The sequence below is a fragment of the Pavona decussata genome, unplaced genomic scaffold (genome assembly GCF_977016875.1).
Source record: "Pavona decussata unplaced genomic scaffold, jaPavDecu1.1 SCAFFOLD_26, whole genome shotgun sequence".
NCBI lineage: Eukaryota > Metazoa > Cnidaria > Anthozoa > Scleractinia > Agariciidae > Pavona > Pavona decussata.
In genome coordinates this window covers 3,397,501-3,665,000 of record NW_028145449.1, presented here as the reverse complement: position 1 = coordinate 3,665,000, position 267,500 = coordinate 3,397,501, and the positions used below count along the sequence as shown (strand labels likewise).

Sequence of the window (267,500 nt, the reverse complement as noted above, 5' to 3'; positions counted from 1 at the left end):
TAACTGTGATACATGCTCGTCTTTTAAAGTTAGTTCAACTGAAAATTTTCTAAATTAGACGAGATGCTAGTAATAGTGGCATGAAGAAAGGGTTGTACTATAGTCTTTTCCGGGTAATTTATTAAATAAATACTTTATAGAAGTGTTGAGTCAATGACTGTTTAATAATTCGATAAACAATTCAGACTTACCACTAAATGATCTCCTATGATGTAGTTCTAAGTTGCAAGGGCAGTGGTCCAAGCTACTATACTCAACAACAACAACAACAACAACAACAACAAACAGGACCCTGACAAGAACCCTGATAAACTGTCACACCTAGGATATGAGATTGAAGTTGTGGAGATAGAACGTCCGCAAAGTAGTCAGATTTTTTTTATCCAATAGCTGCACATTTTACTTTAACGAGTTTTTCCATAGCCGCAATTAGTAACTCTGTCTTCCTTGGGGAGGGGGGAGGGGGGTTGCTCTTCGAGGTTTCAAACAATTAAACCAATAGAAGGGTTCCATTAATGTCTCACATGCCTTTGACATGAATCTTTGAAAAAAGAAAAGAAAAGAATAAAACGATAATAGAATAAGACGAAGCTAAAAAGAAGAATCGGGGGAAGGGTAACATTGGCAAGAAAGATCCTAACCATACTGTGAGCTAGATTCCCCTTGGTGTATGTAACCTTCGTTTATCTCTATGTTAATTAAATCTATTCTTATTTTATAAAAAAAAAACTTAATCACAGGAATTCAATGTTTCTCTTAGTGATATAGATAATTTAAACAGTTCAAACGCGGCAAAGAAATATCATATTTTCAAATTTATACGTATAAGATAGGATTTATAACCAATCGGGCATGTTGGTCTCAATCTTCTTTTCTCTATTTTAATGGAAGGTTGACGTAGATAGCTTAGGATTCCACAAGCATTGACTTCCTTTAATTCTAATTGTGTTAATATGAAGAATAACCACAATCCCGGCTATACACCTTGTAACAGTTTGAACGGATCTCACCCTCTTCCCTTTTTCAAAGTTGTTTCATCCGCAAAACAAGTTATAATCGAGCAATGATTAGAATAAAACAACTTTGAAAAGGCGAATAGGGTGAGATCAGAAGTGTACATAGATTTTTTTCCGTCAGATAATTCAAAAGTATATGAATTTTCTTTTTTGAAAGAAATATGAAAAGAGACTTTAAGGCTTCTTTTAAAAAGCACGATTTGAATGTGCGGAAAAATACTCCAAATAGCTTTTTCGCGAACAACAAGATCAAGAATGTCAAGTTTAATTTATTCATTGTAACATGGGTATGGAATTCCGCTCCAAATATGCCTTTTCTATCGACCAGCGATTGGCTCCAGCTTCTAATCCATATTCATGACCAAAAGTGCAGAATTCTCGTCAAACCGAGCAACTACTTGGCGAGTAAAGACGCGTGAAGGTGACCTCCGTCGTTGAAGCTTTGCTGATACGCAAGGATCATCAAAGACTTTAAAGAAAGGAACAGTCGCTTCACTAAGACGCTAATGGTAAGTGTCTAGTTTCGTTAAATGTTTTTTTGTACCTAAAATTCCTAAGGCAACCGTTAGCGCGTCCTAGAGTTTGGTTTTATTGACGTTGTGGTTCACTGTACTCTTCGAGGTTTTATATTAGAATAATTCAACAGTACCGAGTAATAAGAGCTATAAACAGACATATTGCAGTTGCAGAAGAGTTAACGATAAATAAACTGAATTTAAGATCTTTTCGGTTGCAAGAACCTTTTTTCCAAATTGTCCGAAGCGGCCACGTGTTGAGAACTTTGTCAACTATTTTGCATTTTGTATTATTGATCAGTCTTTTGCCTCGAAAAACTCACTCAGACAATTTGTACTCTTGAATATTAGGTACAATTTCACTGACCAAATTTGTCGGCTTTCTTTACCAACTTTCGCTGTGGGGTGCTGTTTATTAAGCTGTACAAGGTGGTTTCAACGTTTGAGTCTTAGAATGAAATCCTAAAGTGTGACCATCCAAACGAAAGATACTGAGCAGTACTTTCATGTGGTGCTGTTCTAACTTTTGAGTTCTCACTTTCTCCTGAAGTGAAAATGTCAAAATGTTTACCAAAGCATATGTGTTAGTTTTGTTTTGACATATTTTGTTGAACAGGAACTCATGTGTTTTGCTTGTTATATTTTTAGGAAGGACATTTTCACGAGAATGAAGACAGAACAGGAGGAGCAAAAGGATCAGAAAAGACGAAAAGCATTAAAGTAAAGCAAACGGAAAAAGATAAGGTTTCATTTTTGTACTAAAATTATACCTTTCAAAGATAGTGGTGGTGTATGACAAAACTATTCAATCTTCAATTCACTTACATTAAATTGGTGATCCTTTCATCAAAATATCGTTGTTTAAATTTTGCAACTATTTAACCAATTGTGAGAGGGCAGGTCCTGGGGGATTAAGGTGATATTTTCAGTCAGAAATGCTGACGCTCGAATATACGGTCGCTAAATTTTGAGAACACTGTCGATGGAGCAGAATTTCTTTCAATCTTTCTGAATATACCAACCACTATCTTTTTAAGGTATTATTCTGCAGATCGATTTAGAAATTTTTAGCGTTAAGTCTGAGCGATCGGTACATATATGCATAATTTATTTTAAGGCCACATTTTTCAGTGTAAAATTTTAATTTGTTTTCTGTATAGGTTTTACAACAAATTAAATAAGACTTTCCAACAAATTTAACTTGAAACTTAAGTTAACTTTTTTTTAAAGTAAAATTGGGATATATTGAAAAAATCAAGATCGACGATCGCTCAATGTTGCGCCTTCTAGAAATCGGTTAAGTTAGTTTCAGTTATATGCTGTTGCCAAGGTGGAACTGCAAGTTGTGTAATGGAAAATGAAAAAACAAAATAGCGCTTGCAAAAAGGACAGTTCGAATTGAAAAACATCCAAAATAAATGTTTGTTTCCGTTGGTCAATATAAAATTACCTGATTGTTTACAGAAGCCCTTAAAAACTTTAGATTATTTGGTCTGTGAAGTGGAAACGTTGTTGATGGGATTAACCTTTTAACTGAATTAAAAAGGAAATGAAAGCTAAAAAAAAAAAAATTCTTGAGTTTTGGCTCTCTCCGTCTTGGTTACATCGAAATGAAATGACCTGATTATCTAAAAAAAAATCTTCCAACTTTAATATCATTTGGTCTGTGAATGGAAACCTTGTCGATGTCCTTAAGAAACTGGACAATTCAATTTCAAAATAAATTCTTCAATGTTGATCTCTCTTCGTTTTGGTTAATTCAATGTGAAATTGCCTGATTATCTACAAAAATCTTCCAAATTCTACATCATTTGGTCTTTTAAATAGAAATTTAAGGTTTGTTGATTGCCATAATCTTTTGACTGAATTACGAGGAAACTGAAAGCACCAAATTTCAAGATAAATTCCTCAGATTAGGATCGCATTTTGGTTAATTCGATATCAACTGATTGCCTGATTGTATACAAAAATCTTCAAAATTCTATATCATTTGGTCTTTAAAATAGAAACTTAAAGTTTGTTGATTGCCTTGATCTTTTGACTGAATTTCGAAGAAGCTGGAAGCTTCATATTTCAAAATATATTCTTCAGTTTTGGATCTCATTTTGGTTAATTCGATATCAACTGATTGCCTGATTGTCTACAAAAATCATCAAAATTCTTTATCATCTGGTCTGTGAAATAGGAACTTAAAGTGTGTTTATTGCGTTGATCATTTGACTGAATTACGAAAAACCTGGAAGCTTCAAATTGCAAAATAAATAATTCATTGTTGGCCAATTCGTTGCGGGAATAAAAATAAAGATTACGCATCTATACTTAGCAGTTCCACCTTCGTTTACTGTTACCAAGGGAACACAAGGCTTTGAAGAGGATCCCCAAGGAAACGTGTATTATTGATTGAATTGGAGAAATTTTGCGTAAAAAATTGGACTTATTTAAAAAAAGAGTTCCTAGGTCGAAAATTTGATCAATAACCGAAGACGAAAAATTAGGGAGGATCCTTCTATTATTCCTTATGTTCCCTTTACACGCTGTAGTATGTATGATAAAACAAGCGTCTGGTTGAAATAATGCTGACTAAAAGTCTCGGGAACATCTCTTGCACCAAATTAGAATTATGGACCACAAGAGATTGAGGAAATTTTGCACCATTTTATTTCTGGCAGAGATTTAAAAAAAATGCAGTGTTGTTGTATTCCACGTTTTCCAAAACAAATTCCACGTAAATTGCTTATCGATTCGGAAACAGCTTTTTGTTAAAGATTAAAATCATTACAGGAAGGCATACCAAAAGTGTGCTTCAAGGAGTAGGTCATTCATTTACCACCAAAAACGAACAGAACAAAAGTTTCAGAGGACAGACAACTTTCTTTTAAAAATTTCGAAGCCAAGAAAGAAAGACTTTCGTTGCCAATTTGATAAAAAAAAATGTGACTTAAACAATAAAGGTAACACAAAAAGGGAGAACTTGAACAAATTTATCGCGCTTACAACAAAGACATAAAATTTAAATTCATTTTGAAATATTTCACAGAGAATTTTACAATTGTATTGTATTTGAATTCAAATTTTGCGGTGACAAAAATGAATGGATTATACGTTCAACGGAGTTGTTTACAAAATTATACACGAGAGTTTTGTCTGCTGTTCACAACTTTTATGTCACGTGCAAAAATATTAAGAAAATCTTAAATCAAATTGAAATTTTGGAAAAAATGTACCCAGTTTTCATTTCAGTTGTATCGATTATTTTGAACTCTCTATACCAAAACAAGGACACTGATTTTTGTTCTTTTGCTATGAAAACAACCAGAACAACTAATTATTCTCCAGAAATCGTATTCGGTAATTATTTTGGAATTTTCACGAGAATACGACAAGTTATCTTTTGCATCCGATAGGCGAAATAAATTTCCAGTGTTCGGCTTCAAATGTTTCGTAAACAAGGGCACATTCAAGTTTAATCGTTAGAAACTTTTGAAAATAAGTTAAGTTTTGGGAACATGAAGTTGGTGAACTTTCAAATTAATGTTTTTGCCGAATCAGAAATCTTGAGGCTTAATAAATCTAAAATTATGAATAATTGAAGAGTTCTTTCTGAAAATCAAAAGTTTACTTTGGAACTTTAGAGCTGATTGAAACTTGCTCGAACAATCTGTGCTGTCCTTTGTGGTCCTGTTGACTGTAAAAATGGAACAAATCATTGACAAAAAATACACTATTTTGAAATTTCAGGGGATATTTCTTACTCATACTGATGGGAAAATTTAGCATTTGGGCTCATTATTTCAACCAGACGTTGTTGTTGTTGTTGTTGTTTTTTTTTTTTTTTTCAATATTTAACTCTTATGTTTAAGATCTTGTTCAACTGAATCAGTGTTACATGGGACAAGAAAAACGAGTGAAAGCACGTGTACGTAACTCGAACTAGAATGTAAACGAATAAAATCATAAGAGTCGACATGGAGGAATTGAATCGTGTTGAATTGATATTTGCTAAAATATTATCTAGAACCGGAAGGTAAACGAACCAGCTGATATCAAAGATGTAAAGAAATTCAACTTATCTCTCTCATGATCAATAACTGCAGCAAATAAAAACAAAAAAAACTGTCTTTTTAATCATCACTGGAAAATTATGTGGAGAATTGTCAAGATGTTTGCAAAACTATTTGGAACTGGAACGCAAATGAACTAAATACCAATAAAGAGAAATTATCTTCAATTTTTTGATAATCGCTGAAAAGTACAAGTATCAACTATAAACAAAGACTTGGACTGAAATTGTCTTGATATTTTCCAAAATATTATCGCGAACTTAAGAGCAAACAGAACAAATATCATTAGAGATATTGTATTGTTATTCTCCAAAATGTTTACTCAAAAGAATTGGAAATTGATCAGAGAAATTAGTTTTGAATTTGAAAGCACTGATTAGGCACGACAACTTGAGAAATTCATTCAAGAAGCGCCAAACAAAATTAGCTTGATGTTTCGAACGAAATAAAGTACGAAAAGAATATAAACGAACAACAAAACGTCACTTACAAAATGAAATTGTGGCTGGAAACAGATTATCGACAAAGTCTTTTAAAATATTTCAAAACATCATGAACTTCCAACTTCAGTATTTTGACCAAAATGATGCTTTCACTCGTTAAATTCGTCCTGTCCTCTGTAACACTGTAGGTTGTTAGCCTGTGCTGACTTCACTTGCTAGTTGAACAAGTTCTTTTAAAGCGACATGGCAAGCTAAATGGTTTGCAGCTGTTATAAATTTAGTCTTGGTTGAGGAAACAAAAACATTGCGTTATTCTATTGGCTTTGTTATCAAAATTTTCGTCATGATCAATTTTTTTTTCTGCCGCCAAACTATTTAACAGCTTGCCATGTCACTTTTTAGTGTACACCACTTCGCAAATGAGACTTTACTTCAGACAATAATTTTGTTGAAAATTTTCTAAAATTAAGGACTAAAAATTGGCAACAAAGAAAACGTTAAGCTTGATAACTTTCACGAAAATTTTCTTTGCGAAGTGGTGTACGATTTTTTGGCGGGTTTAAATTTGTTGGGGGTACTCTTTGAATGCTTTTTTGATCCAACAATTTTCAAAGGGTGCCCCGTTAAAGTTTTTGCCAAAATTGTTACCAGGGGAAACGCGGTGCAAATTATGTCAAATTTTTCCGCCAAAAGACTTAGTATATATAGGAAGAAAAATTTTAGTCACACCTTTAATTAGTTAAAACATTTTTACTTAATTAATTAACTAATTGAAAAGCAGAAATAAGATATTTTGATAGAAAGAAAATAAAAAACACAATACAACTGAAACAATTGTTTTGATAATTACTTGACAACTAAAATAGAAATTAATTATTACCTTGAATTATTTAAAAAAAAAAACGGCGCATGCGTATTTTGAGCGCCCGTATTTTTTTAAAGTTTTTTGGCGAGAAAATATAAAATTTTCAAACACAAGTTGGAATGATTAAAAACTAAAAAAAAAAAAACGGCGCATGCGTATTTTGAGCTTCCGTATTTTTTTAAGTCTTTTGGCGGGAAAATTTGAGTCGTTTGAACGGCGGTTGGCATAAAACAAAATCAAGACACATAATCAAGGCTAGTACAAAATTTATATAGATTTGGCAAAAAAAACAAGTTGCGACAATATTTGTTAGATAACCTTTGAATAAAATGATTATACCTGGAATGTTACCGGAGGTTCTCTGATGAAAAAACTCTTAGTTTTCTGAACGATACGATAATAAGCTAAATATACTCGGAGTTTTTGTTTTGGCTTGTCCTGGAACTTTGCTTTCAACAATTTGTCACATTACGACAAGGATTACGACTTTTGCTCACAGAATGAAAAACTTTTGAAACCCGCCAAAAAAAAATTGGATAGTAGCAGCAGCCATGCTGAATGTTTAAAATTGTTTACGCGTTCGGAACTTTGTCGTCTTAAGAGCAGCATGCTCCCGTGATACAGTTGTAAGCAAATGATTACCGTGTAAATTGTCGCTAGCTTATTGATACAGTGCAAAACAGATATAACTGCCCAACAATAAGAAAAAACTAAATTTTAAATTAAACTCGACGAAAACTTTTCAAACCGCAAGTTTAAAGTAGAAATCACAAATTATTACCGAATAATTTCATGAAACGTTTTCAAGGAAAGCCAGGCAGGGCTCATTTATCAATCGGAAGGCAATAGCAAACGCTTGAAATTTGTAGTTTACCTTTGTTATTGTTTAAACCAAGAAAGGTTAAAGAATTGACAATTTCGAAAAATTTGAATTTGTAAGAAGCTGGGAGAGATAGAAAGCAGAAAGTGTAATTATCACAGCATGCATTGTATTTGAAGTGCAATGTTTACGCTAACGCTATCAAACACTCGAAAGTCTATAAATTCCAGGAAATTCGTTGAATCATTTGTTTGAGGTAACCGGCATTTGCTAAAATTAACTTAAAACTGCTTAAATTTCAAAGTGAAAAACTTCTTGTTTTAAGCAGGTAAAATTTTGAAGTAAAGCGGTTAGAAATCAAATATGTAAATCTACTGATGTTGAAAGTGAGGAAAGCTTGATTCCCTTTGGATCGCGCCTTCTTGTTTAAAAACAGTCAAGACAAAACTGAACACAAACAGATGGCCTTAGGAGGTTAATTTTACCCACTGATTAGCTGTGAATCTAAACCCCCAATGCGTGGTGTATAATTATCAATGTGATCTGTGTGATACAATGTATGTCGGCAACTGGCTAGCCGGCATTTACACAATCGTATTGACGAGCACCGCTTTTCAGCAATTGGCAAGCATTTGGTGAACGATCACGGCATTAAAACCATCGTCGACCTTAGCAGCAACTTCCCCGTCCACAAGAAATGCAACGGAAAGTAAGACTGTTTAATTTATGAGATGTTGTTTATAAGGAAGAAGAAGCCTTTGTATAGCCTGAACAAGCAATGGGTCTCCATCCGCGCAAAACTCTTTGGTTCAGTAGACATAGAGTGCACGCACACTTACTATGCTAAAAAGTTTTTATCACCTCGCACTGTATATATTAAGTCAGCTTGAATTTTAATTTGTCACTTGAAAATGATGTCATGGCGACATCGAAATGCTGTGTTGTCTCGCTAATTTTTATCCTTAAACGATTGGCTGTGTTACTGAAAAAAGACAGATTGCTAAAAGGTTGGTAAGATTAAAAACATGTATAGCGAGCCTTAAAACTTATTCAGAAATTGTTGTCCTGAATGAATAGAGCAGTGGTTTACATTTTCACTGAGAAAATCAAATTTTGTTATATATTCACTGCGGACTAATTAATAAAAAGGAAAATCGAAAACCCTGAAGTAATACTTCAAATTTTCGTTCAGAAAACACGTCTTAAGTGATCCTAAAACAGGGACTGAAAAGTATGCAAAATCTAACTGAAGGCAAAGAAAACTGAAATTCATTGATAAGCAGAATATAACCAAGTGTGAAGAGATAAATGGCCTTCCACTTTTACTGACATAACAGTCTTCAATTTTTGAATTCTCAAGTAGTGAAAACTAACATCCAATCTATATAAACAGATGTAAACTTAAATGAACTCGTGAATAAACACTTAGCAATCATTCAGGTCTGAACTTCAAAGTTTTCCTGAAAACCTGAATGAACGAGCAGAATTTAAACAAAAAAAATGGCCTGACTTTTTCGATGGGGAATCATGCCTAGAAAACTAGCGAAGAAAAAATTTATATTAATAAAAACTGAAAACGACTACCTCAAGCTTGCATCTCTGGCTACAGATTTTACAGAACCTCTCTCGACCATAAGATTCTTCGTACTCAAAACAGACCAATCGTCCTTAAATTTTCACTGGAAAGATTATTTGAACCTGAACTAAATACCTTGCTGATGAAAACTCACAGGCAGCGCTGAAAAGTGTGAAAACTGCATTATAGCGTGTCATTATGTCACATTTAAATGGCATCGAATTTAATACAAGCTTTGCGCGGGAAGAACTGGCTAAATTCGCAGTCACATAACTCAACGCAGAGCCACACAAACAACAACAACTACTTTTTACAGTGAGAAGAAATAAAGCAGGCCTAAAAGTCAAACAGAGAGCACATTCGATTCTTATGTGTAACTTGAATTGCACTTGACGTAACTGAAAATTGCCGAATGGTAAACGTTTAAACTGCTAAAACACTCGTGAATGTCCTGCTAATGATTTTCCTAAGTCAAATTGTTTAACCCTGTTCAGCCTGTTTCTAGCTTTCTTTCTTTCTTCGTTTCTTTCTTTCTTTCTTTCTTTCTTTCTTTCTTTCTTTTGAGTTCCTGAACCTGAGGGCCGCAGGGTAGGTGGGATGGGAGGCACTTTCTATCGGCCCCCTTCGTTACTTCAAGAGCATTAACGCTATGACAATGAAACTTGGGGGGAAATAGAATTTCCAAAACTTCTTCCTTAATTGCTCGAAAAATGGGAAAATAAGGACATATGACCATGGTAATTTCGTCATTGATTCTTCACAGCCGCTATCCATTCTTGGATCCGCCATCTTGGATTTCTCGATTTCTCGGTTTCACGGCCAAAACCTTAGAAAGCCGTTCAGGTTGGCTCAAAACTAGTAAAAACGATAAAAAAAAATTATAAAATTGTTTGAAACTGTGAAAGTGACGACAATACACTTTCTTCACAAAAGGTAAAAAAATCCAAAGTTCGAAGAACAATGCTGTCAAAATTCTGTCGCCATGGAAGCATCAAGTGACGTGAACAGTGTCAAAGCCAGTTGTTCTCGGGTGAGTTTGAGGAAACGTCTCCAAGTTTGGCGGTCTTTGTTTAATATTGAGAAACTAATGAACGCTTAGAGTCTTTGCGAGCACTTTGTCCCCCCCGCCCAAACAAGGCTGAATAGTATTAATACTGCATGCATGGAAACTGACCAGCCAAAGTCACTTTGAAACCATCTGATGTCTCATTCCTAATCTTCTAACAGACGTCTAACAGCATCGATGAGATTAAAATACATTGCAAGAGGAATCGCGTATGGCCTATGAAATAGGAATTCTAGCTAACATATCAAACGCTGTCTATTTTTAAACATCAATTGAATAGCTTTCTTATCAGGCGTTTAAACTGACCTGGAAAGTCAAAAAGACAAAAGACAAAAACTGATAAATTGATAAACATGCAAACGTAACCAAAACAGGAGTGCAGAGTATCTTGATTCATAACATGACCTTACAAAAGTAAAAAGACGAAAAAAATCCATCGATTTATGAAAGCTAGACTAAGGCCAACATAACACACTGATCACAACAGCTCGTTACATGCACTAAGCGTGATCTCTCTACGAGGAGCAGTAGGAAAATTGAACATTTATACTGAAACCCGACTCATCCTTAACCAAAACACGAGCGGAAAGTTGAGTGAAAATTGCCAAACACCCCTCAAGTTATCGTTGAGAAATCAGTCAAGGGTGTTTCTCGATCAATTGCTTTGTAAAAAAAACCGGAACTTTACAACGGCCATCAAACTTGTCAATGGCCTCGAGCAACCAGTAAATTTACTGAGAAATCATGGCTTTTTAACCTAACTTTCTATAGCCAACTGACAAGGAAAGGACCAGAAAATCCCTAAAGATCCTGTCTCAAACTCAGTAAACGTCTGAAAATGTAAAAGCCAAAGTTTAACAGAAAAAATCAAAATGAAACAGGGCTGATCAGAAGATTTCTTGACACTAGGTTTCAATCGAGATCGTGTGATCGAGCCTCGAATTTCCACTGACGATGACATTTGGTCTAACGCTTTAAGAAAAATGTAAATTAAGGTTTAAATACCACTGCAAAAACCGTAAAAGATCAACCTTGCTCAACGTTGGATCACCAAGATCCTGATCAATCAAAATCGATGAAAATAGAAATACACCACTTGTCCCTACATTGAACACGGCCGAAATCCGATATACTTTTTATTCTACTGGTGAGACCTACAAAATCAAATCTCATATAACATGTGATACTTTCGGTGTTATCTACATGGTTCAATGTCAGCTATGCAATCTACAATATACCAAACGTCACCTTAAAGACCGTTTTAATGATCATAGACCTCCTATACTCAACCGTACTAGTAGTTATATCCATACCGCGGTTTCAAAACACTTTCTTGGCAACAACCATTCAGACACTCATATGTTACTTATTCCTGTTGAAAAACTTAGTAATGAACGCGATTCTTCCAGGAAAGCGCGCGAAGCGCACATCACTCATAAAGCCAAAACCCTTGAGCCTCTAGGCATCAACAAACGTGACGGACTATAATCTGTTACTATATATGGTATACAATTTTTGCTTTTCTGTTTCCGTATCTAGCCACACCATACCACGTCATATCATAGGTACTTCCGCTTATTATTTTACAATATATATACTCTGAGAATTCGTGAGTTGCCCTAATAAACCTGATGAAGACTGGTGTTGGCCAGTCGAAATATCGTATACTCAAGCCTTTTCACGTTGTTAGACCAGTCCTTGCAGTAGTCCTTTTGGCTTTCATTTCTGCTTTACGAACGTAAATACAATTCCAAATTTAATCAAATAGTGACATATCATCATCATCATCATCATCATTCTTTGGCCGCAATCGAGATAGAATTCACAACAACGCGCCCGGAATCTCCGTTGTTCATTTGACAAATAGCTAATAATTTACTGAAATATCGATCGTATCTCAACACCTTTAGTGAAAACTAAAATTTCAGTAGAAAACAACAAATTGAGAATCACTTAGACTTGATCCTAAACGTCAAAATGTTATTAATGGTTAACCAAATTTTAAATGGGAACAAAACCGCGAAAAGCGGCCTTCAAATCGTTTTAGCGAGAAATTGTAGGTGATGTTCGACTCCACAGTCTAACAGCACGAAAATGGACTAAGAAAAACAACTTTTCAAAGAAATCACTTCAAGCGCCAGGGCTTGTTGTCGAACCAGAAACAGCTTTCAGTAAAAAAGCCTGTTTTGCCTTAAAACCATCATTGAAAAATGACAAAAGAACAAGATTTAAACTTTGAACAGGACCGAGAGTAGACCGAATAGATCATTTTTTTTTGAACTTCGTTTGTCACACAGCGTCTTAAACATTCACCAAAAAACATTAAACCGAGCAACAATAAAAGGAATTCCCTGAAAACGGACAAATGGCTTTTTGTGTTTGGTAAGAAAACACACGTTGTCCTTAGAATCCTCACTGAAAACTATGAAATTGTGAGACCTAATGAAACTTTAACAGACAGTAAGACATTTTAAGTCTAATTTTCTTGGAGTCAAGCTTCATCCTAACAAACCACCTAAAAAACATTCAGTAAAACTAGTCTAGCTGAAATCACAAACATGTCCTATACACCATATATTTTTGCTGACATGTTGTTTTCCATCATCAGTTGAAGACCTGACAAATTACTTGAAACGGTATATGCCGTTTATAAATTTTAAATACCATTTTCACATAGAACGCATTTCTCAAATCGGTAAATACAAACTGGCGCATCACTAAATCTGCACTAAGAAATTAATTTTTAGCCTTAAAAATACTGAAAATAAGACAGCATTTCTCTATCTCAGAACATTTACTCAAAACGGACTAAATGTGATTTGAATATTATAAACATAAAATCGTCAAGCATCAAGGAATAGCAAAGACAAGTCGTTTTTAACTTTAAGGTTGGGCTGAATTGACCGTATTCGGATAAATGGCGATAAACGGAACAGCCTCTAAATTTTTCGTTTTGGGTAAATTTGGACATTTCTCAACATCAAGATCTCCAATTAAAGCTGACAAACAGACAACATCTAACCGAATTTTAAGACAATCATCATGATCCATGATTTTTGCTTTGTAATATTTAGAGCTATTGTGAAGCTGTCATGAGAAAAAGTTTTGAAAAATGACAGTCTCTGTTAGAATGATAATTGCACCAAGGACACTGAGAAATAGTGTCCCTTCCTTAAAACCCTTAATGAAATAGACAATCGGCCTAGTAACGTCTATACAAAATCACTTCTTGTTCCTCAAACTTGTTATTGTTTATCATGGAAAATATCACTGTAGAAAATGGTAAGCCAATCTTTAGACAAAAAGCAAATAAACCGCTTATAGTTTTATCATGAAGTCCTAAAGTGTAACCATCTGATTGAACAATGGTGCTGTTTATTATACCATTTAGTTCTAACTTTTTGGATACGCAGGAAGTTTCAGCTTTCATTATCTCTCCCCCAAAAAAATATATTATGGGTTCTTTATATCTGTGATTGCACACTATCTTGAAAAGAAAGACTTTGTAGTACTTGTTCGGCTGCTAAAAGCGAAACGAAACTGAAGCATAAACTACCGCATTTACTCACTCGTGTACCGGCCTAAACTGCATGTGCACCCAACTATGAACTATGATAAAAAAGAACGGGAGCTCTCCTATTCTTTTTGTAAACTTTCGCCCATGAAAATCTCTTCCTCCCAACTCGCTGCCCCTGGGTCTCCGGAAACGGCCTGTATTCGCGTATAAGCTGCATTCTTAGCTTTAAACCTTGTACTGTATGTACAAGTAGTTTTTGTTCAAATTCGCACGGCGTAACCGTGTGTAGATTCGATAATATTTGCGCTTCTAAAAGTAAAGTTATTTTCTCTACCTCTAGTTGCATTGGTCGCTCAGTTACAGAGGTGATCATCTTTGTTGCTTGCTTGAATCTGACATCTGAAATTTCCTTGGATCCTTTAAAAAAGAAAACAAAAGTATATCGATCACTAAATGTAATAAGACAATGAAAACATTGTAATAAAAGGTTCAAACTGTTTTGAGATGTGTTGGGTTTACAATTTACGAGTGTCTCGATTTTATACGCCCTGTCTACGTTGTATGTGAGATCTATAATTTGGTTATTTCGTGTTGATAGTTTTAAAAAGAACTGGTTATTGTATCAAAATGAACAGGGCAATGGCAAAGCCTTCCTGCTCCTTCTTGCCTTTTTTTGTCTAAGGTCGCGTTCGATTGACCACATTCCGGATTAAACGTAATAACCTCTTTGTTTCTAACGTTGAGTAAATTTTGGGAGGTGGCATCTGCTTGTGCACGATATTCAAGACCCATTTTGTTTCCTGGTAATTCCGAACCTCTTATGAACGATTTTTAGCGATCATTGTACGTATTCGTATCGTGGAATGAACCCTCAGTTCCGGAATAAGAATAAGCGGAATATCTGTTAGATTTCCCTTTTTCAAAAACATTTGGGAAGACAGTTTTGAAAATTTTCGCTGATAATTGATAATTTAGACACCATTTTTTATCTCAGTAACTCCAAAAACCTCTTGTGAGGGACTTCTAAAAATCATTGAATGTATTCCTATTCCGGAACAGGGCCAATCGAACCCACGATAAATGATTTTGCTTAAACACCCCAATAATAACTCACCAAAGAGTAGTTATACATTCATCTATTATAAATAACCAACTCACCTCTTTAGACAGTAATTTCTAGGTTTAAGCGTCTTTCGTGATTTCTCATCCCTCGTCTGAAATTTACCTGGAGAGAAAGAGTTAAATAGAGGATCAGCGACTGGAAGTAAAGTTAAGGGACGGTTTTGGAACACATGGTTCTCATTACTCTTTCTCAGAGGTAAAGTTAAAGTCGTAAGCAGTCGGGCCAAAATTAAAACCTAAAACTGGTTTCCAGATGAGATTGAAGTCCATAGCAGAGTTATCCCATACATTTTGTTTGATTTCAGTTAACAGTTTGCTGAACTGGTACCCATTTATATGCCTGGGTACAAACATTCTGGAGAAAAGTTTCTTGTGCAAGGAACGAACACGAAAATGTAAATAACAGGGGCAGGGTTCGTAAAGCCATCTAAGCGAAACTTGTATTGTCCAAGTATTGCTTAAAAAAAGCCGTTGGTTCATCAGCAATACTCAAGGTTCATCTTAAGGTGGCTGGCACCAGTTTGCATTACTTTCAACAGCACTGACACTTTTACGGATCGATACTTCCACTCTTTATCCGTTGATGTAACAATAATGACACCAAAATAAGCATTAATACCGGTGAACAAGTTATGGTTATCTTCTCTACATAACGGGTTACCATAACAACAGTATGATCTATTAAAAACCCCTAATTTTACCTTTAAATTTTCAAAACATTTAAGGTGGCTCTGAACCCCTGTGGTAGAATTTTTTTAAAACTTTGCAAATAATTGTATCTAAGCCATGATGCTGATTACAGTTCCGTAATAAAACAAATTGGGGGCCACTGAGCTCGTTCTTGAGTTACGACCACTTAAAGGTAAAATTAGGGGTGTTTTTAACAGGTCATCCTGTTGCTATGGTAGCCTTTAAAGTCAAGAAAATGACCATAACTTGTTCACAAAATGTTAAAGCATGCTTTTGATACAATTATTGCTGTTTCAAGTGATAAAGAATGCTTCTATTAATTTGTCAAAGTATAAGTACTGCAAAGTGAAGGAAACCAGTGCCAGCCGCCTTAACTTAGGAAAAGTTAAGGTCAAAAGCCTCCCCACACTTTAACTACAAGGTCGGGTATAAGAAAGAGGGTGTACCGAAATATTGCAAAAATTACAGAAAGATTTAAGTCTCGACGTTTCGGAGTCATCTTGACTCCATTATCAAGAGAAAAAATCATGGAGTCAAGATGACTCCGAAACGTCGAGCCTTAAGTCTCTCTGTAATTTTTGCATGTCTTTGCTTCAGCAAATACCGAAATATTATCCTTTAATTTATACTCCTCGAACGTGCTCTATGAAATCTCACCTCTTTAACTTCAATGGTCAGGCTTGGTCATTCCTCGACAGAGAGTTGCCTTTTAGACGCATTGGAGATAAACAACAGTTACGTTAGGATATGCTGGGTAACTGCCTTTTAAATTTAGGTAAAGATTTGAGTGAAACATCAAAGAAGATAGGGAAACTTCAATCTGATCAGTAACTACCCCTTCAGCAATGGCCAAAGCAACAACAACAACAACAACAACAACATAATAATAATAATAATAATAATAATAATAATAATAATAATAATAATAATGATAATGATGATGATGATGATGACGATGATGTTGATGATGATGTTGATGATGTTGATGATGATGATGATGATGATGATGATGATGATGATGATGATGATGATGATGATGATGATCATAAACTCAACGGTTAAATTTAACCTCCAGGCTCTAACGTTTGATAACACAATATAAAAAAAATAAATGAATAAGAATTTCAGTGGAATCCACGGAGTGGCTCTAGGTCTCTCCACTGTTTCCAGGTCGAATTGGAATTTGGAAATGTTGGTTTATTCTCATTTATTCTTAATTATTACCCTAGTTAGTTATGGTTATTGTTTATGTATCCACATGTGTCTGTCTATTGGGCTAAATAAATTGTATTGTATTGTATGATGATGACTCTTAAGCGGGGTCGCCATTCCATTTAAGTACTCTTCAGTGGGTCTAACAACAGATCTGCAGACAACTTATAACAGAAAATACAACGATGCCTCCACCACTGTGCAAATGTTAAAAAAGCTCACCTTCAGATACAAATTAGTTCGGTTTCATAGTCGTTGCGTTTAAGTCCTGTTAAGTCTTCAATCCATTGCATTCATTGTGTCCAACCTACAGTAAAACCGAAGATACCTTTTGTTAGTTAAATAATTCGATGCACTACCGGAAGTTCTAGAATTTGTCATCGAGATAAGCGGTACTCAACGCCGCAATAAAATATAGCCCACCACAAACGTCTCATTCGCGGCAAGAAATCAGTGAACAACACTACTGTAGTAAAGACAAACTAGAGTTTCGTAATGTGGTTCTGGCTGTTTAAATTGTGGATCCTTTAAAACCGAATGAGCATACGGTATAGCTCTTTCTTGTGGTACTCTTTAACACGCTACAAAATGTGGTTTTGTCGCCGAGTTTTAAATGATATTTTCATTCACTTTACTGATGAGTAAATATGAATGGCTGTTAATTATCAGAGCTGAATCTAATAGAACATCAACTTGCATCACAGTTAAGTACTATAAATTCTAAGCTAGGAAAATAGAATAACGGAAATTACCTAGAGACTCGCTGGCGTACGACGAGGTTGTTTTCGAAATTAAATTTCAAAGTTGACCATGATTCTTCAGCGACCACGACCCAGCCTCCACGTGCTCAGATTTTTTAGAGTTTCTTCCATGTAGGACGAAGATTTTGTCCTTATGTACTTTTCTCGGGGTTTTCTGCCACCAGACGGGACATCATCAGGGATTTAGCGAGGTAAAAACTCTGAAAAAAAAAAGGCAGGAAAACTCCCTTCACGGAGCAATAAATTATTTCGTTCTTCGCATTAACGGTCACCGGTTGAGTCGAAGGTGAGAGATACAATTTGACATATAATTTGCAATTCAGATCAAAATCCAATAATTTTCGCCTTAGTTTTTTTTTTTTTTTTTTTTTTTTTTTTACCAAATGTCAAAAAGCTTTTAATTAAAAGGGATTTGCTGAAGCAAAGACATGCAAAAATTACAGAGAGATTTAAGGCTCGACGTTTCGGAGTCATCTTGACTCCATTATCAAGAGAAAAAAATCAGTTTGTGAACGCGGATATTTAAATAGGCTAGAGCTGAAAATTAACATATTAATAGATGGTTAAACAAATACTTTAGCGCGAATTGAATCAGTTTGCACGTTCAGTTCTGGTTTCAGTTTGCGTATGAATAGCATCTCATGAATGAGGCAATCAAATTTGCTGGTGCATTTCGCAAGTACGTGAAACCATTCTAAAAAACGCTTGGTATTTGGTCATTATGTTGAAGATGGTAGTGTTTGTAAATGGAAGACGACTTTCTTTTGTGTCCGTCTACGCGCTCATGCAGGTGTCCACGCGTATACCCCACATATCCTGCATCGCACAGGTTACATTTAAATTTGTATACTACACGTTGTTGGTTGACAATGAAGGACTTGGCTTCTTGCACCTGAAGATCTTCATTGAGTTTTCGACTCACAAACACAGGTTGGATGGCAGTTCCTACTTTTAAACTTAGTTTACCTAGTTGCTGTTTCACAATGTTCGCTGAACTCTGATCTTTAAACGGTAGGATGACCCTAACGGTGTTCGCTTTCTCTTGTGAAAATAGATAGGGCTGTGGATCAGATACCTTAGTGTCGATAACCTTTTTGATGGCCGTGTCAATTAAGTGTTGTGGGTATTTGAGCTTACTAAACACTTCTCTCAGCTGGTCGCATTCTTCGTGGAAATTTGACCAATCAAAAAATAATCGGTAGGCCCGGTCTAGCATGGTGTTAATTTAGGCTCCGTTTGTAACGATCATCTACGTGGCTTTGGTAGTGAAGTAGGAGGCCTGTATTGGTGGGCTTGATGTAAACCTTGGTTTCGATCTTGGGAGCTCGATTAAGTAATTCCACGCCAAGAAAGGGAAGCGACCCGTCATGTTCAGTCTCTATAGTGAATTTCACGGAAGAATGGCAATGGTTGAGCGTGCGTAAGAAGTGGTCAGCGGTTACTCTATCGGGCATTATAGTAAGAGTGTCATCCACATACCTCCGGTAGAACGGGGGTAGCAGGCCATCCTGTTACAGAGTTTCCTCGATGGAGCACATGAAAACATTTGCAAGCAATGGGCCAAGAGGCTGAACATGCAAACTGATTCAATTCGCGCTAAAGTATTTGTTTAATCATCTATTAATATGTTAATTTTTAGCTCTAGCCTATTTAAATATCCGCGTTCACAAACTGATTTTTTTCTCTTGATAATGGAGTCAAGATGACTCCGAAACGTCGAGCCTTAAATCTCTCTGTAATTTTTAAATGTCAAAAAGGTGCGGAAAGGTACAAATGGAAAATTTTGTGTACCTCACGATAAATTAGTCTGTCTCAACTCAGGCAGCTGAATGTTAATCCCTGGAAAATAAATTAAATAAGCAATACAACATTTAAAATGTCAAATAAATAGTCTCCTTGCTGAGATAAGGAAGCATTGTTGCGAACATGCAATTCACAAAATTATTCCTGTTTGAAACACAGCAGTGTGGATTATCAACGCATTTGCGCACAAATGCCGAGAAATAGTTTCCGAAGCATTAAAGTTCGCGAGGGCTTAAATTTCGCAGCAATGTTCTCAAAGCAGTGACAGTAAGAATTTCTCAGTCAACGATATTAGAGAATATAGAAGTACGATTTAATCAGTGCCTCTAGTCAACTGAAGGGAGACGCCTAAAGGCCTGATCAAAAGTACGCGTCTTGCAAGGAGGGCAATCCATTTTGACAGCTGATGCACCCCCCTCCCCCCGCCTAGGAGGGAGGTTACTTGACCCATGTTTGGGGTCAAGAGGTGCCACTGGAGGTTTGAAACGCTGACACTGTTTAGGACAAAAGTAACCTTAAAAACCTACGTTGTGTAGGAAAAACGTCCTCCATTTAAGACCCTTTTCAGATACTGAAAACAGTAGCGCTAATATCTTGTTCTGGATATGATGTAATTTTGACTGATAACCTGCTAAATAGATAGAGATGAACGTCTCCGATTTCGGATTGCTAAATACTCGACAACAGTCTTGCAGCCACACCCTATCTAGGACGGATCCAGACCCTGATTAGGACTGACTCAATTGAAATTATATACCCTGTTCGGGGCAGAGGGGCCAAAACCAATACCATATCCAGCGGTACATCTCCGTATAGGCCATATGGAGGAGTATTCCCCACGGGAGCTGATGGAGACCTGGGACTAATCTGGGGCGAGGCACAAGATGTTGTTCAGGAAAGGGGAAAAGGCTCGAATCCCTACATGGGACGAAAAGGATTAAGCCACACTTTGCAGTAAAAATTGGTTGCCCACAAAGAGTGGGAGCCTGTCTCCATTCTTGATAATACTCTGCCTTTTTTCCTCAGAATCGTTGTGCGCCATTTTTAGGAAAACAACAACGTGGAATCGGGGTGAAGTTTAAAAGTTGGATGCTTGCTATTTTTTTTCCACATTTCCACGTTAACGATCATTTGTTAACCGGCGATCATTTGTTGTATTTAAAACTTAAACGCTGCGAAAAGAAAGTCTGAAACAATGAATTTAACCCTCATCCTACCAAGTGGGGTCCAATGCGACCCCCAGTGATTATAAACATTCACCAAATCTCGTATGCCTGGACAATTTTTGTCAGATTTCATGAATTTGTCTCTTTGTGTCAGTTGCTTCAAATGCAAATGTTACTTTTAAAATCCAAAGGACTGTGTAAAATTGGTGCTTATTTTCTTATTGGGGTCCAAATTGACCCCGGCGAAGCAAGAGGAAAGTTCAAGGGTACTAAGTGAAGTACTGGACAATTCAATGTAACATACATAAGGTGCTAACAAGGAAGAAGTCTATTCGATGTAGGATTGCTTTGTTCACATCAGACTCGTTTTGTTTCCCTTAAGTAATGGCGGCAAAAGGTAGAATTGTGTATTACAATACAGAGGAAACTCTCCGTGCAGTTCAAGAAGGGCAGTCAGATGAATCTGAATTAGAAGTTTCGGACAGTTCCGATACAGAAAGTGACCATTTGTCAGAGCCTTCAGACCACAGTGATACTGAGTCAGCTCCTACATTACCACACGACAGGAATGAAACAGACCAGGTTGTCACTCCTTCTGAACCTCCAAATGAGCTTAGAAGAGGTCGTGGTAGAGGTCGTGGTAGAGGTCGAAATCGTGGCCAAGCTAGAGGACGAGGACAGCCAGTTAGGGTTGCTGGGGGAGAGGAAGATATCGCTCAGGATGTACTTATTGCCAACAATGGAACCGTTTGGCAGACTACTCCACAAAATGGAGGTCGACGTCGCATGCAAGACATAATAAGGACACCTCCAGGAATAACAGATGCTGCTAAATGCAACTCAGTCGAGGAAGCCTTTGGATTTTTTATCACCCCAACTATGGTTGATCTCATTGCTCTAGAAACTAATCGTGAGGCTAGACGCAGGGTCAGGCAATGGAATGAAGATAACCCTGAGAATCAAAGAAATTGGCAAGAAGTTGACTCGACTGAGATTAAGGCCTTCGTTGGGCTTTGTGTTTATGCCGGGTTGCACAAATCAAATCACGAATCTGTGTCCTCGTTATGGTCAGAGAATGAAGGGAGACCAATGTTCACTGCAACCATGTCTAGGAATAGATTTACAAGTATTCTCAAGTTCTTAAGGTTTGATAATCGTGCAACTCGGCAAGAAAGACAAGCTGATGACAAACTCGCACCATGTAGGGACTTTTGGAATCTATTTCAAGCACAACTTCCAAAGTTCTACATTCCTGGTCCAGATCTTTGTGTAAATGAACAACTTGTGGCCTTTAGAGGCAGATGTGGTTTTCGCCAGTATATTCCATCAAAGCCAGCTAAATATGGAATTAAAATTTGGTGGTGCTGTGATTCACAGACCTGTTACCCGTTGAAAGGTGATGTTTATCTGGGAAGGCAACCTGGCCAGCAGAGAGAAGTTGGGCAGGGAGCTCGTGTTGTCAAACAGCTTGTAGAACCATGGCGTAGAAGTGGAAGGAATGTCACAGCGGACAATTTTTTCACCTCTATCCCTCTTGCAGAAGACCTTCTGAAGGATGGCTTGACCTTTGTGGGCACAATCCGTTCCAACAAGCCACACATCCCAGATTCAATGAAAGCTAACAGTACCTGACATGTTCAGAGTTCCCTGTTTGGTTTCAGTGACCAGCTCACGTTGGTTTCATATGTACCAAAGGAGAAGCAGGCTGTGTTGGTGTTGTCGACAATGCATCATGATGACCTAGTAGATGGTGACACCCAGAAACCAGAAATTATCCTACACTACAACTCAGCCAAAAGTGGAGTTGATAATCTGGATCACCTGGCAACGATGTACACAAGTAGAAGGAAAGTCAACCGTTGGCCTGTAGCACTATTCGGAAATGTCGTTGACGTTGGGGCTGTAGCAGCATTTATTGTCTGGCTACGCAACTTTCCTCAATGGAAAATTTCCGAAGGTAAACGCAGGAGACGCCTCTTCCTTTCAGAGCTAGCAAATCAGCTTGTCATGCCACATATGAGACGCAGAGCACTTACACCCACATTGCAGGCACTGATCAGGAATGCCATGAAAATGGTTGGAGTTGATCTTCCCCTACCTATCCAGCAAACTCAAGGTCACACGAGTGCGGCAAAGAGAAAGAGATGTCACCTCTGCCCTCGTGGATTCGATAAGAAGGTTCGGTTGACATGCGATAGGTGCAAGCACCCAGTATGTTCAGCTCACAGTGTTCAACAAGTGCTTTGTGATGAATGCTTCTAGATCTAAGACGTTCCATGATGTTACAGGCACTGTTTGGTTACATCCCATGAGAATGAAAACGGAATATCCATTCAGAATATTAAACAATTTTAATTCTTTTATATTTTTTCCAACAGGAATTCGCTGTTTCTGCTGTAAAAGTTTATGATGTTGTTGTTGGAACTTCTATGTAGCCCTCTGATATGCATTGTATACTACTACAGTTGGTTTTTAAATAGTCAATAACCGTAATAAAGGATGGGGTCTGACTAGACCCCAGCTGGTACGATTTGCATAAATCTGTTAAGTTTTCTAAGCATGTTTTGCCTAATTGGCACGTAAAACGCTCCCTTTAATTTCAGGGAACAATTTTAACGTTTGCATTCGTAAATGGAAGTATAATTAACATTAGTTTTCTAAAAACCATTGAATATCGTTACTGAGCATGATTGAAAGAAAAAAAAGGACTGTATGTTGTGTGAAGAAAAGGAAAAAAGATGGGCTATTAGTACGTCGATGTGCCAGGTTGTTTGTTAACTGAAAAATAAAACATGTTTGAGCAAAGATAAATGCCATAACAACGATATTAAGTTTGTATTCTGGCATATTTTGTAATGGGGTCAAACTGGACCCCAGTTGGTATGATTCATATGTAAAATATGTTGCTAGTATGAGGGTTAAGTTTGTTGTTTATTTGCTGCTTTAAAGGGGCAAACTTGTCTTATCAAATACAGCTTTAGACACCGTTTTTTGCCACCGAAAAATGAAGGTCACTGACTTTTTTCGTCCAATTTTACTCTTTTAGATGTCATTAACCTGTGTAAAGGTGTTTTTAGGCAAAGATCAAACTAGCAAAAGTGTGTAACGTTTTGAAAACAGATTGCAAAAATGAAGGCAGACAACAGCATAGGCATGCTCGTAAACTGTCTTTCGTACGTTCACAATGGACATTGACCAACTGGTATTGGAGAAGAAAGACAAGACAGACGACAAATAACATTGGTATATGAAAAGACAGACAGTCAGACAGACAGAGTAAAGACCACTTTGCTAGCTTAGGTGCGCAAACAAATTGCGAGCTTTGCAACGCGTTGCCGCAATAAAATCTTGTGTGAAACGTTATCCGAGTGTCAGTGTTGCGTTAAAAATGTCCCATGTAACATTACTATGAGTTTGTCGTGTGAAGGCGCATCAAATTAAAGGAGCCATGACATGAAAGACCCTAGTTTTCAAACTCGTCCAAAATCATTTTGATTTACGTGTTGGGAAACAACTCAAATATTTTGACAAAATGTTGTTCACAAACAAACACTACTCTTTGCGGCAATACCTGGCATACCTGAGGTCTTTTCTCTTTCCGTTTTAACTTGAGGGAAATCAAAGTGACGTTCAATTTTAAGTTTTTAGCTAACTTATCTCTTTCCGTAAAAACACGTCCGAAGCAAATGGTTTTCGTTTTGCAACTGAATAATTCTTACTGTGACGTAACAAAGGAGGAAAATGGGCGCGCAAAATTTAGCCAATCGGATTTCGTCTTTAGCTCACGTGAAGAAAGTGAGCGTTGCGGCTTGAAATGAGCGCACGCGTTGTTCTTTCGAAATAATACACTCCCACTTTTTCAAAGCGATTATCAGAATTCAAGTTATTGGAAAATCTCAAGCCGACACTACCCTTTTACATGGTGAGAGAGCCCTGGAGACGAGGGGTGCTTACCATTTACATAAAAAACCAGGAAATTCCAGTTGGAAAATCAAATGGTGCGCATCATTCCATTTGGAGTACTTCTAAAATTATGGGCTTCTGGTCAAAGTGATGAATTTTTATCACTCCTTTTGGGATTTCCAGATGGTGTTTATACATTTTTCATGTTATCCATCTTCTGTTAAGACAAGAAAATTTCTATCCGGGTGGTTTGCGTAAATGGTAAGCACCCGAGGTCCCTTAGTTATTAAAATTCAACAGGTGGATTATTAAATAAACTGAAGAAGCTGTTGCGTTCCGACCTGTTTAAAGAAAATGCGATGCGAAATCAATTAATATTTTTCAATCAACATAACAAGAGAATGCAGTGGAGATACGAAATCAATCGCCTGTGGATTACACCTCAAACAAATCCAAGCGATACGGAGAACAGAGTGACTGGCATGATACATTGAGATGCAACGCTAACCACGGTACAGAGGCCTCAACTTCAACTTTCACAGCGTCACTCGCCACATAACTTCAGGATGGACCTTTTTATGAAAGCTTAACATAAAATCCGAGTCTTTTCTCTGATTCCAGAGATGGAACAGCACTGCGGAAGTCAGGCTCAGTTTACTCGATAAATTTTATTCTAGTGCAATGTCAACTGTAAATTCAGCATTCTCAAAAAATACGAAAAAATCGCATTAAATCAGCACGGTAATCGTACCGAAATAGCCACTTTACTTTAAATGGTGAATGGCCCAAGAGACGAAAGGAGTTCAGATTTTATTTTTATTTGTAGCTTCATTCGTTTTCAAGAAAACTGACTTTTACATTGGACTTCAGGTAAGACTAAAAAAGTTCAGTTTCTCAAAAACTCAGTTGACATAGTTTTTAATTTAATTAACGGGTAATAAGATTAAATTTAGAAATACAATTAACTATAAAAATGAGCGAAAAAACAGAACGACGTTTCGATGTCATCCTGGCACCATTATCAAGTAGTTTTAACTTAATTTATTCTATTTCGCACCTTTACTTTATGTATAAATTATCTTTTCTGTTGCATTCTTTACTTGATAATGGTGCCAGGATGACAACGAAACGTCGTTCCGTTTTTTCGCTCATTTTTATAGTTAAAGGGTAATACTCTCTAAAACTTGCTGTACAGTTCTTGTGTTATTTTGTCTAAGAGTTTAGGGGTGTATCAAGAGCGTAACATCTATTTGATAATTTTCTTCATTCTTAGTCGCCCGCCCAATTTTTGTAGCAACTAAGTCTGGAAGAAAAATTTAGTGTGAATCAGCTTTGCATAGGTGAGGTTAGCAAAGTATGAACTAAAGATCTCGATAGTTTGAGTAAAGAAAAAAACTTAAAGCGAAGAATAGAAGGGTGTACTTCACGTTTGTAACACAAACAAGGCCCCACTGGCCTTGGATTTGGTCGAAAAAAAATAATAAGATTGACTCTCGCAAAGATCCGCCAGTGCTATTGCACGTTCTAGTGACACTAGATACATTCCCCAAATGACTTCATTTTCACTGGCACGTTGGATTAACTATATTTCGCTCGGCCCAAAGGTGTATGGGACGGCATATTCAACCTAATACGAGTTACAGAAATTTAAAAATGCTTTAAAAGGACTCTTAACACATTGAACATCCAAACTGTTCACTTCCTCGCTAATTTCCCGAATTTTCTTTAACGCGGATATTGTGGTACAGGGAAACTACATATGGGCAAGGTGAAATGGAGACGTAATGGAAACGGTCGGGCCGTTGACGTTTACAAGTTCTTCATTTGTATGATACGATAACATTGATAAGAACCCCTTGTTTGTTTGAGAATTTCACATGATTTCATTTAACCGGTTGCCTAGAACTTATTCATGTATTGACAAATATCAATTTCGATATATATGCAATTTCTTGATAATTTTTAAAAGGACTCTTAACACATTTAGCATCCAAACTGTTCACTTCCTCGTTAATTACAGCTTAAAAATAATGGCCGAATTTTCTTTAAAGCGGATATTGTGGTACAGGGAAACTACATATGGGCAGGTGAAATGGAGACGTAATGGAAACGGTCGGTTTCGGGTTCTTTTTTCAATTGTATCATACAATAAAATTGGTAAGAACTCATTGTGCGGCTCTTTCGTTCTTTGAAAATCCCCATGACTTCATTTTACCGGTGATCTAGAACTAATCCATGTATGAGCAAAATGTTTCGATATATATGCAATTTCTTGATCAAAAAAGCGCACAACCCCATGACACTTGCGCAAATACGCGTAACCCCTTTGTTTCGGCAAATCTTCATTATTTGAAAGTAAACTTCGACGTGCGTCCGTTATCGAAATTGAACAGGTGGATTATTTAATAAAAGAAACTGTTTCGTTCCGACGTGTTTACAGAATGCGCGAGGTAAAATCAATTAATATCGGCGAGACATCATTTCTTTGGAGGAAACGTAAAATTAATATGCAGCACTGAAAGCATTATGGATTTGACCAAAAGTGCGCAACGTTTTAAAACGCAATTTTCCCACAAACTTATCTTTTAAAAAAATTAACGATAAAAACCGACGTTTCGGTGTCTTCATGATGCCATTGCCATGGAGAAATAAAAAATTATTATTTTTATTATTTATTTCTCCTTGACAATGGCGTCATGAAGACACCGAAACGTCGGTTTTTATCGCTAATTTGTGCATGTCTCTGATTAACCAAATCTTTATTGATAAGAAACTAATCTTTTATAGTTTATTAACAATAGTTAAACAAAGTTATTAAGCTAGATGCAAATGATGGGTAAAACACACAGGCAAAGCCACATCTTCCTCTATTATGCATAGTGTCTTCGCCAGGCGGTTCAAGTTCTAACATGGCCATTCCTTAAGTGACGGCAACATTCCCCGCAGTTTTAGACGCCATCGGTAAAATCATCGCGGGGAAAGACTTTAATGTGGTGCGGTGTATTTTCCGCTCAAGCCTCGCAGTGTCAGATTTGCTGTTTTTAATCCTGGTCAACTCTTTCCGCATCGCAAGTAAAGAACAAGAACGATGGCTATACGGCGATACAAAGTGTTATTTGAATGCATTCTTTGCCAGGTATTTCTACATTAACACATTTAGTCTTTCATCTGATGCTAGTGTCGTATGACTGATACGACTCCATCGTTAAATAACGAATTTAAGGTCTATGGGGCGCCGTTTGTAAATTTATTGTTTAGACCAAATTCATGCTGTTTTTCCATTATTTACAAATAAATAATGACGCTTACCAGGCACATAAATTCCTTATTTATAAATTTACAAACGGCGCCCCATGAACGACTTTTTTAACAACATGTTATTTTATTGCTGCGAAATCCGATTAAACTGGATTCCAATCTTTATGTTTGTATTTTGAAAAAAGCAAAATGGAGCGAATGTTAACGTATCTACCTAGACCCAGTTGTTCAAATCCCGATCAAACTAATCCTGAGTTAACGTGAATTTTGATTCGAGTTTATTTACTAACTCATACGAATTCTTCCAAAAAACTTTAGTGACGCTGCTTTCATGTAATTTTAACAGAGATATCTCCTGTAAATGTTGGTTTTGCACTTTAATGTTTTTTGAAGATATCTTCTGTTACATTTTGTTTTTGGTTTGTAGGAGAGTTACGCTTTTAAAAACTACTGTTTTGTCAAATTTTACGATATTCTAACGAGCAGTTCCGTAGGAAACAGTTCATTTCCATTAAAACAACCAGTCACAATTTTATGCTCAAATGCGCATGCGTGGCTTTTAATTAAGTTTTCTCACCAAAGATGAAAAGCGTACAAAACGGCTTAGCTCATTGTGAACTCACTTTCTTTGTTCGGCGATAAATGAAGAAGAATTTACAAACGAGAAACTGTGTTATTTTAAGAGAAAAATTTACCTTTGTGATCCATTTAATATAAAATCGAGGGATCGCCATCACTAACAGAATCTTTGAAGCGCGCGCAAACTGTGTTCGGCCACCTTAAACTTTTCTTTACCATGAGCTTAAACTTAGCCTTTAGAAATAGTCTTAGCTAGCGGGATGAAAACAATTTACTCAGCTTAATTTGTGAAATACTCAAATACAGTAAGCCGAAAAAAAAAAAGGGCTATTGTTTTAAAGTGTCAAGAAATGTCTGGATTGGATCCAGAATTTGAGATTAGAATGACAGAGATTAAGGTCGTGGAAATGAACGCTACAATTAATTAACAGCGCGAAAATGAAAGCTCTCAATCATTAACGCGACTTAAATTAACTCGAGTTAATTTAATGGAGAATTAATGTACTAAAATAATGTAATCAAATGTGGCTCCGTGTCTTTAAAACACTTGTAACACTCAAATTCCAAGAAAGAAATTAATTATTTTTCGCCCGAACAATTTACCACAGTTACTTCTTCACTTCGTGCGAGCCATTTATACAGAGGTCTAAACCTTTCGAGATTGGTTTAGTTTGCTCCAATTAACATATATTCTTTAGTACATGTATATTAAGGTGGACTAAGTATTAAACTTTTGGAAACTCTATCCAGACTACACTATCCAGTTTTCTAAGGTTCGAGCTGGACGCACGGACGGACGGACGGACGAGCAGGTGATTGGATGGATTAACTAATGAATATTCGCAGCCTTTGGACTTTCAGCAACGAACCTTCCTTAACCTTTTAGCCACTTTCAATGTGATTATCTGTTCCATTTGAGCACCCTAGACAAAAAAAAAATTAATATTGTTAAATTGAGCAGAAACTAAACTTTGCGCATTACCAATGGACAGTATTTTCAAACGATGTTTTAAGTGACCAAGTGGAAAACGAATCTTCGGCCATTTATTCGAAATCGGGAAGATTTCACGAAAACTTCAAACAAATGAATAACCAGTAATGAATCATTGTCTGAGAACAAGGTGTTCCAAAAGTTTTTGTCATCCTTAACTACTTATCCTGTTTAGCTGTTGATTGAGGGTTTGTTTTATTTCTTCCAGCCTCAAGTTTACAACAAAATATTGGGCTTGATCTACTTCATCTCCGACACCAAATAGAGCAAGGGAAGTATAATTTCAGCATGGCTTTTCCTCAACTCATTGCAACAGTTCTCGCACTTTTTGATGCGATTGGTCTTCCAGGTAATTTGGTGGTAATAATGACGGTCATCTTGCAAAAAAACTTTCATGTGATGCGGTATATTCTCCTGGCCAGCCTTGCAGTGTCAGACTTGCTTTTTTTGATTCTCGTTAACTCTTTCCGCATTGCAAGCATAGCACAAGAAAGATGGCTGTACGGCGACACAATGTGCTATTTGAATCCATTCTTTGCAAGGTACTTCTACATGAACACAGTACTTCATCTGATGGCAGTGTCTTTTGACCGATACAAGTCCATCGTTAAATCGCCTTTGACGTATAATGGCACGCTTACCAAATGCAGAGTGGCTGTCCTTGTACCAATCTGGCTAATCCCGATTGGATTTGCCATTGCTCCATTCCTGAACTTGGGGGAGTACTTTTACTACAATTCAGAGGTGTTTTTCTGCCAAGAAGGATTGACGTCACAGAGTGGTCCAAGTGGATGGAGAATAGCATTCTCCCTTGTATTCTTGGTTGTCCCTCTTCTGGTGATAGCACTCCTGAACTGGTCGGTCTACAAAACGGCAAAACTTCAAGCAAACGCCGTAGCCATCCAAATTGGAAGCTTTGATGGTTCTGAAAGCCAACAGCAAGGTAATGCAAGACGAAGAAATACCGAAAGGAAAGCAGCTTTGGATGTTAGTATTATCATCGCCGCTTTTTTGTTGTGCTTTCTACCTAAGTGGATCGTGGGCCTTTATACACGGTTCGTCAAAAGCACTGATGTTCCATCCGAGGCAGTACTGGTCACGTCTTCTATCTTTATGTTCAGTTCAGTATTTAACCCGATCATCTATTCCATCCGCAAAAGAGACTTCCGAAGGGCGGTTAAGAATTTGTTGGTTCGTGGGTGGATTATACCTCAAACAAATCCAAGCGATATGGAGAACAAAGTGGCTGCCAAGCACGATACAGAAGCATCCACTTGAAATCTCAAAGCATCACTCGCCACCTTACTCCAAGACTGTAGCATCGGACAATTTTGTTCATTCTTCTTCGCCAGACTAATTTTTTGTAGGAACTAAGTTTGTAACAAAAATTGGTTTGAATCATACAGCTTTGCATAGATGAAGTGAGCAAATTATGAACCAACCATCTCGATAGTCTGAGTAAGTAAGTGAGTAATAAACAGGGTGGCCCATTCAGCTCAAAGGCTGATATCCGTAGGGCATTGCATCTCAAAAATTACTGTACATAAAAAATGAAAATTACATCATTTAAGTAGCCTAAAATAAATTTCAAGGAAACATCAAAAGTCATGATAAGAAAAAATGTCTTGCTCTGCGGCAGAAAGTCTGTATGCTTTCGGCGTTTGCGTTCATTAAAACGCATCGCGCCACTAAAGAGAAATGTTTTTCTCCCATAATTAAGTGCCTACTATTTACATCTCAAAGGCATAGAGAGCGCGATTGTAATTTAAGTCTGAATCTTCACGGAAGGAGTATATCTTGTGAAACTACTTTCAAATACTTGGGCGTAGTGTTTGACATCTTCATGACTTCGAAGGCTCACGCAGACTATGTGTGCAAAAAAAATGGGGACAAGAGTTAATATCCTGGGCAGTGTTAGAAGTTTGGTAACAAAAGAGGAAGCAATGCTTGTTTACTGAATATAGAAAAATTCGAGAAATACTTAAAGCGCGAAACGAAAGGGAGAATTCTTCTCTTACAAAACCTGAGTAAATGGAATGACCTCAGATTATCATCTTCCTCATTTTGAAATTGCTGCAAACTGATGTGAACTTGTAATATGAATAAAATTCGGACAAAAAATTATCTGTTGAGTTTTCCTTCTTGTTTTCCTTTCTACTCAGCGGCGTATGAGATCTTCAACCTGACACGAGTCAGAAAATATGAAATTTTTAAAAGGACTATGCCATCTTTTTCTCATAACATATTAAAAAAATCTAAACTGTACACTTCTTTGTTAATTACAGCCGAAAAATAACGGCCAAATTTTGTTTAAAGCGGGTTTTTTTGTAGAGGGAAACTATATCTGGTCAAGGTGAAAATTAAGACCAACTTGGAAAGGTTGGATGGCCGGCCTTTTTTAAGGTTTTCATTTGCATCATACGATAAAATTGATAGGAACTCCTTGTTTCTTTTAAAAATTCACATGGTCTCATTTAACCGCTGATCTTGAACTAATTCATGTATGAGCAAAATATTTCGATATGTGTACATTTTTTTTATCAACAAACCGGACAACCCCTTGACACTGGCTGAAATCCGCTAAACCCTTTTCCCTCGAAATCCTCACTATTTGAAGGCAAACGTCAGCGTAAGTTTCTCTAATCGAAATCGAACAGGTGGATTATTAAACAACTGAGAACGACCAAACAACAGAATCGGTGATACGAAATGAATTAATATTGTTATAATCAAAAAATATTACCTTAACAATGTGATTGCAATAATTACGTTTTGTTTATTATGCTTTTGCTTCCCCGCCAAAATGCTCCACTTCAAGGCTTCATTTTTCCTCTAAAATGTTCATTATAGCCACGATTTAATTTTTGAAACGTTTGTTTAATTTCAGTTTTCCAAATATTTTAAGGTGATTAAAAATTGAAATTTAAGGTTTGATTAAGCAATTGATTGACACCGAAACAGTCTGTTGACGACTGGAAGAGCTCTTGCGTGGTGGCTGATAGTCTGGTAGTGTGTACAATATTTTTATCCATCTCTTATTTCCTTCCTAAAAACAGCTATTTTCTAAAAAAATTCAACAAATTGCCTCCTTAAGCAATTTGAGGAGTAAAAGACACTTCAGCACCCATTCACGTTCGGTTCAAATGTCGAACTATTGAAGCCAGTCCTTTACCTATTTTTGTCGACTCAAATAATTAAAGAAACGACAGCTGATTTTGACGTCGATTGCTACTGATGAATCCTACGAGCTAAACCTACTGGAAAGCACACGTATTTAATGGGAATTATTTAGTACTAAGAAAGCGTGACTTATACAACATAAAACGATGAACGAAATAAATGGACGATGGACGACAAAAATTAAACAATCAATTTGCCAACTCGGTGCTTGCCCCTTAACTAACGTTATTGACAATAGTCCAATGTGTATTCAAACTCAATTACTGCGGCACATATAGCTTATATATAGCAATTCTCTGAAATCAAGATTTCTGCTTTCGAAACGATTTGAAACGAACATTTCATGTGTAAAGGTTTTCAAAGTAAACTCGAAGAAATTCAGGCTAAAGACAAATCGAATGATATTGAAAAAAACGAAATTATATCTGTGGAAAGCCTTCCTTTGTCCTCTGCTGAAGGATTGGGAAACATTGCAGTAGGCAGTTGGCGTGCGTTTGTCACATGGAGTCTACAAAAAACTTTGAACGTGGCGGTTCTATAGAACGCCCCAAAACGTGTTTAGTGTCAAAACAATAACAAATACGTGTTTTTGGTCAATACACTGCACATATGACTATAGTCCCAAAAATCTATTGTAAAGTGTTAAAAATTACTAAAAACGACTTCAGCGAAAATACGCAATCTTAAAGTAAAGAGCAGGCTTTCATTTCAACCTTTTTTTTAATTAAGTATCTGATATACATTATAAAACAAAATTAACATGACTACAGGAAAGTGTTAAACAATGCCCGTTAATTGAATTTTAATATCCAAAAAAAGTCCATTAACCTAGTTGTTTTTGACCCGGAAGGGAAGAAAACTGACAGAATAATAGTTAGCATTTTGTTCGTCCATTGTAAAACTCGTGAACACCTAGCAATTGTTCCTTGCAAAGGTAATCATTAGGACGAAAATACCAAAATAATCATTTTCACGTTACTCTTAATAAACTGACGAACTTTGGAACAAAAATTCAAGAACTGTAGAGCCAACAGCCTAGTATAATTACAATTCAAGTTGTATGGTTGATGACGACAACCACTTTTGAGACAACTCATGTTGTGTTGTATACATATAGGGCCTACGCATTACGTGTGAGGCCCTATATGTATACAACACAACATGAGTTGTCATGAATGTAAAGCAAGTTACCAATAACAATCAAATCTGCACTCCTTTCGATTCTTGGGCCACTCGCTTCCCAAAGTGACTCTCTTGTTTGTGTGGTTATTGGTCTGATTTAATGTCATTTTTCCCATTTTTTTCAGGGGTTTGCTTTACATTTAATATTCGACGGGACTAAATTGGGTCCAGTTCCATCACCGGAATCGAAGGAAAACTCCAATTCCATCCCATGCCATCATGAAAACGTCTTTCCTCAAGTTGGATCGTGAGGGTCACTGCGGATGATGAAGTCAAAGCCTCCAAATTGTTGGAGCTGCATCTTAATCTAATTACATCAGTCATTCTGCTGTGGATGTCAGTTGCTTGATTCGTTTGAGGTGCAATCCGGTTACCTAGAAACGTTTTCTTTACCGCGGTTCGGAAGTCTCTTTTGCGGATGGAATAGATGATCGGGTTACATACTGAACTGAAAGTAAAAATGCAAGCCGTAACCAATACTGCCTCGGATGGAACATTAGTGCTTTCGGCGAACTGTAGACAAAGGCCCACGATCCAGGAAGGGAGAAAGCACAACAGAAAAGCGGTGATGATAATGCTGACATCCAAAGCTGCCTTCCTTTCAGTAATTATTCGTCTTGAATTCTCTTGGTGTTGGCTTTCAGAACCATCAAAGCTTCCGATTTGGATGGCCACGGCGTTTGCTTGACGTTTGGCCGTCTTGTAGACCGACCAGTTCAGCAGAGCGATCACCAGAAGTGGCACAACCAAGAATACGAGGGAGAATGCTATTCTCCATCCACTTGTTTCACTCTGCACCGTCACTCCTTGTTGACAGAAAAACACCTCTGGATTGTAAACATATTCTTCCCATTTAATGAATGGAGCAATAGAAAATCCAATCGGGATTAGCCAGATTAGTACTAGGACAGCCACTCTGCATTTGGTAATCGTGCTATTATACGTCAAAGGCGATTTAACGATGGAGTCGTATCGGTCATAAGACACTGCCATCAGATGAAGGACTGTGTTAATGTAGGAGTACCTGACAAAGAGTGGATTCAGATGACACATTGTTTCGCCGTACAGCCATCTTTCTTGTGCTATGCTTGTGATGCGGAAGGAGTTCACGAGGATTAAAAACAGCAAATCTGACACTGCGAGGCTGGCGAGGAGAACATATCGCATCACATGAAAGTTGTTTCGCATGGCGATCGTCATTATTACCAGCAAATTACCAGGAAGGCCGATGGCGTCAAAAAGCGCGAGGAACGCTGCGATGATTTGGGGAAAAGCCATACTGAAATGACGCTTCACTTCAATATTGAAAATATTTTGTGTACTTTTCATTGCCAGAGATGATGGATCCCACGTGACGTTTGTTGTAACCTTGAAAAGAGGTTGGTGGAAATGACGAACTTGGAATCAAGAACTTAACAAGATCATTATAGTTAGGAAGTTTGGGACCTTTGTGCCCAAACAATACTTAATTGCTGCTTATACAATCATTCGAATTTTTTCCAATCTAAGCTTGATTAGCGAGGGTAAGGTCCTTTCAGAATATTTTTCCGTCGTAATGCATAGGTGGTATTTCTACTTGATTCAAGCACGATCCATTTAGCGGGTGATGATGATTTTCAGGGTGCTTAAATCAGATAGATAATTGAACCATTTTGCATTTGCACGATTTAATGGATCAGCATAGAATTTTGAAATATTGATATTTTTCTGTTATGACAAAACGTATTAAGGCCGCGGTGGATACGTTGACCATGAATATATTCATTAGGCAAAATATTGGCAGGGGTACCACTTTTAAACTCCTAAAATCACGAGCAGTTCAAAGCCGATTTCGCCAAAACTTAGCAGACGTATTGGAGAATGATCAAAGTGCACTATGATCGTTTTATAATGTGTAGATGGCGTCTTAGGGCAATACAGAAAGTAACTTAAATTAAATTTGTTAAAAACGTGATTTTGTGTCCAGGTTTTCTCCTCCACGAAGACGCAGAGAAATTTGATTTTACCACTGAGTGATCTATTACAACATCTATTGTGTCATATCATAGCCGGATTTTTTAACTTCAAGCTTCTTAAGAAATATTTGCCCTTAAAGGCGCAAAATCTATCATGCTAAAATTCAAAGGCTTCAATCTTACCTTCTAAGGCTTATTTTAAAATTCGGCCCATGATATGACAATCTACAATATGCCTAGTTTATCATCTTGCCGTGTCAACTCGTGAAATTGTCTGTCCGCGCTATATTCTTGGACACAAAAGTGCTTGTTTTTACGCTTCCGAAGGCTTTCCGAGCAAACACGAGGGAGCTGATTAATTCAAACCTGGATTATGGTAATTTTGGTAAAATCGTACTGCACGGGCCATAGATAAGTGCACGCAGAAATCAACAATACTTTGAAATTCACTGCATATATATTAAAACGCACGGCCTTGCGGCGTTTTGCAAGTAGTAGCTGGCGACATGCAGTAAGGATTTTTTGATCAGCTCAATTTTATTACTACCAGTGGTAGAAACTTGCTGCGCTCAAACGGCCTATTTTAGTAATGCACAAAAAGTTCGTGCTACGCGAAATAAATCACGTGCGATTATTGAGGCAGAACAGAATATTTTTAGAGACATTTTCATGAATATTTCGCTTTTTGTCGGTTTTAGTCGTTTGACTTCGTGCATATTATTTAAATAAATACATTCTGATAAGAATCCTGTCCACCGCGGCCTTAAGAGCGGCAGTCAGAAAATATCAAGCATTTGGTGGCAGAACTCGTGAAATCAATTTCGCTCATTTTTCTGGCTACAAAATGCCCTTAAGTGGAGAACAAATTAGACGCCTTTAGTTTTCTTTAGGAGCGCTTAACGTTATAGAAAACTGAGATAAACAAATTTAACCCGCGAGGATCCCGAAAGTACCCGCACGGCAGTGTGAAATTAATATTCTGAACTGACTCTTCCGTCTGGAAAGAAAGGAGATCCATGGTATTGTTATACTCGGTATTGACAGAGGAAGCACCGCACGTTTATAGCAGAGTTTGAACGGGACTTAACCATTATTAATTAAAGCAAACAGAGCTTAGGAAAATGTCCCTTTTCTAAACAGGAAAAATCCCGCAAAAACGGATAAATTTTAAAGATGGTTTTCGATATGTGGTATAAGGCCGATTTTTCTTAAACTTTGCCTTTTAAGTAATGTAACGTTGTTCTTGATAATCTATTAAAATCACCCTGGGTTTTGAATTAAACACTTCACACGACCGTTTTGAAGTCACCGTAATTCGTTTAAAATTCCGACAACGGCTAAATAAACAACCGTTGTTGCGTTACCGTGGCAATGAACAGACTAATTTTACATATATCAAAAAAGCGTAATGAAAACGCATTTCTTTTAATCTTTACATCTTTATTAATTACAATAAGGAAAAGTCCGGTTTGGAACCGATTTTTCTCTTTTGCGCTGTGAGATTTTTGCTTATAAAACCATATCTAGTAAGGACCAGTAAGCGTCTCGATGTCCATTTCTAGAGTTCGCTCAGGTGTCAGATTGCCAATGAAACTGCATCAAAAGGAATATGTGTGGGGTTGAAGTTCTCCCCTATGGCTATGGTAAAATGCTCGCCGAAATAAAAATTGGAGACCGGTCAAACTTTCCTATTCTGTTTTTCATTCGCTAAATAGTTAGGGTTGCGTTTTACAAATTCCGAAATCAACAATAATCAATGAATGTTAAATATCACGCATTGGTGTTTACTAAAGTAAATTGAATTAGTAAAGTAAAAGTAAGATAAATCCAATTACGAAAACTTGAAAATTTGTCACTTTAAATTTGGTTTGATATTCTTGTGTTGTCATGGAAGCATGAAGGTGTTCTTTTAGCTCCTTGGTCGTAGGTCCTTGCTCTTACGACCCCAGAGACAGGAGCAGATCAACTGAAGTAAACTAGTTCAAAAGGAACATCGCCGGTCACAAGTCTTCCTTGTCAATAGCCGATGTAGAAACCGAAATTGAACTTATTCTGACAAGAATGTGTATCTCCTTCACCACGAATGTTTATCTCCTTCACTTTTCGGAATTGACGATTTGTCTTCGACACCGTTCGTCTCTGGGCATTGGCTGGCGTCGAGGTCAGTTCAAATAAGTGTCAAATTTCTCCGCCGGTATCGAGCCATGACAGCCAGGCACAAAAATTTGCAAAACTAGAACGAGGACTTGGAAAAAATTCGTGGCATTTGCTATGGAAGAAACTAGGACTATTTATTCCAGTTGGTTCAGGTATGCATTTACATCATTTCCATTATCTGTTATGTATAGTAAACTGAAAAAACATTCGGTCTTTTCCAGCACAAAATATTAGTATTCAGATGTATTTTCAGTTCATCAGATGCGGAGAAAGCCGTTAATTAGATTACACGTGAAGTTTTCAGTGCTATTTATTTATTATTTTTATTTTTCTGTGCTTGGAACCCTAGTTCTAGTGCTACTGACTGTGGTGGACAACTTTTTGTTCACTACCTCGTAAAAAGGTCCTTTTCTTGAGCAAAGTAAGACATCATAGTTAGAGCTTTTCAGGCTTGTGTAACGTCCACGTTAAGACTTATTTTCCTTATTAAAGGAAAGTATTGAAAACTTTTCAATTGACGGAAAAGAAGCCTGATCCCAGCTCTAAAAACTGAGTGTGAGGTTTGTGTCTTCGCCACGCCCTAAAGAGGCCTAATGCTAGGAGTTTTAGGTCTGCATGCACCGTCCTTTAATCTTTAGAACAAGGGAAGCAGCTTAGGATGGTCTAAGTGAAATGAAGAGGCTGAAATTAAAAAGAAATAAGGTTATGTATCTAATTAAGCCACCCCCACCCCCCTTCCCCCTCTATCTTAGGAAGAAGTAAATTTTCGCTCTACACTTCAATCAGTGAGTGTAGGTTTTTAAGTCTGTTCCTCCGGTGTATCTTTCGCATTGACGGTTTTTGTTGCTGGTCGCCACGAAAAAGAAACTTCAAAAAAAGAACTACGGGTATTAGTCATTTGCACAAAAGTTGTCGCAAAGAGTTCGTTATTCTAGATAAGCAGCTGGTAAACGCTTCCGTAACAAGGGGAGGGGCAGGGGAACTCGAGCCCTGACCCCCCCCCCCCGAATTGCAGGGGAGCTCGAGCCCTGACCCCCCCCCCCCCCGAATTTTAAGAAGTATAAAAAAAAAACATTGTGTCAAAAAATAAATAATTAAAAAACAGTAATAATGTACAACAATCAATCTTAAATTCTGACGCTGCTAGTGCCTTCTCACAACCTTTAATAAATTGTTTATTACCTGACAGTTTCCTCCGCTAACATTTGGCTTTTATACAACAGCAGCAAAGGCAGTCCTTCCTTATGAATCGGAAATAAGAACCAAAATCCTCATGACCGATTTGTGTTTGTTAGTAGGGAGTTAAAGATAAGATGAGGGTGATGGTAGCGAATTCGAAAACATCATAAAGAGAATTCGCGTTCTTTTAAACTTCATCGCGATAATTCCAGCTCCCACCTTTTTTTTTTTTTTAATTTTGGGCGAATCTTCCTGCGGACGGATTCTTACTGCCTGATTCCAAGTTCACTGGAAAAATAGAAAGGGAAATTTGTCGTCGTCTTTTTACGTCCTCCTTCAAACGTGAACAAGTTAGGCAATTTCACGTAGTAGTCCGTACAGTGACGGCAAAGGATCGAAAAGAAATATACCACAAAGTGTGATGCAAGTGCAAAGTTATTGTTTTGCTTACTATATCTTATTAAAAGTGGTGATTTTCCGGTTTTAAATTCAATCAATTTTCAGGTCACAAGGCTTCGATCGATTTTCCTGATTTTCTCAAAACACAAATGTTTCTGGCCAATTTAAGCCACACCATGATTCTTACTTTAGTAAAACCTTATTATGGACAAAAGATGAAAGAAATCGACTCTGCTAAGTTTCGCCAGAAAATTCAGATTTTGCTTGATTTTTCCTGACCGCCGCTCTTAATCTCGTATCTCACCGATTCAGTTATTAGGTTGGAATAAAAAGTATACATTAGTTCATTTCCTATCACACGTTCTGTAAAAGTGGCCCAAATGCAACAGTTCTTATAAAAAAAAAATTGCAATAAACTGACAAGCATTGGCCAAAGATCATTCTAAATCGAATAACATTTACCAACGATGACTTACCGATCATGGTTTCAGCCAAAAACCTCTTGAAAGAAGATCGAGCTTATTTCGTAACTGAATCTGACATTGCGTGATATTCTGCACAAAAAGTATTCTACTTCTCTATCTATATCAGACATTGCCGCGAAATTCAAATTTAAATTAACTTTTTGAAGGAAAATTTGCTGAGTTGGCTAGTTACCTTAGGTTATTTAAGCTGAATTTTGGACCTTCAACGTCGGGTAGTGTCAAGGCTTTTATCCAGTTCTTTGATTAAAAAAAAAAAAAAAAAACTCGTATGAAATTGCCTCTTGATAGATCATCTGTGTGATTTAATCTATGAAATTTTCAATGAACAAATAAGTATTTTAAATTCAGGATAAAAAGATCGTACGACGTTTTTATTAGGCTCGATTTCCAGCCGCTGTTCGGGAAACGCCCGGAGGAACAAAGACCGGACTCGAGAAAGCGGCGGAAATCGAGCTTAGTTTTTCATTGTCTATTTTACTGTTATTCTTGTGCGATGAATATTTAATAATAGTTGTGTCCATAGCACTAGCGGCACAAAATTCAGTTGTACCCTTACCTAAAAAACAAGGGTGTAACAGTTGATCTTGACGTCGATTGCTATGAATTCTTCGAGCTTGTTGGATTTAGTGCGAATAATTTGTTGCTAATAAAGAGTGAAATGGAACAGAAAGCGATTAACAAAAGATAAAAATAAAGCAGTAAATTTCCAAACTCGGTTTTTGCCCCTTGGCGTGAGTTTAAACTTAATTCATGTGGTCGATAACTGTATACTATGTACTCGAATTCATTTATTGGGCGTATGGACTACATATAGCGGTTTACTGCAATTGAGATTATCCGCTTTGAAGACGATTTGAAACGAGCTTTTGATGTTAATAATTATTCAAAGGAAAATAAATTATTGTTAGAGGAGAATGATATTAAAAAAATGTCAGTGGAAGATTTTCTCTCGTCCTGTGGCAAAGGAATAGGATGCATTGCAGTTCGAAGTTGGCGCGCGTTTGTCACAAAAATGAATCAACAAAGAACTTTGGACATGCGGGTATTATGGAACACCTGGAAATTAAAGGAGCACTGTCACTGCAATTTTGCTGTATTTTTGTCAAAACAGCCCAAATATTTGACTAAGAACCTTTTTTTTCCAACATGAAATTGTTGTAAGAGCACTGGGGAGAAACTACTAAGAGATTCCTCCGAGAAAGATCAAACTATAATCTGTTTTTAGCGACTTCTGTACAATACACAAGAAGAACTTGAAAAAGTTGGCCAATTTTTTTCAAGTTGCAATCCATTTCCATCCTAGCCATCCGCAGCCAAATATAATTAAAACTAGTTTCTGAGCACTAGTAGGGTTATTGCTAACAAAAGTGATTCATTATTTTCACTATTCCATCAATTCAAATATGTTTTTTGGCTATCCAAAGTGGCACAAAAAGTAGGTGACACTGCCCCTTTAAACGTGTGTTTGTTGATTTCGATACACAACACGAAGTATTAACATAGTGACCATAGTCCATAAAGCTGTTGACAAGTGCCAAAAAATAACAAGTAACGACTTGAAAATATCAACCATAAATTAAAGAGCAGGCTTTCAGTTTAGAATTTAATTCACAGAAACAAAACTTGAAATGCATTTCAAAGCAAAATAAACAGATCTACAGGAAAGTACTAAACAATGACTGTCATTTGAATTTTAATATCTGCAACATATTACATGAATCGAGTTTCATTGGTCAGGAGGGAAGAAATGTATTAGAACAGAACAATTGTTTAAATTATGCTCGTCCATTTTAAATCTCGTGAACACGAAATTTAATCTGTAGGACGACTGAAAATAGGAAAACTAATCATTTAAACGTCACTCTAGATAAACCGGTTAGTTTTAAGAACTGTGAGACATTTTTATTGGGCTGATCATGATTTAATGTCATTTTTGCTTTACAATTGATATTCGACGAGAGTAAACTACATTGTATAAATTTGGCGCCGACTAAAGTTCTGTTCCATCTCTGGAATCGGAGAAAGACTGGGATTCCATCGCATACCTTCATGAAAACGTCCATCTTGGAGTTGGTTGAATAGTTTTATTTTAGGTGTTGAAGTGGAGGCTTCTATATCATGGATGACGCTACTCATTGGAGTCATTCTGGAGTCATTCTGACTCCCGTGAGGTGCAATCCGCTTGCATGGGAACATTTCCTTAACCGCCCTTCGGAAGTCTCTTTTGCGGATGGAATAGATGATCGGGTTACATACTGAACTGAACATAAAGACACAATAAGTGACCAGTTCTGCCTCGGGTAGAACATAAGTGCTTTTGACGAACCGTACATAAAGGCCCACGATAAAGGTAGGGAGAAAGCACAACACAAACGCGGCGATAATTATGCTGACATCCAAAGCTGCTTTTCTTTCGGTAATTCTTCGTCTTGAATTCTCTTGTTGTTGGCTTTCAGAACCATCAAAGCTTCCAATCTGAATGACTGTGACGTTTGCTTGACGTTTGGCCGTCTTGTACACCGACCAGTTCAGGAATGCGATCACTACTAGGGGGAAAACAAAGAATGTGAGGGGTATTGCTATTTTCAGTCCACTTGTGCCACCCTGCCCATCTTGGCAGAAAAACACCTCTGGATTATAAAAGTACTCTCCCCATTTACGGAATGAAACAATGGCAAATCCAATCGGCATTAGCCAGATGAGTACTAGTACAGCAACTCTGCACTTAGTAAACGTGCCATTATAAGTCAAAGGCGATTTAACGATGGAGTCGTATCGGTCATAAGATACTGCCATCAGATGAAGGACTGTGTTAAGGTAGAAGTACTTTTTAAGGAATGCATTCGAATAGCACATTGTATCGCCGTACAGCCATCTTTCTTGTGCTATGCTTGTGATGCGAAATGAGTTTACGAGGATTAGAAACAGCAAGTCTGACACTGCGAGACTGGCGAGGAGAATATACCGCATCACATGAAAGTTTTTTCGCAAGAGGATCATTATTATTACCAGCAAATTACCACAAAGACCAATGGCTTCAAAAATTGTAAGGAACGCTGCGATGATTTGGGGAAAAGCCATGCTGAAATGACGCCTCCCTTCAAAATTGAAACGTTTGCAATGTTAACTTCCAGAGGTTATGAACCTTACGACTTTGTTCCAACCTTATAAAAAGTTTAGGAGGAAATGACGACCGTGCATTCAACAACCCAACAAGATAACGATAGTTAAGAATCGCAAGAACTTTGCGAACACTTTTTTGCCAAACAGTCATTAATTACTGCTTAGTAATTCGTTTCAAGTTTTTGACAATATATTTCTGCGTTAAAGCAATGGCCTAAGGTTAGGTACTGCAGATAAGAACGAAAAACAATCGTTTTGCATTCATTTCGTGCACGATTCCCATTTAGTGGTCGATGTTTTTTTTGATGGTGTGCCGAAATCAGATAGATTATCGAACTGAAAGAAGCGGCAGAGCATCTCTTGAAGTTTTCTGTGGATCACTGAATAGAGCTTCCAACCCAAACGGAATGCCTGTATAATTCAAAGGTGTAATGGGTGGGCCAAGTTTTGACGGCCTCGAAGACTCTACGGAAAAGACAATTTCAGCTAACACAGTATATGCAATGCAGTTAAAGCATGAGCTGTTACCCTGACGCGGTCAAAAAACGAAAATATATTGACTTATAATAGATTAGGAGTTAGTCTAACTTTGGATTACTGTTCGTTTGAACACATATTTTTCATTTGACGATTTTACCTTGGTTTTAAATGTTTTTCTTGAACATTGTTTCTTTGGGATTATTTGTTAATGGACGTACGCCAGATTGGTTTGGTGAGATTTTGCAATTATAATAATATTAATTGATTTCCTATCGCTTCATTAGTTGATTTCCTATCAGGTCCGAACGCAATGCCACACACTTTTTATCACAATTACACACATTGTCAAAGATAATCCAAATCGATTGAAAATTACCGACGGTCATGATTTCAAGCAAAACACTTTGAAAAAAAAAAGGCACTAATTTGGTAACTAATTGTAAAATTATCAGTGTAATCTTCTGTACTAAATTTAGTCTACTTGAGGCGGCCCCGGTTGTTGAAAGAACGGATAACGCTATCCAGTAAATAAATCACTATCCAGGGGATGAAATGTACTCCAACCAACAGTTTATCCTTTGGATAAAGCTATCCGCTCTTCGAACAATTGGAGCCCGAACTATATCCATTGCTGTTAAATAAAAATTTGAGACGAGACAAGATTTGATGCTCTGACTAGTTACCGTAGCTTATTTAAGCCAATGTTTTGAGCCTAAACGTCGAGTAGTGTCATAGATTTTATCCCGTTGTTTGATAAGAATTATTAATGAATCTATATTGAACTTCATTGCCTCATACGTTAATTGCTTCTTGATAAATCACCTGTGAGATATAATCAATGAACAAGCCACGATGTTTACAAGCCGCGCTTTTATATAGCCAGCTGGTCTGTCTCCCGCTAGCTGGGGTTTTTAACCTTGTTATTTTCAATTTAAATTATTTCTTTGTGAAGTTGAATGCTCGGCCCTACCAGAACTTGTGCCATAAACACTGCCGAGGATAACAAAAGGTTATTTTTTTTATGCTTTTGACGAACCATAGACAAAGGCCCACGATCCATATGTCGGTCTTTTCTGTCCAATAATAAACATTTCAAAATTAAACACTCAAGTTTGCTTCGATATTTCTTAAGGATTTTAAGATTCTCATGAAGGTTCACCTGTGTAAAATTACCTTCGTCCTTGGAATTCTCAATTAAGGAAAGTCTTTATTCCTCTACACGTTGGTGGAGGTGGCGGCACGTGTAACCAAATGATATAATTTCCATCACACATCCTTTATCAAAATCGATTCTTATAACACATATGTTCGATGTGTTATCATCAACTTTATCTAAAGGCAAAATTGAATTATTTGAAAATTTCGACCCGACTTTTTCAAGTTGGATTCCATTTCCATCTTGGTCAGGACATTTATGAAAAGCTTCCGTGCAATGCGATGGCTGTTTTAAAGAAAATTTTTAAGCAATACATTAATTTTGGTTACTATTGACGAAAACGGACCTAGTTTGGATTGCAAAGAATTGATAGTCTCTTTATTATTATTATTTTTTTAATATTGGGAACTAGTCATAACAGGTTTGTTCGAAGAGGACCTACGTTGTCTTGGGTAGGGGGGGTTATCGAAGACACCATGCACCTATCTCGTGAGCATTACGTAAAAAAAAAATTATTGCCTTTTAAGTTTGAATTAACACAGAAATATTCAGCTACCAAGAAAAGAAAAATGATGTTTGAAACTCATTGTCATTCTTTACTGCTGGATAGAGGGGTGGCTGTGTAATAACGACATCATCTTTTGATGTTGAGGAAGGGGGGATGTAGGCAGAAGCCACCATCTATTTTGTGGTTTGGTGGATCCTGTTCAAGTAAAGTAGATTTGATCACTATCCTAATTAATACGTGGTTGCAAAATCGAACTTTGGATCTGCAAACCGATTTCTGTTTGATGTATACCAAATAGAGTTCGACAACTGATTCTGACGCCGATGTTAATCCGAGTTTCCTGTCAAAACAATTTATTTTTGGGGATATCTAGGGTCAATAAAACAACGTGCAGTTAAACAGAAAACATTTAACGGGAAACAATTGAAAGGTAAGTTCGGTTTTCTGAACTGTATTTAATATGTTGTTCCGGTGGGTCCCAAATGCATACAGTTTACAGCGATCTCAAACTGCGGAAGATGTCATTTCTTTGACTCAGTTTTGGAAGAGCAGAGTTCTTCCTTCTGTTAATACTGTATTACTTTCCTTGAGTTCTAGCCTTTCTTCGCTTTGCACCTTTTCGTTAATCCTTCGAGTGCCCCCGAAAAGAAAAAAGAAAAAAAAGAAAAGAAAAGAAAAGACGGATGCCGTCCATAAACCACAAGTAATGCTTTGTGTATTTTTGACAGTACTGTTTTTGTTTTTTGTTTTTTCATTATAAGACGATCCCCTGTTTGTTTCATGCAACAAAATCTTGCTTCTGACGATTTGGAAAGTAAAATTATATGACACGGACTCACAGATAAATTATTCTGCATTCTCAACTAATGCCTACAAACCTCGATTGCATATTTTTGCGTTCTCTTGAACTATTCGGGAATGAATGAATGAATGGTTCCACGTGTGCGAAAATCAAGGGAATAAGTTCGATTTAAAATAGCAATTGAAAATTCGGGAAGTTTTGGTTATGATCAACAAACCAAAATATTCGAATTCATTATTAGACGTAATAAGCTGATTTAAATAAACTCAGTTTCTCCTTTCGGTCAATAAAGTAAGAGAAAATACCAAAATAATCGTTTTCTATTATGTTTGAACTTTGTAAGACTACTATGACCTGAAATTTAGTCAAGCTAGCAAAAAGAAAGAAAACAATCAACTAGACGCCACTGTCTTTATGCAGTGCTAAACTCTTAAAGAAAACAGTGCACGAACTGTAAGGCAAGCTCTAACGAGGACACCGCGTCAATTTCGGAAAGGTGATCATCGGTAATTGCTGAGCGTCAGTTAATTGAAGCCCGAGGCCCAATGTAAAGGAAAAGCTTCAGTGTTGGTCAGTTTAATTGTTAAAGAACTGATTTTAGGATATTTTTTTTTAACAGATTTTGTTTGCATTCGATATTCGAGGAGACATGCACTGAAAGGCAGTCGAAACGTCAAATTTTTACATACTTTTTACATATTTTACACTTTCTTGGTCATCAACCCTCTTTCTCACACTGAAAGGCATCGTATAAATTGGTCATGAGTTCAGTTGCTGTTTGTAATGTTGAACCGGTACTCCAGGTCTTCTCGTGCCTTCAGGCAAACGTTCATCCTGGAGTTGGTTGGCAAGTACTGCAACTGATGTTGAGGTAGGGGCTACTGTGTCATGGTTGACAATACTCATTCGAGCCATTCTGTTGTGGATGTCAGTCGTTTGATTCCCGTGGGGTAGAATCCGCTTGCGTAGGACCATTTCCTTTACCGCCCTTCTGAAGTCTCTTTTGCGGATGGAATAGATGATCGGGTTACACACTGAACTGAACATAAAGATACAATATGTGACCAGTACTGCCTTGGATGGAACATTTTTGCTTTTAAAGAACCGTAGATAAAGGCCCATTATCCAGGTAGGGAGAAAGCACAACAGAAACGCAGCGATGATAATACTGACATCCAAAGCTGCTTTTCTTTCGGTACTTCTTCGTCTTGAATTCTCTTGCTGTTGGCTTTCAGAACCATCAAAGCTTCCGATTTGGATGGCTACGGTGTTAGCTTGACGTTTGGCCGTTTTGTAGACCGACCAGTTCAGGAGTGCGATCACCACAAGGGGAACAACAAAGAATGTGATGGTTATTGCTCTTCTCAGTCCACTTGGACCACTCTGTGACGTGATTCCTTCTTGGCAGAAAGAAAACACCTCTGGATCATAAGCGTACTCTGTCCCATAAAAGAATATACCAAATAAAAATCCAATTGGAATCAGCCAGATGAGTACTAGGACAGCAACTTTGGATTTAGTAAACCTGCCATTATAAGTCAAAGGTGATTTAACGATGGAGTCGTATCGGTCATAAGATACTGCCATCAGATGAAGGACTGTGTTAATGTAGAAGTACCTTAAAAAGAATGGATTCAGACGACACATTGTTTTGCCGTACAGCCATCTTTCTTGTGCTATGCTTGCGATGCGGAAGGAGTTCACGATGATTAAAAACAGCACGTCTGACACTGAGAGGCTGGCGAGGAGAATATACCGCATCACATGAAAGTTTTTTCGCACGACGATAGTCATTATTACCAGCAAATTACCAGAAAGACCGATGGCTTCAAAAATTGTGAGGAACGCTGCGATGATTTGGGGAAAAGCCATACTGAAATGACGCTTTACTTTAAAATTGAAAGCTTTGCAATGTTTAGTGTCAGAGGTAATGAAGCCTACTACTTTGTTCCCACTTCATAATAAGGTCAGGAGGAAATGACGACCGTGCGATCAACAACCAATCAATCCATTCATTAATGAATCCTGTTGAAGTCTGAGGTGTTACCCTGACACCGTTAAAAGACAAACAAAACATTTACGGTATTGACTAATAATAGATTAGACGTTAGCCTAACATTGGATTACTGTTTGTTTGAACATATATTTTTCACTTGACGATTTTACCTTGGCTTCCCGTTGTTCAAAAAGCGGATAACATCCAGTAAATTAATCACTATTCAGGGGGTGAAATGTACTCCATACAACTCAGCTTATCTGCTGTTCGAACTATATCCATTGCTGTTAAATTGAAAATAGAGACGAGACAGAGGTTTGATGCACTGACTATGGTTACGGTAGCCAATGTTTTGAGGCTAAACTGACTAAACGTTGAGAAGTGTCATAGATTTTATCCCGTTTTTTGATAAGAATTATTAATGAATCTATATTGAACTTCATTGTCTCATACGTTGATTGCTTCTTGATAGTTCACCTGCGAGATATAATCAATGAACAGTGAACTTCATTGTCTCATACGTTAATTGCTTCTTGATAAATCACCTGTGAGATATAATCAATGAACAAGCCACGATGATTACAAGCCGCGCTTTTATATAGCCAGCTGATTTGTCTCCCACTAGTTGGGGTTTTTAACCTTGTTATTTTCAATTTAAATTATTTCTTTTGTGAAGTTTAAGGTTATCCTATACCTTCACAGGGGTCTCGCGTCCAAGCGATGTAGCGCGTCCAGTTTAAACTGTAGATACCTAAACCCCTATATCAAATTAAAGCTTATAGAGCTGGCTATCAAACTATACCAAGAATTTTGAAATGAAATAAATTGCCGAATTTTTCAAAGCCTCTAAATGCGAGCGTCCGAATCACCTTTTTCAAGCTACAAGTCAAAGCGAATTTTGTTTTTCGCTAATTTAATTTGCTCCTCAGTTTCCGGACCCAAAGCGCTAAAAAACCGTGTCTACGTTTTGCCATATTCAATCGCAATGAAAAGTTATAGGACATTTTCGAAATAGGATGAAAAAAATGTCGATTGATCGTACAAAAATCGCCCTCGGAAAAAAAATATTTCGAAAGAAAAAATTCGCAGACACGTTTTTGTTGTTTGTACGTTAAACTAGCTACTCTCCAAATAAACAAATTCCCTTTGAGTTTTAGCTCTTTGAAGTGGCTCCTTTAAGTGAAAAAATTGATTCGAGAAAACAGCGCTAAAAATTCAGCAATTCATTTTATTTCAAAATTCTTGGTTTAGTTTGATAGCCAGCTCTATAAGCTTTAATTTGATATCAGGGTGTAGGTATCTACAGTTTAAACCGGACGCGCTACATCGCTTGGACGCGAGACACCACTGAAGACACCTCTGAAGGTACCGGGTAACCTTAATGCTCGGCCCCACTGGAACTTGTGCTATAAACACTGCCGAGGACAAAAAAGGTTTTTTTTTTTTTTTATGGAACATCAGTGCTTTTGATGAACCATATAAAAGGCCCACGGTCCACATGTCGGTCTTTTCTTTCCAATAATGAGTATTTCAAAAATTAAACACTCAAGCTTCATTCGATATTTCTTAAGGATTTTAAGATTCTCATGAAGGTTCACCTGTGTTTTTAAAATTACGTTCGACCTTGGAATTTCCAATAAAGGAATGTCTGTATTTCTCTACACGTTGGTGGAGGTGGCGGCACGTGTAACCAATACGATTTGAATCACACATCCTTTATCAAAATGTGTTATCATCAACTTGATCTAAAGGCACAAATGAAGATCTTGAAAAGGTCGGACCGCCTTTTTCAAGTTGGTTTCCATTTCCATCTTGGCCAGCATCGTTAGGCCGGACACGTTTATGAAAAGCTTCCGTGCAATGCAATGGCTGTTTTAAAGAAAGTTTTTAAAGGTACCTTAATTTTGGTTAACATTGACGAAAGAGGGTTTAGTTTGGATTACAGAAAAGATGACACAGTCGCTTAATTTTGTTTTATAATAAATGTGTGGTTGCAAAGTCGAAATTGGCCAGCATCGTTGAGTCGGACACGTTTATGAAAAGCTTCCGTGCAATGCGATGGCTGTTTTAAAGGAAATTTTTTTAAAAGCAGTACATTAGTTTTGGTTAACCTTTTCTTTTTCGATTACACAAAAGATGGCACGGCTGCAAAATCGAACTTTTTATCTGCAAGCCGATTTCTGTTTGATGTCTACCCAAATAAAGTTCGGCAACTGATTTTGACGCCGAGGTTAATCCGAAAACAATTTAATTTTGGGGATCTCTAGGGTAAATAAAACAACGTGCAGTGGAACAGAAAACATTTAACGGAAAAAATTAAAAGGTAAGTTCAGTCTCCGAACTGTATTCATTATGTTATTCCGGTGGGTCCTAAATACATACAGTTTACAGCGATCTCAAACTGCAGAAGAAATAATTTCTTTGACTCACTTTTGGAAGAGTAGAGTTCTTCCTTCTTTGATCCTATTGTATTATTTTTCTATGCGTCCTAGCCTTTCTTTATTTTCCACCCTTTTCGTTAATCCTTCGAGAGCCGCCGTTTAAAATGGCTCTTCAGTGGGAAGAGAAAAAAAAGGAAAAAAGACGGATGTCGTCCATAAAAAACAGATAATGCTTTGTGTATTTTTGACAGTACTGTTCTTTATTATTATTATTATTATTATTATTATTATTATTATTATTATTATTATTATCATCGGAAAGTGCGCAAGCCAGAATTTAAGTAGTGACTTTTTGTCAGTCTGAATTATTTTTAGACAGCCTTTATTTGTTTATTTTTTACTAACTTTTCGACGCTTTTTAAACTATTGAAAGTGAGAAATGAAGTAGGAAATAAAGCAGAAGAGGAGAGAAGAAGAATAACGAGTTGTAATTTTATAAGGTTTGTATTTTTAGGCTGGATAATGCAATGTAAACTGAGAATGTCTTTTTTTTTATTTAAAAATTATTATTATTATTATTATTATTATTATTATTATTATTATTATTATTATTATTATTATTATTATTATAGGACGATAGCAGTGCACGATTCTGTGCACTGCGATAGCCATTTTAAAGAAAATTTTTAAGGAGTACATTAATTTTGGTTACCATTGAAGAAAAAGGGTCTAGTTTGGATTATAAAAAATAGACATAGTCCCTTCAGTTTTTTTTTTATAATAAACACGTGGTTTCAAAATCGAACTTTTGATCTGGAAACCGATTTCTGCTTTTTGTCTAGCCAAATAAAGTTCGACCACTGATTCTGACGCCGAGATTAACCCGAGTTGCCCAAATGAAGAGCTTAAAAACGCCGTCCCGACTTTTTCAAGTTGGTTTCCATATCCATCTTGGCCAGCATCGTTAAACCGGACACGTTTATGAAAAGCTTCCTTACAATGTGATGGCTGTTTTAAAGATTATTTTTTAAGCAGTACATTATTCTTGCTAACATTGACGAAAGAGGGTTTAGTTTGGATTACAGAAAAGATGAAACAGCCCCTTAATTTTGTTTCATAATAAATGCGTGGTTGCAAAATCGAAATTGGCCAGCATCGTTGAGCCGGACACGTTTATAAAAAGCTTCCGTGCAATGCGATGGCTGTTTTAAAGAAATTTTTTTTAAAAGCAGTACATTAGTTTTGGTTAACATTTTCTTTTTTGATTATACAAAAGATGACACGGCTGCAAAATCGATTTTTTTATCTGCAAGCCGATTTCTGTTTGATGTCTACCCAAATAAAGTTCGACAACTGATTCTGACGCCGAGGTTAATCCGAGTTGCTTGTGAAAACAATTTAAGGTGGCCGAGCACAGTTTGCGCGCGCTTTACAGATTCTGTTAAGCTCGCGCTAGGGTTGTGGTACGCAAATACAGCGGTCAATGAAGTGATCCCTCAATTTCACATGAAATGGATAATAAAGTTAAGTTTTGATCCTAAATAACTAAGTTTCTCGTTTCTGGACTCTTTTTCTTTTCTTTCCGAGCAAAAAAGTCATTCACCAAGACCTTTTGCATACTTTTCATCTTTGCCATGAAACACAATTAAAGCCACGCATGCGCATTTGAGCAAAAAATTGCGACTGGTTGTTTTCATGGAAATGAACTGTTTTCTAAGGGACCACTCATTAGAGTTTCGTGAAATTTGGCATGAAAATAGCTCCCTAAAAGCGTAACTCGCCTACAAAGAGAAACCTAAATCTAACAGAGGGTATCTTCACAAAACATTAAAATGCAAAATCAATATTTACAGGAGATCTCTCTGTTAAAATTACATGAAAATAGTGCAGGTGTGTCAGTGTTTTGTGCGTTTTTCTGGATACAAAAAATGGAAAAAATCTAATGAGTACATTTTCTAAAAATAGAGAAAACCTACCATTTATGGACGTTTAATAGCTCGCTGCGTTTCCATGGAAACGGTACTTAGCTCAACAAAACGTACGAAAATACATTCTTTCTTAGTTAGTGTTACACCATACTAATTTTGGGCGTCCAGAAATACATAGTTTCCAAATAACGTCTTCTAACACCTGTACACTAAAAAACTGTATTCGGCCACCTTAATTTTAGGGATCTCTAGGGTAAATAAAACAATATGCAGTGGAACAGGAAACATTTAACAGAAAAAATTGAAAGGTAAGTTCAGTCTCCGAACTGTATTCATTATGTTATTCAGGTGGGTCCTAAATACATACAGTTTACAGCGATTTCAAACTGCGGAAGATGTCATTTCTTTGACTCACTTTTGGAAGAGTAGAGTTCTTCCTTCTTTGTTACTATTGTATTATTTTCCTTTGTGTCCTAGCCTTTCTTCGTTTTCCACCTTTTTCGTTAATCCTTCGAGAGCCGCCGTTTAAAATGGCTCTTCCTTGGGAAGAGAAAAGAAAGGAAACAAGACGGATGTCATCCATAAAGTACAGATAATGTTTTGTGTATTTTTGACAGTACTGTTTTTGCTGTTGTTTATTATTATTATTATTATTATTATTATTATTATTATTATTATTATTATTATTATTATTATTATTATTATTATTATTATTATTATTATTATAGGACGATAGCAGTGCACTATTCAGTGCACTGCGATAGCTGTTTTAAAGAAAATTTTTAAGGGGGCAATTCACCTAAACGCCATTTTTCTGGCACTTGACATGGCTTTAATGGCAATTTCTCATTCACGTTTCAAGCAATCCAAAATCCCTATCATTATCCCGTGAATCTGTGTTGTGGGGTATTTTGTAAATTTTTGGGTGATTTTTGGATATATTTGGGAGGAGTAGTTTTTTTTAGAAGGATTGGTTAAATTAAGAGAAATAAGAAATATTGAAGATTTAGTGAAGTTTTAAAATTAAAATTTGTATTTAATAATTAATAGACGGATACCAAGTTAGTCCACTAACAACCCGGGGTGCTCTTGCGTGGGTATCAACTGTCTGTTGGTGTTCCAAAAATCATTTTCTTTCTTCTATCCCTTCTTAAAACCTCTTTAAATTTCATTCAAATTTAGGTAAATTGCCCCCTTAAGGAGTACTTTAATTTTGGTTACCATTGAAGGAAAAGTATCTAGTTTGGATTAAAAAAAAGATGACACAGTCCTTTCATTTTTTTTTTATAATAAGATTTCTGATTTCTGAAACCGATTTCTGTTTTTTCGTCTACCCAAGTAAAGTACAACAATTGATTCTGACGCCGAGGTTAATCCGAGTTACCTGTGAAAAGAATTTAATTTTGGTGATATCTAGGGTAAATCAAACAACGTGCAGTGGAACAGAAAACATTTAACATAAAAAATTGAAAGGTAAGTTCGGTCTCCGAACTGTATTCATTATGGTGTTCCGGTGGGTCCTAAATACATACAGTTTACAGCGATCTCAAACTGCAGAAGATGTCATTTCTTTGACTCGCGTAAGAGTAGAGTTCTTCCTTCTTTGTTACTACTGTATTATTTTTCTTTGAATCGTAGCCTTTCTTCGTTTTCCACCTTTTTCGTTAATCCTTCGAGAGCTGCCGTTTAAAATGGTTCTTCCGCGGGTAAAAACAAAAGAAAAAAAAAAAAGGAAAAAAAAAGGATGCTGTCCATAATCTACAAGTAATGCTTTGTGTATTTTTGACAGTACTGTATTTCTTTATTCTTCCTATAGGACGATAGACTATTCTTTTCAAAAACATCTTGCTTCTGACGAATTTGACAGTAAAATTATGACACGGACTCACAGAAAAATTATTCTGCATTCTGAAAAGTCTTAAGTAATGCCTACAAACCTCGATTGCATCTTTTTGCGTTCTCTTGAACTGTTCGGCAATGAAACAATGGTTCCATGCACGTGCGCGAAAATCAAGGGAATAAGTTCCATTTCAAATAGAAATTGTTCATCCAAATTTGGAAAGTTTTAGTTATGATCAACAAACCAAAATATTCGAGTTCATTATTAGACGTAATTAGCTGATTTAAATAAACGCAGTTTCTCCTTTCGGTAAATAAAGTAAGAAAAACTACCAGAATAATCGTTTTCTATTTTGTTTGAACTTTGTAAAACTAGTCCGACTACAAATTTAGTCAAGCTAGCAAAAATGAAGAAAACAATCCAACCAGACATCACTGTGTTTATACAGTGCTAAACTCTTAGAGAAAACAGTGCACGAGCTATAAGGCAAGCTCTAACGAGGACACCTCGTCAATTTCGGAAAAGTGATCATCGATAATTGCTGTCAGTTAATTGTAGCCTGAGGCCTCATGCAAAGGAAAAGCTTCAGTGTTGGGCAGTTCAATTCTTAGAAAACTGTTTTTAGGATATTTTTTAACAGGTTTTGTTTACCTTCGATATTCCACGAGATACTGAAAGGCGCTCGAAACGTCAAATTTTTCATACTTTTTACATATTTTACACTTTTCACGTCATTAGCACTATTTCTCACACTAAAAGGCATCGTATACATTGGTCATGAGTTCAGTGCTGTTCTTAGTGTTGAATCGGTACTCCAGGTCTTCTCATGCCTTCAGGCAAACGTTCATCCTGGAGGTGGTTGGCAAGTACCGCAACTGATGTTGAAGTAGGGGCTACTGTATCATGGATGGCGCTGCGTGTTAACGTATTCATACCAGTCACGCTGTTGTCGATGTCGCTTGGATTCGTTTGAGGTGCAATCCGCGTACGTAGGAACGTTTTTTTAACGGCGGTTCGAAAGTCTCTTTTGCGGATGGAATAGATGATCGGGATACATAATGAACTGAATATAAGGATGGAAGACGTGACCGGTACTGCCTCGGATGGGACATTACTGCTTTTGACGATCTGTAGAGAAAGGCCCATGACCCAGGTAGGGAGAAAGCACAACAGAAACGCGGCAAAGATAATGCTGACATCCAAAGTTGCTTTTCTTCAGGCTGTACTTCTTCGTCTTGAATCCTCTTGTTGTTGGCTTTAAGAACCATCAAGGCTTCCAATTTGGATGGCTACAGCGTTTGGTTGAGTTGGTTGAAGAGTTTTGCTTCGAGAGTGTGGAAATGGAGGCTTCTATATCATGGTTGACGCTACTCATTCGAGCCATTCTGTCGTGGGGCGGAATCCGCTTGCGTAGGAACATTTCCTTAACCGCCCTTCGGAAGTCTCTTTTGCGGATGGAATAGATGATCGGGTTACATACTGAACTGAAAGTAAAGATACAATACGTGACCAGTACTGCCTCGAATGGAACATTAGTGCTTTTGAAGAACCGTACATAAAAGCCCATGATCCAGGTAGGGAGAAAGCACAACAAAAACGCGGCGATGATAATGCTGACGTCCAAAGCTGCTTTTCTTTCGGTAATTCTTCGTCTTAAATTCTCTTGCTGTTGGCTTTCAGAACCATCAAAGCTTCCGATTTGGATGGCTACGGCGTTAGCTTGAAGTTTGGCCGTCTTGTAGACCGACCAGTTCAGGAGTGCGATCACCACAAGGGGGACAACAAACAATGTGAGAGGTATTGCTATTTTCAGTCCACTTGGAGCACTCTGTGACGTGATCCCTTCTTGGCAGAAAAACAGCTCTTGATTGTAAACGCACTCTGCCCCTTTAAGGAATGGAGTAATAGAAAATCCAATCGGAATTAGCCAGATTAGTACTAGGACAGCCACTCTGCATTTGGTGACCGTGCCATTATACGTTAAAGGCGATTTAACAATGGATTCGTATCGGTCATAAGACACTGCCATCAGATGAAGGACTGTGTTAATGTAGAAGTACCTGACAAAGAGTGGACTCAGATGACACATTGTTTCGCCGTACATCCATCTTTCTTGAGCTATGCTTGCGATGCGGAAGGAGTTGACGAGGATTAAAAACAGCACGTCTGACACTGCGAGGCTGGCAAGGAGAATATACCGCATCACATGAAAGTTTTTTCGCACGGCGATCGTCATTATTACCAGTAAATTACCAGGAAAACCGATGGCGTCAAAAAGGGCGAGGAACGCTGCGATGATTTGGGGAAAAGCCATACTGGAATGACGCTTCACTTCAAAATTGAAAACATTTCGTGCACTTTGAATTGCCAGAGATGATGAATAATCCCACAAGACGTTTTTGTTGTAAGCTTGAAAAGAGGTTGGCGGAAATGACAAACTTGGAATCAAGAACTTAAAAAGATCATTATAATTAAGAGCGAAAATAACTTTGGTACCTTTGTGCCCAAAACAATACCTAATTGCTGCTTATACAATCATACAAAACAATACCTAATTGCTGCTTATACAATCATTTGAATTTTTCCTATCTAGACTTGATTGCCGAGGATAAGAGGTCGTTTCATAATATTTTTCAGTCGTAATGCGCAGGTGGTATTTCTGCTTGATTCAAGCACGATGCATTTAGCAGGTGATGATGTTTTTCAGGGTACCTAAAGTGCCTATCACCCCTACCCAATTCCTTTCATTCTCAAAAGTAGACGTAGAAAGTAAGCCAAAACATGCTAAACAATGAGATTTGAAATTATTCTCAATTTTTGAAACGAGGTCGAAATCACAATTTCCGAAGTTCTAACCGCACCATTAGAGGACTGGCACTGGTGAGTTGTGACGTCGACCCGGTATCTTGATAACAAGCACACAACAAAACAGTAGTGAGTCGGAGTGAATTCTACGCGAGCTGTTTGGGGTTTCTGGCCGATTTTTTTAGAACACTGATACCGAATCCGAGCAAAGCTACAACTCAGATGATTCAGAATGTAACTACAACCCTGGCTACGTGATTGACGCGACGATCAAGCGCGTAAAATAGGAATGAAAGGCCTACACAACTCCTACTCGCATGTTTAGCGCTTATATCTCAGTCTTTGGATCAATTTAGCTTCTTGTATGTTTACAGCGGCTTGGCATTACGATTTGAAGGATTTGTATGATAATCATAGAACAAAACCATGTGCTTAACTATACCATGTTTTGTATTTTGATCTCAAAGGACATTTTGGGGTTAGAGTTCTGCGTTTAGCGCCTGTTTATTTCACCTCTTGTTGTATCTGTTTACCCGCTGTCGTTCTTATGCCATTTTATTTTACTAGTATTTAGATCTAGTTTGGCTCGTTTCAGTTCGCGGTCCGGTGACAGTACAGCTTCTAGTTAGGATTGAACCGTGCGATAATCTTTAACCTCCGAAAGCGACCGCTATTATTGTTGTTATCTTTGTTAGGATTCAACTGTGTAATTACACCAGTTTATCTTACAGTTTTTGTGTTGCGGGGCCCGGCCATTTGTTTTTGTGGCAAGATGTTGTGTCTCTGATCGTTGCTATTTGGTTTTTGATCCTTTCTCTAGCACTGTAGATTTCTTCGAGAGCTATGCAATGCGTGAAATTGAGGGCTTAAGTTTGTTTAGTTACGGTTTCGTTTTTGTATGACCCTTTGCATCGCCTCGCTTCGCTCCACTCTGAGGTTTGTGTTGGGGCAGCTTGCTATTTTCTAAAATTTTCTAAATAATTGAAATCTTTCTGTTTTAAAGAATATTTTACTGGGGCCCGAGGGAAGTGTAAATGAGCAAGACTTTTCCTATGAACAAGAGGCTTGCCTTTTGTCAACGAAACCACCACATCAAATTTTACTTCGCGGCAACATGCGGACCGCTGAGGAGAAATTTTTCGTGGCGTAAATGTAAGCTTGTTCAGTTGATATTTTTTATACCATTTTTAAATTGTTTTTTAGCTGAAATTGGTCTGGTAGTAAGAGAAGTAAAACCGCACAATGTTTGGAAAGCCATTGCGTGTGTTATTTTTCAAAATATCTCGATTTCCAGGTAAGAAAAGCCGACCTTTTGAACAGTATTTTGAGCAGTATGTCAATCGACCGAGATGTTCGATTGACTCTTTACCTCGTTCTTCACAGACAAATTCAAGACTGAAGCTTTTTTAAAAGGAATGATCTGTTCTTCGTGTAAAGGCTACTCCCAAATTTATACACGTTGAATTGAGAAAGAAAAAGAACTAGCTTTATCATGTCACTGTGGCCCTTCATCCGCTCGGCAACAGACAGCAGTCTCAGAAGTAAGAGACTCCATTCGCCTCTTCGCATTCTTGTGAGGCTAGACCAATTATAAATTAAAAAAAATAAGTTAACTATTTCAGTAGGTTTGTTTTGGCTGCACCTATAAGCTTAAATACAAAACAAAATGGAAACATTTCTTACCGCTCGTTCGCAGCGATGTTTGGCAATGGTTTAAATCAGTACACCTGGACTTGTGGTCACCGCTTTAGCATAGGCAGCTGGCGTCACATTAAAACCGATATCATCTCGTTTTAGTCTTGAGAAGATTGGCTTGTTACTCACTTCATCAATAAATCAGAATCGACGCATGAAGTCGTCGTTCGTGAAGTGCTTGAAGCATATTGACGATTTTCCGGGTTAGCCCGCTTTTGTTTCATGAAATCGATCTATTTCTTTCTGCATTTCCTTGCTTCATCATTATCGAACAGTATAGTGTGCAGAACTATACCCTTCTACATAACTGAGAAGGCAGCATATTCACCTACCACATACCTTCCTGGCACATTCCAAGTTCAGTACAGAGAATGTAGTGACAAATGAGCAAATGCTCTGTGGCTGAGATACCGGGTCGACGTTACAAGCTTGTTAGAAGCCAGTCTCTCAACTGCTCCTTTTTGTATTCAATATGGCGGAAAACGGCCTATTTTTGGCGATTTTGTCGTCTGATAAAAACAAAACGAAACATTGAATACGATTTATTTCTTCGCAAAGCGTCTTAGACATGCATAAATTTTCGAAATTCATTAAAACTGTGTAAGGGTAATAGGCACTTTAAATCAGATGGATAACCGAACCATTTTGCATTTGCATGATTTAATGGATTAGCATAGAATTTTGGAATGGTGATATGTTTCTGTCGTTACAAAATGTATTGATTTTCTATCTCACTGATCCAGTTGTTAGGTCGGAATAAAAAAAAAAATTAGTTCATTTCGTATCACACGTTGTGTAAAGAGATCCAAAAGCAACAGTTCTTATCAAAAATTGCAGTTTACTGACAATCATACTTTCAAGTATATTCCAAAGATCATTCTAAATCGAATAACATTTACCAACGATCACTTACAATTATAGTCTTAGTCAAAATCCTGTTGAGAGAAGATCGAGCTTATTTCGTAACTGATCTGACACTGTGTGATATTCTACACTAAAAGTAGTCTACTTCTCTATCTATGTCAAACATTTCCGCGAAATTCAAATTCAAATTAAAAACAAGAGAGTTTTTGCCTTGGCTAGTTACCTTCAAGCCTATTTAAGCCGAAAATTTTGGAGCTTAAACTTCGGGTGGTGAATAAATAAGTGTTTTACATGAAGGATAAAAAAGTTACACGACGTTTCTCGTGGTCTTTTTCACTGTTATTCTCGCGCGATGAATATTCATGTGCACCACACTTGTGTCCACTCACGGGTTTATCATTCACGCCTTACACTAAAACGTCTTATGATATCATCAAGCAGAAGTAAGAAAAGTCTTCAACTTCTGAGCGTCACTAATTCCCGCCAGACTAATGAGATGAATGCCCACGATCCGGGAATAAGTGAGAGGGAATACCAACATCCAAATCTGCTTTTCCTTTTGATACTACCTCGACTTCAAAAACTCATTAATAATTCATAAGCCCATTGACCTATCAAATGGTCGATAATACATCACTTACAGTGATTTTATATGGATAAACCTAACCTTATTAGTATGCGGTGTTTTATCAGCTGATAAAACATTCCTCATTAGTATGCGATGTTTTTCTAATATGCTAATTTCCAATGTTCACAAAAGCATAATTGTTATGAACTTTATTGACGCACGCTTTTCCAGGAATGTTTTTTGAAGCCGTTCACAAAACTCGCAGCACGTGTTTTATCCGGTCTAAAACCACTCGGCTGCGCCTCGTGGTTTTAAATCCGATAAACCACTCCTACTCGTTTTTTAAACATTACTTAAATTCTCTTCGGACCAAGATGTCTACAAGTTAGATGGTGCCAGCGTTTGCTTAATGCTTTTCAGTCTCATCAGTCTTGCAGAGAAATTAGTTTAGGAGGCGATACCCTCTGCGAAATGGAAGAGAATACAATTAGAGAATTGTCGTCTTCTATGCACTTGAACTACTCTGCGCCGTCCATCCTTGTTGGCAGTGGAAGAACATCTCTTAGTTGTCAACGTGCTCTCCCCATTTAAAGAATCGACTGAAAGAAGTGCAATCTCGACCACCCAGATGAGAGTTGTGAAGGTCACTCTTCGTTTGGTAATCGTGCCATTGTACGTTAAAGGCGATTAAACGTTCGAGTCGTATGAATCATAAGAAACTGACATCAGATCGGGTACTGTCTTAATGTAGAATCACCTTGCAAGTATTGAATTCAAATCATACTAGGCAATCTTCTTTCCAAGACGATCAGTGCTACTACTGATAGAAATGGTTTGAATTGGAACCATTTGAGCATTTGCATCTAACTTGAACTTGATAGTCAAGATTAGTCAGTAGGCTTTGTGCAGCACATTCAGGTTTGACTTTAGGAGGAATGTTGCTTCAATAAAGCAATCAACCTGCTTTTGTTGAAACTCGGTAACAAGGATTTATCAACTTCATTTTTTATTTTACACCTGTTTCACTTCGATAGGCGGGAATCGAACCATCAGCGGTGACCTTAGTGCTAGCAGCTCAACATTCATTTGTACCCTTCTTATTCGCATTTGCAGCAATTACCAACATCATTAACCACGACTTGGTACCGTCTGGCCTCGAAGTTCATTCCATGGGTAGAACAGCGGATGATTAAATCCGGAGTTCGTGAGTTTCTATTCCCACCAGGGTAAAAGATTTGCCACGTGTGGTATCCCATATTTTCTTACTAGGGCCAACTCTCAGTAGTATTTTCATGGGTTCGTTTGGCACTTTAACATACACTACAAAGTTAAATCTCTGATCAATCATTTGTGTCCATAGTACTAGCGGCGCAACACTCATTTGTACCCTTATACCTAAATAGCTAAAGGTGCGACAGCTGATCTTGACGTCGATCGTTATGAATTCTTTGTGCTTGTTGGATTTAGTGCGAATTATTTGTTGCTAGTAATAAAGAGTGAAATGGAACAGGAAGCGATTAACGAAAGACAAAATAAAACAGTAAATTTCCAAACTCGGTTTTTGTTCCTTGGCATGAGTTTAGACTAAATTCATGTAGTCGATAACTGTGTACTGTGTACTCAAATTCATTTATTGGGCGTATAGGTTACATATAGGGTTTAACTCAAATCGAGATTAGCCGCTTTGAAAACGATTTGAAACGAACTTTCGATGTTAATAATTATTCAAAGGAAAATAAATTATTGCTAGAGGGGAATGATATTAAAAAATGTCAGTGAAAGGCTTTCTCTCGTCCTCAGACAAATAATAGAATGCAGGAAGTTGGCGCGGGTTTGTCACAGAAATGAATCAACAAAGAACTTTGGACATGGTGGTATTATCAAAGAACGCCTGGAAATTTAACGTGTGTTTTGTTGATTTCGATACACAATAAAAAGTATTAGCATGGTGACCAAAGTCCATAAAGCTGTTGTCAAGTGCCATAATATAACAAGAAACGACTTGAAAATATCAACAATAAATTAAAGAGCAGGCTTTCAGTTTAGAATTTAATTCACAGAAACAAGATCTGGAATGCATTTCAAAGCAAAATAAACAGATCTACAGGACAGTACTAAACAATGACTGTCATTTGAATGTTACTATCTGCAACATATTACATGAACCGAGTTTCATTGGTCAGGAGGGAAGAAATGTATTAGAACAGAACAATTGTTTACAATTTGCTCGTCCATTATAAATCTCGTGCACACGAAATTTTACTTTGCAAATTTAATCAGTACTAGTAGGACGGCTGAGAATAGGAAAATTAATCATTTAAACGTTAATCTAGATAAACCGGTTAGTTTTAGGAACGGTGAGACGTTTTTATTCGGCTAACTTAATGTAGTTTTTTGCTTTACGATAGATATTAGCGGGCGCTAAATTCAGTCCTGTGCTATCTCTGGAATCGGAGAAAGACTCGGATTCCATCGCATGCCTTCATGAAAACGTTCATCCTGGAGTTGGTGGAGGAGTTTTGCTTCGGGTGTTGAAGTGGAGGCTTCTATATCGTGCTTGACACTACTTGTTCGAATCACTCTGTCGTGGATGTCAGTCGTTTGATTCCCGTGGGGTAGAATCCGCTTGCGTACGAACATTTCTTTAACCGCTCTTCGGAAGTCTCTTTTGCGGATGGAATAGATGATCGGGTTACAAACTGAACTGAACATAAGTATAGAAGATGCGACCAGTACTGCCTCGGATGGAACATTAGTACTTTTTAAGAACCGTACATAAAGGCCCAACATCCAGGTAGGGAGAAAACACACCAGAAACGCGGCAATGATAATGCTGACATCCAAAGCTGCTTTTCTTTCGGTTATTCTTCGTCCTGAATTATCTTGCTGTTGGCTTTCAGAACCATCAAAGCTTCCAATTTGGATGGCTACGGCGTTTGCTTGAAGCTTGGCCGTCTTGTAGACCGACCAGTTCAGGAGTGCGATCACCAGAAAGGGGGCAACCAAGAATACGAGGGAGAATGCTATTCTCCATCCACTTGGACCACTCTGTGAAGTCAATCCTTCTTGGCAGAAAAACACCTCTGAATTGTAGTAAAAGTACTCCCCGAAGTTTAGGAATGGAGCAATGGCAAATCCAATCGGGATTAACCAGATTAGTACAAGGACAGCCACTCTGCATTTGGTAATCGTGCTATTATACGTCAAAGGCGATTTAACGATGGAGTCGTATCGGTCAAAAGACACTGCCATCAGATGAAGTACTGTGTTCGTGTAGAAGTACCTTGCAAAGAATGCATTCAAATAGCACATTGTATTGCCGTACAGCCATCTTTCTTGTGCTATGTGTTAGGTATAGGAACTATAAGTACGCGCCTCTAAAGGGACTGGACACGAGATGTGTCGTCAAGACGACAAGTGACGTAAGGAAAAGCCATGTGCGTGCTCGAGAAGCGAAAAGACTCGCGTTGTGAAAATGAGTTGTGAAACCGTATTTTAATATCGTAAATACTCTTGGAAAACACCAAACAGTGTGGATTTTCTTGTGTAACATTCTGGGGGCCTGTCCGGGAGATTTTTCTCGAAGAAACTTGATGGAAATGTACCTGTTTTGACGATCGATTGCTCACTGTGTGCGAGGACTCGCGTTTGTCGCCGCCATTACGCATTCACTTTGGATTTCAATGGACAACGATTTATTAACAGGATTTAACTGGTTGTAGTTGAAGCGGACATTTGGTGTGGATAGTTTGGCAAAAGATAGTGGAGCCTGAATTTGAGGCCAGGGAAGGTAGGAACATTGTTTTATTGGACTTTGTGCATGTGGAAATCTGTTCGTGTTGTTTACAAGTAAAATCGAAATGGCGGAGGAACAACTGATTCTTCTGGATCGCAAAATTTTGTCGCTGGACCTGAGTGCGTTATGTGAATTTGCTCTTCATGCAAAAGTTGAAAAGTCGGCAGTAGAAGGCAAGGGGAAATTAAGTGTTATTCGGTCTATCAGACGAAATATTGAGGATTCATTCGAGAAGTTGTCTGGCGATGATCAAATTGAATTTGTTGAGGGGTTAATTGCACAGTTGGGTCCACCGCCACTCGAGGGGATAGAAGATCAATACGGCCAAGAAGAATTGGAAGGCAAGGGCGACCTGAAGAAGCTCAAAAAAGAATTGGGTGATTTAGAGTCTAAGCAGCAATTAGTCGAAGAACAATTAGCCAAAATGCAGAAAGAAAAGTTTCCTGACTCAGTGAAAGACGAAGACACGATCAAGTTTCCTGCCAAGGGGGTTGAGCAAAGCATATTCCGCAGGGATTTCAAAATACAAGGAGTGGTGGGTGACCCTGGTCAGAAAGATAAACTGGGTTATCAAGCTCTAATATCCCAAATAGAATCAGGGCTTGCCAAGGGATACTCAGACAAAGAAGTAGTTAGTGCCGTTGTTCGTGCTGTGCAGCCAGGCCTGCAACTAAGAAGCTACCTAGAGAACATGACTGACCTAACCCTACCCAGGCTGCGTAAAATTCTTCGCTTCCATTTTCATGAGAAAAATGCCACAGAACTTTACCAGCTTCTAACAAACATTGCCCAGCAACCGAATGAAGACCCTCAGTCATTTCTGATGAGAGCACTCACTATTAGGCAAAAGGTAATTAGTGCTTCAAAAGAGTCCGATAGTGGGGTTAAGTACGATGCCTCCTCGGTGCAAAGTTTGTTCCTGCATGCCTTGGAAACCGGTCTTGCTGACGAAACCATTCGTGCAAAGATAAGACCACTCACTCAGAACCCAAAAGTCGCAGATGAAGACCTCATTGGAGCAATGAGCCTAGCTATATCTGCAGAAGCCGAGCGAAGTAATAAGTTCAGTTTTACCAGCAAGGGAAAGTCTGCAAAGGTTCTCACCGTTGAAGGTGCAGTGGAAGCAAACACGAAGAAGGAGTCGCAGAAGGACTCACAGGTCCTAGCAACACTAAAAGCTGTACAAGCGGAGCTGGCCACAGTGAAATCAGAAGTTAAAACTCTTCGTGACGTAGCAAATAACCAGAAGGCAGACACCATGGCACCTAGTCCTACTGGGAGGGGAGCGAGGACTGGAGCAAGACCACCTGGTTGCCAAGAGTGTAGAATGAATAGGGAAGGTGACCGATGTCCACATTGCTATCTCTGTGGAGGCTTGAACCATATTGCCCGCTACTGTCAAACCAGGCTCAGAAGCTATCCGGGAAACGCATCCAGGCTACCCCCGCGGGACAGGGAGTAGCCTTGCCAGAGAAAGAGAAGTCCCACCAGTGTAGTGGTTGCCTGGAGTTTGATTGCCGTAAACAGTTGCTACAGTGTTCAGCCTGCCAGTCTGTTCGATATTGTTCTGAGCATTGTCAAAAGGTTCATTGGCCAAAACATAAAGTGTTATGCAAAGCAATCAAAGAGCTCTCTGAGAGAGAATCGTCTAAAGAAAAGGGGTTAGGAGATGCACAAGATAGAGGTGTGTACAGTAGTCATATCACTCCCAGGCAACAGGAGCGCATAGTTAGGCTGGTGGGAAGGAAGTGTCTAGTGGATTGTTACCTGGAGGATAAGCCTACAGAAGTTTTATGGGACACAGGAGCCCAAGTATCAATTGTTTCAGAAGATTTCCTGCAGAGCCAACTACCAACAGTTCAAACAAGGGATATTGAACAATTACTTGGGACAGATGGGTCCATAAGTTTGCAAGCAGCAAATGGAACAGATATCCCTTACTGTGGGTGGGTAGAGATTGGTGTGAGGTTGACAGATGGAAACGAGACAGAGATAAGGGTTCCATTTTTGGTAACAAAGGAGAACATTGAGCAGCCCATCATTGGTTTTAATGTTATAGAGTTGATGGTCAGAAACACTGAAGATAATGAAGATGATGTGTTGCTGGAACGGATGTCGAGAAGCTTCAAAGTGAGTAAAAGTGGTGACCTGCAAGCATTGATAAGCCTAATTCGGACTACTAACTCTGGTGAACTCTGTCTAGTTAAATCCACAAAGAAGCCACACACTGTCCCTGCAGGAGAGACTGTTCACTTACCTTGTCGTGCTAATACTGGACCAATCCACCGTAAGACTCCTGTCATTTTTGAGCCAGACGAGTTGGCTACCTGGCCTTCGGGATTGGCAGTACATGAATCCCTTACCACCGTAAAGGAGGGCGATGCAACCATCTTCTCAGTCCCAGTGACCAACAACACAAACCATGACATCACTTTACCTGGGAGAGTTGTCCTGGGACGCCTTCATCTTGTCCGGTCAGTGACTCCTGTCGAAGTCAGGTTTAAGGATCCTGAGACACCAACCCCATGTGCTGAATCGCCTTGTAAACAACATACACCTGCTGAGCAAATTGAGAGAAACTTGTCTTGGTTACCTGAAGTTGATTTGAGTGGATTATCAGCAGAACAAAAGGAGCAGGCGAAACAGTTGTTGGTCGAAGAAGCAGATGTATTTGCGACAAGTGATGATGACGTCGGCTGCATTTCCGAGTTAGAGATGGATATCAGGTTGACTAGTGACCAACCAGTACAGAAGAACTACATTTCCATACCCCGTCCACTCTATCCCGAAGTTAAAGGTTACATTGAGGACTTGCTTAACCGTGGTTTCATTCGGAAGTCCAGATCTCCATTCTCAAGTAGTGTTGTCTGTGTTCGTAAAAAAGATGGTGGGATGAGGTTGTGTATTGATTACAGAGAATTGAATAAGAAAACAGTGCCAGATCGGCATCCCATCCCTCGGATCCAGGAAGCCTTAGATAGTCTCGGGGGCAAATCATGGTTCAGTGTTTTGGATCAGGGAAAAGCGTACCATCAGGGATTCATTGGAGAGAAAAGTCAACCATTGACTGCGTTTGTTACGCCTTGGGGATTATACGAATGGGTGCGTATACCATTCGGACTCATGAATGCTCCAGCAAATTTTCAAAGATTTATGGAGAACTGTCTTGGGCAGCTGCGTGATGAGATATGCATCCCTTACTTGGACGATGTAATTGTATTCTCGGGAACATTTTCTGAACATATTGAGCATCTGCGTAAAGTTCTTCGTCGGTTGAAGAGTTATGGTGTGAAGCTTAAGCCCAGAAAGTGTAACTTGTTCAAGCGGGAAGTGTCCTTCCTTGGAAGAGTGATTTCTCAAGACGGGTATCGGATAGATCCGAAAGCTACAAATGCAGTGACTGCGATGAAGGATTTAAAGCCGCAAACAGTTGGAGAAGTTAGAAGAATTATGGGCTTACTTGGAGTTTACCGCCGTCACATCAAAAACTTTGCACAAACAGCAAAACCCATTTATGATCTCCTCAATCATGACCTACCAAAGAAAAAGAATACTAACCCAATCAGACAGAACCCAAGGCTGCGCAGTGGACAGTTACCATCTTCATCACCAGTAGAGTGGGGACCCAGTCAACAGTCAGCATTGGATGTCCTGATAGACAAAATAACTTCACCCCCTTTGCTGGCATATCCAGATTATGATTCACCTTTTATTGTACACACCGATGCGTCACAGGATGGCTTGGGGGCTGTCTTGTACCAAAAGCAGAATGGTACTACCCGAGTAATTGCATATGCATCCAGGACTCTGACCCCATGTGAACAAAATTACCACATGCATTCTGGCAAGCTGGAATTTTTAGCATTGAAATGGTCAGTGACAGAACAGTTCAGGGACTATCTCTACTACGCTCCTGAATTTGTAGTATACACGGACAACAACCCCTTAACTTATGTGTTAACATCTGCCAAGCTAAACGCCACAGGATTGAGATGGGTCGGAGAGCTTGCTGACTTTAACTTCGAAATACGGTACCGACCAGGCAAGTTGAATGTTGATGCAGATAGTCTTTCCCGATTACCCAGTGACTTCAAGACCTACATGGACAGTTGTACTGAAAAGGTAACCCCTGAAAGCTTGCACGCCTCAATATCCGCAGCCCAAGTGTTATCAAGTGGTGACAATGTCTGGATCGCAGCACTGACTGATAAAGAAGAGGAGCTCCATGTTGACGCTCTGTCCCAAGCATCTGGTAACCAAGTAAGGGTGGTGGATTTAGCGAAAGCACAGAATGAAGACCCTTACATTGGGCGTGTCCTTAAATTGATCAAAGCAAAACACAAACCGACAGTTGCAGAGAAGCACTCAGAATCACCTTTGGTTCGTAAGTTACTGAATGAGTGGCATAAACTTCATGTGAACAGAAAGAGTGGAGTACTTTATCGTAACCAGCAGGTTGTTCTTCCACAGAAATTTCGTCGCACCGTTTATCGCGAACTCCATGAAGAGATGGGCCACCTTGGTGTTGAGAGGGTACTAGCTCTAGCCCGTGAGAGATTTTATTGGCCACACATGAGGAGAGACATTGAAAACTTTATCCATCACACGTGCCGCTGCCTGAAACAAAGACGCCCAAATCTACCAACGAGAGAACCATTACAACCAATTCTAACAACCGCTCCTCTTCAGATGGTTTCTATCGACTTTGTACATCTCGAGCGAAGCTCTGGGGGCCATGAATATATCCTAGTTGTTGTTGACCATTTCACCAAATATGCACAAGCGTACCCGACGAGAAATAAAACTGCTGTTACTGCTGCAGACAAGATCTTCAATGATTTCATCCCACGCTTTGGTTTCCCAGAGAAACTCCACCACGATATGGGGGGCGAATTTGAGAACCGGTTGTTCAAAAGGCTGGAGGAACTCTCTGGAGTAATGCATTCGAGAACTACTCCGTACCATCCACAGGGGAATGGTCTGGTGGAAAGAATGAACCGTACACTTCTCAGCATGCTGCGTACCCTACCGGAAACCCACAAGTCTTGCTGGAAGGACCATATTAACAAACTCATTCACGCATATAACTGCACTGTTCACGAGTCAACCGGTTATTCTCCATTTTTCCTGTTATTTGGTCGCAGCCCTCGTCTGCCAATCGATGTAATCTTTGACCTCGAGGTGGAGACAGGAGCCAAATCACATGCTGAGTATGTTACCAAATGGAAATCTGCCATGCAAGAAGCTTACTCACTCGCATCACAATCTGCCAGGAAGAATGCCATGAGGGGGAAAAAAAATTATGACAAACGAGTGCGATCATCAGCACTGCAAGTGGGAGACCGTGTCCTTGTACGCAACCTTACTCCTCGTGGTGGGCCTGGCAAGCTCCGCGCTTTCTGGGAAGACCAAATCCATATAGTTGTTGCAAGAAAAGGGGAGGGAAGCCCGGTGTACGACGTGAGACCAGAATCAAGCCAAGGACCCACCCGCACTCTACATCGAAACCTCTTACTCCCTTGTGACTATTTACCAGGCAAACCCTGGGAGGACCTCCCTCCTGTAAAGAAGACGAAAACAGCAGCACCCTATCATTGTGATGATGTCCAACCACTGGTACAAGAAGGGAACGAAAGTGACAGTGAAGATGAATTTCCAGACGTTTCATGCTTGAATCTTTCACCAGGACACGATGGAAATGACCGAATACAGATACAGCTAGAGTCTACAAGTAAAGACGAGCCAGAACCAGATTTCACGGATGTTCATTCTGGTGAGGTGTCAAGTGAAATGGGGCCGGAAGCTAACATTGCTGGTACTCCTGGCGAAGCACAGCTAACACGAGACTCTCAAGCAGTCGATGGAGAGAGGGACGAGCGAGAGGATGTTAGCAAATCAGACCGACCTCAACGTCTTAGACAGGCACCTAAACGGTTTACTTATGACAGTCCTGGGGAACCAACTTATGTGCGACAGGTTAAGGTTGATCCATATGTAGGAATACAGCAGGGTGGGATACCAACACTGCCAACGCCCTACATACCTGAATTCCCAGTGAACCAGTACTGTACGTTGCCACCAGCCTGTAACTATATTTCTCCACCAGAACCGCCCATGTTTTGGAACATGAATATGATGATGCCTTGTATGCCCTATCCAATGGTACCACAGTTGCCACAATGGGGAGCACCTTATCAGTCATTTCAGTGCAGATGAGCAGATAAACAGTTTTTGTCTATCACATTGTTTAAAAAAAAAAAATCGAGTTTTCTTAAGTGTATTCAATTCTGACATTCATTCTGTGAATGCTGTAGGAACTGTCTGAAGATGGTCATTGTGCTACAGAATCTTGAACACTAGTTTGGACAGATGAACTGAGAGATGTTACGTGGTCTGTAAGGAGCTGGGCCTGATCAACCCACTCCAGGATTTAAGAAGCAAGGAATCCTAAACAAAAAAGGCCACTTTCGTAAAGTTTTGTTCTGTATTGCATGCCAAATGTTGTCAAATGTCACGGATGACATTTCTTTTCAAGTTAGGGGAGAGTGTTAGGTATAGGAACTATAAGTACGCGCCTCTAAAGGGACTGGACACGAGATGTGTCGTCAAGACGACAAGTGACGTAAGGAAAAGCCATGTGCGTGCTCGAGAAGCGAAAAGACTCGCGTTGTGAAAATGAGTTGTGAAACCGTATTTTAATATCGTAAATACTCTTGGAAAACACCAAACAGTGTGGATTTTCTTGTGTAACATATGCTTGCAATGCGAAATGAGTTGACCACGATTAAAAACAGGAGATCTGACACCGCGAGGCTGGCAAGGAGAATATACCGCATCACATGAAAGTTTTTTCGCACGGCGATAGTCATTATTACCAGCAAATTACCAGGAAGACCGATGGCGTCAAAAAGGGCGAGGAACGCTGCAATGATTTGGGGAAAAGCCATGCTGAAATGACGCTTCACTTCAAAATTGAAAACTTTGCAATGTTTAGTTTTAGAGGTTATGAAGCCTACGACTTTGTTCTAACCTTATAAAAAGTTTAGGAGGAAATGACGACCGTGCATTCAACAATCCAACAAGATAACAATAGTTAAGAATCACAAGAACTTTTCGAACACTTTTTGGCCAAACAATGGTTAATTACTGCTTAATAATTCGTTTCAAGTTTTTGACAATATCTTTCTGCGTTAAAGCAATGGCAGAAGGTTAGGTCCTGCAGATAAGAACAAAAAACAATCGTTTTGTATTCATTTCGTGCACGATTCCGATTTAGTGGTCGATGATTTTTTTGATGGAGTGCCGAAATCAGATAGATTATCGAACTGAAAGAAGCGGAAGAGTATCTTTTGAAGTTTTCCGTGGATCACTGAATATAGCTTCCAACCCAAACGGAATGCCTGTATAATTCAAAGGTGTAATGGGTGGGTCAAGTTTTGACGGCCTCGAAGACCCTACGGAAAAGACAATTTCAGCTAACACAGTATATGCAATCCAGTTGAAGCACGAGCTATTACCCTGACGCGGTCAAAAAACAAAAATATATCGACTTATAATAGATTAGGAGTTAGTCGAACGTTGGATCACTGTTCGTTTGAACTATGAAGGTAGATCCTGGACAAAATGTTCGACTCGTCGTTTCGTTATGGCGTTTCATCGTTTCCGCACGCCGATACTTCTAGTCGAGTCGTTGTTTTCCGAGTTCGACTCGTCAAATTGCCAGTTCGACTCGGCGTTCTGGGAAGTCGACTCATCACTTCGTGAGTTCGTCTCGTCATCTTGTCAGTTCGACTCGTCGTTTTACGAGTTCGACTCATCACTGACCACATCAGTTCGTCGTCCTTTGTCTTTTTGCCGTTTCGTCGTTTCGTTATGGCGTTTCATCGTTTCGTTATGTCGTTTCGTCGTTTCGACTCGTCCACTCAGAGAGGCTATAATTCGACGTACATTACATGATGTGTTTTCCATTTTCCCGCGGTTTTGGTCCTCTCCATGTGAGATCCGAAACATGGAGGAGTTGCGGGGAATTTTGGAAAACGCGATAAGTAAAATCGAAGATATATCGTCTCCACCAAATGAAAGAGACAACAATCAGGTCAATCAACAGTCAACAAGCTCGATTTCAAGAGCAGAAGCGAATTGGAGGTGAGCCGATGATAATAATATTCAACACTCTATAAAAGCGTTCTTCAAAGAAACGCTTGTGTGTATATTAGTTCCTAGGTGATCGGTTTTTATATGGGGTTCTGTACTCCTTTACAGATTATCCTTTGGCGTTTTAACCATAGATTGTAATAAATAAATGAATGAATGAATGAATGAATAATGTAGCTCGCCTATTTGCAAATAACCTTTATATTTGTTGTTGATGGCAAAATCATTCGAGTCGCTATTTTTGGAAGACACAGACTGAAAGAATGATGTCTAGTACCTAAGAGCCCAAAATATTTTACGCTTTTCATTCTAGACAGAGTTAGTATTCTGAAAGCTGTAATGTAATGTCAAGCTTACATTCACACAGGCTTATTGAGTTGTCCTATCTACTTTGTTCAAAGCTGAAGGGGTATTAAGGTCGCCATGACTTTGAAATAGCACTAAACAGTGGTTTGTTGTTAGTCTTGATGAATGCACTAAGCATATTTTGTGCTTGAACGAAAGTTTTGTTTTTCTGTGTAACACGTTAATTAATGACAGCCAGATTTTTGAGAAAGAGGCCCTTTCTGCAGGTCAAATATGATAGGACTGGTAAGGACAGTGAATTAAGCTTGGAAGACCCAGCTTCAAAAGCAAAGCATTTTTGCCTAGTAGGGTACTAAGCCTCCTTTGGCTGTTGTATTGTTCTTATGCATCAGTCGATGGAAACTTTGACAGTCTCTTTTTGTTCTAAAATGGTAGTAGTCTAATGTGAATTACCAGAAATTATCAATACCCTCCCTGTGTAGGATCATTGGAAATGATTTCCCAGAGTTGGGTGGTGGTGCAGGAAGTGGGACTTAACTCTTGATAATGTATGAACCCAAACTGGAATTTCCAGAGGGGAAGAGAAGCTGAAACCAAAAACCCCTTTTTGGGGTGTTTGGATATCTTCTGGAACAGGGTATTTGAGCAAAGCCACAAACTTCAATATTGTTATATTGAGGCAAAGAAAAATGGCTAAAGGTGCAAGCAATTAAAAAACTCGGCAATGAGCACCAGCTGGAATGTCTTGGTTTGACACAGCCAGGAGAGGGGTGGGCTGGGGTTTGCATTGACTGATGCATTATTGTTACTAGTGTGTTAATTCTAAGCATAGAGTATTCTGAAAGAGTGACTATATTGTTAAAATCTCAGTTACACCAGTAGTAATATCTCAAACTGTGCTTTCTTCAGGGCAGCTTTCCCACAGTACAGGTCAGCCTCTCATGGCCCACAACCCAAAAAAAGGAAAAAAGGCCCAACATTTGTTCCCATTGTGATAAAGGACACCTGGACCCACGACTTTATTCTCCTGCACTCCCCAAATACAAACAAAACACCATCACTGGCTGAGTCTCATACTTTAACTCTTGCTGGTCTGGGTAAGAAGAAAATTGTATTTCCAGACAAGCGAGGGGACTTTCTGAAATTAAGAGCTACATTGGAAAAAGAGTATCCTAAACTGACATCCCAGCGAGGAGCATTTGAGCTCCTACGTGCAGATAGAGGTGGACCATCAAGGCCCCTTGTACCAATTCCAATGGAACAACATGGTGGATACAGCATTCCATATGTAAAAGATGTGGTCTCAAGCACAGCAGCAATTTATATCAGGCCTATGCAAAGTAAACTTGATCTGGAGAGATTGGTCCAACCCTCTATGTGTGATGAGCAAGTCAAGACACAATGTGTCAACTGCGAAAGAGACATTCCCATTCAGAGTATTAAAGAACACTTTAATACATGCCCTGGGGGGAGTAGTGGAGGGAGCAGCAGTCACAGCATTCAAGGGGGCGGCAGTCTCTGGACCAGTAGCCGAGGAATGAGACGCCAAGGAATGAGCAGCCAAGGATCAAGCAGCCAAGGAGCAAGCAGCCAAGGAGCAAGCAGCCAAGGGGCAAGCAGCCAAGGAGCAAGCAGCCAAGGAGCGAGCAGCCAAGGAGCGAGCAGCCAAGGAGCAAGCAGCCAAGGAGCAAGCAGCCAAGGAGCAAGCAGCCAAGGAGCAAGCGGCCAAGGAGCGAGCAGCCAAGGAGCGAGCAGCCAGGGGGAAAGCAGCACAGGAGTGACAGGTTTCTCTTCTCAGATATGTAATACAGACGGAGAGGCAAGGTTGTGGGTAGATCAACTGTCTGAAATGTTTCCAGATTCCCCCAAAGGCAAGATCGAACTTGCTGTTCAGAGGTCAGCAACCCTTGAAGAAGCTGCAGATCATGTGTGTGAGTTCCTGGAAGAAATGGGCATGGTCACAAGTGCACCTGAAACATGCACTAATGAGACATTGTACTTTGCATCTACTGAAAGTGTGGTTGAAAGCCTTATGGCCAATGTCAAGACAGATGATTACAGCCTTACTGTCGACAGAGATGAAGTTTGGAGAGGAGCACTGATATTTTACAAGAAAGCCTTAACTAACAGTGACAAATTAAGGAACAATCTAACCATTTCCTTCAAAGGAGAGGATGGTTTAGATGCAGGTGCCATTAGAGCTGAGTTTTTTGAAATGTTGTTGAAAGAAATTCAACAACGGCTGTTTGAGGGTTCAGAGTGGTCTTTGCTTCCTGTGAAAGACAGCTCCAAAGGCCTACTGTTTCAGCTTGCTGGAATTATTGTGAGCCACTCCATTGCTCAAGGTGGTCCCAGTTTTAGTGCTTTATGTCCAGCAATCTACTTCTACTTAGCAGATGCAAACCCGCTGTATGTACTCTCTCAACTTAGAAGACAAGATATCCCGCTCAATGCAGGTACTTTATCGTACTAGTACTATGGTTTTTGTTAAATTTATGGTCACAAGAAAATTGAGATGTACATAATTCTGAATACTTCATATAGGGGGGAGGCAGGTCTATAGAGAGAGGGGGGGGGGGGGGCACTATTAAAAAATTATACTTCCAAACAAGGGGCTTGTTAGAGAGAGGGCTTAGGGATGGACCATTTACGCAATAGAGCACTTTTTCCATGTTTACATAGCCTCATCTAAACACAAGGAGGGTTGGGAGAATTTGAGACAGTTTGCATAACTTTCGAAAGTACGCACTAATCTAAAACCTCACAACCGTGTTTACATACTCTCATCTAAACACAGCTATCAACTAATGAGAGCATGTGTAGTAGCTCACTTATTCTTTGTTTTTTGGCAATTACCATAGAAAAAATTCCAGCACAACTTAACCGTAAAAAATAATTTTTTGCTCAGAAAAATTGCCCTCTCCCCCTCTCTTTCTCAAAAATAATGGTCTGTCCTTTAATAGAGCTTTGACAGTAATAGAATCAAAGGGCAAGTGAATTGTTTCTTGCGCATGTTGTTTCCTGTCCTTATCCATATGGCATAATTCTAATGTCACAATGGAACAATTCTGACAGGTTTTTTTTTTCTTTTAAATTCAAGGAACTGCTGTGCTACATGAATTGTTAGATAAGTTGCAGGAAGGAGATGTTGATGAAGTCCTTGACAGCCATCCCTCCTCAGAGTCCTTCTGGTCAGTGATAAACGCCTCCCACTGGCCAATAAGCAAGAAGATAACTAACCAGAATGTGGCACATCTAGTACAAAATCTACTGGAAAGTGAGATCATCCTGTCCCGCAAGTTTGAGATTGATTCATTTGCCAAAGGTCTTCAGATGTTTGAGTTCCTAGATGTGATCAAAAACAACAAGGAAGTCTGCTTTAAGCTGCTTTGTAATTCTATTGAGCAAACCCTCACTCCCAATGGATTTCAGAATCTCTTTGATGCCAGTGTAGAAAGGCCTTCCGACTTCGCTCAACAACGTTCCTATGACTGGTTCATCGAGTATGTAAGTAATGCTGGTGAGGAGAAACTCAAATGTCTGCTGCAGTTCATTACTGGCTTCAAATCAATTCCACCTCGTGGTCTCCCTCACAACATTGTGCTTAGATATCTTCCTGATGATGATGAGAAAGCTTCCTTGCCATCAGCAACAGCATGCCTGGCAATATTACAGCTCCCAACTATTCATTCCACTGAGAATAAGTTTAATCAAAGCTTGGATATCGCTTTACAGTTTGAAAGCCAGGGATTTGCTACTATTTAGCAACTTTGTACCCCAAAGCTAAGAAAATACCAGTGAACTGCAGTTTTCTGAAAACGTTTCATGTTGGCTGTATGGATTTGTAGTTGTTCTCTTGTTTGTTTTGTTTTGTTGCATAACATAGAACTTATCAAGGTATAATTTAAAAAAATTGCTACTCCCAGACTGAGAGGCTAAAGGCTGGTTTTCAATAGTGATGGAGCTATGGTCAAAGTTGTAATCAGAGGCTTTGTCCTCCACAGCAACATGCTTTCGTGAAAATCAAACCAATGGAATCTTAAGTCGAGCTTATGACTCCGCTTATGACTCTGACTTTCGATCGCTTTTGCGACTCAGACTACAACTCTGACTCCGCCTCTGGTCAAAACCAGCCTTAAACAATTTTGCATAGTTGTGGTTATCAATGGAGTAAAAGAAGATGATTATTAATTTCAAAGTTGATGTTTTTGACAACATTTAAGTCTTCTTAGTAATCTTAACACATTGAACATTCTGTAAGGATTTCATTATCATACAAGTAATTGGCAATTCCTTTCTTTAAGACTACTTAAAATGTTGCAGTTAAAACCATGATGTTTGATTTTGCTTGTGCAGTCATCAATATTATATACAGTGTATGTATAGATGTACCTCAAGAACAGAATCAATAAATGGGATGTTTTAGTTTTGGTTTTCAACTACATTGAAGAAAACAGTGTACACTTTTTTTCACAGTATTCCTTTGTGTTGTGGAATAACATACCGGTATGTAAAAAGGATGATCATTTGAAGGGATGTGTGGAATAAGACCCTAAGTGACTTTTGATGTAAGGTCAAATTCTCCTTTTGTTTCACAGGGGAATACAATGCAATTTGGTAGGAGAATCTAGCAATTTATCAGAAGTCACTCAGGGCTTTCTTCCAGACACCCCTTCATTTGTTCTCAGTTTCATGCAACAATAAATTTTCCAGTTTCCTGAGGCCATTTTTAATTAGCATCACAATAACCAAAAGTACGTAAACATGATATTAGTACCTTTTTGGTAAAAAACGAAAAAAAAACAAAACATTATGACATAGAACTCAAATGGTTCTAGACATTAACTAATGCCTGCAAACGCAACACAAGATTAAGATAGATATCAAATCCCAGACATTGACTCTCAGCTAGGGGGTCATTCTGTTCCAGGCATGCACGTAGATCATTTTCTGCAATACTAGGTAATTCTATATCAGGAACTTCCACGGGTGATGTGTTATCCAGGAGCACACTGTCTCCACCCCACTGACAATCAGGCAGGGGGCCACTCCAATCAATGCCATAATGGGGAACATCATCCACCTGTGGAATAAAAAGTACATGTAGATGGTCAGAAACAATTGGTCAATTAGGTGATAAGCAAATGAAAATGATATCTACCACGGAAAATTACTTTCCCTTGTGTGTGGCTTGACTGCCACACCCTAACTCGTTTTTATTATTATTTTTCAACCTCCTTTAAGCAGAAAGCGATGATTGGTCCTAAGGGTGTCTCCGTATAGCAGGTTGGACTGTATTTATGTAGTTATAGCCACAATAAACAGTTTTTTCTTGTAGTTGGATTTCTATCATAAGAAGTAATTCAAGCAAAGTTTATCCAAATGGAAAAAAATGAATTTGTTGAGAAAGGGCTTGAACACAGCATAACAAGTACTGTTGATATTGCTGAAAAGTAACGACAAATATAAATATTTCAAACTCAGTAGAAATCCCAGAACCAAAAAAAGAGCTATTTTAGAACAAACAGACCTGGACCAACTAGAATGACTTGAAATAATAATTATTAGTCCTGTGTCGACATAAATTGTAGATTATAAACAGTGCAACATAATATGTATGGGTACTTTCAACATACCAATGGTTGTGCTTGCTCTGCAGAGAGTGAAAATCCATGGAGACCCCATAACCATAACTGAATTGGAGACATGTTTTCCTCTGTGGATAGAGGGTGGTGGTTCCAACCTTCTGTAAACTCTTGAAGATGGGCATTTATTCGCGCTTCAAACACGTATCTTAAAACGAACATGTGGAGATCATTGTCAATATCCAAAAGTCCCTCAGATTCCATGTGGTCAAAGAGGTTGAAGTAAATGAATGTGCAACCTGAGAAAACATCTCTCCATAAACGCTCAATTCGCTGATTATGGCAACTTCTACCAGCTATAAAACTTCCACGATCTGGCCCTCTGTCTGGATGTGTTAGTAGGTACCAGGCGACATCCACGTTTTCCACTCCTTGGTCAGCTCGCACTCTTGAAGGCAAGCCATTTTCTTCAACAGCAGTTTTAAAAAGTTGAAGGACAGTTGCTGCTTTGTTGTTACAACTGCAGTGCAAGTACATGATGCGCCTTGAGTATCCATCTATGCCACCGTGTATTACAAACCCCCATCTAAAAACAAAACAGACAAGCTTGCTTGTTATCAGTCATCTCCACAAGCCCAAAAAGCCAAACACTTTAGGGATGTTAGACTATGAAGGTAGATCACAGTCAATTTCTAGAGAACATTTAAAGGCGTGCAAATATTTAATAAATTATCAAGTTTGCAAAAATTGTGCCAAACTGGATGTTCAGTTTAGTTTGCTCTTCACCATGATCATTCATATGTTTGCCAAACAGATAGAGATTTGTGATCACCTGTAACATACAGTAGCTACCTTATAAGTTTGTGGTTTCCATCGATATGCCACAGTGAGAGGGGGGCCTGGACAAAGTATGTTCTTCGTCTCACTGCTGTAAGCTGTAATGCCCGCATTAAAATTTCTTCAGGACACAACCGTCTCATGCTGTCTCGAATACGATCCCATTGAACATTATGACCTCTTCCACGAAGGTGTCCACGCATGTTCCTATACCCACATCTGGGAAAGGTCGTCAGAACTTCTGAGCTTTTGAACAAATTGATAAGCAAGGCGTTAGGAACTGACATCAACTAAGAGCCTCACCCCTTCCCCTTTCAAAAATTGATCATCAATCTACCATTGTGTTGACAACATAATTTGTTATAGAGCACACTGTATTACAATGAAGCTGAATCATTCCTTATTCACTTACATGGAAAATCCTCAGCAAGTGTATTGTCCTTTATTTACATACTTATCATGGAGCATCAGGCTATATTATTTTATTCAACAGCCTTGCATACACATGTACATGTATTTGCAATGATACAAATGGGATGTGTTCTAACCAGTATTAAGTGGCCAGAAATTTTTTCAAGAATGTAGCATTTTGGCAACAGCTATGAACGAGACTTAAATCTGTGAGCTACAGCTGCTGTTTTGTTATTCAGTGATATTTTTGGTCCACAACTTGTGCTAATATCGGTTTGACTCCCAAAAGCTACAGTACGGGAGAAACTAAGATTTTTTTGTTCTGAGTACTGGTACTCCAATATTTCTTCTTTAAGTTATACGCCTGTGGCATTGGCTGAAAATACATTATTAATACATGTAATTACCTGTATAAAAATATAAATCTGCAAATATTTCAACTAAAACATACATCATAAAACCTTGAATAACAAATAACACTTGATCAAGATGTCATTGTTGCTAATTTGTAGAGCTATGAGTTTTTTTGAACGTTTGATAGTTACTCTCCCATTGGCGAAATTGATAATGTTGACACTTTGTAAGCTCCTGGAAATAGCATTCAGCCTCATGTACGCACATGAATATAATGCAGGCATTGGAATCCCAAATATGATAATGAAAGAATTGATACTTACATAAGATCATCCAATTCTGCGTCGGTTAGAGAACTGTGTTTTTCAAAGCGGAGTTGATAGTCAATGATACGTCGTCGGATCGTCTTGGAAGACACGCAAAAAAGTCGAGCAATTTGTTCAGGAGTAAAATTGTTCTCAAGGTATTGTTCCAGAAGTTCTCTAGGAATGTCTATGCTGGGACGACCCCTGCATCCTGTAAACTTAAACAACCGTCTTTGTAATGAGTTGTCATCACCACCAAGAACAACAAACATTTGATGAGCTCTTTGCAACAAACATTCCAGCTGAGGGGGAATGTTAAATAACGAAGATGCACGTGCTAGAATATACAAAACTCTGTCAAGGTGTGTTATTAGATACCCAATTCCATTCTCACTTTCATGAAAACGATCATTCACTCGATTCAAGACGAATTCTATGCTGTGGCGTAGGTATCTCTTCAAAGAATCCATTTTCAGTCGGCAGAGAGCAAATTTTGGATAAATACGTCATGTATAAGTGCATGGAATCAAGTAACACTTCATGTAATGTACGTCGAATTATAGCCTCTCTGAGTGGACGAGTCGAAACGACGAAACGACATAACGAAACGATGAAACGCCATAACGAAACGACGAAACGGCAAAAAGACAAAGGACGACGAACTGATGTGGTCAGTGATGAGTCGAACTCGTAAAACGACGAGTCGAACTGACAAGATGACGAGACGAACTCACGAAGTGATGAGTCGACTTCCTAGAACGCCGAGTCGAACTGGCAATTTGACGAGTCGAACTCGGAAAACAACGACTCGACTAGAAGTATCGGCGTGCGGAAACGATGAAACGCCATAACGAAACGACGAGTCGAACATTTTGTCCAGGATCTACCTTCATATTGAACACATATTTTTCATTTGACGATTTTACCTTTGTTTTAAATATGTTTTTGTTGAACATTGTTTCTTTGGGATTATTTGTTAATGGACCTGCGTAGTAACATCAGATTGGTTTGGTAATATTTTGCAATTATAACAATATTAATTTATTTTTGCATTGCTTCATTAGTTGATTTCCTGTCAGGTCCGAACGCAATACCACACAGTTTTTATCACAATTACACACATTGTCATAGATAATCGAAATCGATTGAAATTTACCGACGGTCATGATTTCAAGCAAAACACTTTGAAAAAAAGGCACTAATTTGGTAACTCAGGATTGTAAAATTATCAGTGTGATCTTCTGTACTAAATTTAGTCTACTTGTGGCGGCCCCGGTTGTTGAAAGAACGGATAACGCTATCAGGTAAATAAATCACTATCCGGGGGATGAAACTGTACTCCAACCAACAGTTTATCCTTTGGATAAAGCTATCCGCTCTTCGAACAATTGGAGCCCGAACTATATCCATTGCTGTTAAATAAAAATTTGAGACGAGACAAGATTTGATGCACTGACCAGTTACCGTAGCTTATTTAAGCCAATGTTTTGAGCCTAAACGTCGAGTAGTGTCATAGATTTTATCCCGTTTTTTGATAAGAATTATTGCTGAGTCTATATTAAACTTGATTGCCTCCTTCGTTAATTGCTTCTTGATAGATCACCTGTGAGATATAATCAATGAACAAGCCACGATGTTTACAAGCTGCGCTTTTAAATCGCCAGCTGATCTGTCTCCCACTAGTTGGGGTTTTTAACCTTGTTATTTTCAATTTAAATTATTTCTTTTGTGAAGTTTAATGCTCGTCCCTACAGGACCCCGGCTATAAACACTGTCGAGGGTAAATAAAGGCTTTTTTTGGATGGAACATCTGCTTTTGACGAACCGTAGACAAAGGCCCACGATCCATATGTCGGCCTTTTCTTTCTAGTAATGAGCATTTCAAAAATTAAACACTCAACCTTCCTTCGATATTTCTGAAAGATTTTGAGATTCTCATGAAGGTTCACCTATGTTAAATTACGTTCGTCCATGAAATTTACAATAAAGGAATGTCTATTTTCCTTTACACGTTGGTGGAGGTGGCGTCACGTGTAACCAATATAATTTTCCATCACACATGCTGTATCAAAATCGATCCATATAACAAAAATGTCCGATGAGTTATCGTCAACTTTATCTAAAGGCACAAATGAAGATCTTGAAAACGTCGACCCGACTTTTTCAAGTTGGTTTCCATTTCCATCATGGCTAGCATCTTTAAGCCGGGTACGTTTGTGAAAAGCTTCCGTGCAATGCGATGGCTGTTTTAAAGAACGTGTTTAAGCAGCACATAAATTTTGGTTACCATTGACGAAAAAGGGTGAACTTTGGATTGCAAAAAAATTGACACAGTACCTTTAATTTTATATAAATAAATACATGGTTGCAAAATCGAAGTTTTGAGCACTAAACCGATTTCTGTTTTCCAAATAAAGTTCTACAACTGATTCTGACGCCGAGGTTAATCAGAGTTGCCTGTGGAAAGAATTTAATTTTGGGGATATCTAGGGTCAATAAAACAACGTGCAGTTTAACAGAAAACATTTAACGGAAAAAAATTGAAAAGTAAGTTCATTATGTTGTTCCGGTGGGTCCCAAATGCATACAGTTTACAGCGATTTCAAACTGCGGAAGATGTCGTTTCTTTGACTCACTTTTGGAAGTGTACAGTTCTTCCTTCTTTGTTACTACTGTATTATGTTTCTATGCGTCCTAGCCTTTCTTCATTTTCCACCTTTTTCGTTAATCCTTCGAGAGCCGCCGTTTAAAATTGCTCTTCCGTGGGAAGAGAAAAGAAAGGAAAAAAGACGGATGCCGTCCATTAACTACAGATAATGCTTTGTGTATTTTTGACAGTACTGTTTTTGTTCTTGTTGTTTTTTTATTTTAGGACGATAGTAGTGCACGATTCCGTGCACTGCGATAGCTGTTTTAAAGAAAATTTTAAAGGAGTACCTTAATTTTGGTTACCGTTGAATAAAAAAGGGTCTAGTTTGGATTATAAAAAAATTTACACAGTCCCTTCATTTCTTTTATAATAAATACGTGGTTTTAAAATCGAACTTTTGATCTTGAAACCAATTTCTGCTTTTTGTCTACCCAAATAAAGCTCGACACTGACTGATTCTGACGCCGAGGATAATCCGAGTTGCACAAATGAAGAACTTGAAAACGCCGGCCTGACTTTTTCAAGTTGGTTTCCATTTCCATCTTGGCCAGCATCGTTAAGCTGGGCACGTTTATGAAAAGCTTCCTTGCAATACGATGGTTGTTTTAAAAAACATTTTTAAGCAGTACGGAAAAGGGTCTAGTTTGGATTACAGAAAAGATGACGCGGTCCCTTAATAATTTTTTGATAATAAATACGTGGTTGCAAAATCGAATTTTTGATCTGCAAGCCGATTTCTGTTTTATGTCTACCCAAGTAAAGTTCGACAACTGATTCTGACACCGAGGTTAATTCGAGTTGCTCGTGAGAACAATTTAATTTTGTAGATATCTAGGCTAAATAAAACAATGTGCAGTTGAACAGAAAATATTTAACGGAAAAAATTGTAAGATAAGCTCGGTCTCCGAACTGTATTCATTATGCTGTTCCGGTGGGTCCCAAATGCATACAGTTTACAGCGATCTCAAACTGCGGAAGATGTCGTTTTTTTGACTCAGTTTTGGAACAGTAGAATTCTTCCCGGCTTCTTTGTTACTATTGTATTAATTTTCTTTGTGTCCTAGCCTTTCTTCGCTTTGCATCTTTTTCGTAAATCCTTCGAGAGCCGCCGTTTAAAATGGCTCCTCCGTGGGTAAAAAAAAAATAAATAAAAAAAATTTAAAAAGGATGCTGTCCATAAACTACAAGTAATGCTTTGTGTATTTTTGACAGTACTGTATTTCTTTATTGTTGTTATAAGACTATAGCCTATTCGTTTCAACAACATCTTGCTTCTGACGAATTTGACAGTAAAATTATGACACGGACTCACAGATAAATTATTCTGCATTCTGAAAAGTGTCAACTAATGTTTACAAACCTTTGCGTACTCTTGAACTGTTCGGGAATGAATGAATGGTTCCATGCACGTGTGCGAAAATCAAGGGAATAAGTTCGATTTAAAATAGAAATTGTTCATCCAAATTTGGGAAGTTTTGGTTACGATCAACAAACCAAAATATTCGAATTCATTATTAAACGTAATTAGCTGATTTAGATAAACGCAGTTTCTCCTTTCGGTAAATAAAGTAAAAAAAAAAAAAAAACTACCAGAATAATCGTTTTCTATTTTGTTTGAACTTTGTAAGACTAGTCCGACTAAAAAAAAAAATGAAGAAAACAAGCAGCCCGACGTCACTGTCTTTATGCAGTGCTAAACTCTCAGAGAAAACAGTGCACGAAGCTCGAGTACGCGAGTCCCGCTTGGGCTGGCCTCACGCAATATTTAAGTGATCAAATTGAATCCATACAAAAGAGGGCGCTAAAAATTATTTCTCCTTCTCTGTGCTATGAGGACGCGTTTAAGAAGTCAAGCTTAATTTTGCTGTGCCAGAGGAGGGAGGATGCGTGTATATTAACATTTCTCAAGCGAAGTTACTGTTCTTCTTTCGACCTGCTACGAAGCTCAGTGCCGAGAGTTGAGAACACAAGACCGTATGCCCTTAGAACAGGAGAATCTGTTTTTGTGCCTGCCTCCTCAAGAACTAACAGATTTGGAAATTTTTGCACCATCAAATACAAGAATCTCGTTTAAAATAGCGAAATGTGATATGCCTTAACATTGACAGTGATATTTATGTGTCATAATTCCGAGATATTTGTATGTAATTAATGGCCCGCTTTGTAATTCAGTTAATGCTGCAAAAAGGTTGAATAAACGATTATTATTATTATTATTATTATTATTATTATTATTATTATTATTATTATTATTATTATTATTATTATTATTATTATTATTATTATTATTATTATTATTATTGTATCGAGGACACCGCGTCAATTTCAGAAAGGTGATCATCGGTAATTGCTGTCAGTTAATTGTAGCCCGAGGCCCCATATAAAGGAAAAGCTTCACTGTCGGGCAGGTTAATTCTTAGAAAACTGTTTTTCTAAGGATATTTTTTAACAGGTTTTGTTTACATTCGATATTCGACGAGACACTGAAAGGCAGTCGAAACGTAAAATTTTTACATACTTTTTAAATATTTTTCACTTTTTAGGTCATTAACACTCTTTCTCACACTGAAGGAATCGTATAAATTAGTCATGAGTTCAGTTGCTGTTCTTAATGTTGAACCGGCACTCCAGGTCTTCTCGTGCCTTCAGGCAAACGTTTATCCTGGAGGTGGTTAACAAGTACCGCAAATGCTGTTGAAATTGGGGCTACTGTGTCATGGTTGCCGCTACTCATGCAAGTCATTCTGTTGTGGTTGTCAGTAGTTGGATTCCCGTGAGGTGCAATCCGCGTGCGTAGAAACAGTTCCTTAACCGCCCTTCGGAACTCTCTTTTGCGGATGGAATAGATGATCGGGTTACATACTGAACTGAACGTAAAGATACAATTTGTGACCAGTACTGCCTCGGATGGAACATTCGTGCTTTTGAAGAGCCCTACATAAAGGCCCACGATCCAGGTAGGGAGAAAGCACAACAGAAACGCTGCAATAATAAGACTGACATCCAAAGCTGCTTTTCTCTCGGTAATTCTTCGTCTTGAATTCTCTTGCCGTTGGCTTTCAGAACCATAGAGGCTCCCAATTTGGATGGCTACGGCGTTTGCTTGATGTTTAGCCGTTTTGTAGACCGACCAGTTCAGGTGTGCGATCACCACAAGGGGGGAAACGAAGAATATAAGGGGTATTGCTATTTTCAGCCCACTTGGAACACTCTGTGACGTGATTCCATCTTGGCAGAAAAAAAACATCTCTGGATCATAAGCGTACTCTGCTCCATAAAAGAATATACCAATTAAAAATCCAATTGGAATTAGCCAAATGAGTACCAGGACAGCAACTTTGGATTTAGTAAACGTGCCATTATAAGTCAAAGGCGATTTAACGATGGAGTCGTATCGGTCATAAGACACTGCCATCAGATGAAGGACTGTGTTAATGTAGAAGTACCTGAAAAAGAGTGGATTCAGATGACACATTGTTGCGCCGTACAACCATCTTTCTTGTGCTATGCTTGCGATGCGGAAGGAGTTCACGAGGATTAAAAACAGCAAGTCTGACACTGAGAGGCTTGCGAGGAGAATATACCGCGTCACACGAAAGCTTTTGCGCACAGCGATAGTCATTATTACCAGCAAATTACCAGAAAGACCGATGGCTTCAAAAATTGTGAGGAACGCTGCGATGATTTGGGGAAAAGCCATACTGAAATGACGCTTCACGTTTAAATTGAAAACTTTGCAATGTTAAGTTTCAGAGGTGATGAAGCCTACTACTTTGTTCCCACTTTATAATAAATTCAAGAGGAAATGACGACCGTGCTATCAACAACCAATCAATCCATTCATTAATCAACCCTGACGTCGTTAAAAAAAAACAAACAAAACATATACGGTATTGACTAATAATAGATTAGATGTTAGCCTAACTTTGGATTACTGTTTGTTTGAAAATATATTTTTCACTTGACGATTTTACCTTGGCTTCCGGTTGTTCAAAGAGCAGATAACATTATCCAGTTAATAGATAAATATCCAGGGGGTGAAATGTACTCCAACCAACACAGCTTATCTGCTGTTCAAATTATATCCATTGCTGTTAAATTAAAAATTGAGACGAGATAAAGTTTGATACACTGACTATCGTTACGGTAGCTTATTTAAGCCAATGTTTTAAGGCTAAATTGACTAAACCGCGTCGAGTACTGTCCTAGATTTTATCCCGTTGTTTGATAAGAATTATTGCTGAATCTATCTTGAACTTCATTGCCTCATACGTTAATTGCTTCTTGATAGATCACCTGTAAGATATACCGCTCAATGAATGAACCGCGATGTTTACAAGCCGCGCTTTTAAATAGCCAGATGGCTAGTTTGTGAAGTTTAATGCTCGGCCCCACTGGCACTTGTGCTATAAACACTGCCGAGGGTAAATAAAAGTTATTGTTTTTTTTTGTTTTTTTTTTTTGGATGGAACATCAGTGCTTATAACGAACCGTAGACAAAGGATTACGATCCACATGTCGGTCTTTTTTTTGTAATAATGGGCATTTCAAAAATTAAACATTCAAGCTTCCCTCGGAATTTTTTAAGGATTTTAAGATTCTCATAAAGGTTCACCTGTGTTAAATTACGTTCGTCCTTGGAACTTCCAATGAAGGAATGTCTGTGTTCCTCTAAACGTTGGTGGAGGTGGCGGCACGTGTAACCAATACGATTTGCATCACACATCCTTTATCAAAATCGATCCTTATAACAAATAAGTCCGATGTGTTATCATTAACTTGATCTAAAGGCACAAATGATGATCTTGAAAACCTAAGCCCGCCTTTTTCAAGTTGGTTTCCATTTCCATCTTGGCTAGCATCTTTAAGCCGGACACGTTTATGAAAAGCTTTCGTGCAATGCGATGGCTGTTTTAAAGAACATTTTTAAGCAGTACACTAATTTTGGTTAACATTGACGAAAAAGGGTTTAGTTTGGATTACAGAAAAGATGACGCAGTCCCTTAATTTTGTTTTATGATAAATGCGTGGTTGCAAAATCGAAATTTACAAGCATTGTTAAGCCGGACACGTTTATGGAAAGCTTCCGTGCAATGCGATGGCTGTTTTAAAGAATGTTTTTAAGCAGTACAGTAGTTTTGGTTAACATTTTCTTTTAGTATTACAGAAAAGATGACATAGTCGCTTAAATATTTTATAATAAATACGTGGCTGCATAATCGAACTTTTTATCTGTAAACTGATTTATGTTTTATGTCTACCCAAATAAAGATCGACAACTGATTCTGACGACGAGGTTAATCCGAAATGCTTGTGAAAACAATTTATTTAATTTTGGGGGGTATCTAGAGTTAATAAAACAACGTGCAGTTGAACAGAAAACATTTAACGGAAAAAATTGAAAGTTAAGTTCGGTTTCCGAACTGTATTCATTATGTTGTTCCGGTGGGTCCCAAATACATACAGTTTACAGCGATCTCAAACTGCGGAAGATGTCATTTCTTTGACTCACTTTTGGAAGAGTAGAATTCTTCCTTCTTTGATACTATTGTATTATTTTTCTTTTGTGTTCTAGTCTTTCTTTGTTCCATCTTGGCCAGCATCGTTAAGCCGGAAAAACGTGGTTGCAAAATCGAACTTTTGATCTGGAAACCGATTTCTTTTTTTTTTTTTTTTTTTTTCTACCCAAATAGAGTTCGACAACTGATCCTGACGCCGAGGTTAATCCGAGGTGCACAATTCAAGAACTTGTAAACGCCGTCCCGACTTTTTTAAGTTGGTTTCCATTTCCATCTTAGCCAGCATCATTAAGCCGGGCACGTTTATGAAAAGCTTCCGTGCAATGCGATGGCTGTTTTAAAAAATGCTTTTAAGCAGTACATTTATTTTGGTTAACATTGAAGGAAAAGGATTTAATTGAATTACAAAAAAGATGACACAGTCCCCTAATTTTTTTTATAATGAATTCGTGGTTGCAAAATCGAACTTTTGAAATGCAAACTGATTTCTGTTTTATGTCTACCCAAGTAAAGTTCGATAATTGATTCTGACGCTGAGATTAATCCGAGTTGCTGGTGAAAACAATTTAATTGGGGGAATATCTAGAGTCAATAAAACAACGTACGCGTGCAGTGGAACAGAAAACATTTAACGGAAAAAATTGAAAGGTAAGTTCGGTTTCCGAACTGTATCCATTATGTTGTTCCGGTGGGTCCCAAACGCATACAGTTTACAGCGATCTCAAACTGCGGAAGATGTCGTTTCTTTGACTCACTTTTGGAAGAGTGGAGTTCTTCCTTCTTTGTTACTACTGTATTATTTTTCTTTGTGTTCTAGCCTTTCTTCGTTTTCCACCTTTTTCGTTAATCCTTCGAGAGCCGCCGTTTAAAATGGCTCTTCCGTGGGTAAAAAAGAAAAGAAAAGAAAGGAAAAAAGACGGATGTCGTCCATTAACTACAAGTAATGCTTTGTGTATTTTTGAGAGTACTGTATTTCTTTATTTTTGTTATAGGACGATAGCCTATTTGTTTCAGCAACAACTTGTTTCTGGTGAGTTTGACAGTAAAATTATGGCACGGACACACAGATAAATTATCCTGCAAGTCTCAACTAATTTCTATAAACTTCGATTGCATCGTTTTGCGTTCTCTTGAACTATTCGGGAATTAATAAATGAATGAATGATTCAACGTGTGGGAAAATCAAGGAAATAAATTCAATTTAAAAAAGCAATTGTTCATCAAAATTCGGGAAGTTTTGGTCATGATCAGCAAACCAAAATATTTGAATTCATTATTAAACGCAATTTCTCCTTTTGCAAATAAAGTAAGAAAAGCTTCCAGAACGATCGTTTTCTATTTTGTTTGAACTTTGTAAAACGAGTTCAACTACAAATCTAGTTAAGCTAGCAAAAATGAAGAGAACAATCGACCAGACATCACCGTGTTTATACAGTGCTACACTCTTAGTGAAAACAGTGCACGAACTTCATGTAAGATAAGCTCTAACGAGGACACCTCGTCAATTTCGGAAAGGTGATCGGTAACAGTCGCATTAGTGTTGGTCAGTTTAACTCTTAGAAAACCGATTTTAAGAATATTTTTTAAAAGGTTTTGTTTACATTCGATATTGCACATTTTACACTTTTCACGTCATTGGCACTTTTTCTCACACTGAAAGGCATCGTATAAATTGGTCTTGAGTTCAGTGCTGTTCTTACTGTTGAATCGGTACTCCAGCTCTTCTCATGCCTTCAGGCAAACGTTCATCCTGGAAGTGGTTGGCAAGTACCACAACTGATGTTGAAGTAGGGGCTACTGTATCATGGCTGGCGCTGCATGTTAACGTATTTATACCAGTCGCGCTGTTGCCGATGTCGCTTGGATTCGTTTGGGGTGCAATCCGCGTGCGTAGGAACGTTTTCTTAACGGCGGTTCGGAAGTCTCTTTTGGGGATGGAATAGACGATCGGGTTACATAGTGAACTGAACGTGAAGATACAATATGTGACCAGTACTACCTCGGATGGAACATTAGTGCTATTGAAGAACCGTACATAAAGGCCCACGATCCAGGTAGGGAGAAAGCAAAACAGAAACGCGGCGATGATAATGCTGACATCAAAAGCTGCTTTTCTTTCTGTATTTCTTCGTCTTGAATTATCTTGGTGTTCGCTTTCAGGACCATCAAGGCTGCCAATTTGGATGGTCACAGCGTTTCCTTGACGTTTGGCCGTCATGTAGACCAACCAGTTCAGGAGTGCGATCACCACAAATGGCACAAGAAAGAATGCGAGGGCAATTGCTGTGGTCAATCCACTTGCACCAGACTGTGACATCCACTCTTGTTGGCAGAAAAACACCTCTGGATTGTAGACGGTCTCTCTTATTTTAAGGAATGGGCCAATCGGGATTAGCCAGATGAGAACTATGAGAACTACTCTTAATTTGGTGACCGTGCCATTATACTTCAAAGGCGATTTAACGATGGAGTCGTATCGGTCATAAGACACTGCCATCAGATGAAGGACTGTGTTAAGGAGGCTCGAGGCAGTTTTTTTGGACTTAGGGTGGAAGTTTTGAAATTACAATCTCGCATGCAAGATAAACTTCGATCTCCTTCACACTACTTCATCATTTCAACATATGATCAAAGTTAATTTTTTCATCGGTTTCCAAGCAACAGCTATTACCATAGCAACGGAAGCGCATAGCCTCTCATTTTAAACATTGTCGATTATCTCGAGATCTAGTCAGACACTTTATGACGAAACTTTAGGGATTTAAACTACTCAATTTAGACAACTTGTAGGCGAAATTAGAGAAAAATCTGTAGGAGCTTTTTGAAGTAAATAATGAATCAATTTTTACGAGGTGATTTTGTTTATTCCACCATTTTTTACCAATATCTCTGTCAAATAAAACTTGACACTTTGTCTTTTCTGTTAAAAGGTCCTTGCTCATAGCAAAACATTCTAAATGTATATTGAGCTTCATGGGTGTCTCCGATTTTAAGATATTTATGTTTGAAAACAGTGAAAATAAAGCGCAGATGAATGAAAAAGTTTCTACTTTGCATAAATCGAGATCTCTTTAAAATACCCCGGCAGATTTTTCTGTTAAATTACAAGTGGTTAGAGTAAGAATTCTTTTCGATATTCACGCAAGTTTTAGGCTCAAGAACCGAAACCGGTGTTAGATAAGAAGGTTGAATCTTGGTCAAGTTTCAGTCATTATTCGCGTTCTCCGAACAAGAATTTTAATTTGTTTGTCCCGGTCTATTCCACTGCTATTCACGTGCTGTGAATATTTATGATTGCGTGAAGTCGTGCAAAAGGTAACATTTACATAAATATATGCCCCTGCTTCTCAAGTCTTCCATTGTAAATTTTACCTTTTGCACGACTTCACGTTATGATAAATATTCAAAGCCCGTGAATAGCAGTGAAATAGACCGGGACAAACAAAATAAAATTCTTCTTCGGAGAACGCGAATAACAACTGAAACTTGACCAAGATTCAGCCTTCTTATCTAACACCAATTTCGGTTCCTGAGCCTAAAACATGCGTAGATATCGAAAAGAATTATTACTTTAACCCCTTGTAATTTCACAGAAAAATCTGTGGGGGCACTTAATTTAAAGATATCTCGATTTATGCAAAGTAGGAACTTTTTCATTCATCTGCGCTTTATTTTCACTGTTTCCAAACATAAATATCTTAAAATCGGAGACACCCATGAAGCTCAAAATACATTTAGAATGTTTTGCTATCAGGAAAGACCCTTTGACAGAAAAGACAAAGTGTCAAGTTTTATTTAGCCAGAGATATTGGTAAAAAATGCTGGAATAAACAAAATCACCTCGTAAAAATTGATTCATTATTTACTTGAAAACGCTCTTACAGATTTTTTTTAAATTCCCCCTACAAGTTGTCTAGATTGAGTAGTTTAAATCCCTAAAGTTTCGTCATAAAGTGTCTGACTAGATCTCGAGATAATCGACAATGTTTAAAACGAGAGGCTATGCGCTTCCGTTGCTATGGTAATAGCTGTTGCTTGGATACCGATGAGAAAATTAACTTTGATCATATGTTGAAATGATGATGTAGTATGAAGGAGATCGAAGTTTCTCTTGTATGCGAGGTTGTAATTTCAAAACTTCCACCCTTAGTCCAAAAAAACTGCCTCGATCCTCCTTAATGTAGAAGTACCTGGCAAACAATGGATTCAAAAAGCACATTGTATCGCCGTACAGCCATCTTTCTTGTGCTATGCTTGCGATGCGGAAGGAGTTCACGAGGATTAAAAACAACAAGTCTGACACTGAGAGGCTGGCGAGGAAAATGATTTGGGGAAAAGCCATGCTGAAATGACGCTTCCCTTCAAAATTGGAAACTTTGCAATGCTTAGTGTCAGAGGTGATGAAGCCTACAACTGCGTTGTTTCAACCTTTTAAAAACGTTTTGAGGAAATGACGTCCTCTGAATCAATAACTAAACAAGATAACTATAAGTTAGGGATCACTAAAACTTTAGGAACAGCTTGCGTCAAAGCAATGGTCAGTTACCTATTGTTTATTCGTTTGAAGTCTTGGACCAATTTTTTTCCGATTTCCAATGATTTCACATAACAAGGAAAAAAATAGTTTTATAAATCATTGTAAAACGATTTTTTTCCAGTGGTAATATGGGGTTAAGTTTTTGGTCAATTCGTTCACATTTCTATTTTGAAGGGCGATGATTTTTTTTAAGGGTGTCCCATTCGGTTGGATAGTTGTGTTGAAAGCGGCTGTAAGGGATCGTTTGAAGTTTTCCGTGGATCGCTGATGTGTAAATTTTTTTAGAGCTTTAAGCCCAAACGGAATATCTGTATAATTCAAAGTTTGAGTAGGTGGATCAAGTTTTGGACCCCCTCAAAATCACTACGGAATAGTTTATTTCAGCTACCATCAGTATGGCAAAATGTTAAAGTGTGAGATAGCTGTTTCCTTGATTTCGCCGAGAAATAAAAATGTTTGTATCTCTATCTTTTCTTTTTCAATATGGAGATTAGGAATAGGGTTACTTTGGATATCTGTTTTTATGAACGAGCCGCATGTAACTTGGTCATTTTATCTTGGATTAATGTTTTTTTTATTCAGTTTGTTTCCTTGAACATTGTTTCTTCTCGATGATTCATTAATGGCTCAGCGTAGCAATATTGGCGTGGTGATGTTATTCGATTATACTAATTTCATATTGCTGATTCAGGCAATTGTGAGGTCTGAATACAAAATATTCATTAGTTGATTTGGTATCACATTTTCTGTAAATAGGTCAAAAGACAACAGTAATTTCAAAAATTACTACAAGTTACCGAAAATCATCCTTTGAAGCATTTGCCAAAGATATTCCAAGTTCAATGAAATTTGGCGACGATTACTGGCAATCGTGATTTCAGTTTAAACGCTTTGAATAAAGTGCACTAATAACGAAATCGTGTCATGTTCTGTACTAAATGTGGCCTACTTCTCTCTATATATTTATTGATGCGAATTTAATACCCGAAATAAGACAGGTTTGTTGCATTGACTAGTTGCCATAGCTTAGTTAAGCCGAGTTTGGGAGCTTAAACGTCGGGAAGTGTTATGGTAAAAAATTATCGCTCAATCAATATTCAAATACCCTGCCTCATACGTTAATAGCTCCATGATAGATCACCTGTAAGATATAATCAATGAAATTTTCAATGAACAAATTGAAGCCACGATGACAGAGCTATTATTAAGTTTATCTAAAGACACAAATGAGGAACTTGAAAAAGCTGGCCCGACTTCCATTTCTATCTCGGACAGCATCGGTAAAACGGAAACGTTTATGAATAGATTCCGTGCACTACAATGATGTTTTGAAGAACATTTTTAACCGTTTTTTTTTTTTTTTTGGCTTCCATTGGGAAAAAAGAGTCTAGTGTGGATTTTAAAATAGATCAAGTTGACATAACCCGCTAAAAGTTTTTGTATTTTTTGTGACAAACGAGTGGCTGAAACGTAGAACTTTTCTTCTTGAAACCGATTTCTAATGGGTCCACCCAAATAAGGTTTAGTGGAACAAAAAACAATTTAAAAAATTGAAATGGAAGTCCAGTTTGCTTACTTTATTGATCTGCTAATGTTGTTCCGGTCGTTTTCAATGCACAAAAGTTTGCAGCGATCTCGAACTCAGAAATATTTTTTAGTGCAGTTATTTATTTGATTCGGGATTGAAAGAGTAAAGTTCTTCTTTATTTTGTTGCATAGAAATAGCTTTTCTTTGCTCGCTGCTCTTTCTTTGTTTTCCACGTTTTTCATTAAACCTTCGGGAGGAGCTGTTTATTCATCAAGTTTGATTTATTAAGCATTCGAGAGCAGCCGTTGATTCGCCCTGACAAAGGCCTGACCCTCGAAAGTTCAGCTCTCGAATCTCTTTACGGCGGCGAAATTATCTTATCAACTCAGTTGATAAACCAAACATTCGTTTCCACTTTCAATCGACGCAGCTGATTACGATTTCTTTAAATGAAACTAACTATTTTAAATGGCCCTTCAACGGGTGAAAAACACCGAATGCTGTCGCAGGGCTCACACGATCTTGCGGCAGAATTCACATTCTGACTACACTATCACAAGCCATTCAGTGTGAAATAGTTTATTCAGGAATGGTCAGTCAGTCATTCGACAACAACAATGTGTCCTAATATATACTTATTACAACATACCATATGCTAATAAGTCTCACTTGAAAAGCTTGAAAAAATTAAGTGTAGAACGCCAGATACGAAAAACCACTAAAAAAGCACTCTTTAGATGTGGCCAAAAAATGTGTGGAAACGTATTCCCCATCTAATGCAGCGGCACAGAACCTCGAGGAAGAGGTACAAATAAACCCATAAATTCATAGAAAACATTTAACTAAATTTGATAGCAGCGAACAGGAAGACTGAATGAGCTAGAATGATTAATATTTCCCGCTAAAACATAAAATACTCAAAACTGTCCCTTGAGAATACTACAACCTCTCAATCGTGCCATCAGTATAGTAATTTATGACTAATTCGTTCCTCAACCGTCAGAAATTATATTTTGCACATCTCATTGTTTTAATCCGCCATTAATATTTCACTCTTTGTTGTGTGAGGCATATTTTTATATGATTTTATTGGGCTAATTTTTGTACAAAAGCTACTGCTCTAGGTACAAGTAAAAGGAATTCAAAGCAATAAACTATATCACACGATATGTTTCTGCATTTTTGACAATATACTGCTTTTTAGTTTCTTAATACAGGGCAACAGCCTACTTATTTCAACGACATCTGGAGAGACGAATTTGGATAGATAGATAGATAGATAGATAGATAGATAGATAGATAGATAGATAGATAGATAGATAGATAGATAGATAGATAGATAGATAGATAGATAGATAGATAGATAGATAGATAGATAGATAGATAGATAGATAGATAGATAGATAGATAGATAGATATGATAGATAGTTTATTCACCTTAAAAACTTGCAGCCAAGAGCTGAATTGCGATAAGGATTACAAATGCAAAATTACAATCGTGCTAAATTATAACTACTTAAAGGGGCTTAACAAATAAATAAAAAGGAGATGATCTAACATAATTATTGGCGAAAAAAATTGGTGGGAGAGGGCCAGAGTCGCGTTACATTTTCAACTCTGAACCCAACCCTACATAATACAGTTTAGATTTTTTTTCAATGTGTTATGAAAAAAAGTCCTTTTAAAAATTTCATATTTTTTGACTCGTATCAGGTTGAAGATCTCGATACGCCGCCAAGTAGAAAGGAAAACGATAAAATAACAACGCAACGGATAATTTTTGCCCGAATTCTATTTTATTACAAGTTTACATCGGTTTGCAGCAATTTCAAAATGAGGAAGATAATAATCTGAGGTCATTCATTTGACTTAGGTCAGTTGTAACAGTAGAGTTCTCCCTTTTGTTTCGCCCCATAAGTATTTTTCGAATTTTTCTATATTTAGTAAGCGAGTATTGCTTCCTCTTTTGTTACAATTTTGAAGAATTCGTATGAGTTAGTAAATAAACTTTAATCAAAATTCACGTTAACTCAGGATTAGCTTAATCGGGCTTTGAACAACTGGGCCCAGGTAGATACGTAAACATTCGCTCCATTTGGCTTTTTTTCAAATACAAACATAAAGATTGGAATCCGGTTTAATAACAATAAACAATAACAACAATAAAATAAAATGTTGTTAAAGAGGGTCGTCTAATAAACAATAACAACAATAAAATAAATGTTGTTAATGAGGGTCGTCTATGGCCATGGGGCGCCGTTTGTAAATTTATAAATAATGAATTTATGTGCCTGGTGAACTTCATTACTTATTTGTAAATAATGGAAAAACTGCATGAATTTGGTCTAAATAATAAATTTACAAACGGCGGCTCATAGACGTTAAATTCGTTATTTAACGATGGAGTCGTATCAGTCATACGACAATGGCATCAGATGAAAGACTGAATGTGTTAATGTAGAAATACCTGGCAAAGAATGCATTCAAATGACACTTTGTATCACCGTACAGCCATCGTTCTTGTTCTATACCCGCGATGCGGAAAGAGTTGACCAGGATTAAAAACAGCAAATCTAAAACAGCGAGGCTTGAGCGGAAAATACACCGCACCACATAAAAGTCTTTCCTGCGATGATTTTACCGATGGCGTCTAAAACTGCGGGGAATGCTGCCGTCACTTAAGGAATGGCCATGCTAGAACTTTAACCGCTTGGCAAAGACACTATGAATAGTAGAGGAAGATGTGGCTTTTCATATGTGTTTTGGCTATCATTTGCATCTAGCTTAATGTTAATAAACAATAAAAGAGTACTTTGTGGAAAACTGCGTTTTAAAACCTTGCGTACTTTTGTTCAAATCCATAATGCTTTCAGTGCCGCATATTAATTTTACTTTTCCTCCAAAGAAATGACGTCTCACCTATATTAATTGATTTTGCTTGGCGCTTTCTGTAAACATGTCGGAACGAAACAGTTTATTTTATTAAATAATCCATATGTTCAGTTTCGATAACGGACGCACGTCGAAGTTTACTTTCAAATAATGAAGATTTGCCGAAACAAAGAGGTTACGCGGATTTGGGGTTGTGCGCTTTTTTTTTTTTTTTTTTTTTATCAAGAAATTGCATATATATCGAAACATTTTACTCATACATGAATTAGTTCTAGATCACCGGTAAAATGAAGTCATGGGGATTTTCAAAGAACGAAAGAGCCGCGCAATGAGTTCTTATCAATTTGATCGTATGATACAATTGAAGAACTTGAAAACGTCGAGTTCCCAACCGTTTCCATTAGGTCTCCATTTCACCTTGCCCATATATAGTTTCCCTGTACCACAATACCTGCTTTAAGGAAAACTCGACCATTATTTTTAAGCTGAAATTAGCGAGAAGGTGAACAGTTGGATGTTCAATGTGTTAAAAGTCTTTTTAAAACATTTTTAAATTTCTCTAACTCGTATCAGGTTGAATATACCGTCCCATACTCCTTTGGGTCGAGCGAAATCTAGTTCTGATCCAACGTGCCAGTGAAAATGAAGTCATGGGGCGAATGTATCTAGTGTCACTAGAACGTACAATAGCAGTGGCGGATCTTTGCGAAAGTCAATCTTATTTTTTAGACCAAATCCAAGGCCAGTGGGGCCTGTTTGTAACAGTGACGTTCACCCTTCTATTCTTCGCTTCAAGTTTTTTCTTTACTCAAACTACCGAGATCTATAGTTTATACTTTGCTAACCTCACCTGTGCAAAGCTGATTCATACCAAATTTTTCTTCCAGACTTAGTTGCTACAAAAATTGGTCGCGCGACAAAGAATGAAGAAAATTATCAAATAGATGTTACGCTCTTGATACACCCTAAACTCTTAAACAAAATAATACAAGAACTGTACAGCAAGTTTTAGAAAGTATTACCCTTAAATTAAATTAAAAACTATGTCAACTGAGTTCTTGAGAAACTGAACTTTTTTAGTCTTACCGGAATTCCAATGTAAAAGTCACTTTTCTTGAAAACGAATGAAGCTACAAATAAAAATAAAATCTGAACTCCTTTCGTCTCTTGGACGTTCACCATTTAAAGTAAAGTGGCTATTTCGGTATGATTACCGTGCTGACTTAATGCGATTTTTTCGTATTTTTTAAGAATGCTGGATTTACAGTTGAATAAAATGCATCGTGTAAACTGAACCTGAGTTCAGTGCTATTCCATCGCTGGAATTGGAGAAAACACTCGGATTTTATGTCAAGCTTTCATAAAAAGGTCCATCCTGGAGTTAGGTGGCGAGTGACGCTACAAAAGTTGAAGTTGAGGCTTCTGTACTGTGGTTAGCGCTGCATCTCAATGTATCACGCCAGTCACTCTGTTCTCCATATCGCTTGGATTTGTTTGAGGTGTAATCCGCCGGCGTAGCAACAAATTTTTAACTGCCCTTCGGAAGTCTCTTTTGCGGATGGAATAGATGATCGGGTTACATACAGAACTGAACGTAAAGATACAATATCTGACAAGTACTTCTTCAGATGAAACATTAGTGCTTTTGACGAACCGGAGACGAATGTTCACGACCCAGGTAGGAAGAAAGCACAACACAAACGCGGCGATGATAATGCCGACATCCAAAGCTGCTTTCCTCTCCGTAAGTCTTCGTCTTGAGTTACGTTGTTGATGGCTTTCACAGCCATCAAGGCTCCCAATTTGGATGGCTACGGCATTTGCTTGACGTTTTGCGGTCTTGTAGACCAACCAGTTCAGGAGTACGATTACCAGGACTGGCACAGCCAACAATACGAGGGAAAATGGTATTTTCAATCCACTTGAAGCACTCTGTGACATCCATCCTTGTTGTTGGCAGAAAAACACCTCTGGATTGTAAACGTACTCTCCCCATTTAAGGAATAGATCAATGGAAAATCCAATCGGGATTAGCCAGATGAGAACTATGACAGCCAGTCTGCATTTGGTGACCGTGCCATCGTAAGTCAAAGGCGATTTAACGATGGAGTCGTATCGGTCATAAGACACTGCCATCAGATGAAGGACTGTGTTAATGTAGAAGTACCTGGCAAACAATGGATTCAAAAAGCACATTGTATTGCCGTACAGCCATCTTTCTTGTGCTATGCTTGTGATGCGGAATGAGTTGACGAGGATTAAAAACAGCAAGTCTGACACTGCGAGGCTAGCGAGGAGAATATACCGCATCACATGAAAGTTTTTTCGCAAAATGATCGTCATTATTACCAGCAAATTTCCTGAAAGACCAATCGCATCGAAGAGTGCGAGAACCGTTGCAATGAATTGAGGAAAAGCCATGCTGAGATTATACTTCTCTTGCACTATTTAGCGTCAGAGGTGAGGTAGATGAAGCCCACTATTTTGTTGTAAACTTGAGGCTTGGAGGAAATGACAAATCCTCAATCAACACCTAAATAGCCGGATAACTAGTTAAGGATGACAAGAACGCCTTGTTCTTAAAGATTCGTTCATTAATGGCTATTGATTCGTTTGAAGTTTTTGTGAAATCTTCCCAATTTCGAATAAATGGCCAAAAATTAGGTTTGACAATACTGTTCAGTCTTAATGCACATGTTTAGTTTTTACTTAATTCAATGATGACTCATCTTGTTGAATGTGCTCAAATGGAGTGGATAATCAAATTAAAAGTGGCTGCAAGGTTAAAGAAGGTTAGTTCTTGAAAGTCCAAAGGCCGCTAATATTCATTAGTTAATCTATCCAACCACCTGTCCATCCGTCCGTCCATCTCGAACCTTACAAAACTCCATAATGTAGAGTTTCCCAAAATTCGATACTTGGTCCATTTAAATATACTGAAGAACATATTACTTAGTTTTCCAAAAGGTAGCCTGAGCTCAGTCACCACTAAATTAAAGGACCATCATCTGGCAGTTACCCCTCCCCTGTGTACCTCTAACATCCACCGCTGGCAGGACTGCTCCCTCGTCTGCTTCACCATCATGCACTGGATTGTGTCAGGGTGCCTGAGATTAGCCTTGCACCCAAAAAGAAACCGATATTTTGTTTGAACACTCTCCAAGAAGTCTTTTGACCAGAGAAACAGTGAAAAATTACGTAGTGACAACAAAACAAGCCATTTTCTCTCCCCCCTCACTTTAGACCCCTTCAACGCCATCGGTCACAAAGGCCACTCGATCCCTGGGTAGTGTGCTGCTGTATCAGGTGACGCAACCCCCCTCCCCCCACCCCCCACAAGTTTACACCCACCGTAAGTGTTTGAACTTCCTTTCAGTTTTCAGGTTAAAGGCAAGACGCATTCTGGCCACCTTTTGGAAAATCAGCTTAGAATATATGGTAATTGGAGCAAACCAAAGAGTTAAGATAGTCTGAAAAAGTCCAGACCCCTTTATAAATGGCTCTGCACTGAAGAAATAAACTGTGGTAAATTGTTAGGGTGAAAAACTAATTAATTTCTTTCTTGGAAATTCAGTGTTACGAGTGTGTTAAAGACACTGAGCCACACCGGGCTTGTTTGCCATATTGTAGAAAATTAATACTCCATTACACTAACGCGAATTGTAAAAATTCCAGTTAATTTTTGTGAACGTTCATTTTTGCGCTGTTAATTTTTTGAAGCGTTCATTTCCGCGACCAAATTCTTGATCCAATCCAGCCATTCTTGACACCTGAAAAACAATAGCTTTTAATTTTCGGCGTACTGTATTTGAATATTTCCCAAATTAAACCGGGTAAATCGTTTACAATGTTTATGGTTCATGTTAGCTCTCAGAGGGGAGAATTCCAACAACTGCTTCATAAGTTCAAAATATTCAAAGGAACGGCAGCAGTTCATGTAAATGAATTTCTCTCGAGAAACCGCTGCGGTCCTGATAACCTTGGAACGTCAAACGTGGGTGGGGGAAATGAGGTATTGAATTACCACAAGCCAGCACAGAAATGAATATTTTAGAAAATGCCATGTTACGCTTTACTGTCCGAGTTCTGTCGCAAACGAATGGTGATTATTTTTAAACCTTGTAGTGGAGTCCTTGTTATATTAGTCGCACCAGAACTGTTTACATCTCTCTCGTCCCCAGGCGCGAACGCATTTAGCGGAAGGAGCAAGAAAACATGGGCAAGCCCAAAACCTGAGTTTGATGTTTTAAAAAAGTCAGCTGGATATGTTCTTTTAATAGCTGAGGCACTGTATACGAACACATTATTAATAACAATGAAAGTTTAGTTTGTGGGAAAATTGTGTTTTAAAGCGTTGCATACTTTTGTTCAAATCTATAATGATTTCAGTGCAGCATATTAATTTTACGTTTTCTCCAAGGAAATGATGTCTCGCCGTTATCAAACGATTTCGCTTCGCACTTTATGTAAACATGTCGGAACGCAACAGTTTCTTTTATTAAATAATCCACCTGTTCAATTTCGATAACAGACGCACGTGGAAATTTACCTTCAAATAGTGAGGATTTGGATTTTACAAGGATTTGGGCAAGTGTCATAGGGTTGTGGGTTTTTTTTTTTTTTATCAAGAAATTGCCTATATATCGAAACATTTTGCTGATACATGAATTAGTTCTAGGTCACCGATAAAATGAAATCATGTGGATTTTCAAAGAACGAATGAGGCGCACAATGAGTTCTTATAAACTTTATCGTATGATACAAGTGAAGAACTTGAAAACGTCGACAGGCTGACCGTTTCCTTTAGGTCTTCATTTTCACCTTGCCCATGTATGGTTTTCCTGCACTACAGCACCCGCTTTAAAGAAAATTTGGCCATTATTTTTAAGCTGCAATTAGCGAGGAAGTGAACAGTTTGGAGTTTCAATGTGTTAAGAGACCTTTTTAAAAAAATGTTATTTTCTAGCTCGTGTCAAGTCGAATATACCGTGCCATACCTATTCGGGTCGAGCGAAATATAGTTGATCCAACGTGCTGGTGAAAATGAAGTCATTTGTGGAATGTATCTAGTGTCACTAGAACGTGCTGCAGTAGCACTGGCGGATCTTTGAGAGAGGCCCTCTTATTTTTTAGACCAAATTTCAGGCCAGTGGGGTCAAGCCGTCAAGCCTTTCCGGAGCAGGACGACACTTACGTGAAGGTCTGGATAAAAACTCAAGGGATAAATTTTTTTGTGCGCATTTTATTCATACATTACAAGTTCACACCAGTTTGCAGCGATTTCAAAATGAGGAACATAAAACTCTATCGTCACTGATTTGACTCAGATTCTGCAGGTTTGTAAGAGTGAAGTCCTCCTTTCTGTTCTGCGGTTTAAGTTTTTTTCTTTACTCAGGCTACCGAGATATTTTGTTCATACTTTGCTTACCTGACCTATGCAAAGCTGGCACAGCAAATTTTCCTTTCAAACTTAGTTGCGATAAAAAATTAGGCGGGCGAAGAAGGATGAAGAAAATTGTGAAATAGATGTTACGGTCTTGATACACCCGTAAAATCTTAGACAAAATAATATAAGAACTGTACAGCAAGTTTTAAAGAGTATTACCCTTTAATTAACTCAAAACCTACGTCAAGTTCTTGAGAAACTGAACTTTTTTAGTCTTGCCTGAAGCCTAATGTAAAAGTCAGTTTTCTTCAAAAAAAAGAATGAAGCTACTAATAACAATAAAATCTGAACTCTTTTCGACTCTTGGGCCATTCAGTTCTTAAAGTAAAGTCGCTTGTTACCTTGGTACGATTACTGTGCTGATTTCATGCGATTTTTTCCTATTTTCCTTTCAAACTTAGTTGCTGTAAAAAATTAGTTGGGCGAAGAAGAGTGAAGAAAATTGTGAAATAGACGTTACGGTCTTGATACACCCGTAAAATCTTAGACAAAATAATATAAGAACAGTACAGCAAGTTTTAGAGAGTATTACCCTTTAATTAACTCAAAACCACGTCAAGTTCTTGAGAAACTGAACTTTTTTAGTCTTGCCTGAAGCCTAATGTAAAAGTCAGTTTTCTTCAAAAAAAAGAATGAAGCTACTAATAACAATAAAATCTGAACTCCTTTCGACACTTGGGCCATTCAGTTCTTAAAGTAAAGTCGCTTGTTACCTTAGTACGATTACTGTGCTGATTTCATGCGATTTTTTCTTATTTTCAAAGAATACTGGACTTACGGTTGATATTGCACTAGAATAAAATGCATCGTGTAAACTGAACCTGAGTTCAGTGCTGTTCCATCTCTGGAATCGGAGAAAAGACTCCATCCTGGAGTTAGGTGGCGAGTGACGCTGAGAAAAGTTGAAGTAGAGGCTTCTGTACGTGGTAAGCGCTGCGTCTCAACGTATCGTGACAGTCACTCTGTTGTCCATATCGCTTGGATTTGTTTGAAGTGTAATCCGTCGGCGTATCAACAAATTCTTAACTGCCCTTCGGAAGTCTCTTTTGCGGATAGAATAGATGATCGGGTTACATACGGAACTGAATATGAAGACACAATATGTGACCAGTACTGCCTCGGATGGAACATTAGTGCTTTTGAAGAACCGTACATAAACGGTTACTATCCGGATAGGGAGAAAGCACAACAGAAACGCGGCGATGATAATGCTGACGTCCAAAGCTGCTCTCCTTTCCGTAATTCTTCGTCTTGAATTATCTTGCTGTTGGCTTTCAGAACCGTCAAGGCTTCCAATTTGGATGGCTATGGCGTTTGCTTGAAGTTTGGCCGTCTTGTACACCGTCCAGTTCAGTAGTACCATCACCACTAAGGGGACAACTGCAGAGAATATGAAGGGTATTGCTATTCTCCATCCACTTGGACCACTCTGTGACTTTATTTCTTGTTGGCAGGAAAAAGCGTCTGGATTGTAAACGTACTCTCCCCATTTATGGAATGGACCAATGGCAATTCCAATCGGGATTAGCCAGATGAGAACTATGACAGCCAGTCTGCATTTGGTGACTGAGCCATTATATGTCAAAGGCGATTTAACGATGGAGTCGTATCGGTCATAAGACACAGCCATCAGATGAAGTACTGTGTTAATGTGGAAGTACCTTTCAAAGTGTGGATTCAAATAGCACATTGTTTCGCCGTACAGCCATCTTTCTTGTGCTATGCTTGCGATGCGGAAAGAGTTGACGAGAATCAAAAACAACAAGTCTGACACTGCAAGGCTGGCGAGGAGAATATACCGCATCACATGAAAGTTTTTTCGAAAGATGACCGTCATTATTACCAGCAAATTACCTGGAAGACCAATCGCTTCGAAAAGTGCGAGAAGCATTGCAATGAGTTGAGGAAAAGCCATGCTAAAATTATACTTCCCTTGCACTATTTCGTGTCGGAGGTGAAGTAGATCAAGCCCAATATTTTGTTGTAAACTTGAGGCTGGAGGAAATCAAACAAACCCTCAATCAACAGCTAAACAGGATAACTAGTTAAGGATGACAAAAACGTTTGGAACACCTTGTTCTCAGACAATGATTCATTACTGGTTATTCATTCGCTTAAAGTTTTCGTGGAATCTTCCCAATTTCGAATAAATGGCCGAAGATTAGGTTTTCTAAATAATCACGTAAGAAAAATCGTTTGACAATATTGTTCAGTCAGGTTTAGTTTTAACTTAATTAAATGTTTTTTTTTGTTGTTGAGTGTTCTCAAATGGAACAGATAATCAAACTGAAAGTGGCTGCAAGGTCAAAGAAGGTTCATTCTTGAAAGTCCAAAGGTCGCTAATATTCATCTAATCTATCCAACCACCTGTCCGTCCGTCCGTCTGTCCGTCCATCTCGAATCTTAGAAAACTCGATAGTGTAGAGTTTCCCAAAGTCTGATATTTGGTCCACTTAAATATACTGAAGAATATTTGTTAATTGGAGCAAACCAAAGAGTTATGATAATCTGTAAAAGTACAGCCCTCTACATAAATGGCTCTTCTGGCGGAGGGAAGAAGCAAACTGTGGTAAATTGATAGGGTGAAAAATTGATTAATTTCCTTTTTGGAATTTTAGTACTCAGCGGTGTAACGAGTGTTTTAAAGACACTGAGCCACTTTTTGATTACCTCATTACAGGAAATTAACGCTCCATTAAAATAACGCAAATTGTAAAAATTCGCGTTAATTTAAGTCGAGATAATTTTTGAAGTTCATTTCCACGACCTTAATTTCCATCATTTTAATCCTAAATTCCGGATCCAGTCCAGACTTTCTTTACATTAAGAAAACAATAGCTTTCGGTATTTGAATATCTCACAAATTAAGCTGGGTAAATCGTTTACAATACTTATTGTTCATGGTTGCTCTCAGAGGAGAAAATCCCAACATCTGCCTCTTGGATTTCAGCCAAGATAGATTTTGAGTCTATAATCTTTCTCCATAGAAACGACACCTCCTCCGCTTTCTCTTTTATAATTTCCAGACTTTTTGAATCGCTATACTCGAGAACAATGGGCAATGGTATTTAAAAGCCTCCTTGAATTAGTGGGGATATTTTCGGCTTCATTGAAATAGTTTTCCGGTAAATTTGGCACCTTGTGTTAATCGCGTTAATTTTCCTCATTTTGAAATTTTACACCCTGCTTCGCGTTAATTTCGTTTATTTGGAAGTAATTTTTCCTTCAATTTGCGTTAATTTCAAATACCTTAATTAACACAAGCGTTATAATAAGATATTGCAGTATTTTTTTGGAATGGGAAAACCGGCATATTAAACTTTCAACCCAACAGGATAGCTCATCTGTCATCTTCAAAAGTAATAAACTAGTGCGTTTAATATCAAGGAGCGTGAAACAAACGTAACACCCTTATGATGCATATGTTCAAAATAATCAAAGGAACGGCGCCTGTTTATTTAAATGAAATTCTCTCGAGAAACCGCTGCGGTCTGTAACGTTGGAACGTCAAAGGTGGGTGGGGAAAAGGGAGTATTGCATTACCACAAGCCAGCACAGAAATGAATATTTTAGAGAATGCCGTGTTACGGTTTAGCGTTAGGAAGCCCGAGTTCTGGCGCAAGCGAATGGGGATTATTTTTAAACCTTGTAGTGGATTTCTTGTTGTGTCGACAAAGGCGACGCTCTCTAATCGAGTCGTTGTGCATGTTCCCAGGCGCGAAAAATCGAGAAAAGAGGTTGTATGTCTGTTCCAACTTGAAACATCACAATAGCATCTTGACGACCTAATACTGTCTATCATGCACAGCGCGCGCGTTGTCTGTTCAAATCGAGAAAAGAGGTTGTATGTCGGTTCCATGTTGAAACGTCACAATAGCATTTTGACGTTCCAATACTGTCCATCATGCCCAGCGCGCGCGTCTCGTAGTTTCGCTTCTAAAACTACAAGGCAAGGTAAGATCCTTGCGAAATTCTGGAAAACCTGTTGAAACTGGATTTGGTAAAACTGTCATATGACACTCAGAACAATAAGCTAATCAATATTTTGACGCTATTCACATTTAATTTACCTTTTGTTCTCTTTTGTCTTTGTCCGTCGTTGTAGTTACTCAAGATCCAAAATGCTTATTAATATTCAACCTGTTTGTTGCAGTTCATTTCCTGGAAATTCCAGAATTAATACATTGTACTTTGATCACTTCAATCCGAACAAATATTGTAATCGAAATCACCAAGGTCTGATTTGATAAGGGTTGCATTAAAAATACAAATAAAGAAGAAAAACACACCCTGCATTGTGAAAACTAAGAAGTAACTGGAACCACAGTACCCCCGCCGCACCCTTGGTAGGATGCCTTGTAAACACCTGGGACTGGTTGCATAAAACGTTTTTAAGATAAAACGGATGTTAACGATTGTTCTCAAACAATAACCTATTGTTTTTTCCACTATAATTGCAGGTTCCCGTAATCTTAACATGATTTATACAACCCAGCTAAGTGCCTCAGGGCCTAAGGCGACGCACTATAATCTTTGATTACTATTAGTTATATTACGTCTCTCTCTCTCTCGTTCCCAGGCGCAAACGCATTTAGCGGAAGGAGCAAGAAAACATGGGCAAGCCCAAAAACTTGAGTTTGATGTTTTAAAAAAGTCAGCTGGATATGTTCTTTTAATAGCTGAGTCGGCCATTGTAGATGAACAAAAACAGAATTAAATAAAGTACAACCTAGAGATAAGCTGTCTTGTCCTCTTTACTCAAACGTAGTGCGCATGGTGTTGTGGGACTGTGGTGTCTTCCCCAGCAAGCCAGCCCTACAAAGTCTTAAAATGACACGAAAGAGTTAGTTAAAGAAAAAGCATGGAGTGGAGGAGGAAATAAAATAGACCAGCAGAGGTCATGCCTTTTCGTCGTTGATGCGTCGTTTCAGTAGCATCATTTTGGAAAAAAAAAACAAAAAAAACATGAAAGGCAGATACGTAAACATTCGCTCCATTTTGCAGTTTTTGAAATACAAAACATAAAGATTGGAATCAGGTAAATATATCGGAAAAGAAAATTTTGTTAAAATAAAAGCAAGGGACATTAAATTAAAACTCGCTATTTATTCCACCATTTTGACAATGGTGAAAAATGGCGGACGAAAAACCGGAATTCTATGTGAGCTCATTTCTGTAGCGTTGGTATTCTGGCAATGCTATGTAAACTTCCTCGTTCAAATGCGAAAGGACTTTGGAGGAAGCACATTCAATCCATAATGGCGATCAATAAGAAGCACGTTCGACAAACTTCCACTCGTCTAAAGCGAGTTTGCTAACACAAAACGATGGCGCAAAAAGCGACTTCTAAATTTTACAACAGTTTGTCGAAAAGTCGTACTCAACTCTCGTCATTCAATACTGACTGCGCAAACGATTAAACTGGGTAAAAAATGTTCCCTCATCTTACGAAATTTCACGTTTCGTGAGTAGATATTGTACGTAGGCAAATTTAAATTGCCTCTCTAATTTACACAAAATCAATCAATCAATCAATCAATCGTCTTATACGCTTTCCGTGCACAGCAAAGTTGTACCGTTTAAACTGTCCTTCCCTACATGAAAACAAGGGAAGGGATAAGAGCCAAAAGAAAACTCATTTGAGGGACGTGGTCGTATTGAAAAGGTGAAAGTCGTGTGTTAGCATAGGTCAGTTGGTCGTTTCTTTATTGACAGATTTCTATGACTATTTAAATTCAGTTCTCCCTCAATACCGGTACGTACAAGATAAACCATTTAAATAGACAGATATTTTAAGGAACCTAAATAATGATTGTTTCCCCTCCCACGTTCAGGTTATCCAAAATATTTACAGTTGTAGTAAGTTTAAATCACAAAGAATGCGCTAAGATTTGAATTTCTAATGGCATTAAAATTTCAGTTTAATTCGTGTCTGAGTTCTTCACGTAGATTTAAATTAATTACATATGATTTGGTTTCCAATAGAAGTATGGAACAACCACATGTGGTTTCAAAAATTGACGTTGATCTTTTCAGAGGGTCCGAGAACTGCATGTAAAATGCACCTAAATGTCCACTTAAGGGCTGGTATCATAGTTACCAGCGGTTTGAGATACGTCATCCTACATTGCATTAAGGTTTACGTCTCAGTGTCCATTACGTCTTAAACAGAAGAATATTTGACCGAAGTGTCAACTATAAATACCAGCTATTTTTCTGTTGGTTTTACAATGTACTCAGTTGACTACCAAAGCCAGCGAATGCCATTTACCGGCACGTTCGTGATAGTTTTCAATTTTAAAATAGTTAGTTTTGTTCAAACTTCTTAGTTAATCAAAAATTAACAATTGATCTTGCTTTATGATTTACCAAGTACAAATTATAAACAGTATGTAATCTGCTCAGACCATTAGTTAACTAAGTCGGGGAGCTAAAGCAGCACGCTACCCACAGGTTACCCAAGCGGCCGGGGCTTGACCTTCTTCTTTAGCATAAAACACAGGCCTCCTAAGCTCACGGTGAGATACTACAGGGCCTTTGTATGAGAAATTCACCTCAAAATGCCAAGATATGGACGCCATCTTGGCACTTAGACATGATAGGAAACGTTGCCATAGCAATTTTGTAATTTCACATGGAAAATTATAAATTTACGCTGAAATTTCGCGCCAAAATCAAGGAGTAACTTGTCACCCATGATACTAATATGGAAACACACTTCACTTCCCTCGACTTGACAGTGTCATCTGGGTAATTTAGGTGCAATTTTCGTGCCATTTTAAGCGAGTGTATCATTCGCTGTTTGCTTCTCTGACCGTGAGCTTGGGTTTTCTGTGCATGAAACAACTACTCCACCTTGAATGGGGTCCCAGTCCGCCGTTAATAGCCTACAAGTGCCCGCACCCACCCACCCAGGGAAAAACGGGACGGAATCCAACCTCGTTCCCAGGGTTTCTCCTCTTCTCGTCCCTAGGGAAGAGGAGAGAAACTGGGAACGAGTTTGGATCGCTTGACACGCTATGCTTTGTCGGTCCGACAGTATCTCGCGAATCGTACGTATATTTGAACACGCGATTTACGGCCGCTTCAATGGCAACTAAATTTTTTTCAAGTCACGCCGGCAATCTCAAAGCAACCGCTACGCCAATCAAAATTCAAAGTCAAAACCGGGTGTCTATAAAATAAATGTTAGGTTTATCAATAAAGTTGATAACTAAAAATATTCGAGATCTGACGTTTCGAGCGTTAGCCCTTCGTCGCGTACGATTGCGCTCCGATACCGTCCGGCCGACAATCGTGGCGTGTAAACCGGCCTTACCGGGTGCGTTTGATCGGTCGTTCCCGGAATGAGATTAGGGAGCTTTTGGAAACGACGACGGCGACGGCAACGACAACGCCGCAAAACAATAGGTTTAATGAGCAAAAACAATCGTTCAGCACGTGCGTTTTACATTTGGTACATTTCTTTGCCGTCCTCTGCAAAACAACAACGTGAAATGACCACATTTAAGGTTTTGTGGAGAACGTGAACGCACGACGGTGAATTTTTCATTTTCTTTATTTTTAAAACTTGTACGTCACTCTTACCAATTTGGTTCCTGGATAGTTCGCTATTTTTTGTAAAAGTTGAGCGAGTTGAAATAATCACACAAATGAAACAGTTATATTTTCAGGTAAAGTTTTCGTTGCCGTTGCCGTCGTCGTTGCGTAAGCTCCCTAATACACACAACACGACACGTAGGTTAGTCCTTCACAGACGTTCAAAGAGGACAGTGTTTAAAAGGATTCACATCATGAACGGACGCTGTTGAAAATCAATTCACCAAGAAGAACGGATTTGTCCTTAACCAATGAATAAACCCCGTACCCAATGAACAAGGTACTCATATGCTCCCAGCCTACACTTTTCTGAGAAAACATAAACTAATTACCATGTAAAATGCACAGAATGTCCCCCCATATACCTCTGCACTCAAGCAAACTTAAGAACTAACAGCCGTGTAGTCTACAAAAATATTCCCAACATATATACCCCCCATTTTAAGCAAACCCACACAATGGCGTGCAAGCCAAAAGCAGCACTTCTGTAACTAATTTTGAAATAATCACTAAGCATATCAAATCTAACTCAAATTGAACTCCACAGAAATTTACACTCTGCACATTTTGCCTCTATTCTATTCTACCACGTTAATTCCCAAAACGAACGGAATTTTCATTGCACCTTACTCTATATTCTAACCCTTTAACGCCTAATATCAAAGACCAAATTCTCCTATCTTGTCCCCATACTTTCTTATAAAAGTACAGGGGAGAAGTTATTAAAATATCCAGAAAAAAAAATTCGCCTTGGATGATCACATCCTTGATTCTCATGACCTCAGGGGTTGATTAACATTGATATTACGAGGAGAAATTTGATGCTGATCACTGTTACTGCTTAAAGGGTTAGGAGAGAATTAGTATTCCTTGGAACTCGGCGGGAACCTTGTGTGAGACAAAAGGGACAAGAAATCATGGACAAGTTCTATTTGGACTATTTTACCCAATACAGAGATTATCAAATATGCCTTCAGTCTTAAGCCCGGACAAAAACAAACCGAGGGTGTCCCAAGTTTGACAAGACCACACACTCTTGGCTCTATCATGTTTGATCTGCTACTGCTGCTACTTCCTACAGAGTTTGAATCCACTCATAGTTTTATTAGAACGGAAATGAGCTAACTTTCACTATCGTTCAATCACCAACTCTCATTTGTTCACGTCAAATCTCGTGTACTCTCCAAGAACTTAAATTTGCTTGAATTTTGGGTACAATTGATGAGACTCTATACAGTTTATAGAACCAATTTCGCGCCCAATGTAATCAAGCCCTAGAAAAATTGACGAAAATCGTGGTCAAACGGCCCAAAAGAGCGGCTCATTTGAGTGTTGCAAAGCCAAAACCAAAGCTATCACTCTAACCAATCACAACAGACTTACAGGATAATGAACCAATCAGAACTCGAAACACATTTCGAAACACATGAGTGCCAGCGAGTCACGCACTCACGATTGGCTTTGGGTTTGCTTCTCATTGGTTTACAAAGTAGCGCGGAATTTGCTATCCAATCACAGAACGTAGAAAAGCAAAACCAAAGCAACCGCGAAATCACTTTCGACGCTCAAATGAAAATTGTCCTTGTAACACAAACAACAAGTAACAGACCTTACAATATGATGGGAAAATAAACTAAGTGAAACAGTGCAGATTCGATTGTTATCTCCAATTGAATTGAATTTGAATCAACTGGAATGCGGCCCTTACAGACATAAGCTTTTAAACTCCCACGCGCTTTTTAAGATTTTCATACGTTCTCCAAGATTTCAAATCTCACCAAATACCGCAAACTCTTGCTCTCTTAATAGGTGTAATCACAAACTCTCACGCGCTCTCAAGAGTCTGGCCTGCCGTCTATTCTCGCTTTTGTTCTACCCGGGCTGGACTGAAAACTCACACTAGCTTCTAGAATTAAAACATTAACTAATTTCCGTGAAAACAGCAATAAATTTACTGTACAGACCACACGATCACGGAAACTCGAGCAATTCTGTCGACATTTAAAATATAAATTATCATCATAAATACTCCAAATCGCGCAGTGCTCAAGATTTTAGTCAAATTTCAGCACTACGTATATTTCAATCCCTGACTGAGACCTTTCGATCTGACAACCGTCGGCAACAAAGACTTTTTGACGTAATCTACTCCCTCGTTTTTTTCCAGCAAGAAGAGTGGCGAGGAGAGCTCCGCACCAAACTTTTCAACACCGAAGAACCAGGCCACCTGATCGCCATTATAACCGCAACATACAACAACAAAAAACAAAACAAAACAAAACACTAACAAACGAAAACAAAAACAAAATCAGCACTATAGGAAGGGATTGCTCAATAGACCTTCCACTTTAAAACTGATGTCAATTTGGTGACGAAACGGTAACGATATCAAAATCTCGTCCAAGTCCCTTCTTGCCGCTGCTGTCAGATTGTGACGTCACTATATAATTTTGTTCCCAGATTCTATTATTATTGACATCGTTCATTCCTATCTGCTGACAACAAATTAATCAGTTTTCAGTTCCAACTGAAGGCGTACAAACCTATTAGAAAAATAGCCTGATATTTAGACTGTCGTTGGGCGAAATACAATGGAACTACATGGTCTTTCTGCGAGTTGTGGTGTCACCTACAAATTAGTACATCGCCATAAACGTTTCATTCCCCGCTTTTGATCCTAAAGAAGGCGTGCAATTTTGATTAAGAAAATAGTGTTCTTCTGTTACATACAAGATATCTTGAGCCCGCATCCCATCTCCATGAAAGCTTGCCGTGTGAATCTGGGCACAACAGGAAACCATGACACAGCCTAGTTTCCAGGCATTCTCATCTCACTTAAACGTTGCTTTTGCCAGGCCTCTCCCCAGTCTGGCGCGGACGAGACAACAGCGAATGGTCAGTTACTAGGATGGAGGTTTCTATCGAGTGACACCCTTCAAGCCGGAGTCAATTGTTCAATTGTAACTTCGATAATTCTAAAAGATATCTGGGCACTTTGACCAGTCTCTGTTCCAGTATGTCCCAGTAAACAGCCAGTCCATCTGACCAGTGTAAGGATTAATGTCTTCTTTAAACCATCTGTAACGAAAATAATGCAAATTCCTTTCGAATGCGCTACCACCAGAACCGGCTATTACAGCAATCAGCTCTGGTGCTAAAGAGGAAGAGAGTCAACTTTTGCTTTGGTGACTGGTCCAGACAAAAGTCTTCATGAGGACTACTCTCCTCCAAACAATTGCTCCAGACTAAGAGTGGACCGATATCAGTTTTTCAAACCGATCCGATACGAGTACGATATCTGATGTTTAAGAGAGATGGTTTTTAAGTTGTCTAAAGGCCCGGAGGTCGATCGGTCTCGCGCCGTTTTTTGGGCAAACCAACATGGCGCGGGTTTGTTTTCTAAGGATTTCTGGGTAGATTTTGGTCCCAGGCCCTCATTCGTTTGGCCACCTCGTTCAACACTATGTAACGTTGGATTTGACAATGTTGGATGATGGTGCAATCGTTTGGCCGGGCCTTAAGAAAATAATGCAGTCTTGAAGTAAAAACGCAAGAACTAGCAAATAAATTAAACTTAAAATTTTCGTCAATGCTTTAATAGAGGCTGTCGATAACTTCTTTTGTCTCGTCTTCTTCTAAAAGGTTTGAAAAGACAAAGTCGAGTCGTTCGGTTCCGTTGCTCCTCCATTTCATGTTGTCAACTTCTTTGTAATAAACCAGAGGTAAGAAAAAAAACTCGACTCTAACTCCGTTCTTTGTGAATATTGACTATAAATCTATTTTGTAGATGTCATTACAGGAATCTTTTCAAACCTTTGTCGACCTCGTTCATTCTGAAAGTATACCTTGGTTTGCTACAAAATCGCCGTCGCTTGGGCCCGGCCCAAACGTCGAACTTCACAGGAGACGAACTAATTTGTAATTTGTGTCCACCAAAAAGGGGAAAGCAAACGTCGAACATAATACGTCGAACCAAATTCAGTCACAAATGTTTTGATATCGAGGCTAAAATATACATTACCATACAATTTTTTGATTTATTCATTTCATTTATTTAATAGACCATTTCCAAGTTGCTTCAAAACTCATTATGAAAGCGAGGCTAGGTGCAACGTTTTTATTATGAAAAGCAGTTTTCATTCATATGCAAACAAAACTAATGTTCAAATGAAAAGCTTTGCCCATAGCCTCGCTGTAATAACAAGGTTTACAGCAACTCGGAATTGCCTATTTACGTTCAATTCATGAAGAGATGGACGTTTGTCCTGCAGTCGATCTTCACAAGTTCTAACCGTCTGAATCAGACGGAAAGAACGTGCTGCTCGATCCAAGTTAAGTCGGATGAACTCAGTTGAGTCAAACGTCGCACATCATGAACTTAATTCGCTCAGTTTAGTTCGTCTCGTGTAAAGTTCGACGTTAAACCCGGGCTTTAGATGTTAACAAGCCGGTTTGGCTGTTAACTACTCTCTTTTCTTGTAGCCAAATTACATTTGGTTCCTTCACACGTCATTGTGTAAAATGCAATTGTAATTACTTCCTCCTCAACATTAGTTCAACAGTGAAGGAAATCCCAATGAATCAAGCTTACGAAGAAAATAATACACACAAAGCTACATTTTATGAGACTACAACAAAAGAAGGTACAAAAATTCTTACCTAGGAATCCATCGCTCATTCTTTTGTCTTTCTCTTCTCGCTGCTCTTTGTTTTTCTTCAAGTCGAATTTTTTCCCGAGTAGCGGTATCTACCGTTAAAAGGTAAAGTACAAACGATTATTAAAAACAATCACAATCACAACAAAAGCAAACAACTCAGTGAACAAAGCAGCACCTGAATCCAAAACATGCAACTGGTAAGCACTGGAAAACACGGAGCCGCGGCGCGGGAAAAACATGCAACCGTCAACCAGTGCCAAGCGCGGGAAAACATTCAGCAAATACCAAGCGCGTGAAAACACGCAACTGCCAACCAGTGCCAAGTACGGGAAAACATGCAACTGCCAACCTGTGCCAAGCGCGGGAAAATATGCAGCTGCCAACCAGTGCCAAGCACGGGAAAACATGCAACTGCCAACCAGTACCAAGCACGGGAAAACATGCAACTGCCAACCAGTGCCAAGCGCGGAAAAATATGCAACTGCCAACCAGTGCCAAGCACGCGAAAACATGCAACTGCCAACCAGTGCCAAGCACGGGAAAACATGCAACTGCCAACCAGTGCCAAGCGCGGGAAAATATTCAGCAAATGCCAAGCGCGGGAAAACATGCAACTGCCAACCAGTGCCAAGCGCGGGAAAACATGCATTTGCCAACCAGTGCCAAGCGCGGGAAAAATAATATTCAGCAAATGCCAAGCGCGGGAAAATATGCAACTGCCAATCAGAGCCAAGCGCGGGAAAACATGCAACAGCCACTCGGTGACAAGCGCGGGAAAACATGCAAGCGCCAATCGGTGCTAAACGCGGGAAGACATTCAGTCAATACCAAGGTGGGTATACTATAGATATGCAACCAGTCAACGACCAACCAACCAATGCGAAGAGCGGGAAAACATTTAACCGATGTTGGTATCGGTCGACTGTTTTCCCGTTCTTCGCATTAGTTGCGGGACACACTGTGCAACAAACCAAAAGCTACAATTTAAAAGACTACAACAAAAGATCAACTCGTCAATTTGATATGGGAGTCCCCCTTCCCCTGGGGGCAAGTGGTCTGTGCAAACTGTAACGCAATCTCTGCCGTTAAACGTATTTTTAAAACGCGGTAAAATGCATATATCGTCCATGATTGATGTGATGATTTCTAAAATGTACAGAAAGCTCGCTCAAAAGGTATGAATTACGTAGCACTTGTAGCTAGTGTTCCATTTGTTCTAAAGTAGGATTCAATGCAAAACATTCTGGTCCGAATTCAAAACGTTGATAACGTTGTGTTTATCTGAGTTTTTATAGCATTGGAATGCCGTGACAGAAAAGCTCAAATTTCACTAAAGTACTTCTTGTAACTCGCGGCCTCAAAAATTTCCTTCTGTGTTGCCCATAGTTTTGAAAGCGGATTTTATATGAAGAAATGATGCTCTTTCACGTGGTGTAAATCTTTATACTCAACGCCATGTACCAGTTGATGATTTTAGCCTCGCAAATTTGTCAATTTGGCATCACAAGAAATCGCTTAAAAAATTGTAAATATTGAAAAATCTCCTAAATATTTAATTTTCACTTCAGATGAGTAACATAACATTCATGATGTCTATAATTATGTACTTTATCAGACTGGATGTTTTTCGTTTGGAACGAAACTAGTTTGATTTTTAAAACAAGGTCTTCGCAACATGTGGTGTCAGACACCGAAAACCCGGTTCAGGAGCTGTGAATTCAAGATCATAGCCTCACGTCAAAAATAATTATCGGATCGAAGTAAAACATGTATTTCTTGCAATAGTTTACCGTGGGCTATGTTGTGAATTTTTTTGAGAGTTTTGAATTTTTCGCTATTGCACACCTCTGGTTGATATTTACAGACATCCGCTCTTAAGCTGCCTCAAACCAAGCCAAAATTGGCTTGGTTTCACTACCAAATAGTGGGAAAAAACAGCGGTTGCTCTGAGTGTTGAAAAACGTGCTCGAGTGAATGACAGAGTTCAATAAATCGAAGACTACATGACAGCAGGAAAACTCGAATACAGCTCTGGTTTCACAATGGATAACTCAACTAAATCACTGTACCTAATTCACCATTTTCTAGAGCACGACAGTCTGGTCTGAGTCTTGAATCAGTGGGTGGTAACTGTTGGGAAAAAAAGAAGACGTTTTCTCTTGTACTCTACTTTTATTCCATACTTGTTAATAGCTCAAGAAGGGGAAATCAGCTTTAGTTTAGCTCCTTTTGAAGTGCTTAACAACTTGCATCAACGAAACTTCTGGGTAGTGCTTTCTGTAGTGATGTTTACCAACGGGTTCTAGTTTAACACTATAAATGAAATCGTTTCTCCTAAAGTGTGACCGTTCAAACGAAACCAAACGAGCAGTATTTCATTCTGGTACTGTTTCTTATGCTACACTAGGATGTAAAACTCTTCGGTGTGTGGTCGAGATCTTTTTGTCTATTCAAAGTAACACTACAATTAGGCGACGCTGCCCCTTTAATGTGGCTCATTTTTTCACACAATCGAAAAAACTTTCCTACCTTGGATTTCTGGTCTTCGTGAAGTTCGTTCAGCTGCATGGCATAGGTAGTGAAGTTGTACATCTGATTAAGACAACAACGAACAAGGTTAATAAGAATACACTCTACAGAAACGTGGGCAGAGGACAAGTATAAGTATTCACTACACTTGCTTACAGATCAAACCGAACAGCTCACTCTCCCAACCCTTAGTTTATTTATTTTATTAACTCGTGAATGCGCGCATGCATTCAAATGGGATCAAATGGTACGAGCAACTGGGTGGAGGTGGGGATGTTAGTCAGGGCAGATAAAGGGTGGGAAGGTGTGGGGTGGGGGAGAGTAATTGTTGCTCGTACCATTTGATCACTGTTTGGTCTTAAAGGATTAGGAGAGAATTATTACTCCTCGGAACTCGGGAACTTTGTGTAAGACAAAACGAAAAGAAACCACACCCCAGTCTGGCATACGAGCAACAAGCACCCTCCCCCGCCTCCACTTAAATCAAAGGACACGTTATCCCCCCTACCACACTGCCAATCTCAAAAAATGTGAAGAAAAAAGCGTTCACTGTAACACTTACACTGGTACTGAACCCTAGACTTAAATCTCATTTCCTTGGGTTCAAATGACACAGTACACCCTCCCCACCCTCATGACATTTGCACCAGTTCTTTCTGAAATCTTCAGCTTACTTTAGGAGACGCTACCACCATAACACTATTATCAACAGCACACCCCTCCCCATGAGATCAAATGACACAGGTTACCCCCCCCCCCCCCTTCCCTCACCCTGACGATATTTACATCAGCCCCCATCTTACCTGTTTACTATGCGAAGGTCTCTCTTGATACCTCCAGAGCTCCTTTGGAGCAGAAGTATCCACAGTAACACTACCATCACTACTGCCGCTGCTGAAGCTCTCAAGAGAGACAGCCGAAGCTGATGTAGAGCTCACTTCACTCGAGTCTGATTGCCTCCGTTTCGTTTCCCTTTTGGAATCTTTCCTTGTGAATTTGTCCACCGTGAAGCACTCAATGGTCCCTGTCCAGTCTCCTCTAATGATGAAACGCTTCCGTTTGCTAAATGAAAGTGCACAAGAAATCATGAGTATGCGTAACGTGTATTTTCGAAGTTGACGCGATGGTGAAAGAAAAAAAAACCCAACAATAACAACAACAACAACAAAAAGAACAAAAAAGAAGAAAATTTTGAATTTTGAATTTCTGTGCGAACGTTTTTGAAAGCGACCATCTTTAAGAAATAAAGAAGAAACCTCACGCTCATTCAAATAGTCGCGCTCTAGGAAAACTCGTCATAACCAGTTGTTCGAAGAGGACCCACCTTGTCTGGGGTCGGGGGGTTATCGAAGACACCTCCTATCTCGTGAACATTACCGACAAAATTTTATTGGCTTTAAAATTTGAGTTGACACAGAAATATTCAGCTAGTAAGAGTCAGCATTGCTAGATAAATAAGAAAAGTGAGGTTTGAATCTCAATGTCATTTTTTGACTGCTTGATAGAGGGGTGGCTATGCAATAAAGACACCATTTTTTGAGGTTGAGGAAGGAGGGTGCAGGCAGAGGCCACCATCTGTTTTGGGGTTTGGTGAGTCCTGTTCGAGTATAGTAGTTTTGACAACTTCTCTAAAATTAATGTTATCTTAGTACCAAGCGCGAATGACAACGCAATCATCTAAAATAGTTTGTGACTTCGCCCCAGACGAACTAAATATTAGACAATTTATTCAGTGCGCAGATAACCACCGTATAAATTGCCTACTATTCTGTCCGTCTGACTGAACTACAAACTGAAAATGCAGGTGCAGCGCGTCCTAACAAACACCATTGAGTAATTTTGCCCGCGATGCCGGCGCGCATTCTCTACTTTTGAATGTTTGAACTTACTCTGCAGAGAAGATGGAACCTTCCACTTTGTTTAATTCTTTTCCAAACCAGCCGCCTGGTTTAAAATGAAGAACGCCGTAATCTCCGGTGGTATGGTTAGTTATCTCCATCTGGCCGTACTACAACCAAAACAGAAGAAAAAAAGGGGTGCATTAGATAAATGAAGGCTCAAGCACTTTGTATAGGGTATTTTGTATAGGTATGATTTTGAGTGCAATTGGGAATAAATATTGTGGTCTTTGAAAACATTTACAAGTGCTTATTTACTCCAAATTGCACAAAAAAAAATCATGTGATTACTTAATTAATTATATTCATGAAAAAATTGCGAGATAGCCTATCATTTAATTATGCAGGAGCAGCGCAGGTGAATCACAAGAAGCCTTTTGTAATCTTCGGAAATCATCGAGAGTCTTCGGGTGATCTTCGCAAATCTTCGGGTGTACGGGTAATATTCGGAAATTATCGGAAGTCTTCTAATGATCTGTGGGTATCTTCGGAAGGCATCGGGTGAACTTCGGCGATCTTCGCAATACCTCGGAGACTATCAGCATGTCTTGGTGTTTCTTCGTACTAGCTTCAGAAATCGTTGTAATTTGCACTGAATTTCCTTTTTCCTGCATCGTGTTTCCTGAAAACTGTATTTCTCTTAGCCAATAAGTATCGAGAAATTTTTTCATGTACATTGTCAAGACTAGCTACAAATAAGAACCTAAACGAGGGCAAATAGACTGAGACTGTATTACGTTCTTCCAGAGCGCGCGCAACACTGTCAGAAGCCTCGATTTAAACTATTAAAAATGTCGGACAATAACGAATCAATGATAGATGTATTTTTCCGTCAGTGAAACAGGCAAACTCGGAAAAAGAAAATCCGAGTTCTCCCAACACATGACGAACCTATGACCTTCTGATTACTAGATCGGATGCTCTACCACTGAGCTACAGGAGACTCGTGGGAGCTAAGGCCATTAAGAACTCAGGATTTTCTTTTCGGACTATGCCTGTGTCACTGACTGCCAAAAACCAAACAAACAAAACAAAACAAAACAAAACAAAAAAATACATCTATGATTTATTCACCAGGCTTAAAAAATACGTGTCTTTGACATTAAAAAATCATTTAGCAGAAAGTTGTGTAACACATGCCAGTGGCAATGCTGACTCGCTATATATGGCTTTACGGCAACTACATGAATCAAACGCGGATATTACTAACTTGTTCAATCCAGAGTTGTCCCACAATAATATTATGTACACAGCTGTTCACGTTGTTCCACGTGTAAACTTCATTGTGCCTAGGGATAAAAAAAAAAGACGTTTAAGATTGTAAAGAACTCCCGTACGGTATTACTTACGGTATTAAACAAGGGCGGGGTTCTTTTTTTTTTTGGCATTTTTGGTGATTTCAGCAGCAATTCCTGTGGCGTTTTTCGGTACAAATTGAAATCGCCTACGTCAACTACTGGCACGTTTTGAAACCACTTCAACAGACGTCTAGATCAATAGTACATACATGAACTTTATTTCAACACGAATAGACCCTCCAAAATGGCAGCAAAGATTTGAATGAGTTAAAATTAAACTGAATGAAAAATTGATACCAGCTCTGGAAAGAGTACCTTTACTTTAGTAACCTTGCAAAGTTTCAGTATATTAGGTGTTATATCAGCTTAGGAAATGTAAGATGAAATTTGACAAATTTACGGACGTTTAGATGACTGGGGGTATACGTCATACCCTCAGTCATACAAACGTCTGTAAATTTTTCATTTTTTAACTTACATTTTCTCAGCTGATATTACACCTGACATGCTGAAACGTTGCAGGGTTACTAAAGTAAAAGTGCTCTTTTTAGTGCTGTTATACGTTTTTAATTTTAACTTATTTGAATTTTCGGCCGCCATTTTGGAGAAGGGTCTATTGTAGGGTAGCCAGAAAGGCTAATATCTCCATGTAACATAAAAGAAATAGAAAAGAAACTTATTTACATTACAAGTACATCTAATATAATTCTTGAAGGAAACCTGTTATTAAAAGACGTTTAAAACTAGTTAGAGTACACTCTCTTCTAATGCGATCCGGCAATGAGTTCCTAATTTCACTGCACAATAGACTACAAGCAATCCCTTTCTGGTTAGTCGAGAGGAAACGCTCACAGCGCAGCGAGACATGAGCGAGGAGAAAAAAACAAGAAGAGACCCGAAGCCCCCCTCCGCTCGTTTACTCCAGGTTTTTCGCGCTCGGCTATTTCGCGCGAGCTCTCGACTATCCAGAAAGGAACTGCTTGCAGTCTAACTGCACAATATTTGAAAGATTGCAGGCCATACGTGGTACAAGTAGTTGCTAGTTTTGGTAATGATAGAATATCAGTACATCTAAGATTACAGATAAACGGTCGTACAGTCAGTAATTCCTTCAAATACTTAGGATGATTAGCAAGGTGTAAATAGAAGTGGTCACATGATTGAGCGCCACGCAGTAACTCATGTAATAAATTCCAACTTACTTTGGAAACTTAAGAGTGACCATTCCCTTGGGTTGAACCTCAACTCCTTTGCCCCAGAATTTCAACTTTGGTTGGACAGTGACGTGAAACACGAAGCCATCGCCAGTTACCTGTAGCGCACTCACCGGGGGATGATGGCTGACCTACAACAAGAAGTTATTGAATAATTATATGAACCACTCTGTGAAGTAAATGTAAAGTTAAGTTTCTTTCTTTGTTTTTTTTTTCTTTGCCTTTTCCGTTTTTCCAGCATATTTTGTAATTTATTGTCATTTTTATTTTCCATTATGTTCTCATGCTCGTCTTGTCTCGCATCGACTAGCTTTGTGGCTATTTGCGGGACAAGCAACTTATATCTGAATTTACAAAATAAATAATTGTTGTTGTTGTTAAAAAAAAAAAATCCGAGTTGCTGTGAACCTCTTTATGAAAGCGAGGTTAAGTGTAAAGCTTTTCGCTGATACAAAAATTAGTTTCGTTAGCATATGAATGGAAACTTATTTTCATAATAAAAACTTTGCATACTAAAAACACGAATCTCGCTTTTACGGCTAACGCCAAACGGGAAACGTCAAGCCGCTGTTTGTTCTAAAATGCATAAACTTGTGTTTCTCCTAATCACTTCTCTCTTTTTCGTGTTTGCTCGATAGCTGTCGCCTATTGGGTGGAGATAAGCTTAAACCAAAAAAGCTTCATTGTTTTTCATCAAAGAGAAAATTTCAGCCTGGCGTTTGCCGTTTGCCGTAAACGCGATGCTAAATCTCTCTAATAAAGAGATTTAGCATCGCGTTTACGGCAAACGGCAAACGACAAACGTGAGATTCGCATTTATGTTTCTTTGAAACAAAGAAGTACACAGATGAGAACAGTGCAAAATAATTCTGTCCTTTGATGCAAACGCAAAACGACTCAACTTTACCGAGAAACTGAAAACAGCGGGCGGTAAACAAAGGGTAAACATGGTCACGTGGTCATTCTTGCCGTTTGACGTAATTCTAAATTTCTCTATTTATTTAGATTTAGAATTAGATTTAAGTTGTTAACCTCACTAACCTGTTCGCCTATTAACTTGAATCCCATGTCGTCCCTGTGGAAGCAAATTCAAACCAATTAATTTATTGCCCGTTCCCAAATTCCCAAATTGTGTCATATGAAGAGATGAACCCTATCGCCAGAAAGATCGCATAAAAATGAGTAGGTTCACCAAGTTTGGTTATGTTTCATCGTGAGGAAACCAGGCTGTGACCTGTCAAAGGTCGCCCAAATCCCATACAAATGTCTCTAATTCTGAGATGGCGTCCCCCAAATCCATACAAAGTCTTTAATTTTTTCCAATTTTTGAAAGTCTTCTACATACTGTAGTTGCAATCTAACGACAGAACCTCAAACTTGGTAAACGGACTAATCTTGATGTGATCTTTCTTGTGATGGACTCCAGTTTCTCATTAAATAAAAGTTTAAACTCTCGTCCAAGCATACATTTGAACTACGGAACGGACAATTAAGTGTGAAAGTGGGAGCCAGCAAAACATCATCCTTGGTACTTACCGCACCAGTTCATACGTCTCTCCCAGCAGCGGATTGAAAGGTTTGCCTACTCTGTCCAGATTGGAAGCAGTGGCTGATATGGCAAAAGCACACACGTACTAAAACAAGAACACAATAACAACAAGAATTATAGGGTTATTGATAAATGAGTGACCATCCAGTTGATAGAGCACTGCACCGATATCGCAGAGGTCAAGGCTTGGAATCCCGTTCAAATCTGGTTTTTTTTTTTTGTTTTTTTGTTTTTTTAGGCTTTCTTTTCGCAACTAGCTCCAACTGATTAAGTTGCGTAAATAACTGCGAGGGTCTTTTTTCTAATTAATCTTTCACCTGCAGTTTAAATACTCTTTAGAGAGCCAAAAATATGGAATGCTTTGCCATTATCAATTACATCTTCCCCTAGTCTATCCACCTTCAAAAGAAAGCTTCTTGATTTCCTCAGTTAATTGTACGAAACGTCCGACTCTGTTATGTCTTTATAGTCTTACCACCGTATGTTAAAAAATCTGAATACAATGTCTTTACTAGTCTTACAGTCCTAACATATCTCCGAGGAGACCTCTCAGTATAAGCCCCGGGGTTTCCTGAGGTCTCCTCGCCACCTCTTACTTCTTCTTTTTTTACTATTATTATTCACTCTAAACTTATGTAAGATCCTAGTCTATTATTCACTGTAACTTTCTACGATTGTATGTCGTCGTGAATAAATAAAAAAATAAATAAATAATAAATAAAAATAAAAAAATATATATTTATATTTCATACATTTATATTCAACAACAATAAAATTATACTAAAATAAACATTGTTACAATGACATCATAACATGAAATGAACGTTGTTATAAAATTCTTTTAACTAATTATCATTGCTATTGTTAACAAATCATCATCATCATCATCATCATCATCATCATCATCATCATCATCATCATCATCATCATCATTATTATTATTATTTTACCTGCATACGGTGTAGTGGGTCATCTAAACTCGCCGCAGTGTGGAGCAAATAAACATACTCCATGTACTCCGCAACACGCTGGAGAAATGTCAACGGCTCATTGAAGATAACTAAAAACAAACAAAGAGATAACACAACTCATAAATGGTTTTTATCATCTTTGCATACACCCCCCGTTGAAGGCAGTCTATTGCAAGAAAATGTTTGACGCGTTTTATTTTGACGATTCAGGCGATTTTTAACATGATTTTTGCTTCACGTTTTGCAGCCATTTTAATTTCAGCTTCAAGTTTATGATGTAAACGGTTAAAGGGTAGAAAAAAGCTTGATCCCATTTAAATTAACAATTTAAAAATTCCCTAGAGTTATTCGCCAAAAGGGCGATTTATACGGTACGACTTTGTCGCATGCGACAAGCTTAAATACGACAGGCCTACGACACGAATTGTTTCGTGTAAATCAAACCTACAACTCGTTTCGACTGTCGTGTACGTCACAAAAAATGTCGTAGGATTTTAAAACATGTTCTTAAATCCTACGACAATCGTAGGCATAGGCAATGTTGAATGACGAGAGTTGTGTGCGATTTTTTGCATGACGCGAGCAGCGCGCACTCTAGAAATTGCATGCGACGGTCGTAAGCATAAGTCGTACCGTCTAAATCGGCCTAAAGATAAGGCATTTGTTTGATATCCAGCCATTATTGCTGTATGAGCTGATAAAGAGTGGTAGTATTGATCCATCAAAGTATAAGTGTTGGAAAGTGCAAGGAACTCGTGCCAGCCACCTTAAGGTTCATAACTTTTCGAACCAGTGATGCCTTCAACAAAACTCCCTTCGGACAAAACGTCGATCTTCACATGAGACGAACTAAATTGCAATTTGGGTCGACCCAAATGGGTAAAGCTCGACCGTTGGGTCAAACGTCGAACCAAATTCAGTCACAAATGTTTTAATATCGAGGCTAAAATATGCATCATTATACAAAATTTTAATTTATTCATTAAGTTCAATAGGCCATTTCCGAGTTGCTGTGAACCTCATTATGAAAGCGAGGCTAAGTGCAAAACTTTTCATATGAAAATTAGTTTTGTTTGCATATGAATGAAAACTAATTTTCATAACAAAAACTTTGCAATTAGCCTCGCTTTTATAATGAGGTTCAAAGCAACTCGGAGATGGTCGAAGTCTGTCCCAAAGTCCATCTTCACACGTTCGAGCTTGTTGTAAATTTTATCCGCTCAGTTTAGTTCGCCTCACGTGAAGTTCAGCATTTGACCCCTGCCTAAATTTAAAACACATTAGGATAATTTACACGGAAAACTACCGCCAGTCGAGATAAAACGAATTTAGAAACTATTCCTTGGGCACGAGAAAGATATTATATACTGGTGCAGAACTTGTACTCACCTGGCATTGTAATTCTTGAGAGATCCTTGCGAAAAAAAAGAAAGTATTTAACATGAAGTTCTTGGAAAACAGGATACGAACATTTTCAAAAACGCCTATTCTTCTAGCACACATCCTTTAAATAGTCTTCAACCGCAGCACAAAGCGACTGAATATAATCTAAGATCAAATAATGCAATTAGGCCTAGAATTTGTACAACTCGTTTTAGAAGTGTGTTGATGAACACGTTGATCTTTAGGTATAATTTATTATAGCCAGCTATTTTATCCTATTGCATTTATCCATATGGGGTTTTTGATATCTTTTGTTAAAAATGGTTAAATAAGACCTTCAATCAGCTGCCAAATAATTCTAGAATGACGAGGTGAAAGAAATCAAATCAATTCTTGAAAGGAACGACTCGTGATCTGTTCTAGCGCATTTTGGAAACAAAAATGCGAGAACTTGAAAAACATTAGCCTAACATTTTTCAAGTTTCAATCCATACCGGCCTACTCTGTCTCTGGCCAGAGGCACTAATCGACAGTTTTTTTTTTACTGGGGTGATAATTTATAACAAACGTTGTTTCTGCTGATAGACAAACATTCTTGGGTTTTGAAATCACAGCAAATTTGCGTGATACTTCTCATTTAAATAAAGACATTTGATTGATTGATACCTTTCCTATACACTGCTTCAGCACTGTCCAAACACTAAATTCGTTTCTTGAAAGCATCGACACAGGAAGAGCCGTTCTGTGAAGACAAAAGATTGCGGATGTTTACAGGATACCTCCACTCTTAAAATAAATTAACGTTAAACTTTTGAAAACAAAATCTCACTTCCAGTTTCATTGGAAAACATGGAAATACTACCTTCGTGTCGAACAAAACAGGATTTGATTATAGCCCATTTTCGCTATTTAAGTTCCCGGACGTCGCCATTTTGGATTTCAGGACGTCATATCGTTGCCCAATTGTTTCGCACAAAAGAACTTTTGTCCATAATATTCGCTTGAGATTTAAAATACTATTTTACAAGGCTAAACCGTTAAAAATTTTAAGAAACCAAACGTTTTCGACTACTTAAGTCATCCCTATTGTCAGTAAGCAAAGAACTTTTGCTTACTGACAATAGAGTGTTTTCATTCACGTGACTACCGGCCATATTGGTGTACTGAAACAAAAGAAAGTATTTGCATAAAAATAGAGTTCAGTTCCCAGAGGTTTAGTTTGGGACACCAACATGGCCGTCATTTCTTTGTTTTGGGAAACCAACATGGCCGCCGTGACGTCATGTGAAAACACTCTATAGCGGCAACCATATGACATCATAAAATCCAAAATGGCGGCGTTCCCTTAACCTGTCTTAAACTACTTTTCACTGACTAAACCAAATAATAAAACACTTAAGGATTAAAACCAGTGAAAATGAACCACGTTTTGATGTCTTCATGATCCTTGCATCATTTTCAGCATAAAACAAGTAACAAGTTAATCACACGAAAACCGAATGCGGATTTGCTGAGAGCCTGGGCCTTGTTTTCTTGCGGAAAAAATAGGAATGTTATTCACCGGCCTAGGTCGGTCCGTATTGGGAAACACTGTGCCCAAGGTCTTGAGTACGGCCCGCAGGCCACCTACCTGTAGCGAACCTTGGCTTGCGCCTGTCTTTCAGCTTCCTGTTTCCTATTCAAAGCCGCAGTTTGTTCGATTTCACTAGAAGCCGACTTCACTTTCAGCAAACCATCGCGATCCAATAAAGTTCTGTCCGATTTCGTTACTATGTTGTTATCGGAGGTGCTCCGTGTTATGGAAAGTCTATTTGAAATTCCCAATTTCCCTCCAGAGCTCGTCCTCTTTATGCTTATACTTGGCTCTACAAGAGCTTCAAGGTGATTTCGCTCCATTCGTTCGTTTAAGGGCTCGGGCGCCGCTACGCTCGGAACATAATCGTCACCATCGTCGGAATCATCGTCGGAGAGCAAGTCGTCCGGAGGACACCCGATGTCAGACCTCGCATCGAAGAACTCTTCATTGCAGTCACTTGTCAATGTCATGCGACTTCCATGTATAATCTACAAAAAAAAAAAGGATTAAAATAAGCAGAATGTCCAAGGAATAATGGATTAAGGGGGTGTTTACATGGGAAAACTCGCACCGGTGCGAGTTTCCTACAGGTACTACATATGATTTCATATCGTCTTTACATGAAAGGATGAAAATTAATTCGGCATTTACATGAAGGGAAACTTCATGCCGGCCGACGTCTGTTTAAATAAACAAATTTATGATTGGGACGCCATCTTGGATTGAATGTCGTAAACTACGTACGATGTACGAGTGATTTCACGCCGGAACGAACAGTTGTACCGTTTTCGTACCGGAATGAAACTCTCGCACAAGCTTGACTCGCTCCGGTATGAGATTTTGTGGTGGTTTCATGTAAACGAATACAGAGCCACAAGACGGAACCGGAGTAGACTCGTACCGGAATGAAAGTCATGCCGGTATCATGTGAACACTCCTTAAGTATTGCGGTGATATTGTATGGGACGAATTTCAATGCAACCTTTTGCAAATTTTTGTCCTGTGATATTTATTTTTACTTCGGCGTCCTTGTTCATACTGTTTTACTGTTTCCATTTCGTCTTTCCTCAACACACCATTTCTTCTTGATTTTGTCACTTGTTGAATTCCTCTTTTGCAAACTATTTTTCTAATATACATTGTAAGCTTAAGGTATGCAATGAAAATAGATTAAATGACAATTGCAATTGAGTACTCAGTTTAGAAATGCATACAGCCTATCACGTCTAAATCGCCATGCAACAAAAGTAAAAGGAAAAAATGTTTGGCCTCCGACGCCGTCTTAAGCCAGCGACACACCTGGCGATTTTATAAGCTGATCGCGGCAAATTTGATCGTCAGCGAAAATCGCAAGCGATTTTCGCCATTGGTTGATGCGGACACACTTGGCTATTTTGTTCGCCGATCGCGGCGATGTGTCAGTTTTGAAAAGTCGTGCAATAAGATCGCTCAACCTGATAGGTTGGCTTTGCTGGCGATTCGCAGCAATGAACATAGAAAATCGCGAGAACGAGCACACTTGGCGAATGTCTGCGAATTTAGTCGCCGATATCTGACATGCCAGATATCGGCGATCGGCCAAAATCGCAATCACTGCACCGGGCACGGCGTATAAAATCGCCAAGTGTGTCGCTGGCTTAAGAGGAGAATTTTTTTTAACTTCCTTCAATCTCTTCACTCCCTGAAAAACATTGTATGGAGGCTACTGCTGGAATTTCAAACTTAAGGATGGCGGCCATAGCTTACAAAGCTGTGTTAAAGCTCTGTGGATTTGATTTTTAGGATTATACGAAAGTGTAAATATCTTCTAACCTCATGAGCTCCAATGGAACACTCCAAAGCGTGATGTTCTGTAGCAAGAACATGAAGGGCATCTTCAAGTACTCGTCGCTTTTCTACTTCTTCTTCAAATCTTAGATGACGCACCTGAAAAAAACAAAAAGTTTAACAAAGGTGGTAGCAGGATGTTAACCCTTCAAGCCCTAACGGTGATCAGCATCAAATTTCTCCTTGTTATATCAATACTTATTCAACCCCTGAGGTCATGAGAATTAAGGATATGATCACTCAAGGTGAATTTTCTTGATATTTTAATAACTTCTCCCCAGTACTTTTATAAGAAAAGTATGGAAACAAGATAGAAGAATTTGTTCTTTGATATTAGTTGTGGCTCACCTCTTCCTGCTGTGACATCAAATCCAAGCAATGCGTCAGTGCCATGCACATGTTGCGTGCCGTGGCCACAACTTCGTTCAGTTTTTCGCTGATCTTCAGTAAACTTCCTGTACACGGAGAAAAGAGAAAAATTAACAAATACAGTCGAACCTTTTTATTACAGACACCAAGGGGACAGGGATAAGTGTCCGCATTGTAAAGGTGTCCGTTTTAGAGAGGTAGGCTTTATATGGTGTCCGTAAGGAGAGGTTCCACTGTGCAGTGTCCCTCCACTGCGGCCATACTGGAGGAGCGAAACAATAGAATGATTTTTGCGTTCGACGTAGAAAGAACGCACTCCTAATACAGATCGGAGTCGAGATTGTATGGGACAACGTTGATTGAACGATTGGATCTTGGGACGCGTACCGTGTAGCACAAAAAAATTTTGCGGGAGTTTTATTTTGCGGATTGGCGAGTTTTTGTGGTTTGCGGGAACAAATTTTTGCGGGTCGAGATGACTGAAATTTTTGCTGGGAACTTATTTTTACGATGCTCTTTTCAAGCAGCAGAACATTTAAGTGGAAGAAACCTTAATACTTTTAACTTTTATTGCACGGTTGGTTGAGTCACAGTTCACTCTACTTACGTATTAGAGACATATCACTGTAATACCTTACTGCGTAAAGGGGCTGAACAACAACGAAACAAAACAAAAAGCCTATCTGGCCTACTATGCACAACCAAACACTATATTATTTTATAAAAAAGCAGTATGAATGTTTGAATTACCCGTAGCTGAGACCTTTCTAGGCATACAGAGGGGCTCTCGAGGGAAAGATGTAGCAAGTACTTTGAAACCTTACTGGGAGCGGCCTGCTAAAATGGAAAAACTTTGCCCTACCGTAACGCAATGAGGCAGACTCAGTCGATGATAATAACTCTCTTGTTCAGTTGAAGTTTCAAGAGTTTAAATAACTTCTGTGCAGGCCGCCACAGAAGCGCCACTAGAGCATGGTTGGTCTGTTTAAGTCCAATGTATATCGCCCCGGTGGCTCAGATCTGTTAAAAGTGGAGTTTTTAATTTGACTGAAGGGAGTTAATTTTTGCGGCGTTTTATTTTGCAGGTGTTTTTTTCTGCGGGAACTAATTTTTGCGGATCGATGTCAATCCGCAAAATCCGCAAAAATTAGAACCCGCAAAATTTTCATGCTACACGGTATTTGGCATCCCAAGCAGATTTTGCAAGGGACGGATCTTGGCAATGAATAGAACGAACGCACTCCCTAATCTTTGATTATTACTAGTCCTTTAAGCAAACATCTTTTATTGTTTGACTTCTTCAACATGGCCGCCGTGAACACAGTCTATTGAAAAGGTCGTAGTAAGAGAAACATGTATGTTTTTTTAGCAGACTACAGTCGAACCTCTTTATTACGGACACCAAGGGGACAGAAATAAGTGTCCGCATTAGAGAGGTGTCCGTTATAGAGAGGTAGGTTTTATATCGATTTCGGTCTCCCAGGGACCAAGTGAACTGTCCGTAATAGAGAGGTGTCCGTCTTAAAGAGGTGTCCGTAAGGAGAGGTTCCACTGTATAATGATTTATCCCACGTTACTTGCGATGTCAAGTAACAAGTGTGTCAGTCTTTACAGACTACAAGCACTCATCGTTCATCTTGTATGGGGTCGGGTGGGCTGGTGGAATTTGAATGAGAGAGGGGAATAAGTGGAAAAATTGACTTCACAGAAGGGAGGGGGGAGGGTTACCTAAAGGGAATCAGATTGAAACAATTTACAAGCAGTGCAGAGTAAACCTGCACCTTTCAAAAGTTCTATTTTCACTGGACCCTGATAACCTGCAGCTGCGTAGTTTCTTAGGGCTGGGAGCATTGTTCTGTTGTTTGTTCTTTTGTTCTCTCGACAAACCATGTAAGACGTTGCGAACGGTGGAGGTTGCCCCGCAATGAAAAGGGAAACTCTACCAATCTGATGTTGCTTTCTTTTCCTTTCCCGTGTCCCGAGGTAGGATCAAGTGAAATCCCAATTGGCTGGATGAATTTCCATCAACCTCCCCTCCCCTATGAAAAGCAAAAGGGTCCCTTACCTTTGGTGTTGGATTGTGACGAATATGAACCAGACGCATCAGCGATCGTATTGTTCACATTAGTCACTTGCTCATCTAAAAGCTGCTGGTGTGCACGGGCACTCTACAATACAAAACAAACACTGATCATGTTTAGCCTTTGAAGGTGGTTCTATCATACTAAGACCCGTTAAATCGCACTATTTTAGGCTATTGCATAAAGCAACTTCAGGCGATTTTGTCCACCCCTCCCCCCCCGCCCAATTTAAGCCACACTTACACTTTATTTTCGGCAATTATGTCACACGAAATGTCGCTACTTAAGGCAATTCCCTAATACGCTATGTCACGCCATTTTAATTTTCCATCTCGCTATTTTCATCGCATCGTCCAAAGTAGTGTAGCGTCGCTTTACGAACTTTAAAGCAACAACGACACAGCAACGGCAACGAGAACGCCAGAAAACAAAAGGTTTAATGAGGAAAAACAATCGCTCTGCACGAACGTTTCTAATTGTGGTACATTCACCGTCTAACCTCCCACGCAGTCGTTTTTAGGGGATTCGTATTGCCAGCTCCTCCCCACAGACGCCTACTTAACTGAGCGCCACATTCCCTTCCCATTGTTTTACTCCCGAAGCACCTAAGCCAATCACCATCTAGGCATTGTCTAACGATATCAAATCAAATTGCTGGTTTCAAAGACCGCTTCTGTTTCCCGCGAGCTTTGTACAGTCTTGAGAGATGCGGGAGCTGTGAAGTTTTAATATTTTAGTACGGTAATCCTCGTAGTCTGAAATGTCAGCCGTCTCCTTCCCCTTCCCCACATGGGGCGCGGGTTAGGGGGAGGAGACAGCTGATATTTCAGACTATAATCCTCGGAATTCTTGGTGGGGGTGTGAGGCTCGGTTCTCCAGACCATGATCCTATTTCAGGCGTCATCCGTTGCTCCGCCCAAAGAGCATCTGCGTAGGAAGCAACGCTATAGTAGAAATGAAGCCTTTTTCTCACTGACCTTGAGCGAGTCACGCATGCTTCCTAATGGCACTACATCCTGCTCTTGATCATCTATCAGTAGTGTTGGTTGGGTCGTATAAAAGGTGCTGTAAGCACAGTGTTCATGGAGAGAATTCAACCACCTCTGAAACAGATCACAAATAAATCTCTGATAAGTTTAATCGGATACAAACAGGTGAGCAAAGAGATTAGCTTTGCTGATCGGAAGCTGGCATTACAGCATTGAGGCCCTATGTTCAAGTCCACCTTCTGGCTACTACCCGGTACTACGGGGGGGGGTGGGGTACTCACACATACCTACCGTGTATAGCTTATGTAGGGTAGTACCCCCCATCCCTACCGAAATACTACATGTGCAATGTTACAAAAATTTCTCAAAATGGCAGAAATTGATTACATGAACCAAAAATTTAGGGAGTTCTTTGGGAGCACCACAGTTCAAGGACTTTCAAGGGACTGAATTTGGATTTTCAAACTCAAAGGCTTTGAAGGAGTTTCCAAACCTGTGTATAACAATCCTGGTAAAACCAGAAAAAAATCACACGTGTACACACCTGCCGCTGAACCTGTGGAGATTTCTCGTTGGGTGGAATGCTCCAGATCTGAACTGTGTTGTCTGAATACTGGATTTTAATCTTGTGCTTCTCATCTCTAGGCACCTTTAAAATCAATCACTCAACAAGTCAGTCAGTCAATCAATCAATCAATTAATCAATCAATCAATCAATCAATCAAATCAATCAGACAATCACACAGTCAGTCAGTCAATCAGTCAGTCAGTCAGTCAGTCAGTCAATCAGTCAGTCAGTCAGTCAGTCAGTCAGTCAGTCAGTCAATCAATCAGCCAGTCAGTCAGTCAGTCAGTCAATCAGTCAGTCAGTCAGTCAGTCAATCAGTCAGTCAGTCAGTCAGTCAGACAGTCAGTCAGTCAGTCAGTCAGCCAATCAATCAATCAATCAGTCAGTCAGTCAATCAATCAATCAGTCAGTTATTCAGTCAGTCAGTCAGTCAGTCATACAGACAGACAGAGTTACTCAGTCACACAGGCAGGAATACAGTACAACAAAGTTAAGAAATTAACAATACAAAAGATTTTGCTCTTACCATCTTCTCAAGTTTTGGGGGTTATTGGACATTACCAAATCTAATTGTGCAAAGTATACTGAAATGAATAGATACAATAAAACAAACTTACAGAAAGTTTACAGCGGTCAAGATATTTATAACCCTGTCTCTTGACACTGGCAGCAGCATCAGCTCTGAAAACCAAGAAAAATCAAAGTTAATTGATGATCCAGTAGCAGCAAAAACAACAGTGAATACAGAAAAGAAAAAATATAATTGCTGGATACTGACCTTTTGTGGAAATAGCTAAGAACTCCTCTCTCCAGTACTACCCAAAATTTCTTCCACCCAAAGAACCTTGAGCGCTGAAAACAAATGCAAGGCAGTAAGAATAACTGGCATATTAAAGAACTCAAGGCCATGACGCTCTGCACAAAGTACACAGTAGGCATAAATGTACATGGACATAAAGGCCAGTAACAAACACACTTTTAAGCCTAAAGGCTGGTTTTCACTTGCGATGAAGACTGGTATGTAAGTGGCGTTGTAGGAGCGTGCTTATGACCAAGCAAAAACCAAACAATGGAGTCGTAAGCTTGACAGCCGGAATCAGTCACAAGAATCAGAAGAATTCCATTTTCTTGTGATTGTGCTAATGATTCTGCCACTACAATCTAGTAAAAGACAGATAATGTTGCAGTTGCAAGCAGAAGCAGAGGAATAAAACAGTGACAATGTTTGTTCTCAGGCCTCTAAATACTGGTTCAGACAGCAAAAAACATGGCATGCACAAGCATTGTGACTGTTTTATTCTTCTACTTCTGTTTGTGACCGTGATGTTTGAATGAATGAATGACTTTATTTCTCATTTTGAAATAATACAGCAAGTATATTATGTTGTTACAATCTACACTTGGGAGGAAGACTAAGGAAACTCTCGCGAGCTTTTGATTTTCATTAGATTGTAACGTTCAATCTATGCTTCTGATTCTGACTCCAACTCCATCGCTAGTGAAAACCAGCCTTAACTGATATGGAAAACACCATGTTAAGCTTTCCCATTGGCATGCTGTTGCACAACATTACACGTACATTCAGTGCTTACACAAGTATCCATCAACAGGCTGTGTTGCTCTCACCTTAAGGAGAAGACCTTCATGCCTTGACACAACTTTGTGAAGTTTCTGTGAGAAAGAGTTGTAAGAACAATGATTATTCAACCATGCTACAGACACATGGCTTTGCTGTACATAATTTATCATCTAAAATTTGCAAAGGAAACAATAATCAAATGTTATTTTGGAAATACATAGCTTGTTGCTATAAAACTCACCTTCTACACTGTAAGTCAACAACAAACAGTGTTAAATGTAGTTAAATGCAATTTAACTAAGTTAACAACAAAGAAAAGCTGGCATTCATTGGGCGGTCAGCGGCTTTTGGTAGGTAGCGCATGCGCAGAGCACTGCTTTGAGGTGGCGTTTAAGCATGGCGGTGCATAGCGGTTTTGTGGAGTTTCTTGTTGGATTGTCTCAGTTTTCTGCCCCTCTATCCCTCTCCCCTTGTTTCCCCTTTTCCACTGCTTACGCAGTGTGACGGGTGTCCAGATGACTGGGTGTGGGGACTCATGGCTGGGTTGCGGGGATTGCCAGCCATGGGAGCGTATTAATGTCTAGGGGCTGGCTGGTCACAGCGGAGCCCCTAGGGCTAACCGGGCACCCTTCTTCCACTCAGCTTAATGTAGTTGTTAAATAAGTCATACAGGTCCATAATTTAAAATGAAACTTATTGAGGTTGGACTAGACATGAAAAGATTTGGCTTGTGGTGATGGCATAAAGACCAAGGGAAATCCTGTCCAGCTCTCTCATTCAGTCTATACAGTGTGAGCTTTTAGCGAGACAGGTGTCCAGGCACACCATGGATGCCCAGAATTTGAAAAAAACTCAGTGAAATTTCATCAATCCTTTATATTTTAAATCATATCATACATGCCTAGAGCTAGGATAACCCATTTTCAGGTTCTAGCTGAAAGTCTAATTCAGTGTAACTACAGTACTTTGTTAGACAAAGGGTTTTGAGAATCTGAGGTGCTGCGTCAATAGGGAAGTGGAAACAAATATTTGGTTTTATCAACACAGTTGATGACTTAAGGTTCATGTAATTTGGCCACCATAGAGAGATTTGGAAGGTGACATTCAGGGCCCAGTTGTTCAAAGCCTGATTAAGCTAATCCCGGATTAACATGACTTTGATTCGAGTTTAATTATTAGTCAATAATAATTCTTCCAAAAGATTTTTGGCCCCAATTTTGACTCAGACTTTTCTTTACCTTTACATGTAGCTTGAAATTAGCCTTAAACCATTAATTTTTTAACGAGCTAGACAAAAACCTTGATTAACTTTTAATCGTAGATTAGCGTTAATCGGCTTTCGAACAACGCGCGCCCTGAGTGCTAACATGTCATCACAGTGAATACTCTGTACATAAGTACATGTCCTGTACATGTATATAACCAGCCCTTGTGAAGAAACGTTAGTGACGATTTGAAATCTGAGAGGAACTTGAAAACAAACCTGCAGAGGTTGAACATCAAGCAGCTGTTTCATTTTCTTGTTACCAGCTAACTCCAGTGCCGTCTGACCTGATCACCAAAAAAAAAAAAAAAAACCACCAAAAACGATGAGGATATCATTTTTATGGCAAAACATCTCTGGGCCCAAAAACCATTTGCAGTCTAACTGTCAGATGATTCGATTCGAGAGAGTGACCTGTGACCTGTTGATTATTATGATAATGTTGAGGGGAAAATGCAGTTATTTTACTCTGGCCAGACAATGTAGAACCACATTTTTATCCAGCACATACCCACATGTTCATGTACATGTACCAAACACTACTGCAAAGGGGTAGAATCTCAACAAGGAGGTAAAGGAAATAGTTCTAAAGTAGTTGTTTAACTGACAGGGTAGTGCTGAGCAATAGCCTTCTGAATTGAGCTTACCACTGCTATTTCTGATGGTGGTGTCCGCTCCATGTTGTAGCAGAGTCACTGCAATCACTTTGTGTCCCCTAGAACAAAAGTCAACAACAACAAACAACAATCAACCAACCTACTAGTATTTCTTCTATATAATAACTTTTCAGGGGAATTTGGAGGGCAACAATCCCAGTGTTGATGAATGATAGTTATATTAGGGACCTTCTGAATGCAAGACTGCAATGCCAACAAAAACGTCACTTGAAAATATAACTTTATTTCACTTGTGCTACTAACAGTGCCTCGTGGTTGTTTAACTTGTTCTACTAATCTACACAAACAACAAACTTAAGCCAGGAACTAAATTGGTAAGAGCAGCGTTCGAGATAAGATTCAAAGAGAAAGAAAAATTCACTGTCTTGTGCTCACATTCTCCACAAAACCTCGAATTTGGTCATTTCACGTTGTTTTTTGCAGAGGACGGCTGAGAAATGTACCACAACAAAAAATGCACATGCAGAGCAATTGTCTAATTGCTCATTAAGCCTTTCGTTTTGTGGCATTGTCGGTGCCATCGCTGTCGTGTTTTCGTAAGGTCCCTATTGATTTACCTAGCACCTCACCTGTAAGCAGCACAGTGGAGTGGAGTGTTCCCCAGCATATCCTGGCAATTGATATTTGGGGGATGTACGCTGTCAATCTACAACAATCCAAGACCAAAATAACATTATTTTTCAGTGATAACTGTAGCTATAGTGGCCTACATTTTTAAGAGCAATTCTCCAGGAAAGTGAAGCAAAGTTGGAAATGAAAAATTTTAACCCCTCTTCAATTTTTGTGTGTAGGTAGGTTACCTTGGGGGATATACAAAAACAACCATATTTGGATCGGCAGATGTATCGTTGCCATGGTAACCGCACTATATGACGTCGGCCTTGGGACCATGTTTTGAGCAAAAGTTCCACTCTCAAAAAGTAAAAGTAAACGAGTCTGGTTCTCGGGTGCATGTGAACCAATTCAAATGAAATTCATACAGATGTTAGAACCACTCTCCCAGTTTATAAAATTTGCCGTTACAATAATTTGGGTTTTATAAACAAGAACAAAGTGCTCGTCCTACTATGTTCCCCGTCAGCCATTTAGACAAGCAGGAAAAACAAGCACAACGATATTCGTTATTTCTCCGAAAGTACTCTTTCCACATAAACCAAATTAGCAGCAGAGATTACATAGATATTGACGTTTCTAAATATCATAAAATCAATTTGGGGAAAACTATACTCTGGCCATGGGTGCTGAAGACACCTGGGACAAATTGCAAAACATTGCAAAATTCGTAATTTTGAGAGCTCTAGTATTTAGCTCAAACAGGCTTTAGAGAGAGAAAATCAGCTTCAAAAGTATCTTTTATCATCTTGTCTGCTACCTACATTTAGTAAATAAGGTTTTGGCCAACAAATTTGATGAAAGATAAATTGATACAAAACCTACCTTGAGGGTTTTGGGAATTTCTTCAGGATGCTTTCGTCGCGTGGTTCTTTCCACGCACGTTCCGTCTTTTTGACCAAATCTAGCGCAGACTAACAGTTACTCCCATCGAATATCCAGTTTGCTGTGTTTCAGACCAGGGATGATGATACAAGTAGCCCGCATACACTTGACAAAGAATAGTTGACAAAGTCCAAAACATGGTCGTAATGCTTGCGATTTCTGCCGTCGAGCACCTTAATTCATCAATATTATTCAGCCAGGAAGTAAAGTAAATGTGTCGAGATCGATGTACAAAGCAAATGCATGCCTTTGAACAATCCAATCTAAAATCGAGTCAGATATTGCGATAGTCGACAAGCCAAGAATGGTAAATAAACTGAACGCATAGGCCGGAAGTCCGAGAAGCACGACTGCTGACCGGATGTAACACAATGTAATGGGATGTAACACCGGATGTATGTGTAATGATATCCTCTTGTAATGGGGTTGTTTCACAATGGCAATGGTGAAGAAAGCCAAAAAAAAAAAAAAAGGAAAAAAAAAAAACCCAGAATAACCGAATGAAAACAAAAACAAAGGAAATGAAGCTGAACTGAAGCTTGGGTGAAAATTGAACGCATGATCATAACAGCCGCACCCCCCCCCCCCCCCCCAAAAAAAAGATTGCTCTTTAGACTGTGAAAATGCAATTACAAATTCAGTTATGATAAATTATTCGTGACAAGAGAATGAAAAATTCGCGCGTGAAATGTTACATTTATTTACCTGCACGGCAAAGAATAAGATCCATTTCGTCGCTGATTTCATCACGGTTTATACTAAGTCCGTAGGCTTGCACGTGCGTGGAAATATCCCTTTGACATTGACTGAGTTTTATATTGTTTCCACTGCACTCACAAACCAAAACGTCCCTTTTGGGATTTGAAAGAGACCAACTTTCCATTGTCCCGACCAGGATATTTTCCTTCGCACGACGATATGCAAATTTCCCTTACAGTGTTTTTTATCGACAGCACAAATTTACGTCCGGTCACCCCTCCCCCCACCAAAAAAAAAAACAACAGCAAAAAATAAATAGATAAATAAATAAATAAATAGGTAGATAAACAGACAAAATGCCAAAATTTGGGCATGCATTAGGTACTGAATGTGAAAATTTATCGGCTTGGAGAGGAATTATTTATTTCTGGAGGAGAGGTGGGTCAAAAATTCCAACTTCGTAACTTGTACGCTAATGCCCCAGATCAGCGACGTATCTTACATGCAGGCCATCCTTAACATCCAATAAGCAATGAATTTAAAAAAAAAAAAAAAACAAACAAACCCAGGAAACATGGGTGGCTTATGTGGTTGCATAAAACGATCAGTGAAGCGCTTTTATTTTGTCCTCTCTATTCACCACTGTAAAACAGTCGTAAAAGCGGATCAAAAGTCGTCCTTTTATCCCCTATCAATGATATATTGTACCAAAAATATCTAAAGAAGAGATAATGCCATTGCGACAATTAGCCGAAGCTATAAAAACAAACAAACAAACAAACAAAAAGCGCGTATATCGCATTTAAAACTACATCCGGTCAGCAGTTTTGCTACTCGCATTTCCGGTCTACATACGTTTGGTCGTAAACAGATCGTAAACAACGATTTCTTCGCTTCTCAACCATGCACCACGGAATGTACGGCTCGAGTTAGCCAAAGACTTTATTCAGAATCGTCGCAGGCATGCATTTGCTCAGCTGTGATCTTGATGCATCTATTTAACTTCCTGGATGGATTGTATTGATGAATTATTTCGAGACTCGACACCCGACTGTTTGACCTGTTCGACTGTTCTTTATTTGGGTTAATGCATCATCATCTTTGGTCTAAAAGTAGATGTTCGGCGAGGCTAAGCAGTTAAATTTGTCCTTTCCGCTAGAGTCTGTGTAAGATTTGGTCAAGAAAATGGAGCGAGCGAACTGAGGAGAGACCCATCCTATACGACAAAAGCATCCTGAAGAAATTCCCAAAAGTTGCAAGGTGGGCTTTGTTTTAATTTATATTTCATCAAATTCGTTGGCCAAAACCTAATCAATCAAATGTAAATAACAGATAAGATGAATGAGAAAACCTCTGAAGCTGATATTCTCTATCTAAAGCCTGTTTGAACCAAATACTGGAGACCTCAACATTTCCAATTTTGCAATTTTTTTGCAACTTGCCTCGGATGTCTTCAACACCCATGGCCAGAATATAATTTTCCCCAAATAGATTTTATAATATTTATTAACTTCAATATCTATGTAAGCCCTGCTACTAATTTGGTTTATGTAGAAAGAGTACTTTCAGAGAAATAACGAATATGGTTGTGCTTGTTTTTCCTTCTTGTCAAAATGGCTGTCAGGCAACATTGTAATACGAACATTGTCTTCTTGATTATAGAACCCAAAATACTCTAACGGCAAATTTTATAAACTGAGAGAGTGGTTCTACCATCTGTATGAATTTCATTTGAATTGGTTCACATGTACTCGAGAACCAGACTCGTTTATTTTTACTATTTAAGAGTAAATTTTTAGGTCAAAACATAGACCTCAGGCCGACGTGCTCAAGTGTGGTTTCCATGGCAACGACGCACCTGCCGATCCAAATATGGCTGTTTTTGTTCATCCCTCCAGGTAACCTACCTCCACACAAAAAATGAAGGGTAATGATAATGAAGGGGGGTTAAAATTTTTCATTTCCAACTTTGCTTCACTTTCCTGGAGAATTGCTCTTAATACTTGGTTACTGTAAACTTACCAATTTCTTTAACTCAGATGAGTCACCTTCCCGTGCAGCCGTGAGCAGACGTTCTTCCAACTTGAGCTCAAGGTTTCTTTCAGCAGCTGCAAAAGAAAATAAACACAGAAAAATTAATAATACATGAAGTGATACATGCAAGCAGGGGCAGAGTTTTACAATTGAAACACTGGGTGCATAAAGGACCTGTGCCAAGTTTTGGGCTGATTCCTATTTATTTTTAGTTTTGACCAACTTGCCACTGACAATGTGTTTGCTGTTTTCCGATTCAAGCATCATTTTGGACAGATGGTTACCACTATAATGGAAAAAACTGAAGGCCAACAGTCCACCAAAAGTGGCCTGACTGTTCACTGACAGTTGGCCGACTGCCTGAGCCAACTGTCAGCCAACAGTTGGCTGACAGTTGGCAGACAGTAGATACTGACAGTCAACTCGTTGACCTTGGCAAGGTGAGCTGTTCTTCACTTTTACCGGATTGTGAAGAATATAGGCATGCTGCCTCATTGACATCACACCAGCTGCTCAAAAATTATTCAAGTGCTCAATGGAGGCTTTCAGGCAACTTAATTACGATTAAGCTTCTTTGAAAAATAATGTTTTTTGAAATGTTGTTGCCTGTGCTATTACTGCAGCTGTTGCTGTTGTTTTGGTTGGTGTACTTGAGCTCTCATTAGCCTTTCAAGGTGCTATTTTGCCTTACCTATTTTGTAAACTAAGAATAGGCAAGGGAAGGTTCAAATAATTTTTATAAATTTTAATTATATTTAACCTTTTATTAGCTGTTTAACTTCTCTGCTGTTGGTCACTTGACTTGGTTTTCTTCCTTCTCCATTGATGATTGTCACATCAGCATTGTACTGAATTAGGAGTGTGACTGCATCCTGAAAGATAAACACACAAGCATCAATTTATGTAAATATGTGAAACATACATGTATATTTGAACTGCGGATAAAAGATCAAATAGAAGAGAGATCCTCGCAGTTACTACGCAACTTAAGCAGTTGTGAAAAGACAGCCTGAAAAGAAGATAAACAAGCATCAATAGAGATATTTAGAATTGTGTTTATGGCAAATGGCAAACGTGAGATTCAAATTTGTTTTGTTTTTTTTTTTTTGAAGAAATAAGTAATAGATGAGAATACTGCAAAATAATTCTTGCCTTTGATTTTAACCCAAAACTACTCAATTTTACCAAGAAACTGAAAACAGCGAGCAACAAAATATAGTCTGATAAAGATGGTCGCGTGGTGATTTCTGCCGTTTACCATTTGGCATAAACGTAATTCTTAATCTATCTAATATCTCCGTCTTATAAAGGTAAAGTTTTAGTTAGTAATTATCATTCTATTTTTAAAACAGTTTCAAAGGAACAACGAATTAAATGCCATTGATGTCAGGGTAGGATATGGAAAGGTACTGTTGTTGAACTACAATGTATAGTGCACGCAGGCCTGTATTAAGAAAATATTAAGGATGGTGCCTACTTTTGTAAATGCACATAATTATGTTCTGCACATCTCAAGAAACTTGGGTTTCCTATGGTTGGTGCCTACTAATACAGGGATATTTTTGCGTCGTTTAATACTATACAGAAAAAGCAGAACTTAGCAAGTGCTCTGGGTATTTGAAAAGAAAATTGGGGATAACCATGCATTTTTCAGAGACAAGAAAGCTTCAATTTGATAAAAAAAAAATGCCATATATTGCTTTGTATCTTAGCTTTTATTAGAATTATTGTTTCTTAATTATCTCTAAAAAATGCGTGGTTAGCCCCAATTTTTTTTTTTGGGATTCCAATAGCCCTTGCTAACATCTGCTTTTCCCACATAGTAATAAACTATGCAAAAATACCTCTGTATTAGTAGGCACCATTCTTAATAGTGGAGTTCCTTTTTTTGTTATTCAATACATCAACATACCGCTCTTCCTGTAAAAGCAGCACGATGCAAAGGAGTGTCTCCCATACCATTCCTAGCATTGACGTCAGCTCCATTCTGAAGAACAAATGAATTCAAATTATAACAACAATTTATATAAAAGTGTTGTCAGTAAAGTTTGTCTGAAGATTCAAACTCCACTGCCAGTATTATGCAGTAACTTAAAGAATAATAATGCAATAATTATATTATTGAAGGGGTGCTGCGTGACTTTTGATGTACAGTCCATGTACAATCAAATTCTCCTTTTGTTTCAAAAGTGAATACAACAAAATTTGGAAGGAGAATCTAGCTATTTATCAGTCAGGAGAAGGGCTTTTTTCCAGGCACCCCTTCAATTCCACACTACAGTAATTAACAGTAATAGTTTGGCATTTTGACAAGTGATGAAGAGCTTAAAGCAGACAATATTCATTTGCTCAGTAAGTACTGAACTGGATCTAGCTTGCAATGGAGGCTCTTAAGGAGGAAAATGTTTAAAAATATTCGCATGTGAAAGGATTCCTGCTCTTAAGCCTTGTGTGCAAGCTTCAAGCAATTGCAAAAAGAGTTGAGACACTCTCTGTTATCGGGTACTTTTAGACAATCACCATTGTATTATTCCCTCCCCCCACCCCCTTATCAGTGTTGAACAAAATTTGCAATGACATTTAACCTACCAAGTGTTTATTTTATTTATTTATTTATTTATTTATTTATTTATTTTCCAACACCACAATACCAAATGTAATACAATGTAATACCAAATACAATACAATGCAAACAAAAAAAATAGAAAAAAATAGATGTAACAGTGGGGAGGAGACTTAAAGGAAACTATGGAGCTTATATTAATTAGGTCTCCTCAGTTATTATTTTACAAGATGAAATTAAACAAATAAGATAAGAACACGACAACGGATACAATTACATTGCACAATTTCATACAATTACAGGGTCAAACGGAAGGATACATACGAAAAGAAAAGCTACAAGAAAAGTTAATACTTAAACACATTTGTATGAAAACTACTAATAGTTATTATAGAAAAAGTGTCAACATTGAAAGGAAGAAGGGAGTGGGGGGGGGGGGGGGGGCTTGAAGTGAATTACACTGTTCATTGGCCTTTAAGAGTGTGATATTTGCAGGAAATACACCGTAGGAAAAGTGCTGAGAATGTCTCAGTCTCTTTGCACCTGCTTGTAGATCCAGTTCTACATGTTCATGTATACTGACAATAAAAATGCAGTCTACTCCAGTTATTGGCACTAATACTGCCCCTTCTTAGTCGATTCTATACCTGTCTACATGTAGTTCCATTTGTCTCATATTGGGGCCGAAAGCATTAACCTTTAACCTCCTATTCTATAATCTGAAGCCAGTGACCCACTGAGCTACATCTAACATGGCGAAAGTTACACAAAGATATCTGACTTACCTCCAGCAATGCCTTTACAACATTTTTATGTCCAAAGTAAGAGGCCAAATGAAGAGGGGTCCATCCCTGGTTGGCCTTGGATCTTCCTACAGAGAAAAAAGAAGCCTTTACCGTGTACTTTAATCTTTTAAGCCCCATTATCATCATTGTACAGTTCAAGAAAAAATCCACTGATACCTACCCCATGAAAGGTCAATGGAAATTCCTAGAGGGAGGGGGGTCTTAGAAGCCAAAATTTTGGAAGCAAAGTTTGAAGCTAAACTGAAATTTCCTGGGGGAACAAGGGGTGTTAAACAACAACAACAAAAAATCTTCTGTGGGGGGAGTACATGTATGGATATTTTCTGGAACTTTGCATTATCCTCATTCACTCTGGCAAAGGGCTGGCGCTTGAAATATCAGCACTTTCAAGAATCTCTAAGTTTTGGTGGCCAATAATATTTATTTACGTGTACCTTAGGTTATCAACTCTGTTGCATTGATAAACTAAACATCCAAAATCCAATTATTCACCTCTTAGAGCAAGCTCTTAAATATTGTTTTAGTGTTCTGAGTTTCAGAGTTTGTACGATTGCCTAATATTGAAATGTGTGGCAAAAAAAATTTATGCATGTCCTTGCAATCATGTTGGCAGGACTGTGTTATTCCCCAGTGACAAATTGTAAAAACTACTTGAGTTCTAAAACTCCCACGAAATAGGTCACCATCCATCAATTGAGTTTGTTCCCCACAAACAAAACTAATGCCAACAAGGACTGCACATACACATTACATTGTACATGCACATACCTTTACAGTTTATATCAATGCTTCTAGACCCACTCTTAGGTGACTTAAGTTGTAACAAACTCTGAAAGACATTAAAAGAAAATGGTAAGAAAAATTAGTCTGTCATCGTGACATCCTATAGGATTCTTATTATAGCTACTGAAGCTTAGTCGAGCATTCATACATGTACCAAGGATACCTGGTCTGAAACTATCTGCCCTTAGTGAAACAGGATTGTACCAGGGAATGGTGTTCAAGCCGGTCAACTACACTCTCTGGTTCTTCTCCATGAGAGTGTCAAACTTTCTAAGGCGATGCATCTAAGATACATGTATTTAACAATCTCCCACATTGTATTAGAAACTGTGCAAATTACACGTTTAATTATATGACTCTCAAAAACATTTTTATGTAACAGAATAGACATCAACTGATTCTCTTGCAGGATACATGTACAGTCAAACCTCTTTATTACAGACACCAAGGGGACAGGAATAACTGTTCGTAATGTAGAGGTGTCCTTTTTAAAGAAGTACGCTTTATATGGATTCCAGCCTGTCAGGGACCAAGTGAACTCTCTGTAATAAAGAGATGGTCGCACTATAGAGGTGTCCATAAGGAGAGGTTCCACTATTTATTTTTACCTTGTGATTTTATATTAGGAGAGTGAAAATAAGCGATAAAAATGAACATCATTTCAGTGTCGTCATGACGCCATTATCAAGTTCAGAGTAATTTATTGAAATCAAGTCAATGTCAGAAATAGTTATGTGAAGTATACAAAAAGGAATTCACACTAACGCATGGTCAACGCGTGATATTTTTCTGTCCTTAAGAAGTGCATGAGTAAGTTCGACTGTTAGTTTACGAAATGTTGCAAATTAGAGAGTTAACATCATCTCTCAATGTCCAATCGGACTCAATTCAAGCAAAACTATTTGCATAACATTATATATTCAGATATTATGTCAATTTTGGTGAACTATTTCTGACATTGACATTATTCCAATTACTCCGAACTTGAGAATGGCGCCATGACGATGCCGAAACGTTGTTCGTTTTTATTGTTTATTTTCACTTGCCTATGACTATATCTAAACCTTTACTTATAAGGATTTTATATTAGTTTGATTTTTTTGTTTCCTTTTATCACTTTTTGATAGCTTAAGAAAACGGCAACAGTTTTGATTTTTGAAGACAATTTTTCGACAGCTCTTTTGTCACCTTCAGTTCGAAATTGTGAGATGGTCCTGGCAGAAGAACCGTTAAAACATGTCTTTAAGAATCAAAGCCATTGTTGTTTTTCTTAAACTGTTAACTTGCCTGCTACTGTCCAGACCTTGTTCTTAATAATTTCTTAATCTTTAGTTATTTATTATTATATTTAACTGAGAAGTAGAAAAATAGATAAAATAAATATCCATGGGTTCTTAAAAAAATTAAAATTAAATCAAAAGCAAAACTGAAACAATCTCATATGCTGTAACCTTGTTTTTTTAAATATTTAGATCAAACTAATCAATGCATGTGGAGAGCACAATCGTTATACAAATCTGTACAAAAGGTTTCACCAGCAAGGGTAATGCATAATGGGAATAGCTTTTTGCAAAATGTTACAAAACAGTCAGTGATCTTTTCATGTTTCTTAGAGTGAAGCTACCAAAATGTTTATAGCATCAACGCAGAATTTTGCCTTTCATTTCTCTGTATGCCTAATTCGCAGAAGTTAATCGTTAAGGTAGATCTTCATAATAAAATTAAGATTGTGCTATAAAGCTCGTGACGAGTACAGCAACGAGCTGACAAAAACTTCGTGACTAAACGACCTTTCCGAGCGATTTGTCTGACTTATAGTTAAAATGAACGCTCTCATTGAAAAAAATCATTTGTAAAAAAGGCATTCATAATTTCCGATGAGCTGTAAAACGTGATATAAGGTACGTGAAATATTTTTTTTTATACACAAAACTACGAGTTGAAGTTTAAAGGACAAGGTTGTAAGCTAAGCTTATTATAACTACATGTAGCTGGCTTTAACTCAGATCATGGTAACTGCTAAATGTTAAAATAAATGAGAATGTTCTGTTTTGTTTTGAATTCCTGAAGCCCTGCCCGTAGTGAAAACAAAAACACTCCGCTACTTATATTAAAAGAAAAATTACTCACGAGAACCGCATCAATGTCCCCTCTCCGTGAAGACTGCAAGAGTTTCTCTTCATTTTCCTCCCTCTTACTTGAGCTAGACATGGCTCTTTTCACTCACAAAATAAATCTTTCATCGTCATCTATCCATAACCACTGTTTAAGCGAACAGTTTGCGTTTAAAGACCGCAAATTTAAGCCGGTTTCACTCTCACGTCCTTTCCCTTCTACAAATTTGCTCTGTAAGCCCACGAAAAGCTCTTTCCAGGCTCTTTCCGTGCTCAAGCCAGTCCTCCGCGGACAATCTTCCACGAGACCTGATTCAATATGGCGTCCTTTCGATTGGCTGCGATTTCTAGACGAGCTATTTCCTCGCCGTTTTTGCAGCTTAGGACGATGGTGGCTGGAGAAAAAGGCAGTGGAGTTGGAAAGGTAAGCATTGGATTTAAATCTGTGTCTTTTATGCGTTTTATTTGAACATTTACAGTAATATTTTTTGTTGCATGCACACACGTTCTGTGAGGTCAACGCTTGAAGCTAATATAAGCTTAAGCTTGTTTCAATATGTTGTACTCTCTTATCAGAAGAATTATTGGTTTCAAAAGCGTTTTTAATAAACTTGACTTAAGTTTACTTCGTCGCCTGGTGACAAGATTTTTTCTTAGTATAAAATGTGTCTTGAATCACAAACAGAAAACAACCAAAACATTTTGAATTCAATAAACAATTGTACATGTAGGCTTTACCTGTACGTAAAAATATTGATTATTTGTAGGGTGAAATTGGTTTATTTAAAATGCAGTCTTATTTGCAGTAGAACTATCTATACGATCATAATGAGGTGACGTAATATACAAATATTTAGGGAGATGCGTGGTTGTGTGGGTGTTGGGCGGTTTATTATGCAAAATATTTCGCTCTTTCTCGATACTTCATCAACCATTGTTTATCATTCTATGAATATTCCATGAAACTGCTGAACACGAAACAGAAGAAAAATGTATAAAACGGACAATGTATTGCTGTATAATTTCATTTCATTGTTGAAGTATTATCGGGGGAGGATAGGTTGGTGCAAATTAGCTTCATACTTTGCTTCTAAAATTTTGACTTTTAAGATACCCCCCCCCCCCCCCTTACCAGGAATTTCTGATGACCTTCCAAGGGGTGGGTATGGGTTTTTTTCTGACTGACTTTGTGTCTGATGAAAAGACATGACGTGGCATACAACTTTTTTTTTTTTTTTCAGGGTGGTGGTGCTGGAGGAGACATCAGGTAAAATTAACCACCATTTTTTTGTGTTCACAGGTTATGACTACGTGAGAGAAGCAGAACTCAGCAAGGGCTGTTGAAGTTCAGAAAGAAAATTTGGGGTTTCTACATGTTTTTCAGAGATAATCAAGCAATACTAGTTCTAAAACGTTTTAAAATAACAACGTGTGACATTTTCTGTACAAAAAGAAGGATGATTATCTCTGAAAAAGGTTTAGGATTCCAAAGAGCCCTTGCTAAGATCTGGTTTTCCTGTGTAGTCAATAAGCTGGACAAAAATACCTTTGTATTAATCAGCCACTTTTCATAAGAAACTCATGTTTCCCTCTGTAGTGAGCCACCCAATTCTTCTATTTGTAGCACACTCAACAAAATTACTTAATAGAGCTTTGTCACTCGGTGGCCATGTTGAGTCTCAGGAGAATAAATTTTTTTTTTTTTTTTGCACTGCAAGCCTCACACTGAATTAGTGTCTGGGTGAGGCTTGCCGTGCAAAAACAAAGCTTTTTATTCTCCTGAGACTCAACATGGTCACCGAGTGACAAAGGTCTATTCAATTCTGATTGGTGGAGAGCAGGACAGTTAATCCCAAATTGAGACCAGGCATCCACAGGAGTTTTGCTACAATTTTAACAATGCATTACCAGAATTAATTGAATAATTGAAAAGTTTTAATGTAATACCTGTAATTTTCTGACCAGTACTGTGTAAATTGTTAATCTCATTTTCAGGAGCGCTGGAGGAGCATTTGGAAAAATGGAACATGCCCACGAGGAACAGTACTTCAGAAAACTGGTGAGTTCACCTGTTATTAAAATAATCTGTAAGTATAGCAAGTATCACAAGTATCAATCATTGATTCTCCATTCTCGCGAAAGGCTAATGCTCAAAACATCAGCACTCGAATCTCTTTACGGTGGTCAATTTACCTTTAGTTATCAACCCTGTTGATAAACCAAACATTCCTTAATTTTACACTACCAGTTCAACATTGATGCTTCTGTACAAGGCATTAACTTGGGCCCACTTTCTTTAAAAAAAAGCGCTGTAATACCCCAAAGGCAACTAACTTTCCAGGTGCTCAGAAGCCAATTTGTTATGGAATAAAGACAAGACAGTAAACTTTGGCTGTGGCATTAATTTTGCAAAACTAGTAAGATAACCAGTACTAAGTTACCCTGCGAGCAGAGGCCTTCTCATCTAGGAAGATCGAAGGGCCTCTGCTCGCGGGGTAGTACTTAGTAAATGACTTTAACCGTTATCCAAGGGAAACATGTTAATAATTTTTTTTATTATTTGAAGTAGCAAGAGGTTCAAGGTGACCGTTGTTCCAGATAACCAGAGTATTGTGTAGTATAGAAAAATGACACCTGGGGTGCTTACCATTTACATGGAAACCCGGAAATTCCAGTTGGAAAATCAAATGGTACGCATCATTCCATATGGAGTACTCCTGAAATTATGGGCTTCTGGTCAAAGTGATTCATTTTTATTACTCCTTTTGGGATTTACAGCTGATGTTCATACATTTTGCATGTTATCCACCTTTTGTTAAGACAAGCTAAACCATTTCCTATTTATGCCGAAAATTTGCATCCGGGTGGTTTACATAAATGGTAAGCACCCCTTTACTCCCCTACCTCCCTCGTCTACCCCAACCTTACCCACAGGTACATAATTAAAGGGCTGAGAGCCTAACCATCTTATATCGAATTTCACTGACTCAATTTTTTGGCCTAGTTTTTCTCAAAAACTTAGGGTGTGTTTGATTGACCCTATTCCGGAATAGGAATACATACAGCTGTACAATCATTTCAAGAAATCTCTCAGGAGGTTTTTGAAGTTACTGGAATACAAAATTGCTCCTAAATTATCATGTGTCAGCGAAAGTTTGCAGAAATGTCCTCCCAAATTTACCTGAAAGAGAAATCTAACAGCTATTCCTCTTATTCTTATTCTGAGCCTGGGCCCAGTTGCTCAAAGCATGGTTAGCGCTAACCCGGGTTAAACACCATGACAACCTATAGGTTTTAATACCTCTTAACCAATAGTTAGCGCTAACCATGCTTCGAGCAACTCAGCCCTGGTTGTTCGAAAGCCGATTAACTCTAATCCACGATTAAAAGTTTTTCGAGGTTTTTTATCTCCCTCGTTTAAAATGGTTTAAAAGGCTAATTTCAAGCTAAAGGTTAAGAAAAGTCTAAGCCAAAACTGAGGGACAAAAATCTTTTGGGAGCATCTTTATTGATTAGTAATTAAACTCGCATCAAAGTTCACGTTAATCCGGGATTAGCTTAATCAGGCTTTGAACAACTGGGCCCTGGAATACGATCAATTGAACGCAACCTCAGCGTTAATGAGCAAAAAACACACACAAAAAAAAAAAAAAACTACAGAGCGATGTTCTCTGACAACAAAAATGTATTTATAAATTTAATGTACACTAAATGATGAAATAAATAAAGATTGTTGTTGACAAAATTGAAGACCGCATGCAAAATTCAGACCATTTTGAGCAAAACGAAAAAATTAACCTAAATTCAACATAAGGCGGTTATCCTCTCAATCCTTCAATTATAATTATACTGTAAGTGCCCAATAAATTCCCTAATAAATTTCATATCAAACACAGCAAAACGAGCAGCTGAAGAACATGAAGGACCATCTGGAACAGGCCATTGATCACCACGAGAAAGAGATCAAACATCACGAGGAGGCCATTCGTCGCCACCGTGAAGCAATGGAACAACACAAGAAGGGAATGGACAAATTGTCTGATGGTGAATCTTCTGACGATGAAAAGAAGTAAAGGCCTTGTCACTGTGTTTTGTTTTGGGTGTTGATTAGTTGGTTTTTATCATGCGCAATGACAATGTTATGAAAACTGGTGTACGTGTGTCAGCCTGTGATAATATTTTCTGCTAACACAGCTTTGTTTCACATTTTCAAGTTTGAAATAAAATGGAATATTACTTCATTTCCTTGGAATCTTTTTATTCTCTGTTTCCTGGCCTTTTGTAGGCACAATTTCTGCCCTTCCCTCGGGTTCCGCTTTCGCTCAAATTGAACCTAGGCCTTATCATCATATGGGGATAAACTAGTAAAACTAGTAGTAATCAAAGCTTAAAGTGCGTCGCCTTAGGCCCTGAGGCACTTAGCTGGGTTGCATAGATCATGTTAAGATTACGGGAGCCTGTAACTATAGTTGCAAAACAATAGGTTATTGTTTGAGAACAACCGTTAACATCCGTGTTATCTTAAAACGTTTTATTCAACCAGTCCCAGGTGTTTACAGGGGCGCGGCATCCTGCCAAGGGTGCGGCGGGGGTACTGTAGTTCCAGTTACTTCTTTGTATTTCCAGTGCAGGTTATTACTCGTGCAGGATGTGTTTTTTCCTTCTTTATTATTATGTTTAATGCAACCCTTATTAAATCAGACCTTAGTGGTTACAATATTTGTTCGGATTGAAGTGATCAAAGTACAATGTATTAATTCAGGAATTTCCAGAAAATGAACTGCAGCAAACAGGTCGAATATTAATTGGCATACTGGATCTTGAGTAACTACAACGACGGACGCGAACAAAAGAGAACAAAAGGTACATTAAATGTGAATAACGTCAATGTTTATTAGCTCATTGTTCTGAATGTCATATGACAATTTTTCCAAATCCAATTCCAACAGGTTTTCCAGAATTTCGCAAGGATCTTACCTTGCCTTGTAGTTTTGGAAGCGAAACCACGAGGAACGATACGAAACGGTACCGTTCCACCGTTCCTTGTGGTTTCGCAAGGATCTTACCTTGCCTTGTAGTTTTGGAAGCGAAACCACGAGAAACGGTACGAAACGCGCGCGCTGGGCATGATGGACAGTATTGGGACGTCAACACTGTTACCTTCAGAGATCTTTAGTAAACGAAGATTTCTGGGCGGGGGAAATATCCAAACAGAGGTTTTCTTACTTCCTGGTTGGCCAGAGGACCAGGCGCTTACTGGTCATGCCATCTGTGTGGGCGTCCTGTGGTTTAGGTACTGGATTAGCCCCTAGGTCTTCTCTTCCTCTAAGAGGTTGCTGAAGATGGCCGCCATTTTCTTTTATTATTATTATTATTATTATTATTATTATTATTATTATTATTATTATTATTATTATTATTAGTATTTTTAGGATCTTTTTAACAACTTTTTTATTTCATCAAAATTTTAGTCTTACTATTGTTAAAAAATTGTGCTTGAAAATAGCTCTGTTGTACTTGGAAATAGTCGCTTTTTTTTTAATCGAAATGAATTTTAAATATCGAATTGTAAATAGGTTTTAATAGCTCTTTTTTTCTACTTTTAACTTGTAAATATCAATTTTGCTTGGAATATTATAATAAAGAAAGATTTTTATTTATAATAATAATAATAATAATAATAATAATAATAATAATAATAATAATGGAATGATAACTTTATTATTTACAAGAATAAAATCTACTTTTTATTATTATTATTATTATTATTATTTAATCAAGTTTCAGATTTACAATGAAATCAAATCAACCGTTCAGTCTGAGGTAGGCTTAAAACAGAGTACCAGACCCCTTAAAAATAAGCCATCTATTATTACATCATGAACAAATCTATAGAATTAATTAAGTGATAAAATTGTCTGAAAAGTTACACAAATGGATCAATTAGGTAAAATACAATGTAAAGTTACAAAAAAATCAACTTTAAACTTATCATAATAAAAGTTCATCAAATTCTTACGGAAGATTGACAAGGTATTTGATTTTCTTAAACTAAGCGGTAAATCGTTGCACAGACGACAGATCCGAACAAAAAACGAATTCTTAAAGACGTCAGTCCTGCTGAAAAGGACATCAAGCGTTAAATGATCAACATTTCTGAGCGGCTTAGTACAAGAACGAAAAGATACATAATCGAAAATGTTTCATTTGTATATATTCTTAAGATACTTAAAAAGAAAACTAAATCGTTAATTTCCCTACGATACTTCAAGGGGAAACATCCAAACAGATGTTGTCTTCCTTCCTGGTTGGCCAGAGGACCAGGCGCTTACTGGTCATGCCATTTGTGTGGGTATCCTGTGGTTTAGGTTGGCAATCATTACATAACTTCCCCATCATATGAAGTCATCACTTCCGGTTGCGGATCTCAAAGGAAACTTCTTTGGATGTACTATCTCTCCTCCAAGTCTCAAGTTTGAGGAGACATTTTCCCAGCCGAAACACTTGCTATTCATTACAATTAACTCCGAAAATCTCAAGCAATTTCGAACAGACCACTGTTGGATTGTTTCGGTGTTTACCCTCTTGAGAGCAGGCAGAAACGATTTTAATGTATGTTCCGTCAAGACGAGAAGAGATAGATAAGGGGGTTTGTGCTACGTCGGTGAGCCGTAGTGGAAACGAATGTCTGATTTTATTAACGTAACAGAGCTGATCATTTTCGTCCCCAGAGCCTCCTGTCCCTCTATGCCGGCGGGGTCTTCGGTCCTCGTGCCCAGCCTCTAGCGGCTAAGCCAGCCAGGCGACTCTGGGGACGAGAATGCAGAGCTGATAAGGTAATTTGGCTAACGTAAAGAGAATCCAGTGCTGACGTTTCGAGCGTTAGCCCTTCGTCAGAGCGAATCTCTCTGTGGAGAAGAAGCAAGTCGTGTTGGGAAGCTAGAAACTGTTTCGTTATGCAACGGTCTGAATGATGCTCACCGGAAGGTGTAACTCAATGGGTGGTTAATGTACTGAAGGGCAAACACAATCCTATTAAACTCTTACAATGTACAAACAAAAAGAGGACATAGGCGATAACGGTTTACGTCTCTTTTAATGTCATTTATTTCATAGCAAACAAAATTATTCAGTTTTATACCTTGACAATAGTCCTTGAACCCAAAAGACACCGAATCATTGGTACACCTATTCTAATTATGACGACTTTTAGACGTGTTTTTATTTATTTAACTACTGTTTCCGTAGTATCCCAAGACAACAGGCCAGATAAGTTCGTTGGTAGCCGGACCCGTCTTCGTGCGAGGGTTGAGGTTGACTCGAAACTGCACCAGCACCGTCTTTGTGCCTTCAACTGATTGGTTGGATGCAGAAGGGCTCATCATCGCAGTCAGATCGAAATTCGAGGCAGTAGAATTTTCTGATGTGAGGAAGATGTTGACCAAAACGCACGGCGCTGTTCAGTTTCATTTCATCGGTGGCCAAGCCTACAGCCAATCCAGATGTGTTGAAAATACCAACGTTGGTATAAGCAGCGTACTGCAAGAGGACATGATTCGCGCCACATACCACTGCAAAGTCACCCGCTCCAGCAAGAGAGATGCTCCTATCGGTGTTTATGTAAACAGTGTCCTCATTATCACCGAATCCATAACACCCTTGCAGACATTTTGTCATGTTAATAACGATAGGAACTGGGTTGGAAACATAATCTGGCTCACCATAATGCGTTTTAACTGCTGATAACAACGCCTGGAATGTCTCGCTACCAACAATGTCTTTCTCATGCTGTCCAACGGTCCTGGTGGTGGGCATTGTCGCTGCGAAACCATTCTTTGGCACTGGAACTTTCGGTGTCAAGTATCGCACAAGAATATTCATATTTTCAGCAGAGATGTAGTTCTCAATTTCTTCACTAGATGTGTCAGAACTTGATGATTGAAACGACTCTGGCAAAGCTAGTCGGTAGATGGTACGGAAGCTGTCGCGCAAAGATGTTTTACCTTCCAGATGAAATACTGGCAGATTGGGAATGCTGTCGATATTCATCGCTTCAAGAGGGACACCAGAATCTGTGAATGCCTCGACTATGTCTTCAGCGACTTGCTTGTTAGCAGTCGTTATATGAACGAAGAGAGACCTAAATTTGGTGTGGCTGTCAGGTTTGCCGGTCGCCTTGATGCTCAGATGGTTTCGGGTGTCGTACCACGGAATGTCCACTACTACACGGCTTCCATCGACGGTAGGATTAGGGGGGAAAACGTTGACGTCCTCTCCTGTTGGGCTACTCATGGCATCGCTGCAATCCAGATCGTCTTCGACGTTGGATTTTGCTTTCTCGTACAGGTAGGTCCGTATTCCGAAGTAGTCCGTCTTTGGTGGCAGGCAGCCAAACAGCACCAAGCCATGGTCTTGCCTCGGTTCGTAATACCCACTCTTGCCAGCTAAAAATGACGACGGGGTTTCAGGAGGGCACTTGTTATCTGGACAAGGGACGAGAGTTGATCCATACGCTACTGAAGGGTTGTTGTAATTTAAACAACTTGGCGGCATTTGGGGATCTGTCGGATCGCAAAGCCCAAAGACAGCTAAGCCATTTGCTATGTCATATTTGGTCTGGAGGCGATTCATGGCATCCTTAAGAAGCTTCATCCTAAACTCAGGAATAGTTAAGTCGCACAGCCGATCCAAATTCATATAAGATTGATCGCTTTCATGGCATGCTGAAAAAAGCAGCACAATCCCAAGAAACGGATAAATTAGCTTAGTGGACATCGTTGAAAGTTTGCGTTCTGAACTATGACTGCTAAACATTAAATGCAAGTCACAAAATGAAAGATACGTCATGTCGAAGCCCAATACTATTGGCTAAATTTTATGACCTTACATCTTTCGATATCACAGTCGTGACTTTCCATGGAAACCTTTTGGGGGGTCAAAAACGCAATGTATGCAAAAGACGTCGAATACCTCGGGAGGTGTATTTTCAAACATCATAGGCATTTTCAAATAACACTGGCGTCTAATTTTGAGATACCAAGTCTGTGGAAAGCATCCTGGGCCCCGTCCACACTAATGCGTTTTCAAAAGTATCCGTACGGAACAGGAAGCTTGAAGGGACATGCGAGATGCGAGTTAGTTGTAGATGAAATTTTTTTTTCAGGGTACGAATGCGAGATGTGAGATAAAAAATGCGAGATGCGAGACAGAAAATGCGAGATGTGAGATAAGAAATGCAAGATGCGAGATAGAAAATGCGACGGATGCGAGATAGAAAATGCGAGAAGTGAAATAAGAAATGCGAGATGCGAGATAGAAAATGCGACGGATGCGAGATAGAAAATGCGAGATGAGATAAAAAATGTGAGATGCGAGATAGAAAATGCGAGAAGTGAAATAAGAAATGCGAGATAGAAAATGCGAGATTAGATAAAAAAAATGTGAGATGCGAGATAGAAAATGCGAGATGCGATATAGAAAATGCGAGATGATAGAAAATTCTCAATGATAAAAAAAGGTAAAATAAAGTGTTGACAGGCCAGACACGACTCATAAGCACGTGGTCTAGTGGTGTGAAAAGTGGCTTCTCGTTATAGTTTTGCTCTCACGACTATATCTCTTAAAGATTTTCCTTTTATGTATGAGATAAGTGGAGGCTCTTTGAATATATTTAGAAGCAATGGTTGATTTTGAAAAAAACGAAAGAGTCCCTGTAGGTTTAAAGTGCGTGCGAATGTCAAGGATTCCTTCATTGTAGAATCTCTCGCCTTCGTAAACAGTTGTGTCCAGAAAGTTAATTTCTTTGTTAGAGATTTCAGCCGTTAAATTAGTTCTAAGGTGGTGTCTGTTTGCAAGGACAAAAAATCTTCTATCTCCTTCTTATCAGCACTCCATAATGAGAATATGTCATCAATGTATCTTTTCCACTCAAGTGGTTTTGTTTTGCTTTGGCTAATTATTTCCTTCTCAATCGAAGAAACGGATGTTTGCAAAAGCGACGGCCATCTTCGTGCCCATTGAGGTTCCGTGTATTTGAAGATAGTTCTCACCGTTGAATTCAAATGAATTCTCTTGAAGGAAATGCCTTAGAATTTCTCTGGGATAGTGTGTAGGGATGGGGGCGTTAACCCTGTAGGAATTCTCGCACGCTCTGCATACTGCGTTTTAAAACAGTACACATAATTTTCTTCCTGCCACACACCAGCGGTCAGAAAAGGACTTATAAAAGGTGAAGTCCTGAGACTCCTTAGAACCAATTCCTCATCGAAATCATTCTATTGCAATATCACCAACTTCAAAACGGCTACCACTTCAATCACATTGAGAAAATGTATCTCCGAGGTTAAATTCACTGAACGGAACTCGGCTTTTACAACAAAAAGAGAAAGTGCGAAACAGAATTCTACCTTATGTCACAACAAACTACCCCATTGCTTCTAGAAATATTCAAAGAACCTCCTGACCACTTATCTCATACAAAAAAGGAAAATCTTTAAGAGATACACTAGTGAGAGCAAAACTATAACGAGAAGCCACTTTTCACACCACCATACCACGTGCTTATGAGTCGTGTCTGGCCTGTCAACACTTTATTTTACCTTTTTTTTTTTTAACCGTTGAGACTGTGAGCTCATCGTTTCTATCATCTCGCATTTTCTATGTCGCATCTCGCATTTTTTTATCTTGCATTTTCTATCTCGCATTTACCCTAAACATTTTTTTTTTTCATCTACAACTAAATCGCATCTCGCATGTCCCTTACAGTCTTCCGTATGTTCCTGCTCCAGCACTATGATGGAAAGATCTTTTAAGGGCAAATGCCCTTACCACAGATGATCTTCTTCTATGAAAAACCAAGAAATGGTTGAATAGAGCAAGGTTAAGCCCCAAACAGGCTACGAAATATGTTAGTAGCATCGGGAAAAGCATGTTCATCCGCCATGTTTGATTTCCAAAAGATGCGAAGCCTGGGTACAACTCTAATGGTGACGTCAGATTTGTGTGCGTTTTCATTTGTATTCACTTATAAAAGGGCGTTTTCAAATCGATGCGTTTTCGATGGAAACGCTCAGCGTTTTAGTGTGGACAGAAGGCGAAAACTCATTAGTGTGGACAGGGCCTTATAGGGGAAGCATCATGGGGTTTTTCGGCATCTTTTGTTAAAAATGGTGAAAAGGACCTTCAATCAGCTGCCAAATAATTCTAGAATGACGAGAGGAAAGAAATCAACTCAATTCTTGAAAGGAAGAACTCGTTATCTGTTCTAGCTCATTTTGGAAACAAAAATGCAAGAACTTCAAAAACATTAGCCTGACATTTTTCAAGTTTCAATCCACACCGGCCTACTCTGTCTCTGGCCAGAGACACTAATCGACAGTTTTATTCCACTAGGGTGATAATTTATAACAAACTTGACAATTATTTCTTTGTTTCTGCTGACAGACAAACATTTTTTGGGTTTTAAAATGACAGCAAAATTGCATGATTCTTCCCCTTGAATCAGCAAGGTCGTATAATGTTGAAACTCACACTTGTGCTATTTTATCATTGGTTTTCTTGCATGGGTTTATTTATCGTTCGGTGTTGGGAAACAATACAATAAGTGCCTTATTTACCGGGAATATTCGAATCAAAGGGATAAAAGTATTAAAAAGTTCAATCATTTACCTTTCTATTTATGTTTTAGTTTAGTACGGATCTATCGCTGATCAAACGTTGTTTTCTGTTGGAATAAATTTGGTAGGAGCAGCTGTTCTGTTTAGGACATGTTTCTCAGGAAACTAACCCTTCCTTCAATTATGCTTGAAATTGGTCTTTCCTCAGATAACAATAGATTGCTTACCTTAAATCATGACTTATTTTACTGTTTTCGACCTTTAAAAGTTAACCTTTCGTTGGCATTTCCCTGGAAATGGCTATTTTCCTATCCTTATCGTTTTTGGTAGGGTTTCGCTTTTTTCTTACCGAATTTATACCAGCCAATATTTTTCTAATTAAAGTTAGTTTTAATCGAACTAGTTTGAATAATAATAATAATCTTTCAACCTTTTTCATTGGAAGGTGTTTGTTAGAGTAAACACTTTAATTTGTTTTATGACCCGGCACTTACATGTAATTTATTTTTAATTAGGCAACTGACACTTGACACTTGTAAAGCCTGGTTTACACGTACGACGCAAGCATAAGCATAAACGCAAGCATAAGCACAAGAAACCTACGTGTAAACCGGTGCGACGCAAGCATAAGCGCCTTGTGCTTGCGCTTGTGCTTATGCCTGCGTCGTCCCGGTTTACACGTACGACGCAACGACGCAAGCATAAGCACAAGCACAAGAGAATGGAACGATTTCCATTCTCTTGTGCTTGTGCTTGCGTTGTACGTGTAAACCGGGACGACGCAAGCATAAGCACAAGCGCAAGGAAATAAAACTGAAAAACAGTGACAAGTTGTCAGCGTACATTCTAGTTACTCATGCGTTGCCATTTGCAAAATGGCGCCAGCAAATTTTTATGCTTCTGCGCATGCGTATGTCACCTTATGCTTATGCTTATTGCATGTGTAAACATCCGTGCGCTTATGCTTGTGCTTATGCTTATGCTTGCGTCGTACGTGTAAACCAGGCTTAAACACGTACACTGTAATTTATGGAAATAGGCGTGGACTGGAAGTACTGCCTTTCTTCTTGGAAAGTTGATGTTTTAAAACCTTCAACTTACTATTTTACATACGTCTGATTGTTAATGTACAATTTTTATCGCTACAAATGTAATGAACTGAAATCCTTCCCTCACAAACATTTCCTTTTCATAACCTTATTATGGTAATATGTAATAATAATTATGGCAATAAAAATGGTGTATCTTTACATTGGTTTAAAGGCTTTTTGCTTCCAATATTTCTTCGGATAAATGCTATCACTACCTTACGTTTATTCAGAAACATATTTAAGACACTGAGTCCTCGTCAACCTTCTCACATAACTACCTAGGAGGTAGTGAAAGGCAAACCTGAGAAACCAAGAAAGCACTGCTACGAAGCTTTTATTGGAATTGTCAAATCCGCAGACTAAAACGTTATACGAGCTTCTTATAGAGCACAACAAACAGCACCACAACTAATTACTGTTCAGTAGCTTTCATTTGAATGGCCACACTACCAGTTTTATCTAGAGACTCAAACGACAGATCCACCGTAACAAACAGCACCATAGGAAAGTACTGCTCAGTAGCTTTCGTTTGAATGGTCACACTTTAGGATTTCATACACAGACTCAAAAGTTAGAATCACCTTGTACAGCATAGTAAACAGCACCACAGGAAAGTACTGCTCAGTAGCTTTCATTTGAATGATCACTCTTCAGGATTTCATTCCCAGTTTCAAAAGTTAGAATCACCTTGCACAGCATAATAAACAGCTCCACAGGAAAGCACTGCTCAGTAGCTTTCATTTAAATGGTCACTTTTGAGGATTTTTTATTCAGCGAAAATGACTGAGAAATGCTCTTAGGCAGCTTGACTAGAGACTGCAGTTGTCAAAGCATAAGTTCTCAAATAATATCTTCTATTCCTTTCCAGTTGCTGTGCACTCATACATTGGGTTATCCATCGACATCTTGAAAAGCAAACAAAGAGAATGACCAATCAGTAATTTATTTAATCGCATCGCATGAAAATCAATTATTACCTCCAATGTTTCTGAATTTGTTTTTAAGAAGTAGCCAAGTGCATAATTATGGCACCAAAACAGCCAACCGCTATCGATCGCATTCTTGTCGCAAAAATCTTAAGCAATTTACATCCTTTACCAAGGTCCCAAAATCTGGAACTCTCTCCCAATATCAATTACTTCTTCATTTAGTTTTTTAACCTTTAAGAAAAAAATGTTGCAGTTTTTATTTGTAAAATCATGAATTGACCAAGCCGCACTTACGCAGCACCATGTTTTCTATTAATTAATGACAGCCGAGGTGGCCTCTCTTATAAGCCTGGTGGTTTCTTGAGGTCTCCTCGCCATTACCTCGACTTATAATTTGAATGTTTTCTTCTTTTACTGAGGCAAATAGATGATGATGATGATGATGATGATGATGATGAAGCATGCAAACTGGATTTGAAAAGTCGCACTCATTCTCGTGCTCGTACTCAAATCTGAACGTCTCTAATGTCTTTGCAGAAACCGGCATTTCCCTGGTACGATACCAATTTGGGGAAAGTGTCTTACTCCTCAAAGAACTTATTGACAGGGTGGACATGCTACATGCTTCAGATCTGTTAAGTTAATAGGCGTCAGGGAACTAAATTTAATTATTACTTTCGTGAACTACAACATATTAAATAGCTGAAGGACCATCGCAGCTGCGAACAGTAAGCCTGACACGGCAACTGTAGCCTTTCATCCGTAGTTCATATATAAATTTTCACGTATTTCACGTCATCTACAACACATTATTACACAACTCTCAAAAAATTTCCTGTGTCCTTTAAGTTAAGGTTATAAAAGCACGACTTTCGACCAATTACAGTGCGCGCTCGCCAAAAGGTATCTAATATCTCCCAAAAGGTATCTAATATCTCATTCATCAGTAAGATGAACATATTTTTGGCCCGAACTAGTGGCCACCATTTCTGTGATATTGAGTGCAGTGTATTCAACTCCATTTCAGAGCTCGTTAGAATCCCTTGCAAAAGCTTTACCACTACTTCGATCATGCTTCCACCAGTTTTCCGCTCAAGGTAAAGGAAGGTATTCATATCCAATGGGAACAATACCATGTAAATATAAAACTTGATCTTTATAGTCACACATTGTCACGTATTCTTTGATTTTTCTGTTACAGTTTTTTCCCATCAGAATTTCTACGTACTGTGTTATTAATTCAACTTTGTACTTTACGATTTAAAACTGAACACGACAGAAGAGCTGTCGAAACACGTCTTTAAAATCAAAACTGTTGTCGTTTGTCTTAAACTTTTTACGATCATCATGCTGTGAGTCTCCTACCTCCTGATCACGCTTGCCTGTCCTTTGAGCGCTATCTATCTCCTCCAACTCCAGATCATCCTCCATCTCCACAAGGGGAAATGAAAGACTTCGCATCCTAAAAGAAGTAGAATTTGGACTGTTTTCACAACTACAGTAAAATCCTACGTATAAAAACCTACAATTTTCCAGGTCAGGCTGTTTAGGTTCTTATACATTTGATGCATAAGACGAAATAAGCCTGTTTTGGTTCTTTAAACAGGCTTATTTAAAAATAGCTTTATTTTTTTCAAAGAGTGTTGCAGGTGATGAAATTTTAAATACATATGTAGAACATAAACGTGGTGTAGAAGTTACTAGATTTCAGACATTTAAGATTCATGAAATACTGCTAAACATAGCTGTAAATATCACTTTTTGGAATATGAAGTTGTATTTCATGAATCTATTATGTCTGCGCTCTAAAAAAATCAGGTCCAATTACAAACATTCAGTCTTCTTTCTCAGTCTATAATTTCTACCAAATAAGAACATTTTTTTCCAAATTGTGTGGTTCCAGAAAATATCCATACCCCCACGACGGAGGGAATTTCACAAAGGACCCCCCCCCCCCCCCCACCTATTCGGAATTTCCTCAAATACAGAATACACCCCCACCCCCCTCTGGAAAAGTTTTCTTTCGAAAGAACGCCTCAAAACTCAGTTTGGTGAGGACATTTCAGAGATATTAAGAACTGCCTACACGGGGAGAAAATTTGAACCGGTGGAGTTTGCCAAGAAGTGAATACTCGTATTTAATACTCTTAATAATGTAATAGAGACTGTAGAGTATAGAAATCAAATCCAAATTTATCCACTTTGCCTTGAGAATGGTGTCACGATGACGCCGAAACGTCGGCTATTAACTTTAATTTTTGCTTGCTAATGTAATAATTGTTGTGGTTTATATTAACCTGTGGTCATTGATCCCAAACGTTACCGTTTATAGCTTCGCTTAAGATTGAAGGAACAAGCTCAACAACACAAAAACATGTTTTCAATAGCATGTCGTGTTTACGTTTTTGTGCAAATTTGTAGGAGATGAAAAGATTGTCGCTTTAGCTCTACTCAATCGATTTTTCTCATGGTAATCATTCCTTTTAGTTATTTTAGTCCATAGTTTCATTTTGAATCGGAATAGCCTTGACTAAACAAGCGTTCTAAATTCTAAATTTTAGTTGGAAAACTAGAAATAATGTTCAAGTGTGCTACAAAGTAGATATGGGAGCTTACCATTTACGCAAACCACCCAAATGAAAATTTTCGGTACAAATAAGAAATGATTTAGCTTGTCTTAATAGAAGATGGAATGTAAATCCCAAAAGGAGTAATAAAAATGCATCACTTTGACCAGAAGTCCATAATTTCAGAAGTACTCCAAATGGAATGATGCGTACCATTTGATTTTCCAACTGGAATTTCCGGTTTTTCGATGTAAATGCTAAGCACCCATGATTATCGCCTATTATCACTTTTCCGCGCGCCGCCATTTTTGATTTTAGTACGTCATACGGTTGCTGCTATTGTCAGAAGTTCTTTTGTGTGAAACAATTGAGCAACCGTATGACATCATGAAATTCAACATGGCGGCGTCCGGGAAATTTAAAAACTAAAATGGACGATAATCAAATCTTGTTTTGTCCGATACAGAAATATTATTCCCTGGTTTCCGACGAAATTTGAAATTTGATTGTATTTTCAACACTAACGTTAATTGATTTCAAGAGTGGAGGTTTCCTGTAAGGTCAAGATCTTGCTAAAAAAAAGTAACGTTAAAGAAAACGTTTTCTTAGCTCACTTTTGAGTGCGTCTGAAGATAAGGAACAGTGCGATAACAATAAATAGAAACAGAATGGTGAGTCCTACAGCCAAAGGAATTACCAAGGTGTTTTTTGGCTCCCCTGTATGGAAACAAAATATATTAAATTATTACTTTCTGTTTATACGTACATAAACCTTCTATAACAAATACAACTCAAGAGAGAAGGCTAACGTTAGTATCTCATCATACAGTTTTTGTCCTGGAAATTTAGGGGGAAGGTTGCCAACATATTTACAGTACATGATCTGTTATTTCTCGTGCATTAAGACAGTTGCCATAGCAAAAAGTTATTAAAATGATCCCTGATTTCGTTTCTTAATACCTACATTTTCTTTTGGTGAATTGTTTTAAAAAATGTCCTATCTTGTAATAACGTTGGTTTTGACTAACATTTTGAAGGGAACATATTATAGAGTCGTTTATATGGTATTTCCAAATATCATATGTAGTCGCTTGATATTTTTAACTATACATTGTCATCTTAAACAGTTTTTGTTTTACAGCTGTAATCACAGTCTGTATTTTAAACCTCTCATAAGCAACTACATCTCCAGTAAATAGCCGCACCTCATGCGATTTGTGCTGGTGTTTGCTAAGTAGTCTCACGTGCAGCCGTAAATTGCTGTCATACTGCGCTCCTTCCCCAAGCAAAAGATCAAGTATAGTATCAATATTATAATCAATTCATGTTGGTGAAAAATGAATTTTTCAGTCAGCGACACAGGCATACTCGGAAAAAGAAAATCCAAGTTCTCCCAGCAGGAGTCAAACCTGAGACCTTCCGATTACTAGTTCGGATGCTCTACCACTGAGCTACAGAAGACTCGTGAGAGCTAAGGCCATTAAACTACGTTAATGTGTCAAACACCCTGCATGCTGCTAGGAATGGAATATCGATGAGTGGCATATGTGAAAGAAGTGTGATGTTATGTTTTTGCCTGATAGATGAATTTTGGTGTCGATGGTGTGTATTATATAACCTGTTTGTTTTCTAACGTCTGCCTCTGTGCCTGACTCTTCAAGAACCTCAGCACCAGCAACTCTGAATGCCTTTTCTGAGGAAAAGAAAGAAAACCGAATAGTAAGAAGTAAGCTGTTGAGAAGATCAAAAAATGGACGACGAAGAATCCTTAGTACTCAGCAATTAATACACGGCCAGGCCAATTAATTTGAAGGGTTTAATTACGTGAAATAATTTTTCATTTCAAACTGATCTTTGGTCATGCGGAGCATGCAAACAAAAAAGAGTGCAACAGTGCAACGGGAAAAAAAAAAACAACAACAGGAATTAGGAATTAGGATTGTGCTGTCCTGTAGGCCTAGGTATTATTTTCACTAACAGTAGCTTTCATCTCTTTATGCGGCCATTTTTGATTTGAAAAAGAATGTTGTGTAAACTTCTACCTGAGACAATCATATCTTTCAAATGCTCAGCAGCTATCTGTGCCTTTTTGCCTAAGGAAAAACAAAAACGCAAAACATTTACTGAATTAAATTTTACCGTCAGTTTAGATTGTGCTTGAAATATTATTTACAGTGACTATTTACAGATTACTAAGCTGAGCTACTAATTGTGTAATTATTATAATGACGCTACTGTTAAAGCTCTCTTAATCTCCCCCCCCCCCCTCCCCCATTTTTATTCCCCCCTCTCTAATAAGTCCCCCGTTTAAAAGTTAGCCTCCATTGCAAACGCTCTTTTGGCTCGTCACGCAATCTTTCCTCCCAAACGTCTAAGATTGTGTGACGAGCCAAAAGAGCGTCTGCGAGGGAGGGTAGTTGGAAGTTGGTTTTTGTAATGACAGTACTGACCTACTTATCAAATAAAGGATGTATGTATGCATGATGCATGGCAGTATGTATGAAATCATTCAAAATCTGGACAGCAATTAGGTAATAACGCCCAAAAAGACAAAGATTACACAACAATGCGACGGACTTGCAATGTACCTCTTGGTAGCTGTTCATTGACTAACCAATTGGCTTGAAAAAATAACACTCACCCGGTGTGGAGCATTCATATTTATGATTTCTAATTTTCTTATGATACACTGAGGGTCCTACGTCATTATTACTTATTTTTCCGTGCGCGCCCTGTTCAGGCAAAGTCGAGATTGCATCCAGTATACGAACTGTAAAATGTAAAATGTAAATGTAATTTATTTACTCACGAAGTACCAAAGAGCTCTAGGAGCTCGTTCAAGGTGTCTGTGCGTTCCGGGTCGAATTGGAATTTGAAAATGTTGGTTTTTGTGGAGGGAGGAAAACCAGAGTACCCGGAGAAAAACCCTCGGAGCAGGGACGAGAACCAACAACAAACTCAACCCACAGATGACGCCGAGTCCGGGAATCGAACCCGGGCCACATTGGGGGGAGGCGAGTGCTCTCACCACTGCGCCATCCCTACTCCCCCAAATATGCTACAACTGTTACAAATATGTTACAAGTATGTTACAACTGTAAGTACTCTGATAATAAGGCGCGAGCTACAAGGATGCCTCCTCATCCCAACCCCTCCGGGGACAATTAAACCATTCTATGGGAATGTCCTATCTAGCAGCTCTCATTACGCAAAAATAACAACACTTTTTAAGTGAAATACCGGTTTGTTGATCTGTCAAGACTACTTGGACAAAACCACTCTCTGTTTTGGAGGTGGCGACACTGACTCCCTCATATTCCTAGAATAGAACAACAGATGGAGATAAGATTTACAGCAATTACTGGTCAACTAGACTACGAGCAGTCCGGGGGGATTACTCCCATAAATTTCGGATAGGTGTATGCCGCCCAGGTTCTTAAACCCCTGACCCTACTCAAGGATGGGACAAACGAAAATTGATACCCTATTTAAGGCCCAAACTCGAACAATGACACCCTATTCGAGGGAAAAACAAAAACTAAGAATTCAATGTCGTGAACGGCTTTATTTCGTTCCTGTGACATCGGAAGTTAAGCATCAAGCATGGAATCCTAGAGAAAGCCTAGCTTAATAATATGCCATCATAATCATGGAACATCTTTCGGAGAAGTTTGCTCACTGCTGTGACACTGTCATGCTACTGAGGAAAAAGCGGAATTGCTTCTACGCGCTAAGAGTTTTGCGGCGAGCGCCGCAGTCGCGAGAAAATTAAGCATTTCCTCCCCATTCTCCACTCAACGAACTTGAATTTTAGCTGATACACCTTGGGTACCCTATCTAAGGATCACACCGAAAACACAATGCCAACACGTGCAAAAATGATCTCCTATTCAAGGATGGAGACCCTCAAAAACCATACCCTACCGGGCGGCACAAACCTATCTAGCCCATATATGGGAGTAACCACCCCCCCCCCCCCCCCCGGACGAGCAGTCAGTCACTTATATAGTAAAGCGAGCAAACGACACGGGCGGCTGCGCGAATTGACACGGCTGCGAGAAGACGCGATGCACGGAGGAAAGCGTCTCCCTGCAGTAAGTAATTTAAAGACGGTGCTTAGTTTTGTCAGCTAACATACACAGCGTGATATAGAGATAGAAGGAACAACGCAAGATGGAAAACAGTGGAGCCGCCGTTATTTCCTGGCGCGCTACTTGCCTTCAAATTTCATTGGTAAAGACGGTGTTAGAGCGAGAAGTCAAATACGATTTTTTACCAGCCTGACAGAGGTCCTGACAGGCAAGAAAAACAAACGAGACATTTTTTACCCAACTAGAACCAGTGTTTTATTAAGAAATCTCAACAAACTAGATATTCACAGTGGAACCCCAATTTTACGATCGTTGATCTAACGATATTCCCGATTTAACGATCAACATTCTGTGTCCCGGCAAAAGTTACAATAAATTGTATGGAGCAGAATCCCGATTTAACAATATTCCCGGTATAACGATGGAAATCTAATGACCCAAGCATGAAGTTTTTTCCTGTTACAACCCCTACGATATAATTAAAATCACATACCGTAAAAGAGTGACAAACGCTCAGCAATTACACAAAGTTTTATTGAGATCCTTTCTCCCGAAGCTTTCCAGCCGGTTAACCGTCAAATGTATTCAGTTCCTATTCCAGCTTGCGGAGCGCGTTTTTAGTCGAGCGGCCCGATTAGGTACTCCTGGCACTGCCCCCCTTTAAACCACCAGTTAAATTCTCAAGCCACATGCCACACCCATGAATCCCTCACCCTGTTTGGTTACCTTGCCCCCATTTTAGACATTCTAAGGCACAGTTCAGACACCAAACTTCACATAAGACAGATTGAATTTGAACTTAGACCGACCCAAATTAATTAATCCTGGCTGAATTGATTCAGACGCCGAACCTAATTCAGCCAAAATTAATTCACTGAAGCATACTATGACTGAAGAAAATTGCGGATTTGGTTCAATTTATGCATTTGACTTCGGACTCATGTGTGGGCGTCTGAATCAAAGCTGGTCCACAGCCATTATTCCCGGCTGAGCCAGGCAGGAAAAACGGCTGAGTCGATCCGAATTAGATCGGCCATTCTGAATTGATTCAGACGCCGACTTCACATGAACTTAATTCATTGAATTTGATTTGGATCATGTGAAGAACAGGCGTCTGAGCCGGGCCTTAGGTCTCAAAAGGAGAAATAAGTTACTTTGTGATCTGGAATGCAACTTACTTTCTGAGAGACATTAAGTAGAAGACTCCTGTATTCATCCATTCTGAAATCTTGTCCAAGCCTCAATTTTAGCACGGTACCTAAGAAAACAGTAAGTTATCAGAACCATCAGAGCTTTCTTCATACTTCAGTACATAATTTTTTTGGTCACAGACTAAACTTAACCCTTTAAGCCCTAACATTGATCAGCATCAAATTTCTCCTTGTAATATCAATGCTTATTCAATCCCTGAGGTGATGAGAATTAAGGATATGATCACTCAAGGAGAATTTTCTTACATGTAACATTTTAATAACTTTTTCACAGTAATTTTATAAGAAAAGTATGGGGACAAGATAGGAGAATTTCTTCTTTTATACATGTATAAGTGGTGAGAGGGCATTGACAACGAGGGCCAAGAGAGCAAATGGCTTCTAATTTTTCTGCCAGGAATTCAAATAGCTTGTAGGTTTCTCAAACTTGTCAAAAGTCAGGCCAATATGTATTTAAAATTAAAGAAATACAATTTTTCAAAAATTCAACTCACCACTAGTATGCCCATAAATACAACAGAAACAGAATGAAATTTTTTTTTTGAGTGCTTAAAGTTCCTTAGGCTTGCTAGCCCGGTGAAGGAGATTTGGCTTGCCAAGGTCAAAGAAAAAACCTTTGACCTGGGTGGGATTTGATTTTGAACCATGACCTCTAGATTTGATCATCAACGCTCTTAAACCAACTGAGCTAGAGGTCAGCTGGGAGCTGGTTGTGGGAATTAAGGTCTTAAATTTGCGACAATCGGATGATATTAAAGTCCTACAAAGTGTGTGCGCTGCACAGCTCCTTAATGCAGCTTGATAGAAATTGAATGATTCTTTTCTTTTTTTTTTTAGTGCTAAAGTGAGAACTACTGTCAATAAATACAGGGTGCCTTTTTTTTGGGAGAATTTAAAATCGGATTTGTGATCTCAGATCATTCGGATCATGGTACATCAAAGGAACTGACGAATCCTTGCCTGGAGTGGATTTGTCGGTTCCTTTGATGCACCATGATCCGAATGATCTGAGATCACAAATCTGTTTTGGGATTCTCCCGAAAAACCGCACCCACAGTTACTCACCACACACGTCACAGCAACTCCCTTCAGGTTTAAAAGGCTCTGTGCAAGCAGGCTCCTTACACTTCACATGGCCACAGATTGTATCTGCAAACTGTTAGAGAAAATTGGAAATTTTGTTTATTTTCATGCAAAAGCTTGATAAGGAGACAGCTTCACAGTACATGTTGTAACAGAGGTATGTCTTATTACCTTCAGGTTTCCACATGTGCAGCCTGTCTGATCGCTGCACTTCACAGATGTGATATCTGCTGACCCAGTGAAGTTGAATTGTAAACTTCCTGATTCACTGGAATAGAAATCCTTGAAACTCTTTGAGCTTTGCCTCTATCAAAGAAAAACAGAATTATATACAATCAATATTCATAACAATTACAATTGCCATGTGAAAACAAAAAAAAAATCTAACTTGGGATGGAAGGATATGACTTAATGACAAGCAGTGTGTGGGTCTTGAATTCCAAATCGGATTAGTCAAAGATTAAAGTAGATTCACAATTCAAAAGGGTGTTTTACAATAACTGTCAAAATTCCTGCATGCTGATTGGCTCGTAGCTATTCTCTATAAGAGTACAGACAATAAAAATGACCTCAGATGTAACACATGCACTTTCTCAACAGAAAATAAAGCCAACTCTGCTTATAATTTTTTCATTATATTGTAGAATTCAAATTGACGACAGTTTTCTATGGTCTGTACTCTTGTAGACCATAAAATGAGACCATAAAATGTTCAGAACTTGGCAGTGAAACCACTCGCTGTTCCACTTGAGTTTTGAACATTTTATTGACGTCATTATATGGCCTATAAGAGTAAAGACCGCATAGAAAACTTATGTCGATTTGTTAATTTTCATTTAGCTTGAAACGCGCTTTCAGTCAGAGCACAATACCTGGCCAAAGAGCTCAACAGAAGCAACTTTGATAGGAATGCTGGATTTAACCAGAAAGGAACTGTCCTGTAAAGGAACAAATGAATAAAGTCCATGAATAAACACCTGTCACAACAGTGTATGTGTAACAGATTGTCCAAGCTCTAGAGATTAGATGGCAAATCAGGTTTAGTGTTGTTTTCTTAGACAAATTGTCTCTCTAAACCCAGCTGTTAAATGGGGATCAACCAGGTACTGAAGTGCAGTAAAGTTACACACAAGCCACAAATGGTTTACATAAACATAAGTTGTTCACAACAGTTTCTTTAAGTGTGAAATAACTGAGAGGCTTACTAATCTCCCTGGAATACTAGCCCATTGCAGGGCGAGACCAAAAATGTTAGAGGCCAGCTCCCATTATACAAGGAACAAAGAACTGTGAGAAAGAGCTGAACAGGAGAGAATCGACACCCAGATAAGAAGGCGCAAGTGGGGTTGTACGTCAGGCACACCCTTGGAAAACCAACAAGCAAATGTCACCAGGCATGCACTGACATGGAACCCACAGGGAAAGAGAAGTTGAAGTTGCCCCAGGAACAGCTGGAGGAGAATGGGTAGATCATAGACGATGAGGTGGGCAAGGCAGGCTACACCTGGAGGGAGCTTGAAACGCTAACCCAAAACAGATCGAGATGGCGGGCAGTTTCCATGGACCTATGCTCCACTGGGAGTAGTAGGGAATAAGCAATTAAGCACCCATTATACACCTGGCCCCAGTTGTTCAAAGAGTAGCTAAAAACAATATCCAGCAGACAAGGAGCTATCCTGTGATTATGTTTATTGGTTGGAGCACATTTTATCCACTGGATAATGTATATTATTTTGAACAACTGGGGCCTGGTTACAAAGAGACAAATTATGCGTTTATTGTAGACTCGTCTGATATTAATACCAAAATTAATAGTCAAAACAATTGACACCAGTCAAGATTGACATCAACCTTGTAAAATGATTCCCTTGCGACAAAAACATGAACAAACTGACATTTAGACTTCAAGACAAAAAAAACATTTGTAGATGCCGTGCTTAAAAAACTGACAGAATAAATATAAACAATTCACTTTAAATTTTTAAAAGATTTTAGATGTGTATTCAGTCTTAAATTTTTTTTACAAAATGCCATATCATTAATATATGATTGTTATTAGGATTGAATGACAACATTGGTAAGAACTGGATTGGAAAGGACTGAATAATAATATTCACAGGAAGGAACTGAAACTAAATCTACTGTAGAACTAAATTCCTTACCTGTGGAAAGATTACAGTGTCATGAACACAAGGTACATTGTCTGTGTGAAGGATAATGTCAGACGATGTCGCCAATGTGATATCCTGCCAGTTAGAAGGATCGTACCACTCTTGAACTGAAGCCACAAAACTTACATCTCCAGAATCTTACAGGAAAACAAAATTGTTTTAAAGTCTTAAGGACGATTTACACGCTACAACTTTTGCTATACCACTGTCGCATGTGATTTTCAGAGCGCGTGCTGCTCGCGCCATGCAAAAAATCGCACACAATTCTCATCATTCAACATTGCCCTTACCTACAATAATTATTGTCGTACTGGATTTTAAAACATGTTTTTTGTGACATACACGGCAGTCGTAAGCGAGTTGTAGGTTTGAGTTACACAAAACAATTTGTGTCATAGGCCTGCTGTAAGCAGCTTGTCACATGTGACAAAGTTGTACTGTGTAAATCATCCTTTAGACAGCTAGATATTAGAAATGAGGACAGCTACACTATCTGTACAATGTTTGAATCATGCATAATATTTGGTACAGACCAGTTGCAGATACTACATGTACATCATCTGTATGTTTAAGCATCTATATACATGTATTTAACAAAATGTCTTGGACTTGGAGTCAGGGAAAGTGTACATTCTATGCAGGGTATAAATGAAAGGAAAAATGGTGGTTATAGAAAAGTGGGTACGTACAGGGGTGTTATTAATTTTTACTGTCCATGCATTAGCATTAGTCTGATAACTCTTTGACAGAAGTCAGTTCTAAATGAATTATCTTGAGAATCTAAGAGAACAAAATTTGCTGTTAGCTTAAAAATAATAAACAATATTTGGGTTGATGCACACTATGGTCTCTCAGCCACCTTTGCAAGAATTTGATGTGTCACTGCCACTGTCCCCTCCTTCACTGAAATGCAATTCAGCTCCATCATAAAAGATTACTTCGCCATTCACTGGCAAACTCTGCAACAGATACACTTGAGTTAAATTCAAGTTCACATGATGAAAAACAAAACAGATGGTTTGACCAAAAACAACATTGCAAAGAACAGGCAAGGAACAGCTCTGACTTACAACTCCGACTAAGCTGGAGTTTAATACGGGAGATTGCCAACAACTGGCTGAATTGGAAGAACCTGAGTGTACTTGCTGTTACATTTTGTGTGAGGGAAGAAGCAAGGAGGGAGGGAGGGAAGGAGTCAGGGTGAGGGAGGACTGGATGTAGAGAAGGAATCAGGGAGGGAAGGTGGAAATGAGTGTGCAGTAGAGGGAGGGAAGAATGGGTAAGAGAGGAATGGAGGAAGGAAAGGAATGAGAGAAAAAGGGAAGGAGTGTAGGAGAAAGGACAGGAGGGAGGTAAGGTGGAAATGAGTGTGACAGGGAGACAGAGAAGGGATGGGCGAGGAAGGACTGGCTGTACGAGAGTAATGACTGAGGAAGGGAGGGAGAGGAGGAGTGTGGGAGAAAGGATGGGAGGGAGGAAAGGATTGAGTTGGGAAGGGAGAGAGAGAAGGAATTAGTGTGACAGGGAGGTGGGGAAGGGATGGGTGAGGGAGGACTAAGGGAGGACTGGAGGTAGGGAAGGAATGAGTGAGGAAGGGAAGGAAGGTGGAAATAAGTGTAGGATGGAGGAAGGGAAGGGGTGGGTGAGGGAGGAATGGAGGGAGGGAAGGAATGAGTGAGGGATGGAGGGAGGGTGGGAATAAGGAACAATAGAAGAAGGGAAGGGATGGATGAGAGAGGAATGGAGGGAGGAAGGGAAAGAGTCAAAGAGAATGAGAGGGCAGGAGTGTGGGAGAAAGAACTGGAGGGAGGAAACAAATGAGTGAAGAAGGAGGGAGGGAGTGAGTCGAATGGGAGAAAGGGAGGGTGGGAGGCAAGGAAGGAAGAAATGGGTATTAGGTCAGATAGGGAAGGAGGGAGGTTGGAAGGGGTGGAAGAGAGAGGAGAGAAAGGATGGATGGAGTGATTGGGTGGGTGAGAGAATCAGTTCAGGTACTCTTGATATCTAGCAAGGTTTTAGCCAGAAGATGGATGTTCCATTTTGAATTTCTAGCTGTAATGTGGTGGTTAGCGCATTGGACTTTCGATCAGATGGTCGGAAGATCTGAGGGCTGTTGGTTTGAGGCCAGGTTAATTCGTCTCTTCATTGCTGTGTTGTTTCCTTAGACAAGGAACTTTGTGTCACATCGTCTCTCTTCACCGTTGTGTATAAATGAGTACCAGCAACATACTGCTGGGGGCAACCCTGCATTGGACTAGCGTCCCATCCTTGGGGGAGTAGCAATACTCCTAGTTGCTTCATGCTACAGAAACCGGGTTAAGCTCTGGCTGTGCAGGCCACTTAGGCTCTAGTGCCACTTTACCTCCTTTATTACAATCACCTGCTCTAATACATGAAAATATGGTGTGGGGTTTTTTTTATTAACTACCCAATGAGTTTGATGAGTTTATTGATTCTTCTACAATTTGAAACTCACCAGAGAGTTAACAGTGTGACTTCTCCTAAGAGATACTACCAATGGCTTGTCCTGCTTAAGATAAAAAAAATTAATTAAAAATAAGTATATAAATGACTTTATTAAAGTATTGAAGTATTTAGCACTGTAGTGCTAATCGGCAACACTATAAATCAATGAAATAACTTAACATTTTTTTAAGAATCCCAACTGGTGGGAGGCAAACCAGTTGGCAATTTACAAAGCGTGGTCTTGGATTGAAAACAGGGCTACTGTGAAACAAATCCGGCAAGTGGTGAGAGCGGAACTTGAACCCAGGGCCTCCTGTTAAAGGGAAGTTATATGTGAAGGTAAACTGGAGTTTTCAGATGGGTGGACGTTCCAATGCAAAATACCTTCTGAGGGAAGGGTATGGCTATTTTCTGGCACAACATAATATCCTAAGGAGGTGACCATGCGTAAGTAATAATAATTAATATATGTGTAACATGTATATGCACTGCGGATGAAAGCTTAAAATGAAGAAGAAAAGGACCTCGCAGTTATATAAGCAACCAGACTGTTGACCAGCTCCCAGTTGGCTTGATGGCTCAGTCTGGTTGCATACATAACTGTGAGAACCTAATTTCTTCTATATTTTAATAATAATTAATCATTCCTAAATATTGAGAAAATTAGTCCACAGCCTTCTGATCTGCACAAGTTACAAGTTCATCTACATCCAGGATTGAACACAACGACAAATATCCAAAGTTTTGTAATTTTTGTAGTTTTTCTAGAATTTGGAGTTCTCAACGACCTGTTACTGTATGGACAAGAGCTAAGCTAACTTGATCTGTTGCAAGGCTTAACAGCTTGTGCCCTCAATACTTACCTGGTCCAGTTGCACGTTATCACCGTCACACGGCACTCGACCTTTATCCCAGTTGGTTGGATTACCATAATTAGTGTTTGGAAGCCATTTCTTGCTGACAGCTGAGCATTGGTGACCTGGTTAAGAAAATCAATAAATTTGCTGATTTGCGGAAGTCTGACTGTGGCATGAAACATTTCCAAAGGTACTCAGGTTCTTGTCTACCCAAAAACAGACGAGAATTTCCCTCCACTATATATAAATGCATGCTTCATTTGGTAAGGTCAGAAGCTCGTTTACTTTCCCCGTTTTAAAATCCGCGTTCTTTGTAATTTATCCTGGGATTTGATTAACAATGGCTCGTGGGATCATTTAAATGTAGTTGATCTATCAGCAAAATGTTTCGATTTTAGCTTGGTATCCCTCCAAACTACATGTTCAGCTCGTCTAATTCTGGTCCCGTAGAAGACAAGGAGCATTAAATCTGCCCCATTTCTTCTTTCGTTTGCACGTTTGTTAGTGGGGCAGGAACGCGTGACGAACCCCTAACGTCTGCGTGGGAGGCTACATCACCATCAGTTCATAAATAATTCAAAAGGCAGCACAAAGCAAGCTACGTTTGAATAACTCATTGTATGCTAAATTATATCTACAAATATTACCGAGTAAAAGGCAGACAAACAGCCAAGAAAGCCACAGTTTCTTCCCAATATCCTGCATATTGTTTTGTAACTTCTCCTCAAACGCGAGTGTGAACTGCATTGTGGGAGCATTTGTTGGAAGGGGAGGGCGTGGGGTAGGGGAAGGGGTGTTTATCGACGGAAAGTCTCCATAAGTTCGCTACAAGTGTTATTCAGTTAGCTTCATGTAACAAGTTTTTGACCTGTATAAAGGTTGAAATGCAACGCGTTTTCGTGAGAGAATCTCAGTTTTAATGAACCAATGTTTGAGAGGCAAACAGTCTGCGGGTTTGAGTGCTAAAAACTTTATAACAAACGTTTTCTCGACGATCTCAGTCTACCAGAGTCTGTTGACTTCGACCTATATTAAAATGAAGACCTTCAGACTTTAGAAGACAAATGTTTCACTGCCGTTATCATTTTTTACGTTTTCTCGGGCAAACTAAATCGCTGGTTTAAGGTACAAAATACTGACGGCAGACTGATCCCAACGGCGGAGGTGACGAGCTTGATAGAATAAACAACAAAGGCTAGAATATCTGAAATATATTTGTTAAAAAAAATTACCCGATATTTCGGTTTGCAATACAAACCTTCCTCGGGGGCTGAACGAAAAAGAAAAAGGCTGGTTTAAGGTAGCTATAGAGATAATTTTCCGGTGATCAGGTTACCTGTCTGTGCTTCACGCTTTCGTTGCTTGTTCATTTTGACGTTTCCTTTGCTGTCTGTCCGTTCGTTCAGTCATTAAATTTTTAAGTCGTTCATTCTTTTTGCGTGCTCGTTTAACTGTGGGAGGGGCTAATTTTTGCGAGTAGTGGGTCGCGAGAAAGTAGCGCGGGTCGCAGAAAAATACGAATTCAGTTGCCAGCGATCGAGAGCCAACTGTAGACTGTTTTCCATATTTGTTATTTTCCGTTAGAAAAATATCATGAACTGTCATACCTCTGAGTAGTAAACAAAAAGCATGAACATCATCAGGCTATAAGGTTAGTGAAACACCGTAAGCCAATAGAAAATGACGAAATCAAGTGATAATGATGATGATGATGATGATGATGATGATGATGATGATGATGATGATGATGATGATGATGATGATGATGATGATGATGATAACTCAGCTATAGACAAACTCTTTGGCTTTAGTTTTTGGTGGGTTAGAGTTAAAACTTTCCATGCAGTGTTCTTATTACTTGACAAAGAAAGCTGTAACTTTTCTTGAGGAACAATTTATATCGAGGGAACCCAAAGAGAATATCTAAAAAGAATATTTCAAATGCCATTTTTTGTTTTCCATGACAGCTTGCAGGCCTTTAAAAGTCTAGACTTATCGGGCCAGAAAGTTACCGGGACTTTCTAGAAACGGGCTCCAGGTGACTATCGCTGTTGCAAACCAGGCTGGTTCCTGCGCAGTACGCCAATACAGTTTCATCTATTCGGCTTCTTTAGATGGTTTCTTAACTCATGGAAAATGTTAGTGGAAAGATCCCTATCATTCCAATTCGCAAGCTGTTGTTAGCTTTCTGAAAATTCGAGCTGGCCTTATTTCGCTTTCTCAACGACATTTTTCGTCAAGTTTGAAAACCAAAGGAATTAATTTTCTCATGTCACTAAATTTTTAATGCGATAAAAAACTAAAGCCGGAAGACGTGAGAACTTCTTCACAAATCAATCCAAAGTTTCTGAGGCGATGTAGATCACCCAAACAGATATTCAGTGAAATTGAAATGGCTGGTGTCCCTGTTTACTTAGTAGAAGTAGAAAGGGTTACTGAAGACGTTTATCTGGTTTTAAGCATGGTTATTTTTAACTTACTGGCTTGCCTTGACACTCGTCAAAAGAGAAACATTTCGTTACCCTTTCAATACCGTGGAGCCCAGACAAAAAAGCCAATTATGTGCCTAGGGGCCTCCAAGGAGCTGGCCCCCACATTTTCGTGTCACATGATCCTACGCTGTTTTTGAAGCTCTCAGCCTTTAGAGACAAAACGTCTATACAAACCACAGGCAGGCCAAGCTCACATTAGGAGAGAGCTTTTAATCCACCATACTGAAAAAGATGGCGACTTGTAGATTTACCCATAATTCTTAGCGTACGAAAACCTTAAAAGCGCTCATAAAAATGCACAGAGAAGTTCTAAAAACTTCAAACCTAGCATACACAATGTTGTTAGGGTAGGTACGAAATTTGCAAAAAATATGGCTTTCTATGTGCCTATTGGGTGAGTTAGGTTCGCAAGGCATTGTGGTAAATGTACAGCCGCCATCTTTTTTTCCGTAGAATGAGCTTGGGCTGCCTGTGATCCTTTGTCAATGTTTAATGTATGCGTCAGAAAACTATTAGTTTCCGCCCCATTATCATTCTAAATCTTCCACTTAGAAAGAAGTGTTTTGAAAAGAATGAGACCAAATCAAAAGGCAGACATAATTTTCGAAGATTCTACTTGATTCCACGAAGCTGCTAAGCAGCGCTTTTAACTTACTTTGGTGTTATTTATTTATTCTGTTCCAAGTGGTTTCAGCTCTTGACTCTACAGATGAAATCATTCAGGCGAACTGCCGTTAAGTTATAATTTAATATCATTAGTTACGCCGTTTAAAAGACGCATCTAACTTTCTTAGTCCATGAAGAAATTCTCAAAAGTTACCGTGGGCCACCATGCAATCAAATGAAACCTCAGTTACTGCAGTTCAGCCTACTTTGTTTTGCGGTATTCTGAACGTGTTTATAATGATGACTAATCTAGCAAAAAATTGGCTATTCAAACAAAAATGATTGAGCCAACTTTTCTGTGGTGTCATTTGACTTTCAACTTGCAAGAAGAAAATTTGGGATCTTTTCTAAATTTGAATTTAAACATTGTTTAGGTAGAAATGTTCTTTGTCAACGTGAAACGTTCCCTGTCAATAAAATGCGGGCGTCACATGATTTACAAACGTTGCCAATTAACGTTCGTTAAAATAGCAGCCAATGGGAGACTGATGTTATTCCAATAAAAGGCTAAAGTGTTGACAATAAGCACTTTGCCTCCCTCGTCGCCTAAAACGTATTTCAGTAAACAGGGAACCACTTCTTAGACACGTATTTCTTGGTTACGGACGTCTCGTTGTGTCGTTTAAAGGAAAACACCAGCTAAAGATGTCTACAGTTATACCTTCCGGCAAAAGCAGTAAGGATTTGCAATCCCAACGCACTTTTGTGGAACAACTACGTCGAGAACTGAAGGTACAGCGAATGAAGCTCTCACAATGCGCCAATGAGTTAATACAGTATTGTGAACAACAAGGGAATGCGGATCCACTCGTAAGTCCAAAGGCTGGCGCCCATGACAACCCGTTTCGAAATTCTGGCAGCAAGTGCATACTGCTTTGAAAACTGTTATACAAGGGAGCTATTTTGTCTCTCATTTTACAAGTTCCTCGATTGCATGCCTCAGAACTATATTCATTCGTGTAGAACAGGAACATTTCTTTCTCAGCTATGGAAGTTTGCCATGTTTGATGTCTTGACCGGCGGAGATGGATGCCAATATGTCAGATATGTACAATGTTAATGTAGAATTTGTGTTCCACGCTTAATTAACAGGCTTCGAAAACCGATGCCAAGCAATTAATTAGCTGCCTAGTTCAGTTTTAGTAACTTTTTTTGTCTGTGCATGGATAAATACTTCAAGAATGAACATTCAAATGAAAGCTACAGAGCACTACTATGCCGATTTTTTGCTGTTTCATTCTGAACTTTTTCAAGCTTCTCTTGTTCCCTTGGTTTTGATAGAGTTAAAGAGATGGAACGACCTAAACGGGCAGGCATTTAGAAACGCCTCAATGAACGCATATCAACTATGCTAGGGGTACAAGTATTCCATCTTTTTCAACTGAACTTCAGTGCAAGTTCGACATCGACAATAAGAGAATAAGCAAAGCCTTCAACATCCGGCTGAACGTTTCAACTTGGCAACGACATCCACCAAGTCTTTATTACAATTGAAAGTCTAACTTCAAGCTCTAAAATAATTTGCTTTATTCTCAGCTTAAGGCTAGCTTAGTTTCCAAAGTATGTAGTGTATGCACAATGGCCTGATCGCGAGACAAACGGTAAGGTCTTTGTTTGCAGACTGCTTTAGTAAATACACACAAAAGGTCTATTAGTCTCCCTTTGTGGTTCATAAGTACCGTGTAAAGACATGCAAATCTGATTTGGACATTTCTGTTTTCAAGAATCTAATTAAAGACGTAAAAATATGATGTTGTTCTATTACAATTTTTGTCGCCTGTTACTCTCTTTGTTTTGTAATAAGAACGTCTTAAAACGTCTAAGAACAGCTTCTTCCTTATATTGTTATTTTTGTGGCAATTTGAGCCTGAAAAAGTTCTTAAGATGTTCTTAATTAAGTTATCTGTTATAGCATTTCAATAAATCTATGTGGACGTGACCAAGACACCTATCAAAGAGCAATATGTGCCGTAATGTAGGTTAATTGGACTGCATAGACTAAAGTTTTACACGTATACTATTTTATCCGCATTTATACTGTTAATTATTAAAACATTTGGTCGAAATAAAAAATGTTCTTTACTGACTCTCAGCCTGGGTAATGTTCTTAGTATGTTCTTAAATTTTAGTTAATCTCAGCCTCAATTGTCACGCAGAGCTCGAGAGGAAAAAAAATACCTTTACAGGTTTGAAAATCTTCTTAAGGACGGTGCCTACTATTGTTACTGCGCATACGTTCTGCGCATCTCGAGATACTCGGGTTTCCTATGGGTGGTGCCTACTAATACAGGGATAATTTTGCGCGGTTTAAATCTATAGGGAGAAAGCAGAACTTAGCAAGTGCTTTTGGTATCTCAAAGGAAAATTACGGGGAACCATGCATCTTTCAGAGATAATTAAACTTCAATTTAGGAAAAAATCCCATACGTTGCTTTATATTTTGGCGCTTTTTAGAGATATTATTGCTTAATTATCTCTGAAAAATGCGTCTTGACCCCCAATTTTCTTTTTGGATTCCAAGAGGCCTTGCTAAGATCTGTTTTTCCCGCATAGTCATAAGCCGCACAAAAATACTTCGGTATTAGTAGGCACCGTCCTTAAAACGAAAACCAAAAGTCACGGTATTTCTTGCAGTATTATGTTGTGGCTGGCATGAAGGGCACAACCTGTCCCACAATTCCAAAGAGCACAACCTGGTACCCATACCTCTTCCCTTAAACGAGGCGCTTGCGTTACAGACTAACAAAGCTCTCCCAAGTAAGACCTTTCCTAAGTATTGTTCCTTAACAATAGAACAATGAGCTATTGTCAAGGAAAATACCTTAGGATACATCTTAGCCGTAGCAGGGCTTTGTAAAACTCGCCTCTGACTCAATATCCAGAAGGGACGGTACCTCTTATTACAGAACTATGTTTGCACAGTTTATGACCATGCGGGAAAAACAGACCTTAGTATGGGCAATTGGAATCCCAGAAGAAAATTGGGGGTAACCGCGCATTTTTTTTTAGAGATAGTTAAGCAACAATTATTCTAAAAAGCAGTAAAATACAAAGTAATTTTTAGCGCTTTTTTTTTTCAAATTGAAGCTATATTATCTCTGAAAAATGCATGGTTAAACCCAATTTTCTTTTTGGATACCAAGAACACTTGCTAAGTTCTGCTCTCTCCGAATAGTCTTAAGCCGCGTAAAAATATCCCTGTATTAATAGGCACCACTCAAAGGAACCCCGAGTAGCTCAAGATGCGCAGAACGTATGCGCAGTAACAAAAGTAAGCACCGTCCTTAACAATGAACGGAGAAAGGAAAGTTCCTTGGAGATGCGTGACACTTGAAAATATTTTCGGATAGGATTGATATAAAATTAACAATCAAAAAGTGTCAAAAATAGTTTTGAAAGACCTCTCGTCATCTGTCTTAATAAGACTCTGACCATGGCTGGTTTCTTAGCAACCAAGGTCGAAAATTCTCGAGAATCAATTCCAACCTCGCTTCCAGGCTCCATCATCAGCGAACTCCAAAATACCCGGATTATATCCTTTCGTTGCTTTGCCTAGGAGTGATCAACAAAGAAAATTCTATGGGTATTAAAAGTAATTCCCATTGACATCAGTAAGAAGGAAGCGACCAATCAGGATTGGCGCACGTGTCAAATGCCTTATATGGCATATATTTGACCAATCAAGAACATTCTGTGGGCTATTAAGACACGTGTTACTGACGTCAGAGGCGTGTGCAGAAGGTAATTAGAGGAGCACCATATAATAATCGCGGTTAACCAATTTATTTGTTTGCAGCATTTTTCAAAGAAAAACTGAGTTAGCAAGCAGAGTAGTAAAAAATGATGAAATTTTCGTAGCGCTTTCCTTGACAATTTTTTTGCTTTGTTGTTCCTCGTCCAGGAAAGCTATGGAATTACAGGATTTTTGTTCTCACTGTCGAGGTTAAACGCGAGACTCAAGGACTCGTTCCTGCCATGGTACAAAAGAGAATCTCTGGCACCGATCCTCATGGGTAACGAGTCGCATATCCACAAGAGAAATGTTTTGAGGTAGGATAAAATGATTTGATGTATTTGTTTTTAAATTATAATGGAAGTAAGAAGCTTACGTCTTTGCTGTAAATACAAACGGCGAAGAGAGACGAAAAAAGAAAAATTCCCTCTGTTATTTTTTTCTTTCATATATGGCGGCATTTCCGATTCCAACACAGTTCATGGAGATAAATCAAGAAGTATACTTGTTATGGAGCCAGGCTCATTTTGAAAAATCACCATAACTATAGCCTCTATTACATCACCTCTTCATATAACAGACATTCTACTCTGACTCTCAATGTCTTCCGAACTTAGGTTTAACTCCTGCGGTTGGCCACCCGTTACTCGAATTGGAGTCCCGCTAACTTACCGGACCCGAAATCTAAATCATGTGCATATATTGCTAAAGAGCTGTTCATCTTTTTTTTTTTTAACTTTGTAATGGGAATTTTCAGTAAAATCTCTATAATCTTAGTGGACATGTTGATACAAAATAACCTTTAATTTAATCAATTGAAAAATAGATCTGATGAATATTGCATGATCGGGCCCGGTAAGCTATCGAGACAGGCCATATGTTGTAGAGCTCAATTATAGTTTAACTGTTGACCAGGCATTTTAAGGACATTTTTAAGTATCGAGGGATCTATGAAACGCTTAAAACACACAAGAATGAATTTTAAAAGCAATTTAATTTCATGCAACGCACAGCTCATGTGAACAATAATCGTGACCTTTTTACACCTCATATAAATATTTGTGACATTTAACTTCATTGCTTGCTTGCTTGCTTGCTTGCTTGCTTGCTTCCTTGCTTGCCTGTGTGCTTGGTTGCTTGCTTGCTTGCTTGCTTGCTTGCTTGCTTGGTTGGTGGGTTGCTTATATGAATTTTTCCCTTGCTTGCTTTATTTGCTTCTTGAACAAGTTAATCATTCCAGAATTCGCTCATGTCCTGCGCAGCATTTTCCGCATTTGCAATTTCCCTAAAAAAAGAAGAAAACAAAATTTAAAATTATTGCGGGACCTCAGTTTGCAAAATAGGCGGTTATTTGAGATTGTGGCGTAAACCGGGTTTTACCAGGCTATTACCCAGTCCATCCTACTTCTCGGTCGCACTTACGAGGGTAAAGTCGGTAGTAACGGGTCATCCCTCCCATTGGTTGGATTGGCAATGACGTCAGTCGACGCCTTGGCCAATCACTGCATTTAGTCTATTGAGAGAGACGGGTCCAATATTGGTGCCGTCTCTGACAGGCATTGCTCTCCTATATTTGTTACCAAAACGAGTTTTGTTTTCGATTTTCACGTCTGTAACTTGATCATATTAATGACAAAAACTGTTGTTTATAGAGCGGTTTTCAAATGAGTGTCGAAAAGAATTTCGCGTTTGCTTTAAATTTGGTTAACAACGAGCTATGATTGGTTCGAAAAACTTCCTTCCTGCACATTGCAACGGCTACAACAATTTGCTTCGATTCTGATTGGTTCAATGCGCTTTTTGCGTCTGATGACATTAGCCAGAGTAACTACTTCCGTTTTGGTTTTGCGACACTCAATTGAAAACCGCTCTACATATTTTTAAAATGAATCGTTCAGGTCAAATTGCTCAAAAATGCAGCATAATACTAAATTAAAGGTGTAGCTGGTACAATATAATTGGTTTCCCCTAAAGGTTTAGAACGCACTTTTACCGAAAAGAATCGAAGTAAGTGTAAAACGCTGTTTTGCAATTATTCATGACAGCAACTTTTTGAAAATCAGTTGTTCTCTTATGCTACGCCCTCCTCCCTCTAGCCTCCCACGCAGTCGTTTTTAGGGGACTCGTGGGGGAGTATGTAAAAAGAGTCCCCTAAAAACGACTGCTTGGGAGGCTACCCTCCCTCCCCCAGAAAGATAAATTTTACTATGATTTTAGAACATCACCATCGTGGAGCAGAACTGGTGTGTCAGAGGTCATTTTGCTACCCTATTACATAATGTTGTAAGGAAGGAATGTGGGAGAAGTATTGGATTCACTTGATGAGTGATTTGATTGCTGTAGAACCTAAAAGATCTTCAGGAGGGAATTGCAGGGTAGAAACATTTACATGCAGAACGCCTCTTCACTTTTAATACCTAAGTTAAAATTTACAGCGAGGATCAATGGTCCACTTGTCTTGTTCGTTTCGATTCTCTTTAAGAAAAAAAAATACTAGGTTTTGAGTATATGTTGTGTCAACTAAAATGATTTGCCTGAATATACATAGACTGAAATATTTTTTACACGAAAGAATTCATAGGAAACTGACTATAGAGCGCTCTGATCTACAAATACCAAGAGTTCATGAGATCATTTTCTTGCTAATATCACTTTTAAATATTAGTATTCTGTGTTAAATTTTTCTTTAGCTTGCTCTTATTTGGTACTTGTTTGTCCTATACCGGCATCACATTTCTTTTATTTGATGGATTTTTGGTTGGAACAACGGACATTACTGTGAAGTCGCAAACACGAAGCTTTAGCTAGCTATAGTTTAGCAGGGCACTTTTAAAATCTAGGAGTATTCAAATGGTTGTCTGTTTAAACCATCACAGTTTGTTGCCAGAAAGCTTTAGTGGACGTTATCTTATTCCCCGAATTTATGAGCTGATGTAAAAGGTTGCCTGCCTGAAAACTCTAGCTGGGCCTTATTTGTAAACTAACGACAATTTATATTACCCTTGCATTATTTTTCCGAGCTTTGGAGTTTTCAAGGCGACATTCAACGAACGAAGTCAATTTTTTTATTCGAACGGACTCCCAATGTCTGACAAGAACAAGGATCTTCCTAGGAAGGAAGGATTTTCCTAGCCTTCGCTGACGAAAGTTACTCCCAAAGTAAAGTTAATGTCTATTGGAGAAATTTTCTCTTAATTCATGGCAATAAAAAGTGACGCGCGACTATGTTGTCTGTCTGTGCTGAAATCGCAACTGTGTCGGTTCGTAAAACAACAAATAAAAAATTCACCGAAAATAAAATTTCGCAAGAACGTTCATTTCCTCTTTCTTTTTACTACAAGGGTGCAATTTCCATACCACTACAATAGCCTTGAACAAAAAACAATCTTGAAATATTTCAGTCTTACCTCAGAAAATTTCGCTCTTCGATTTGCGACTCGGTGACCACAAAGATCGGCACTAGGGACTTTCTTTGTCCACTCCGACATCTCCTTCGTCTGCTGCATTTGGGGATCAAAATTCCTGTTATTCCATAGCTTTCTTCAATGAGAAACGACAAAACAAGAAATGACAAGGAAAGAGCCACGAAAATTGGACCTTTTTTCATTGTTTTACTTGAGCAACTTAGCTGTGTTCAGTAAAGGGACACTTTCAAGTTCGAGTTCTCGGCACGAATGCGTCCTTTTAACTGAACGTTGAACAGATAAATTGAATGATGGAATTCGCACGCGGTTTTCGTTAACTGTTGTTTGCGCATGCCTCCGACGTCAATTGCACGTGCAAACAAAATGTCCCGATTTTCCACATTTATGCCATATATGACAGAAGTCACGTGGGACGATGCTAATTGGTCGTTTGCTGTTTCAATATGCTTCATCATTTCAAAACAATATTCTTTTGAGCCCCCGGGATGACGTCATTAAGATATCCATTTGAATCTCCAAGAAAGCCCCTGATTGGTCAAATTTATATACTTATTGTGCTGCTCACGTGGGAAGGCCATGATTGGTTGCTTCACGTCTCGCATGTTATGTCATTGAGGTTGTTTTGCTATTCGCCTTGACCTCAACGACAACTGCGATTGGAAACCACAGAATGCTTCTGATTGGTCTATATATGCCCAGGCGGCATCAGGCACGCGAAAGAGTCCTGATTGGTCGCTTATAAGGCGTAATTTACACCGTAAATTAAAGTTGTTTATTTAAACAGATAATCCTTTTATTGTCGTCTTTGACTTGCCTTGACCTTCAAGGTAAAATGCAATGACGAAAGAAAAAGGCTTTACTTTTATTGCATTTTTCTTCCAGGTTTATTTCATTTTATAGCCGGAAAAATAAAATGTGAGTTACACTGGAACGAAAGAAATTCTAGGTAGAATGTTTGTTGTGTTCTAGTTAATCCTTAATTGACATCAGCTTAAAATTATTGCTTATACTTGCAGGTCAGGATTACATCCGGACGTCTACAGTGTGTGCTCAGGAAATAAACTTAATTTTCGTCAAAGTCCTTTGGGATGCTAGATTGGAGTATTACAGTGAAAGAGCGGTTTTTATTCGAGTGTCGTAAAATCAAAACCAAATTAATTACTCTGGCCAATCATGAAAGATGTACAGAACGCGATAAACCAATCAGAATTCGAAGCAAATCCATATAAGCTGCGCCAAGCGCGGGAAAAACGCTTGCGAGCGAGGCACCATTGATTTTGGTTTGGCTTCTCCTTGGCTGAGAAAGTGGCGCGAATTTTGTTAACCAATCACGGAGCGCAGTAAGGCAGAATCAAAGCACTTACCAAATTACTTTGCAACACTCAGTTGATTAGCGTATTATAGTGATAACAGTAGGTATAATTAAAAAAAACCTCGTCCAATGCTATAGATATCCTTGAAACATCGGAGGGCAGATAGTCGGGGCAAGTGGAAGTAACAACGGCAAAAAAATGCGGTGATTTTATATTTGTTTGACCTTTCTCCACCGAAATTGACTTCCTCTCATCCGGAGTATCCAACAGATTGCACGAACTAGAGTTTAGGGTAGTAGCACAGAGAATGGAGAGAAAAAAAAGATAAAAACAAAAACAAAACAAACGAACAATCAAACAAACAATCCCCCCCTTCCCCCGGACCCCTATGAACCCTTCGCCCTGACTCTCTCCCCCAGGCCTCTGGCTCGTTCAATCTGTTGGACCAGATGTGGAATTTTCTTTGAACGACTTTATAACCACCATACCCTAATCTAGTATCCCAAAAGGCCCTGATGAAATATTTTCTCTGAGCACGGAATGCGGATTCTGATCTGCGAATATAACCAATAAAATGTGTTGTAATTCTAAATGCAACTGTGCGATGGAGAGAAGCCAGAAATGGCAATTACCGACGTCAACTAGAGACTAACTACAGCATAACAGACATTTTATCTCGAATTTTGATTTAGGTAACTGCATGAGAGTTTCGTTATTTGACTGAAAAAAATAATATAATTAGTCTCGAAGAAAAAATAAACCATAGCAAAGCGCAATTTATTGTTTTATAAGTTCACTTTACGTCGGAAGGCAAATTAAGAAAGTCAAAGAGTACAATAGAGGGATTATCGGTTTAATTAAAAAAAAAAAACTTTGAATTTCATGGCATGTTAAGTCTCAACGACCAATCAGGATTTTTTCACGTGCCTAATGTCCTATGTGGCATATATGCGACCAATCAGGAGCATTCTGTGGATTCTAACCACACTTGTCATTGACGCAAAAAGCAAAACAATTACATCACATATGACACGCCAAGCCACCAATCATGACCTTTCCACGTGACTATTATTATAAATGGTATCCATTTGACCAATCAGAAACATTCTGTAGGTTTTAAACGTAAACTTTAACAACGTAATCTACCAGACTGCCTGGCAAATTTGTCTCAAATGATGAAGCACAAGAAAGCATCAAGCGACCAATCAGAATCCTCCCACGTCACCAATGCCATATGTGGCCTACATTTGGCCAATCAGGGAAAAATCATTCGGCTCTGAATGCACAGGCCATTGACATCGGAGGCATGCGCAAATAGCAGCTGAGGAAAACCGCTTACGAAATCCATCATTCAATTTATCCGTTTAATGTTCAGTTAAAAGGAAACATACTCGTCGAGAATTTGTGTTTGGCAAGTGTCCCTTCACTGAACACAACTTAGTTGGTCAAGTAGAACAACGAAAAAAGGTCCAATTTTTGTGGCTCTTTCCTTGTCATTTCTTGTTTTGTCGTTTCTCATTGAGGAAAGCTATGGAATAACAGGAATTTTGATCCCCAAATGCAGCAGATGAAGGAGATGTCGGAGTGGACAAAGAAAGTCTCTAGTGCCGATCTTTGTGGTCACCGAGTCGCAAATCGAAGAGCAAAATTTTCTGAGGTAGGACAAAAATATTTCGAGATTGTTTTTTGTTCAAGGCTATTGTAGTGGCATGGAAATTGAACCCATCTGTAGTTAAAAAGAAAGAGGCAATGAAGGTACTTGCAAAATTTTATTTTCAATGGATTTATATTAATTAGTTGTTTGAAGAACCGACACACTTGCCATTTCAGCACAGACAACGCAAAATTAGGCGAGTCCCTTTTTTATTGACGAGAAAAGAAAGAAACGTTTTGTGGTACTGATTTGACGGTGAGGGAAATAAATCTTTCCAATGTTTCGAAAGGCACGGCCTTTCGTCTTCAGGGTTAGTTTTAGACTGACCATGTGGCAAAAGACGCTACAATTTAAAACAGTTATAATTACAATGTTTAAACTTGTAACGTGTTTTGACATAGGGTCAGTCTCAGACATACCCTGAAGAAGAAATTAAAGGCCGTGGCCTTTCGAAATATTGGAAAAATATATTTCCCAGACCGTGAAATCAGCCTTGCACGTTTTTTGTTTTACATTATTTGTTGTACAATTTGTTGCTGATTAAATCTTTTAAAACAGGAATCGGTACTACTTTTATTTTGTCGCGGTGGTCCTTCCAAAGACAGTCACTGGTTTTTTCCGTTCTCCAATACAAATTTAGTTACGTTTTTACTTCAGGAGTGGTTTTCGTTAGCGAGGGCCAATCTGTCGGAAACCCTTTCCCCTTAAGATATTGGGATTAAATTCATACGAGCAAAAACTAGAGTTCTTTTAGTGAAATGGCACTTCGCAAAACTTGGAAAATGGGTGTAATAAAATCGTCATTTTGGGAACAAAAAAGGCCCAGCTAGAATTCAACGATTCAATCATGAAAATGGAAACAAAGTTGCTTTTGGTAACAATAATAGAAGAACGATGTCTCTCAAAGCAATACGAATTGGACCTATAAAGGCAGTGATTGGCCAAGCATTCTTCTGGCGTCATTGCCAAACCAACCAATGGGAAAGCTAGCAATCTCTTGTTGTATTAAACGCACTACCGTGGCTGCCATTTTCGGTGAAGTATGGCATCCAATTTTCGCGGGGTTTTTCTTTATTATTTTTTATGACTTTTGTGACTTTGCTTTTTTTTATTAACCACAAAAACAAAAAAAAAGAAAAAAGAAAGAGATATTTCGCAAAGGTCTATTGCCCGCAAGAATATTTTTCTAAAACAACAACGACAAAATAGTTTCACTTAGTAGAGATTAAAATGTGACAATATTGATTTTTCGGTTATCGCTTTAACTCTTAACCCATCACTGACCAATTTGCAAACTACGAGCCTACAAAATTTTCAAGTTTGCTTTCTTCTGTTGTTCTTAGGGAAATTGAAAATACTGAAATGCAGCAGAGGAGGATAACGAATACTGGATGGATTAAGCTGTTCAACGAGCAATAACGAGCAACGTAAAGAAGAAAAATTTCAGCAAGCAAAGAAGCACGCAGGAATGAGCCCGCAGTAGTGGGCTCCATGCTGTTGCGGTCACCCTGCCCACTTTACATATATATCATGTGACTGTAAATAATTATTTATTTATTCATCTATTCATTTACATATAAAACAAAATAAAATAGAAACATGCAAGTCATCACGCAGCCATCAAGTAAGCAATAAAGCTAAATTTCGCAAAATCAGATTGTAAAAATGTTCTGGATATTATTTACATGAGCTGTACTTTATATCAAATTAAATTTCTTAAAAAAAATATTGTGTGCTTTAAGCGTTTTATCACTTTCTGCTTAATTTATCTATTATCTCCAAGAGCAAAATTAAAATATGCCCCGCACAATGACATATCAGCAGTGAAGGTATCGTGGCCACCATTCCCTGGGGCCCGGTTCTGGAAAGTCCCAATAACTTACCGGGATCGATTAGTCTAAGCGACTGTTTGTTATGAAGGCTACAGATACGGTGATTTTGAAAATTAAGGAGCCTGTTGCATAACAAATATTTTCCTGTTTTTAAAGGGGAACAAGGATGGCGCGGTGGTGAGATGACTCGCCTCCCACCAATGTGGTCGAGGCTCTATTCCTTGACAGAGTCGGCATTATATGTGGGTTGAGTTTGTTGCTGGTTTTCGTCCTTGCTCCCAGAGGTTTTTCACCAGGTACTCCGGTTTTCCCGTCTCCACAAAAACCAAAATTTCCAAATTCAAATTCGATCTGGATTATTGTCACGCACTTAATCATGAGCCTCTGGCTCGGGAAATTGCACAAGCACTTCCCGTGTTACTGACATTAAATAAATAACTTTACTTTACCGTTTTACCCTGCGTATGAGCTAAAGACGATTGATTTATCTTCAAAAACTGTATTAAAATCAGAAACGGGGCAACACATCAAAGAAAAAATAATATAAGAAAGGAATTTCTGTTTTCCTCTCTCTCTCTCGTTTGTTTTTCCAACACAGTGCACGCTTCTCACTACCATCACAATTAAAAACAAAAAAATTTTATCAAACCTTTTCATCCTACCTCAGATATTTCATTCCACTCGTGGATTTGCGACTCGTTGCCCACAGGGATCGAGACCAGATATTCTCTCTTTATAGCAGGAAGGAGCGTGTCCTTCGTCACGCGTTTAACCTTAACTTAACAATGAGAAGAAAAATCCTGTAATTGCATACCTTTGCTGGGCGAGAAATAACGAGACAAAAAATGACAAGAAAAGAAGTACGAAAAATTTCGCCCTTCTTCATTTCTGTTCTTGATTACTCAGTTTTCTTCCGTGAAAAATGTTGCAAAGAAATTATATGGTGCTCCTCCTTTTGGGCACGGCCTCTGACGTCAGTGACACGTGTTCAAGTGCCCAGGGAATGTTCTTGATTGGTCACATATATGCCATATAAGGCATTTGCCACGTGCGCTAATTCTGATTGGGCGTTTTGCTCATACTGATGTCAATGACAAGTACGTTTAAAGACCGCAAATTGATCCTGATTGGTCACTCTTAAGCTGTTTGTAACAAAAATCACGTGAAAGGATCCTGATTCGCTGCCTGGTGTACCAGCATTACACAACCCTTATAAGTCGTTTGAGTCTTGCTAGAAAGGCGATAATCCAATCATCATACATCCTCACTTTATATTGGTGAAATTACGTTAACATGTGCAACGACCAACTAGTACAAGTGTGCCACGATTCTATATTCGTATAGTTCTGTAGAAAAAAATGGTGTGGCTCTTATTTGTTCATTAGAAGCATGTAATGATTAATATCACGGGTGACAAATTAATCCTTAATTTTGGCGCGAACTTTCGGCAGAGTTAATTATCAATTTCACATGTGAAAATACAAAATTGCTATGGCAACGTTTCTTCATACAATTAACAAGTCAAGACCTCACGATTGTGAGCGTAATTTCTTACCCGTGGTATTAAAAGGTAATCAAATGGTATACTCGCGAAATTAGGCTAGGAAATAATTTCACTTGCGTTTTGTTGAAATTCTAATAATTTTCTCTCGCCTGAAGGCTCGGGAAATAATTAAATTTTTAACGAAACGTGCGTAAAATTATTTTCTGCTAAAACATCTTGGTAAGACACATCTGATTATGGGACCGAGGCCGTGTATCGGTTAAGCTTTAAAACCGGCAACAGAAAGTGTTTTTAGGTTGGTAACTAGGCAACCGAATGACATTTTTTTCCCATTTACTCTGTTCCGTGCGCGTGCGCGAGATATACAACACTGCATTGCGCGCGCTCTATTCAAACCAAACATATCGCGCGTAAGAGTAAAGACCATATTTTTGTCTCCACTACACAAAAATGAAAGAGTAGCGTAAACCAAATAAGTTTATTTTGGGACGCCTTTCAAGAACCAACCCGAGGCATTTATTTGACTCAACTTGCAAGGGGCCCAAGATAGATTTTATTGTCGAGTATTGACTTCTTCTACGTCATCCTAAATGAACCACAGCCGGAAACGTGAGTCCCACAAAACCATCTACTGGGAAAAATGGGGGCCATGGAGGACCCTCCAATGCTAAGTCTGTACGCCAAAGTAGAGCGTTTTTGCAGAAATTTGGATTCTAAAGGCCAAACCGTCACTCACGCCCGTTTTCCACGAGGCCTTGACTCCTCTTTCATTTATTTTAGTCAGATTGATCCCTTCAACATTTTTAAGCAAAATACTGTTATCAATACTATAAAAGTACAATTACATAGTATTGAACTGAAAATAAAAGTCTAAAAAGTTAAAAATTATAAATTCACAAACATGTACTAATAAGATTAAAAGCTATGGTATAAAAATAATTATTAAAAACTGCATCATTGTATAATGCAATTCGAGGGATTTGATTGGCTTAGCGGCCATGGTATATGAGCAATTATACCATGGCCGAGAAATGGCGACCATTAAATTGCCTTCTGGTCGTTCTTGCACAGCGAAATCAGTAAGATCTAGCAATATTTCTCGGTTGTTTTTAATAAAACAATTATTCCACTTGCGCTTGTTGGATATGAGATGATTATAGCCAACTCGGCGCTACGCGCCTCGTTGGCTATCTATCATCTCATATCCAACGCGCGCTCGTGGAATAATTGTTAACTATTTTAAGAAATTATTAAAAACGACGCTACCATTGTAATAAAATAACTTCTTAGCCAATTTAGTCCTTACTGAAAGTACATGTCAAAAATTCCCTTGTCGGGTTGACCTTGTGACTACTTCCTTAGCTTATTAACATAAATTTAAAATAATTCACTAAAAATTGTTCAATTTCCTTTCCCGGTTAATAACAATGGCTTGTAAATATTCTTTACTAATTAAAAGTTCATTCATTTGCAGGTATTTCCTGGAAATAATCTTTCTTCGTATTTTCGATCATTTCAGGTTTATTTTCGCGAGTTTTAAACCGAATTCGTGGAAGATAAAAAGTTCTTTTGATTCGACATAGTGTTTTCATAATTACGGTTGAAGTATCTTTAAATTCGAGATGACTGAAAGAGCAAATAACTATTGTTGTATATCTTCCATACTGAATTTGTCATTAGGATTATCGTTCGTGGAGAACGTACTTCACTAATTTATGGAAAAAGGCGGAACCCAGATTTAGACAAGAACGGTTGTGTTCTACATTTTATTACACCCATTTTGAAATAACTGCAGTCTGATTGGCCCTCAACAGTCGATTTATTCACAAATGGCACCATTTTCTGCTCTAAATCGCATCCTTTTTTTAGCGCATCAAAATGAATATGAAATAATAATAACCAATCAAATTTCATGGCTTTCCTAAACTAGCCAATTAGATTGCAGAAGGAAAAAATACGAATTATTCTCGGTATTTATCCTTGGTAACATAAGTCAATCAACATCCAATTTTTTACAGATAATTTCTGAAAAAGTCCTGATGTTTCAAGGCGTTTGCTTAAATATTTTAAAAAACGTTATTCTGGTTCAAAGTCTCCGCCGGCAGAATCCGCCCCCATCCCGGCCGGTCTGGATAGGTTAAAGTTTGTGGAGCACTAATTGAAAGCAGTCAAAAATAAGAAAAAAAGTTAACGTTCCTTCCTTCCTCTCTGTTATAACCCTAATAATGGAGTGTTACAACTCATCAGTCGAAAAATAGTGCAGAGCAATCGTGTCTCGTTGTTTGTTTTCTTGACACAATTTTCGCCCAGTTATTTTTGAGAAAAACAAAACAGGTCGTATAAGTTTCCGATGAAGTAGGACAACTGCATTCAGGTTGGGCGCAAATGAATCGGCTAAGCGCATACTAATTTCAGTTGTTTCCAAATGATAAAACGCGCAACATCTCGAACTCACTTGAAACTCCACCATGGGATTCCCTCAAGTAATTGCCGCATTCCTCGCACTTCTCGACGCGATTGGTCTTCCCGGTAATTTACTAGTGATAGTGGTGATCATCTTGGAAACTAGATTTTATGTGATGCGGTATGTTCTACTCGCCAGTCTTGCAGTGTCGGACATTCTGTCTTTAATCCTGGTCAATTCATTCCGCATTGCAAGCATAGCACAAGAAAGATGGCTGTACGGTGAAACGATGTGTCATCTCAAACCATTCTTTGTCGGATACTTCTACATTAACACAGTCCTTCATCTGATGGCAGTGTCTTATGACCGATACGTTTCGATCGTCAGGTCACCTTTGACTTATGACGGCATGATTACCAAAAGCAGAGTGGCTTTGATAGTTCTCATCTGGTTAATTCCAATCGTCCCACTTTCCATCGGTCCACTTCTCGGTCGGTCAAATTTCGTTTACAACCCAGAGCTGTTTTTCTGCCAAAACCAACGGGTGGGTCAAAGTGGTTTCAGTGGATGGGAAACAGTCATCGTAATCGTATTTTTTGTTGTACCCTTTCTGGCAATCGCGATCCTAAATTGGTCGGTCTACAAGGCCGCAAGAGCTCAATTGAATGGAAGAGCGATCCAACTTGGACGGCTTGATGGTACTGAGGGCCAACAGCTAGAGAATCGAAGACAAGGGAGTGAGCGGAAGGCAGCCGTGGATGCCAGCATCATCATCGCAGCGTTTATACTGTGCTATCTTCCCACCTGGGTGGTGGGTATTTTGCGGCAGTTCGTTAAAAGTGTTGAAGTTCCAGCTGAGACAGTTCTGATCACGTCTTCCATCTTCATGGCCAACACGCTCTGCAACCCGATCATCTATTCCATCCGCAAAAGAGAATTTCGAACCGCGGTCAAGACTTTGTTCAGGCGGATTGGACTTTGTGAAAATTCTGTTGACATCAACAACAATGTGATTGCCAGAAACAATTTAAACTAATTGTCGTTTACCCTCCAGACAAAATGAATAGATTGCAAGGGGGCATGGAAAGAGTGAGGTTGAATTGATATTAAAGTCGTCTCACACCGATTCCGAAGGTTGTTTAAGAACATGAACGAACAAAAATAAGATTTGACAGGCCACTTCAGTGGGAGCTTTCCAATTTGTATATGTAACACTTTGTAAATACGTGTAATTGGATGAAAAATATTTCAAGGAGTGCCAAAATGTGGGTTTCAGATGATTTTTTGAACCTATTTCTTTCGTCAAAATCTGACAAGCATGCGGAACTGTTACTTGTTAACTGCATGGTGCAGGAACTACGAGAATATTACGCATGACAATATGAATGAGTTAAGTTGAAACCGTTGCGAATAAAACTTAAGGTGATGTAACACGGGTCGATTTTTAATGGAACATTATTTTGTTGTAATAACAAAAGAGAAACTCTAAAACGCTTTCATAGTTATTGACGCTACACAGCATTTGTTATGTGCTGTGGCATGAGAAGAGCAGCTTGAGTTAAGAATAAAATAAAATAAATGGAGATTTCAGTGGCGTCCACAGGATGGCTCTTTCATCCACTGTTTCGAGGTCCGGCAAATTGGAATTTGAGAATGTTGGTTTTTTATGGAGAGAGGAAAACCGGAGTACTCTGAGAAAAACTCCCGAAATCGAACCCGAGACATATTAGTGAAAGGCGAGTGCTTTAACCACTGCGCCCTCCCTGCTACCCTAATAATAACTATGTGATTATTTTTAGAGTTAATAGCTTTTCGCTTTTTTTTTTTTTGTTTTCTGTAGAAAAATAACAACACTGAGACTTGCACAATATCAAAAAAAAAACCCACAGCGGCTTTAAGACCAAACGTTATAAACACGTTCTTGATTATTCAAAATCTAAAAACGTTTTTTTTTTTAATGAACGCCTTCAATACGTCAGTGTTTTATCCTTTTCTATTGCATTACTGAAAAAAAATTTATCAGAGGTGGGGTTAAGTTCACATCTTGAAGTTTGTTTGCGCCAAGGTTTTCTTTGCTTTGGAATTTTAACAATTCTGAACAGCAAATATTCATGTTGAAATCGTTTTCGGAACGTAAACTTCTCCACCCAGTTTATTTCTCTCGAAAACAAGTGGGATCAATTAAGTCAAATCCAGGTGGAGTTTCTCACGGACTTAAAAAGAATCTTTAGGAACAAAAAACATATTCTTGGTTTTTGGTGTTCTCAATTTCCTGGCAAACTCTGTCCAAGACAGCTGTTGCTAAAAATAAAACAAAACTGTCTCTGTCTACCGACGAAAAGCGTACGCACACTGCAATATACATAAGAATAGCATTTGTTACCCTCGGGGTAACAAGTCTGTACGCCAAATAAAAATAAGTATTCAAAAACTCGATATTAATTGATAAGCCCATTGGCCTATCAAATGGTCGATAAGACATAACGTGCAGTGGTTTTAAACCCGATAAAACCTCCTCCTTATTAGTATGCAGTGTTTATGCTAATTTCCAACGTTCACAAAAGCGTCATTATTATGAACTTTCTTGACACACACTTTTTCAGAAATGTTTTTGAAGCTGTTCAAAAAACTCACAGCTCGTGTTTTATCGGGTCTAAAACCAATCAACCTCGTGGTTTTAAATCCCGATAAAGCACTGCTACTTGTGATTTAAACATTACATAGTGTTTTCATAATTACGGTTGAAACGCCTTTAAATTCGAGGTGACTGAAAGAACTATTGTTGAATATCTTCCACAGACTGAATTTGTAATTAGGATCATCGTTCTTGGAGCACGTACTTCAGTTATTTATGGAAAAAGGCGGAACCCAGATTTAAACAAGAACGATTGTGTTCTTTATTTTATTACACCCATTTTGAAATCACTGGTGATTCTTGCAATCTGATTGGCTCTCAATAGTGCGATTTATTCACGAATCGCACCATTCTTAGCTCTAAATCGAATCCTTTTCTTAGCCCATCAAAATGAATATAAAATAATAATAACCAATTAAATTTTATGGCCTTCCTGCACCAGCCAATTAGATTGCAGAAAAATATAGGGCAAAGAAAAGTTATTTTGGGGGGGGGGGGTGGGGGGAATTCTGCAATTTTTGGTGCCCAAATTCTCCCTTTTCCAGAAAAAGCTGGGTGTCCTGAAGTAGATAAATAGATATTAATATTGATGTCAAAAACCTGTGTGATTTCAAAATGCATCTAATGATTCGTGTCGTGCAATTTTGGTCTAAAATCATACTTCTGACTTCAAATCATGCGCATGATTTTAGACCAAATCGCACTCATTCTCGACTCCAAAGCCGCTCGGCTTTGTCCACGTCATTAACCAAGTGATGCATAAAAGCGAAGAGCTCTAGAGTCAAGAAGGAAAGCCACTCAGTTCAATTACCATTATTAACTTTCCTTATACTGTACTGTTATGTAATTTTATTCAACTTATGATTTCTCTTGTATTTAATTAGACGGCGGGAGTTCATATGTGATTAACAGAAATGTTCCTTGTAATTTTTATATTGCCCTCCTTACTTTTGTTCATCTCATTTGGGACTCACTTTGAAAATTTAAAAAGAAAATCATTTCGACTATTGTAAAACTATCGAAGGAAGATATACGAATTATTCTCGTGTGCAACCGTACAACCGAGTAAGAATCACTATGCAAGGCATTACGTTAGCCTAAAATTACGGTTGACGAGAATTAGACAGTTGATCGAAAGTTCTCACCTGCACGTTATAAAAGTAGCGATATCAAATCCTTCATTCCCATTATAACTTGGTATTGTTAAAGGGGCTTGTGAACCCTATCTAGACCGGGCTTTTTTTTATCATCTTTCGAGGGGAGGGGGGATTACGCGCCCCCTCCATAACATCGCAAGTATAAAAGCTAAGACAGTGAGGCTTGGAGGATAGATAATACGTCCAAAGATGTCTTCTTTGAGGTCCACATTGGGTCATGATCGCCAAATGGCGACACTCTTGGATCCGCCATCTTGAATTCTCACAAAACTTCAGAAAAGCAACGAAATCGAACGAAAAGTAATTAAAACCAATAAAAGAATTAACACTAATATGAGCTAAAACATAAACGTTACAGGAAGAAAAGTGTTGGAAGTGGAAGAAAAGTTCTTCATTTTAAAAAGGGATTTTCTATTTTCTGAAAAAATTGTTTGTTTTTGGAACATCAGTCAATCAACACTAACCACCTACATCAGATTTTTTACAGATAAATTTCTGAAAAAGTCCTGAAGTTTCAGAGCGTTTGCTTAAATATTAAAGAACCTTTTTTTGCTCATAGTCGCCGCGGGCAGAATCCGCCCCCGTCCCGGCCGGTCTGGATAGGTTAAAGTTTGTCGACTACTGATTAAAAGCAGACAAGAAGAAGATAAAACGTTCACTTTCCTTCCTTCCTCTCCATTATAACCTTAATAATGAAGTGTTACAACTCATCAGTCGAAAAATAGTACAGAGCAATCGTATTTCGTTGCTTGTTTTCTTGGCACGACTTTCGCCCAGTTATCTTTGAGAAAAACAAAACAGGTCGTATAAGTTTCCGATGAAGTAGGACAACTGCATTCAAGTTGGGCGCAAATGAATCGGCTAAGCGCATACTAATTTCAGTTGTTTTCAAATGATAAAACGCGCAACATCTCCAACTTACTTGAAACTCCACCATGGGATTCCCTCAAGTAATTGCGGCATTCCTCGCACTTCTCAACGCGATTGGTCTTCCCGGTAATTTACTAGTGATAGTGGTGATCATCTTGGAAACTAGATTTTATGTGATGCGGTATGTTCTACTCGCCAGTCTTGCAGTGTCGGACATTCTGTCTTTAATCCTGGTCAATTCATTCCGCATTGCAAGCATAGCACAAGAAAGATGGCTGTACGGTGAAACGATGTGTCATCTCAAACCATTCTTTGTCGGATACTTCTACATTAACACAGTCCTTCATCTGATGGCAGTGTCTTATGACCGATACGTTTCGATCGTCAGGTCACCTTTGACTTATGACGGCATGATTACCAAAAGCACAATGGCCTTGATAGTTCTCATCTGGTTAATTCCAATCGTCCCACTTTCCATTGGTCCACTTCTCGGTCGGTCAAATTTCGTTTACAACCCAGAGCTGTTTTTCTGCCAGAACCGACGGGTGGGTCAAAGTGGTTTCAGTGGATGGGAAACAGTCATCGTAATCGTATTTTTTGTTGTACCCTTTCTGGCAATCGCGATCCTAAATTGGTCGGTCTACAAGGCCGCAAAAGCTCAATTGAATGGAACAGCGATCCAACTTGGACGGCTTGATGGTACTGAGGGTCAACAGCAAGAGAATCGAAGACAAGGGAGTGAGCGGAAGGCAGCCGTGGATGCCAGCATCATCATCGCAGCGTTTATACTGTGCTATCTTCCCACCTGGGTCGTGGGTATTTTGCGGCAGTTCGTTAAAAGTGTTGAAGTTCCAGCTGAGACAGTTCTGGTCACGTCTTCCATCTTCATGGCCAACTCTTTGTGCAACCCGATCATCTATTCTATCCGCAAACGAGAATTTCGGACCTCGGTCAAGAATTTGTTCAGGCGGATTGGACTTTGTGAAATTACTGTTGACATCAACAACAATGTGATTACCAACAACAGTTAAAACTAATTGTCGTTTGACCTCCAGGCAAAATAGATAGATTGCAAGGGGGCATGGAAAGAGTGAGGTTGAATTGATATAAAAGTCGTCTCACACAGATTCTGAAGATTGTTTATGAACACGAGTGGGAGCTTTCCAATTTGTATATGTAACACTTTGTAAATACGTGTAAATGGATGAAAAATACAATTTCAAGGAGTGCCAAAATTTGGGTTCCAAAAGATTGTTTTGAACCAGTTCTTTCGTCCAAATCTGACAAGCAGGCGGTACTATTACTTTTTCACTGCATTGTGCAGGCAGTAGGAAAAAATTCAGCATGACAATATAAATGAGTTAAGGAAAATCGAAACCGTTTCGAATCAAACTTAAGATGATGTAACACGGGTCGATTTTTAATGGAACATTATTTTGTTGTAATAACAAAAGAGAAACTCTAAAACGCTTTCAGTTATTGACGCTACACAGCATTTGTTATGTGCTGTGGTACGAGAAGAGCAGCTTGAGTTAAGAATAAAATAAAATAAATGGGAGTTTCAGTGGCGTCCACAGGATGGCTCTTTTATCCACTGTTTCAAGGTCCGACAAATTGGAATTTGAGAACGTTGGTTTTTTGTGGAGAGTAAAACCGGAGTACTCTGAGAAAAACTCCCGAAATCGAACCCGAGACACATTGTTGAAAATCGAGTGCTTTGACCACTGCGCCCTCCCTGCTCCCCCAATTATGAGTATTTGATTATGTTTAGAGTTAATAGCTTTTCTCTTTTTTTTTTTTCTGTGGAAAAATAACAACACTGAGACTTGCCCGAATATAAAATACCCCACAGCGGCTTTAAGACCAAACGTTATAGACACGTTCTTGATGATTCAAAATCTAAAAAGGTTTTTTTTAATGAACGCCTACAATACGCCAGTGTTTTATCCTTTTCTAAAGTATTACTAAAAAAAATTTATCAGAGGTGGAGTTAAGTTCACATCTTGAAGTTTGTTCGCGCCAAGGTTTTCTTTGCTTTGGAATTTGAACAATTCTGAACAGCAAATGTTCAAGTTGAAATCGTTTTCAGAACGTAAACTTCTCCACCCAGTTTATTTCTCTCGAAAACAAGTGGGATCAATTAAGTCAAACCCAGGTGGAGTTTCTCACGGATTTATAAAGAATCTTTAGGAACAAAAAACATATTCTTGGTTTTTGGTGTTCTCAGTTTCCTGCCAAACTCTGTCCAAGACAGCTGTTGCTAAAAATAAAACAAAACTGTTTCTGTCTACTGACGAAAAGCGTACGCACACTGCAATTTACATAAGAATAGCATTTGTTTCCCTCGGGGTAACAAGTGTGTACGCCAAATAAAAATAACTATTTTAAGAAATTATTAAAAACGCTACCATTGTATTCAAAAGCTGATATTAATTTATAAGCCCATTGGCCTATCAAATAGTCGATAAGACATAACGTGCAGTGGTTTTAAATCCAATAAAATCTCCTTCTTATTAGTATGCAGTGTTTATGCTTCTTTCCAACGTTCACAAAAGCGTCATTATTATGAACTCTCTTGACACACACTTTTTCAGAAATGTTTTTGAAGCTGTTCAAAAAACTCACAGCTCGTGTTTTATCGGGTCTAAAACCACTCGGCCTCGTGGTTTTAAATGTTGATAAAACACTGCTACTCGTGATTTAAGCATTACATAGTGTTTTCATAATCGCGGTTGAAACGCCTTTAAATTCGAGGTGACTGAAAGAACTATTGTTTTTTAGCATACCTAAGTGACCGACTATCGCGTAACGCGCAATCTGATTGGCTACACAGGTGCCGTCTATCGATCGATAGCCGGCACCTGGAGCTGTCAGTGAAAATGGCTTCCCCTTCGCGTTTTCGTGAAGTTTGTGAAGACGTACAAAACGTTTTGCAAAGTGCCATTCCAGAAAAAAACAAAGAAGACTACAAAGTATGGAATAAAGGTTTTCAAAGCTAAGTGAAGAATAATTTCCGAAATAAAATGGTTTATTTAATACCAACAACAAATTGCGCGTAAGCTTACTGAAGTTCGTAAGTAAACAAAACAAAGTTGTCAAAGAAAAGTAACAATTGAGGTTCTTGTTTTGTTTTAAATTGGTTTTCAACCCGAAAAGAAATTACAACTCCCATTGATCAACAAACCAAAGTCGAATTAAACACGTGTTTGCAGAGGTTTTATGTGTCAGTGAGACAAACAAATGGCGAACAATTTAAAGTTTCTTCACTTATAGCCATCGGAGCGGCCATTGATAGATATTTGAAGCAAGCACCTATTAACAAGCCAGGGTCTATCGTCGGTGATTATGAATTTAAGAAGGCAAATGATACGCTAAATGCAGTCTGTAAAAATCTGATGAAATAGGGAAAAGTTCGTCCAGTAATGTTGTTCATAAAAAGCTCCCATCATAAGCGAGCAATTGCAAAAGCTTTTTGAAAGTGCTTAACTGGGAAATGCAGATACAAAAGATCCTAAACAATTACAGCAAATCGCTCGGTTTTACATATACCTGTATTTCGGGAGGAGAGGAAGAGAAAACCGACGTAGTCTCACTCCAAAGATGTTTATCCTCCGCCAAACACCCCAGGGTAGACGATATTTTGAGCTGCGAGGAGAGTTTCCGGGGGCGATTTTGTCGACAAAAAACCACCAACGCGGCGTAAACGACAACACCGACGAAGCTGACGGCAAAATGTTTGTCAACTCCTTTCCAGAATTTGAAAATGGAAAGGACTTTAAAATTAAGCTTAGTTTTAGCTTAATTCATTTTTTCTTCTACGGTTTGCACGTTTCTGAGACTGCGCAATGTATGACGAGATCACTGTGTAGCTTTGTTTTAATTGATGAATGAACTTTGGTGAAGGAACTTTGCAAATGCGCCAGTTTGTCAAAGCGCGCGCGATTTAGCATGCATCATTGCACGAATGTATCAAAATTCGTGAAATAAAAATATTTTTTTGCTTGATAGATCGATCACTGAGGTATGCTAAAACAATTAGACGGCTCGCTCTCGGTTTCTATCGCCTTTCTATCGCCCCTATCAGCCGATAGAAACATCGAGGTTGCCGTCTAATTGTTAAATATCCTCCACATACCGAATTTTTAATTAGGATTATCATTCTTGGAGCACGTACTTAAGTTATTTATGGAAAAAGGCGGAACCAAGACTTAGACAAGAACGATTGTGTTCTATATTTTATTACACCCATTTTGAAATCACTGGTGATCCTTGCAATCTGATTGGCTTTAAATAGTGCGATTTATTTACGAATCGCACCATTTTTTGCTCTAAATAGCATCCTTTTCTTAGCCCATCAAAATGAATATAAAATAATAATAATAACCAATTAAATTTTATGGCTTTCCTGCACTACCCAATCAGATTGCAGAAAAATATAAGGTAACAAAAAGTAATTGGGGGGGGGGGGGGGAATTTTGCAATTTTTGGTGCCTAAATTCCCCCTTTTCCAGAAAAAGCTGGGTGTCCTGGGTGTCATAAATAAATAGATATTAATATTGACAAAAACCTGTGTGATTTCAAAATGCGTCTAATAAAGTGGTAATTTAACTTCGTGTCGTGCAATTTTGGACTAAAATCATACTTGCGATTTCAAATCATGCGCCTGATTTCAGACCAAATTGCACTCATTCTCGACTCCAGAGAGGCTCGGATTTGACTACGTCATAAACCAAGACCTGCACAAAAGCGAAGAGCTCTGGAGTCAAGAAGGAGAGCCACTCAGTTCAATTATCATCATTAACTTTCGTTATGCTGTACTGTTATGTAATTTTATTCAACTTATGATTTCTCTTATATTTAATTAGACGGAGAGTGTTCATTTGTAATTAACGGAAATGTTCGTTGTAACTTTTATATTGTCCTCCTTACTTTTGTTCAGCTCATTTGGGACTTACATTGAAAATTTAAAAAGAAAATCATTTCGACTATTGTAAGACTATCGAAGCAAGATATACGAAATATTATCGTGCGCAAGCGTACAACCGAGTAAGAATCACTGTGCAAGGCATTACGTTAGCCTAAAATTACGGTTGACGAAATGTAGACAGTTGGTCGAAAGTTCTCACCTGGACGTTATAAAAGTAGCGAGATCAAATCCTTCATTCCCATTATAACTTGGTATTGTTAAAGGGGCTTGTAAAACCTATCTAGACCGGGCTTTTTTTTTTTTTTCGTCTTCTGTCGAGGGGAGGGGGGATTACGCGACCGCTCCATAACATCGCAAGTATAAAAGCTAAGACAGTGAGACTTGGAGGAGAGATAATACGTCCAAAAATGTCTTCTTTGAGGTCCACATTGGGTCATGATTGCCAAATGGCGACCATCTTGGATCCGCCATCTTGAATTTTCACAAAACTTAAGAAAAGCACCAAAATCGATCGAAAAGTAATCAAAACCAATAAAGGAATTAACACTAATATGAGCTAAAACATAAACGTTACGGAGGAAAAGTGTTGGAAGTGGAAGAATAGTTCTTCATTTTTAAAAGGGATTTTCTATTTTCTGAAAAAAATGGTTACCTTGGTAACATCAGTCAATCAACACTAACCAACTACATCAAATTTATTACAGATTATTTTTTGAAAAAGTCCTGAAGTTTTATAGCGTTTGCTTAAATATTAAAGAACGTTTTTCTGCTCATAGTCTCCGCGGGCAGAATCTGCCCCCATCCCGGCCGGTCTGGATAGGTTAAAGTTTGTCGACTACTGATTAAAAGCAGACAAAAAGAAAATAAAAAGTTCACTTTCCTTCCTTCCTCTCTGTTATATCCTTAATAATGGAGTGTTACAACTCATCAGTCGAAAAATAGTGCAGAGCAATCGTGTTTCGTTGCTTGTTTTCTTGGCAAGACTTTCGCCCAGTTATCTTTGAGAAAAACAAAACAGGTCGTATAAGTTTCCGATGAAGTAGGACAACTGCATTCAAGTTGGGCGCAAATGAATCGGCTAAGCGCATGCTAATTTCAGTTGTTTCCAAATGATAAAACGCGCAACATTTCGAACTCACTTAAAACTCCACTATTGGATTCCCTCAAGTAATTGCCGCATTCCTCGCACTTCTCGACGCGATTGGTCTTCCCGGTAATTTACTAGTGATAGTGGTAATCATCTTGGAAACTAGATTTTATGTGATGCGGTATGTTCTACTCGCCAGTCTTGCAGTGTCGGACATTCTGTCTTTAATCCTGGTCAATTCATTCCGCATTGCAAGCATAGCACAAGAAAGATGGCTGTACGGTGAAACGATGTGTCATCTCAAACCATTCTTTGTCGGATACTTCTACATTAACACAGTCCTTCATCTGATGGCAGTGTCTTATGACCGATACGTTTCGATCGTCAGGTCACCTTTGACTTATGACGGCATGATTACCAAAAGCAGAGTGGCTTTGATAGTTCTCATCTGGTTAATTCCAATCGTCCCACTTACCATTGGTCCACTTCTCGGTCGGTCAAATTTCGTTTACAACCCAGAGCTGTTTTTCTGCCAAAACCGACGGGTGGGTCAAAGTGGTTTCAGTGGATGGGAGACAGTCATCGTAATCGTATTTTTTGTTGTACCCTTTCTGGCAATCGCGATCCTAAATTGGTCGGTCTACAAGGCCGCAAAAGCTCAATTGAATGGAACAGCGATCCAACTTGGACGGCTTGATGGTACTGAGGACCAACAGCAAGAGAATCGAAGACAAGGGAGTGAGCGGAAGGCAGCCGTGGATGCCAGCATCATCATCGCAGCGTTTATACTGTGCTATCTTCCCACCTGGGTGGTGGGTATTTTGCGGCAGTTCGTTAAAAGTGTTGAAGTTCCAGCTGAGACAGTTCTGGTCACGTCTTCCATCTTCATGGCCAACTCTTTGTGCAACCCGATCATCTATTCTATCCGCAAACGAGAATTTCGGACCTCGGTCAAGAATTTGTTCAGGCGGATTGGACTTTGTGAAATTACTGTTGACATCAACAACAATGTGATTACCAGCAACAGTTAAAAACTAATTGTCGTTTGACCTCCAGGCAAAATAGATAGATTGCAAGGGGGCATGGAAAGAGTGAGGTTGAATTGATATAAAAGTCGTCTCACACAGATTCTGAAGATTGTTTATGAACATGAGTGGGAGCTTTCCAATTTGTATATGTAACACTTTGTAAATACGTGTAAATGGATGAAAAATACAATTTCAAGGAGTGCCAAAATTTGGGTTCCAAAAGATTGTTTTGAACCAGTTCTTTCGTCCAAATCTGACAAGCAGGCGGTACTATTACTTTTTAACTGCTTTGTTCAGGCAGTAGGAAAAAATTCAGCATGACAATATAAATGAGTTAAGGAAAATCGAAACCGTTTCGAAGCAAACTTAGATGATGTAACACGGGTCGATTTTTAATGGAACATTATTTTGTTGTAATAACAAAAGAGAAACTTTAAAACGCTTTCATAGTTATTGACGCTACACAGCATTTGTTATGTGCTGTGGCACGAGAAGAGCAGCTTGAGTTAAGAATAAAATAAAATAAATAAGAGTTTCAGTGGCGTTCACAGGATGGCTATTTCATCCACTGTTTCGAGGTCCGACAAATTGGAATTTGAGAACGTTGGTTTTTTGTGGAGAGTAAAACCGGAGTACTCTGAGAAAAACTCCCGAAATCGAACCCGAGACACATTGTTGAAAATCGAGTGCTTTGACCACTGCGCCCTCCCTGCTCCCCCAATTATGAGTATTTGATTATTTTTAGAGTTAATAGCTTTTCACTTTTTTTTTCTGTGGAAAAATAACAACACTGAGACTTGCACGAATATAAAATACCCCACAGCGGCCTTAAGACCAAACGTTATGAACACGTTCTTGATTATTCAAAATCTAAAAAGGTTCTTTTTAATGAACGCCTTCAATACGTCAGTGTTTTATCCTTTTCTATTGTATTACTGAAAAAATTTATCAGAAGTGGAGTTTAGCTCACATCTTGAATTTTGTTCGCGCCAAGGTTTTCTTTGCTTTGGAATTTGAACAATTCTGAACAGCAAGTGCTCATGTTAAAAATCGTTTTCAGAACGTAAACATCTCCACCCAGTTTATTTCTCCCGAAAACAAGTGGGGTCAATTAAGTCAAACCCAGGTGGAGTTTCTCACGGATTTATAAAGAATCTTTAAAAACAACAAACCTTTTCTTTGTTTTTGGTGTTCTAAGTTTCCTGTCAACCTCTGTCCAAGACAGCTGTCGCTAAAAATAAAACAAAGCTGTCTCTCTCTACGGACGAAAAGCGTACGCACACTGCAATATACATAAGAACAGCTTCTGTTTTACCGTGAAAATTGAGCAAATGAGGTGACAAGGCGCCGAGTCTTCCCAGTATATATCTTTTGGTTGTTATGACAACCACAAGATAAAAAAAAAACTAAAGCAAACACCACTTTAAATTCTGCTTCTCCTTTGTAGAAGTGGTCAAAGCCTAATTTTTCCTATCAAAGTCAACACATAGTGAAGTGGACAGTTTACACTTTAATCTCCAATGTCATATTCTTACTACTGTTCTACAAATATTTCTTATGCAGTACTAGTAACTGACGAAAATGTGTTTACAGATGAAAGCGTTTATCTTTGGTGATTATATCCTTTAGTTCTCTCGACCTGAATGTTTAATCGACTAGCGATATAGGACACAAAAAGTAATGGCCATTAGTATTGGGAGAAAAATGAAAATCATTACATCATCGCTAGTTTGAACATAACAAGAACACAGTTTATAGCAAGCACTAAAGAAATCACTATTTTAAGCCTACGTCCAGGATCAGGCACTGTTTATAACAATTGAACTGAAGAGTGTTATTTGTGTGCAGTTATGTATTCTTAAGCGATCTCTGGAACCGAAACAAGACGATTTCTCTCGCTGCATGTTCAACTTATCTCTTGCCAAACTCGAGTTTAAAAACTCTTACATCCTAAACTTGTTGTATATCAAGGTCGGCAACGACAAATTTTATATTGTTCATGTCGGTCTGATCACATTGTTGTCAATGTGGACGCCATTTCCACAAAGTCCACCAATCCTCCTGAACACTTTCTTAACCGCGGTCCGGAATTCTCTTTTGCGAATGGAATAGATGATCGGGTTGCATAACGTGTAGGCCATGAAGATGGAAGACGTGATCAGAACTGCCGCAGCTGGAACTTCAATGCTTTCGACCATCTGCCGCAAAATACCCACGACCCAGGTGGGAAGATATCACAGCATAAACGCCGCGATGATGATGATGATATCCATTGCTGCCTTCCGCTCTCTTCCTTGTCTTGGAGTCTCTTCCTGTTGGCTCTCAGTGCCATCAAGGCGTCCAAGTTGGACCACTGCGCCGTTTATGTGATTTTTTACCGTCTTGTAAACCGACCAGTTTAGGATCGCGATTACCACAAAGGGTACAGCCAGAAACGCGATGGCGATGACTGTTTCTCATCCACTGGAACCACTTTGCCCCAAAAATCGTTGCTGGCAGTAAAACAGCTCTGGGTTGTTAACGAAATTTTCCAGATCGATGGAAAGTGGAACGATTGGAATTAACCAGATGAGAACTATCAAAGCCATTCTGCTTTTGGTAATCATACCGTCATAAGTCAAAGGTGACCTGACGATCGACACGTACCGGTCATAAGACACTGCCATCAGATGAAGGACTGTGTTAATGTAGAAGTAACTGCCAAAGAATGCATGGAGACGACAAATCGTTTCACCGTACAGCCATTTTTCTTGTGCTACGCTTGCGATGCGGAATGAGTTGACCAGGATTAAAAACAGCAAATCTGACACTGAGAGGCTGGCGAGGAGAATATACTGCATCACATGAAATCTGCTCTCCAGGACGATCATCACTATCACCAGCAAATTACCAGGAAGACCAATCACGTGGAAAAGTGCGAGGAATGCTGCAATTACTTGAGGGAAAACCATATCAGTAGGGCTCGAAGTGATCTCGATAATAAACGCTTTTCGTTTTAGTGTTTGGAAATAAATGTAACGATGTCTGCGCTTAAGAGAATTATTTGCATGTAACTTAAATAGCAATTGCCGTATTTTATGGGAAACATACGCCTGTTCTCTCTTTTGTAAAAAAAGGCTGAGCGGAAATTAGGGCACGAAAGCAGCATACTGAGAGAGCAGAAAACGAAAGGGATGATTTTACTGGTCGCCATTTGCATGTAAGCTGAATATCACTCATCGCACTTTCATTGCGGATATCATGATATAAGTTTTGAAATTAAACAGAAACCTTTTAACCATTTTAAAATTATTTTTAATATTCTTTTTAGCAATATCGTAATTCGCTTCTTAGCGCGATAATTTTACAAATAAACGCACATGTCTTCTTATTATTCTTATTCTTCATGGGAAACGCACGCCTGTTCTCTCTTTTCCAATAAAGGCCGAGCGGAAATTATGCCACGAAAGCAAGCAACGAAGCACGTTTGCTTCGCAAGAACATTTCTTTACTTTTATTTTGAAGGAGTTGAAGTTCGAATTTCTAAGAAATAAAAAAGAACATTTAACTTGTTGAAAATTCAGTTTCGATGTAAACTGTATAGTGCCTTGCTTCGTTAGCTTCGACACACATGCAAGTACTACAGTTAAACTGTCATTGAAATCTTGATCCTCTTCTTTTCCTAATGATATGTGTTAGACTTCATTCTTTTTGCTGATGACACTAACATCTTCTTTCTCAGAAAAATGTAAATGTTATTGAAAAAACTTTGAATGATTAATTACCTAACCTTACAGACTGCAGACTGCGTACTTGCTTTTTAACCTAAGTGTACTGATAAATTAAATAAGCTACGCCTAAAATTCTGATTTCAAAATTGTAATTGGTTTTTGAGAAGGCTGTAGCTCGTATAATCCGCAATGGTTCTCTGGGGCATCCTCACCATATGTTTCTCTCTCTTTTGTTATTTATTTATCTTTTATATTTTAATATATATTTAATATTTAATATATATTTTTTGAGGAGCCTGTAGCTCGTATAGGCCCCAATGGTTTCTGTATGGGCATCCTGGTCATATGTTTCTCTCTCTCTTTTGTTATTTATTGATCTTTTATATTTTAATATATATTTATCTGGTAACGATGTGCAAGAATAATGGCAAAAAAAAACCAAAACAAAACAAAACAAAAACCCTGAAATCAAACAGTAAATCAGTATAAAGAAAGGGTTATTAAAGTTCAACTTCATATAAAACCTTTCATTACCTTTCTGCTAACTGTCGGATTGTTTAACTAGGAATATCGTTTTTTAGTTGTGAATAGGAAACGTTATATGAATTTCATACAACAAGAGGCTATGTGTAGCCTATACATGTGCGGTATAAATGTAGGTGATTACTTGTGTTACTGTTATTTTATGACAATCTCTGCACAGTTCCGAAAATTCAAATTAACCGATTGGTTTATTACTGTTTTTTGTTTCCGCCCGAGCATTCAACTCTTTTCCCACGTTTTCATTTTAGTATTAAAGCTTTTTTATTCTCCAAGGCAAACACACATGAACTAGAATCGGTATTCTTCTTTGGGAGAGCGCCATTTCGGATAATTTTGATCTCATAGTATCTTAGTGCGTTCGCCACTTAGTATGAGGTTTACTGATGTCTCTGATTTGGTCTCGATGAGAAATCTGTACTTCTCCTACAAAAATAGGCTATTCTGCGCCGTTTTGAAGTAATCTGTTGTACTCGTGTCGTAATCAAAACGCACAAAAAAATTATCTGTTACGTTAGTCAAACAAGGACAATTGCCATCCTCTTCCCTTGGCTTAGTCTCCCTCGCAGCCGTTCTGTGTCTCGTCACGCAACGCTCCTGGAGGAGCGTTACGTGACGAGACATAGAACGGCTGCGAGGAAGACTACCCTCTGCTGCCCTGTTAAGTAACTGCATCAATACACAAGGCAGACAATTTTTATTGTAGGTTAACGTACCATACGAGGGCTAAGAAAATGGGGATGCTTGTACGTTTGTGAATGTGGCGACAATTGAGCTTTAATGTTTACCCTGGTGACTTAATTCGCTTGCCGTAATAATACCTTGGGAATACCACGTTATTATTAAGGAACTTAAGCAACGACGACGGCAACGCCAACGAAAACGTCACTTGAAAACCGTAACTTCGTTTTATTTGTGCTACTTCAATTCGTAATTATTTCAACTCGTTTCACTTGTTCAAACTACCCAGGAACCAAATTGGTAGGAATGGCATTCAAAGTTGAGGGTGAACACTCCGTCGTGCGGTCACGTTCTCCTCGAAACCTCATTTTAAATTCGGACATTTCACGTTGTTGTTTCGCAAAAGACGGTAAAGAAATGTACCAAAATATATAACGCACGTGTAGAGTGATTGTTTATCCTCATTAAACCTATCGTTTTGCGGCGTTTTCGTACAAACGTAAGAGACTTGAAGCATCCCCATTCTTCTCATATGTCGCCGCCGTCGTTGCTTAAGTTCCCTAATTATTATTTACACGCGTTCGTCTATCGCGAGATATGGGACCAGGGTGTAACGTTAGGAACTGAATTTCCTTGGAGTTTTTCGCCCACGAAGGAAACTCGGTCCCGTTTCTCACGATAGTCGATCGTGCCTAAATTATTCAAAATGGCCAACGCTTGAAAAAAGATCGTAGATGTATGGGCTGCCCTGCTTCCACGCCTTACCCACAGCTGAAGGTTGACGGTTTTACAGTGCAAGATGTAAATTTATTACAATCCATTTGACGGTTCATTTTGTATTTGCCTTTTCTAGTTTTCATTGGCGGATTTATTGTTGTTTATGTGATATTAAACCCACCCATTTTAGCCTATCAGATTGCAGTATGTCTCGAGGCGCTGATGTTAAGTTTACCTCCTCTTTGAGTCACGAGTTTTAACCTAAGTGCTTTTAGAGCACTCTAAACCGCTAAGCTTTCATTTTCAATATCACAGAAAATTAAGAACGCTAAGAACTAAATCGCAAAATTGCGAAAATTCTAAGGGCGGGGTGGATTCTGTCAATGGATCGCATCAGTCTTAGTAGGAACCTTGATCGACGCAAAATTTGGCTTTAGCTATGTACGTTTAAGTTAACCCGGTGACTATTTGGCTATGATAGGGAATTCTAATTTTAATCAGAGTGCCCTGGGAACGCATGCAAGGAAAATAAGCGCTTAACGCACAAAACCAACTAGCTGTATACATCCATTTTTACCAATTCTCTTTTGAATCATAAATTGGCTTGGAGCCCACAGGAACTTCTACCTTTTTGTTTAATTTTAGAGGGCAAGGGACACGGGGATGGCGTGATGGTTAGAGAACTCGTCTCCCACCAACGTGGTCAGGGCGATTCCCAGACTCGGCGTATATGTGGGTTGAATTTGTTGTTGGTTCTCATCCTTGCTCCGAGAGGTTTTTCTCCGGGTACTTCGGTTTTCCCCTCTCCTCAGAAAGCAACGTTTCAAAATTTCGGTTCGATCTGGATTATTGCAGAAGGGCAGGGCTAACGCTCGAAACGTCAGCACTCGAATCTCTTTGCGGCGGCCAGATTACGTCAGTTGAAAATCTAAAAATTTAAATTGGATCAGGTATTAAACAAAGCATTTTCTACTATTTGTGAGTTTTTAACGAACCCACAAGTTCGACTGAACCATTAGAAATGCTACATTTTTTTTTATTTCGCTTTAATTTTTCATTAACATTTTTAATGCTGCCAAGCCTGAAATCCTGAAAAACAAGCACACAATGGTTCACGGTTGGTCAGATTCAGTAACGAAAGCGTGTCGCATTTCAAGCGTTCGTGTTTCATGAAGAGATATAACCATGAAAGGTGTTCAATTCGTCTCTTTCAACTCTGACTGAGACAACTTAGATAACAGAGCACGTCCACGAATGACACTTCCTGTTTTTACGGTCATCGTGGTTTGAAAAGAAGCTAAAAGATAACTCAAAAGTAATCGTTTCTCTCACGACTGTCTCCTTATAGGTGTGGATCGAGTTGTTACAGCGACGTTTGTCCCTTGGGTTTAACGAATATTTCTCGAGCATTAAAGAAACCGCACAAGAGCGAAAGAACCACAGAAATGTGAGGTGACTAGGCGCCGAGTCTTCCGAGTATCTATCTCTTGGTTGTCATGAAAACCACAAGAAAAAACACTAAAGCAAACACCACTTTAAATTCTGCTTCTCCTTTGTAAAAGTGGTCGAAGCCTAATTTTTCCTATCAAAGTCAACACATTATGAAGTGGACAATTAACACTTTAATCTCCAATATCATATTCTTACCACCGTTCTACAAATAATTCTTATGGCACTAGTAACTGACGCAAATGTGTATACAGATCAAAACGTTTTATCTTTGGTAATTATTTCCTTTAGTTCTCTCGATCTGAATGTTTAATCGACTAGTGATCTAGGATACTAAAAGAAATGGTCATCAGTATTAGGAGAAAAATGAAAATCATTACATCATCGCTAGTTTAAACGTAACAAGAACACAGTTTATAGCAAGCACTAAAGAAATTACCATTTAAAGCCTACGTTTGATCAAGCACAATTTATAACAATTGAACTGAACAGTGTTATTTGTGTGCAGTTATATTCTTAAGCGATATCTGGAACCAAAATAAGACGATTTGTCTCTTCATGTTCAAGTTATTTCTTGCCAAACTCGTCTTAAATTTACATCCTAAACTTGTTGTATGCCAAGGTTGGAAAGGACAAGCTTAAATCGGTTGTTCATGTCTATCCGATCACATTGTTGTCAATGTGGACTCCATTTCCACAAAGTCCACCAATCCTCCTGAACACATTCTTAACCGCGGTGCGGAATTCTCTTTTGCGGACGGAATAGATGATCGGCTTGCAGAGCGTGTTGGCCATGAAGATGGAAGACGTGATTAGAACTGCCGCAGCTGGAACTTCAATGCTTTCGACCATCTGCCGCAAAATACCCACGACCCAGGTGGGAAGATAGCACAGCATAAACGCTGCGATGATGTAGAGGACATCCACGGCTGCCTTCCGCTCACTTCCTTGTCTTGGAGTGTCTTCCTGTTGGCTCTCAGTGCCATCAAGGTGTCCAAGTTGGACCCCTGCACCGTTTATATGAGTTTTTGCCGTCTTGTAGACCGACCAGTTTAGGATCGCGATTACCACAAAGGGTACAGCCAGAAACGCGATGGCGAAGACTGTTTGCCATCCACTGGAACCACTTTGTCCCACCCATCGCTGCTGGCAGAAAAACAGCTCTGGGTTGTTAACGAAATTTGACCGACCGAGAAGTGGACCAATGGAAAGTGGGACGATTGGAATTAACCAGATGAGAACTACCAAAGCCACTCTGCTTTCGTAATCATACCGTCATAAGTCAAAGGTGACCTGACGATCGACACGTATCGGTCATAAGACACCGCAATCAGATGAAGGACTGTGTTAATGTAGAAGTAACTGCCAAAGAATGCATGGAGACGACAAATCGTTTCACCGTACAGCCATTTTTCTTGTGCTACGCTTGCGATGCGGAATGAGTTGACCAGGATTAAAAACAGCAAATCTGACACTGCGAGGCTGGCCAGGAGAATATACCGCATCACATGAAATCTGCTCTCCAGAACGATCACCACTATCACCAGCAAATTACCAGGAAGACCAATCACGTCGAAAAGTGCGAGGAATAATGCAATTACTTGAGGGAAACCCATGTTAGTAGGGCTCGAAGTGACCTCGACAATAAACGTTTTTGCTTTTAGTGTTTGGAAATAAATATAACGATGTCTGCGCTTAAGAGAATTATTTGCATGTAACTTGAATAGCACTTTCCGTACTTTATGGGAAACGTACGCCTGTCCTCTCATATGCTAAAAAGGCCGAGCGGAAATTTTGCCTTGAAAACATTACACTGAAAGAGCAGCAAACGAAAGAGATGATATTACTGGTCTCCCTTTGCATGTAAGTTGAATAGCACTTGTTAAAGAGGAAGTTATGGCACAAAGCAGCAAACGAAAGAGATGAGTTTACTCCTCTCTATTTGCATGCAAGTTAAATAGCACTTGTCGTACTTTCATTACCGATATCATGATGTTAGTTTTGAAATTAAACATAGACCTTGTAAAATTCTGAAATTATTTGTAATATTCTTTGTAGAAATATCGCAATTCGCTTCTTAGCGCGATGATTTTACGAATAAACGCTTATTGTTATTATTATTATTATTATTATTATTATTATTATTAATATTATTATTATTATTATTATTATTAATATTATTATTATTATTATTATTATTATTATTATTGTCATGGAAATCGCACGCCTGTTCTCTCTTTTGCAAAATGGCTGAGCGGAAATTATGCCACGAAAGAAAGGAACGAAGCACGCTTGCTTTGGGCAAATTTTTGTTTACTCATATTTTGAAGGAGTTAAAGTTCGAATTTCTAGGAAATAAAAAAGTAACATTTAAGTTGTTGAAAATTCAGATTCGATGTAAATTGTATAGTTGCGTGCCTTGCTTCGTTACCTTCGACACACATGCAAAGTACTACAGTACTGCCATTAAAAGTACTGTCATTGAAATCTTGGTGCTCTTCTTTTCCTAATTTACATTAATGATATGTGTTAGACTTCGTTCTTTTTGCTGATGACACTGACTGATCTTCTTTTCCCACATAAATGTAAATGTTATTGAAAAAACTTTGAATGATGAATTACCTAACCTAACAGACTGCAGACTGCGTACTTACTTTTTAACCTAAATGTATTGATAAATTTAAAAAAAGCTACGCCTAAAATCCTGATTTCAAAGTTGTACTTTTTTTTAGGAGCGTGTAGCTCGCACATGTTTCTCTCTCTTTTTTTTTATTTATTTATCTTTTATATTTTAATATCAATTTACCTTGTAACGATGTGCAAGAAAAATGGCAAAAAAAAAACCTGAAATGAAACAGTAAATCAGTTTAAAGTTTAAAGTCTAACTTCATATATAACCATTCTTTACCGTTCTGCTAACTGTCGGATTGTTTAACTAGAAACATCGTTCTTTAGTTCCGAATAGGAAACGTCATATGAATTTCATACAACAAGAGGCTATGTGTAGCCTATACTCGTGCGGAATAAATGTAGGTGATTAGTGAACAGTTCCGAAAATTCATATTAAACCGTTGATTGATTACTTTTTTAGTCTTCGCCGAGCATCCATCTCTTTTCCCACATTTTCATTTTAGTATTAAAGCTTTTTATTCTCCAAAACAAACCCATATGAACTAGAATCGGTATTCTTCTGCGGGAGAGCGTTATTTCCGATAATTTTGATCTCATAGTATCTTAATTCGTTCTCGGGATGAAAAAACTCGCTTAGTATGCGGTTAACTTATGCCTCTGATTTGGCCTTGATAAGAAATCTGTTCTTCTCCTATAAAAAAGGGTAATTTGAGCCGTTTTGAAGTAATCTGTTGTACTCGTGTCGTAATCAAAGCGCAGACAAGAATGATTTGCCATTCTCTTCCCTCGGCTTAGTCTCCCTCGCAGCCGTTCTGCGTCTCGTCACGCAACGTTGCGTGACAAGACAAACGGTTGCGAGGGAGAATAGGCCTTATCACGGTTTTCGACGCCATTTTGACGGGTAGGCAAACAGGCTTGAAATAACAGTGTTTGTATGGAAATCCGATGCCAAATAATATTTATAAAATATTGCTTCTGGAAAATTCATGAATTGGAAAGTTTTGGCACTAGAAAAAGGATTTAAAGAAAAAAATTTGAGGGATGTAGCTGTGACAGAAAGCGTCCAGTCGTGTTTTGAACTTTCCATGCATTTCCCTGTATTTTTTCCCGCGATTTATTTTTAGCAGCAGTTCACGGCTGGTTCGCTTTACAGGCAAATGTATGGAAAGTTCCAAACACGACTGGACGCTCTCTGTCACAGCTACATCCCTCCAATTTTGTTCTTAAAAGCCTTTTTCTAGTGCCAAAAGTTTCCAATTCACGGGTTTTTTAGAAGCGATGTTTCATGAAAATTATTTGACATCGGATTTCCATACAAACACTGTTATTTCAAGCCTGTTTGCCTACCCGTCAAAATGGCGTCAAAAACCGTGATAAGGCCTATACCCTCTGCTGTCCTGTTGCGTAAATGCACCAATACAAAAAGCTCAAAAGGCAGACAATTTTTATTGTAGGTTAACGCACCATACGAGGGCTAGGAGAATGGGGATGCTTCAAGTGTCGTACGTTTGTGAATGTGGCGACAATTGAGCTTTAATGTTACCCTGGAGACTTAAAAAAGCTTGCCGTAATAATACCTTGGGAATACTAAGTTATTATGAGGGAAATTAGGGAACTTAAGCAACGACGACGGAAACGGCAACGAAAACGTCACTTGAAAATATAACTTCACGTCACTTGTACTACTTTGCAATTATTCCAATTCGTTCAATTTGCACAATGTGGCCGAAGTATCCGTGAACTAAATTGATAGAAACGGCGTTCAAGTAAGGAAAGAGAATGACAAATTCACCGTCGTGTGCTCACGTTCTCCACAAAACCTTGAATTTGGTCATTTCACGTTGTTGTTTTGCTGATGACGGCAAAAAAATGTACAAAAACGTAACGCACGTGCAGAGCGATTGTTTTTGCTCATTAACACTATTGTTTTGTGGCGTTCTCGTTGCCGTCGCCGTGGTCGTTGCTTAAGTTCCCTAAGCAGCGACGACGGCAACGCCAACGAAAACGTCACTTGAAAACTATAACTTCGTTTTATTTGTGCTACTTCGTAATTATTTCAACTCGTTCATCTTGGACAAACTACCCAGGAACTAAATATGTTGAGGGTGAATGCACCGTCGTGTGGTCACGTTCTCCACGAAACCTTAAATTCGGACATTTCACGTTGTTGTTTAGCAGAAGACTGTAAAGAAATCTATCAAAATTTATAACGCACGTGCAGAGTGATTGTTTATCCTCATTAAACCTATCGTTTTGCGGCGTTTTCGTTGCTGTCGCCGCCGTCGTTGCTTAAGCCTCCTAATTATTATTTGCGCGCGTTCGTCTATCGCGAGGAATCATGGACTGGGGTGTAAAAGTTAGGAACTGAATTTCTTCGAGTTTTTCGGCCACGAAGGAAACTCGGTTCCGTTCCTTACGATAGTCGCACGTGCGTAAATTCTTGAAAATGGCCAACTCTTGAAGAAAGATCGTAGATGTGTGGGCTGCCCTGCTTCCACGCCTTACCCACAGTTGTCGGTTGACAGATGAAAATTTATTACAATCCATTTGACGCTTCATTTTGTATTTGCCTTTTCTAGTTTCCATTGACAGTTTGGTTGTTGTTTATGTGATATTAAACCCACCCATTTTAGCCAATCAGATTGCAGTATGTCTCGAGGCGCTAATGTACAGTTTACCTCCTCTTTGAGTCACGAGTTTTGACCTAAGTGATTTTAGAGCACTCTAAACCGCTGAGCTTCCATTTTCAATATCACAGAAAATATAAAATTAGGAACGCTATGAGCTATCGCGTAAATTCTAAGGACGGGGTGGGCTGTCAATGGATCGCGTCTCTTAGTAGGAACGTTAATCGACGCAAAATTTGGGTCTAGCTAAGTACGTTTAACTTAACCCGGTGATAATTTGGCTATGACAGGGCATTCTAATTTTCCTAAGAGTGCCCTGGGTACATATGCAAGGAAAACAAGTGCTTAACTCACAAAACCAACTAGCTGTAAAAGAGCCATTTTTACCAATTCTCTTTTGGATAATAGATTGGCTTCGAACCCACAGGAACTTCTAGCTTTTTATTTAACTTTTTAGAAGGCAAGCGACTGCAGGGATGGCGCAATGGTTAGAGAATTTGCCTCCCACAAACGTGGTCCGGGTTCGATTCCCGGACTCGGCGTTATGTGCGGGATGCGTCTGTTGTTGGTTCTCATCCTTGCTCCGAGAGGTTTTTCTCCGGGTACTTCGGTTTTCCCCTCTCCTTAGAAAGCAACGTTTCTAAATTCCAGTTCGATCTGGATTATTGAAGAAGGGCAGGGCTAACGCTCGAAACGTCAGCACTCGAATCTCTTTGCGGCGGCCAGATTACCTCAGTTGAAAATCTAAAAATTTAAATTGGATCAGGTATTAAACATAGTATTTTCTACTATTTGTGAGTTTTTAACGAACCCACAAATTCGACTGAGCCATTAGAAATGCTACATTCTTTTTATTTCGCTTTAATTTTTCATTAACATTTTTAATGCTGCCAAGCCTGAAATCCTGAAAAACAAGCACACAATGGTTCACGGTTGGTCAGATTCAGTAACGAAAGCGTGTCGCATTTCAAGCGTTCGTGTTTCATTAAGAGATATAACCATGAAAGGTGTTCAATTCGTCTCTTTCAACTCTGACTGAGACAACTTAGATAACAGAGCACGACCACGAATGACACTTCGTGTTTTTACGGTCATCCTGGTTTGAAAAGAAGCTAAAAGATAACTCAAAAGTAATCGTTTCTCTCACGGCTGTCTCCTTATAGGTGTGGATCGAGTTGTTACAGCGACGTTTGTCCCTTGGGTTTAACGAATATGTCTCGAGCATTAGAGAAACTACACAAGAGCGAAAGAACCACAGAAATGTGAGGTGACGAAGCGCCGAGTCTTCCCAGTATCTATCTCTTGATTGTTATGACAACCACAAGATAAAACACTAAAGCAAACACCACTTTAAATTCTGCTTCTCCTTTGTAGAAGTGGTTAACATGAGCCTAATTTTTCCTATCAAAGTCAACACATTATGAAGTGGACAATTAACACTTAAATCTCCAATATCATATTCTTACCACCGTTCTACAAATAATTCTTATGGCACTAGTAACTGACGCAAATGTGTTTACAGATCAAAACGTTTTATCTTTGGTAATTATTTCCTTTAGTTCTCTCGATCTGAAGGTTTAATCGACTAGTGATCTAGGATACTAAAAGAAATGGACATCAGTATTAGGAGAAAAATGAAAATCATTACATCATCGATAGTTTAAACGTAACAAGAACACAGTTTATAGCAAGCACTAAAGAAATTACCATTTAAAGCCTACGTTTGATCAAGCACTGTTTATAACAATTGAACTGAACAGTGTTATTTGCGTGCAGTTATATTCTTAAGCGATATCTGGAACCGAAATAAGACGATTTGTCTCTTCATGTTCAAGCTATTTCTTGCCAAACTCGTCTTAAATCTACATCCTAAACTTGTTGTATGCCAAGGTTGGAAAGGACAAGCTTAAATCGGTTGTTCATGTCTATCCGATCACATTGTTGTCAATGTGGACTCCATTTCCACAAAGTCCACCAATCCTCCTGAACACACTCTTAACCCCGGTCCGGAATTCTCTTTTGCGGATGGAATAGATGATCGGGTTGCACAGTGTGTTGGCCATGAAGATGGAAGACGTGATCAGAACTGCCTCAGCTGGAACTTCAATGCTTTCGACCATCTGCCGCAAAATACCAACGACCCATGTGGGAAGATAGCACAGCATAAACGCTGCGATGATGTAAAGAACATCCACGGCTGCCTTCCGCTCTCTTCCTTGTCTTGGAGTCTCTTCCTGTTGGCTCTCAGTGCCATCAAGGTGTCCAAGTTGGACCACTGCACCGTTTATATGAGTTTTTGCCGTCTTGTAGACCGACCAGTTTAGGATCGCGATTACCACAAAGGGTACAGCCAGAAACGCGATGGCGAAGACTGTATGCCATCCACTGGAACCACTTTGTCCCACCCATCGTTGCTGGCAGAAAAACAGCTCTGGGTTGTTAACGAAATTTGACCGACCGAGAAGTGGACCAATGGAAAGTGGGACGATTGGAATTAACCAGATGAGAACTACGAAAGCCATTCTGCTTTTGGTAATCATGCCGTCATAAGTCAAAGGTGACCTGACGATCGACTGGTATCGGTCATAAGACACTGCCATCAGATGAAGGACTGTGTTAATGTAGAAGTATCTGACACAGAATGCATGGAGATGACACATCGTTTCGCCGTACAGCCATCTTTCTTGTGCTATGCTTGCGATGCGGAATGAGTTGACCAGGATTAAAAACAGCAAATCTGACACTGCGAGGCTGGCGAGGAGAATATACCGCATCACATGAAATCTGCTCTCCAGGACGATCACCACCATCACCAGCAAATTACCAGGAAGACCAATCACGTCGAAAAGTGCGAGGAATAATGCAATTACTTGAGGGAAAGCCATGTTAGTAGGACTCGAAGTGACCTCGAGAATAAACGTTTTTCCTTTTAGTGTTTGGAAATAAATATAACGATGTCTGCGCTTAAGAGAATTATTTGCATGTAACTTGAATAGCACTTTCAGTATTTTATGGGAAACATACGCCTGTTCTCTCTTTTGTAAAAAAGGCTGAGCGGAAATTAGGGCACGAAAGCAGCATACTGAAAGAGCAGAAAACGAAAGGGATGATTTTACTGGTCGCCATTTGCATGTAAGCTGAATATCACTCATCGCACTTTCTTTGCGGATATCATGATATAAGTTTTGAAATTAAACAGAAACCTTTTAACCATTTTAAAATTATTTTTAATATTCTTTTTAGCAATATCGTAATTCGCTTCTTAGCGCGATAATTTTACAAATAAACGCACATGTCTTCTTATTATTCTTATTCTTCATGGGAAACGCACGCCTGTTCTCTCTTTTCCAATAAAGGCCGAGCGGAAATTATGCCACGAAAGCAAGCAACGAAGCACGTTTGCTTCGCAAGAACATTTGTTTACTTTTATTTTGAAGGAGTTGAAGTTCGAATTGCTAAGAAATAAAAAAGAACATTTAACTTGTTGAAAATTCAGTTTCGATGTAAACTGTATAGTGCCTTGCTTCGTTAGCTTCGACACACATGCAAGTACTACAGTTAAACTGTCATTGAAATCTTGATCCTCTTCTTTTCCTAATGATATGTGTTAGACTTCATTCTTTTTGCTGATGACACTAACATCTTCTTTCTCAGAAAAATGTAAATGCTATTGAAAAAACTTTGAATGATTAATTACCTAACCTTACAGACTGCAGACTGCGTACTTGCTTTTTAACCTAAGTGTACTGATAAATTAAATAAGCTACGCCTAAAATTCTGATTTCAAAATTGTAATTGGTTTTTGAGAAGGCTGTAGCTCGTATAATCCGCAATGGTTCTCTGGGGCATCCTCACCATATGTTTCTCTCTCTTTTGTTATTCATTTATCTTTTATATTTTAATATATATTTAATATTTAATATATATTTTTTGAGGAGCCTGTAGCTCGTATAGGCCCCAATGGTTTCTGTATGGGCATCCTGGTCATATGTTTCTCTCTCTCTTTTGTTATTTATTGATTTTTTATATTTTAATATATATTTATCTGGTAACGATGTGCAAGAATAATGGCAAAAAAAACCAAAACAAATCAAAACAAAAACCCTGAAATCAAACAGTAAATCAGTATAAAGAAAGGGTTATTAAAGTTCAACTTCATATAAAACCTTTCATTACCTTTCTGCTAACTGTCGGATTGTTTAACTAGGAATATCGTTTTTTAGTTGTGAATAGGAAACGTTATATGAATTTCATACAACAAGAGGCTATGTGTAGCCTATACATGTGCGGTATAAATGTAGGTGATTACTTGTGTTACTGTTATTTTATGACAATCTCTGCACAGTTCCGAAAATTCAAATTAACCGATTGGTTTATTACTGTTTTTTGTTTCCGCCCGAGCATTCAACTCTTTTCCCACGTTTTCATTTTAGTATTAAAGCTTTTTTATTCTCCAAGGCAAACACACATGAACTAGAATCGGTATTCTTCTTTGGGAGAGCGCCATTTCGGATAATTTTGATCTCATAGTATCTTAGTGCGTTCGCCACTTAGTATGAGGTTTACTGATGTCTCTGATTTGGTCTCGATGAGAAATCTGTACTTCTCCTACAAAAATAGGCTATTCTGCGCCGTTTTGAAGTAATCTGTTGTACTCGTGTCGTAATCAAAACGCACAAAAAAATTATCTGTTACGTTAGTCAAACAAGGACAATTGCCATCCTCTTCCCTTGGCTTAGTCTCCCTCGCAGCCGTTCTGTGTCTCGTCACGCAACGCTCCTGGAGGAGCGTTACGTGACGAGACATAGAACGGCTGCGAGGAAGACTACCCTCTGCTGCCCTGTTAAGTAAATGCATCAATACACAAGGCAGACAATTTTTATTGTAGGTTAACGTACCATACGAGGGCTAAGAAAATGGGGATGCTTGTACGTTTGTGAATGTGGCTACAATTGAGCTTTAATGTTTACCCTGGTGACTTAATTCGCTTGCCGTAATAATACCTTGGGAATACCACGTTATTATTAAGGAACTTAAGCAACGACGACGGCAACGCCAACGAAAACGTCACTTGAAAACCGTAACTTCGTTTTATTTGTGCTACTTCAATTCGTAATTATTTCAACTCGTTTCACTTGTTCAAACTACCCAGGAACCAAATTGGTAGGAATGGCATTCAAAGTTGAGGGTGAACACTCCGTCGTGCGGTCACGTTCTCCTCGAAACCTCATTTTAAATTCGGACATTTCACGTTGTTGTTTCGCAAAAGACGGTAAAGAAATGTACCAAAATATATAACGCACGTGTAGAGTGATTGTTTATCCTCATTAAACCTATCGTTTTGCGGCGTTTTCGTACAAACGTAAGAGACTTGAAGCATCCCCATTCTTCTCATATGTCGCCGCCGTCGTTGCTTAAGTTCCCTAATTATTATTTACACGCGTTCGTCTATCGCGAGATATGGGACCAGGGTGTAACGTTAGGAACTGAATTTCCTTGGAGTTTTTCGCCCACGAAGGAAACTCGGTCCCGTTTCTCACGATAGTCGATCGTGCCTAAATTATTCAAAATGGCCAACGCTTGAAAAAAGATCGTAGATGTATGGGCTGCCCTGCTTCCACGCCTTACCCACAGCTGAAGGTTGACGGTTTTACAGTGCAAGATGTAAATTTATTACAATCCATTTGACGGTTCATTTTGTATTTGCCTTTTCTAGTTTTCATTGGCGGATTTATTGTTGTTTATGTGATATTAAACCCACCCATTTTAGCCTATCAGATTGCAGTATGTCTCGAGGCGCTGATGTTAAGTTTACCTCCTCTTTGAGTCACGAGTTTTAACCTAAGTGCTTTTAGAGCACTCTAAACCGCTAAGCTTTCATTTTCAATATCACAGAAAATTAAGAACGCTAAGAACTAAATCGCAAAATTGCGAAAATTCTAAGGGCGGGGTGGATTCTGTCAATGGATCGCATCAGTCTTAGTAGGAACCTTGATCGACGCAAAATTTGGCTTTAGCTATGTACGTTTAAGTTAACCCGGTGACTATTTGGCTATGATAGGGAATTCTAATTTTAATCAGAGTGCCCTGGGAACGCATGCAAGGAAAATAAGCGCTTAACGCACAAAACCAACTAGCTGTATACATCCATTTTTACCAATTCTCTTTTGAATCATAAATTGGCTTGGAGCCCACAGGAACTTCTACCTTTTTGTTTAATTTTAGAGGGCAAGGGACACGGGGATGGCGTGATGGTTAGAGAACTCGTCTCCCACCAACGTGGTCAGGGCGATTCCCAGACTCGGCGTATATGTGGGTTGAATTTGTTGTTGGTTCTCATCCTTGCTCCGAGAGGTTTTTCTCCGGGTACTTCGGTTTTCCCCTCTCCTCAGAAAGCAACGTTTCAAAATTTCGGTTCGATCTGGATTATTGCAGAAGGGCAGGGCTAACGCTCGAAACGTCAGCACTCGAATCTCTTTGCGGCGGCCAGATTACCTCAGTTGAAAATCTAAAAATTTAAATTTGATCAGGTATTAAACAAAGCATTTTCTACTATTTGTGAGTTTTTAACGAACCCACAAGTTCGACTGAACCATTAGAAATGCTACATTTTTTTTTTTTTATTTCGCTTTAATTTTTCATTAACATTTTTAATGCTGCCAAGCCTGAAATCCTGAAAAATAAGCACACAATGGTTCACGGTTGGTCAGATTCAGTAACGAAAGCGTGTCGCATTTCAAGCGTTCGTGTTTCATGAAGAGATATAACCATGAAAGGTGTTCAATTCGTCTCTTTCAACTCTGACTGAGACAACTTAGATAACAGAGCACGTCCACGAATGACACTTCCTGTTTTTACGGTCATCGTGGTTTGAAAAGAAGCTAAAAGATAACTCAAAAGTAATCGTTTCTCTCACGACTGTCTCCTTATAGGTGTGGATCGAGTTGTTACAGCGACGTTTGTCCCTTGGGTTTAACGAATATTTCTCGAGCATTAAAGAAACCGCACAAGAGCGAAAGAACCACAGAAATGTGAGGTGACTAGGCGCCGAGTCTTCCGAGTATCTATCTCTTGGTTGTCATGAAAACCACAAGAAAAAACACTAAAGCAAACACCACTTTAAATTCTGCTTCTCCTTTGTAAAAGTGGTCAAAGCCTAATTTTTCCTATCAAAGTCAACACATTATGAAGTGGACAATTAACACTTTAATCTCCAATATCATATTCTTACCACCGTTCTACAAATAATTCTTATGGCACTAGTAACTGACGCAAATGTGTATACAGATCAAAACGTTTTATCTTTGGTAATTATTTCCTTTAGTTCTCTCGATCTGAATGTTTAATCGACTAGTGATCTAGGATACTAAAAGAAATGGTCATCAGTATTAGGAGAAAAATGAAAATCATTACATCATCGCTAGTTTAAACGTAACAAGAACACAGTTTATAGCAAGCACTAAAGAAATTACCATTTAAAGCCTACGTTTGATCAAGCACAATTTATAACAATTGAACTGAACAGTGTTATTTGTGTGCAGTTATATTCTTAAGCGATCTCTTGAACCAAAATAAGACGATTTGTCTCTTCATGTTCAAGTTATTTCTTGCCAAACTCGTCTTAAATTTACATCCTAAACTTGTTGTATGCCAAGGTTGGAAAGGACAAGCTTAAATCGGTTGTTCATGTCTATCCGATCACATTGTTGTCAATGTGGACTCCATTTCCACAAAGTCCACCAATCCTCCTGAACACATTCTTAACCGCGGTGCGGAATTCTCTTTTGCGGACGGAATAGATGATCGGCTTGCAGAGCGTGTTGGCCATGAAGATGGAAGACGTGATTAGAACTGCCGCAGCTGGAACTTCAATGCTTTCGACCATCTGCCGCAAAATACCCACGACCCAGGTAGGAAGATAGCACAGTATAAACGCTGCGATGATGTAGAGGACATCCACGGCTGCCTTCCGCTCACTTCCTTGTCTTGGAGTGTCTTCCTGTTGGCTCTCAGTGCCATCAAGGTGTCCAAGTTGGACCCCTGCACCGTTTATATGAGTTTTTGCCGTCTTGTAGACCGACCAGTTTAGGATCGCGATTACCACAAAGGGTACAGCCAGAAACGCGATGGCGAAGACTGTTTGCCATCCACTGGAACCACTTTGTCCCACCCATCGCTGCTGGCAGAAAAACAGCTCTGGGTTGTTAACGAAATTTGACCGACCGAGAAGTGGACCAATGGAAAGTGGGACGATTGGAATTAACCAGATGAGAACTACCAAAGCCATTCTGCTTTTGGTAATCATACCGTCATAAGTCAAAGGTGACCTGACGATCGACACGTATCGGTCATAAGACACTGCCATCAGATGATGGACTGTGTTAATGTAGAAGTAACTGCCAAAGAAAGCATGGAGACGACAAATCGTTTCACCGTACAGCCATTTTTCTTGTGCTACGCTTGCGATGCGGAATGAGTTGACCAGGATTAAAAACAGCAAATCTGACACTGCGAGGCTGGCTAGGAGAATATACCGCATCACATGGAATATGCTCTCCAGAACGATCACCACTATCACCAGCAAATTACCAGGAAGACCAATCACGTCGAAAAGTGCGAGGAATGATGCAATTACTTGAGGGAAACCCATGTTAGTAGGACTCGAAGTGACCTCGAGAATAAACGTTTTTCCTTTTAGTGTTTGGAAATAAATATGACGATGTCTGCGCTTAAGAGAATTATTTGCATGTAACTTGAATAGCACTTGCCGTATTTTATGGGAAACATACGCCTGTCCTCTCATATGCTAAAAAGGCTGAGCGGAAATTAGGGCACGAAAGCAGCACACTGAAAGAGCAGAAAACGAAAGGGATGATTTTGCCAGTCGCCATTTGCATGTAAGCTGAATAGCACTCATCGCACTTTCATTACGGATATCATGATATAAGTTTGGAAATTAAACGTATACCTTTTAACCATTTTAAAATTATTTTTAATATTCTTTTTAGCAATATCGTAATTCGCTTCTTAGCGCGATAACTTTACAAATAAACGCTCATGTCTTCTTATTATTCTTGTTCTTCCAATAAAGGCCGAGCGGAAATTATGCCACGAAAGCAAGCAACCAAGCACGTTTGCTTCGCAAGAATATTTGTTTACTTTTATTTTGAAGGAGTTGAAGTTCGCATTTCTAAAAAATAAAAAAATAACATATAAACTGTTGAAAATTCAGTTTCGATGTAAATTGTATAGTGCCTTGCTTCGTTAGCTTCGACACACATGCAAGTACTACAGTTAAACTGTCATTGAAATCTTGGTCTTCTTCTTTTCCTAATGATATGTGTTAGACTTCATTCTCTTTGCTGATGACACTAACATCTTCTTTCTCACAAAAATGGAAATGCTATTGAAAAAACTTTGAATGATGAATTACCTAACCTAACAGACTGCAGACTGCATACTTGCTTTTTAACCTAAGTGTATTGATAAATTAAATAAGCTACGCTTAAAATTCTGATTTAAAAGTTGTAAGTTTTTTTTTTTTTGGAGGCTGTTGCTCGTATAAGCCCAGATGATTTCTCTATGGGCATCCTTGCCATATGTTTCTCTCTCTTTTGTTATTTATTTATCTTTTATATTTTATTTTAGTATAATTACTCAGGTGATTATAGAGATTCTGTTGATCTGCTTGGTCGAGGATTGCGTCATATCCTGCTATAATCACCTCGCGCGAGGTGATTTTAGCGGAAGCACTAACTTTCAAAATGGCCGCTTAGCTATTTGTTGACATTTCTGAAAAAGAAGTAAATAGGATGAAAGAAAATGCAATTCCGAAAGGCACTAAAGATGCAGCTAAGTCCGAGTTGATACTTTTCGAAGACAAGAGATGAAAATTTTGCCAATTGTAATAAGAAACCCTTGTAAATTGCATGTTGTCGATCTCGATGACCTAAAATGAAGACAACAAAAGTAGTCTAGGGGGCACCAGTTAGGCCCCCTTTTCGAGGGGGAATCTCATTTACTTGAGGGGGCATAAATTAACGCCGATGACTTCATGGCCTGTTGTCTTGATCACTCATTATAGGATGACGTCATATTTTAGTTTAGTCTTACCAACAGGTTGAGAACTGGTTTGACAGGTTTATCAATGATGTCATGCTCTATTTTTAACTTATAGTAGTCATGGTCGGTATCACCGGTTTGACAGGTTTTTGAAGTTATTTTCGGATACGTGACATCATATAGTACATACATAAATACTTTATTGTATACATCGCCCAGAATGCTATTGTCCTTCGCGACATATGCGTTATTGACCAAGCGTGAGGTCAAGATGGCTGGATATTGGCCAAGTTCTTTTTTTGCGTTTTTATGGACCGAGTCCATAAAAACGCAAAACAAGAACGAGGCCAATATCCAGCCATCTTGACCGAACAAGCTTGGTCAATAAAGGATTTATTATATGGCTTTACCATCAAGTTAAAACTAGAACAACAAAACAAAACACGACATGAAACTGCTCTACTCGGAAAGAAATTCTTCATAGCCGGCCGGTGCAAAATTTATTTTCAGCGCATTTTTGGATTAGCATGTAATCGTGGAAAACAAGGAATCCTAAATTATCTTAGGGCTCTAACTTTATAATGGCTTAAGGGGAGTATACAATTATTGAGAACGAAAAATTTAGATTTTCGCAAGAGCGAGAAGATTTGAATAGAATGCAGCAAATTCGCCATTTTCAGCCGATCGCGCGGTGGCGTAAATAATAAAAATTTTTACACAGTTTTCGGCTTCCAATCATTAATTCTTGAATGAAACAATAGGTTTTGAGATTATATGAAAACATAAGCCGAAAAAAAGAGCAGGTAAATCAGAAAACTGGGCGAAACTTTGACAAGATTTTGTTGTTTACAACAAGCAAGACGCGGCTAAATTGACAACGTGAGCTTCCTCGGCGAACTTAAAAAGAAATACTTTTCTGAACTGCTCTAAATACTAACCGCAACTTCCACTACGCTATGATTTAAATACAGTCATTGCAAACCTAGACAACTTATCAATTCGGCACTCGACTTGAGACAATTAGTTTTTCAAAATCAATTCTATCTAAAATACTACACGCAGAGCAACTCACCGATTCAACTCACATTCATTGTAGCTGAAACAAAGTTTTCACTACACCAGGACGATTCCATTCTCTTTCCTTTCCTTTGGGTAAATGTTGAGAGTTAACCGAACTTTTTAGTGAGCGTTTTCCCCCAAAACAACGAGAAAATCGAAGAAAACCCGCATTGTTGTTGGGATTAAACTTTCGATGCCAAGCGGACGGGCAACGGGTAATCCCGAGCGGGCAAGATAGCTCCATCTTGCCCGCTCGGGTAGCCAATCACAGCGCAGGATTTGACTCATCTTGCCCGCTCGCGGAGCCAGCCATATAATAAATGTACTTACAGCGCCCAGTTTTTCAACGCGCGGCATAATAATTTGCATATCCAGAACTAGTCGTTTGTGATTGGTCAATAAATTCAGCTTTGGGAATAACCGAGTCTCTTCAAGATTTCTGCTGCTGTCAATCAAACGCTTGAATGCGTGAGGTGCAACCCCAAGACGCAATGTAGATAACAAAGGCGCTCTGGTTAAAGGCGGGCCGCAAATCGAACAAAAGCACTTATTCAACAAGTTCACGTGCAGCGATATCTTTTAATTTGTCCCGATGGACTCCCAATGGTCAAAACGTTATCCAAAGTTTTACATAGAATAAGGGTGGTAGTTTGAGTGTAAAAGCTTTATGACTAACTACAGGATACACTACCACTACAGCTTTTCGGGATCGCGATCGCGAAATGTTTTCGGGAGTTTTGAAAAACGCACGCCAAGGCTGAGTCGTTTGTAGCTGCGTAGCTGGCGGTTTTGTTTGGGACCACGTGAGCGAAAAGGCAAGCCGCGAGGAGAATTGAGCTTTACTGCTTGTTCGCGCGCTCCCCAACAAAACTACCAGCTGATTAGTGACTAAACTGAAGAAAAAGATAATGCATTGCGGGAGCTTGCTCATTCGTGCTTTGATCAAGTTGTTGGAGTGTTAAAAAAGTGAATTAGCTGTTTCTCTTTACAGGGTAAAGGAAAAGTCAAATAGATTCAATGTAACGTAATTTTCTTTGAAACCGTAACAAGGAAAAAGCAAGAGCCCGCTTCGTGACGGCTAACCTCTGAGGAAACATTCAATTTGTTTGTGTTCAATAATTATTCAAATTTTGATCCGCTTTCATTGATCAAAACCTCGGCATACATAACGCTTAGTTTATTTCAGGCCATTCAGTTCCTAACTGCTATTATCGAGACACGATGTCGAAAGGCGCAAGACACCCGCCAGGCTTTTACAAATTATTATTGATTGATGCTTGCGATAGTGGTTATAAATCGAGATATCGACCGATTGTAAAGCCCACTGTTATGGGTGTGTTTGAAGTTGAGCGCGTAGTCGCAAAACGAATTCAAGGCCGCGAAACAGCATACTTTGTTCAGTGCAAGAAAGCAGGGTTGACCGGGGTTTCTACGAGCTCAGAAGAGAACTCCCGATCAACGCGTTGCATTTCTTGTACGGAGCCAGTTTCTACGTTCAAGCCTTTCTCGAGTTGCGAATGAGAGTTCAACTTGTGATAGTTAAAGGCTAGGTTGCCGTAACGCATCAACAATGAATGGATGAATGAACAAACGAAATGTTATAAACATGAGAGGTTGGAAGCACTTTTATTTCGATAAAACACTGCCAATCGATAAACGGATCAATCGTTTTAACTAACTTGAGTGCCGCTAGCAAAATCAGTGCATTATGATTTTTTTTTTAATCTTTACAAGATTTTATTTGGAACCATCTGTAGTAAATAAAACACCAAATTTCATAACGTGGTCAACCCATTATGTGTATTATCACACCTCAATTTCAATGGTTAATTGGGCTGCCACATGCACTATTGTTTGTAGAGACGGAGCTTAGCATGCATTAATATTCACGCGGGGGTTTCAAACGAGGTCGAAAACGTCCCGCGAGATTAACGTAGTGGAAAAAGGACAGAGTGCATTGAAATACTTTCAGAATTAGACGAAAAACCAGAACTTCTAAACAACGAAATCGTATAAAAATTTCTGTGAGGCTTCCTTAAGTGTCAGGCTAACATATCCATATGCTGACACACTAACAGAATGATTTGCTGAAAAAACATCCAGCCTCGAAAGCGACTTCCTATACTGAGAAGCCGCTAAAATAGTCTATTTTCAAAGTGGAATAGCCATAAGTTCCAGAAGGACTACAAAGTCAACAATGGTTAAATATTTTTTATTAATGTCTCTTCTACAAAAGCCATATGCTGACACTAATAATTTTTCGGTAGTTTCGACGAAAACGTGAAAGATGTGAGCCAACCTGGACAGTATGCGCCATTTTCTCTTTGTTTTAATTGCGGTTCGCTGATTATCTTTTCAAATTTAGCGCTCGGAGGGCGCTTTAAGGTCCCGGATGTGTCGCTTCATTCTGGGCGATGAGCTCCTCTTTGGAGGCCCTTCCGCCATACGTGAAAATAAAAATAATAATAATAATGAAAACTATTTACATTTAGATGACAAAATAGAGAAAAAAAATTACGATAAAAAATATATGTTTGCATTCGGTCTTTTTAGAAAAAACAAAACACAAATACGTGCGACACCAACGCGTTTGTCTGAGAAAAATAAAGACACATAACGACGAATGGCCCGTTTGTCTCCTTTTGTCCCTTTTGGTGTGGTTTTGGCCTTTCAGGCCTGTGTTTGACCTTTTCTGACACTCTTTATAACCGGCTGACTTTTACCGAAAACTCGGAGATAATGAAAAATATTTGTCGTGTGTGTTTCTCGCCTAAATTAACTAAGCACATTTCCCGCCTAATAACTAAAAGAGATTCGTTTCAGGTTAAGCTTTGTTGAGGATCAAAGAGTTAATACAGTCTTTTGTTGTCTTGTTTATTACAGTGCTCGGAATAAGAATAATCTGCTCACAGAGATTTTACAATATGTCTATCACATTAAAATTGGTTATGTTTGATGTTGATGGCTGTCCACCTTTACTTACGTTAACAAGGGTCAATGCGCTTTTGGCTTTCAGATCAGAGACTTAAGCTCTTATGTAACCTCTCTTCACGGTCCGTTAGCCACTAATTATGCAGAAGCAGTGATCCGACTAAATTCTAAATTTGCATAAAAACTCTACGGAAAAAGCCAATTAACTTATCATAAACAATAGACCGCTTAAGTTGGTAGAAATAATCAATTAAAACACAAGCAAAACACGCGACTACTAAATGCTTGCTATTAAACAAGAAATATTTCTTGAGAGACCTGACTGAATAACTTATTGTCTCTGACCAGCGACTACGGAAAAATATTTAAATACTGGAGATTTTGAACGAATCAAAGTAACTCTCAGTTCTATTTCCAAATCGCCGAGTTTGCTTTCGTATGTTTATAAAAGTCATCTGTTCCTATACCTCAGAACGGGTTATGTCTGATTTAATTGTTGTTTTTTTAAGGGAATATATTGGTTCCATTACGGCAACTTAATGGGGACAGCGATATCGTTATCTGTAAACGTTTTTACCACGATGTCTAATTGGCGGCAAGAAAATTAAGGATAATTATAATTCATACAGCAAATTTCAATTTTCTTTTCAAATAGTTGAATGTTATGATGACACTTGTGCTTGTCTTTTTGCACTAAAAAAATGTTAGCCTCATTGAAATGGTTGTGTAAAGATGCAATAGATTGTTAGTACTTATCCGTTAATGAGTTTATTTTCTAGAAAAATGATTGTCCAATGATGCAATTGGTAGTCTATTTACGTTAATGCAATTTCTGGAAATGAATGCCAAAAGGAGCCCTGTTGATGCTTTTGAATGTCAATACTCCTCTTTCTCCGCCTTCTCTTCCTTCTCCTCCTCCTCCTCCTCCTCCTCCTCCTCCTCAAGGAAAACCTCTACCACCTCCACCTCCACCACCAACACCACCGCCACCACCACCAGTGGTGTTCCACCAACACCACCACCACCGGTGGTGGTGGTGGTGGTGGCGGTGGTGTTGGTGTTGGAGGTGGAGGTGGTGGAGGTGGTAGAAGTTTTCCTTGAGGAGGGGGAGGAGGAGGAGGAGGAGGAGGAGGAGGAGAAGGAGTAGCAGAATAATTGTTAAATATATTTGTCTGGTAACGATTTGCAAGAATAATGGCAAAAAAAAAACAAAACAAAACAAAACAAAACAAAACAAGACAAAACAAAAACACTGAAATCAAACAGTAAATCAGTGTAAAGAAAGGGTTATTAAAGTTCAACTTCATATAAAACCTTTCATTACCTTTCTGATAACTGTCGGATTGTTTAACTAGAAATATCGTTTTTTAGTTGTGAATAGGAAACGTGATATGAATTTCATACAACAAGAGGCTTTGTGTAGCCTATACTTGTGCGGTATAAATGTAGGTGATTAATTATGTTACTGTTATATTATAACAATCTCTGCACAGTTCCGAAAATTCAAATTAACCGATTGATTGATTACTTTTTTTTGTTTCCGCCCGAGCATCCAACTCTTTTCGTTTTCATTTTAGTATTAAAGCATTTTTATTCTCCAAGGCAAACCCACATGAACTAGAATCGGTATTCTTCTTTGGGAGAGCGCCATTTCGGATAATTTTGATCTCATAGTATCTTAGTGCGTTCGCCACTTAGTATGAGGTTAACTGATGTCTCTGATTTGGCCTCGATGAGAAATCTGTACTTCTCCTACAAAAATAGGCTATTCTGCGCCGTTTTGAAGAAATCTGTTGTACTCGTGTCGTAATCAAAACGCAGAAATAATTATCTGTTACGTTAGTCAAACAAGGACAATTGCCATCCTCTTCCCTTGACTTAGTCTCCCTCGCAGCCGTTCTGTGTCTCGTCACACAACGCTCCTGGAGGAGCGTTACGTGACGAGACATAGAACGGCTGCGAGGAAGACTACCCTCTGCTGCCCTGTTAAGTAAATGCATCAATACACAAGGCAGACAATTTTTATTGTAGGTTAACGTACCATACGAGGGCTAAGAAAATGGGGATGCTTGTACGTTTGTGAATGTGGCGACAATTGAGCTTTAATGTTACCCTGGTGACTTAATTCGCTTGCCGTAATAAGACCTTGGGAATACCACGTTATTATTAGGGAACTTAAGCACCAACGACGGCAACGCCAACGAAAACGTCACTTGAAAACCATAACTTCGTTTTATTTGTGCTACTTCAATTCGTAATTATTTCAACTCATTTCACTTGTTCAAACTACCCAGGAACCAAATTGGTAGGAATGGCATTCAAAGTTGAGGGTGAATACTCCGTCGTGTGGTCACGTTCTCCACGAAGCCTCATTTTAAATTTGGACATTTCACGTTGTTGTTTCGCAAAAGACGGTTAAGAAATGTACCAAAGTATATAACGCACGTGCAGAGTGATTGTTTATCCTCATTAAACCTATCGTTTTGCGGCGTTTTCGTACAAACGTATGAGACTTGAAGCATCCCCATTCTTCTCATATGTCGCCGCCGTCGTTGCTCAAGTCCCCTAATTATTAGTTACGCGCTTTCGTCTATCGCAAGGGATGGGACCAGGGTGTTAAGTTAGGAACTGAATTCCCCTTGAGTTTTTCGCCCACGAAGGAAACTCGGTCCCGTTCCTCACGATAGTCGCACGTGCCTAAATCATTCAAAATGGCCAACGCTTGAAGAAAGATCGTAGATGTGTGGGCTGCCCTGCTTCCACGCCTTACCCACAGCTGACGGTTGACAGTTTTACAGTACAAGATGAAAATTTATTACAATCCATTTGACGGTTCATTTTGTATTTGCCTTTTCTAGTTTTCATTGACGGTTTTATTGTTGTTTATGTGATATTAAACCCACCCATTTTAGCCAATCAGATTGCAGTATGTCTCGAGGCGCTAATGTTAAGTTTACCCCCCTTTTGAGTCACGAGTTTTAACCTAAGTGCTTTTAGAGCACTCTAAACCGCTAAGCTTCCATTCTCAATATCAAAGAAATTTAGCAACGCTAAGAACTATCGCGTAAATTCTAAGGGCGGGGTGGTTTTGTCAATGGAACGCATGTTTTAGTGGGAACCTTAATCAACGCAAAATTTGGCTTTAGCTAAGTTCGGTTACTAGAGACTTACCCCGGTGACAATTTGGCTATGACAGGGTATTCTAATTTTCCCCAGAGTGCCCTGGGAACGTATGCAAGGAAAACAAGTGCTTAACTCACAAAACCAACTAGCTGTAAACGAGCCATTTTTACCAATTCTCTTTTGGATAAGAGATTGGGACGCACGGATGGCGCAATGATTAGAACTGACTTGCCTCCCACAAACGTGGTCCGGGTTCGATTCCCGCACTCGGCGTTATGTGCGGGTTGCGTTTGTTGTTGGTTCTCTTCCTTGCTCCGAAAGGTTTTTTTTCCTGGGTACTCCGGTTTCCCGAAAGGTTTTTTTTCTGGGTACTCCGGTTTCCATTTCTCCTAAAAAACCAACCTTTCAAAGTACCAAATTGATCTGGATTATCGCCAAGCACTTTATCATGAACTTCTGGCAGTGCGGAGAGCACTTCCCTTGGGGGTATTGACATTAAATGAAAGGTTCTCTTTTGAAATGACATCATATCATTAAACTTCCGTAATGGAAATAAAACGCCCTTTTTCGGAAGGATAAATATGTCGTATTGGGTACAACAAAAGTTTGTTTACGTTAATGGCTCTTCCTGAAACGCCCGAAAACGATAAACCACTATTTAAGAGATGGAAATTTTACGTTATTACTACCCCGGCAAAAGCGATTCGGGGTTACTGAATTATATTCCCTTCATATTTCACATGGTAGGGTGATAAGCGGCAGACCATCCAACAATATTTTAATGAAAATCGACGCACTGATTTAAAAATATAGTTTTTGAAAACTCGCGCGCTCTTCGACGGGTCAAAAGCTGTCTCAACTCTACATTAACAGCGTAAATATCCCAGGCCTAATTATTTTTTTAATTTTACCCGTCTCTCTCAATCGTAGAACTATGAACGAACTGGAGAAAGTGGTGAAAACACTCGCCAGTAGCGCGCGCTTCGACGACAGTTTCTCGTACTCTTCAACCGCTACTTCTCTTTCTTCATTAATCGCAGCCCATGAGAAATGTTTAACTTTTCTAAGGACTGAAATTCCCATTTGTTTGTGCCCATAAACTGGAGGAATTAGTAGAAAAACTCGCCAATGGGTCATTTCCCCGACAGTTATTCGTTCTTTCAAAATCCTACCTCTATTATTTCAATAGCTCTCTCGTAAGCGACCACCACTCAAATCCGCGACCACTTTTTAGGCCAGAAATTACACATATTCTTTTGTTTTCTGTTTCCGGTAAGCGACCACCCAACGTAATCATGTATGATCGTTAGTAAATCATTACCCAGAAGTGACAAAAGTTCAATTTTTAATGACGCTATCCCGGACTGCTGACAGATAACAGTTTACAGACAGAGAAGATAGCTATAATTAGATCTGTAGGTAAACGGGAATTGTCAGACAGTGATCTGTTCCAAAATGTTATACAAAGTTTCATCAGAAGAATGAATAGTTTGAAAAAATCGAACAAATTAGCTTCTATTTACCTAATTTTAGCTGCTAAGGTAATATTTTTGTGTAATTAACTAATCAATCCGGTATTAGGCTTATTTCGTTGATTTTTCCCGTAAGCGACCACTTTGTTGTGCCCCAAGGGTGGTCGCTTACGAGAGAGTTGACTGTATTGCAAACCATGGGATTTTTCAGCGTTGCTAAGAGAATTCCCATTTGCTTATACACATAAACTGAACGAAACAGTAGACACACTCGCCAATGGGTCATTTCTCAACAGTTATAATCGCTTTGTCGAACCTCTGCTTCCATTATGCAAAAACCTTGCTTCTTCTTCTATTGCAACCGATGGAAATTTTTAGCGTTTCTACTGAAATTCCCATTTGTTTATACATATATTGATCAACTAATGAGTGATGCATCAAACGGCAATATAAGGGATTAAAGATTAAAAGAGGTTGTATCACGATTTGAACATTTTGTCCTGAGTACGAGAACGACTGCTCTGGTATTTTTCTACCACAGTAATTACTATTTTGAGGATTTGTCCTTTAACACTTTTCTTATCAATTAAAAGAGGTTATGTCATGATTGGAAAACATCGTTTTTAGCGAAAAAATATCTCGACTTGTTAAGCTTGGGTCCCCTACCAGGCACCAACTTTTCTTTTTAAATGGGGAGCGTGACGAGGATTTGGTGTCATTTCTAAAAACGCTTTTCCCAAAACAGAAACCTAAAAATACTGTTCGAGTTTTCTTATAATTATAACGCCAATGTACTAAAATTGCCAATGATTGTCTTGGCAAAAGATGGATTGGGATGCAATGGATTGCACCTTGAAAAATTTTTGGGCTAAGGTTTTTCAATTTCTTACATGTTCGTTTCAAAACGCCCTATAACAGATCATGATTTGTTTTTCTTCCAGAAATTCAGATTTCCTTCCTCACAGTGTATCTAGAAATATTTTGTTACTAAGTGATGGTATTGAAGCACCATTTTCACGCGAAAAATTCAAAATCTCCATGACAATTAATTTCCCTTAAACTATTGTATTCTGTGAAATTATCGATGCAGATAAATTGTTTTTGTCTTCAAATGTCCTGGCTGTTTCCATCCTAGCTAAATTATTTTTTTGAGGTTTTGACGCTATACGACCTCTTTACTGTCAAGGGAAGCCTTCTGTAAAATCTCCAAGGCAAATTCCGCCAATGTTCGATCAAAATATCAAAAAACAAACAATGCTAATAAAAGAACGTTCTAAAAGCTTTCAATGAAAGGGCCACAGTTTAGAATGACGTCCATGCACTCAAACGTGAGAACTACCTTGCAAAAAGTATAAACTTGTTTTTGGCAACATTTTAAAAGGACTATGTCACGTTTTTTAAATAACACTTTGGAAAGCCAGATTTAACACTTTCAAGGAAGAAAACCTAAAAGTAATATTCCAGTATTGGTAAAAGTTACTACACTAGTGCACCAAAACTATTTGCAAATGTCTTTGCTCATTGACGGCGAGGATGGAAGTGGATTATAACTAGAAAAAATTGAACGCCAATTTATTCTAAGCCCTCAGTCGCTTGTGTCTTGAAAAAATCGATTAAAACTGACCATGGTTTGGTCTCCCCTTTACCGAATTACTTGAAATATTTCTCAGCGTTTCAGGTGTATTTTTGTACGATAAAAGGTACTTAGTTTAAGTTTAGGGGGGAGCAGGGATGGTGCAATGGTGAGAGCACTCGCCTCTCACCAATGTCGCCCGGGTTCGATTCTCGGACTCGGCGTCAAATGTGGGTTGAGTTTCTATTTGGTTCTCGTCCATGCTCCGAGGGATTTTTCTCCGGGTAGTCCGATTTTCCCATCTTCTCAAAAACCCATATTTTCAAATTCCAATTCGATCTGGTTTATTGTCAAGCACTTTTTCATGAGACTCTGGCTCGGGAGATTGCACAAGCACTCCCCGTGTTATTGGCATTAATAAATTACTTTACTAAATTTCACCACAGTTAAAAAAAACACCTTTCAATTCCTATGCATACCCCTTTAGTTTCGAGCGTTTTTGGAAGAGAAATATTTCGTGACACTATTTTTCACAATAAATAACTTTCTCTCTTCACGACTTTGAAAGAAATGCGACAACCGCAAAAATATTTTTAACCGAAGTAATTAACAAGACCAAAACAAAGTATTGCTCAGTAGCTTTCGTTTACATGAGGCACAATTTGGCCTTTAACGTACTCTTAAAAGTTAGAACCACCTCGTAGAACATAATAAACAGTACCACAGGAAAGCACTGCTCAGTAGCTTTCATTTGAATGGTGACACTTTAGGTAGGATTTTACACACACACACTCAAACGGTTTTCGTCCACAGACTCAAAAGTTATAACCACCTTGTATTTAACCGTACCACAGGAAACTATGGCTCATTAGTTTTCTATCGCTGAATACTAGAACTTTAGGGTAGGATTTCATTTTACAGATAAGCAGAAATTGTAACACAAGAAAGTATTGCTTAGTAAAATTCAATTGAATGGTTACACTTCTAAGATTTCATCAACTTTGGCAAAAACAATATTCACCTTGTGAAGGAAAATGTGGTGAGATGTTTTGAGACTAGTGAGGAAATTATAGATGCATTTTTTAAGTCAGGCAAACTCGGACAAAAGTCCGAGTTCTCCTATCAGGAGTCGAACCTAAGACCTTCCGATTACTAGTTCGGATGCTCTACCACTGAGCTACAGGAAACTCGTGGGAGCTAGGAGATTAAACTAGGTTCACTTGACAAACTCAGATTTTCTTTATCCGAGTATGCCCGTTACTGACTAAAAAAAATATATCTATCAATAACCACCTTGTGAACTAAATAATAACACAGAAAACTGCTTCTCAGTAGTAGCCTTTGCTTGAATTATTTCACCTGAACTGAAATGTTGAATTCATATTGACTCTAAGGTAAGGTGATATTGCATACTGTATCACTTAAGAAAAATTCCCTATACCGGCCCTTGCGAATTGAAACCTTGGAGAGCATAATGTCCTTGAGCGGTCTCTATATTGCTAAGTGTATTGCTCTTGTAATTAAAACGAAATATTAACGCATCGCACAAAAGAGCTTTCTTAGAAACTTTTGTTTTAGCGATATTACTTTGATTACTTTTATAGCTCAAATATGCGTTATATAAATGGGGATTAAGATGAAAAAAACACAAAATCTTTTCGGTAGCTAGCTAAGCCTTGAAGAGAACTGGAGCTAGGGACATTATTCTTCGTAATGGAACGTGGAATTCTTCTAGGAATTGCAATTTTTCTTGCCGTAATTTCCCTCTGCCATAGTTCTCCAATTGAAAACGAGAATGACGCAAGTGTAACAAAAAGGAGACCACTTCTGGAAAAACTTGGGATGGAGTTGTACAGGTAAAGTAAGTCTATTAAGAAAAATTACATAAAAACTCTCTTGGATTCCAACCACTGATCCGAAACCCGACAAGCTTTCCACCTTCAGGACATAGTCTTGTTCAAGCCGTAGACTTTAATTACCTCATAGTTTGGAAAGAAATTTCGAGTATTTTTTGTTGAAATGACACTATGAAACTTTCGTAAAATGGGAGATTATTCCCCTTGTTTTCGTGGGACAAATTCTTTTAAAATCAGCGAAGAACAAGGCCTTTTTTCGACAGCCTGGCAACGGAAGCCTGAAAATTCGCGGGTTAAGTCTTTGTTTGATACATTTTCTACGACGTAAATTAATATCAGTTTAGAAAACGAATTATTATAGAGCAAACCCTGTAAGCTTAAAGAAAAAAAACCGTTTTAAAGGCGATAATAGTATCTTGGATTACTGAGTACGAAAGGCCTTTTAAAATCCCCTCAAATTTTGGAAATAATTGGCGAGTTTTCTTTCTCAGTTGATTTGGCATTCTAAACATTCGTTAAATGGAAGAAATAATGACTTTTATTTTCGGAGGGACAAAAATGTGCCAGAGATAGAGGAATAAGGCCATTTTCCGAAAGCACGGCAACATGACAGCAGCTAGAAAATTCGCGAGACATACAAGTTTCAATCCACTCTGTATCATACACTTTCTGCGACATAAATATTTAGCTAACGAATCTTCACAGAACAAACTCTGTTAGCTTACGAAAATCTCCTTTGTAAAGGCATTAATACTATCTAGGAAACAGCAAATGGCCGTTTTTTCTCGTTGGATGCACTTGATCTTAGTCTATATTACGAAAACAATTACTTAAGTCTTTTACTTTCTGACTCAAACCATTGATCCGAAAACCCAAACAAAGTTACTTTACTTAGGGATCTTTTGTTGTGAGGAAAGAGCTTCCAGCCACATTTTTTATTACCAGCGTTAAACCTTGCATCTTTAACATGATTTAACCATCTAAAAGTAGAATACTTTACTCTGACTTAGCAACAATGTCCTGTAGTCCTGTTTACAATGCTTAATCAGGTGGTTCTAACGTCTGAGTCTGTGGATGAAATTGTGCCTATTCAAATGAAAGCTACTGAGCAGTACTTTCCTGTAGTACTGTTTAGTATGGTGCATAAGGTGGTACAAAGTTTTGAGTCTGTGGATGAAATTCGAAAGTGTGGCAATTCAAACGAAAGCAATTGCGTAGTACTTTCCTGTGGTGCTGTTTTTTATGCTGTGCAAGGTGGTTCTAAGTTTTGAGTCTGTAGATGAAATCCTAAAGTGTGACCATTCAAATGAAAGCTACTGAGCAGTACTTTCCTGTGATGCTGTTTATTATGCTGTGCAAGGTGACTCTAACCTTTTAGCCTGTAGACGAAATCCTGAAGTGTAAATATAATTACTTATAATAATTGAACACTGTTGGGCAGCGCTGTCTTGCGGTGATATTCGTTTAAAATTATTCCTAAGTAAAAAATTTTACAAATCTCTCTGATCCATGGCAAATCATGAATATTTTTGAAATAACATGACAAAAACTCGGGTTTCGTGGTTTATCTGGGGTTCCAAACATGAGAAACAGATGAACGTGACGGTGTGTGGGCTAGACGGCGTGCTTTGTTTTTTTTGGAGGTGTTGCATTGTATTGCTGCTCATTAAAATGTAAATGTTTGATCTCATTCAGATCAAAACCCTTTTAAAGATCTTGATCTGATGTTTCATTGGGTATCAAGATTCATCCATCTGACCCAAATGGACGTAATGTATTGCCTTCTTACTTGATGAATTATTTATGATTTTGACCGCCAAATTTCAGAGACCCAAACGCGCACTACAGCCCGTACAAAAGGCGGTGCTACTGCGGATATATGCCTCCTATGATGCCTTGGGGTCCGCCCGGGCCATTCCCGAGACCTTGGGGAGGGTCGAGAGGGGGCTACCGTCCCGCGCCACGCAAAGGAAACCGCTCTTCAGACGAGGAGGAGGAGGATTAGGTAGGTATTACTTTAACCTTAGCTTGGCATACTGTTGACTATTCTCACTGGGGCTGTCACGCGCAAATGCCCTAACCCGTTTTGATTCTATTTCAAAATTCCTGCGCACCTTCTAAGCCAGTGAGAGAGCTCTTATGCAAATTCCTTGGACAAGTTGGGTATATGTAAACTAGTAATAATCATGGATTACTGAAGTGCGTTCGATCTCGAGGCTCTGGCATGAAATCGAGGCTAGTGGTCAGGCAATCCAAGATGGCGCCCAAACCCTGAACAGAAAGAAGCGCCACGAATATTATGCGTTCTGCTAACTTCGAACGCAATTAGCAAGTTTATCGCATTTGTTCCTCTTTTGCAGAAACGGGTGTGGGATTCCAGAATCCAGGGCCCAGTTGTTCGGAAGCCGATTAACGTTAATCCACGATTTAAAGGTTAAGCGGGGTTTTCATCTCGCTCGTTGAAAACGACTGATTTGGAAAGCTAATTTTAAGCCATTGGTAAAGGAACGTCGAAGTCAAAACTAAGGGACAAACTGATCTTTTGGAAGAATCTTTGTTTAGTAATTAAACTCGAATCAGAATTCACGTTAACCATAGAATTAGCTTAATCGGGCTTTGAACAACTGGACCCAGGTCTTAAAAAGTACTGAAAATTACATATCTTTGCATGAAACTGGGAAACAGGGCTTGGAGAATCAAGCCACGCACTCCCACCAGAAATTTTGAGGTTCACGACGGAGTTGTATAGCTATGTATGTGATGAACTTAAACGGCGATTGAATAAATCTCAGTTTGTCAGCGTGATTGTAAACTAACAGAAAATTTGTCTTCTTATAGGTGGAATGTTTCTGCGCGGAAACGAATTTAGCCGAAGAGGAAATTACAGCGATGATACTGGAGAAACAACGATAAAGAGAGGATACGCTGTGCAAACGTACATTCAAGGGAATTAAAAGCCATGTCTTGAAAAAACCTTTGAGTTGGATAATAAATTGCTTTGCTCTCTAATTAGAGCGGTTTCCAATTTAGTGTCGTAAAACCAAAACCAAAGTAATTACTCTGGCCAATCGTAACAGATGTAAATAACACAACGAGCTAATCAGAATTCGAAGCAAATACATGTAACTGGCGCCAAGCGCGGGAAAACGCGTGCGGCGAAAACACGATTGGTTTTGGTTTGGATTCCCATTGGTTGAGAAAGTGGCGCGCGTTTTGTTCACCAATCACAGAGCGTAGTTATGCAATACCAAAGCAAACGGGAAATTACTTTCGACACTCAATTGAAAACCGCTCTAAGAGTACAGATGGTTTGAAAGTTGAATTAAACTTTCCGATATTGATTCTTCATTGTCGATGCTGGTGGTTTGAAAGGCCAGTGTTTATATAGCCTGCGTAGCGTTTTTCGCTTTTTTCCCGCACGGAAAATGGGACGAAAGCAAACGCGAAAAACGTATTAAAACCCCACGGGAGCGCTTGCACGGCCGCAAGCTTGTGTTTATAATTAAAGACGCCGGTGCCTACTAATACCGAAGTACTTTTGCCCGGTTTATGACTATGCAAGAAAAGCAGATCTTAGCAAGGGCTATTAGAATCCAAAAAGAAAATTGGGGGTAACCCCGCATTTTTCAGCAATTATTCTAAGAGCCGTAAAATACAAAGCAATAAATGGCGTTTTTTTGCTATATTGAAGCTTTATTGTCTCTGAAAAATGCATGGTCACCCCTAATTTTCTTTTTGGATACCAAAAGCACTTGTTGAGTTCTACTTTCTCCGCATAGTTTTAACCTGCGCAAAAATATTCCTGTATTAGTAGGCACCACCCATAGGAAACCCGAGTATCTCGAGATGCGTAGTACGTATGCGCAGTAGCAAAAGTAGGCACCGTCCTTAAACGCAGTGGCCTGAAGCGAACATAAGTATTACGGACTACTCCCCACCCCCTCAAGGGATAATTTATTAAAGAAGTAGTGTCACCTATTTTTAGTGTCCCTTTAAATAGCAATAAAATACATTTTGTATCGGTGAAAATTTTAAAATAATGGTTCAATTTTATCAACAATAATCCTAATAGTGCAGAGAAACTGATATAAATCATCTTTGGCCGAGGATGGAAATAGATTGCAACTTGAAAAAATTGGCCAGCTTTTTCAAGTTCTTCGGGGGTATTTTGGAGAAATCACCAAAAACTTATTTTAGTTTATTCTTCCTTAGTGAAATCACTTATATTTCTCGCTGTGCCCTAAGAACAATTTCGTATCAGAGAAAAGGTTCTTTGAGAATGATGTATTATTCAAAGTGACATAGGCATACTTGGAAAAAAGAAATGCGAGTGCTCCTATCAGGAGTCGAAGCTAAGACCTTCCGATTACTAGTTCGGGTGCTCTACCACTGAGCTACAGGAGACTCGTGGGAGCTAAGGCCATTAAACTTGGTTCATGGGACAAAAATCCTGCGTACAGCTAGGATTTGAATGTCAATGTGTGGCATATGCGCAATGGAATAAATGTGTAAATGTGATGGTAAACAAAACAAAATATGACTGTAAACCACTATAGAATGTAAGTTAGTTTCTGGACAACAGTTGTGACATTTTCCTCAGCAGATGACAAGATCATTAGCTAGTCTTTTTCCCCCCACTTTTGCTTAATGAACGATCGAATCAAAAATGCAATCATTTATAGAACAAGAATGATGTATTATTCAGTAAGTGACACAGGCATACTTAGAAAAAAAACCGAGTGCTCCTATCACGAGTCGAACCTTGTCATAATACAGGGGATTACAAGATGAGAGACAAAAAACGGATCTAGAGCCGCCAAAATATTGCCGTTGTATTATAACAATCAAGTCAACGAATTGAAATTGGATAACCGTATACATATCTTACAACTGACATTTGCTTCCCTCGAAATTTTAAGAGTGTTTACCAGACACAAGCCTTAACTGACTGTCTAAACCCAAAACGCCGCCTTTTCTGTCTGTCTTTGAAGTTTCCGAAACAAATTAGGATAAAACAGAGTGGCGTTTGAAACAAATGCACGAGAAAAGCAGGTGGCACTCTGAAGATGATTTTTTTTTAGTATACCCGTTTTTATTAAATGTCATTCTTAAGCGGATTATTTTACTTAAATTTATCCGCGGTTTATGGAATTTCATTCCAAATGTTGTTATAAGTTTGGTAAATTAATGTCAGCGTGGGGTGTTTCTCTCCCAAGGTGATTTAATTTTTAACTGAGTTTCTATTCTTAGGAAACCTTATCCTACAAAATTGTAAACGCCAAAGAAATTAACTGGAATGACTTCAAGATCATGAAAAAACATAATCATTTCAAAACTCGGTGAATTGGCTTAGACTTTGAAAACGAGAAAATATAACTGGAAAGACGCTCCTTCGGCTGGAGACGGCAATAAACACATTTTTGCACAGCAAACTTATAAAATATGTGTTAGAACTATATATGTGTGCACATAAAATATGTGTAAACATCAGTGGGGAAATTAATTATGGAAAGAAGCGCGTGTGTAATAAACACTAGCACACTCACAAAGATTACCCAAGTTAATAAAGCGAGCTTTAGCAACGACAACGAGAACGTCAAAAAAGCAATAGGTTTAATAACCAAAACAACAACTCTGCACTTGCATTACACTTTTTGGTACATTTCTTTGCCGTCACTGCACGACTAGGACGTGAAATTTCCTGATGGGACGTTTTATGGAGGACGTAAAAACACACACGACGACGAATTTTTCTTTCTCTTTCTAAACTTGGGTGCGGTCTCCAAGAATTCAACTCCAGGAAATTTCACCTACACCTGACATTTAAAGCGAGTTGGAATAATCGCGACGACGCTTGAAGAAACGCGAATTCATTTTAATAGTGACGTTTTCGCTGCCGTCGCCATGGTCGTCGCTAAAGCTCCCTAATAATGTCGTGTTTCGTCTTAACAAACGGCTTTCAGAACTAATTGCGTATATCGCTAAGTTTAATATTGAGCCTCTGCAAAATTGAAGTCTCCGCAAGCCATCGTTTCGAATTACATGGGCTTAAAAGCATCTGAACGGTGGAGAGCTTAGTGGGGTACAATCGGGTTTGCATGAAAAGTGACATCTGTGAGGACATTAAAGAAGAAAACAGTCTCTTTGGGTAATATGGAAACTCAGCTAAAAGCCCAGTTATTATCACAGACAAATGACAGTTGAATTTCAAACAAAGGACTTTTCCTTTTGAGATTAATATATGTATTTTGTATTTATTTCAATTTTGACATTTCCATTTTTTGCTTGTTCTATGCTTAAATATTTAACATGCAATGAAATGTCTTGAATTTCAAGTTTACAAATCCTTAATGGATAAAACCCTTATTCTAATAAAAGTTTTTGAATGTAGAGCGAAACTGAGCTGAACTACTGTAGCTTAAACAAAAAGGTAACGTTTGCCATATGCTGTTGAACTAAGGTCATTTTTTGGGAACTCCGTTCAATCTTTCAGCTCCGAATGAAAACGTTTTTGGTAAAGTAAGGCTTTCTGTCTCTGAACGTAATTTGAACTTACGGAGTTCGAGACAGTAACATCTTTGGCTACATTTTGGTCCTATTTTGCGCGGATTCGAATCCCATCACACTTTTTTTTACTTAGTTAATACATATATATTTTACTTTTTCTTATTGTTTCATTTTTATATTTCACAGACAGAACGCTTGCAAATTCTTTTGCCGCAACTATACGCGGCGAATATCAGTCTCGAAATTTCGTAATTAATTTGAATTATCTGACAAGTTTGAACATTAAATTAGGTGGAGGAAACCACATGGAAAACAGCGTGTTCAAGACTAAGATTTCCATTGAAATTGCTCGCCCAAGTTCACTTTTAGCTCAGGCAAAAACTTCACGAGTTATATTCATCCAGTTTGGCCGAATTGGAATTTCCAATCCGACCTCGCTTGGCTCAAACCGGGCTGATATTTAGTCAGGGCTAATTCGTTCTTCACGCAATGCATAACGACTTGTGCCGTATTATTCGTCTTTTTTCACACTCATTAAAACGCACGCGAGTTTGAGACGATTTGGTAAGCCGTAATGGTCATCTTGGACGAGGCTGAACGAGTTTTATCAAGGAACCTCCAAAAACCTCTAAAGCAAACAACTTCGGGCGAAAAGTAAGCAAACATCATGTAAGTGTCAAATTTCTACAGTGCCGTGGAAAACATTGGTTCAGGGGCTTCCCTGTACACGGTTGAAACCATTCCGGCCTTCGAGTGAACTGCATTGTGTTTAACAAAGATCTTTTTGAAACCTTCCCAATAATTAGAGCTACGAAATGCGTAAAGAATTGGATTCAGACACGAGCTTGAAGTCACAAGTAATTCAAAAACACGTAGTAAGACTGAAAGGATTTCCTGTTCAGAAATGAGCTTGTCGCGGTCTTGTAGCGCGATGTATAAAACAAATGCTCCGTAAGGCATATAACAGATGTAAAATGCTGCCGTTACGCTTATCAAAAGCTTCGCCAGGCGTTTTTTCGTGTGATGGTCCCCCCTGCCGGAAGGCGCTTGTGAAAAGACGGTTTTCTTGAAAAACAATCCTCGAATGATTTGAAAATAGCAATACGCGAGAACCACAAATGGAACAAAACCAAGGAAGACTATGGTGCAGACCACATGCACTCGAAGTAAAGAGGCGGTCTCCAAGCTAAACGGACACACACAACGGCCGTACTGTTCGCTGTACTTGTTTTCTGCAAAGTCCGGAAGGCTTATTAAAATCGCCGCGATCCAAATAAACACGATAACGTATTTAACACGTTCAACGCTTAACCGAAGTTCAGTTCGCATAGGCTTCATTAGAGCGTGGTATCGCTCGGTCGCTAGAATAGTCAGCGTTAAAACAGAACTCGCAATTGCGACACCGATGATAGCATTTCCAGTGAAAATCCTGCAGATATAGTCCCCAGTACTTCCCAATGGATGTATCGGGTAAAACGCGAAGCTGTATGTCCTTGGACACCAAAGTAAAGTTATCACGTCGCTGACCGCCAAGTTGACGAGAAGAATATTTGTGGTTGTATGCATAGCTCTTGTTTTGCGAACCACGGTTATGACAAGAACATTTCCGATCAAACCAACAATAACGACCACAGCGTAAAGAACAGCAAAAACGATGTCCACAGTTCCGACAGAATATTTGCTAAAATCCGGTGAGGTGTAATTCCCATTTTCGGACATGTTGTAGCCGTCTTGAATTGCCTTATTTTGAGAATTGTTTGCCGGCTGCGCGCGTTCTCATAACTTACAGAATCTCATTTCCTGCTTCGACCAAATTACATCGAGAACCAGAGTAAAACGTGACAAATTTACCACTGGTAGATGTCATCTACATTGTGTTTCGAAAGCAGCTGTATTTAGTATTCAGGTTATCGCTTCCTTTCGCACCTGAATTGTGCAACACAAACTTATCGAATGCTTTAAGAATGAGTTACTGTTGTCATGTGACCTAACTCTTGCGTTGACCGAAAGCCTTACTGATTTAGGTCAAGATCGAAATTCTCTCAAACGATCGCCATACAGTTCTTATAATGAAAATTATGGGAATTTGTTGGTTCAGCGGGTATATATAACAAACACTTGCTTCGGTCGGGTGAAACACTAAAGCGATATCTCAAATGAAAAATTCGAGTTATCTACACGGTGATAAATTATAAACGTAGAGCAAACGAAGGGAATTTTTCCAATTGAGCACCCCGCTAAAGTGAAGACAAAACAGAACTGCGGAAGTCGAGAATACAATTGAAACAACGAGACAGCTATTTCGATTTACACAAGTTTACAATGTAGCATATAGAGCACGCTAATTTGAGAAAGTGATTATTCAAAGCTCTGGCTTCTGGTTAACGACGGGGGCACCAATCTTGGACCTTTACTGACTGTGAATTGCAGGGGAATAATTTGCACCCACAGTACAGGCGGTCTGTTCAGGTCCTCCAGACAGTTTTATAAGGCTTGTTTGATTTTTTTTTTGTCATTATAAAATGCGCTATATAAACGCCGGGCTAGAAAGGTGTAGCGAAACAGATAGGCTCGCGAAAAAACACTTTAACAAAATAGAAACTGAATTTTACGTATATCAAATACAGAAAAATAGTAAAAAAAAACTTGCCTGATATAGCTTATCATTTTCAGTCTATGATTAGAATGTCAAGAAAAAGATTAAATCTAAACAACAAAATTTTAATGCGACAAATTTCAATAAGTTTTCTATTGAAAGCAAATTCATTGAGTCAATTTTGGAACTAGGGAAAAGCTTTATTTATTGCAAGAAAAGTTAAATTAATATCTTGCTACGAAAAATTATAACTTCACCCAAATGGCATTCTACTTTCCAAGAAAGGGCAAAAGAAAAAGATTTTCTTGCTCTTAAATAGTAATAAATTCGGCTGAATTATAAGAAAGAAGGAAATATTTCGGAAACGCAATATCACCAAAATAAACATTTCATTAACTTTCTTTAAATGACAGAAAAAGTGAGAAAATCGTTGATTGTTTTACGGTGTTTATGCTGTTAGGTTCAAATAAAAACTTGCGAAATCTCATTTCTGTAGTTTAAACAACGAATCCCGTCTGCACAAGCTGAATCTACATCCTAATTTTTTGTTGATTTTAAACTAAGAACAAAATTTTAAAAATTGCGTTCGACGTTCAAGCGCAAAATTGAAAACGAAAAACATTTCAAGTCAACGCTTGACGTTTGTACGTTGTATTCAAAACTGCTATACGACCCAATAAAAATTTTTAACAATTAAGAATAATTTATCAATTTGTATATAGCGCATGTTTCATGACGAAAATGATCAAATGCGCTTTACAATCTAAAAAAAAAAAAATATAACAATAAAATGACAGAAGTAAAAACAAATAAAAACGCAACATCGTGAATTAATTGGGAAAGGCTAATTTTAAAAAAAAGGTGAGTTTCAAGAAGAACTTAAAAAGAATTGACAGGTCTTGCATTCTTAATATGAGACAGTAGAGAGTTCCATTATCTAGAGGCCGCCAAAGTGAGCGAACGGTTTCCCAGTGAACGATATGATCTGCACACCAGAATGCTTAGCAATAGTTCACTGGTTGACCGTAAATTGCACACACACACGCACAAGAGAATAGGCATGATATGAGAGCATCCCACACCCTATAGTCCAAGGTATAGTTCAGCACGAACTGTGCTAGTGTACTTTCAAAATTTGACAGGTTTAAAGAATGATGTAGTAGAACAATAAATCCCTTATTCGATGGTTTTAAAGGCAATACAACCATTCAGAAATCTCAAGAGCATGGAGCAAAGAAATAATTAAAGTGAGTTCTGGACGCGAATCAAATTCATGACAAGAACCACACAGCGAATCACGTACATTTGAAAAATGCTCAAATTAAACTGCTCAAATAAAATAAAATTTCTCTAAGAGTACTGGGAGGAAACTATTTAGTGGTTTCTCCCAGGATAATCAGTTTTTGCTCTAACTGAAATAGTTAAAATGGATAGGACGAACTTAAAAAAAAAATGGCCAATTCTTTCAAGTTGCAATCTATTCCCATCCAAGTCAACCGCAGCCAAAATTAATTAGTACTACTTCTTTGTACACTGGTAGGGCAATTGTTAACATAACTGAACCACCGCTACAAATATGGTTTTTGTCATTCAAAGTTACACTAAAAATAGGTTACACTGCTCCCTTTAACACTAAACCACTAAGCCTCCGCATTTGATCCTCCGTTGCTCTACCGACCGAACTACGAGGCTAGACGGGAGCAAGTCGTGGGCGATTATGGTGGTAATTGCGGCAATGTGAATGTGAAGGGTACCAGTGAATGTTGTGCCGCTAGCACTAATAACACAAATGATGGATCATAGAATTAATTCTGCAGTGTATTTTAAAGTGCTTAAGTTTACGAATCCATGAATTTGTCTGTTCTCCTTTTAAGAAAATCGGTTGACATTTTCCTTATTGTGTTTTAAGAACATACCAGCTGGCATGCCGTGAACAATGAACAAGAGATGTTTTTTTTTAATTAGCGTATATATTTCGCCAACGTTTTGACCCAAAAAAGTTAAAAATCCCCACGATACACGTCCTTTAATTGCGCTACTTTCAAAAAACACCCAATTTACATGGTTCAACACTGTACTTGGATTGTCAAAATGTCACAAAATTGAAATGAAGTGTTTCAAAACTCGTGGGAGTAAACGTTTTCCTCGTTCACTGTTATCTTCATAATAGGCAATATTACGTACCTCATTAGAGTTAGCAGACACGACTCGACGACAAATAAATTGTCGTATTAGGGATCTTAGTTCTCCGACGGTAAATGAATGCCGCCGCGGAAACAGTGATAAGATCCCCAAGATCTATCATTGGTTTGTTTGTTCAGAAAAAGCTGCCGCGTAAAAGACGAGACCTGTTTGCGCGAGACGTCGCTGTTAATCCTGATTGGCGATTACTGAAGATAACTTGAAGAGTTCCTAAAGTCGGTCTTGAATGAGTTAAAAGACTGCGGCCCGGGATTTTGCGGTGTTGTTTAAATTGCACAACATGTTTGAACAAGTACTGAAATAGATTCAAACATGAACTAGATCTTAGAGCGCAAGAAGGCAATATCAAGTAATTTCCAGAGAAACGAACAAACCATAATAATTTTTTGGTGATTTTAACGGTAGAAATAGCTATAACCATCTCATTTCCAACAAGCGTGAGTGGAATAATTGCTTTATTAAAAACAAACAAGAAATGTTGCTAGATCTTGCTGATTTCGCTTTGCAAGAACAAACAGAAGACAGTTCAATGGTCACTATTTCTCAGGCATGGTATAATGGCTCTTAATAAAAACTGGATCATTGTATAACACAATTCGAACGATTTGATCGGCTTAGCGGCCATGGTATATGAGTCATTATACCACGCCCGAGAAATAGAGACCATCAAATTGCGTAGCAGTATGCAGTACGTTAACTTCGGACTTTGTCGATTTAAAACTATGCAATCTGTTTTGTCACCACACTTAATCTTATTCGCGTTACATGTGATAAATTTCGTGACATTATTCATTTAATTAGTTTTCTTGTTAATAAATCTTTTATCATGCAAAATTTTAAGTCACGCACGTTAGTTCGTCTTTCACAACACACACGAAGCATAAAACATTGGGATTATACAACATACGAGGTAGTTAGTTTGACTGTGTTTACTGCTAATAAATAATTATGTGTATGGGAGCATCTTTCCATGGAACATGCGCAATAAAAGTGTAAAGTATTATCATGATCATGATCATCATCATTATCATCATCATCATCACCATCATCATTATCATTATTACTTCCAGTCTAGTGCAATTTTTTAACTTAGTTGATGGACATACACATAACTTGAAATTTAAATCCCTACTATAAAATGTTATTAAACTTAATGTACATTTTTAATGTGTATTTTTGCTTTTCATTTCTAGCTAATTTTGACAAGATAAAATTATTGTAACCCATTCTAAAGATTGATTCGAAGTTGCAGCTGTAGTTTACCAACTTTGCAACTATAAATGTTTCATAAATAAACATAAATAAGTTTTTTTTAAAAAAATAGATGTTTCTCATACGAGACATCCCCAAGATAGTATACAGCTATTTCAATTAACGTTGTCGGATCAAAGTATAAAGCTTTCAGACAAGACCTCAAGATTCTGTGGATTTTTTTTAATGAATAAGTTCATCAAAATCAGCTATGCCTTGTTTGTCCAGTGAAGATATACGATGGCAAGCCATTTGGATGAAATAAATGTTAGGATATCAAATGAATGAGTTGGCAGCCTCTCTGAAGATGTCTTAAGCGTTAAGCTTTGATCTGACAACGTTAATTGAAATAGCTGTATATGCAAATGTTCAAAGATTTCATGGAATCACCTCCTGTATCCATGGCGCCACCATTTCAGCAACTTCTACCGAAGATTCCAAAACAAAAGCATGCTCAAACTTCCTTTGGCACAAATATATTTCACCATCAGGAAACCTCCTTTTCATGTCCTGGTAGTAGGAGACTGGGGCCCAATGATCAGTGGTTCCATAGTAGAAGATCAACTTCTTTAAATTTTGGTCAATTATCTAAGTGCAAAGATGGTGATGTTAATTGAAGGTTTTTAAGCCACTTACATACATTGTAAAGGATATAATATCTGCAGTCACTTTACCATCAATGCAAGCTTTAAGCAAATTATTCTTGACTGTAAGGAAGCAAAAAGAACAAACAAACAAACAAACAAACAAAAAAACAAACAAACAAGAAACAGACACACATACACATACACACTCACACAAACAATATTACTGAAGGGCCAGGGGTCCATTTCTCAAAAGACCTGGTAACTAAGATGGCCCGATAAGTGTCTTTGTAATAAATGTTTCTTAACAGAGGTCAATTATTTTTTTTAGCTCTGAATACTAAATTTTAAAATCTTATAATTCAATGAAAACATTGGCCAAGTACCATGTCTGTAATCACTGTGTAATCGGCAAAAAAACATTTAAAAATATACTTATTGGGTCCGGTAAGTTACTGCGTCTTTCAAGAAATGGCTTCCAGGGGCATAAATAAGAGACCTACAGCCTGTATGTCAAATCGTATGTTGGTCTTTTTTTTTCCCAAAAAATATCACCAAATTCCAGGACTCATTGTTAATACACCTTTTATTGTAGTATTTTATTTTTGATGCATCACTAATAAGTATATCTTTCATTGTAGCATTTAAATATTTAACAACTTACACTCTGTCATTCAGAGCATTTTTTTCTTGTATAATCACATGTATATTATTAATTTTAGTGTATTTTAAATCAAAGGTTAGGGTGCGTTTCTTTTGGAAAATCCGAATCTGTATTTTTGATCTAAGATCACTCGGATCATGGTGCATCAAAGGAACCAATGAATCCTTGCCCAGAGTGGAATCGGTTCCTTTAGTGATTTTGGATCAAAAATCCAGATTCGGATTTTCTCAAAGAAACGCACCCTTAATAATATTTGTAGGTGATCTGTCTTAGTATGGGACTTTTGTTAACCATAATCTTTATGGTCATTTCAATCATTTGTCATCCTTTCTTTATTAGTCTTATTTCACCATTTTAAAAATTGAAATAAAAAGTAAATAAAATAAACATGAAATTTCACCTTACAATATCACTACTTGATCAAACAAACAAGTAAGGAGAATAAAGAAAACGATCACTAAAGATGAAATGTCTTGATCAGATGTTCAAACAAATTCTCCTTACCAGTAGCATAAGACAAGTATATAGATTGGTAAGGAGAAAATGCATGTTGAAATTAGGTATTTACCTCATCATCAGGGTGAAGCACTTCTTTCATTTCATCTTGTGCCATTGTAACAACGCCATTTATCGACTGAGGAGTAAGAAGTCTTAGCACTGACTCCACCGAGCTTGACATCAGATTTTCTCTGTCACTCAGCCACCACTTAACAAGAAACTGTTTGAAAAAGTTGGGAAAAATTGAAAACACTGCAACCGCACTCACAGCCAGCCACTTAAAATATGTTACCATGGGCGTCACATATCTGCCATTCGGAGAAACTGCCATCCGCTCAATTGTAGGAAACAGCAGAATGGCTTTGGTGATATCTGAAGCTCTATTGCAAGTTTTGAGAAGATTCAGTATTATGTAGGCTCCAATGGAATGCCCAATAAGAATTATTTTGGAGCGTGGAGGGATATGTTCCTCGAGGAATTTCTTTTTGTGAGTGATTTGTTCCTTGAGGCTCAATGGAAAACTGTTTTCTTCCACTGCATCTTTTTCATGAGAAGTTTTTAGATATGAGCTCACAGGATAATGTTTAGTTGGTGAATGACCTGAGGAGAGAAAATACAGAGAAGAAAAACATAAAGACAATAAATTGTTTTAATGCAGTACCTGTTACAGCGAGTTATCGCTTTTTCTGCGCACATAATTTACACCTACTTTTGTTTTATTTGTTTATGTTACGTCTTTCATACCTTTCCCCCCACACCTTTATAGATCATTATGTATGTAAATAGCCTTTCTGTCACTCCTTTTACCCTTTTTTAGCCAGTTTTCTTTGCATAAGTTTTTAGTGTGCGCGTCGTTTTCAGTGTTGTAAGTTTTGTTTTGCCGTTTTTTCCGTCCTGGTTATTTACTATAAAATCACCGATAAGGTACATTCTTATGTTAGTCGTTTGTTTTCTATTGTTTCTCAGTTGCTTATTCCATGTCGTTACTTGCAGTATTTTTTAACATCTTTTATTTAATCTTTGTCTTTTAAGAACCATTATGGAACGGATTTGTTTACCGTCAGGATGTGTTTGGAATGGTGAAGTTATCGAATAAAGTAGAGAGCTGAGTGAAATTAGCAGCGGCTACAGTATATGTACCTTTGGCTACCTATAGTGCTTTTGAGATTGCTTTTTCTTGTTTTAGCTCAGGTTTGCCAGATTTTTTGCATGTGGCCTTGAATTCCTTCAGGAAACATTGCTTCAATGTTTTATCTACTGCTTTGTGTTTCATTTTGTGATCAAAACCTTACCCATAATCATGGGGTTTTCCTCTGGACGAACTACAAAACAGTGAAAAGTTCTCAGGGCAACATTTCCTAAAGCATCACATGTTGAGGAGGGGAGGGGGGTTATCAGAAAAGGGGCTTATTACAAAAAATGACTTCCAAATTTTTTTTTTTTGGGGGGGGGGGAGGGAGGGGGGCTTATTAAAGAGGGGGTAAACTTTATTAATTTTTATCACTGCTATGTACTCTTTCTTAACATAATTACTACTGTACTTTTATTTATTTATTTATTTTTTTTACTTAATTACTTTTTTTTATGCAATACCATCTATGTATATGGGAATGCAAATAAATTGTTGTTGTTGCTGTTGGACTTAACAGAGCTTTTTAAGGCAATTAGAAGTAAAACCACAGGCAAGTGTAGCCAGATTTTGGAAAGCTTTCCGCACAACCCTCTATATTAATTATGTATATATTTTGCGACTCAAAACTCTATTCATGCTCGTCCTTTGTGAAAGGGCTTATACGTAAGACATTGATGCATGTATAATTAATGTAGGGGCTGTGCAGAAATCTTTCCGCCTACTCTTCTTGAAAAAAGTCGTGCATACAGGAAAGAAGATAACATGAAAGCTACAAAGCGTGTCAGGCTGTTGCTTACCAGCATGCGAAATTGCATACAAAGGCCACTTGCCGTGGAGGGAGTTGAACAAAGTCGTGACGAATTCGTCATAAAACTCCACCAAGCCTGGATTTCCAGGAATTACAACAATGACGTACTTGTGGAGGTATTCCCTAGTTAAGCCGTGAAGTTTTCTTTTCGGTGAAATTTTTGATACAACCGTCGGCAAGCCGTTCACAACTAAAACTTCTTTGACAAGTCTTGACGCGCTGGAGGTCGCCATCTTGGTGGACCGTGGGACCTCTCCGTGAGGATAGACTGGGTTCTAGAGTAATTACCGCTGGAATAAGGCAGTAGGCTCATAGAAAGTAAAGAAGGAAAAACATGGCCGGCTTTTTGCGTCAAACGAAGGTACGTGAACGAGCTTTAAACTCAGTTAAACGTTCCTTGTATTTTACATATTAGTAGTATTTCGAATTGAGTATTTCTCAAAGGGAAAGAAGACTAATTTCAATGGTTTGTTTTTCTTGTGATTTGCAGATGATGGCGGTTGTAAAAGTTTAGCTCCTACTAAAGTCTGTGAACTTACGTAAGATGCACTCGATTTCCAGCAAATTGTTCCGTAGATCTGCTGTAACCTTGGGGCGGTTATGGTTAATGAACGGCGCCTACAATGTTAGGGTCATTCAGGTATTTGAAGTTCTTGTTATGATCTGTTTCGTTGTGTTCTCATATTTACGTTTCCTGATATGACCAGCTATAGCTACATATTGTACGTACATGTAGAGGGCAAGGTTACATAACACAACAAACGTGATGCAACTAGAGACGAAAAGAAAAATTTATGTTTTCAATTTCTTTCGATGACCCATCACTTGTGTGTTTGGAAATCTGTAAATGATAGTAGAAAAAGACTGTTTTTCAATTTTGCTTCATCCATTTGTTATCTCCATAGGCTCCTTTGAGCTGCTTAGCTTGCAGACAGGTACAGCTGTTCAGCAATAAACATGGATCCACCCACAAGAGGATTGGGTGTACGTCAAATTATCTTGCTGCACAGACTGCAAGATTTCAATCAACAGCACAGGTAGAGTACGTTTGACCCTTCTTTAACATTAGGCATGGTTTGAGTGGTACATCCTGTGGCTGTGCACAGTAAAAAAAATACATGTAGTTATTTTCATCAGCCGTGATCCAGCAGAAATCTAAGTTGAAGCAAGTTTTGGAAATGAAATGGCATCATTATCCCTGTCCATCGTCACCTTATAAGAGCACTTGGCAAATCCCATTGACTTTCTGGCTGGTACGTGTACACTGTATACGCGGTTGTGGTCTCATTCACTCAGAAGCCTTTCAGAGAATCACACAGCAAACTGACCACATGCTGGCACGGAAGGTGGTCACAGCCCGTTGTTCTTTTATGTCCTCAAATTGGAGATGAGACCACCATTTCTATGTGGTCATCCAAGCCACGTGAAGGTCTAACCATTTGCAGATGTCAAAGCAAAGGGCAGCACCTGCTCCTCAGTTGTCTTAAGGCCCCATCCACACTAACACACTTTCAAAAGTGTCTGTTTTCATCTCAGCGAAAACAAAGCAGATTATTTTCATCCACACTAGCATTTTCGAATTGTTTTCACTTATCCACACTTAAAGGTTTGAAAATGATGAAAACAACTGAGACAGGATTCCTCATGTGTTAAAATCACAAGACCATTAGTTGTATTGATAGATGCTCCGATTTAGACTGGAAGCGATGGCATGTGATGGTTTTATGTCACCGTTTTCAAAAGTTTCCGTTTTCACCTGTCCACACTGGAAACAAAGTGTCTTCAAAATGATGCGTTTTCATAAGTCTCCACTTTTGAAACCATTTCTCAAAGTCTCTGTTTTCATCTGCAGTTTTGGTTGTGTTAGTGTGGATGATGGGCGAAAACACGTCAAAAGGTACATGTATGCGTTTTCAAAAAGAAAAAGCATTAGTGTGGATGGGGCCTAAGACCCAGTTTATTTGTCCAGCTGGCATTCAAACCCACAACCTCCTGCTTTGCAGTCTGGTGAGGCTAACCGGACAGCAACTTGTGTACAGAATTGCATTTGCTGGCTAAATTGATTCAACAATCAATAACATTTCACTGTAAAGTAAGATCTGTGCTGAGAACAGCTGAGAACATTCAGTTATCTCAGACATTGTCTGACATTTTTGATCTATCAGTGTGCTGGGGCATTATGTCCTTGCAGAAGGGAACTTAAGTTTTTGTTTCTGTAACTGGTCACAATAGGTAGAAGGGACAGAAAGAAGGGATTGGAGAAAGAAAGGGGTCTGTGAACATGGCATTCTTTTTGTGTGTTGGGTTGTTGGCCAACCCGTAACTTAGAGGAGCAGGAACTGTGCTTTTTCAGGCCTTTCCCCTCTCAAGAAATTAGCAAAGGTACCCTACCAGGGACAAATTGAGCTACAGCTAGTAAAGCTCTAGGAATTGCTGGGATGGTCCACTGACATGGCAGAACAACAAACATGGGATGAAGATGGCCTTGTAAAAGTGATTTTGTATTTTATGTCCTCTGTAGGGATCAGAGAGCAGTGTTGATCCAATGGAGGAGAAATTGATGAGTGGCAGCACCCTGATGGACAGAATCATTAGGGTTTTGCGAGTCATTGCCGGACCTTTGGTTAAAAATACAGTAAGGATATGTAAATTTAAGATGTTTGTCTTTGTTTTCGGTGGTTGAGGTTGTCTCCTGTTTCCCTTTTGCATCTGAAAGCGTGATTTCAGACAGTTTTTCCAGGATTTGGATGATAACATTGTCGGTTTTCACTGTCACACCATTGACGTGTGTGTGAAAAAAAAAAAAATCGAAACTATGCCATGAATGAAGTCAAGAAATTGACATGTTATAGATGATAAGTAAATAAGAAATCTGTCTTAGTGTCAGGTCTGTGCGGTATTCCGTTCTTGAGTTATTTGATAAAATGTTTCACACAAATTTTTAGAGCTCAGTATGGAGACGCCATGTTGGTGTCCCTCTGAGGGGCACGAACATGGCTGCCGGAAATAGGATGGGCCAGGAAAAGGCCAGGAATAAGCCAGAAAAGAGGTTCATTTTCCCTTGTCAATTTTCGACTGTTTAGATAAATATTTCTCCTCAAACTTAAATTGTTTAGAATGCTGAAAATCACCCAAAGAGTCGCACAGCTCTGTCACGCACTATGAAAACTCGGAAATTGAAATTGTTTTATTTTCAAAAGGAAGTACAACATAGAGCTAAGAAATTATGAAAGACATATTTTTAGATAATCTTTTCTTAAATGAAGGTAATAATTTTGTAGGCCTCCCGGTTTTGAATTCTAGAATTTAATGACGTCACGTGAAAACCAAGAATACATTTAGCCCTTTTAACCCCTAGTATCAAAAAACAAATTCTCTTATCTTGTCCCCATACTTTTCTTATAAAAGTGCTCTACCAACTTAAGTTGCTTAGAAGACTGTACTGGCAATCACAGAGGTCATTGAATTGGTTCAAATCCTGTTCAAGCTTGCATTTTTCAGGATTTCTTTTTGCAACTGCTTAAGTTGCCTAAATAACTGCAAGGGTCTTCCTTCTATTTAATTCAATGACAGTTAATTAGTTAAACAAATGTAATAATTTTTTCTCTAGGTTTTAATAGGCAGTGCAAGAAATATGTATGCATGTTGTGTTGAAGGCATGAATTTCGAAGAATTCTTTGAAGGTACGTCAGTTCACTGCTGTTACTAATCCTGGGATTAGGTGGCTCTGACCAGTACAGTGTTATTGAAGGAGTTGCATTCATCTTTTCACATTGCATTAAACTATAGTTTTTACTTAAGTGGGGTTTGAATTTCAGAGTTTGTGTTTAAGTATAACTTTGATATTATTTTGTATCTTGAACTAAACTGGATTTAAAACTGATGTGTACAATGCACTCTTTACCCATAGCTTGTGAATTGCCTGACACATTCCAGTCGTGGTTTATTGTCCTTCATCTTCATGTATGGTGAGTTTTTGTGTTACAAGTATGTTGTACCTTTGTTCAAACCTTGGAGTTTAAAAACTGTTTTTTATTTTTGGCGGGGTGGGTGGGGGAGGGGGGGTGGACCAAGTTGTTAACACCGCAAAATGTATTTAGTCAAAACAGAACTTAAAGGGGAAGTATCATGGGTTTTTTACCTCTTTTGATAAAAATGGTGAAAAAAGATCTTCACTTTGCTACAAAATAATTCTAGAACAACAAGAGAAAAGAAATCAACTCAATTCTTGACAGGAACAACTCGTACTCTGTTCTAGCGCATTTTGGAAACAAAAATACGAAAACTTGAAAAACATTAGCCTAACATTTTTCAAGTTTCAATCCATTCCGACCTACTCTGTCTCCGGCCAGAGGCACTAATCAACAGTTTTATTGCACTGGGTGCTAATTTATAACAAAACTAGACATTATTTTTTTGTTTCTGTTGTCAGACAAACATTTTTGGGTTTTGAAATGATATCAAGTTTTCGTGATACTTCCCCTTTAAACAAATTCCAACATTCCTCAGCATAACCCCAAAGCATTGGTTCCCCTCCTTCCTATGAGAGTTGACATTGTTTCTCAAGATGCTGTTATTTATCTTCTCCTTAAAAGCAAACATATGCAAGTGCCAATGATTACCTCTGGTAGCTCTCTGTTGACACTTAAATTAATTTTAATTGTTATTTGTTTTGAAGGATGTGCTTGGTGCGACTCAAGGCTGAGGGTAAAGATGGCCACTTCACATACAAGAAGCTGGTAGAAATGATGTGGTTTGATGTGGAGGAGAGAATAAAGAACCTTGGGGTAAGAAAAGCAAGGAGTGATTGACCCTTAACCACTCGCAAAACTAAGTTTAGACTGCGAGCAGTCTCTCTTTTGCTTGAGAATCCGCAGGGAAGAACGCAAAAACTTCACTTCCTAGTAGGGTCAGTATCATCAAGAACATGGACGGGGTGGGGTTGGGATCTTTCACCGAAAAGCAGACAAGGAGAGAGAGAGAGCAATTTTCAATTAGAACCAAAGTACATGTAATAAATTTCTTTGCCCAATGAAATTAATGTAAGCAGTGCAGTGAGTCAATCAGAAATCAAAGCCAATACAGTCATGTGAATGATGTCAAGGGCAACAAATCGCATGTGAGCAAGTCATGACTGACTTTTGTTTCCCATTGATTGAGAAAGTAGCACAAGTTTTGCTAACCAATAGACCCTTCTCCAAAATGGCGGCAACAGATTTGAATGAGTTAAAATTGAACTGAATGAAAAAGCTGATACCAGCACTGGAAAGAGAACCTTTACTTTAGTAACCTTGCAAAGTTTCAGCATATAAGGTGTTATATCAGCTTAGGAAATGTAAGATGAAATTTGACAAATTTACAGACGTTTGTATGACTGGGGGTATACGTCATACCCCCAGTCATACAAACGTCTGTAAATTTTTCATTTTTCAACTTACATTTTCTCGGCTGATATAACGCCTGATGCGCTGAAACTTTGCAGGGTTACTAAAGAAAAAGTGCTCCTTCTAGTACTGGTATATGTTTTTAATTTTAACTTATTTGAATTTTCGGCTGCCATTTTGGAGAAGGGTCAATTGCAGAGTGTAGTAATGCAAAGCTTTTGATACTCAAATTGGAAACCGTTCTATAGCACAAAGTCGTACAAGTACTGGGAATAAGAATATTACTGCGCATTTATTTTCAGACCATTGACTCTGTTGTCGTCAGAGACAACTTACGTGTTTTGGTGAAACAGTTCTACGGACTCACGATTGCGTTAGATGAGGTACGATTTTACAATAGGCTGATTTAGCAACAGAATGGGAACGTCATTTGAGGACGCGAGAGCGCGCGAAATAGTCTGGATGCAGGTCTATTTCGACTATATATGGGGATTATGGGCATCCTTGATGCGCGCGTCGTTGTCAATTGACGTTCCCGTTCCGTTGCTAAATCAGCCTAATAACGCCTACGTTCCTCCTTATTAGAAGAAACTTTCGTAAAAAGTTATTTTTTGTTTTTTTGGTAAGAGTGATAGTTCGCGACATTCAATTTTTTCACATTTGGATAATCTACAAGCCATTTAGTTAATGGCAAATTTCATTCCATAATTGCGTTCGACGTAGAAAGAACGCACTCTTAATACACATTGGAGTCGAGATTGTATGGGACAATGTTGATTGAATGAATGGATCTTGGGACGCGTATCTCGCATCCCCGCAGATTTTGCAGGGGCGGATGACATCGTCACCACCTTGGCCAAGGAGAGAGAGCCTGTTGACATCGAACGCACTCCCTAATCTTTGATTATTACTAGTTTTTTTTTTTGTGTCTTCAAGGGGCTCTGAAATTACTTCACAATGGTTTTGTACTTTTGTGCATGCTAGATGCGTAATATTTGTGACACGTTAATAAAGTTCTTACTTACTTTACTTACAGGGTTTGCTGTGTGACGACACTGTCTTAGCCACGGCTTTATGGCGGTAAGTGTTGGTTTCGCAACTGTAAAACACCCAAGTGTTCACACTATCGAAGCAACATATAATCTACATGATGTAGTGTGAGCTGTAGTGCTCGCTCAAACAGGGGACGGCAACAACAACGACAACGCCACAAAGCAAAAGGCTTGATGAGCAAAAACACTCGCTCTGCACGTGCGTTATAATTAAGGGACCTTACGAATGCATGGCGGCAACGTCAATGAAAATGTCACTAAAAAGTATAACATCATTTAATTTGTGCAGCTTCGCTATTATTTCAACTCGCTTAACTTCAACAGAAACGACGAACTATCCAGGAACCAAATTGGTAGGCGTGGCGTTCGAGGAAAGGAAGATAATTAAAAATCACCGTTGTGTGTTCACGTTCTCCACAAAACCTTGAATTCGGTAATTTCGCGTTGTTGTTTTGCAGAGGACGACAAAGAAATGTGCAAAAACTTAAAACGCACGTGCAGAGCGATTGTTTTTGCTCATTAATTAAGACTTTTGTTTTGTGGCGTCGACGTCGCCGTCCTCGTTTGCGTAAAAAAAATAAATAAAATAACTAAATAAAAATAAAAAAAAAACCCGAAGGTGCACCTTCAGTTCATTGAAAGCGATTTTGTTAGAAAGAAATGAAATCGCGCCCTTTTAAACTTACCTCATTGTTAGAAAGCTAGGGAGATGGCAAAACATTTAGAATGAAGCCGCATGATAGAACCAAAAAACAATAACCGCTACCGGCGGCGTGGATTTCCACTGTCGCGTAAATTTAGGTGCGTACATACATAAATTCAGCTGGCTTTACGTACGTAAACAAAATAAACAGAAGCGACGTATAAACGGCTTGCGTAAACATAAAAAGTTGAACAGCGCTCGACTTTTTTTTTACGTCGCTTCTTATTTTGTTTATATACGTAAAGGTGGATTTCCACTGTCGCGTAGATTTTACGTGCGTACAGACGTGAATTGAGCTGGCTTTACGTACGGAAATAAAATAAGAAGGGATGTGTGAGCTGCGTGCGTAAATGCAAAAAGTTGAACAACGCTCAACTTTTTACGTTTACGCGAGCCGTTCATACGTCGCTTCTTATTTTGTTTACGTACGTAAAGCCAGCTAAATTTACGTCTGTACGTACGTAAAATTTACGCGATAGTGGAAATCCATGTAGTAGTGGTACTGTTGGGAGAAAATAGTAAATAATCACTGTTGTAGTTCAAAAGGTTAACTATTTTCCTGTTGCAGGAACCTGTTTTACAATAAGAAACACACGGACGCTGAAGCTCTTGGCCGCCTGGTGGAGTATGTCAGAAAGAACGTTCAACATTTGGAAACCTACACCGGGCATGATCTTCTCTATGGCGGCGGTAAATTCACCTGGCTGCCATTCAAGGTGGAAGAAGGGGAAGAAGAGAACGAGGAGAACAAGTGACTGGCAAGATTGAACAACTTGGAACTCTATTCCCGGGATATATAAATTCGGACGGAATTTATGCGTATTGCAAAGTCATCAGCTCGAAGCGCGGAGTATGAATTAACATTTTACCTCTTTAATTTGTCGCTGTAAATTTGGGATCGAATTCTGGTTACATGTGTAAAGATTAAAGACCCACGGATAACAGGAATTTGAGGAATACTGTACACTGCGTTATCTTGTCTTGATTTACCTCAGTCTGTACATAATAAAGTGGTTTTTACACGATGAATTATTTTTCAGCAACTGTTTACGAGTAAGCTGGTTGTTAAAGGCAGGTTTACATACTGTACACGAAGCAAGCATAAGCACAGGGTTGTTTACACGTGCGATAAGCGTAAGCACAAGTTTACATACACAGGCGCAGTGAATTAAAGTTTTGGCGCCAAAATTTTAAATCCGAGATGGCGGAGGTACACGCCGCCATCTTGAAAACAGAACATACTTCCGCTGACAACTTGTGACTACTTTTCTGTTTTCTTGCGCTTATGCTTGCGTCTCCCCGGTTTACACGTTGGTTTCTTGTGCTTTTGCTTATGCTTGCGTCGTACGTGTAAACCAGCCTTTAGACTTCCTCTGAACTCATTTTGTTTTTTAAGAGAAGAAATGTCAACCATCCTCGAAGACCCAGGGAGAGATAGTTGGGTCAGTAAGAAGTCCGTTTTGATTTCCTCTTAACCCAACTATCTCCCCCTTGGTTTCTGAGGATGAACATCACCAAGAGGGTCGTGAGAAATCGTAGAGTTAAAGCGGCCTAGCTGAAGGCGAAGTTTCGTGCTCTTAGTTTCAGAGAGGATATTAAAGAGCTGTCTTCCGTTCCACCTCGTTCCGAGGGTCTCTCCTCTTCACGTGAGACCCTGGGAACGAGTTTGTCTTCCGTTATGGCGTTTTGACATAGCGGCAGGAACTGCCGTGTCTTAGAGCGGTTGTAAATTCGTTATGGGTTGGTTCAAACCAGCGACGCAGTTAGACTGCGAACGGTCTCTTTCTCTTCCTATTAAAGTTCTGCCGGTAGCACGCGCTATCGATCTAGCGGGCGGTGAGAAAATTTTTCCCTCTCCCCAATCCCTCGTCGTTCACTTTTCCAGTTTGCATAATTTTATGGTTACTTTGCGCGCGTGGATTTGAGGGAAAAAGTACGACTGCTCTCAGTCTACAACGGAGTCAGAAGCGGAGTGGGAATCGTAAGCGAAAAGAACCTTCATGCCAGTGAAAATCGAAAAGGGGACACGTATCGTAAGCGTAAGCCCAACGGAACCAGAATCGAACGGATCAGCAGGTTCCTTTTTCTTTCTTTCCTTTTTTTTTTTTTTTTTTTTTTTTTCGATTCCACATCTGACTCCATCGCTTTCGATCAAGTGAGAATAGATTGGACGGCCTCGAAGCGCAGAGGGAGGGGCCGGGGGACCCGGAAACCCCCCTGCCCCTTCCCCCACGTTAAAACTGAGTTCCGTATGGGTTGAGGCGAGGAGAAGCAGGTCAAGCGTTCGAGGGCGGGCTTCACTCTTACCTGAGGTCTGGATTCGCCTTTGCTAGAGACATAGGGCCAGTTATTTAAATAGAGTCTAACTTAGGCTGCGGGTTAAGGACGGTGCCTACTTTGAAACGCGTTCATAACGCGTTTAATACATGTTTAAAGCGCGTTCACACACGCGTTGGAAATGCGTTTAATTCGCGTTCAACACGCGATTAATACTGGTTCAAAACGCGTTTAATACTCGTTCAAAACGCGTTAAAAATGCGTTTAATACGCGTATAAAAGAACCCGTATTAAACCACTGAGCTATAGGAGACTCGTGGGAGCCAAGGCCATTAAACTAGGTTCGTGGGACAAACATCCTGCATACTGCTAGGATTGGAATGTCAATGAGTGGGATATGCTTAATTTAAGGAAATGTGAAAAAAGAAATTCCGAGTGTTCCTATCAGGCGTCGAACCTAAGACCTTCCGATTACTAGTTCGGATGCTCTACCACTGAGCTACAGGAGACTTGTGTGAGCTAGTTTCACCGATAGCGTAGCTCCACTGCTTACTATATAAACACAAACAACCTACAATGAATTCCTTGATTCGCTCTGACGAAGCTGAGGGCTCACGTTCGAAACGTCAGCACTCAAATCTCTTTACGGTGGCCAGATTACCTTTAGTTAGTTATCAAGTCTGTTGATTAAACCAAACATTTGTTTCTACTCCCTAAGGACGCAGTACTACAGTTTCTTTAGAAACTAACTCCATGAATTTTCGGTAGACTGCCTGGAAGTGTGTGCAAAGATAATTGCACTGGCTAATCTGCAATTATTTATATTACATTGCCTATGAAGCATAAATTGCTTTTGTGTAGTTATAAAATTTGCACTTTAACGTGTACGATTCCGAAGTTTTAGAGTACTGGGGTAAAACTTGTAGATTTTACAAACGCTCAAAGTTGGGCTATTTTGCTTTCAAAAATGGTCAGAGGAGTGGGTCGAGTTTTAAGCTGAATTCCAAGTGGTGACGTCACGTTGGTGCCAAAAGTTTGTTTACTTTCGATCCGTTCTTGCCACCGAAAAGGATTGTAGAAAGAGAAAAGCATGTCTAGCGATTCTGTGAACGATCGATTCTGGCAACTCTCTTTGTTACGGACGCCAGCAACACAATATCGCCCTCGCTGTCGCTTATCTTTCTTCTCTTCCGCCATGATGAATTGCAATTCTTGGCACCAACGTGACGTCAGCGGTTATTGACACCTGGCATTTTGGCCGCGCGATTCGAATACCATTTTTGAAGGCAAAATAGCCCAACTTTGAGCGCTCACAAAATCGGCAACTTTTACCCCAGCAATCTCAAACTTTGAAATCCCGTGTTTGAAAGGGCAAATTTTATAACTACCTTAAGACAATTTTCGCTTCATAGGCACTTTAAACAAACTTGTCGAGACAGCCTTCACAACAACTTGCCCTTTATTTCTTCTTCAAACCTTTCTTAAAAAATATCCACGTATCGTTGGGTGACATTCTTCTGTAAATAATCTTATGTATCGAACTTTTATTATTTTAACCCTATTACCCCAATCTCCGGAAAATTTATGCTGTCCTCACTCAACCCAGCCACTAGGCTTACCCTTCCTTTCACGGACGAGCGCGAAGCACGTGTAGAGGACTGGATACAGGCCGGTCTGGCCGATGAAGGTTAAAGAACGCGTTCCCCAATCT

The 267,500-nt window shown here is 38.7% G+C and overlaps 25 protein-coding genes, 1 long non-coding RNA gene and 2 pseudogenes across 29 annotated transcripts in view; 9 read left to right on the top strand and 19 right to left on the bottom strand.

Moving 5' to 3' along the window:
• Positions 1-154, top strand: part of LOC146485602 (thioredoxin domain-containing protein 5-like) — a 24,452-nt pseudogene extending 24,298 nt beyond the window's left edge. The window contains exon 12 of the transcript XR_014863401.1: positions 1-154. This exon is cut by the window's left edge and continues 1,098 nt beyond it. The product of XR_014863401.1 is annotated as a thioredoxin domain-containing protein 5-like (transcript).
• Positions 155-2,172: 2,018 nt separating this feature from the next.
• On the bottom strand, positions 2,173-16,433 carry LOC146485601 (uncharacterized). The gene is made up of 4 exons (XR_014863410.1): positions 16,349-16,433; positions 15,038-15,104; positions 14,214-14,296; positions 2,173-5,216 (listed from the first exon to the last, which is right to left on the bottom strand). It is a non-coding gene; the product is annotated as an uncharacterized LOC146485601 (long non-coding RNA).
• Positions 16,434-27,368: 10,935 nt separating this feature from the next.
• LOC146485600 (5-hydroxytryptamine receptor 4-like) lies at positions 27,369-30,642 on the top strand. The gene is made up of 2 exons (XM_085103255.1): positions 27,369-27,672; positions 29,573-30,642. Exons 1-2 carry the CDS (start codon positions 27,657-27,659, stop codon positions 30,640-30,642), a joined length of 1,086 nt encoding a protein of 361 aa, XP_084959381.1. The 5' UTR covers positions 27,369-27,656.
• Positions 30,643-33,882: 3,240 nt separating this feature from the next.
• LOC146485599 (octopamine receptor beta-1R-like) lies at positions 33,883-35,268 on the bottom strand. Its single transcript, XM_085103254.1, has one exon. The coding sequence runs from the start codon at positions 35,053-35,055 to the stop codon at positions 33,883-33,885; it is 1,173 nt and encodes a 390-aa protein (XP_084959380.1). The 5' UTR covers positions 35,056-35,268.
• A 6,598-nt stretch (positions 35,269-41,866) lies between these two features.
• LOC146485598 (histamine H2 receptor-like) lies at positions 41,867-42,871 on the bottom strand. Its single transcript, XM_085103253.1, has one exon. It carries the CDS (start codon positions 42,869-42,871, stop codon positions 41,867-41,869), a length of 1,005 nt encoding a protein of 334 aa, XP_084959379.1.
• A 3,858-nt stretch (positions 42,872-46,729) lies between these two features.
• On the bottom strand, positions 46,730-47,764 carry LOC146485597 (trace amine-associated receptor 8b-like). The gene has a single exon (XM_085103252.1). It carries the CDS (start codon positions 47,762-47,764, stop codon positions 46,730-46,732), a length of 1,035 nt encoding a protein of 344 aa, XP_084959378.1.
• Positions 47,765-55,382: 7,618 nt separating this feature from the next.
• LOC146485596 (octopamine receptor beta-2R-like) lies at positions 55,383-56,429 on the bottom strand. Its single transcript, XM_085103251.1, has one exon. The coding sequence runs from the start codon at positions 56,427-56,429 to the stop codon at positions 55,383-55,385; it is 1,047 nt and encodes a 348-aa protein (XP_084959377.1).
• Positions 56,430-62,474: 6,045 nt separating this feature from the next.
• Positions 62,475-63,359, bottom strand: LOC146485595 (octopamine receptor beta-1R-like). Its single transcript, XM_085103250.1, has one exon. It carries the CDS (start codon positions 63,357-63,359, stop codon positions 62,475-62,477), a length of 885 nt encoding a protein of 294 aa, XP_084959376.1.
• Positions 63,360-71,446: 8,087 nt separating this feature from the next.
• On the top strand, positions 71,447-76,083 carry LOC146485594 (uncharacterized). Its single transcript, XM_085103363.1, has 3 exons — positions 71,447-71,988; positions 73,213-74,759; positions 75,404-76,083. Exons 1-3 carry the CDS (start codon positions 71,489-71,491, stop codon positions 76,066-76,068), a joined length of 2,712 nt encoding a protein of 903 aa, XP_084959489.1. The 5' UTR covers positions 71,447-71,488; the 3' UTR covers positions 76,069-76,083.
• Positions 76,084-77,125: 1,042 nt separating this feature from the next.
• On the bottom strand, positions 77,126-80,692 carry LOC146485593 (uncharacterized). Of its 2 annotated transcripts, none has more exons than XM_085103364.1 (4): positions 79,814-80,692; positions 78,741-78,971; positions 77,940-78,474; positions 77,126-77,386 (listed from the first exon to the last, which is right to left on the bottom strand). In XM_085103364.1, exons 1-4 carry the CDS (start codon positions 80,263-80,265, stop codon positions 77,138-77,140), a joined length of 1,467 nt encoding a protein of 488 aa, XP_084959490.1. In that variant the 5' UTR covers positions 80,266-80,692; the 3' UTR covers positions 77,126-77,137. The 2 variants fall into 2 exon arrangements, with proteins under 2 accessions (XP_084959490.1, XP_084959491.1); XM_085103365.1 differs by lacking the exon at positions 77,126-77,386 and adding an exon at positions 77,592-77,749.
• Positions 80,693-85,053: 4,361 nt separating this feature from the next.
• LOC146485592 (trace amine-associated receptor 8b-like) lies at positions 85,054-86,067 on the bottom strand. Its single transcript, XM_085103249.1, has one exon. The coding sequence runs from the start codon at positions 86,065-86,067 to the stop codon at positions 85,054-85,056; it is 1,014 nt and encodes a 337-aa protein (XP_084959375.1).
• A 3,593-nt stretch (positions 86,068-89,660) lies between these two features.
• LOC146485591 (octopamine receptor beta-1R-like) lies at positions 89,661-90,461 on the bottom strand. The gene has a single exon (XM_085103248.1). The coding sequence runs from the start codon at positions 90,459-90,461 to the stop codon at positions 89,661-89,663; it is 801 nt and encodes a 266-aa protein (XP_084959374.1).
• A 7,906-nt stretch (positions 90,462-98,367) lies between these two features.
• LOC146485590 (octopamine receptor beta-2R-like) lies at positions 98,368-99,342 on the bottom strand. The gene has a single exon (XM_085103247.1). It carries the CDS (start codon positions 99,340-99,342, stop codon positions 98,368-98,370), a length of 975 nt encoding a protein of 324 aa, XP_084959373.1.
• A 3,965-nt stretch (positions 99,343-103,307) lies between these two features.
• Positions 103,308-104,204, bottom strand: LOC146485589 (octopamine receptor beta-2R-like). Its single transcript, XM_085103245.1, has one exon. The coding sequence runs from the start codon at positions 104,202-104,204 to the stop codon at positions 103,308-103,310; it is 897 nt and encodes a 298-aa protein (XP_084959371.1).
• Positions 104,205-112,796: 8,592 nt separating this feature from the next.
• Positions 112,797-147,134, bottom strand: LOC146485588 (oxysterol-binding protein-related protein 1-like). The gene is made up of 31 exons (XM_085103361.1): positions 146,909-147,134; positions 144,764-144,824; positions 143,975-144,060; positions 142,539-142,613; positions 141,387-141,498; positions 140,615-140,700; positions 136,966-137,042; positions 136,367-136,434; positions 135,939-136,006; positions 134,503-134,547; positions 133,655-133,728; positions 133,494-133,557; positions 132,853-132,957; positions 132,297-132,422; positions 131,304-131,406; positions 129,218-129,324; positions 128,855-128,968; positions 127,097-127,530; positions 126,133-126,208; positions 125,473-125,497; positions 124,063-124,172; positions 123,100-123,197; positions 122,605-122,638; positions 121,552-121,694; positions 120,262-120,340; positions 119,043-119,161; positions 117,957-118,215; positions 117,154-117,216; positions 116,694-116,754; positions 114,626-114,713; positions 112,797-113,044 (listed from the first exon to the last, which is right to left on the bottom strand). The coding sequence occupies exons 1-31, from the start codon at positions 146,987-146,989 to the stop codon at positions 112,942-112,944; spliced, it is 3,144 nt and encodes a 1,047-aa protein (XP_084959487.1). The 5' UTR covers positions 146,990-147,134; the 3' UTR covers positions 112,797-112,941.
• Positions 147,135-147,177: 43 nt separating this feature from the next.
• LOC146485587 (ATPase inhibitor, mitochondrial-like) lies at positions 147,178-151,133 on the top strand. Its single transcript, XM_085103362.1, has 4 exons — positions 147,178-147,316; positions 148,134-148,159; positions 148,888-148,951; positions 150,789-151,133. Exons 1-4 carry the CDS (start codon positions 147,212-147,214, stop codon positions 150,963-150,965), a joined length of 372 nt encoding a protein of 123 aa, XP_084959488.1. The 5' UTR covers positions 147,178-147,211; the 3' UTR covers positions 150,966-151,133.
• Positions 151,134-159,915: 8,782 nt separating this feature from the next.
• On the bottom strand, positions 159,916-175,705 carry LOC146485586 (protein amnionless-like). 2 transcript variants are annotated; one of them, XM_085103476.1, is made up of 15 exons: positions 175,621-175,705; positions 174,980-175,095; positions 174,127-174,180; positions 172,510-172,609; positions 171,642-171,787; positions 170,352-170,417; positions 169,651-169,785; positions 169,462-169,552; positions 168,364-168,443; positions 166,335-166,413; positions 165,137-165,187; positions 164,713-164,787; positions 163,709-163,811; positions 161,893-161,989; positions 159,916-160,503 (listed from the first exon to the last, which is right to left on the bottom strand). In XM_085103476.1, exons 1-15 carry the CDS (start codon positions 175,676-175,678, stop codon positions 160,453-160,455), a joined length of 1,302 nt encoding a protein of 433 aa, XP_084959602.1. In that variant the 5' UTR covers positions 175,679-175,705; the 3' UTR covers positions 159,916-160,452. The 2 variants fall into 2 exon arrangements, with proteins under 2 accessions (XP_084959602.1, XP_084959603.1); XM_085103477.1 differs by having other exon boundaries at positions 174,127-174,177.
• Positions 175,706-194,060: 18,355 nt separating this feature from the next.
• LOC146485585 (octopamine receptor beta-1R-like) lies at positions 194,061-195,032 on the top strand. Its single transcript, XM_085103244.1, has one exon. The coding sequence runs from the start codon at positions 194,061-194,063 to the stop codon at positions 195,030-195,032; it is 972 nt and encodes a 323-aa protein (XP_084959370.1).
• Positions 195,033-198,723: 3,691 nt separating this feature from the next.
• On the top strand, positions 198,724-199,689 carry LOC146485584 (octopamine receptor beta-2R-like). Its single transcript, XM_085103243.1, has one exon. It carries the CDS (start codon positions 198,724-198,726, stop codon positions 199,687-199,689), a length of 966 nt encoding a protein of 321 aa, XP_084959369.1.
• Positions 199,690-204,737: 5,048 nt separating this feature from the next.
• Positions 204,738-205,703, top strand: LOC146485583 (octopamine receptor beta-2R-like; the record flags this gene model as incomplete). The annotated part of the gene is made up of 1 exon (XM_085103242.1): positions 204,738-205,703. A coding segment is annotated over one exon (966 nt), but the record flags the coding sequence as incomplete, so codon positions are not given.
• Positions 205,704-208,156: 2,453 nt separating this feature from the next.
• Positions 208,157-208,651, bottom strand: LOC146485582 (melanopsin-B-like). Its single transcript, XM_085103241.1, has one exon. The coding sequence runs from the start codon at positions 208,649-208,651 to the stop codon at positions 208,157-208,159; it is 495 nt and encodes a 164-aa protein (XP_084959367.1).
• A 4,700-nt stretch (positions 208,652-213,351) lies between these two features.
• On the bottom strand, positions 213,352-214,428 carry LOC146485581 (5-hydroxytryptamine receptor 4-like; annotated as a pseudogene).
• A 5,552-nt stretch (positions 214,429-219,980) lies between these two features.
• LOC146485580 (octopamine receptor beta-2R-like) lies at positions 219,981-220,955 on the bottom strand. The gene has a single exon (XM_085103316.1). It carries the CDS (start codon positions 220,938-220,940, stop codon positions 219,981-219,983), a length of 960 nt encoding a protein of 319 aa, XP_084959442.1. The 5' UTR covers positions 220,941-220,955.
• Positions 220,956-225,745: 4,790 nt separating this feature from the next.
• LOC146485579 (5-hydroxytryptamine receptor 4-like) lies at positions 225,746-226,720 on the bottom strand. Its single transcript, XM_085103240.1, has one exon. It carries the CDS (start codon positions 226,703-226,705, stop codon positions 225,746-225,748), a length of 960 nt encoding a protein of 319 aa, XP_084959366.1. The 5' UTR covers positions 226,706-226,720.
• Positions 226,721-239,914: 13,194 nt separating this feature from the next.
• On the top strand, positions 239,915-243,104 carry LOC146485578 (uncharacterized). The gene is made up of 3 exons (XM_085103521.1): positions 239,915-240,131; positions 241,959-242,136; positions 242,970-243,104. Exons 1-2 carry the CDS (start codon positions 239,989-239,991, stop codon positions 242,134-242,136), a joined length of 321 nt encoding a protein of 106 aa, XP_084959647.1. The 5' UTR covers positions 239,915-239,988; the 3' UTR covers positions 242,970-243,104.
• A 1,604-nt stretch (positions 243,105-244,708) lies between these two features.
• On the bottom strand, positions 244,709-249,074 carry LOC146485577 (QRFP-like peptide receptor). The gene has a single exon (XM_085103359.1). The coding sequence runs from the start codon at positions 248,355-248,357 to the stop codon at positions 247,323-247,325; it is 1,035 nt and encodes a 344-aa protein (XP_084959485.1). The 5' UTR covers positions 248,358-249,074; the 3' UTR covers positions 244,709-247,322.
• Positions 249,075-252,099: 3,025 nt separating this feature from the next.
• Positions 252,100-256,615, bottom strand: LOC146485576 (lipid droplet-associated hydrolase-like). The gene is made up of 3 exons (XM_085103360.1): positions 256,363-256,615; positions 254,504-255,033; positions 252,100-253,275 (listed from the first exon to the last, which is right to left on the bottom strand). Exons 1-3 carry the CDS (start codon positions 256,604-256,606, stop codon positions 253,066-253,068), a joined length of 984 nt encoding a protein of 327 aa, XP_084959486.1. The 5' UTR covers positions 256,607-256,615; the 3' UTR covers positions 252,100-253,065.
• Positions 256,616-256,667: 52 nt separating this feature from the next.
• Positions 256,668-264,476, top strand: LOC146485575 (ubiquinol-cytochrome-c reductase complex assembly factor 1-like). Its single transcript, XM_085103357.1, has 10 exons — positions 256,668-256,734; positions 256,864-257,013; positions 257,279-257,410; positions 258,895-259,008; positions 259,984-260,056; positions 260,284-260,341; positions 261,052-261,160; positions 262,060-262,140; positions 262,794-262,837; positions 264,081-264,476. Exons 2-10 carry the CDS (start codon positions 256,918-256,920, stop codon positions 264,265-264,267), a joined length of 894 nt encoding a protein of 297 aa, XP_084959483.1. The 5' UTR covers positions 256,668-256,734; positions 256,864-256,917; the 3' UTR covers positions 264,268-264,476.
• Positions 264,477-267,500: the final 3,024 nt, after the last annotated feature.

Excerpts from the sequence above, each read along its gene's own strand:
- LOC146485599 (XM_085103254.1), bottom strand. The coding sequence starts at position 35,055 with ATGAAAAGTACACAAAATATTTTCAATATTGAAGTGAAGCGTCATTTC.
- LOC146485598 (XM_085103253.1), bottom strand. The coding sequence starts at position 42,871 with ATGCGGTATATTCTCCTCGCCAGTCTCGCAGTGTCAGACTTGCTGTTT.
- LOC146485597 (XM_085103252.1), bottom strand. The coding sequence starts at position 47,764 with ATGACTATCGTCGTGCGAAAAAACTTTCATGTGATGCGGTATATTCTC.
- LOC146485596 (XM_085103251.1), bottom strand. The coding sequence starts at position 56,429 with ATGGCTTTTCCCCAAATCATCGCAGCGTTCCTCGCCCTTTTTGACGCC.
- LOC146485595 (XM_085103250.1), bottom strand. The coding sequence starts at position 63,359 with ATGTGCTATTTGAATGCATTCTTTGCAAGGTACTTCTACACGAACACA.
- LOC146485594 (XM_085103363.1), top strand. The coding sequence starts at position 71,489 with ATGGCGTTTCATCGTTTCCGCACGCCGATACTTCTAGTCGAGTCGTTG. Across the intron at positions 71,989-73,212 it reads AGAGCAGAAGCGAATTGGAG|GGCAGCTTTCCCACAGTACA; the intron begins GTGAGCCGATGA and ends TGCTTTCTTCAG. Across the intron at positions 74,760-75,403 it reads AGATATCCCGCTCAATGCAG|GAACTGCTGTGCTACATGAA; the intron begins GTACTTTATCGT and ends TTTAAATTCAAG.
- LOC146485593 (XM_085103364.1), bottom strand. The coding sequence starts at position 80,265 with ATGGATTCTTTGAAGAGATACCTACGCCACAGCATAGAATTCGTCTTG. Across the intron at positions 78,972-79,813 it reads GCAGAATTGGATGATCTTAT|CTCAGAAGTTCTGACGACCT; the intron begins GTAAGTATCAAT and ends TTTGTTCAAAAG. Across the intron at positions 78,475-78,740 it reads GGAAACCACAAACTTATAAG|ATGGGGGTTTGTAATACACG; the intron begins GTAGCTACTGTA and ends TTTTGTTTTTAG.
- LOC146485592 (XM_085103249.1), bottom strand. The coding sequence starts at position 86,067 with ATGACTATCGCTGTGCGCAAAAGCTTTCGTGTGACGCGGTATATTCTC.
- LOC146485591 (XM_085103248.1), bottom strand. The coding sequence starts at position 90,461 with ATGGCAGTGTCTTATGACCGATACGACTCCATCGTTAAATCGCCTTTG.
- LOC146485590 (XM_085103247.1), bottom strand. The coding sequence starts at position 99,342 with ATGGCTTTTCCTCAATTCATTGCAACGGTTCTCGCACTCTTCGATGCG.
- LOC146485589 (XM_085103245.1), bottom strand. The coding sequence starts at position 104,204 with ATGACGGTCATCTTTCGAAAAAACTTTCATGTGATGCGGTATATTCTC.
- LOC146485588 (XM_085103361.1), bottom strand. The coding sequence starts at position 146,989 with ATGTCTAGCTCAAGTAAGAGGGAGGAAAATGAAGAGAAACTCTTGCAG. Across the intron at positions 122,639-123,099 it reads GAGACGTATGAACTGGTGCG|GGACGACATGGGATTCAAGT; the intron begins GTAAGTACCAAG and ends TTGCTTCCACAG. Across the intron at positions 121,695-122,604 it reads TCAAGTTAATAGGCGAACAG|GTCAGCCATCATCCCCCGGT; the intron begins GTTAGTGAGGTT and ends TTCTTGTTGTAG.
- LOC146485587 (XM_085103362.1), top strand. The coding sequence starts at position 147,212 with ATGGCGTCCTTTCGATTGGCTGCGATTTCTAGACGAGCTATTTCCTCG. Across the intron at positions 147,317-148,133 it reads AAGGCAGTGGAGTTGGAAAG|GGTGGTGGTGCTGGAGGAGA; the intron begins GTAAGCATTGGA and ends TTTTTTTTTCAG. Across the intron at positions 148,952-150,788 it reads AACAGTACTTCAGAAAACTG|CAAAACGAGCAGCTGAAGAA; the intron begins GTGAGTTCACCT and ends TATCAAACACAG.
- LOC146485586 (XM_085103476.1), bottom strand. The coding sequence starts at position 175,678 with ATGCAGGATATTGGGAAGAAACTGTGGCTTTCTTGGCTGTTTGTCTGC. Across the intron at positions 171,788-172,509 it reads CACATCAAATTCTTGCAAAG|ATTCTGGAGATGTAAGTTTT; the intron begins GTGGCTGAGAGA and ends TTTTCCTGTAAG. Across the intron at positions 166,414-168,363 it reads TACTTAATGTCTCTCAGAAA|GAATATGAGGGAGTCAGTGT; the intron begins GTAAGTTGCATT and ends GTTCTATTCTAG.
- LOC146485585 (XM_085103244.1), top strand. The coding sequence starts at position 194,061 with ATGGGATTCCCTCAAGTAATTGCCGCATTCCTCGCACTTCTCGACGCG.
- LOC146485584 (XM_085103243.1), top strand. The coding sequence starts at position 198,724 with ATGGGATTCCCTCAAGTAATTGCGGCATTCCTCGCACTTCTCAACGCG.
- LOC146485582 (XM_085103241.1), bottom strand. The coding sequence starts at position 208,651 with ATGGTTTTCCCTCAAGTAATTGCAGCATTCCTCGCACTTTTCCACGTG.
- LOC146485580 (XM_085103316.1), bottom strand. The coding sequence starts at position 220,940 with ATGGCTTTCCCTCAAGTAATTGCATTATTCCTCGCACTTTTCGACGTG.
- LOC146485579 (XM_085103240.1), bottom strand. The coding sequence starts at position 226,705 with ATGGGTTTCCCTCAAGTAATTGCATCATTCCTCGCACTTTTCGACGTG.
- LOC146485578 (XM_085103521.1), top strand. The coding sequence starts at position 239,989 with ATGGAACGTGGAATTCTTCTAGGAATTGCAATTTTTCTTGCCGTAATT. Across the intron at positions 240,132-241,958 it reads CTTGGGATGGAGTTGTACAG|AGACCCAAACGCGCACTACA; the intron begins GTAAAGTAAGTC and ends GCCAAATTTCAG.
- LOC146485577 (XM_085103359.1), bottom strand. The coding sequence starts at position 248,357 with ATGTCCGAAAATGGGAATTACACCTCACCGGATTTTAGCAAATATTCT.
- LOC146485576 (XM_085103360.1), bottom strand. The coding sequence starts at position 256,606 with ATGGCGACCTCCAGCGCGTCAAGACTTGTCAAAGAAGTTTTAGTTGTG. Across the intron at positions 255,034-256,362 it reads GTATGCAATTTCGCATGCTG|GTCATTCACCAACTAAACAT; the intron begins GTAAGCAACAGC and ends TTCTCTCCTCAG. Across the intron at positions 253,276-254,503 it reads TGCTTCACCCTGATGATGAG|ATAATTGACCAAAATTTAAA; the intron begins GTAAATACCTAA and ends CTTTGCACTTAG.
- LOC146485575 (XM_085103357.1), top strand. The coding sequence starts at position 256,918 with ATGCACTCGATTTCCAGCAAATTGTTCCGTAGATCTGCTGTAACCTTG. Across the intron at positions 260,057-260,283 it reads TTTCGAAGAATTCTTTGAAG|CTTGTGAATTGCCTGACACA; the intron begins GTACGTCAGTTC and ends CTTTACCCATAG. Across the intron at positions 261,161-262,059 it reads AGAGAATAAAGAACCTTGGG|ACCATTGACTCTGTTGTCGT; the intron begins GTAAGAAAAGCA and ends ATTTATTTTCAG.